This window comes from Saccopteryx leptura, chromosome 2, assembly GCF_036850995.1.
Source record: "Saccopteryx leptura isolate mSacLep1 chromosome 2, mSacLep1_pri_phased_curated, whole genome shotgun sequence".
Taxonomy (NCBI): Eukaryota; Metazoa; Chordata; class Mammalia; order Chiroptera; family Emballonuridae; genus Saccopteryx; species Saccopteryx leptura.
This window is the reverse complement of record NC_089504.1, coordinates 59129886-59359440: the sequence shown is the minus strand read 5'-3', so window position 1 is coordinate 59359440 and position 229555 is coordinate 59129886. Positions and strand designations below refer to the sequence as shown.

The 229555-nt window shown below is 41.0% G+C and overlaps 2 protein-coding genes and 1 pseudogene across 2 annotated transcripts; 1 reads left to right on the top strand and 2 right to left on the bottom strand.

The window, feature by feature from the left end:
- The first annotated feature begins 2350 nt into the window (after window positions 1-2350).
- On the top strand, window positions 2351-174571 carry PGM5 (phosphoglucomutase 5). The gene is made up of 11 exons (XM_066368036.1): window positions 2351-3191; window positions 34341-34503; window positions 41497-41643; window positions 45946-46071; window positions 48390-48580; window positions 49185-49339; window positions 123734-123849; window positions 138183-138318; window positions 142528-142711; window positions 155992-156126; window positions 173091-174571. Exons 1-11 carry the CDS (start codon window positions 2931-2933, stop codon window positions 173178-173180), a joined length of 1704 nt encoding a protein of 567 aa, XP_066224133.1. The 5' UTR covers window positions 2351-2930; the 3' UTR covers window positions 173181-174571.
- A 3541-nt stretch (window positions 174572-178112) lies between these two features.
- On the bottom strand, window positions 178113-183895 carry TMEM252 (transmembrane protein 252). Its single transcript, XM_066368038.1, has 2 exons — window positions 183547-183895; window positions 178113-179744 (listed from the first exon to the last, which is right to left on the bottom strand). The coding sequence occupies exons 1-2, from the start codon at window positions 183822-183824 to the stop codon at window positions 179405-179407; spliced, it is 618 nt and encodes a 205-aa protein (XP_066224135.1). The 5' UTR covers window positions 183825-183895; the 3' UTR covers window positions 178113-179404.
- Window positions 180947-181033, bottom strand: LOC136396341 (small nucleolar RNA U3; annotated as a pseudogene).
- Window positions 183896-229555: the final 45660 nt, after the last annotated feature.

Below are 229555 nucleotides of genomic sequence, written 5' to 3'. Positions count from 1 at the left end.
GGAATACTACTCAGCCATAAGAAATGATGACATACTGCCATTTACCACAACATGGATGGACCTTGAGGACATTATACGAAGTGAAATAAGTAAATCAGAAAAAGCTAAGAATTACATGATTTCACACATAGGTGGGATATAAAAATGAGACTCATGGACATAGATAAAAGTGAAGTGGTGTTCAGGGGGAGGAGGTTGTGGGGGAGGGAAATAAAGAGGGACAAATTTATAGTGACAGGAAATGATTTGACTTTGGGTGATGGGCACACAACACAATCAACAGTTTAAATGCTATAGAAATATTTACCTGAAACCTATGTACTTTTATTGATCAATGTCATTCCATTAAACTTAATTTTCTAAATTAAAAAAACTGTAGTTCTTGTTATACATTAATAATTGTAAATACAACATTGATGGCAATAATATAAATGTCTAACATTTGTCAGGCATTGTACTAAAGACAATGGGATTATAATACTGCCGGTTTCACAGTGAGGACATTAAGTGAGGAGAAGTTAAAGGATTATTCCAAGGTCACATACTGGTAGTGGAGAGAAGATATACATAGAAAGGTATAGCAACATGTGAAACATTCCTTGTGAATGATACAAAATGCTAGGTGAATTCAGAGGAAAAAAAGATTTTCAAAAGTTTGATCAGAGCCCTGGCCGGTTGGCTCAGCGGTAGAGCGTCGGCCTAGCGTGCAGAGGACCCGGGTTCGATTCCCGGCCAGGGCACACAGGAGAAGCGCCCATTTGCTTCTCCACCCCTCCGCCGTGCCTTCCTCTCTGTCTTTCTCTTCCGCTCCCGCAGCTAAGACTCCATTGGAGCAAAGATGGCCCGGGCGCTGGGGATGGCTCTGTGGCCTCTGCCCCAGGTGCTAGAGTGGCTCTGGTTGCGGCAGAGCAACGCCCCGGAGGGGCAGAGCATCGCCCCCTGGTGGGCAGAGCATCGCCCCTGGTGGGCGTGCCGGGTGGATCCCGGTCGGGCGCATGCGGGAGTCTGTCTGACTGTCTCTCCCTGTTTCCAGCTTCAGAAAAATGCAAAAAAAAAAAAAAAAAAAAAAAAAAAAGTTTGATCAGTGACAGTGTGAAGTATGTGGTGAGCAATTGTGATTTGGTCATCCGTTTCTCCTCTCTCTGAGGAACTGTTTTCCCTTTCACCATGGGGTTCTGGTAATATATAGTAGCTGGGCACATTGCTTTGAGCTGGGCCAGAGTCTTTGGGAATTTTGGGATTAGAAAGAAGCAAAGGAAGAGGCTTTCCTCTTGGCTGGTAAAACTGTAAAACTTTGTCTGAGATGTACCTGACTTGTCTTTCTTCTTGTGAAAGGAGCTGGACTTTCACAGGACAGAATGAGGGCAAAATTGAGAGATAGGCAGGTGCTGAAAGCGGAGAGATGAAGTCCTGATGGTCTTTTGGGCATCTCTAAGCTTAAGGGCTGTGTCCTTGCCAGAGTTAAATACTTACTGCTCTCTTTTCTTCTGGGATTGATGTTGTCCTTCTTTGCAAAATGAAATGTTATTAAAAAGTGATTAAAAAATACCCACACCATAGAGATACACACAGATCTTTAGAAGTGTTGAGGTTTTATTTGGTCCTAAGCCAAGGTACTCTCAACTACAAATTCAGGGGAATAGGCTCTTGCGTTTTTATCTTTCTGGTTCATTCTCTCTTCACTTCTATTTTCTATGGGGTATTTCTTGGTTTTGGATTTTAGGTGAGCTTTAAGGACACAAGGCAGATCATCTTTAGCCCCTGCAGAGTGGGAGAATGCATGGAAAGGACCTAACACGGTTCCAGGTACCCTGTCCTTGTTTAATTTGAGTTTGTTCATTCATTTCTGATAGGATATTTAAAGGGGCGTTTACCCTCCTCCTGTTGAAAGTGAGTAATTCCAGTAAGAGCTCAGAAGTATGGGCAAATACAGTGTGAGATAAGCCTATTTCTAAGCACACGCTGGGCTGGGGCGGGGGTGTTGGTATAGGAAGGGCACGAAGAATAATGTGGGTCTGTGTTGCTGCTCTTGCAACCACCACAAGAAGAAAAGTTTCAGTACTGAAATATGGGCTGCCTGTAGATAGCCTGGGGATTGTGGATGACTGGGCGGGTCCTGCTGGACTGAAGGGCCTGACAGTATGTGATTCCCTGCAACAAATGGTCTTTGGTGGAGGGTGGGTATATACACAGAGACACACACACAGCACCCAGCCTCCAATTTCAGCGTTGGCAGAAGATAACAATTCTCAGCTCGCCTTTCCAGGGTTATTTTTGGCTGGGGCTGTTGCTGATGGCAAAAGTTTCAGCTCCCTCCCAACTCCCTCCCTCGTCCTTGTTTAAGAGAGAAATTTAAACTTGTGCGTGTAAACTGCTCACTCCCCGAGAGACTGGGAGACAGGGTTGCCGGTGAAAGGGAAAAGGGACTGAGGTGCTGGAGAGGGTCCCAAATCCTGCTCCAGGTCTCAACCAGCTCTCACCACCTCCAGACTATTTTCTAGCGGAGGGTGGGCCCCGGAGACAGCCGATTGCTGGGGAAAGCTTGGGCCAGGCGCAAGAGGAGGAGCCGTCTTGGGTCGGGGTAGCGGGCACTGGGGACGGGTTTTGGGGACGACACCCCGAAAGTGAATCCAGCTGGGCGAAGAAACTGCGCGCCCCTAGGGCGATCCGGCTGGAAAGGAATTTGGGCGGGAGAAAACTGTGTTGGAAGGTAGAGGCCAAACTTTGCTGGGGCAGCAAGGGGCCGCCCGGAGAGGGAGGATCCACCGGTCGGTGCCGCGGGAGGGCGCAGGGCGCGGGCCGGCTGGGAAGCGGGCCGGGGCGCAAGGCGGAGTTCGGGCGCGTAGCCAGGCCGGTGGGGGGCCCCGACGGGCGGCAGATTCCCTCCGGCTCCCGGGAGCTGCAGCAGGCGGGCCCGGCGAAGAGGCGCCATGGAAGGAAGCCCCATCCCCGTGCTGACAGTGCCCACGGCGCCCTATGAGGACCAGCGGCCCACCGGCGGCGGGGGGCTGCGGCGGCCCACCGGCCTTTTCGAGGGCCAGCGTAACTACCTGCCTAACTTCATCCAGAGCGTGCTGTCGTCTATCGACCTGCGGGATCGCCAGGGCTGCACCATGGTGGTGGGCAGCGACGGCAGGTACTTCAGCAGGACCGCTACGGAGATCGTGGTGCAGATGGCTGCGGCCAACGGGGTGAGTTACCTGGCCGCCCTGTGCTTCCCGCTGCGCCGCCGCCCTGCCCTCTTTGCGCCCTTGCCCCCCGCCTGCCTGCCAGTCACCGCTGGCCCGGGGGCCCACCCCGGCTGGGTTGCTCTCCCAGGTCCTCTTTCTCCAGTGTCCAGCCGTCGCAGCCTTCCTGGTGCAACCCGGACATTGTTCTATTTGCAGTCATCTTCTTCCACCCTAAAGTTTGGCTCTGCCAAATTTAACAGTACTGTTGTCTCAGGACACGCACCAGTGTCGATCCCTGACATATTGGGCGAGTGTAAACCGTGAAGGTTACTAATACTGTTGGTTCATGAACCCCAGAATTATTTCACGATGAATTTCATTCGGGTAGGAATGGAGTAGGGATCAATTTGATGCTATGCAGCCTGGGCTCCGTTCCCTGGAGACATGTCTTTAAATGGTCTAAAATGAGATTTGCAATGCCTTTTAAAAGCAATTCCCAACTGCTCTCCAACATGCCCTTTGCGTTTGACAACTTTTCATGCCTCTTCTCCCTTTACCATTCATCCTCGTTTCCTCTCCAGCCTCCCACGACCTCTGCAGCCTTCTTTTGCAATCTGAATTCTCAGACTTTGGTTTGGTTTTTTTTCCCTTTCCCTCTTTCCCCTCCTTTCTACCAGAAGAACCTTTGGATAAATCCCCACACCCCTGTTTCCTCCTTTTCAAATCCAGGGGCCTCTCAAGGACTTTGACAAGAGGGACAGCTAACTTCAGGGATCTCTGAATTCTCCGCAGGACGCATTGTCTTAAAGAGTAATTTCAGCTTTGTTAATGCAGTCAGACCCACACACACATAGAACTTTTCTTTAAGTGAATTCTCTGCAGATGTATAAATGAATGTGAACATTTAAAAAAATGAAACCAAACAATTATTTGGCAATTGGATTTCCTCCTTCCTTTTCCCAACACTTTCCATTTCTACCCCATCATTGTGTGTGTGTGTGTGTGTGTGTGTGTGTGTGCGCGCGCGCGCGCGTGCACGCGTGTGCATGCGCATGTGGGCACACCCGTTAAAGTTTAAGGGTTGTCCATGTTTTATGTTTGTCAACTATAATTCCTCCTTCTCAATGTTTCAGGGATGGGGAAAGAAGATTTAGATTATTTAAATAACCAAAATCTGTTGGAAGAAACAGGGCCAAAGGGTGAATTGAGTTGTGGAATTGTGATTTCTAACCCCAGCAGATGCTGCTGCTGGAGGTACAAGACGTGTGTTTCTCTCTGGCTCTCACTCGGGACTGGTGAAAATTGGCTCAAATCAGGAATTGGAGAGAGGTTGACAAACGGTGTTTTACTCTTGTCTGACAAAGCTGTTCCCGCGGAAGGATGGAGAATAATGAGCCTTGGGAGAGCTGTGGCAGCTTTTGTAACTCCTTCCTGGGCCAGTTTTTCCAGGGAGCGAGAGAAACATAGCCTGTCCTCTATTTATTGAGGGTCAGGATATTTTTGAAGCTACAGTTGTTGATATGATGGACAAATTATTATTCTGCTTTCTAATTTCTTGGCACACTTTGCTGTAAGGACTCTTCATCCTCTTACTTCAATGGGTCTTCTCTGATAAACACATTCTATTAACTTTGAGCAGAGTTTATTTTAGCAGATAGTTAGCATATGTTAACATATGCTTAAAATAGAGTCAAATTTAACCTAGCAGTGGTTATAAAGAGAAAAATGACAAATTAAAACCCACATAGGAGTACCATTTCTTAAATAACCTGAAAGTACTACTTCTAAGATGGTGAGCATGGGAGAAGAGATGGTGGACATTTATCAAAATTTCAAAAAGCCAATTTTAATCAATCTTTTTCTCATTTCATTTAAATCTTGGGGACTTTTGCTAAAGCAAAGTGAATCATCAGAAGATTGACTTACCGGGGAAACTGATTTGGATAACTGTAAGCAAAACCGGTTTTGAGTAACTGCACATTGATGGGAATGCACTTATCTCCTGATTTGGGCTGTTAAGTTATATTCAGGAATGATGAACTTTGATTAAAGCATTTTGTCCTTTTTTAAAATTTCTTATTAAATATTCAATAAGCAGGCTAGAAAATAGTGGAAAAATAGAATTTCTTTTTTTTTTTTTGACATGACTGGAATCTGACTGGGTGGGCACATTCTCTCTATCTGAAAAATCTTCATGTTGACATTAAACAGTAATTTTACAAAAAAATTTTCTCTAAAAACTATAGTTCTTTGATTATGTAATTACTGGAGGAGAACAAAAGTTTGAAATATATAAAATGATAAACTACATTACCAATGTTTTAATATCTCATAAAGTTTGAAACAGACTCTCAGATGCATACCTGCACAATTTGGAATTTAAATATTTTTATTATAAAATTGTGAACTTTTCAAAGTTTCAGAAAAATAGAGAGAATAAATTAATCACATTCATATGCCCATACCCTAAATTGTTAACATTTTTCTATACTTATTTCATCTCTTTTGAGGGCTAAAATATTTTAAAGTATATTAAGGAAAACATTTTATCTCTAAATTCTTTAGTATGTATAGATCTCTAAAAAATAAGAACATTTTCTTGACAGTTCCACTATCATTATTATCTCAGACAAAATAAAAAATTGTTTTTTTGTATCATTTATTATCCAACCCACATTCAAATTTCCACTATTCTGAAATGTTTTTATAGATGGTTTGTTCAAACTGGTTTCTTGTAATTAAGGGACACACCTTGCATTTGGTTATTTGTCTCAAATCTCTCTTAACCTAGAAGGTACCTCCCTCTTTATTTTAATTTTGTTAATGAAATTAACCTGTTAGAGAGACTAGGTCAGTCAATTGTCCTATAGAATGTCTCCCCTTCCCCACCCCCTTTTCTGAAATTTTCTGATTCTTTTTTTTAAAAGATTTTATTTATTGATTTTAGAGGAAGAAGAGAAAGAGAGAGAGAAGGGAGGGAGGAGTAGGAAGTGTCAACTCCTAGTTTTTTCATAGTTGCTTCTCATATATGGCTTAACCCAGCAAGCCCAGGGTTTCGAACCAGCAACCTTAGCATTCTAGGTCAACACTTTATCCACTGCACCACCACAGGTCAGGTGGAATTTTCTGATTCTTTCTTTCTGTTTTTTCTTTTCTTTTCTTTTTTTTTTTAAGTGAAAGGAGGGGAGATAGTGAGACAGAATTCCATATGCCCACTGACTGGAATCTACCTGGCAATCCTCATCTGGGGCCAATGCTAGAATCATCCAAGCTATCCATAGTGCCTGGGGCTGACACTTGAACCAATGGAGTCACTGGCTGCAGGAGGGGAAGAGGGAGAGAGAAGGGGGAGAGGAGGGGGGAGAGAAGCAGATGTTTGCTTCTCAGTTGTGCCCTGACTGGGAATTGAATCAGGACGTCCACTCATGGGCAGATGCTCAATCCACTAAGCCAACCAGCTAGAGCCTCTGATTATTTCTTGATGGTATCTTTTAACTTTTCACTATATTCATGTCTTATTTGTTTATTTTTGGCAAACTAAAAATTAGTTGTAAAGTCTTAATTGAATTCAGGATCAACATTTTTTCTTGCATGAATATTTTATAGGCAATGGTATATGTTCATGTTGGATCACATTAGGGAACATAATCTCTGGTTGTCCCATCATTCGTGATGATGCTGAGATGTTTACAGGGGTATGGTGGTGATTTCCTGTAGCTTCCATTATTTTTCTCTTTGGGACCAGCAAGTAGCCTGTGGGGTGAACTTTGTACCAGATAAATATATGTTCCTTATCAACATTCACCCATTTGTTTTAGCATCCGTTAATAAACCTGGCTTGAGTAAGTTGTTTCAGTAAATTTTTCAAAATGATGATTTGCTAATTTTCTAATTCCTTCCACATGTTTTAGCTGGCATTTTGTATTAACTGGACAGTTTCCTCACAAGTGGGCTCTTCAGTTACTGTATAATAGAGTTCCCTCTGGAAAGCAGAGTATATATTTATTTCTCTTTTTTAATTACCAATTTTTATAGTAAATATTTGATGAAATAGCCACCTCCATTGGTGATACATAAATTTCATTTTGTTTTGCTTTTTTTTTTGGTATTTTTCTGAAGCTGGAAACGGGGAGAGACAGTCAGACAGACTCCCGCATGCGCCCGACCAGGATCCACCCGGCACGCCCACCAGAGGCAACGCTCTGCCCACCAGGGGGAGATGCTCTGCCCCTCCGGGGTCTCGCTCTGCCGCGACCAGAGCCACTCTAGCGCCTGGGGCAGAGGCCAAGGAGCCATCTCCAGCGCCCGGGCCATCTTTGCTCCAATGGAGCCTTGGCTGCGGGAGGGGAAGAGAGAGACAGAGAGGAAGGCACGGCGGAGGGATGGAGAAGCAAATGGGCGCTTCTCCTATGTGCCCTGGCCGGAATTGAACCCTGACCCCCCACATGCCAGGCCGACGCTCTACCGCTGAGCCAACCGGCCAGGGCCTGCTTTTGCTTTTTTGAATATTGCTATAGACTCTTGGATTTTTATATAATTTTTGAATGAATTTGTGAATAATGAAAAGATACTTTTAACCTATATTTGTAATTTTTATGTGGCTAGGTGAATTTACCTAAAAAAAATCCCCAGAAGTATTTTAATTTGATCCCTTTGAAAACACAAAGGATGCTATACTAAAAAAGAAAAATAACTATTAAGTACAAAGAGTAAATTGTATCATTTAAATGAATTATGATTAAACTTAGGTTGTAACTAATTAATTTTTTATTGTATTTCTATTTCCATCTGCTTCAGATCCTCCTCAAGTGTTTAGATCCTTTATATATCAATTTATTCTAATCTCTTATAGAGTTCAAAAGCTGAAGACAACATAGTGGCTACAAGAATACCTTTGCCCTTCTCTGGGTAGATCCATCTGACTAAGAGCATTCTCTCGCTTTCTCCTCTTTGTTATAATCTTTTTTTTTAGTCCCAAACTACCTTTACTTCTGGACAATGACAGCACTGTGCCTGCCTCAAGGTCTTTCTTACTTTTTCTAAAGTCTTCTAACTGGAGATGACATTGTATATCAGCACTGTCCATTAGAACTTTCTGTGGTGGTGGAAATATTCTGCAATCTGCACTGACCTGTCTACTAGCCACACGTGACTACTGAACACCTGAAATGCAGCTAATGCTACTGAAAAACTGAATTTTATATTTAAATTAATTAATTAAAATTTAACTTTAAATAGCCATAATGGATAGTAGCTACTATACTGGACAGTACAGCTCTATAACTTAGCATTTAAAATGTGTATATGTGTGAGTGTGTGTGTATCTGTGTGTGTTTAATGGAGACAAATTATTACAGTCAAAACAACTATAGGTTAAATAAAGGTAAGTCGGCAAACACGACAAATACATATTTGGCAAACCCAAACCAGACTATAGCCTAGGAGACAATGAGGTATGACAGAAAAAGCATCCAGAAGTCTCCCCTTATTTTCCTAGCTCTACCTTACAAGTTGCAAGGAAAATGCTTTAGCCTCTTGAAATACTTAGAAACCATTTGTTTCCTCTTCTATAAATTGAGTATGACAGCATCACTGAATAATCCTGGGAAGCAGATGAAACACTACATTGAAAAGCATGTTGTAACATTCATAGCACTAAGAAATATAATGGATTATTATTAAGGTTAACCAAATACATCTCAGATAATAATAATGTTTTAAATAAACCATGCAGTGGACCCCTTTACAAACAACTTTTATCTCTGTAGCACATTTTAGTCAAGGGAAAATCCACATGTTGACTAGCCACATACAGTACTGGGCATGCAATGATCAATAACAACAACAATTTTATTGAGTTAAGAATTCAAGATCTTCTCAATACCTTTTTTTTTTTTTTTTTTTTGGTGACAGAGATAGAGAGAGGGACAGACAGGGGCAGACAGACAGGAAGGGAGAAAGATAAGAGGCATCAGTTCTTTGTTGCGGCACCTTAGTTGTTCATTGATTGCCTTCTCATATGTGCCTTGACTGGGGGGGGGGCTACATAAGACTGAGTGACCCCTTGCTCAAACCAGTGACTTTGGGTTCAAGCTGGTGAGCTGTGCTCAAATCAAATGAGCCCACATTCAAGCTGGCGACCTTGGAGTTTTGAACCTGGGTCCTCTGAGTCCCAGTCTGACACTCTATCCACTGCGCCGCTGACTTATCAGGCTTCTCAATATCTTGTGAAACCTTTTTGAGGTGGAAGCTGAAGGGCAATGGCATGAGGAAAGTTGAATCAGCAACTAGTTGGGTGTGCCTTCTAGTTAAGTTGCTTGCACAGGTTGTATTTTATTCTAACAGGCCATGAAAAGGAGGTTGCTCCAAAGAATGAGAGTACACTTGCCTTGGCATGTATTAGACTCTCTGATGGGCAAATTTTGGTATGGACCCCAAGACAAGGAACATGGGCTTGGAAGGGGAGCACAGTGGGATATGGTGTTAGGTGGGAAGTGGGGAGGAAGAAAAAGGAAGGAAGAGAGGGAAACCTGTGCTTCAAGATATAAGGCTCTTTTCCTGGAATGGATGTGGAAATCTGGGGTGGGCTGACTCCAGGTCTTACCTTTTGAAAGGAAAAAGAACTGGGTGATGACTGCTCCCTCTTTTTTACTGGCTTTCAATACAGAATAGGTGAATGGAATGAGCTCCTATGGCCCAGACATTAGGAAGGTTTGTAATACATTAGAAAGCCCTAAAGAACCTTCCATCATTCTATCTTGTTTCCCTTCCCCAATCCCCAGCCCTGATTCATGGAATTGGGAACCCTATTCTATGAGCAGTAGCAAAGTTTAGGGAGTCTGTGGTTCCAACCATCTATCCGTTTGGGACAGTTCATTCTTGAATCTTTTAGCTTCAAGTCTTTATTTCCTTTTTTTTTTCTTTTTTGTGGGGAAGTAAAAGGAGTGGGAGAAGTTTTGAGAACAGCTGGGTCCTCCCAGTTGCTAGAGTGGGTTATTTTAAGCTTTGTTTAATGTGTCCAGAGACCCAGATGGCATTTTTAACTAATCTGCTTTATTAAATCTTCTAATAAAGCATAATAATGTTTATTGAAAAGACAGACACACATCAGCAACAGTATGTGTGAAACTTGCCCTAAGAATTTTCTATGAAACATCTGTTCTCTGAGTCCTTTATGAACTCTAAAGTTAGCCAGTTTCTCTATAGACTTGAGGAATAGAAGCTGGAATCAATTTTTGAGGAATCTCAGCATACATATCGGCTTCACCAACCTTACCTCTCATCTTTTGGGCCTTGGCCACTCTTCTTTTAGACAACAGTACCATGAACAGGATTATTTGGGAATAATAAGAAGGGGAAAAGGTCTAAATTTCCTAAGGCTTTTCATATTGAAGGTAGAAAGCTAGGGCTGGCTATATACAGTGTTCTTCATTAGCTTATAGCCTTGACAGTTAATTGCACACACTCAAGATCTGGCCAATGTGCCTTAACTGTTTATACTTGCATAGCCAAAGGGAAAGTTTTAGATTCTTTTATCTGACTTGATTCACATTAGTTATGAATAAAAGGATATTTAGAATATACACAAGACTTGTTAAAATCCTATTTTCTGAGTTCTTAAATATCTTTCATCTCTTACATTTTAGTGACATCAAATTTTGGACTAAAGACTGGATTTAAACGAAGAGAAAAGTTTCAGGAACATTCAATCCCCAAAGATTTTTTTTTTTTGGTGTAAAGTCACTTAAGTTTTTTCTTTTCCTCTCTAAGTCTCTACTAATAAGTGCTTTGTACAAATATATAATATTAAGTTAAAATAGTATTTTGTTTTCCTCTAATAAGAGTCCTGTTTTACAGCTGGGGCTATCTAGTTTTGCATGTAGGAATTTCAAATGGAAAGAGAAAAGAATTTGAAATCATAAAGACCAAAATTAATCTCATTTGACAAAAGACTATAATATAAAATACTGGGAGAATCTTACAACAAATGGTTAGTATCCACACTATATAAAAAGTTTTTCTAATAAGAAAAGTCAAGCAATTCAAAAGAAATATTGTCAACAACAACAAACACATGATAAGGTGATCAACCTCATTAATAACCAAAGAAATAGGAATAGAAGCAACCCATCAATTAGAAAAAAAATAATAAATACTTAAAGTTGATGTGGGTGTGGAAAATTGTGGTGTTTGTACTCTGCTGGTGGAAGTTAAATTGATACAACTTTTTGTTGAGGTAATTTGGCAGTATATATATATATATATACACACACACACACACACATATTTAAATTAATAGTTATTTTTCAATAATCCAGGACTCCCTTAATCTACGACTCTATCCTGTAGATTTTCCTAGTACAAATATGCAAATGTCTGTGTACACAAATACTCACTGCAGCCTTTTGCTATAGAAAAACTTAGGAACAATCTATACATTCAACAGTAGAGAACAGCTACGTAATTTATGATACAACCTCACTGGAGGCATTGAGATTCATAAACTAGGAGGTGGATCTACTTGTGACATAAGAAAGATGTGAATGATAGCTTGTTAAGTGAAACAAAGTAATTAATAGAGTTTCACATGTACCATGATCCCACTTTTGTATATATAATTTAGGCATAGAAAATAAGGTTGGGAGAACACACTCTAAAACAGTTAACAGTAAACATATCTGGGATCAGTGGATGTGAATGGTGGGGGAAGGAGAATCCTTCCTCTTTTTACTTCATACACTTCTCTTTATTAGCTAATCATATATGTATATGCATTGCTGTCATAGTTAAACACATCCATAAAGAATAATGAAGAAAAAAGAAGCAGCTCTGGATCTGAATCATGGTACTACCACTTGTAACTTGTATGGCTGTGAAGTCACCTTGCCTTCCTGGGTTTGTTTCCTCATTTATAAATATAGGCAAAATAATAATACTTGCCCTCCCCATATCTTCCAAAGTAGTTGGGAGGATTGAAGGTGGTGATGAATTATTATAAATTATTTTATTTATTCATGTAACAATTATTACCAAACTATTTTTCTCTCATTAAAATAAAAGGGCATGGGCCCTGGCCAGTTGGCTCAATGGTAGAGCATTGGCCTGGTGTGTATAAGTCCTGGTTCGATTCCTGGTCAGGGCACATAGGAGAAGTGTCCATCTGCTTCTTCACCCCTCCCCCTCTCACTTCTCTCTCTCTCTCTCTCTCTCTGTCTTCTCCCCTCCCGCAGCCAAGGCTCAATTAGAGCAAGTTGGCCCCAGTCACTGAGAATGGCTCCATGGCCTCTGCCTCAGGAGCTAAAAAATGGCTCCGGGTGCAACACAGCAAGGGCCCCAGATGGGCAGAGCATTGCTCCCTAGTGGGCATGCTGGGTGGGTCTAGGTCAGGGAGCATGTGGGAATCTGTCTCTGCCTCCCTCCTCTCACTTAAAAAAAAAAAATTAATGGGCGTGGGATATGGGCTTTTGGTTTCAGGAGCTTTACTGATGAGAAGGTGCCTGTTGATGTGGTGATCACATTTGCTTTGGTAAGGCTTCCTCTTGACTTTCCCTATTCCTCCATGCTGCTGTCTAAGGCTTGGGTGATAACTACTGAAGTCATGACCCCTCCCCACTCCCAGCACTATTCACACACACACACACACACACACACACACACACACACACACACACACACACACATTCACTGCCATGGTACTGAGGCGGCAACAGCTGCTCTGGCCCAGATTTTTAACTCAACATAAAGGATTTTTCTTTAGCATGGTCTGTGCATTATTTCCTGTTATGAATTAGCTGGGTCAGTGCCATGCTTCTCCACCGTAACCCTTTCTGAGGCTCAGGCTGTATTAACAGCGGCCCTCACCCGCACCCATTCACCCCAGACACTCCACTGCCACTTCCTGAGGCCAGATCTTAATCTGCTCATTTCAGGAGGATTTTCAAACCTAATGGACTGGGCCATGTGAGCGATCACTGGGGGGAACAGACCAAGCAGAGGCTAAGAGACTCCACGCTAATCTGCTGAGTTGTCTGAAAATGCACAGCTGCAGAAGCTAGTGATGCTTTCAAGTATTTTGTCAGGCTCTTTGTCAGGGTGTCTGTTCCTGTGGCCTGCTGAATGTTTAGTTAGGAGGCATAATCTTTTTTAGAATAGGAGCTCCCAAATGTAAAGTGACAGATGCTAGTGTGGAATATAATACAGAAGACCCAGCTTTGCTGTCATAAATAACAGTAAATGGCTTGATTATGCTGAGTTGTAAATCTATGATAGCCAGAGGTCTTTATTCACTGCAGCATACTATCTATAGGGGGTGGGGGCACTTAGCAGTAATTATTTCCCAGACAGAAAGTGGTTTGATGGAATTTATTTAAAGATTCATATAAATATATTTTAATGGATGTGACAACTACTTACAGAAAAACAGATAGCTATAACGAGGCTGAGGTTTTTTCTTTTATTTTCCTTTTCTTTTTCTTTTTCTGGAATATATAAATACATATTCTATCTACAGAGGTGACAAAGATACTGAGTTTCTGTTTTGGGAATATATATATATATATATATATATATATATATATATATATACAGTCATTATACAATAAGTCCTCACGTATCATCCTCAATAGGTTCTGTGACTTTAAGTGAAACTACATATAATGAAACCAATTTTAACATAGGCTAATTGATATAAATAAGAGTTAAGTTCTTATAGTGTCTCATCTATGTTATAATGAAGTGATGTTGAACAAAATGATGTTATTCCAGGACCTGCTTACTGTATTATAAAATTTCTGTCTATCTATAAAGGTACCAGGTATAAAGTATTCTTAAAAACCTAAGTAGTCAAGTAGCATGTGTGTGTGCACATGTGCATAGGACAACCCTCATCCCCACAAAGAGATATATCTTCTTCCCTGGATATATTCAAGAGGAAGATAGAACAGAATCCCAGATGTCAGAAGTGTTTGAAGTCTGCATAGAATTGAAGGAGGTTACTAAATGTTCCCAAATGATCTATGTTTCTATGGTAATAAATAGAATTTGCACTGGAATTGGATGGGCCAATATTAAGAAATACAAGCAGTATAAATCCTACTGTTCTAGGCAGAAACCTATTTTGCAAGGACAACTTTCTGCAGTGAGCTCAACATTATGGGTAACTTAGCAGGTCAGCATAGTATATGCCAGTGGACAGTGCAAATCAGGGCAGAGATGGGGCAATGACAGGAGATCCAGGTGAAGACAAGTAAACAGACATGGCCCTGTCCCTCCTTTTCATGGAATCCAGTAGTTTTTAGTGAGCAGTTTTGGTGGTTACAGAAGAAAGAAGACATTATAGTCACACAGGCATGTTAACAATTAATTTAAACTTTAGTTACTGGCAGGCTACATATTCAGTTTGATTTATTCACAGTATGTTTGGTCCTCAAATATTATTTTAGTTTCACATAGAAAAACTTTAAGTGAAAGGACACTTTTTTATTGGTCAAGAAAGGATAGTAAGTCTAAATAATGGAAGACTATACAGCCACTAAAATGATGGTGAAGAAGACTTAATAACAGAAAGTCAGACTTTGAGGAAGAGCTAGTTATATTAAGTGAAAGATGTAAACCACTCAAAAAAAATTTTTTTTTGGAAAAGCATATAATTATGTAAATGAAAGGGAGAGACATAAGGGGGGAGAGAGAGAAAGAGATCCCCAAACAGACAAAAGACAGAGGGTGCACACAGAAATATTAACAGTGCTCATTTTTAGGTTGACAGATGACTTTTATTTTCCTCTTGCTTTTTGTACTTCCTAAATGTTCAAAATAGGGACATGCAAATTACATATTTTTGTAATTAGAAAACCATTGCAGGTTAGTAAAACAATAACAAATTCACTTAATAACTATGAATTAAGAAATTGATAATTAAGAATTAAGAAATGACACAAGCAAGGAGCGCAAGTGGAAGGCATTGAGAGTTTACTGGGTGCCAGACACTGAACTGGAGGTTGGCTTCATCTTCCATTATGTGATTGTTTAGATCTTTTAGATAACAAAACCAAGATACAAAGGGGTTCAGGGTCTTGTTCAAAGTCACATAGCTGGTAGGAGGCAAAGTCAGTTTTTGCATCCTTTCCCACTGGATACCAAAATCTCCAGTTTATCTCAGGATGCTCAATTCTGCTTCCTTGACCCAGGCAGATCCAATGGTTTTCATCCTGCTACCCACTTGGGTTAGTCACTGTAACGCTGCCGGTGGCCATGGCCAGGCAGGTTCACTTTGGATTCCGGCAGACGGTAGAGGGACCGCGGAGCTGGAAAACATTGGGTCCTTCCCATTATTCTAGTCTCAATCGGCGGCCGGCTGGGCAAGCACACAGGCAGGGGAAAACCACTTCCATGGCGGCAGCAGCTAGTAAGCTAAGAGCAGCAAAACCATCTCTTGCGGTGGCAGGCCAACAAACAGGAAAATGGCCCCTTGCAGTGGTGAGCAAGCAATCCACGCTGAAGGCAAGCACCCATTGCCTTACACAGGCTATACACAGGGGGCTCTGCCACAAGTCCGTGCACTAATCATGCCAAGTGCAAGCGAGCAAGCCTAACACAGCTCTTTTCTCAACAGTTACCTCATGAAATGGCAGCAAACAGGGCCCTTTCTTGTTTTAGTGAGCCAGGTCCTGTTCCTTAAGTTAAGGAATACAGCATTTTTCAAGCACTGAATTACCTTATTACTAGGAGGAACCCGAGGCCTAATTCTACCACCCTTATTTTGCATTTGAGGAAAGTTGATGGCCTGATTCTTTCAAATGAGATCTTGAGAACTTGGGCTGATTGAGGAACAGAACTTGGGCCAAACTTCTAGAAGATGTCTGTGAATTTGCTGAACTTGTTCAGGTATTAAGGATTGAATGTGAAATTCGTCTTGGTTTGGTTCTAATGGACTCTCATCTCTTGCTTTCAGCCCCTGAGTGTGTGTGTGTAAAGGGAGCTGAGTATGAACTCGGTGGCTCCCATCTGGTCTCCGTGTAACAAAGCATGTAACTGCATAATTATCCATGAGCAACTGGAGAAGTCCCCTGGTGTTTGGCTAACCACATCCACGTCTTGAGTTTGTTATTTCTTGAAATTCCACTTAGCCATCACCTGCTTACTCATGTGCAGCCCTGCTTAAGGTCTGGCCCTCCTCTCTGACAGCTGGGACTGGAAGGCTGCAGCCCTGCCATCCGTGGCAGCTTGGCTCTGGACAGCCTTTGTAGGTTTTGTTTTCTGTTGAACTGAGAAGACAGGAAACAGGCATTTTTGTGTGCACGGCTTTCCATGCACTTCGTAGATGGACGTGGCAGTGGCTGTGTGGCCCTGTCCAACATTCTGTGTCTCAAGGACGTTTCTGTTTACTGCTCTCTTCACTCTCTCTGATTCACTTTGGGAATTACAGGGATATGACACAGTGAATGGAAGCCGTTGAGGGATGTCATGCTTACTTTTTCTTCTCTCTCTTTGAGATTGTTTTAAAAAAATGATATATATATAAATCTAAAAGGAAATCATCAAGGGGAAGTCTTATTTAAGGGAGTTCACACATGAAAACAATCCTTCCTCCTTTCTTTAGTGTTACATGATTAGGGAAAACTCATTTTTTTAAAAAAAATTTCAGTGAGAGGAGGGGAGGCAGAGAGACAGACTCTCATATGCACCCCCAACCAGGATCCACCCAGCAAGCCCACTAAGGGGCGATGCTATACCCATCTGGGGCATTACTCCATTGCTCAGCAACCAAGTTCTTCTTAGCACTTGAGGCAGAGGCCATGGAAGCATCTTCAGCTCCTGGGGCCAACTTGTTCCAATTGAGCCATGGCTGCAGGAGGGAGGGAGTGAGAGAGAGAGAGAGAGAGAGAGAGAGAGTGAGAGAGACAGACAGACAGACAGAGAGAGAAGCGAGAGAGGGAGGGGTGAAGAAACAGATGGGTTCTTCTCCTCTGTGCACTGACTGGGAATTGAACCCAGGCCATCCACATGCTGGGGCAACACTCTACCACTGATCCAACCAGCCAGGACCAGGAAAAAATCATTTAGAGTCAGAATTCTGCATCTACTCTGAGATTCTAACCTGTGGATTTAAATTGTACATTGCTTCTCTCTAGGATTTTAATTTGAACTAATTAAAAACTGAACTCATACTAAATCTAATTTAGAAAGCAGTTGGTAGCATTCTGAAAAGAAGGAACCTTTGGAAATAAAATCATTAACAAAATTAGTTATATATGAGACTGGTATAAAGAAGTGGAAGTACTGGTAGACAGTTTTTAGTAAAATGTTCTTTTTCTCAGGACACTGATCTGTGGCCTATAGAGGGTATATTGATTCCACCAGCACCTGCTATGCCCACTCATGGGTGGGACAAATAATGGTATAATCTAGGTGAGGTTTAAGGGTTGGCAGAAGGGCTGGCATCAAGGTAGAAGGATAGACACAGAGAGATCATAAGTAATCGCACCATAGGAAGGGTGGTGATTGCACACCGCTTTCTGCTAAGTCCTCCCTTCTCTAATAATTTAGAAGTCATGACTGAGTAGGAACAAGTTCATGCTGTGTCTATGTATCAATGTGTCTGGGAAAGTTTGTGCCTCACATATGTGTCTGCAAGCACCTATGTGACAGTGTTCACATGGCTACCTGTGGGTCCTGGGATCTGCATCTCCATGTCTTCTGTGTGTGTGTGTGACAGTGGACTAGGACCTCTTTGCCCCACCTTTCCTAGTGGGAGCAGAAGGACATGTTCCTCAGTGGTAGTAAAGCCTCAGGGGGCGTTAGTGCACCTTCTGGAGGGTTAGGTGTGGGGTTTCCCTTCTTCCTGCCAAAGACAGACCACATGGTGTGGGAGTGGTGATTCCTCCAGTGCCCCCTTAGGGAGGGTCAGCAAGGCTGCAGCAGAATGCCATGAATTAGACCTGAGTTTCACTCAGGAATAAAAGTCCGATGTTGCCTGTTCTAATGCTGTAAACAAACCCAGAGCCAATTATGTAAGTAGATCCTCTTTTCCTTGCAAGGTAGCTGTTTGTGACATTGCTGGAGGGTAGTATTTCTAGGACATTTCAGAAAATGTTGTAGCAGTTTAAGGAATAATCTGCTGTCCAAAATTCATTTTAAATGCTGCAGGATGGAGATGAGATTTGGGAAAGGCAACAACATACTTTATGTCGTTTAATTTTACAAAGAGTTTCCCTTCTTATAATCTAATCTTAAGTGAGTTTTCACAACCCTACACCCTCTTGGATTTGAAGATGAAGATAGCAAGCTTCAGAGGAGTGAGGTAATTTTGCCTTAGATCAGGGGTGAACCAAGACTCATATCTAGATCTTTGAACTTCAAGTTGAGTGCTTTTTCTTGCTTTCTTTTTTTCTTTTTCATTTTTCCAAAGCTGGACACGGGAGGCAGTCAGACAGACTCTCGCATGCGCCCGACTGGGATCCACCTGGCATGCCCACCAGGGGGCGATGCTCTGCCCCTCTGGGGCGTCGCTCTGTCGCATCCAGAGCCATTCTAGCACCTGAGGCAGAGGCCATGGAGCCATCCCCAGCGCCCGGGCCATCCTTGCTCCAATGGAGCCTCGGCTGCGGGAGGGGAAGAGAGAGACAGAGAGGAAGGAGAGGGGGAGGGGTGGAGAAGCAGATGGGTGCTTCTCCTGTGTGCCCTGGCTGGGAATCTAACCCGGGACTCCTGCACGCCAGGCCGACGCTCTACCACTGAGCCAACTGGCCAGGGCTACTTTTTCTTTATATAGCAGGGATTCCAAAGATTATAGTTCTTTGATTAATTACTGGATCTCAAAAGACACACATACAATTTGCTACAGCAGCCACAGGAAACCAATATAGATTTTACATTACTTTACAGATTTTGCTTTTGTTTCCTAAGGCTGTAACAAGTCACCATAAAATTGGTGGCTTAAAATAACAGAAATGTATTCTCTCACAGTTCTGGAGTTCAGAAGTTGATATCAGAGTATCAGCAGGGCTTTCTTCAGAGTTTTAGGGCAGAATCATTCCATAGCTCTTCCAGCTTCTGATAGCTGATACATTTCTTAGCTCGTGGCTGCATCATTCCCATCTCTGCGTCTGCCTTCACACCATCTTCTCCCCCATGTGCTGCTTCTCTTCTGGGTCTATTTCAGAAACACAACATGCTGTGGTGTCCATGATGAAAGAAGTCCACATATAATCAACCTGCCACCAGATAACTGGCTGACCACCTGGGAATGGTGCCATGTTAGGGACTCAGAGTGGTCTCTGCTGCCGGCAGACTGGGCACTCAGTGGTGGCAGTGGTCAGGTTGGCCTTGGCTTCTGGAAGTCCATGGTGCTGAGCCCTTGCATAACCTTCCTCTCTGCCAGCATGGCCACTGTGTTCCTGAGCTCATTAGGCAATGACAAGAGTGGCGGGGAAAAGAGGCTGACTGCTATTCACAGACCAGAGCATTCTATCCACTTGATTATTAAAATCTTCTTTCTATGCCACAAACCAGCCCGGCTAGTAATTCCAGGTCCTGAGGGAGAACGGCACGGAATTAAGAAAATAGACTCACCAAGAAAAGAGGATGGGATAGAGAGGCCTCTGCAGTGCTGATGGCAAGATCAGAGATCGAGAACCCCCAGTCTTGCTTTATTATATAGTGTAGACAATTAAAGCCTTTAAGCCAATATACAAATAAGGACGTCTCTGACATAAAGCCACTCATCTGAGGCATAAATGGGATTCCTCATAAGAGTGCACCACCCCACATCATGCATAGTCAAGGCTGTGGGGAAAAGCTTAATTTTGAAAAGATCTTAGTATTAGAAGGGTGTTGAGAAGATCTTAGTCTTAAAAGGGTGTGTGGAAGATCTTAGTATTAGAATGCTGGAGAAGAACTTTCGTCTAAACTAAGCCCGAGGCTGTAAGGATTTTGTCAGTTTACAGCCTATCTACCACATATTCCCCCCCACCCTTTTAATTTTAGCTCAGGTGTTGAGATTTGCACTTGTTTGATTTCCTAAATTCAAATTCAGAGGCAGATTGGAAAAATACAGAATAAACAGAAAATTAACATAGCCAATGTTAACAGATACTGAAACAAGTGTCTTAATACATTATAGGGATTAAAAGCCTTTAAGCAAATTCTTAGCCAATATAACAGGATTTATAATAGTCTTTGCTGTTTTGAATGTCCTTAACATGTTCACTAAGTCCATGCTGACACATTACCATTCCGCATTCCCTGCAAATGCAAACCAACCCCACTTCAGTCCATTGAAAACTGTCACAAGGAGCAGGAGTCTAGGAAACACATCTAGGAAAAGTCCAGGAGTCCAGGAACATGTCCAGGAAAAGTTTGCATGGCACTAGAACTGTTGTCACATTTCTACACTCTGCAGCTAGCCTCCAAGTCCCATGACCTCTGCTTCTAGCACAGTAAGCTTTTGCTTCAAGCCTAATATCAATTCTGGGTTTCTGGCAATGGTTCAGGTAAACTGGAACGACCATCTGCAGGCATGTCTGGAGATGGAGCCCCTGTTCTCTTTAGCCTGGAGAGATGAGACCAGGGGGCCCCTTCCTGGAGTTTTGAAGGCGTGGTGGTGCAGAGGAGAACCTTGGGTTTTACTATGCTAGGTGGTAGAGGTAAATTTGTAACAGAAATAGGCAAATCTGGCTGGCCAAAAGTAGCAACAAGGCTGATTTCAAGGACGGGAGGTGAAAGAAGAGAAAGGCTCTGAATTTGGAGAGTAGATCTTGCAGGAGGAGAAAAAGAGTGTAAAGGAGCAGTGGATCTGTAGCAAAATAGGAGGAAAATAAGACCATCAATACCCACAACAGAGATCTTCGAGGGATGAGCAGGACCTGAATATTTGGTCAAGGCAGAATAAGTGGTCCCCATGTCTATAAGAAATGAGATTGGCTTACCTGCTACTTGGATGGTCACCTAGGCTCCTCCACGGTGACATGAGACGGGCCGATGGCCCCAGGCAGCTTTAGCCTTCAGTGACAAGTCCCAGCAGGCTGGGCAAGTTTAGGTCAGAAGTGACTGGAGTAGGGCTGGAAGAGACTGAACCCTCCCTTGGGAGGAGTGAGGGGGTAGCCTACCTTCCACTGTCCCTTTTTCCCACAGCAAGGGCATTGCCATGGCAGGGACTGAGAAGCCAGGCAGGCTTTAGCCCAATGACCTTCCTTTCCACTCTTGAAGAAGGGTCCTGATGGAGTCTCATGAGGCCCCTTAGGGGTGTTGGAGCCTTTAAGGGCATATACCAAGAGCTGGTATTTTGCCTGATCTCTTTGGGCTCTATTTGCCTTTTCTGTTCCTCTTGGTCATTATAGACCTTAAAAGCCATGTTCAGGAGATCTCATTGGGGGGTTTGAGGGCCCTCCACTGCCAATTTAAGCTCTTTACTAAAAGAGGTTTGACAGAGAGGAGGACAAGAGAGGAGTAAAATAAGCCTTATACAATTGCTCTTGTGGAGTAAAGTCTCTCCTCCTGGCTCATGGTGTCTCATCAAACATTCAGAAACCCACCAAGAAGCCTCAGCAGTCCTAGGAAAAACATAAACTATCCTTGGCCCCACTGGAGAACAGGGTCGAGCCCTTGCTAGAGACCTGTAATCAGGTCCTTCTATTGCACTTCAGGGAAGGCTTTCCCAGTTGGATTCTAGTGTCTCTAAGCCACTGAATGGCCCTGTATATCAGCATTCAAAAAAAATTTTTTTTAAGTAAAAAGAACGTGATAAAGAAGATTTGCAGGAGTTCCAGTGTATGACTCCACCTTTTTTATATTTTCTAATTGACTTTTAAGTGTTTGATGGGCATGCTCTATAATGTCTTGACCCTGAGGATTGTAAGGAATACCTGTCCTCAGGTCAATTCTAAAAGTTTGACAAAATGTAGTAAATGCTTTTACTACATATGCAGGAGCATTGTTAGTTTTAATCACCTTAGGAAGTCTTAAAATAGAAAATATATACAAACAACATGCTTAGCAGCCTCACCTGTTCTGGCAGAAGCTATTATAAATCTAGAATAAGTGCCTACTGTAACGTGGAAAAAAGGGCTGTTTGTTAAATGAAGGTATATGAGTAACATTCATTTGCCAAAGTTGTCCTGATAGGAGTCTTTGAGGGTTAACTTTAAACGAGGAGAAATTGGTTCAGCAAAACCTCTCTGAATGTTAAAAAGTGGTTTAAGGTCCTCTGTATTTAATTTTAAGGAAAGTCTAAGCCAATTAATGTCTCCTAACAATTTCTGGAAATCATTTAAAGTTTGCAAATGATCCGTTCTGATTTCTGATGTTTGTGGACGAATTTGTTGTCCCTCAGTAATTTGTTCTAAATAAGAGAAAGGCAAGGACGGGACTGCTTTACCTTTTCCGGAAGTTTATAAAGTCCTAATTCTTTCAAAGAATATTCTAACTGTTGCAAAATGGTCAGCACAGTGTCTTTATCTGGATGAGCAGTAAGAATATCATCCATATAATGAATTATGTATGCCTTAGGGTTCTGCCTTTGTACTGGAGAGATAGCTTGAGCAACATATTTTTGGCACAAGGTAGGACTGTTAGCCATACCTTGAGGCAAAACTCTCTACTGGTACTGCTCCATGGGCGCCTGGAAATTAAGTGAAGGAACACTTAATGAAAAATGCTTTCAATCATGAGGGCTTAAAGGAATAGTAAAAAAGCAATCCTTCAAATCAATAATAATAAGGTGAAAATTCCATGAAATGGCAGTAGGAGAGGGGAGTCCTGGCTGGAGAGGACCCATAATTTCCTGACTTATTTATTACTCTCAAATCTTATAATAGCCTGCAGTTTCCTGATTCCTTTTTAATGACAAATATGGGCGTATTCCATGGACTCTTAGATGGTTCAATGTGCCCAAGCTGTAACTGCTCTTGTACTAATTGAGCAGCTGCCTTAAGTTTCTTCTGAGAAAGGGGCCATTGATTATCTAATTTCTAAGTAATTGGGTCTGCACAATGCATTATTGGGGTAGCAGGAGCTACCAAGGCCCCTATGCTAAATTTTGATACCCTAATCCATGCCTTCTGGTATTGGGTGTCGCTTCTATGGGGGTGAGAATCCCCCAGTGTTCTTTCCCTAGTCCCTTAGTGGGCAAAGATCCCTGATCAAGCAGTTGAACACTGACTAAATTATTAGGACTGACAAGCAATGCTCCCATATTTTCAAAAATCTCTACCCCAGAAATTAACTGGCAATCCAGGGAGCACATAAGGCTGAAAAAGTCCAGTATGACTTCTTTATCTTCCCATTGCAAAAAACTAGAGCTTTGTGTGGGGGATTTACTCTGCTCTATACCTTGTAGTTCTGTGACTGCTGCATAAGTGAGTCAGAAAGGAAGCCAATGTAGCTTAGCAATAACAGATACATCAGCTCTGGTATCTAAAAGTCTTTTAAATTTATGCCCATGTATTGTTAGTTCCATTTCAGGGCGTTCCTGACCTATTTTTTGAATCCAATAGGCAGCATCAGTGGAGCCAAATCCTCGATTTCCTTGGGGCCCCTTTTGCAGGATGTGGCCTTGTCTTAAAAGAGGTAAAAGATTAATTGAACAATTTTCATTTCAGGATAAACAGTGACTATTCCTTAGATTGTGAGCCATTACTTTAATTTCCCCTGTATAATCTGAATCTAGTATTCCAGGGAGAATAAAAAATCCTCTCATAGTTAAACCACTTCTGCCTAATAAGAGTCCTACTGTGTTACTGGGAAGTGGTCCGAAAGATCCTGTGGGTATAGCTTGAGGTCCCATCTCTGGAGTTAATATGAATTGGAAGGTGAGACTGAGGTCCAGTCCTGTGCTGCCTGCTGTTGCCCGGGATAGTTGGGCAATGTTTGGCCTGTTGGAATCAAAATTTGCTAAGGAAACACCAACATTGCCCCTATTATTTGATGGGGCCAGGGAAGGCCCCATTGTCTGTTTCCCTGAATCACTTGCCATTCAGCAGTATATTTAGATTCACCCAATGTTTCCCTCTCCTACAGCGTGGGCAGAGGTCCGGAGTTTTAGGAGTTGGCTGCCCTTGAAGGGGAGGCTGAGACTAACATCCAGGGGGCGTAGTGCAACTTTTAGCAAAATATTCCAAACCCCTGCACTGAAAATAAGATCCAAGGCAGAAGTACTTCCCTGACCTTTCTTCTTTTGTTTGTTTTGCCTTTGATCAAAGTATTGTCATGGAGGCCTCCCCTGAAACACTGACAATAGCCAGACCTTGCATGAATGAAGTCTCAATATCAGCGCATATTCTGATATAGTCTTCTGTATCTCCTTTCTTGCAGTGAGGCCGAAGTGCAGCCTGGCAAACAATTAGCATTTTCATACACTAACTGTTTTACTAAAATCCTTCCTACCTTTTTGTCTACCACTATTCTTTCAACTGCCTGAATCAGCCATGAAACAAATTCTTGAAACGGTTCATCAGTGCCCTGCCTAATTTTGCTCAGTTCCTCTGTTTTGGCCCCTGTACTAGGCAGGCATCTCCATGCCTGTGTGGCTCTCTGGTTAATCATTTGATAAGTAATTAATTGATACTCTATTGAGCTGCCATAGGGGCATATTGTCCTTTTCCAGTTAACATATCAGCAGTAACAGCAACCTGCTCTTGCCGGTTTCTCTCATCCTGCTCAGTGGCCTTTTCATAAAAGCCTGATTTTCATAATAAATAATCACCCCCGGAGAGACAGGCATGAGCAATCGCCTTCCAGTCATTTGGGGGAAGAGGCTTTGCACTAATAGTATCTAATAAACCAAGTGTAAAAGAGGCAGTAGGCCCATACAGAGCGCAAGCAAGTTTAAATTTTTTCAGAGTTTTAAAAGGTAGAGGTTCATGCTCTCACACTACATTCCCTTGATCATCCCGTCTTTCTACAACAGGAAAAAAGGCAAAGCCATTTATTGTTTCCCCTATATTTCAAGCCTGATTTAAAGACTGTTGGAGTGGGATTTCCAAGGGTCTGAGCTAGAGTCTCGGGAAGCAACCCGATAAGGGTATGGAGGAGCAGAGGGTGGTGGAGGTGCCATGGTTAAGGCAGCCATAGTCGTGATACCCTTATTTTCTCCTGAGTTATCCTCAGACTCTAAGGTCTTCTCATATTCACATCCCTCCATTTCTAGCTCACCCTGATACTCTTCAGACAATGATTCGTTCTCATATGGAAACATTTCTACAAAAAGGTCCCTTACTTTTGACTCTAACAGTCCCATAATTTATTACTCCCAACTATACTCTCCCCTAAAACTTTCTTTACTCACTGTGCACACTTGGGGAGTTCTATCACCTGCCTTTAATTTAGTTTTCTCGTACTCAGTTCCCTGTTCAAGCACCACTTGCCGCAAACCAGTGTGGCTAGTAATTCCAGGTCCTGAAGGAGAACAGCGTGGAATTAAGCAAATAGACTCACCGAGAAAAGAGGATGGGATCAGGAGGCCTCTGTAGTGCTGATGGCAAGATCAGAGAGCAGGAGCCCCTGATCTTGATTTATTATATAATGTAGATAATTAAAGCCTTTAAGCCAATATACAAATAAGGAAATCTCTGATATAAAGCCACTTATCTGAGGCATAAATGGGATTCCTCATAAGAGTGCACCACCCCCCACCATGCAACATTCAAGGATGTGGGGAAAAGCTTAGTTTTGAGAAGGGTGCTGAGAAGATCTTAGTATTATAAGGGTGTGTGGAAGATCTTAGTATTAGAAGGCTGGAGAAGAACTTAGTCTTAAACTAAGCCCTAGGCTGTAAGGATTTTGTCAGTTTACAGCAGGGGTCCCCAAACTACGGCCTGCGGGCCGCATGCGGCCCCCTGAGGCCATTTATCTGGCTCCCACCACACTTCCGGAAGGGGCGCCTCTTTCACTGGTGGTCAGTGAGAGAGCACATTGACCATCTCATTAGCCAAAAGCAGGCCCATAGTGCCCATTGAAATACTGGTCAGTTTGTTGATTTAAATTGTTCTTTATTTTAAATAATGTATTTGTTCCTGTTTTTTTTTTTTTTTCTTTAAAATAAGATATGTGCAGTGTGCATAGGGATTTGTTCATAGTTTTTTTTTTATAGTCTGGCCCTCCAACGGTCTGAGGGACAGTGAACTGGCCCCCTGTGTAAAAAGTTTGGGGACCCCTGGTTTACAGCCTGTATCCCACATTCCTAGGTTACCTTTTGGTAAGCCTTTACATGGGACACAAATATCTTCATGACTTCCCATGTCTTTTCTTAGGGAACTATAAAGCCAGTAGCCACCATCGTGGCCATTCACATGTAGGTTCGCATTAGATTCAGACAGACTGTAATGAAACAATGGAGCCAAGAACTGGTGGGCCATCATCTTTAATCCTAGCTTGCACCCAGTGGGCAAGTAAAAACACATGCTGGGCTCCAAAACCCACTCATTCAGTGCTCACAAAGCTACTGGCTTATCTGAGTTTCCTAGAATCAAAAGTTTCTAGCTCACCAGACTTATTCACCTCTGTTCTCCATCTCCTTCCTTCTCTCTGCACAAACTCTGCACAAACTGGCTTCTCACTCAGCACTCCACCATCTTGACTGCTTCTCCTCTCCTCCACATGGCCTTTCTCTGCTCTCCTCTCTAGTGCTAATCTCAGAAACCGAGAGAGAGCAAACTCTCAGTCTGCTCCCACTTTATAGTGTAGAAATCAAAATCTTTAATCCAATATACAAATAAGGAAGTCTCTGATACAAAGTCACTTATCTGAGGCATAATTGGATTATACCACCCCACATGAAAAAGGGTGGGAAAGGCTTAGTCCTAAAACCAAGCCCCAGGCTACAAGGATCCTGCTTGTCCACAGCCTGCCCCCAACACACATTAATATCACCTGGGCAACGGGCTTCCATGTGGGCAGTGCCATCTTTAACAAAGTGAGCATAATATATTTTACCTGCCCTACAGGAACTCAATCACTCATTCTCCCATATCTCCTCCAGCATATTGTCTCTGAGTACCTCACAACTAGATTTATATATCGTGTCCAACACTACCTCATTTATTTCTGCTACCAGTGGATTAATAAACAGATATGCACAGGTGAAATTTCCAGATAACTAGAATTTAATCTGTTAAACCTCCAATTATAACTAAGCTGTTTCAGGTTGAAATTTTATTTAAGTGAACTTTTCCACTTTAACCTTCTAAAACAGAATATAAATTATCTTTTTCAAAAGAGAAACAATTGAATGTTAGCAAGATAAGAAATTTATCTATAATCTCTCCTATTTAACAAATAAATCTTACATCTTTATTTTGGTTTCTTTCTTTCTTTCTTTCTTTCTTTCTTTCTTTCTTTCTTTCTTTCTTTCTTTCTTTCTTTCGAGAGGGACAGACAGACAAGAAGGGAGAGAGATGAGAAGTATCAACTCATAGTTGCAGCACCTTAGTTGTTCATTGATTGCTTTCTCATATGTGCCTTGACCAGTGGACTCCAGATGAGCCAATGACTACTTGCTCAAGCCAGTGACCTTGGCCTCAAGCCAGTGACCATGAGATCACGTCTATGATTCCACGCTCAAGCAAGCGACGCCATGCTCAAGCTGACGACCTTGGGGTTTTGAACCTGGGTCCTCAGCATCCCAGGTCACCATTCTATCCACTGCACCACCACCTGGCCAGACTTATTTTGGTATGTTTTTAAGTCTTAGCCCCAAAGTACATAATTTTACCTTGCTGTAATAGCATAAAGGTAATTTTGTAATCTGCACTTTTGATTTAACATTAAAACATTGTCTATGTTTCTTCTCTAACTCTTAAGAAAATGTAAGTTGTTATATAGCAAATAAAACTGAAATATACCTACTTTTTATTGCCTTAAAAACAATAAAAAGGCCTGAGCTGTGGTGGCGCAGTAGATAGAGCACTGACCTAGAACACTGAAGTTGCTGGTTAGAAACCCTGGGTTTGCTCTATTAAGGCAGTGGTGGGATTCCAATAATTTAACAAGTGGCTCTTTGCCCTAATCCATTATAAGTATAAAAAAATATACTGAAAGGTAGTTTATTATTTCATGCATTTAAAACTTAAATAAGAACAATAAAAGAAGTATATAAAACTGGATTTTGTTATAATAAAGAGTTTTAAAATATTAATGAAAAATATTAAATAATACCTAAAAAAACAATAAAACTGTTATTTAAGATATTTCCATATTGCTTCTTGGTTGGCATCCCCACTTGTAATTTTTTCACCTATGGATGGAATAAACATTACTTCGGGTGCTTAGAATATGCTGTTACACAGGTGAATGTTAAAAAAGAATAAGGAATGTAAATTTGTGATTTTCACATTGGGTGGTTGCCTAGGCCCCCACCTTAGAGAGAACCCTTACTACAAATGCCATTTTAACACTTGTTTCACCAAACTCAACGAAAAATTAGGTACTGTATTGGTTTTGCTGAACTGGTGCGAGCTGGCTAAATCTCACCACTGTATTAAGGCATATACGACAAGCAACTAATTAACTCAGCTAGAGTGAAACAACTACTTCTCATCCTCCCCACTTTGTAAAATCAATCAATAATTAAAAAAAAAAAGAACCATAGAAAGTTATTTCTCATTCACATCATAGTCCAATGTAGATGTTCCAGGTGGGCAAAGACTCCTGTCCATCTAGTGAGGCAGGGACTCAGCTTCCTTCCACTTGTGGCTGTGGTATTTTCTTGAGCCACGTGGTCTCCTCTATTGAGTCAGTGGAAGGGCAAATAAGCAGTGTAGAGAAAGCACGTCTGCTTCTTCACATCCTTAGCTCAAGAACACACATTGCTTCTATTCTCATTTTCACTCTAGTTTATCACTCAATGTGAAAACTATTTATGTGGCCACACCTACATGCAAGAGTTCATCTACATAATGGAGCTCCTAGCTGGGCAGATGCTCCCCAGAAGTTCTGTGTTATAGAATAGATCCTAACTTCTTGTGGACTATAAACCAAGGCTGCCACAGCTTCATAAGCTTCATAATTATTCTGTTAAATGGCTGAAGAATGTTCCATAAGTAGATATATTATACTTTATTTAACAGGTTCTTCATTATTAAACATTTATAAAGATTGTTCTTTTAATTTGTCACTTCTAATGAATATCACTATAGGAAATATCTATGCATATATACTTCCTCCCATTTGAAGATTATTTCTTTAAGAATAATTCTATAACATGGGATAGGTGGACAACTATGATAAAAGTTACGATAATTTTTCATATACTTGAATCTACAAACTTACTCCTTGAAGGAAGTGACTAAAAAATTGTATTCGTTGCTGTATCTGTAGGGTCTTCTATGTAGCCTGTAATACTCAATAAAATGAGTTGAGTGACCAAATAATCTGTTTTTTTTTTTCTTTCTGAAGCTGGAAACGGGGAGAGACAGTCAGACAGACTCCTGCATGCGCCCGACCGGGATCCACCCGGCACGCCCACCAGGGGCAACGCTCTGCCCACCAGGGGGCGATGCTCTGCCCCTCCGGGGCGTCACTCTGCTGCGACCAGAGCCACTCTAGCGCCTGGGGCAGAGGCCAAGGAGCCATCCCCAGCGCCCGGGCCATCTTTGCTCCAATGGAGCCTTGGCTGCGGGAGGGGAAGAAAGAGACAGAGAGGAAGGGGGGGGGTGGAGAAGCAAATGGGCGCTTCTCCTGTGTGCCCTGCCAGGAATCGAACTCGGGTCCCCCGCATGCCATGCCGATGCTCTACCACTGAGCCAACCGGCCAGGGCCCCAAATAATTTTTAACAAGAGCATGTAGAACGTAATTTATCATGGCTCCGGATACTAATATTATGTAATTATTGCCCTATGTCTTTCCTGTCTTGATAAATGGCACAACTGTCCATCAAAAGCTGTTCAAGAAGTTACCATAAAATTTAGTGTCTTAAAACAACAGAAATCTTTTATTATTTCTTACAGTTTCTGTGGGACAGAAGATGGGTTGTTCTGGCTTGGGGACTGTCCTGAGGTCATAGTGATATATTGGTTGGGGGCTTTGTCATATGAAGGCTTGACTGGGGCGGGAGAATACACTGCAAGGTGGCTTACCTACATGGCTGGCAGGTTGGTGCTGGCCGTTGGTGGGACGCAGTTCCTTTCCATACAGGTGCCTACACAGGATTCCTTGAGTAGTGTTTTCATGACATGCTGACTAGTGTCCCCCAGAATGAACCTTCGAAGAGAGCAAGGCAGAATTGACAATGTCATTTATGGCCTCATCTTGGAAGTCACACACTATCACTCTGCAGTGTTCTAGAAACCACCCAGATCTGCCTTATTCAGTGTGGAAGGGGACTGCACAAAGGTATGAGTGCCAGAAGCAAGGATCATTGGGAGCCATCTTGGAGGCTGGCTACCATAGCTCCTCTCTGTCATATTTTATTTCATATATATGTTCTGTTTATTCTTCTTGCAAAGATGTATCTCAAATATAATCACTTCTTTTTATTTGTATTGCCTCTCACCTCATCCAAGACATTATTTACACTTAGCTCTACTAAATAGCCTTCTATCTGATCTTTCTCCTGCTCTTGTCACTGTCTAATGCATTTTTCACATAGCAGCTATTCATTTATCATTCATTCACTTTCTAATTAATTCAACATATGTTTATTGTGTACTTACATGCTAGGTTTGTTATAGAATCTCAAAATATAGCAGTGAATAAATAAAGTCCTTAGAGCTTATTTATAGCAGGAAAATAAAGAATATGGAAAATATTAGATGGTCACGTGTCATATAGAAGATTAAAGTAGGGTAAAGGGAACAAAGAACAATAGGGAAATTAAGGACTAATGAGTGCTGTATTTTATGGGGCTGTCAACAGAGGTATCTCTGATTAGCTGACATCAAAAAAGATACAAAGGGCCCTGGCCGGTTGGCTCAGCAGTAGAGCGTCGGCCTGGCTTGCGGGGGACACGGGTTCGATTCCCGGCCAGGGCACATAGGAGAAGCGCCCATTTGCTACTCCACCCCCCCTCCTTCCTCTCTGTCTCTCTCTTCCCCTCCCGCAGCCAAGGCTCCATTGGAGCAAAGATGGCCCAGGCACTGGGGATGGCTCCTTGGCCTCTGCCCCAGGCGCTAGAGTGGCTCTGGTCGCGGCAGAGCGACGCCCTGGAGAGGCAGAGCATCGCCCCCTGGTGGGCAGAGTGTCGCCCCTGGTGGGCGTGCCGGGTGGATCCCGGTCGGGCGCATGCGGGAGTCTGTCTGACTGTCTCTCCCCGTTTCCAGCTTCAGAAAAATACAAAAAAAAAAAAAAAAAAAAGATACAAAGGACATGAGGGGGAAGGCATATGAACACTTGGTAAAAGTACTCTAAGCAAAAGAACAAACAAATGCAAAGGCTCTGATCAGGCATGAGGTGTTTGAGAAACAGCAAACCAGCCGGTGTGGTTGAAGCAGAGAGAGGGTGAGAAAGGACAGGCAACGAGGGGTCAGAGCATGCAGGGCATTGCAGTCTATGATGAAGACTTTGGCTGTATTTTAGGTTAGTAGGGGACAAGGAAAGTCATGGGAATGTTTTGCTGACAAGATATGATTTGCTTTTGAACAAGATCATCTGGACAGGTGCAGTCTGTGGTCATTTAAAATGTAAATCGTATTAGGTCATTTCCACTGCTGGGTACCCTTTGATGGATTCCAATTGTATTTAAAATAAAATTCAAGCTCCCTTAGCTGTTAAGACTATTGTTGTTATTGTTATTCTTAAAGCTCACACCCCATTTTTCTGTCATAGAACCCTGCTGACTTCCTAATGTGTATCCAACTAGGTATTACTATTATTATTATACTTATTTGTTTATAATCTACCTCATTGACTGGAAAATATACTCTGAGGTCGTTGTGGTGTGTGGTCTTTCCATTATCCTAAAACTGCTTTGTTTTTGGAGCTCTTGTGTTTGTTTTCTACAGCATATTTTCTCTGTATCTTCCCTCTTTGTCATATTTGGTCAGTGACCTACCTCTAGCAATGCTATTGTTGGTGCCAGGGTACCTGTGCTGTTGAGCTGTATGCTAGAGCTTGCCATGGCATGTGGGCAACATCAGTACTTCTCAAACTTTAATGGACAAATGAATTCTCTGAAAGAAGGGGATCTTAAGATACTGATTGTTATTAAATAAGTCTTGGGTGGGGCTTGAGATTCTTCATTTCTTTCTTATTTTTTTTTTTGCATAATGAATTTTATTTTCTTGATTAAGCAGAAGAGAACCTTGAATGTATAATGTATAACAAATGATTTTACAATTGTGAATGTATCTGGCAATCCTAGAGTAACCATTACCACCCCCCCCACCCCAACAGCAGTGACTCACAGTCACAGATTTTATATATTTTTTACATAACATTTTCACTTCATGGTAATTACAAGTGAGTTTTGCATGTCTTCGTTTTAGGATCCAGGCTGAAGGAGCATTCCCTACAATGAAAAAAGATATGGTAGAATCACTCATTGGTTCTTAAAACTTTTGGCTCAGGAGTGGCACACCAAACTTCTCTTTACATTTCATTAGTTTAAGCAAGTCACCCAGACAAGTCTGATGTTAGAAGGCATGAGGGTATAATCCTTTTACAGAAAGAAACAGCAAATAATGGAACAATAATACAATTGAAATGTTTCTGAAGATATAATTTGAAAGTGTAAGGCAGGAATGGACCGGTCTAGAATTCTAAGTGGAGATAACTCCATTCCACTGCTTCATTCAGCACAACAGCGACAGGTTTTTGTTTTTCTTTTTCTGAATAGGTCCCTTTTAGGTAATTGGAGAAATGAACATAACCTTTTCCCCAATGATAAAAATAATATATTCTCATTATTAAAAAAATTAAAAACTTGTAGGGAGGTATAAATAAAAAAGTAAAATTTATTAGAAAAACTTAGGTAAAAATCAGATATGGTGTACCTTAGTAAATGGTCCACGTGAGCTGTAGAAGAATGTGTATTTCTCTGTTGTTGGACACAGTAGTCTACACAGGTCAATTATATTCAGTTGACTGATGGTGTTGTCAATAATTTTCCGCTTGCTGGGTAGTCAATTATTGATGAATGTTGAAATCTCTTTATAATGGTAGATTTGTTTGTTTTTCCTTGCAGTCCTGTCAGTTTTTATTTACATATATAGATGCTCTGTTGTTTGGCACAAACATGCTTAAGATCATGTCTTCCCAGATATTAACCCTTTATTAATTTTATAATTGGATTTATTGGGATGGAAGTTCTGCTTTTCTACCAAGCTCATAGGCGATGCTTATGCTGCTGAGCCTTTGAGTGATGAGAGGGTTTGATTACTGAGCTTGGCTGAATATAGAAATGCCCTGTAGAGCCTTAAAAACTACAAATGCCTGAATCTCACCCACCCCAGAAATTCCAGTATAATTAGTTTGGGATGCAGTCTGAGGATGGTGAATTTTCTAAGCTTCATCATTGATTCTAATTTGCAGCAACATTTGATAACCACTGGATCAGATGACAATGGGTCCTATTTTAAAACAAAGCATACCAAGTAATGCTCTATAAGGCTGTATTGCTTTTTAGCTATAGAAAGAGTCTGGTCACACCAATTGATGGCCGACAGATCTCTGCCTAGCATGACTGGGTAGTTGCTCCAATGTCCCCAGCACATACTGTCATTTAGTGGCAGACAGAATTCCTGCCCTCAGGAGAGTGGTTGTTCCAAGTACAATAAAAATATGCCCACTGAAAATGAGGCTGTATAAATCAGGACCCCTTCTATGTGAGCCTGTGCTGAGGCAGAGGAAGGAGTGAAGAGTAGAATTGCTACATTTCTTTTATCTTGTAATTTCTAGCATGTCGATGTGCAGTGTAGGAGCCAGTACCAAACTAAGAAATTGTGTGGTTCAAGCTAACCCTTGGTTATCAAAAGCAGATGTTTCAAACTACTGAAAATCAATGAGGCAGTTCCAATTTACAGATTAATAATTAACTGCTAGACGTGGGTTTCCCAAATAGCCTTGGAGACATTGGGCAGAAGAGACAATGCCCAAGTTCTGCCTCCCTCTCCCCTCGCCTCCACTCATTCAATTCCTTTTGCCAAGTGATTTATTGTGAGTTAACAGAGCCCAGGGCACTTTCCTGTTGAAATGTACTTCAGTCTACATAACAGGATTGATTTCTTTTTTCCTGGCTGGTCTAGATTGGACGACTGATTATTGGACAGAATGGCATCTTGTCGACACCTGCTGTTTCCTGCATTATCAGAAAGATCAAGGCAGCTGGTGGAATCATCCTAACAGCCAGCCACTGCCCTGGAGGACCAGGGGGAGAGTTTGGAGTAAAGTTTAATGTTGCCAATGGAGGTATGTGATTCAGAATATGCGTTAATCATCATGGTTTCTTTCTTCTTATGTTGTCACAGTCTGACAATGATCCCCTGATGGGTAGATAAATAAGGCGGAGAGGAAATAGCTTAGAAATATCTAGTGAGGTGCCTGCCTGTATTAGTCAGGATTTCCCAGAGAAATGGAACCAATAGGATTTATTTTAAGGAACTGGCTCACATGGTTATGGAGGCTGATAGGTCTTAAGGTCTGAGGTCAGCAAACTGGAGACTCAAGAGAACTAATGGAATGATTCTGATCTGAGTCCAGAATCCCGGTAGTGTGAGTTATGGTCTAATTCTGGGTCCAAAAGCAAGAGAGGACCCAAATATCAGCTAGAAGACAGTCAGGTAAAGAGAGTGAATTCTCCCTTACTTAGTGTAATGCTGGTTGGTGGTCAAGGGCAGGCAGGTTCGTGTTTAATTTGGGCAGACGGTAGAGGAACTGTGGAGCTGGAAAGCACTGGGCCATATCTGTTTATTGGAGGCTCACAGAGGGGAGCAAGCAAATAAGCAAAGGAAAACTGCTTTTTGCAATGAAGGGCAAGGGATTAGGAAAACCACCCCTCATGGTGGCAGCTGAGGGAACCAGAGAACCCCACCTCGCGGTGGCAGGAGAGCGATCTGGGAGAATCGCCATGGAGGGAAAGCACCTATAACTTTTCATAGAGACACACATGTGCTTTTCTGCCACGTGCTCACACACTAATCCTGGAAAGTGCTTGCAGTCGGGAAACTAGTGAGCCAGTCTAACCAGCTGTTTTCCACACACTTAGTCTCTTTGTTCTGACTAGGCCTTCAGTGGATTGGATGAAGTTCGCCCACATTGGGGAGGGATATCTGCTTTACTTGTCTGTGGATCCATATGTTAATTGTATCAAGAAACACCCTCACAAACACACCCAGAATAATGTTTGACCAAACACCTAGGCTCTCTGTTACTCACTCAACTTGACACATAAAATTAACTATCACAGTGCCCAAGGTGACAGCACAAGGAAGTGGCCTAATAGGATCTTGAACCCTTTGGGTTTCCTGGTTCCCTGAACTCCTCAGTACGGTGAAACAGTTGAATGGGTGATGCTTATCTAATATGGAAGGCCTCTGGATTTTAAAGTTGGAACATACCCTCAAAGTCATTTAGACCATTGTTGTCATTGTACAGATGAACAAATCAAAGCCCCGAGAGGCTGTTATTTTCTCAAAGTCACATGGTTGCTCAGGGCAGACAAATGACTTTCTCATTGGCCTTAGTCTCTTTCTTTTCTATAGTGTTGACTTTCTCGCACTAAAATGCTTAGACTTATTTTACTTTTTCTTATATTTACAGAAATTTATAGTTTTGAGATCCTAGTTGGGTGGCATATGTGTATAGAGGTGAACTAAAAAAAGTTTGAACATATATAAAGCAGGGAGAATAATAGATGAATACCATGTATCCATTCCTTTTTTTTTTTCATTTTGCTTATCTTTTTTTTTTCCTGATGAATTTTAATGTAAATTACAGCATGAAGACATTTCACATCTAAATATTTCTGAATGCATCTCTTAAAAAGAAAGATATCTCCTTATATGAGAACATTATCATAACCAACCAAAATAACACTGATTCTTTAATATCATCTAAAACTTAATCTATAGTCAAAATTTTCCAATTATCTCCAAAATGTTAGTTACAACTGTTTTGTTCAAGGCAGAATTTATTGCAGCACCATGCATTGCATTTGGTTGTTAAGTCTCTTCAATCTCTTAATCTAGAACACTGAGTAGCTGAATTTTAACAAATGCCAGTTATCATTATGAATTATTCCTGGCCCCAGCAAACTAGCACATCCTGAAGGGAACATACATGATCTCACCCTCCTTGCAGACATTTTGGACATTATCTAAACCAGAAACTGTATTGATATCAAGCATTAAAAAACAACGACAATAACAAAGAAACCTTATGAAGTGTGTTGTCTTTGATGGTGGGTTAGAGGAACTCTACTTCTCTAAAAAGCACACCTAGGACCCAGAAGCTAGTCTTGCAGCAGGTATTGAATATTTTAGAAAAAACCATGAATTGTGAGATACTTCATACACTGATAACACAGGACATTGAATGGGCTCAGAAAATGGCAATTTGTAGAGAAATGTAGTACATAAATTTCCAAACTAAGCAATAGATTTCAAGTAAGCATTTGGAATTAGTATCTGACTTCACATCATATAAGAGCATCTCAGTCATCTCTATGATATTTTGTGAGGCATAAAGGGAGAAGATACTATTTAAGTACTCATGTTGTATGTAGTCTAAATTATAGGAGTTGAGGAGAACAATTTAGGCAAAGCTTGAATAGGGGAAGGGGGTTGAACTGACTGTTTAGCCTTTTACCTATGTTGAAAGTCCTTCCTCTTAAATTTAATTCTTCATGTTTGCATGAATTGGCATCATTAAGTGAAACGAACATTCCTGATAGCATAGGGGTATTCAGTTGGTTTCTTCCTACTCAGAGTAAGTTTTTCCATAATGTCCTTCATCTGAAGTTGCAGGCATTCATCTCTTCCATTGTGTGTCATACAGATACATGGTATGGAATAAGTTAAAAGGCGAAATATTTAGAATTAGTAGGCATAGCCAGGGAAATGGGACACATCTGGAGCTATGTTGCTTTTAAAATATATTTAGAGAATAGGACCATTCTGAGCATGTTTTTAAGTAGAGGGGAAGATGCTATAGAACAAATGGAATCAATAATAAAAATACTGATTGTTTTGAATACTTATAATGTGCCAGGCTCTAAACTCAGAACTTTACATACATTATCTCATTTAATCCTCATAACAACCTGATGAAGTCACTGAGAAATAAAATGGTTAAGAAAAACAAAACAAAACTTGACTAGTGTCACAGAATAAGCTGTGGAGCTCATTTGAAACACAAAACTTAGGAAGTACAGATACTCCAGTACTTTCAGCCTTTTGTATAGTGCATTTTCACCAATGAAATAAAAGTTGGTTTTGCATCTCATTTGCATAATTGAACAACTTTCTTTGACTTGTCATTTGCTTTTCTGATGTTCTTGTTTAATAAAAAAAAATCAAGTGCTTTTTTTTTATCGCTTCCTATTCATTTTGAAATATCCCCTAATTTTTGTGAGCAGTATATATACCTAGAAGGAGACTGAACCTCAGAGTAAAAAGGTAGAGATGGGGAAAGAAGCAGCTTTGAGGGGCGCAGGATGGAAGTTTTGGAATAGTTGCCTATATCCAGTGGTGGGATTCAGCCAGTTCGCACCAGTTTGGAAAAACCAATACCTAATTTTCTGTTGAGTTCGGCGAAGCAGTTATTAGGATGGCACTTGTAATCAGGGTTCTCTCTAAGGTGGGCACCTGGACAGCTGCCCAATGTGGAAATCACAAATTTACATTCTTTACTTTTTAAAAATATTCATCTGCACAGTAGTGTATTCGAAGCTCCAGTAGTAATGTTCATTCCGTCCATAGGTGAAAAAGTTTGATGGAACTATGATTGCTATGTTTATTTATTCATTTCATGAAACTCATTATACCTTTGATGAAATACTATATTTTAATTCCCTCATGTTTGTTACTTCAGTAAACAAACATATAACGTATCAAACAACCAGGGGGTGACAGGTTTTTTGTCAGGTATTATTTAATATTTTTAAATTAATATCTTAAAACTCTTCCTTATAACATAATCTAGTTTTTTGTTCCTCTTTTATTTTTCTTATTTAAGTATTAAATGCATAAAATAATAAACTACCTTTTGGAATATCATATTTTTATACTTAAAATACTCATTAGGGCAGAAAACCGGTTGTTAAATTATAATTCCCACCACTGCCTACATCTGTTCAAAAAGAAGAAGAAGAATAAGGAGGAGGAGGAGGAGAAGGAGGAGGAGGAGGAGGAGGAGGAGGAGGAGGAAGAGGAGGAGGAGGAGGAAGAGGAGGAGGAGGAGGAGGAGAAGGGGAGGGGGAAGAGGAAAGGAAAGGTGGTTTGCTAAAATCATAAGACATGGATTGAGAAATAACTCAAGATAAATAGAGATGTTTTGTGAAAGGTACTTTGGGAAATTTGTTGAGGATTCCTGAGAAGTGAGGACCAGGGTGAAGTTAAACCTTCATTCTTAGGAGATGGCAGTCTATTTTCATGACTGCCTTTGGCAAGGCATGGGAACGGCAGCAATGGGAGCAGACGATGGTGATGTCCAGTATTTGGGGAATGGCTGCGTGGGCACAGCAGAGCACCAAGAGGGCTGGTAGTTGTTAATAGTGTCCGAGCTAATATCAGACTAGTAGGATTTAAATCCAGCCTCCGTCAATTACCAGTGATGTGACTTTGGTTAAGGTCACTTCTTCCAATTTTAGTTTTCTCTTTTGGAAACTTGGAATAATAATAAATTTCATCTGCTTTTTGTCAGTGAGATGTGGTGTATATAAATTCCAATAAATGTTGGCTTGTGTCATTATGCTAATAAAGGCATAGTTGAAATGATGGACCATAGGGTCCTGCCTGGGAATAAGAAACCAGTGAAACTAGAATGGACTGATGGTCTAGGATTAAGTGATGAGGAGCAGGTTCCACAGAGGTAGAAAGTAGGGTAGATGGAAAATAAGAAATTTGTGGGCTGAGGACACTCAGGTTTGACATTTTGAAAGAAGGATTTCAAGAGACAATAATACTTAAGGTACTTAAGGTATGACTGTACCAGGCATTGACTAAAATGAAGATGACAATCATTGGAGTAGAAGGTGTCAAGGAATGAAGAAGTTGTCAAGGAACACAGAGGTGGTTGATGAGTTCTGAGGTTATCAATATGGCTGGTTGATAAAAAACTATCATAGAAAATTATCTAGTGTGCTAGAACTTTTTTTTACTTTTGGAAATCAGTGTGCTTTGGCATTAAAACTCAGACTTTTAGTCTGGCTGGTGGTGGCACAGTGGATAGAACATCGACTTGGGACACTGAGGTCACAGGTTCAAAACTCAGAGGTCATTGGCTTGAGTGCAGGCTCATATGGCTTGAGTGTAGGCTGACCAGCTTGAGTGCAGGGTCACGAGCATGAACACAGATCATCAGTATGTTCCCAAGGTTGCTAGCTTGAACCCAAAGGTCACTGGCTTGAATCCCAAAGTTGGTGACTTGAGCCCATGGTCACTGGCTTGAGCAAGGGGTAACTGGCTTGGTTTGCCCCCCCCCCCCTCCAGTGAGGACGTATGAGGAAAAATCAGTGAACAAATGAAGTGATGCAATTATGAGTTGATGCTTCTCATCTCTATCTCTCTCCCTTCCTCCCTTTCTCTCTCAAAAAACAAACAAACAAAACCATGAGACTTTTAAAAACTTATGGGGACAGCACTAGAACATGGTGTGTTGTCCAGAAGACGAGGATATTTATGCATTCTTTAATTTGACAAGCATTAGTTTTGCATAAAAAATGCAAAAACTAAGTAAGACTATTTACTTTTTATGTTTTGTAAAATGGTGAAGTTAAGAAGTGCTAAGTATGTTTCTTCCTTTGTGGTGTTTACTTTTTCTATATCACACACACAAAAAATGTCACTACAATGTACTAGGCTCTTTTCTTTCCCACCTACTGGAATGGTGCTATTGCTATTCTTCCCTTTGCCCAGCTTTATTGAGGTGTATTTGATATACAAACAACTTGCACATATTTAATGTATGCAATTTAATGAGTTTGGGCACTATTCCTTTTTATATATTCAATGAGCAATTACTGGGAGGCAGTAACAGTGTTATGCCCTAAAGCTGTACTGTCAATAGAAATAGGTTGTGAGTTTATATGTAATTTAAAATTTTCTAGTAGCCACATAAACAAAGTAAAAAAAGAAAACCCAGATGAAATGATCAATATATTTTATTTAAACTAATATATTGAAAATATTATTATTTCAACATGTTACTATAAAATCATTAAGACAGTATATTATATGTTTCTACTAACTGCAAAATTTGGTGTGTACTTTATAATTATAGCACATCTCAATTTGATTAGTGACATTTCAAGTGCTCAGTAGTCACATGTGGCTAGTGGCTATTGTATTGGATGATACAGCTCTAAGGATTGAGATATTGAGATATAAAAGAAATCAAGAAATAACTTAAGTAGAAAATTTAAATATAGTTGGTGAGTAAAATTAATACACAAAGCTATCTATCTATCCATCCATCTATCCATCTTTATTTCTATCTACCTATCCTCTCTTATTTATATTTTAGATCTTTCAATATGCTTATTTATTTGGGTCCCAAACTCATTGTCAAAAAAGTAAAGTGCCTTGCATTAAGATATAGAAGTTAAAAAAACAAGAAAAACTAATGGAGAACAACTATTGTTTTTATGTTTAATTAATTTAAAGTGTATTACAACTTATTTGTCAACTAGACCTTGTGAGAAAATGTATTGGTTATTTTTAGTTAAACCTCATTTAAAAACTTTGGAGTCACTAGAGAGTGTGAGTTGGGAAAAATAATTTACCTTGGTTAAATCACACATCGACAAGGCAGCAGATCTGGGAGTAGAAATGATATATTTTCTCCCTCGAGGTGCACTTGGGAAACTGCAGTTTAGATCTGGAATCCCTCACTTCTGTCAAATGCATATCCTGTTTGTGTCTCATATCCTGAATAAAGCTGATTACATAACCGGGCCTCCCTGGCAGGTGTGAAACTATTTTTAGGGAAGACATATCATTGCTTAGAAGTGGATTCAAACAAACAAACATGTAGGTTATGAGCCTCCATAAAACAGGTGAGGCTTACTAAATTTCCTCCATAGTGATGTGTACAGCATAAGAAATATTGAGACAAATTGAACTACGAACTGTTTTCTATTGTTTAATGAATCTTTCTCCTGCTGGATAAAGGAGAAGGTAACATTTCTCTGATGGAAATTTTAAATACATTTATTTTTGGTGATGCGTTATTTTCAACTTTTAGGTCCTGCCCCAGATGTTGTCTCAGACAAAATCTATCAGATCAGCAAAACAATTGAGGAATATGCTATATGTCCTGATCTTCGAATTGACCTGTCTCGACTAGGAAGACAAGAATTTGACCTGGAGAACAAATTCAAACCATTTAGAGGTAATAAATTGTATTTTGAAGAAGTCAAAATAGCTCCATGGATGGGTGACTGGTTACTGCAGGGCAGTGCACATGTCAAAGCGACTGAATTATCAACTTGTGGGGTGACCCCTGAGAAACAGATATAATCTGAATGTGGTGCAGAGAGAATTGAGAACAGCCAAGATAATCAGAACCGGCGACTTTCAAAAACCACTTTCCAAACTCTCTATCACTTTCCACACAGGCAAGCTTTCACAGCTGACTCTTTTACAGTGTTCCAAGAATAGGATGTGAATTGCCGAAACATCTTTCCTTTGCTAAGCATTTAAGGTAACGATGCCCAAATACCTAGATAACTAAGAGGAGGCCCAGCGTGGTAGTGGGGTTAATATTTCCCACAGAAGGTAGGTGCTTCTTTTTCAAGCAGTTCATCTTGAGTCATTACACAATTACTGATTACCTGCTTTCTACCAAGCATTGTGTTAGAAAATTTTATAAAGGGATTCAGTAAGTACACAATGGATTTAGGCAAGTGGTTCAAAAATTAGAGAATCAGAATGGAATTGTCAAAAATATTATCCTACATTGTAGAGTGAATAAAACCTCTAACATACTCAGATTACAGCTTTTTATTTTATAGATTAATGTTGAACCGTACAGCATTAATGCCATTTATGTCCATGTCACCCCCCCTCCTATTTTTTTTTATTTTTTTTTATTTTTTTAAATTTTTCTGAAGCTGGAAACTGGGAGAGACAGTCAGACAGATTCCCGCATGCGCCCGACCGGGATCCACCCAGCACGCCCATCGGGGGCGACGCTCTGCCCACCAGGGGGCGATGCTCTGCCGCGACCAGAGCCACTCTAGCGCCTGGGGCAGAGGCCAAGGAGCCATCCCCAGCGCCCGGGCCATCTTTGCTCCAATGGAGCCTTGGCTGCGGGAGGGGAAGAGAGAGACAGAGAGGAAGGAGGGGAGCGGGGTGGAGAAGCAAATGGGCGCTTCTCCTATGTGCCCTGGCCGGGAATTGAACCCGGGTCCCCGGCACGCCAGGCCGACGCTCTACTGCTGAGCCAACCGGCCAGGGCCCCCCCTCCTATTTTATACTGTTGTTTTTTATAGAAGGCACACAAGTAGCAATAAAGCTAACTTAAATTTTTTTTTTTACTTCTTTGGTGCCCTTATAAGCTTAAATATAGAGTGTGTTAAGATAGTACCATGTTTTACAAGTAATTTTACTTAGCTAAAAAGATGAAATACCTGGCTCATGCCAACATGGTATTGTAAGGACAGAGAAGAGCTTGAAATGCACTGTTCAGGGGTCACAGTATTGCACGAAATCTATTACATTTTTCTTGAAAGATTTTGGGTCAATTGCTTACTTAGCAGAAATTAATTCAAAGCCATGTGATACTTACTAGAAGCAATGGAAATCTGCTTTTATTAAACTAGCTGGGAACAAGGGCACACACACACACACACACACACACACACACATACACACTGATTTGATAGCTAAGAGCAAGGGGTCTATTATATTAGACAAATTTTTTTTTTTTTTTTGTATTTTTCTGAAGTTGGAAACCGGGAGGCAGTCAAACAGACTCCCTCATACGCCCAACCAGGATCCACCCAGCATGCAACCAGGGGGTGATGCTCTGACCATCTGGGACGTTGCTCTGTTGCAACCAGAGCCATTCTAGTGCCTGAGACAGAGGCCGCAGAGCCATCCTCAGCACCTGGGCCAACTTTGCTCCAATGGAGCCTTGGCTGCTGGAGAGGAAGAGATAGACAGAGAGGAAGGAGAGGGGGAGGGGTGGAGAAGCAGATGGGTGCTTCTCCTGTGTGCCCTGGCCGGAATTGAACCCAGGACTCCTGCACGCCAGGCCGACACTCTACCACTGAGTCAACTGGCCAGGGCCTAGACAAAATGTTTTAAATGTGCTTGATTACATATGTTTGGAAAGACCGGACAATAAGATGACTAAAAAAAATCAGGCATTACCATCAAGAAGTTTATTTAGTTAGTTATTTATGGTACCTGCACAGTTTTATTTGGTTGTCCAAGAGACCCAGATCTTTGGTGAGCTCAGATTCAGACCCATTGCTGTAGCCATGTTGCTAGTTTGATAAGTTTTAAAAAATACTACAGGTACCAGGAGGTGGGCGGTGAGATTCTCTGGCTCCCAAAAAGAATTTGCAGATAATTGTTTGGGATAATTTATGTGCTCTGTTCTTGCTGTTTTAAATGCTGAGCAGGGCTTGAGTTAATTGGAAACAAATCTTTGGCATTTCACCTTAAAGGGTCAAGTGCATAAACTTTGTGAAGTTAACTTTCAAATTTTTTAATTTTCTTCCTTGTTTTTACATTTCTGTTTGGTACTATGCACTATCTATTATAAATACCAAATGTATTTAGGCAAGTGGTTCAAGAATTAAAGTACCAGAATGAAATGGCCAAAAACAGTATCCTATATTGTAGAATAAGTAAAACTTTAAGATATTCAAGACCTGACCTTTTATTTTATAGACTAATGTTTTGTGGTGGTAAAATACACATAACATTTTTAGGTGTAGAGTTCATATAGATTAATTTTTAATTGATTTATTTTAAAGATTAATATCCTCTTCATGTCAAAATATGTTTAAAAACAATCTGTGTTTCTTAAAAAGTAATTACATTATATTTTAAAGAACACACATACTACATTGATTTAAGTGTAAGGAAAAATATATTTAGATGTATATTTAACCAAATGATGAGATAGTTTCATATTAAAATCTTATTTATTAAATATTGTACCTGGATTTACTAAAATTATTAAAGGTGAACTGATAATATTTTTAGTGCATGTCTAAGTATATTTCAGGATTCCAAAGTTGTAAAAAACAATGCATCTAAGTTTCAAAATTTAATTATGAATTTAAAAAGCTTTGCCCAAGGTTGCTGTCTTGATCAAGAGATCACTGGCTCATCTGAGGCCTGCCAGTCAGGGCATGTATGAGAAAGCAATCAATGAACAACTGAGGTGCTGCAACAAAGAGTTGATGCTTCTCATCTCTCTCCCTTCCTGTCTGTTCCTATCTGTCACTCCTTCTGTCTCTGTCTCTCTCTTGCTAAAACAAAACAAAACAAAACAAAAAAAGCTTTGCCCATGGAAAAATTTTAGTGTGTAAAAGTCAAATAGGAACTTGTCTAGGAGAAGTGCTTTCTGAATATTATTATGTAATTATTGCCAAATTTGAAAAATATAGTGTATCCTTGGTTTTATTTATTTGTTAAATAAATGGAAAAGACTTGTTTTGGATTCCTGGTCAATGGGTGGTGCTGGACACTGGAGAACATTTGTGTTTATTGAGGATTTCTAAATATCTGGCATTCGCCCTGAAATTGGTAGTAGATTGGGCACACAAGAGACTGCACACAAATGCAGGAATATATCCTTCATCACTAATTTTGAACCTGGGTGTGGTTTGCACAATGGCATTTGGAAAATAGGAGTCACTGCTGAGGTCACTCCTTGATTTGTTTCACGCCAGCTGAGTCATTCTTTGGCCAACCCCCATAGGGGAGGCCACTGAGTATGCCAAGATGCCTCTCAGCATTGAGGTAGGTCCAGTTTTATGGAGGAAGATGTCAGAAAGAGGTGGGAGTAGGGATAACAGGGACAGTTTTAACTACTTTATTCATGTGGTTGACTTTTCACTTGCAAGGGAGAATTTATAACTTTTCTTTTATTTATTTATTTATTTATTTATTTATTTATTTATTTATTTATTTATTTACAGGGACAGAGAGAGAGTCAGAGAGAGGGATAGATAGAGACAGACAGACAGGAATGGAGAGAGATGAGAAACATCAATCATCAATTTTTCGTTGCGAAATCTTAGTTGTTCATTGATTGCTTTCTCATATGTGCCTTGACCACGGGCCTTCAGCAGACCGAGTAACCCCTTGCTGGGGCCAGCGACCTTGGGTCCAAGCTGGTGAGCTTTTTGCTCAAGCCAGATGAGCCTGCGCTGAAGCTGGCGACTTCGGGGTCTCGAACCTGGGTCCTCCGCATCCCAGTCTGACGCTCTATCCACTGTGCCACTGCCTGGTCAGGTGGGAGAATTTCTAACTTGATATTGTTTACACCCATATAACCTGAAAAGTTTGTAGCATCTTAATGTGTCTTAATTTGTGATTTTTGTCTGTAAATGGACACTTTGCTTCTCACATAAGGATTCATATATTATTAGGGTAGTGGTTCTTTTTTACACGTTCAAGTATTCTTCATAGTCACAGTTATTGATGTTTCCCTTTGCTCTACGATCCTTAGTGGAGATAGTGGACCCAGTGGATATCTATCTCAATCTCCTTCGGACCATCTTTGACTTTAATGCCATCAAATGTTTGCTGACGGGCCCTGGCCAGCTGAAGATCCGAGTTGATGCGATGCATGGAGGTAAGCTTGTGGGCTTTTACTATTTGATGGGCAACAAATGTTATGGAGACCTTGCTACATTGGGTTTCTGGGATTATGAGGAAGGTCGAATTTATAGGTATTCACACACAGCATCTGTATTTTCAGTTTTTTGGCATACTCTAGAGCAGTGGTCCCCAAACTTTTTTGGGCCACGGACTGGTTTAATGTCAGAAAATATTTTCATGAACCGGCCTTTAGGGTGGGACAGATAAATGTATCACGTGACTGAGACAAGCGTCAAGAGTGAGTCTTAGATGGATGTAACAGAGGGAATCTGGTCATTTTTTAAAAATAGAACATCGTTCAGACTTAAATATAAATAAAACGAAAATAATGTAAGTTATTTATTCTTTCTCTGCGGACCGGTACCAAATGACCCACGGACTGGTACCGGTCCGCGGCCCGGGGGTTGGGGACCACTGCTCTAGAGAACTTCAAGCCTCTACTTTCTCTCTTTTGATGCAAATGTAAACAAAGCTTGAACAAGTAAGTTTGTTGTCACTCTGTGTTTGTTCCTATGTATTAGGTAGATCTGTTCCATCTCCCAGTCTTGGCAGGGTAGCCTTATGTAATAAGTGACTTGTGGGCCCAGTGGTACCCACAGTCACCCTGTCACCTGAGCTGGGTGCTCCATGAGTGTCCCTTGTGTGCGTTGTCTGTGCTCTTCTGTTGTAGTTGAGCCTTGATTGCTGTTGGTACATCAGTACCTGGGGTTAACCTTTGAGCTGATTGGCTGTGAGCACAGCATATGAGTTGCTGCACTGGGCTGACCCCATGGAGTGGGATTTGCCTCAGTGAACTCTGGTGCCTGCCCAGACCACCATTTGAGTGTACCACTTGTGGAGTGAATCAGGTGGTGCTCTGTTGTGGTCTGAGGACAGACACTAGGTATATTGGTTCTGGAGTTTCTTGGGAACTGCTCTGGTGCAGACCAATGTCAGCTACTGCCTGTGAGTGGCCTGGTGATCTCTGGTAGGAGCTACAAAGTGACTCGAGGTTGGTAGCTACCTGTGCTAGGCCTGGAGGCACATGGGAGAAACCATACTGTTAACTGTAATTGGCTATTCATGTAACCAATATGACAATCAAGATATAGAATATTTCTCTCATTTCAAAAAATTTCCTTGGGACCCTTTGAAATCAAACCCATCCTCCTACACTTAACCCCTGGCAATCAGTCATCTCTTCTCTGCCTGCATAATTTTGCCTTTTCTAGAAAGCCATATAAATGGGAGCATATAATATGTAGCCTTTTTCTTCAGACTTCTTACAGTCAGCTTAATGTTTCAGAGATGAATTCATGGTGTTGTATATATTAGTAGTTATTCCTTATTATTACTGAGTAGTATTGCATTCTAAGGATGTACCAGTTTGTTTATCAATTCACCAGTTCATATAATTAGGGTTATTTCTAGGATTTGGCTATTACAAATAAAACTGCTATAAACATTTGTGAACAAGTCTTTGTAGGGATATGTAATTTTGTCTTGGATAAATACCTAGGAGCGAGATTCTAGGTCATATAATACACACACACACACACACCTGTTTTTCCAAAGTAGCTGTACCATTTGCAACACCAGGAAGGCAAGAGGGCTTCAGTTTCTCTGCCCTCACCAACACTTGGTACTGTTAGTCTTTTCAATTTTAGCCATTCCACCATATCTTGATCTCTATTAGGATATTATTGATACATTCTTTAAAAGTTTTCTTCTCTCTGTATAGTTTCTGTTTCCTCCAGGTTGCTCTTTACTCTGTTTTAGTCTCATGTTATATATAAATTCTAACATAGGATTTTCATGTTAGGCAATCCATAAACTGGAAAACATTATTCCTCGGCATTTATTTTATAAAATGTGCTTAGTTTCATGTGCTTCTGTGGTCAACAGTGTTTAATTATACACTTGGCAGAGTTATAATAATTCCTGAACATTGCTAGAGCCTTTTGGTTCTTTTGCATATATTTAGCTAAAGCTTTTAATACATTGAAAACAGCAGACAGTAAATCATTGTTAAATAGTTGATTTCTTTCTGGCAACATTTTAGAAAAGTTTTGGAGACAAGTTTCATGTAACTGGATTGTTGAATACATCTATATGCCTAACACACTAACTGGCATACAGATGCCCAACAAATTATAATCGAAGTAAATATTATTCTGGGTTGTGTCTTGAGAAAGCTTGTAGAATTTATCCATTCTATTTCTGTGCTATTAAGTGACCTTCCTTGTTCTAATAAGAACAAAACACTCTTGGGTGGTTCTGCAAAGATTTCATGTTGTTTATTTATTTATTTAGTTATGGGACCCTATGTGAGAAAAGTCCTATGTGATGAGCTGGGGGCCCCAGCCAATTCTGCAATAAACTGCGTTCCCATGGAAGATTTTGGGGGGCAGCATCCTGACCCAAACCTGACATATGCAACGACCCTTCTGGAAGCTATGAAAGGAGGAGAATATGGATTTGGAGCTGCATTTGATGCTGATGGGGTAAATAGAAATGTTTTTTGCTTGCTGACCCTTTTACCATACATACAATGAACAAAAGCATTGAAAACCAGAGAATTAATGAACACATCTGGGGCCGACATGTATGGGGCCCATGAACCCTAACCGGCACTGCATCTGTTCTGTTTATAAGTATTGCAATTTAATAGCCATTACTGTTCTTAGTTCCTGGTAAACATTATGTTGTGAAGAGGTTATTTCTTTTTAAAAATATTCATGCAATAAATCTTTATTTATGGTTGGTTTTGTTGAAAGCGCCACGTTAAAGAACCAGCTGTTTTAGCAATAACCTCTGTTTCTCATTGTGTTTGGGGGACAGTGTGAAGTAAGCTCGGGAAGCTACTGAAGCCTGAGGTAGGCATTCCCATTTCAACAGGTGGGGCACGTTCTTAGTTACAAAAGCGCCTGGGGCCTGCAGTATTCAAGGATTTGAAAGAAGGTTTCCCAGGCCCTGGTTGGCCTCATTCAAGTGGTTTTAGGTTGTTTAAATATATGATGGCAGTCAAGCGGCTTGTGATGGTTATGGGAATGGGCTGCTAGCTGCAGAGACCTCCGTCTGATCATTTTCACACATTCTTTCCCACAGGACCGTTATATGATCCTAGGCCAAAATGGCTTCTTTGTAAGCCCTTCCGACTCCCTGGCCATCATTGCTGCCAACCTCCCTTGCATTCCATATTTCCGTCAGATGGGGGTCCGAGGGTTTGGGAGGAGTATGCCTACCAGCACAGCCCTGGACAGGTAAGCAAGGATGTCATCGTGAGAAACTTCGTGGTAGGCCCTGATGTTAATGCTCACTTGGCCCCTCGTGATGACTCATTCCTCCCTGCTCTGTGGGGACTGTGGAACTTAGAGACACGGATAGTGCGCTGGGTAGGAACACAAAGAATGAGCTGGGCCGAATTTGATTCTTGGCTCTGCCACTTCTTAGTTGTGGGAACTTGAAAACATTTGATCTCTGTGCTCGATTTTCTTATCTTTAAAATGAGGATGATAATTCATGTAATCTTTATATGACTTGCTATGAGGTAGGAGTGAGGTGATTTATGTAAGACATTTAACAGAGTGCCTGGTACATAATAAATACTTATAAATGTTTAGTAATAAAGCTTCGTATGTAAGTGAGGTGGAAAGAACATGGGTTTTCAAGTCAGATAGTACTATGTTAAATTGCCGGCTTGTATCCTTAATAGGTCCACAAAAATAGGGATGACCCATTATAGATTTGTTCTGAGAAGAGATGAGATGTGCTCAGCAGGATATTCACTTAGTAGATCAAAGTGTTAGGGTTTTTTCTTCTTGCTCTACCCAACCCTACCATGGCTTATAGAACAAGGAATTTCAGAGTTTAATATTTATAAGCAATATATAATATTATTATGGAAACAGCACTTGCACATGGTGGAAAGTTTGAAAACACACAAATAAGTAAATGTAAACATCATATTCCCTCTCCCTGAGTTACCTATGTTAATAGATAAATGTGTATTTGCTATTGGATCTCCTTCTATACATATATAATTATGTTATATATAATACACATTTTATAAAACATGTAACATTATATAATATATGTGTTACATATATTAACATATATTTATATTATATATTTATATAACATTATAGAAAATATATGTATATTCATATAATTTATATTTATATAATATATGTACATATAAATATATATAAAATATGTAATACATAATTGCCTTTCTGTAATACCAAAAAAGAGATTTGAAAGTAGATACTGCTTTGTAACTTGATTTTTCTTTTCCATCAACAATCTCCAGCTTTGTATTAATACATTTTTTTTTTCCTGAAGCTAGAAACGGGGAGAGACAGTCAGACAGACTCCTGCATGCGCCCGACCGGGATCCACCCGGCACGCCCACCAGGGGGCGACGCTCTGCCCACCAGGGGGCGATGCTCTGCCCCTCCGGGGGCGTCACTCTGTTGCGACCAGAGCCACTCTAGTGCCTGGGGCAGAGGCCAAGGAGCCATCCCCAGCGCCCGGGCCATCTTTGCTCCAATGGAGCCTCGGCTGCAGGAGGGGAAGAGAGAGACAGAGAGGAAGGAGAGGGGGCGGGGTGGAGAAGCAGATGGGCGCTTCTCCTGTGTGCCCTGGCCGGGAATCGAACCCGGGACTTCTGCACGCCAGGCTGACGTTCTACCACTGAGCCAACCGGCCAGGGCCGTATTAATACATTTTTATTTCATCTAAAACCAAGATTATATTTAGATTTCCCCTAGGTGTTCCCAAAATGTCTTTAATGGATTGTTTTCTCAAAGCAGCATTCCATAAGACCATGCATTACATCTGGTTGCTATGTCTGTTAAATCTTTTATCATTTAGCACAATTTTTTCTCTTGTTCTTAATGACAATGATTTTTTTTTAACAAGATAGACAGGAAAGAAGAGAGATGAGAAGCACCACCTTAGTTGTTCATTGATTGATTTCTCTTATGTACCTTAATGAGGGGGGGTTCTACAGTGACCCTTGGCTCAAGCCAGTGACTCTGGACTCAAGCCAGCAACCTTGGGCTTCAAGCCAGCAAATTTTGGGCTCAAGCCAGCGACCATGGGGTTATGTCTATGATCCCACGCTCAAGCCGGTGACCCTGTGCTCAAGCTGGTGAGCCTGACTCAAGCTGGCAACCTTTGGGATTTGAAACTGAGTCCTCAGTGTCCCAGGCTGATGCTCTGTCTACTGTGCCACCTGACAATGATTTTTAAGGAGACTTGATCAGTTGTCCTGCAGAATTCTACCTTCTGGATTGGTTTGGTTATTTCCTTGTGGTGTTATTCATTCATTCATGAGGTTAAATTTACATACAGCGAAATGTGTAATCTTAAGGGTACAAGTCAATGAGTTTTGAAAAATGTATATATCTGTGTAACCACCATCCAGATTAAGATATAGAACATTCCCACCATTGCAAATAGTTCCCTTGTGTCTCCTTTTGATCCCCCATGGGCAACCATTGTCATAATCTCTATTGCCATATTTAGGTTTTCCTGTTCTTGAATCTCACATAAATTAAATCATATACTAAGTACTTGTTTGTTATTGGTTTTTTCATTTAAGATGTATTTTTATTCATCCACAGTCATTGCATGTGTTAGTATTTTAACCCTTTTTATTGCTGTGTAGTATACCAACAAATGAATATATCACAATGTATTTTTCCAGTCTCCTATTGATGTACATCTGGGTTATTTCCAGCTACTAACTATTGTGAATCATGCTCCTATAAGCATTTTTATACAAGTCTTTTTTTGGAAACATCTTTATTTCTTTTGGATAAATATCTAGGATTAGAAAGTTGATTGTGGGGGTTGATGTATGTTTAAACTGCCAAAATATTTTCCACTTTTATACTCTTATTTGCAGTGTATGACAGTTCTAGTTGCTTCATATCATCATTATCATTTGGTGTTGTCTTTTTTATTTTAACCATCCTAATGAGTGTAAAATATCATTTCATGTTGGTTTCATTTTTATATGCTTATTGTCCATTTTTATAACTTTTTCATGTACTTGTTCAATTAAAAAATTGGGTTGTTTATTTTTTTGTTATTTATTTATAGAAGTTCTATATTTATGAATAATAAGGCTTTTGTGACATATGTATTATGAATATTTTCTCCCAGCCCGGGGCTTGCCTTTTCATTTTCTTTTTTTTTTATTAAATGAGAGGAGGGGAGATAGACAGACTCCTGCATGCACCTTGACCCACCCAGCAACCCCCATCTAGGGCCAATGCTCTGGCCATCTGGGGCCCCTGGGGCTGCTGGCAACTGAGCTACTTTTAGCATCTGAGGGGAGGAGGCTGGAGGAAGCCAGAGGAAGTCATCCTCAGTGCCTGGGGCTAATGTGCTTGAATCAGTTGAGCCATGGCTGTGAGAGGAGAAGGGAGGGAGGAAGAGAGAGAGAGAGAGAGAGAGAGAGAGAGAGAGGAGGGGGAAGGGATGGGATGAGAAGCAGATGGTCACTTCTCATGTGTGCCCTGAATGGGGAATCAAACCCAGGACTTTCACACACCAGGTTGATACTCTACTGCTGAGCCAACCAGCCAACGCTACCTTTTCGTATTCTTAATGGTGTCTTTAGATATATATAACTTTTAAATTTTAATGAATTTCAATTTATTATTGTTTTTGTATGGTTTGTATATAATTTTTTGTCCTTTACGAGAAATCTATGCTTATCTCAAGGTCAGCAATATAATTTTTTCCTATGTTTTCTTCTAGAATCATTGTAGTTTTAATTTTTACATTCAAGTCTTGATGATTTTGAATTAATTTTTGTGTGAGATGTGAGGCAGGGGTCAAGCTTTACTTTTTCCCTATCTGTTTTAATCTCATGTATTGAAAGGAATTGCCTTTCCCCTTGGAGCCTTTGTTAAAAATAAGTAGACCACATATATGTGGATCTATTGGAGGATTCTCTGTTCTGTCCACTAATCTATTTGTCTATCCTTATGCCAATATTTCATTGTCTTGATTACTGAAGTTTTAAAGTAAATACTAAAATCAGATCATCCCCCTCGCCAACTCTTTTTTTCTTTGGCAAATAAAAAAACTGTATGTCCAAGGTCCTTTTTATTTCTAGATGCATTTTAGTATCAACTTTTCAATTTCCACAAAAGCCTGGTGAGATTTTGTTTGGAATTCTGTTCAATCCATAGAGCAATTTGGGAAGCATTGCATTTTAATAATATTGAGATTTCCAGTCCAGGAATATGTTATATCTTTTTTGTGTGTGTGACTGAGACAAGGAGAGACAGAGAGAGGGACAGATAAGGACAGACAGAAAAGGAGAGAGATGAGAAGCATCAATTCTTCGTTGCGGCACCTTAGTTGTTCATTGATTGCTTTCTCATATGTGCCTTGACCCGGGGTGGGGGGTGGGGCTGAGCCTTCAACAGACCGAGTGACCCCTTGTTCAAGCCAGCAACCTTGGGCTCAAGCTGGTGAGCCCGTGCTCAAGGTTGTTTCAAACCTGGGTCCTCTGCATCCTAGTCCTGATGCTTTATCCACAGTGCCACCCCCTGGTTAGGCTGTTATATCTTTCAATTTATTTAGTTTTTATTAGTTTTTATTAATGTCTCATACATATGTTTTATAGTTTAGTGTAGAGGTCTTACCAAATTTTTGTTAAATTTATTCCTGAATATTTTTGTATTTTGATGATACTATAAATAGAATAGTTTTATAGATTTAATTTTCTAGTTGTTTGCTACTAGTTATTAGAAATACAGCTAATTTTTGTAAATTGATTTTGCATTCTTCCACCAGATGGGAAGAGAATCACATGCCTTTGGATGTCCCCCACTTCTTTACTGATGACAAGTGTATGATAATGAACCACCTCAGTTTAAAATACTTGCCTAGTAACACCAATGAGAAGGGTGTATGATTTCATGGTTTGTTTGTTTTTTCCATTTGCCTTTGCTTATGTCCTTCCTTTAAAAAACTAAAAAAAAAGAAGATTCAGTAAAACTGTAGAGAACAGGCAAAATGTAAAAATGGGACCATCTTTAGAAACTGAGAAGTCAGAATTATGTAGACCCTAAGTGTTACATTAAGTTATATAATATTGTGGGAGTGTAGTTAATATGTATAGTAACCTTCCACTAATACGGAATCTTATAATTTAGAAAGAACTTTGATATGTTTGATCTCACTTGATCTTTGCAATAATAGTGTTGGTAATTGGGTAGGCATTACTTTCAACATAATTAAAGATGTCAAACCAAATATCAGAGGGGTTAAATGACTACATAAGGCTGCACAGCTAATAAGAAAGGACCCAGGATTTGAAACTAGGTCTTCTGAATTAATTTGCTATTGCATCTGCCCACTAACTACAACTTGATCAGAATGGTCCCTGAGAAATCAGTTGAGACTATTACCCAACTTTCCTGTGGGGTAGCCGGCAACTTTTCAAAACCCTGGCCAAGAGACAATGGTTTTATTCTGACAACAAAAACCATTTGTCCTCTTTTCTTGTGAAAATCTCCCAGTAGTTCTTGATTTCACTTTATCCCCCCTTCCCAATAAATCGGTTTCAGTCAGAAACCAGAGGCCTTGCTTAGAGGTTTCACAAAGGACCCGTTCTGACATGTAAGTGACCATTTAAAAGGATTATTCATGCTTGCTGGTTGGGATTCAGAATTCTGTGGGGCTCTGACGTGGTGATTTGTTTTAGGTATTTGATATGTTGTGTAGCTCCCAGGTGGGTTCTCATGATGGACACTATAAGCTTGTTTCTTCTTAGGTAAAATAAATGCGGTTTCAAAGTTTTATCCTAACAGTGGTTTCCCATGTAGATTATTTTTTAAGCATTAGTAAAATCATAGGAATGTTGCCCAGAATTGCCAAGCCCTGGAAGAATGACAACTGAGTAGTTGGGAAACATTAAATGGTGCACTTGCCTAAACTCCTGGGATTCCAGAATAAGGGGTCCTGCGCCCTTGAAACTGATGAATTATTCAGACAAACTTTTATTGTTAACAAATAATCATTATTCTCTGAGGGAAGAATTTCAGTGTTTTTTATTTCTGCCCTTACTGTGTCACTAAAACAAGGATTCTTTTTACCCTGGAATAATGCAGTTTCAGCCTTGAAAATGGCATTCTTCTGGGTCTTTGTCATTCTGAATGTGTCTGAGTTGTGGTTGCAGATGAATCTATGTTGCTGAAATTATTTTGATTTAAATGATTTGAGTAGTAAAGCATATTCAGAATATATTTGTGGCCCAAGGTCTATCTCCACCCCACAGGAGGTATTAAATAATCCTCTGTGTTATCTTTCCATAATATTTACGACACTCCCATCTGTGCTTGCGGCTGTGCCAAGTGCTGTGTAAAACAAGGCAAACACACACAGACTTGAGCCCTCCTCATTAGAGATATTTACAGCCTCAAACAAGCTAGCACCCTTGGATATACTGCCAGGAAGTCAGATCTAAAATATCTATTTTGACTACAAGGGAGACTATATAAGGTCCACCACCCATAAATATGGTAGTGAAAGGAATTAATGTTCGCCTTGTTTTTGCTCTTTGTACTACCTCTGTTGTTCACCATTTACTCACACAAGAATTATTTATGAGGGCTTTCTGTATCTTAGACATGGTCCCTTCCTCTGGTGGAACTTACAGCCATGAAGAATACTGATAATAACAATTAAAGAAAAAAATATGTTTATATAAATACAAATTATAAAACATGCTCATGGGAAATGAACTTGGTGCCGTAATAATTGGTAGGTATGGAACTTCGTACTTAAAAAGGGTAACCAGGAAAGGATTCTCTGAGTAGGTTATGGGTAGCAACCAAAAAATCAGATCGAGCAGGTTGGCCTGACTATGATGCTGAGATCAGAAATGGCCCATAATGCATGTGAAAATACTTATTTTTCAGAATGTGGTCTACAGCTACTTGTTGTGAATCCTCAGTCTGAAATATAATATATGTACTGTAGTTTTATCTTGAACATATTTAGCTGGTCTTTGGAATCCAGATAGTGTTAACACTGCAAGTATGCAAATATCTACTGATCTGTGATGACTTTGGTCTTTACTGCATCCTTTAGATCTGTGCTGTTTTATCTCTAGGATCAGCCATTATGGACTAAAGTAGTGGGAGAGATATTGATATAAGCTAACATCTAATTACTTAGTATCTCCACACATTGCTCCTGCTACAGAATGATGGGAATATATTTTGCCACAGCAGATAAATGTTCAAGTGCAGATCTGGCTGGTTGCCAGATGGTAGAGCATTACTGGCATGTGGAAGTCTTGGGTTTGATTCCCAGTCAGGGCACACAGGAGAAGTAAATGCTTGCTTTTCCACCCTTTCCCCTCCGCATTCTCTCTCTCTCTCTCTTTCTCTCTCTCTCTCTCTTTCTTCCCCACCTGCAGTATGACTTGAATGGTTGAGCAAGTTGGCTCTAGGTGCTAAGGGTGGCTCCATGGTCTTGCCTCAGGTGCTAAAATAGCTCAGTTGCTGAGCAATGGAGCAACAGCCCCAGATTGGCAGAGCATAGCCCAGTAGGGAGATTTATGGATCCTGGTCAGGGCTCATGTGGGAGTCTGTCTCTCTGACTCCCTGCCTCTCATATATATATGTTCAAGTGCATACTATCTTAAAATAAAAGAAAAAAGACCTTTATTATAGGAGCTACTGGTCTGAAATTCTCCATAGTCAATTTCATTTAGAGTGAAGGCAGAATAGAGATGGCACCCTCAAAAAAGTTTATTAAAATAATTCAATAATTATAACTTAATAATTTGGTCCACAAAGGAATGAACAAAGTTTTTAAAAGTTGTGATATACCCTCAGACTCCCACTAGCAAAAGGCTATTAATTCTCCTAGGACTGAAGGGTCAAAGGGAGGGATCAGAGTAATCATAGGCTGGTGAGGTCTGAAGTTGTGAAAGATGGGCTGTCAGAGAGGAACTGAACTTGTCAAGGAGTATACATATCCCATCTTCTCTCTCTCCCCACCTGCCAACCTCCTGCTGATGCCTCCTATTGGCCAAACCACCTGGAAGTTAGAGGGTAACCTGTGGAGCTCAGCCTTCTAGGGAAGAGAGGAGGGCAGAGTGGGCACTGGATGAAATGGGATTTCCACTGGACAAATTATTGAAAGATTATTCAATGATGAATATAGTTAACTCAACTCTGTATACCCAGGTCCAAAAAAAGAGGGGAGAGGATGAGACTGGGAAATAAGCAAGTAGAGATTACCAAAGAGAGTGGCCATTGTGCTGCTTGTGCTGGTTATTCTTTGTTCCCTTCCACTCTTGAGTCCAGTTTTCCATTGCTATTTTAATTTTTCATTTCTCTTATTACTGATGAATTTAATATGCTTGAGAGATTTTTGAGGTTTCCTCTTCTATTAATTGCCTGTTCTTGAGCTTTGCTCATTTTTCTATTTAGTGTTCTTTCTCTCTTTTCAATGGATTTGCAGGAGTTCACTATATATTTTAGATATAAAACCCTCATCATTTAGGCACTTCTAATTTTTATCTTTTTTCTTCAGATAAAATTTTACCCCTAAATTTTGTCTGTAAATTGCTGTCAATAGTTATCTGTTTTAGACAACTCATATTTAACATGTGTAAATAGCATTTTTCCCCCACTAAAAATTGCTCTTCTTTTTTGTGTTTACTATCTGGGTGAATCACCAATACCAAAATCATAAACTTTTTAATAAACCTAGAGTTCTACTTATAGAAAGGTGCTTAACTCTTTCTCAGACTGGCACAAAATTTCTAGCGGACTGGAAGTCCATAGCAGTTGAAAAATATTGCCATAGTCATTGAGTCCCATTAGAAAAATTGCTTAAGGCCCTGGCCGGTTGGCTCAGCGGTAGAGCGTCGGCCTGGCGTGCAGGAGTCCCGGGTTCAATTCCCGGCCAGGGCACACAGGAGAAGTGCCCATCTGCTTCTCCACCCCTCCCCCTCTCCTTCTTCTATGTCTCTCTCTTCCCCTCCTGCAGCGAGGCTCCATTGGAGCAAAGATGGCCCGGGCACTGAGGATGGCTCTGTGGCCTCTGCCTCAGGTGCTAGAATGGCTCTGGATGCAACAGAGCAACGCCCCAGAGGGGCAGAGCATCGCCCCCTGGTGGGCATGCCGGGTGGATCCCGGTCAGGCGCATGCGGGAGTCTGTCTGACTGCCTCCCCGTGTCCAGCTTTGGAAAAAATGGAAAAAAAAAAGAAAAGAAAAATTGCTTAAATGTCTCCAACCCTACTTTTACTTTATTAAAATTCCGGTTCTCAAATCTTTTGCTTGAACTACTGCTGTAGTCAGTGAGCTGGTTTCCTCTCTGCCCTCACACCTCCTCCTCAGTGTATATTCTGGACCACTTCAAGGTCAACTGTTCTAGAGTAGAAAGTCACATGTCTTCCTTTCTTGCTAAAAATCTGTTGGTGGCCTCAAATGCCTGCAGAATGAGAATCCATCTCTGGATTCTAAAACATGCATGATTTCTTGATTATGAACATCTCACTCCTGCCTACATTTTTACCTGTGCTGTGCTGCTTACAGTTCCCCAAATTTGACCTCTCACACTGCCGTGTCTTTGTACATGCTGTTCTCTTTCCTTGAAATGTATCTCCTCTGCCTCACCTTATCCCATGCTGATCTTTGTTATTTTTCAAGGCTCGAGTCACGCATCACCTTCTTGTAAGTCCTCTGGCATTGTGTTTTCTCTACCCCAAGGCAGCTCTGGAACTTGATCTCCATAAATTACTTTATCACAGTTGTCACAGGCATTACCAATGTGTACTTATGTGTTTCCTAATGACCTGTGCACCCCCTGAAGGCAAAGGTTTTATCCACTGCCTGGCACTGAATAGATTCTCGGTAAACACTTACTAAATGAATGAATGAGATTTCTTTCATTTTTGGATACCTTTTATTTGGGAAAAAAAGTAAGTAGAACTTCACAGATCTAATCACAGAAATCTAAAAGTTTACAACTATGAACTACTAACACATTCTTCTGATTTTCATGCAAAAGAAATTTGTCAATGCTATCACCTAGCTGCACAGGAAGGTATACCTGAATGATAAGAAGAAAATAATCATTTTTAGGTGTAATAAAGCTATGCCTGGCTTATGGTTTTCATTTATATTTTGGTAAGTTTTATAGAGAGTCAGATTTTTGGTAATGATATGTGGGTATTGACTACAACTTCATCAAGGTGAGATAAAAGGAAACATCCACATAGAAATTATTTTCTAGTCAATAATTAAATCCTGAACTTAAGCTCAAAATGACTATTGCTTGCTTTGGTATTTAGGATGAAGAATGGATTTCCTACTGGAACATTTGGAGGATACCTTGCATTGCATTTCTCTATGGTTTTTGTGTTCCCCCACTGGAAAAGATGCTGGCAATAATTTGAGCTTGTTATTTGGTGTTTTTAGGAGATATTGTCTGATAAGCAAGTGATTTCATGCCTACATTTAGTAGAGGGCATTTATGAATTACTTGGCTAAAGTGAGAAAAATAAATTGTTAACATTTAAGACTAGACGCTGCAAGATGTTGGGTAAACTTTTGTTCAGTTGTTCTGAGCTATTTTGGGTTTCTGCTGAGTTAGTCAGAAAAACAATTTTGGATAAGCATTAAGTGACCTGAGTTCTAAAAAATATATATAGTCACCATTACCCTCCCATGTGAAATGAAAGACAAATCATTTTTAGAAGTCCGTTCTTTCTTGCCTGCTTCCTTTGCAAGGACTCTTTGCCACTGGTGCTGTCTCTAGAAAGGCATAGTCATTGTTATTGGTGTCCAGCATCCTATTCTTAGCCTTTCCACTGACTCAGCCCTCCTTGACCTTTGTCACTTTGACCAGGGGTGGAATCAGCTAGTACTGAAAGAAACCCCTTAACACCATCCTGGGTGATTGGGGATCAAAGATCATTTTAAGCAGGGATTTTAATAACATACAGTTTAGAGCATAGAACTAAGTGACATGCAGTTGCTGTCCAATGGGAACATTGCCTTCATGGCCCATCTTTATTTATAATCTCAATTTTGGTTTTCTGGAGGGTCTGTTTGGTTAAATAACCTTCCTCCTGTTTTTCCTTGTGATTTAAAATATTTTATATAATTTAAAAATAAATCCCATTCATTGCTGCAAAGAGCCATAAAGTAACTTTTTGTTTAGGCTGATAAAATATTAGAGTCCGAGGTTCTAATATTTTAAGGTCATTAGTCAAATATATTGGTGGCAAAAAAAGATGTAAAGAAGATAAGATGCCCAGCAAAACTCCCAAATATATGCTCTGTCAGCCTCCAGAGAAGCTTGGCACTTGACAATGTTTTTAAGTGAAGGAGGATAATAATAAACCATCCCGGGCCTGAAGATCTTTCTGAAGTTAAAGAGCATGTACCTTTAGTATGTGCTTATACTTTAAAAGACTTTGTAACTCTAACAACAAAGAAAAGTTGTAAACTGAGTTTTAAATCCCTACGTCATAGGGTCGTGTTCAGCAAGGCCTGTTGGAACACTACTTAAATAATTGCCAAATATCACTGATTTCATTTTACCCATCAGGCTGAAGGAAGAATAGTATCTAAGAAAGATGAACAGGTGAACAATAAGCTGCCCCAAAGTTTTGCCAGCTGAGCAAAGAGGAAGAGGATACATGCATTTACAGTGAACCTATTGTATTGTCTTGTTCGATTTTCACACAAACCCTCAGGAATATTTGAGATAGGTATTATTATTGACATTTTATTTATAGGAAAAATATGATGTTGAGAAGTCAAGTAACTTGCCTAGGTCACACAGTAAAAATGAAGCAGTCTAAACTATTACCGAAGTGAAATTATATATACATAATACAGAGCTATAGATAACAGGACAACAAATCCTAGAAGGAAGGGGCGAGGGAGTTAGGGGGAGGGGGAAAAGGGGGTATAAAAAGGACACAGGGGTGGGGGTGAGGGAGTTATATTCAGTGGGACACTTGAATCCATGTAAACACAATAAATTAAAATTAATAAAAAAAAGTCTACATGTTCTGAGCAACAACAACAAAAACCAAACTGGTACTAGGTTGTCTGATTCCAAACCTCATAATTTCTTTTCTGTTCCTTGTTCTTGAGAGAAGGAAAAAGTTCTGGTTGTACTTTCAGTGGAAGTCATTAATGCGGTTTGGTGTGTGTGTGTGTGTGTGTGTGTGTGTGTGTGTGTGTGTGTAGGGCAAATCTACATTGCCAAAGGATGGTATATGATGTCAGACAAACATAATTAATGTTAACCCCAAGGTATTGTATAATTTGACCTTGAACATCACTATTGTTTAAAAAAGCGATGGAAAAAGTGGATTCTTGGCTTTAACTTATAACTTCCAGGAAGATGTTGACTGGAGTTCACAGTTTGAATTCTATACCCTTGCCTTGGGATCTGTTTGGAGTAGTTAAAATCACCAGCAGTGGTTGCACAAAACACATTTATCAGGTTTCAACAGCATTTGTCTGTTACACTCAGTGTGAACTGGGTCAAGCAGATACACTTCCTTCACTCTAAGAGTGTTTCATCTCAGACAGCCTACACTGATAACCAGAAACATGAAAGGTACCGATGAAATACAATGGGTTCCTTCAGTAAATACTGTGTTAGCAATTGGGTATAGGATGTCCATGCTTAGGACAAAAAAAAAAAAAAAAAAAAAATCTTGTTAGCCCTTGTCTGTATGCTGTACACTGCTGAGGGTGAAATCAAACCTGGGGATCTATTCTTCTCATCTCTGATCAGGTTTCTGCCTGACATTTAAATTTGTCATCTGAAATTCCATGTTCTTTTCAATTCGCTGATTGCATCAGTGGTTTATATTCTAGCATGGAGGAAAACTCTTTGGTGAGTTGGTGTTTGTATTTAAGAATGCAAGATCTTTACCTAGGACTCACAAAGATATTGTATCTGTCAGGATCTTTTTGCTGCAAATGAGAGGAAACTAGCTGAAATGGGCCTAAATAATAAAAGGAATGTGTCAGTCCACATAACTGAAGTAGGGTTGGCCGCAGGGGAACGTTGCTCCGGCAGCTGAAATGATGCTACCATTTGGCCTGGATATTCCCGCTCTGCTCTGCTTTAGGTGGTACTCTAATCCCCAGCCTCCTTGCCTCTCCCTGTGGGAGAGCTAAGGTCTGCAGGATCTCCAGACCTCGTGCTCTTGCACTACATTCTCTATGTGGATGAGAGACAAGATTTTTTTTTTTTTTTTTTTTTTTTTTTAAGAAAGAACCAACTAAAACCATTTCATTGGGTCTTGACTTTGGTTGGGGTTTACACCATCTCTGACCCATTCACTCATTGAGTCCATAAGGAGTGGGATAGGCTGAAAGTCTTAAGCCCCTTTCCCTATTAGATCTAGTTAGAAGAAGGATCATTGCTTTCCAAACCAGGTAACTAGGTGGATGGAGGTGTTCTTCAGAGCAAGATCTTTCTTTTCTCCTTCCAGCAGCAACTTGAGACTCAATAAGTGGCAAGGGGATGTGAGCTAGGGGAGGGTGTTGGGGTGTAGACTTGGAGGGAGAATTGTGGGTCTATTCAAGAACACCAGATGCCCTTTTTGTTACCTCCTCATGCTTCTGAGAGTCCTCTGCTATTTACCAATAACTGACAGTGATGTTAAAATTTGAATGGTGGTGTTTGCCATGTGATCCTTGCCTATGCTCATAGATTTACCTGTCCTTCTTTCCCATCCCCTCCTCTCTACTCTTTCCATTCTTCCTTTCCCTCTGCTTTTCTTTCTCCCTCCCTCCTGCTATCTTTCTTACTTTCTCCCTCTTTCCTCCTTTCTTCTCACCTTCCTTATTTTCTTTCCTCCATTCCCTCCTTCTCTCTTTACCCACCTTCCACTTTATCACTTTCCAAAAAAACATTTTTTAGCACCTATTGTATTAGGCACACTGCTAGATTCTATATATCACTGCTAAAATTCATCTTTTCTTCCACATCCTTTCACCCTCTATCAAACTTTTTCGTCAATAAATTTATTAATCTCCTATGTGTAAGGTATTCTGCTTGACTCAAGAGGTCCTTGACTTCAATCTGAATGTCATAGATAGATCTGAAAACTTTTTTCAAGTCCTGATGATGACAATGTATTCTACAGACTGCCTTGTATAGACTGCTCACAAAAATTAGGGGATACTTATATGAAGCCATCAAATATTCCCTAGTTTTTGTGAGCAACATAGATTCTACTACCGATTTTAGGAGTGGGAGGGAGAGTGTGTGTGCTAGGAGGAAGAGAGCGTTGGTTAAGGAATACAAACATTCATGCCTGCCAGTGTACTCATATGAGCTTGTGCATGCCATGGGACATGGTACTCCATGCGTTTCATAGGCCTCTGCGTTCAGAGTACCTAGGTTTGAATTCTGACTCCTTTTCTCTCTGGCTCTCTTACCTAACCAGGGGCTCTTCGGCTAAGAAAGACAATAGCACCACTCCTCTTGAGGATTAAATGAGATAATGTATAGATAGTACTTAGAAGAGTGCCAGTCCACAGCAAGAACTCCATGAGGTTAGCTATTATCACAAGATGGAGTTTTACAGATACCAAACCAAGGTAGAGATAGTGGGTTCTAATGACTCGTCTCCAGTTTTTTCACACTAAGGAACTGGGACTAAATCTTGACCAGTGGCTACACTTAGATCCTATATCCCCTATGGAAATAATAGCAATTGAGTGGTGCTTTTTGCTGTGGTGCATTGAGTTTTACAGTACAACAAAGCTTTTAGAAGACTCTTGTGTGAATATCAAAAATCTGTATTTGGTGTTTTTTTTTTTAAATAACAGTACCTTGTAAATAATGATCATTTATATTTTTTAGCTTTTGTGTGTGTGTGTGTATAGAACCTGCACCCTGGAAGCCCCATCTCTTTAGAAAAATTGTCTTTTTGGTCAAACATAGAGTTCCTTTTTCTTTTAAGACACACCTGCGTCTGTGTGTATGCTGGCCAAAACTATCAAACCCCCTTACAGAACTCAAAGATTTTTCCTTTCCACTAATTCTGATGATAGGATTTTGACTTTGCATTATAAACACATCCCATTAAAATAAGTAATGTGGTTTCTGTGCATAATGTAAAGCACTTGACCATTTCAAAATCTGTTTAGTCATTCAACCAAAAACTAAAAAAGTAGAATAAGCGAAACACATAATACTGGTGTGTGAGAATGAGAGAACAGAGGAGAGATTCCTGAAAAGTGGCTTTCTTTGTTACTGATGTAACACTAGCTACTTCCTTTCTTCACATTAGCATCTCAATCCCAATTTATTGTTGTAATGGTTGTTCCCTGCTTTGATAATTTAAAATTTTTTATGGCCCTGGCCGGTTGGCTCAGCGGTAGAGAGTCAGCCCAGAGTGTGGAAGTCCCGTGTTCGATTCCTGGCCAGGGCACACAGGAGAAGCGCCTGTCCGCTTCTCCACCCCTCCCCCTCCCCTTCCTCTCTGTCTCTCTCTTTCCCTCCTGCAGCCAAGGCTCCATGGCAGCAAAGTTGGCCTGGGCGCTTGAGGATGGCTCCATGGCCTCTGCCTCAGGTGCTAGAATGGCTCCAGCTGCAACAGAGCAATGCCCCAGAGGGGCTGAGCATAACCCCTTGGTGGGCATGCTGGGTGGATCCCGGTCGGGCACATGCTGGAGTCTGTCTGTCTGCTGCCTCCTACTTCTCGCTTCAGAAAAATACAAAAAAAAATGTATAAGCTCCTCTGGTGTCCCTTTATCTGCAAAGCCATTAGCCAGTTCCTCTGGTGAACTAGGGAGAGATGTGAGAAGTGGAAGGGTGGATATTCTTTCCCAAATAGGTTTTATTTACATGAATCTTTCCAAAACTGTTGTACCAGGAGCATGAGGAATTTGAGAATGAGAACTGATTTGTACAAGCTGTTCGAATTTGTAGAAGAACCTTCTATCTGAAGGCCAACTTGTGGAGTAGGTTATAGACCAGAGGTTGGCTTGTGGCTCTGAGTGGGCATGACATTGAGCCAGGATGAGGCTGAGTGGAGAGAGGTCTCACATGTGATGTGAATGTGTGATCATTGTGATACATCTGACTTTACTGCTGATTATCATTGCTTCTCAAAGCCTGGCTCTCCCTATCTAGAAGGGATGTGGTCAGGGCTCGTATAGAAGCTCTTTTTCAAAGAGCTCCCAGGGACCACACTCCTTCTTCCTCATTACTCTGCCTTCCTTGGGTGTAGCCTTTGCCTTCATTTTTCAAGAGAGCAGTAGCTCCAACCTTCATGTCTACAGTTTAGGCAGCTAATGGAGCAAAGATAAAGAAGAAGGGTGAAGGGAATAGATATACTATTTACTTTTCAAAGAGGTTCACTGGAGAGTTAATACTTCTGCTTATATCTACTGATAATGGGATATACTGATATCTATTAATAATGGTCACAAGGGAAACTGGGAAATGGAGTCTTTCATCCTGAACAGCTATGTGTACCACTCAATATCAGGGGTTTCCTTATCAAAAAAGAAGGGGAGAACTAGCTGTCTCTGCCATAGGTTTAGATGATGTTCTAAACATTTGTGTAGAATATTGTAGTCTATGCAGATATCAAACATTGGTTTTCTAAAAAACTTTTTGACATACTGATATCTTGTTTCATTTCCTTAGATTAAAGAACTTTAGATGATGATATAGTAATGATAATAATGAGGAACAAGAGGATTATTCATATCTAAAAGATACCAACTCACAACCTGATCAGAAAAGTATTATTTCCCTCATTTTATAAATAGGTAAACTGATGCTCAGAGTAGGAGAAATGCATGAAGATAACACCAATTTTTACCTCTGGAGTTATGGCAACAAAGATTGGGAAACAAGTTTTTTTGGGAAGGAAGCAAGGTGATTTTTACTTGCGAGTAATAGAAAACTGAACTCCAAATGACCTAAACAGTGAGGGAAGGGTGTCTCTCCCACATTAAAGCTTCTAGAAAGAGCTAGCTCCATTGTGATGGATGTGGGGAGCTGTTTCATTACCTCAGCATTGTCGGTAAGGAGCCAGAAGCAGTCACCCTCAGGGGGCGGTCTCTGTCCTTGGTGAGCTCTCCTCACAGAAAGAATCCAAAAATTCTAGATATGTGCCCCACTTATGACATGGTCTTATGGATAAAAAAGAATTGCCTTTTGTTTATGTTTCTTTTTAAAGTCAAGGAAACTTTTCCTAAAGTTATCCATTGCAGTATTTGTCCTGATCTATATATAATACATTCCCTTTCACTGAGTATAAATAAAAAAGTTCGATCCTGGTTCAGGGCACATCCAAGAATCAACCAATGAATTCATAAATAAGTGGAACAACAACGCTCCCCCCCTTTTTTTCTTTTGAAAATAAATTAGTAATTTTTTTAAAAATGAAGTACATTTTAGAATTATGGGTGTTTGCCTGAAAATGCCTTTGATATCATTTGCTTATTACAGTTTGCTTACTTACTCATCAATAAATATTTATCAAGTGCCTTCTTTGGGTTAGGTAATATTATAATTGAATACACATTTATACTTGTCCTCAAAAAACTATAATTTAGTGAGATAGACAGATATCCTGAGCAACACATACAATACAATGTGAGGAATGCCATACGAGGGGCCCTGAGAACACAGAGAAGAAACCACCTACATTGACTTGGATCAGAATCAAGATGTGTGGCTGTAATGCACCTTTCTTCTCTTAGGTTATGAATGTTTCTCATGAGAATCCCTTGAGAGAGTTCCTTGAAAACAGGGACCTCATTTTATTTTTTATCTTTGTTTTTAATCTGAATATAATGCTTCAACCATGGTAGTTGCTCAGTATGGTAAGCAGGGATGAGCCCTGTATGGAAAAGAGAAAACATCCTGGAGCAAACCATCTATTGAGAGTAAAGAAGTGCTACAGTATTGTGATAAGAAGGATGTGCTTAGAATTAACCAACACCTGAGTGTAAGTGTGAGCTCTATCATTCCTTCATCATTTAAATGTAAGGAAGTCACCTAACCTCTCTGTGCCTGTTTTCTCATCTGTTAAGTGAAAATTAGAGTACTTAACCTCATCAGGTTGTCATGCAAATTAAACAGAATAATACATGGAAAGTGACCAGCACAGAATAAGCACTCACTGAATATTAGCTGTTATTATTACTGGATAACACAGTCTATCTTATTTTTTCTCCCTCATCTAAATTTTCAATTTTACTGAATTGTTTGTTGAATAAAATACTTTCTCTAAATCAGAATGTTTCTGGCAACTGAACGTTAACGTTATGCATATCATGCTTCCTGATTTCTTAGTTGAGAGCCATAGACTTTATAATCTGATTTTGATAAATATCACACACTGATATTTCCTACAGTCTGTTTATTCAGTGTTCTCTACTTCCTAAAATAGGAAAGGGTGCATTATTGCGGAGCTGCCAATATTTTTCCACAAGGGGCTGTGTTTTCCTTAATTGATGAAATCACTCTTTGTTGATGAGACCCATTCCCATTTCCACAGAAATTTCTAGATCTTCTTAAGGTTCATGCTCTGGGTGCCCCCCTCTCCCTGAAAGATGTTAACCAAGAGTGTCAACTGGTTATAGCCACATATCAGAGACTATAGTTCCGCTAATTGGCGTTAGAGGCCATTTTCTTACTAATTTCTTCCTTTTATAAAACTATATGCCATGTCTCATTTATGAGAAGAATATAGTATTTCAGAGCATGTTAAGTTATTTAGGGATAACTGGCCTAATGACTGGAACATTGAGGTCCAGAAGGAATCCAGCTGAGTGGAACCCCTGGTCTTATGTGTGGCTTGAAGGGATTGAGGACACTGATGTGTTCTTTGGGGAGAGATGCAGTTTGACAGGAAACATCTGTTTTAATCTGCTCCAGTATCAACACAATGGATGTGGTAGGAAGCCTGTTGTTACTGTGTGGGTTTCATTTCTCAAGGCAGGGCTTGGCCTGATCTCGAGCTGCTTGGACAGGCAGCACAATGTGGTCCCCTTTGTCAAAATATGGACATAACAAGCAGCATTATTGGAGAGTGTCCTGGGGCTATTTCTCTATTTAAAGGAGCCTGTTTTCCTTCCAAACCTGTGTGACTCTCTCTTCATTTCTCACTTTTTCTTTATGTTTTCTCTCTCAGTACATTTCCACCTGAGTTTTAATTATGATTGAACACTTCTCTATCTTAATTCTGTATCCTCTCTCATGAGTAGGAATAGCTCCCTGTGGAGTAGGATTTTTCCAAAGGGTATCAAAATATCTGAGAAATAATTGTGCAAACAGTCAGACTCACATATACTCACACTCACAAAATTTTAGAGATTGTCATCTTATCCTTTAAAATATAAGTGACTCTTCTCTCCATCTTGAGAAACACTGTCTAGAATTAATTAAAGATCATATTCCTTTAACTTTATGGAACTGGTTTGCAGGGAAATCTGCCTCATTTTTCATTATTTGAAAGAGTAAAGTTGGTATCTGTCAGTTAAGAATTTTACTCTGGAAAGTTCAAGGAATTCAAATAAATCTTATTATCTGTGTTTCTGTCTATCTTAGTAACTGTGATACTAATCACTTAAAACTTATGACACTACTAATAAAATATGCAGTGTAGATCACATTACCTTCACAATTATTTTTAAAATTTTAGTGTCCAGAATGTCCTAGGCATTGTGAACAGTTAATAAAGGGACATAGAAGCTGGTGTTCTTAACAAAAAACACAATGACATTCAGATAAATCAAGGTCCTTTTCATCTATTCTGGACTAGGGTGAATTGATTAATCAAAAGAAATTGGAAAGGCCGTATATTGTGTCATGGGAGTTTATTCACATCACCAGTTGAGATGTAACAAGAATCTCCCAAGTTCTTTTTTATTGACCTTGGCATTGGTCCAGATGAAAGACAATAGAAAGATCTTCAACTGATTGCTTTCTCCTCTCCTCTCTTCTTCCTGCTTCCTACCTAATGACTTGAATGCATATGTTTTCCAGATGATAGCCTCATTCCATGTGGACAAATTTATTTCCTTCCTCTTAATCAATGTCCTCTGCCCCGGTCAGGCTGGTGTCTGTACTGCTCTAGGCCAGGTGTTGTACCTGGAGGGCATGATCACAAAAATAATAAGACACACTCTCTGCCTTAGAGAATCTCAAAGTCCTAGAGGAGGTAGCAACAACTAAAACAATAATTATAGAAACAGTCATCCTTCACCATATCGTGGTTAACTTTTCGCAGTCTCATTGTATCGCAGATTTTTAAATTATGTATGTCTAATTTTGTATTGCAGATTTTTCACTATATGGTGGGATTTTGCGGTATATAGGTATTTTTTATATATTTATTATTTTAATTATTTTGCAGTAAAACAAGAATTTTCTAGCCTAAAAAATTAAAAACAACATAAAAATATTAATTAAAACATATTAAAAGCATATTACTGTATAGTCACTGGTGAGTACCCATACAGAATTTTATATGTTGTTAAAATTATATAGGTTTAAGAGAGTAGAAAGTGTTTTAGAGCACAGGAAGTACTTATAAGAGTGTGGGAAAGGTTAATAACAGTGTGAGAAAGATTTATAAGAGTGTGGGGAGGATTTATAAAGCCTTAAAATATATATAAATAATAAAATAAATATAAGGTCGCTATTTTGCGGATTTTTGCCAATCGCGGGGGGTTCATCTAACCCTTGCGATAGATGAGGGACCACTGTAGTTGTTATAAGGGGGGGTGACACAAAAAAGTGAGAAATTAACTTTGCTTAAGATTAGAAATGCTGTGCAGAGAAGACTTTGGAGAGGAGGGGCTCTTTGGAGAGTGTATTGAAGGTCACAGAGAAGATTTGGAGAATAGAAGTTTGTCTGCTGGACAGAAAGGAGAATTGAAAGGACCTGCCAGGTGGTAGACAGCAGTCAATAAAAGGGTATGAAGCTAACTTCTCAAGGCACATGAGGAGACTGCCAGGCATGATTTTTCTGGAGCATTTGTTACAGGACTCATGGAGGCACACATAACACTGGGAAAGAGTGATGCTGGAAGAGTAGGCAGGGGAAGGCCATGAGAGTGTGTGCTGGGACCCGATCCTTCACATAATAGGAAACCAGTTCTTCTCTGGACCTTCCCACACTTCCTGCAAAATCTGTCTGGCTTCCTATGCACTTATTTGTTGGTCATTCAAGACTTAAACTTTCTAGTATTTAGTTGTTTCTCATATGCAGATAGAAAACCTAGGCTGGATTGAAGTAAGACCTAGACACCCAATTGAGCTCTGGGAAGTATGGAATGCTTACAGGAAGTGAGGTATATGTTCTGAGAGGCAGTGTTCAGGGAGACCCAGAAGCTAAAGGCTGGCAGGTGGACATCCATAAGGCAAAGACCTGCAAAGGAATCATGTGAAAGCTTTAGACCACAGTTGGGGGATTCCTAAGGGCTGCAACCTGGAGGAATCCCCTGAGCCATTAGAATGTGGACAGCAGAAGCCATGGGCTTGACCATGGGGAGAGAGTTTGCTGTTAGAGACAGGAATCAGTTGGGCTTATGCACAACTCAGAATCATTTTCCCAAAATATTTCCTTCATTTTCACCTGGTTGAAATTTATTGATTCTCCTTGGTGATGAAGAGAACTTCATTTATGCTTTTAGTAATTATATTATGCCTTGCTTTATGTTTTTTTTTTGGTTTTTGGTTTTTTTTTTACATTTCTGCCTCAACTCTTGATTATACATTTGTTAAGGCAGGGAATGTGGTATTTTCACATCTCTATCTATCTATCTATCTATCTATCTATCTATCTATCATGTTCTAGTATTTTAGACAGAGCACATATAAATATATGGATGCAGGTTTGTTAAGTTACACTTAATTGAATAAATTTCATCCTCTTCTAAGAATAGAAATTGTGTTTTTCAGTACCTAGCAACTACTCCAGAATAAGTCAGTATTGCTGAGAATTAAAAATGGCTGGCTAGCTTAGTCTGTTCTGGCTGCTATAACATAATATCCCACAGATTGGGTAAGATTGGGTAGCTTATAAACAACAAAAATTTATCTCTTACAAATTTGGAGACTGGAAGTCCGAGATCAGAGTACCAGCATGGTCAGGTGACAGCCCTCTTCCAGGTCTCAGACTTCTCATTGCATCCTCACATAGTGGAAGGGGTAGAGAGCTCCTTGTGTTTCCTTTTATAAGAAGAGTGCTAATTCTATTCATGAGGGCTCCACCCAAAGACCCCATTTTTAAAAAATTATTTTTATTTATTTGTTCATTTGAGAGAGAGAGAGAGAGAGAGAGAGAAAGAGAAGGGGGAAGGAGCAGGAAGCTACAACTCCCATATGTGCCTTGACAGGGCAAGCCCAGGGTTTTGAACTGGCGACCTTAGCGTTCCAGGTTGATGCTTGATCCACTGCACCACCACAGGTCAAGCGACCCCATTTCTTATTACCTTCACATTGGGCATTGGGATTTCAACATATGAATTTGGTGGTGGGGGAGACAGAAACATTCAGATTGTGTTATGCATGCTGATGAAGAGATGTAGGATCAGAGTAATTCCTTTCACAAATATTCTGTTATTGGTTAGCCAATAACTTCCTGCCATACACACATACCAAAAAACAGACACACAAATTAACAAACAAACCAAAACAAGCCCCCACCCTGATATAGCAAGAGAAAATTCAGTATTAGGTGTAGTGCTTTGAGTCCAAGGGAATCCACACAAGGAGTTATAGATTCCTGCACGAGTGCCTGATGAAAACTGCTATGTAAACCCCCAGCGGGATCCTGAGGCATGTGTTCTCACGTGATTTGGGGTGTCTGTGCAGCAATAGGTTTCAGTCATCGGCCGTGGTAACTGGCCTGAGAACCCACCTTTCTTAGCTTTCTTCTCTTCCTCCTCTACCCTCTTTTCTCTTCTGTGCTCTCTCCACTCTTTTCTCCCCGCAGACCAACTGTGTAAACTTGAACCCTTGTTTCATAATTCAGGTCTGCTCCTGGGGAACCCAAACCAAGAAAGACATCAGATGCATTTATTCTCTTTCTTCTCATTTGATGTTGATATATTTTAAAGCCCCAACAATTTTTCCTAAATATTCAGATCCAATTATTTCTGCCTGGCTTAGGAAAAATAGGTAATGAGAAAGTTGAGGCACACAGAGAAACTCCACACAATTTCAACAGAAATGTGCCCTTCTCTAAGGCATTATATCTCAGTCCCCTCCAATAAGGAAATCTCAAAAAGGAGTGGTTTTAGCTTTTGTGATTATGTATAATTTTGTTATTTTATGATATCTACTGCTGTGCAACTCTGTGGAGGAAAGACCCGTGATAAAGCTAAGCACACATCTGCCACAAAGGGAATTTTATCTCAAAAATGCTATTTCCTCTTCAGCTCTGAACGTTGACAGATTTTCTTTCCTCATGGTGTGCAACAGTTTGGCTAGAAAGTCAGGGTCAAATGCCAAAGGGAGGTGTGAAGACTGGGCAAGCTCAAGTTTAATGAGTACACCATCCATCCCGGTGAGATAACGACCCTCTCGAGGGATCTTTATACTGTCTGCAGCAAAGCTGGATACAGTAGGGACAGCTTTTATATAGGTCCCACGCAAAAGATTTTCTTGGCACAAAATAAATAAATAAATAAATAAAATGGTGAGCTATAAGTGACAGAACTGTATTTGGAAGTCCCTTCATGGACAGTGGGTTATGCTTTTAGCTTTCAAGCTAATCCCACCAAGAAGCACATGTGGTGAGTCCCCATGAAGCTCTTCACCCACTTCCTAGATCCCTGCCAAACCTCGGCACCGTTGGGAAGAAGCCGTGAGAGTCAGAAAACAAGGAGTATGCTCTCCTGGGCCCTGGGGAAGAGTGAAATGTTGGAGCTGTGTCTCCATTTGCGGAAATTTTTGATCAAGTACCCTTTATAATCCATTTCATGGAATATTTAGTTGTACAAGCTCTCATTGCCATAATTCACAGGAATGCTCAAATATAGGATAGACATTTTTGCACACAAAATGACACTAATGCTAGAAAGCATACATTACACAGCTGATTAAGCAGGAAGGGGCTATAGAACATATAAATGCTGTTAAACTCTGGATCAATACCTGTCTTCAAAACCATTTTATGCATAACACATATGTACAGACAACAGGGTAGCAACAGCCAGAGGGAAAAGGCGGTGGAGGGAAGAAGAGGGAGGTAAGGGAAGAAAGTGGAGTTGGAAAGAGACTTTGTATGGGGCATGGGGGCACGATGTGGTGTGTTGAGGTGTTATATAGAGTGGGACACTGAAACCATGTCAACACAATAAATAAAAAAGTAAATAAAAATACCCCACCTATTTACTTCAACCTGTTTACTTGAGGCTTTCCTCCTTTTCCTGGCTGTCATGAAAGACTTATCTTCCGTGTTGTTTCTGGGATTTGATGGCATATGCTAGACCTGGGAGAAGCTGAGGAAAGCCTCTGTGCTCTGCCTGGGTTGACCATGTCTCTACCTGCTTCTGGCTTCTTGGGTTCCTTTCATTTCACTTCCTATGTTATGGAAACCTTGGCAGTAGCTGTTCCCTGCATGGTTTACACTTCTCCTGAGACGCCCATGATACTCTCTGATACCCTGAAGGAATAGGGAGTTTATTCTCCTGTCTTCCAGATCTCCTTTTAGCTCTGTTTTTATCCTGACAAGAGCCTGATCTGCTCTTCTTGAGGTCACTGAGGGCCTTTCTCACCACTCTGTCCTTCTTTCTGTCACATCCCTGAATTACAATCTTAAACCAACCTGCTTGCAGGAGCCCATGTTTTGTCTGCTGAGTTTGACCAAAGGCACCTCAAGCTTATTTGAAGTACAGAGACCATACCCCATGTCACTCAGCCAATCCACTGGAATGCTTTCTTATTTATCTCTGAGAAGTCAAAGGAAGGAGTCCCCAGAGGAAGGATTTGCCCAATGGGGGTATTGTGACCTCCCACTCTGCTGTGGTAGATAGACGAAGGCATCCTGGGCTCTGAATCCAAACCTGCCCCCCCCCCCCGCACCCCGCGCGTGCTCAGCTTCACAGACAAGTGGTATTATTTTTAGCTCGCAGACCTTTTTGTTAACATCCTGTAGCATTGAGGGTGTGAGAGAAAAGCGCTTTGGAAATCAGACCCTGTCACTGATAGCTTGTCCTGAACTGAAGGGGTGACAGGAAAAAGGATGCTTTGTGTTCAGGAAAGAAGACTCATTGGTCCCAGGGAGTTGCCACTACAGGGAGCTCCTGTTCTCCTCACCTCGCCTCAGCTTTGTCAAGAGGGCTCGCTTCTCTTCCCGCCTGCCCTGGGCGATGCTGCGCCTCTGGTGGGACCACCTTTAATCCCGTCTGAGCCCGGCAGAGTCGGTTTCATCAGGTTCCTCTTCCCCTTTCCTTCAGGACACCCCCCCCCCCCCCGCCAGGTGTGTGCCTGAACCCCCTCCTGTCAGCCCTCAGCCGGTGGTGTCAGTATCAGAGGTGGGGGAGGGAGGAGGTGTTGGGAGATGCAGGACAGAGGAAAGATGATACTGTGTGAGGAACCAGGCTTATGTGAGCATTAGCACCGATTTTGGCATCGACTGAAAAAAGAGAACGTGGTAAGGATCAGGTGGCCTGTTTTACAATGATTGTAACTTTTACTACTTTACCATGTGCTCCCCTAAAACCCCTGTATGTATAGAAATAAACTTCTGCTTTGGGATTTTGACAGAAAAATCAGATAAACAAAGTCTCATGAAACCAATTTGATTTAAAATAACACAGTTGCGCTCAATTCCATAACTCATTATTATTTTTTAACTAGAAGGGAGATATGGGCGCTTTGACATGTTTGAGAGAGAAGATGAACAAAAGATAATATGTCTTGACTATTTGTGGGTTTTTTTTTTATTGTTGTTGAAGTTTTAAAGCTCTGTAACTGCTGGCAATTTTTAGCACGTATATGGAATATCCATCACTGGTACATTTTATGAGTAAAACGCAAACCACAAATAGATTTAATGACTAGCTCCCAGGCTGCAGCTGGTCTCTGCCACCATTGCTACCAGCATCCAGGCATCCGGAAAGAGAGGGCATTCTGCTTGGCAGGAGTTGGCTGTGGGTGGACATACTCCTGGGGGAATGTGGCCTCAGCCAGAATGGGCATTGCTTTTTGACACAGCTGGGCATTTTGAAGCTGAGGTGGAAGAAGTCATATGGATGGGTGCAGGGGGAGGGAGCAGGACTGGCAGGGGTGGTGTGGGGTCTTCACAGCTCTTCTGAAAATCACCTTCACCCTGTATACTTAGCTTTGTTTAGAAGCATTTCCTGGGAATCTGATCTCTTTCTCTTTTTACTTAGCATCTTAATGCTCCCAGCCTGGAAATGTCAGTTGCCATATGAAAGCTTGCCCTCTGGCATAGACTCAGAGTCAAAAGAGAACATTTCCATGGAAGAAATGAGAGAATTTTCTCTTTTGAGATGGCCCTTTACCCATCTGACATTGTTAAGCAATCCCCTCTGTTCTGCTGAGTGCTGGTGCTGTTGGGAGGCTGTAATCGTCTGAGTTGGGCCAGGCGATGATGCTCCATACTGCACGGTGTGGCTGCCTTTGATTTGCAGTCCCACCTAAGGACAGCTGCCAAATGCAAGGAAAGTGCCTAGACCCCAGTGTTTGGAACTGTCACTGGCACTTTATACAAATGTATGCCAAGAGGAATTCCGGCTATTAGTGGGATCAGCCCCTCCTGCTGCACTGGTGGTGGGCACAGCCCAGCCCTCACTCTGGGACTCTGAAGGCCCTGGAGTTGTGTTTCTTTCAGTGGCAAACCTTTGAAGACTGATGTGTTGCAAAAGCAGTCAGAGCTGCTTTGTTGTCTGTGATTGTTGTGGGTCAGGAAAACAGATAGATGACATCTGAAAAAAGTCCTCTAATTGTGATCTTGAGTACAAATGAAGGAAACAGATCCCTTTGAGTCCATGCAGTAAACCATCAGTTTATACTATCTATAAGGAGTAAAAAAGTGGCCCCAATGGCCCTTGAACTGACCTTGAGCTTTTTCACTCACAGTGCATGCAAGTTGGATAAGAGGTAGTTATCATGATATATTTCAGGAATACTACTAGGTCAAATGGGGAAACAGGGAGGCACTTTGTAAGCTGTCACACACTATGTAAATGATTGTTGTGATGGACTTTTCTTAAAACAGGTAACTGGAAACATAAGTTGATGGAGAGATTGACTATTGCCTGTGACTAATTTACTATAGCCTTGTTTATTAGTCTGTGGCCAGATGTGTTGATTTAGAGCCTAGAGATCTTATTCTGCACAACATCACCTTCAAGCATTTATCAGTAAGTAGAGCCTTAGAATCTGGCCTTGGTGCCCAAAGAATCTAGGACTTTGGACCTGACTCTGCAATGTATTAGTTAAATACCTTAATCTCAGAATTTTTTTTTTTTTTTGTTAGTCAAATGAGAATTTTAATTCATGAATTGCCCTGTGGTCATTCTGAAAACTAAAATAAAAATCCATATCATGTATACCCTAATTAAAAAATGCATGGATGATTTCAAGTATGCTTTGAAACAGTGAGGTATTATAAAAGTATAAGGTATTATGATGAGCAGAGAGGCTTTGAAAGAAGTAATATTAACTAGAGACTTGTATTTTGCCTATGGATGTTTTCTTCTCTGGAGGGCAAGGCCGAGGAAGGATAGATGAATGAATAATGTGGTGTTTGTGTGTATGCATACACATGTGCATGTGTGGGTGCCTGTGTCCATATCAGGTACACAGTGTGAGGTTAGACGTGTTCCAGCCATTTCCCTTTTGCATTCAGATCCATTCCCTGTCCTTCCCCTGCTCTACCCTGTATCTCACTCAGAGAGCTGCGTTCCCCAGGTGCCTCCACCCTCCAGTGTCACAAACCAGTGCGACTCCTAATTTTGCAGGTCTTGAGTGGGAACGGTGGAGGATTAGAAAGTAAACAGAGAGAAAAAAGATGGGACCAGGAGGACTCATTGCCAAGACTGATGGTCTGCAAGAGCGAGCCTGCACCCCAAACCACTTCATTTATAGTGCAGAGAGCAAAGCCATTTGCAAAACAGAGAGAGCTCTGATACAAAGTCACATTTCTGAGGCAAACCAAGAATTCTCCTAAGAGCAGAAAACCCCCCACCATTTATGACATATTAACTTCACAAAACAAAGGGTATAAAGAAAACTGTCTCCAGTCTCTTTGAGAGACATGAGGGATGGGACTAGTAGAAACCATCAGTATTATAGCTAACATGGAGGTGTGGGGAAGGGCATGTAAATTGCCTTTACCAACCTAATCAAACAATCAGAGGTTGTGGGGAGGAGCTTAGTTAGCCCTTTGGATTAAGCCTTAAACTGCGAGGACTTTTGTCAGCTTGCAGTCTCCCACACTCCAGCTCCTCTTTCAGCCCAGTGCTAGTTCTCGTTGGATGGCTGCAGGATCTGGGTTCCTCTTGTCCTTGCAGCCCTGGAGGTTGTGGCTGGTTACTGATGTTGCTAATCTCTGGGTGGGTCTCACTGTCTTCAGTTTGACTGTTGATTTCTCCACCTCTTGGGTAACTGATTCTCCACATTACATTCCTACTGTTTGAAATGCTTAGAGTTGTTTCTGCTTTCTTGGCTAGATGCTCACCATTACAAGATGCTTACTTCATAGATAGATATTAGGTTAAGACATGGGTACCAGCAATTTGCAGAGAAGAAAGATAATATAGAATTTTAATGAATATCTAGCAAATTTATAGTCTGTAAATTTGATTACCTGATTTTAAAACAGGGTGACCATGTTTCGAGTGTCCTGAATCTGCTTGAAGATAATTAAAATAAGCAGTTTAGCAAAGTTTTGGATCTAATATTCTGCAACAGATTTTTAAAAAGTTTAGTTAACAAAAGTTTTTCTCTCAGAAATACTTTTTCAAAACTTAAAGTAACCGACCAGATGTTTTATAGTGCCTGGGTTTGTCAGGCCCCTGCTTGGACCCACAAAATGGGGTAAGATCATTCCTGTCATGCAGTAAACATAAATGACATAGAAATTCAAGCTCGCTCTTACAGAAACAATATTGAGAGGGACTAACCTAAATCTAGGTCTATTCCTATTGCATCCACATGTGATTAATTCTGAGTTCTATTTATGTGTCATCTTACTTCAGTCATTGTTTGTCTTTATAAAATAAAGGATCAGGGATGATTTTAAATGATTATGTTGTTCTAGGTGATTAATGGGCTTTTCAATTCCAAAAGGCAGTTGAAGTAGCATGTTGAGAATTCTTTGGATCTTAGAAAGTTAGACAGTTCTACATGTGCTTTTTTGTTCCTTAGATCTTAACATTTCAGTTACATCTGTGGAAGGACTTGAAAACATCTGTGCTGAGGTTCAGAACAAGTGTAAGAGTCAGGTGATGAGTTATAACTCAGTTTATATTCTCTGTATTAAGAATGGAAATGGGTAATAAAAGGCTGTAGATGAAATGATCGAAATGCTAAGATTTTATTTATTTATTTTTATTTTATTTTATTTTTTCATTTTTCTGAAGCTGGAAACGGGGAGAGACAGTCAGACAGACTCCCGCATGCGCCCGACCGGGATCCACCCGACACGCCCACCATTGGGCGACGCTCTGCCCACCAGAGGGCGATAATCTGCCCATCCTGGGCGTCGCCATGTTGCGACCAGAGCTACTCTAGTGCCTGAGGCAGAGGCCACAGAGCCATCCCCAGTGCCCGGGCCATCCTTGCTCCAGTGGAGCCTTGGCTGCTGGAGGGGAAGAGAGAGACAGAGAGGAAAGTGCGGTGGAGGGGTGGAGAAGCAAATGGGCGCTTCTCCTGTGTGCCCTGGCCGGGAATCGAACCCGGGTCCTCCGCACGCTAGGCCGACGCTCTACCGCTGAGCCAACCAGCCAGGGCCAATGCTAAGATTTTAAAACTATTCATTTGTAAGTAAATTTCCTCTTCACTATATTTTAAAACATTGCACTCCGATGATACATTTTCTTGAAGTGTAAGGCGGATTGTCCAGTACCTGCATATTATAAGTACTCAACAAATATTTGTTGAATGAATAAACCACAAATAGAATTAAGACTGGGGTGTACTCCTGCCAGGTCACTAAAGAAAATAAAAGCAATATAATTGAGTTTCTGTAGCAGTAACAGATTCAGCCGGGGAGTGTGTAGAGTACAAGAAGTACAGAACAAAATTACAGAAGGACATCCCTGGTATGTATCCATGTTCAGATTATATACACAAATGAATTAAAATATTTTGGAAATGACAGACGTTCTCAGAAAGGAGTTTAATGATTGCATTACCAAGTTAGTAAAGATATATAACATTCTGAGAAAAAAAAAAAAAAAAAAAAAAAGGGAAAGCAAGAATCAAGGACAGAAAATATTAAAGCACTGAGGGTAATATTTATTGATTTTTTATAACTCATGAATATTATCAAATAACAGCAACAAACTTTAATATATAAAGGAACAATTCTTATAAGTGAAATAAAAAATTTAAAGAAACTTTGTAGGAGTGAGAGAACTTACTGCCATTCTCCTAACTTTTGACAGAGCAAGTATGAGGGAAACTCCCCAACAATGAAACAGTGATTTGATGACTTGACAAGATAGTTAATAATATTAATTGTCTGTCCTGACCTGTGGTGGCGCAGTGGATCTAGCATCAACCTGGAATGCTGAGGTTGCTGGTTTGAGACCCCAGGCTTGCCTGGTCAAGGCACATATGGGAGTTGATGCTTCCTGCTCTTCCTCCCTTCTCTCTCTCTCTTTTTCTCTCTTTCCCTTTCTTCTGTCTCTCTAAAAATGAATAAATAAAATATAAAAAAAATAAAAGTAAAATGCAAACATAAAAAATATTAAAAATGAATTAGCTGCAATGCTTTCTAAATTTATTTAAAAAATATTAATTGGCTCCAAAATGTCTGTATAAGAAAGGGTTTAACGCTTTGAGTAGTGAGTTTTTTGTTAACCCTTTGAGTGAGGATGTACATCAGGGGTCCCCAAACTATGGCCCGCGGGCCGCATGCGGCCCCCTGAGGCCATTTATCCGGCCCCCACCGCACTTCCGGAAGGGGCACCTCTTTCATTGGTGGTCGGTGAGAGGAGCATAGTTCTCATTGAAATACTGGTCAGTTTGTTGATTTAAATTTACTTGTTCTTTATTTTAAATATTGTATTTGTTCTCATTTTGTTTTTTTACTTTAAAATAAGATATGTGCAGTGTGCATAGGGATTTGTTCATAGTTTTTTTTTATAGTCTGGCCTGGCCCTCCAACGGTCTGAGGGACAGTGAACTGGCCCCCTGTGTAAAAAGTTTGGGGACCCCTGATGTACATGAATGTTCATACTACTCAAAGGGTTAGACATAATCTTTTCAGAAGGGGTCTTGAGCAATTGTCTTAAAACTCCATTTGGATAGAAAGAACTCAGATTTTGTTTATGTTTAAATTATTGGGAATGATTGAAGGAGGTTATGGGCTGGAACTAAGGCCATCTCCCCCTCTTGTTAGCATAACTGATCCTCAAGAGTCTCACCATGCTCCGAGGCTTCTTGTTTGCCACTTAAGAGAGCAAAAATGTTAAACATATGAATGAGGTCATCAAAGAAAATAAAAGTAGCACACTAATAGGAAAATATGTAATAGGAGAAAAATATTCTGCAAAGGCAAAAGATGAAAGGACATATAGTAAGTTGAATTTAAAATGGCAAAATGTCCTTTGAATTCTTAGAGAATTCTCTAAAGAACTTTGCATAGTCATGATTTGAGGAGAGAGAACAATTTCAGCCAGGCCATTTCTCTTCCCTCCCTTTCCCTCTCTTCTCTTCCCATTACCTCCCCTGACCTTCCTTCTCTTCCCCTCCTCTTCTTCCCCTCTTCTCCTCCCTACCCTATCCTATCCTACCCTACCTACTCTACCCTACCATACCTACTCTACCCTACCCTACCCTACCCTACCCTACCATACCCTATCCTATCCTACCCTACCCTACCCTAACCTAACCTATGCTACCCTTCATACCCTACCCTACCCTACCCTACCTACTCTACCCTACCCTACTCTACCTACCCTACCTACTCTACTCTACCCTACCCTATCCTACCCACCCTACCTTACCCTATTCTACCTTATCCTACCTTTCCCTTCCTTTCTCTCTCTCTCTTTTTCCCTCTTGAAGGCTGAGGTCCCTGGGGACTGTAGCATTCCATGAATAGTAAGACACAGCCCTCAGATACTATACCACATTCTGAGTGGGAAAAGTGTGGAGTGCATGCATATACTTAACTCTATCTCCATTTTCTCTTTCTTCTCTCTTTGCCATGGGAGGAGCAGGGAGTGGATAAGGACACAGGACAGCATTAGAGTAACAATTAACTTCAATGGGAAAAACTGGGCTGAACTTGAGGAGGTTAAATTTTATTTTCAAACCCATTTAGATGTTATTGTCACCATGTCCCCTGACAAAATAAGGAGACACAATCTGTGGCCATTTCTCTTCTAACTTAATTTCAGAACTACTCTCTCTTGCCTTCCCACAGCTGCTCTTCAGACACCCATGATCTCAGGATAAACAAGAATAGTGAAGTGTCTGAAAATTTTTCTATTAGGAGCTACTGACAAAACCTGAACTGTTTAGCATGTAAAATATTCAGCTTTGCATTTCCTCAAAAAGTGTTTCTCAGAACAAACATTTCTCATGAGAAATGTTGATGGGTGTTCCAAAATAAAGCAAAAGGGTTCCATATACAAATTTTAAAAAGGATGAAATAAAGGTAGAAAGCCATCATGTGGAAAAGCAATGGGTTTATTCTCTATTTAAGTAGACAGCAAATGCTAGTAGAAGTTTTAGGAAGAGACAAAATTTGATTCATTGTAAGAGAAATGGTCACTATTAATGCTGCTCTGCAAAGGAATTAAGTGGACATCCTTGAAAAGGAAGCTCTGAAACCTGCAGAAGCTAATTGGCTCTATTGTCATAGATTTTATAGGTGGAATTTTATATTAGGAGGATGTGGAAGTGGTTGATTTTAAAGATTCCTTCCCAATGTGACTCTGTGATTTTAAGTTGCCTCCACTACTCGAGTGTTCTGATGTCCAAAACTGACCTTCTTCCCTCTTTATCTGAAATCAATTTATTTATGTGATTAAACACTTTTCTAGCAAGGCAAATTTGATAGATGTCAAATTTGCTGTTTATTAAAATAATAAATATTTTTATTCCAAATAAAAATTATAATGGGAGGTCTTTTTTGAGGATTTTTCTGTATGCTCTTTCTAAGTCTAGAAAGAGTTCATCCTTACTTTCGGCAAGCAAAGGAAAAGTTCAGGAACAAGCCCCAATTGTTCAAACTTCCATAGCAATGAAAAAAAGGGAGACAGAGAGCGCAATAAATAGAAAGGCAAGAGAGGCAACTCCCTTGATGACATGGTAGAAACATCCAGATAACTGAATTGATTTTAAAAGATGGCAGACAAGACTCAGTGTGAAAGTGTCCCATCTTGTTGATGATGTTGAACTAGTCCATCCATATGAAAGGGGGAGAAAGAAGTGAGGGCTAGAGCAATGAAGATTCCAAGGTACTATTGCTGGTAATGGGAGGTTGTAGAGGCTTTCAGTTGCTTGTGCATCTTTTAAATTTTATTTTATTTAGAAAATTAAATTTAACAGGGTAACATTAATCAATAAGAGTACATAGGTTTCAGATAAACATTTTTACATCTTGAAGTGGACTTGGGATTTTGCAAAGGTATATATATTTGATATTATATTCCTTCCTAACATAGTAGAATCAAAAGAGTACTCACAGTGGATGTTGAGATGGATCAAATCCTATCCTAAGCACTGTTATATTTTGGAATTAAGATACCTAAATTCAACAAATAGCTCAGTGCTGGACATTTGTAATTTTTTTTGAGAGAGAGAGAGAGATAAGAAGGAAGAAAGATGAGAAGTATCAACTCATAGATGCAGCACTTTATATGTTCATTGATTGCTTCTCATATATGCATTGACCTGGGGGCTCCAGCTGAGTCAGTGACCCCTTGCTCAAAACAGCGACCTTGCACTCAAGCCAGCCACCATGGGATCATGTTGATGATCCCATGTTCAAGCTGGTGACCCCGCTCTCAAGCTGGTGAGCCTGCACTCAAGCCAATGAGCCCATGCTCAAGCCGGCAACCTCGGGATCTCAAACCTGGGACCTCAGCGTACCAGGTCAGTGCTCTATCCACTGCGCCACCACCAGTCAGGCTGAATATTTGGATTAAATGATTTCCTGCTTGGCATGTGGGATGGGAACCATCTTGAAGCCTTTGTTTTCATTGGTCAAACAGTATAATAATACCTTATCAATTTTTATTGACTGATAAATTAAAGCAAAATTTTAACTTTCATTGTCAGTTAACCCTGGACATAAAAAATGACAAGGGATACCCAACATGGCTTTCTACAACTGGATTCAAAATGACTTTATCTTGAAAGCAAACTAGGGTTCACAATATCCTTATTTTTGGGTATAGATGAAAAAAAAGCACCTTCCAGTTCTCAGCAAACTTTATTTTTGTTTTTATTTGGTGTGTAAAACCCCTCTATGCTACTCTAACTATATTTTAAAAATTAAATTTAATACTGAAAGCATTTTAAATACTGTAAAGAAATATACTGATAATTAAAAACTAGCAAAAGTTTCACCTACCCTAGCCCAGCAACTGTTTTGATTCTCCAGACGTAGAGTAGTATGATGGAAAGAAAGAATGTGAGATTAGATGTCTTTCTTTTGTTATGACCTTGGATAAGTCACTAACTCTCCTGAATCTCCATTTCTCATGTGTAAAAAAACCAAAATAAAACAAAACAAAACAAAAAAGCAACTTATTTCCCAGGGTTGTACTAAGTATTCAGTAAGAGAGTATGTAAAGAAAACTTTTAACCTTCATGTTCCTTTTATATACATACAATTATTTTACCTACTTTCAGATCTTTGCTCATGTAATATGGTTCCAATTACAATGACTTATACAAATTTGAATTCTACTTTTTACCATCTAACATTATGGTTGTGCTGTAATTTACTAACTTTCCCCCTATTGATGGACATTTAAATGGTTTACAGTTGTTGCGGATTATGATAATACAGTGAAAAACATCTTTGTACACTTAGGCTTTTTTGGGGACCAATTTCTCTGGGACTAGTTCCAGAGGAGAGATTATGGAGTCAAAGTGAATGAACATTTTTTTTTATCTGGCCTGCCTTGAGTTTTATCCTTCATCCAAACACCCCTCCCTTTGGTAACTTTCCTAGAATGTCACAGAATGCTTCAATGCCCTCTTAAAAGCAGCCGCAAGATTCAGAATCTACATTTGGTGGCCATATTTCCATCTTTAGACTCTATCAAAACCACTTGACTATGAAGCCTCTTCCTAGACTGCAGTGTCCTCCCGGGCAGGACTGCGCCTGAATCATCTTTGCAACCGAGTGTGGCCGGGCTTGTCACAGATCTCAATGAGGGATTGTTTAATGGAAATAAACTGAGCAGATGGCTAATATTGGATAGGCTCCTTACAGTTACCTGACTTGCCAAAACATTCATTCATCAAAGAATTCATTAAGAATGTCAGGCAAGAAACTGGTGCTAGAAACTGAAGATCGAGAGACAAAGTCAGCACAGGTGGTCTCATCTCCCTAAAAGTGGAGTGGGAGACTTTGGTCTTCAATCTGTGAATTCCTTAAAATGGGGTTAAAAGGTGGAGCTGGCCTGACCCATGTAACATGACTTCAGGGAAGGCCCTTGCTGTGGTCAAATATTTTAATCATCTACTCCTTAATATCTGTCGTTCTGTAACCAAGATCTAGTTACAGAGGTTGAGACGACAGAAGGGGCCTCTGTTCTGCTGTTTGATAACCATATCCTGTGTCAAAGAACTCCAGACTAGGTTGTGAGAGCCAGCATGTGCAAACAGAGTTCCTTGACACAGCAGGGGTAGGGAGAGTTTCCAAATCCCCTCTGGAGCAGAAAATCCCTGTTTGATCCTATCTGAGCATCATAAGGCCATCTGTTGTGGGCATGGATACTGGGCCAATGCAGGAAAGATGAGAGTTCTGAGCTTTTGACTTGTGTATGAATAAATCCATGTCAAAACTTTTCATGTATCTCATTTGCCAATTGTTGAAAAATTTTGATAAGGGGAGCAGAAATTGAGAAAATAGCTCTGAATAGTTTTCTTTGGCCTCAGACTCTGCGTTGTTTTGCAGCCTATTCCTCGGGAATCTATGTGCTTTATTGAAGGCTGGCTGAAAGCCAGTACTGGGTTTTACTCCGAAGCCTGTTGGAGTGTTGGCTTAGCTTGAACTCTGAGGGCACAGATAGTCAGAGAAAGCAACTCTGCTCCACAATTCTAATTACTGTTGTTTTCTGTGGAAACCCTCAGAAAACTCTGACAAATTTTTCACAGCAGATTGTTTTCCACTGGGTATTGCACTATTGAATGATGACTTGGAATTCTCTGTATGAGTTAGAACATTATGCTTTCCTTTTACAATGCTCTGTTAAGGACCTCCCCAAATTTAACCAAAAAGAAAATACACTTTTTTTGTGTGTGTTTATGTACATTGTGGTAGAATCATCTGTACAGTTTGTAAAAATAAATGCACTTGAACTTATAAAGAGATGCAAGTCAATTTAGTAATATTCATTAATTGTTCTAGTTTCACTAGAAAGATATCTGCTCAAGATTGCCACTTAACCAATGATCATCTCTGGAACTAAGAAGTTTTGCGTTTCAGAGTATTAACCATCTGCAACTTTAAAATGTCCACTAGGAGATGGATCTAGCACAGTTGTATTGCATGGGATACTGGTTGTAATTTCATATGGGCACATATATGGTTTGGTAGGTGTTTGATTTATTTTTGGCTACCCATAGATGGTTTTATGAACCCAAATTTATTTTGATGAGCCAATTCTTTTGAACATTTTATTTCAGCTCCTATTTCAAAAGTGTACTTTTCTCTTTGTCTCTCTTGACTGGCTTTCAGGCAGGCATGCTAATTCCTGTTTCCCCTGAGCCAAGATCATGTCTTGTGTTTCAGCTGCAAGCTAATAACCTGTCAGGAGTATGGAAATATATAACTGGAGTTTGGGATTCTGCTAGGAACCAGGATTTCCAGGAGTGCCTGCTAGAGGAAACTCTACTTTGTGTGTCTCATTTCTTAATGTTGGCTCTCAATGTTAATTCAAAGCAGCTGCAAGGGACTCAGGTTCCCCTGGAAGTTGCTATCTCTGTCTTTTACATTCTGCAATCTCATAGGCGCATATATCCAATGAAACTTAAGGAAGTTCTGTGAGTCTGTTTTTTCGGTGAATGGTCCCCATAACTCTGATTTCCTGCATAAAGTTCTTGCCGCATAATTGGGGAGGTGGTATCAGTGGTGAAGTGCTGGGTTCAACTGCCAACTCTGTTACTTACTAGTTGGGTGATCTTGGACAAACCTAACCTTTGTCTTTTGCTTTCCTCCACTACAAAATGAAGATAAAAATTGTCTTGGTTTAGATCAGGGGTCCCCAAACTACGGCTGCGGGCCACATGCGGCCCCCTGAGGCCATTTATCCGGCCCCCGCCACACTTCCAGAAGGGACACCTCTTTCATTGGTGGTCAGTGAGAGGAGCATCCTGTGCTCCTGGAGTACTGTATGTGGCGGCGCCGCAAAGCGCCGCGTTGCTCACATACAGTACTACTTCCGGTGACGCGGGATGCACTCGTTATGGCTCCAGAAGCACATCATATCACTTGTTACAGCTAGCAGTGACAAATATGGAACCGGACATTGACCATCTCATTAGCCAAAAGCAGGCCCATAGATCCCATTGAAATACTGGTCAGTTTGTAGATTTAAATTTACTTGTTCTTTATTTTAAATATTGTATTTGTTCCCGTTTTGGGTTTTTTTACTTTAAAATAAGATATGTGCAGTGTGCATCGGGATTTGTTCATAGTTTTTTTTATAGTCCGGCCCTCCAACGGTCTGAGGGACAGTGAACTGGCCCCCTGTGTAAAAAGTTTGGGGACCCCTGGTTTAGATTCTTCTAGTGGTCCAAGGTATATGAATAGAATGCTTTAGAGTCTGCTCTAGTAATTATATGATTATAAGGATTATTCCAGTCTTGTTATGGTTATTATTTAAAGTAATTCTCTAAAGTATTTAGAACAGTTGCTAGAACATAGTAAGCTTTTAGTATGCATTAGTTACCATTATTACCTTAAAGATCTTAAATAATTAACCACCCAACCAATAACCAGTCAACAACAGCAACAAAAAAAATCAATCCAGATACTAAATCAGTAGAGTGACACTTAACTGTATTTACCACTAGCACAAAGTTCATAAAACACAAACTTATAACAAAGAGTTAATCCAAACTTCCAATTAATATTATCCCTTCAAAAAGTATTTGTTGCTTTTATATCCCACAAAGGACAAAACTTGCATCCTGACAAAGGTTTTGTCAGTGTTTTTGGAAGTTAAATAAAGCATGTATTATTTTTATTTATTTATTTATTTATTTATTTATTTATTTATTTACAGAGACAGAGAGAGGGATAGATAGGGACAGACAGACAGGAACGGGGAGAGATGAGAAGCATCAATCATTAGTTTTTCATTGCGACACTTTAGTTGTTCATTGATTGCTTTTTCATATGTGTCTTGACTGTGGGGCTACAGCAGACCAAGTAACTCCTTGCTTGAGCCAGTGACCTTGGGTCCAAGCTGGTGAGCTTTTGCTCAAACCAGATGAGCCTGTGCTCAAGCTGGCGACCTCGGGGTCACGAACTTGGATCTTCCACATCCCAGTCCGACGCTCTATCCACTGCACCACCGCCTGGTCAGGCAAAGCATGTATAATTTAGAATGAAATAGCTTAGTATGTAGTAAAAAATTTCCCCATGTATAAATTTTTATTGATTCTTATGAGTACATTGTCTTGGATTAAAGAGCATTATTTTATTTGTCCCACATCTGAAGAAGAACAGGCCATACTTTTTCTCAGCGCTTTATTCCAGAGTTTATCAGCTGTCACTATTCAGAAATCTTTTTTAGAGATAATCTATCATGTTGCAATTTAAGACAGTTTCTTTTTATCTTATCTTCCACATTCATCCTTTGAGCAACAGCCAGGTATAGACTTGAACTTCACAATCCTGTTCCACAGGGTTGAATGCCAGTGATCTAGAATATGACTCGGTGTTTGTGTTGCTCAAAGAACAATATGCGAGTCTCTGAGGTTGATTATTTGCTTTATTTTCTTGACACCTTTGGGCTTTATTTGAAAGACCAGCTCACATGAAAAACTTCTGTTGTTATCTCAGATATATTATTTGAAACACAGAAACACCCTGAAAAATGAGCATACATTATTGAAATAGCTCTTAACAATTAATGCTTTTAGAAATACAGCATCCTTTTGTATTCTCTACAGTTTTGAAATTTAACCATAGATTTTTATCATTCTGGCCTATGTGACCAAGTCTCAGGGCAGAGTAACACTCAAATAAACAACCAAAAGCAAATAAAAAGTGGTTCTAAATTTTGCTTGCAGTTCTCAGAATAAAATCAAAGGGACTCTCAGTACAGATCTAGGCACCTCATCTAAGAGCATCATGATCCTGCTCTTCCATTTCCTCATTGCTGGAGCTCACTTGGAGCCCTTCTTCTCCACTGTCTTTTTTCCACCACTGCTCAATGCTCTCTACTCTTGGGTTCTGTCTGTTCCAACCTCTTTCTTCCCATTCTCCTAATTCTGTATCACAGGGACCCAGCAGTGAAGTTGGGAGATAAAACATTTCTTCAGAGGGTGGGCGAAGAGGAGATGCTAAGCAGGCAGAGACAAAATTATCTGCTCTGGGGTAGAGGCGCCAGGTTCCAGTGTGTGGTTAGGAATACTCAAGTAATAAATTTGTCTCTGTCTCAAAAGCATTTTATAAAAAGAATACCGGGATTTAGTGTAGCTATTAAAGCTCTTGCTTTACTTACCCTTAGGTCAAACTTTCCAAAAGAGGCAGCCTGTCCACAGTTCTCAAGCCCATGGCAATGGCATATGGGCTTGGAGAAACCTCAGAGTATAACATTTGCGTTATTCTGTTAGTATTATCACAGAGATAGAGGCAAAATGCACTATTAAGAGTCTGAGTCTATTCCACCTATTCTATAAGGAGGGTGGTTTTTCCAGGACTCTATGCTGTAGTTTTCCAAAATTTCCCTCTAGGAATAGCTAAAGGAGGCAGCTGGGTGGAAGAGGAGTGCTGGAGGGGAAGAAGCTGAGGTTTGAATATCACTTTACCTAAGATGATGAGAACATCCTTTCCACAGCGAAGAGCGGAGGGGTGGGGGTGGCTGCTGGATATCCATGCAGTGCCTGAAGCCTCCCCACCCAGTCCACCGGGAGCTCCCACTGCTCTCCTGGGAGCTGCCCGCGGCCCAGGAGCCTTTCCTGCAAGCCGTGTGCCTCTGGTTGTTGGCATACTGCATGGGTTAGTGTATCATTCTTGTGGAGCTGTTTTTGTTGTATTTTTTATGTTTTAAAAAATCCTACTCCCTGACATAACAAACACATATAGACACACACAGAGTTTTGTTTAACAAAAAAAAAAAAAAAAAAAAAAAATGAGGTCATACTTGTTTTTTGACCTGAAAATTGCTTTCTTTTTCATTTTACAGTTTGTCATGAATATCCATGTTAGAACATTTAAATATATTGTATTATTTTCTCTCTTGTACACAATAATTCCCCTATTGTTGGACATGTAGGTTACTTCCAGTTTTTCACTCTACAAACAATGCTGCAGCAAATAGTCTAGTATATATTATTTTTGCACACGTGTACAGGGGGTTCTCGGGTTACAACACAGTTTCGTTTCTAAGACAGTGATGTAACCTGAATTTTAGTGTAAGTTGAAACACACCCTAGCCTAAGTCACTTATCTATCCTAACAGAGTTGTAAAATCATAATCTAGAACATAAAAGCATAACCAAGCCACAGAAAAAGGAAAAGGACATAAATACATTGTACTGTACACTGCACTGTACTAGTAGAAATAATATGACAAAATGATTGTAAAAAAAATTCCTTACCTTTATTCCTGTGTTTGGCTTGCATACTGGAAGAGGCATTGCAAGGTGGGAGAGACTGACCTATTGGGAGGAGGAAGCTGGAGAGGCAGGAGAACCTGCAGAAGGTGCTGGAGACACTGGGTCAGCTGAATCAGGATTGCCTAAGGAACATGCAGGAGATGCTAGAGATGATACTACCTGTACTACAGGTGTTTCATCTCGAGAAGCAGCTGATGTAGAGGGTACAGGCTGTGTTTCAGGCCCTTCTACCTTCCTAATGAATTGTTTCAGGCCAGTCTGGAAGGTTGATAACTTCTGCTTTTCCAAAATTTGCCTATAGCATTGCAAGGCATCCATAATAGCTCTGGAGACCCTACTGAATCTGTCACTGCTGGGGTCCTCAGGCTAAAATTTTGCTAACCTATCCCCTACCATAGAAAAACCTTCTGCCAAACCCTTGGTAGTAAATCTCTTGGGTCCTGGGGTTTCTATCTCTTCCTCTTCAATCAGTTGCTTCTCCAGCTGAATGAGGTCCTCGGCAGACAGCTCCTCTCCATGTGATGCCAGTAGCTCTGTGACATCCTCAGCCTCCACCTCCAAATTAAGTTGTTTAGTAATCACAGTTAATTTCATATGGGCTGATCCCTTTACATACTCTAGGATATAATCTTTATCCTTGATAATTGTTGCTACAGTAGAGCGGCTAAGGCCTGGCATGTGGCTGATGCTCATAGCTGATTCTCCTTTTTCTGATCTCTTTACAATGTGTAATTTCATTTCCTCTGTGATGGCTTAGCTCTTCTTTGATGCACTACCATCTGAATACTCTGACTCTCATTTAGGAGCCGTGATAAGGGCCAAAAAGTCACCAAACAAATCAACACAAGTGGAAAACTCACACTTTTAACAGTCCAAAATGGCGTAGGTAACCATACAGAGGGACGCCAAGTCCCTCATTATATGCTGCCTTACTGCGTATTCTTCTGCTACGCCCACGCAGTCCCTAATTCTGATGCTAATGACTTAAACTGAAACACTCACATCTCAATTTTTTAAAGTTTTTATGGGAGTGAGTGCCATAAACTCGAAACGTTGTATGTTGAGACTGTCATAACCTGAGGCCCCCCTGTACTTGTATTTCTATGATTCTTAAAAGTGTAATTTCTAGGTCAAAAAGAGTCTGCTCTCAAAATTATAATTGCTGCTGCAGAATAAACCCCCCTCTCCAAAGAAAAAAACTTGCCCCCAAAGGCTTGGGTTCCTCCTGTCTGAATCCTGCTGCTTCATAGTTGTGTGCTTTGGGGACTTTGCTTCTTCCCTTCTCTGGGTGGGCTTCCTCTCTGTGAAATGAGGCAAGTGGAGCAGACAGTGACCCCTGAGTTCCAATGGCTCATGAATGTTTGTACAACAAATCGATGTTGCCCCAATTCAGAGAATTATTTAGGGCTGTTCCAAACCCATATGAATATGTGCTCTTTAAAAGACCGGAGAGAGCAAAGCTTATTTAAATTCCTTCTGATTTAACTTTGATTAGTAGACAAATCTATTAACCCTCTGGAAGATTCTTTTGAGACATCTAAGCTGTGAAAATTTTTTTTTCAGGGTTTTTTGAAAGCAGAGGGACTTTGCTGAGCAAACTCCCACTTAGGCCAGATTTTGTTTGTTTTGTCCAATTCAAATCAGTTTGATGACTGTGTGTTTACGAGTGCTCTTAATGTTCTCCAGTACTTGGACAGGTCACATTTGACCTGTTGGTCATTGAACAGATTTGGTTTTAATCAAGTCCCAAGTCAGATACAGCTCTCATGTGATAGTGATCTTTCATTTAAAAGCCACGTTTTGATCACTGAGCCTTGTAAAAATCCAATATATAAATAAAACAAAGAGTTTGGGAAAGATGTTGGTTTGGTTTCTTTCAACCCTCTGCTTATTGAGAGCTCAGAGCCAAAAGAAAGGGAAAGGTAGAGTGATGGGGATTTTACGCTTTACCTACTTAACTGAGCAAGTCTGCAGATGTCTGGGACCATCCTTTGTAAAACATGACACCAGTTCCTAGGAGGCCCTCAGGAAACAATCCTGGTTCAACACAGCAAGTATCAAAGTCATATTTGAAATCTATTCAAATCAATATGAGTATGGTTTATAATTTGCAAGGGTAGGATACCTTTAGGCCTACTATGCCAAAGATTATTTGTAAATATATAGTTCATGTGCTAGTTAGACAAAGGTATGAACCCTGGTGTCAGAATTTTGATCCCTCTGTGATGTTTATTGCATCCTAACCAGGATGAGTGTGCATTCCAAATAAACTATTCCTACTCAGATGCTGAAGAGTGGTATTAATTTTATTCTTTAAATAAATTTGAGCCATAACAGATGAGTCCAAGGATTGGCCACCTGCTCAAATGTTGCCTATTCACAGACAGTATTCTCTGAAATAGAGCAAAAAACTCTTCACAAACAGGGAATTACTAACACTACCAGATTTTTAAAAATAAATCTTGAACTTAGTAACTTGAATATGTAAGAATCCTTCTTGAGGAGGAGCAGAAGTGTATAGGTAGAAGGAATCTGGTGGGGTCATGATGGTCGTGAGTGAGTGGCAATTATACATAGGTAAGCCAGAGTAATGAGACCATAGAACCTAGAGGACAAAGTTAAAAAAAATATGCATGCACAGTGAAAGGTGAGGAAGCTGGGGAGAAGGAATAGCTGGGCCTGGGTGGAAATAAGCCACATGCTTGGATTCTGAACAACACATGCTCCTGATGCCTGGTGTTCAGTGTTTCCTGGATTTCTTTTAAGACTTGGCTTTATGGTCAGAATTTCTGTGTTCCCATTCTCAAGTATATTCTTACAGACTACTTCATCCCACAAAACCCTGTCCTGTTATTGGAGGTAACTTGAGTTAAGACTTTGTTCCTTGCAACCAGAAAAGCTAAGTTAAAAACTTTCATTATTAACTGCGTTTTACAGATGAAGAAACCAAGGCTCAAGGTCAAATTCTAGTATGTTAAGGGGCTGGAATGTGGATCCAGGTTTATCTGACCCCGAGGCTTTGTACTCTATGCCCAGCACTCAGATATATTTCCCTGCACATTCAGATGTCCAATATTTTTGTGTTTTGATGGCAATATACTTTTGCTAATTAAGTGAACCAGCTTGGAGCTAAGTGTAAATATTTCTTTACTAATGAATTTTTTTACTAAAAATTAAAATGTGTCATAGGTATTCATCACTAACTCCTGATTTTCTATTATTAAAAGTAAATAAGTAAATGAAGATGTTTCTAGCATTCATTTCGCTTGTTTATACCCATCAGATCACATCACTTCAGAATTAAAATCAAATGAGACTTGTCACATACCCATTAGTAACTTACAAATTAAAAATTCTTGGCAACATAAATTAATTATAATTTTTGAGATTTTTCTCTCTTTTACTAGTTTCTTCCCCTTGTATCACTTCCTTTGGGTTCTTGTTGAAAGAAGAGATTTTGGTAAAGAGTATTATTAGTGGAGAAGAGGAAGCTTGGCATGTTCCATGAAATGATACACCTGAAAGAGAGGGGAGTTCTTAGTAATGCTGCAGGGAGCCCAGTCATTGGCAGCAGTCCACAAGTTGGTGAATATCTCTTTCCAAAGGGTTTTACATTTTACACATGTTGCTGTACCACAAAATTTCTGAACAGTGAACAGTATTGTTACATGTGGGGCATCTCCAGGTATCTCAAAAACAAAGATTAATTTTTCAAGGACATGCACACACACACACACACACACCATGTACTACTATACGTGTAAAACAAATTACTTTATAGAAATGCTACCAGTTTCTCTTTAGATGAAAAAAAGGCAAATTGATGCCCTGAAGTTTTATTTTTGAATTATTTTGGTAACATTTAAGCCAGGGGTCCCCAAACTATGGCCCGCGGGTCACATGCGGCCCTCTGAGGCCATTTATCCAGCCTCCGCCGCACTTCCGGAAGGGGCACCTCTTTCATTGGTGGTCAGTGAGAGGAGCATAGTTCCCATTGAAATACTGGTCAGTTTGTTGATTTAAATTTACTTGTTCTTTATTTTAAATATTGTATTTGTTCCTGTTTTGTTTTTTTACTTTAAAATAAGATATGTGCAGTGTGCATAGGGATTTGTTCATAGTTTTTTTATAGTCTGGCCCTCAAACGGTCTGAGGGACAGTGAACTGGCCCCCTGTGTAAAAAGTTTGGGGACCCCTGATTGAAGCATTGGGAGATTTTACATAAAAACCCAGACTGTTGTTTTATTGAAAAATTGTGGTCTGACACTACTGGGACTGCATTTTACCACAGGAATAGTTGTTTGGAGTTTAGTGAAGGCTGTCCCCAATAGACACGGACTCTCTCTACCACTGTTTTCATCATTCTCTAGGTCCAACTGGCAGCTTAACCTCTATATTACTTATATGGCCTGTGAATACATTTGAGACTGCAATTTCTGATTAAGGATCTAGGTTTCTTAACCTTTGGCCCTTGTGAGAGTGATCTGGGGTAGAATCTGAGCAGCTGCAGGTAATCTGTAGCTGTTTGGCCATATTCTAAGAAATGGCTCTCAACTGCAGAGATGCATCAACATCTCCTGTGGTACTTTCCAAAAATCTCTATTTTGTCTCCCACTTTCTGACTCTTCTTTAAGGTTCAATAGATCTGGTGTAGAGCCAAAAGGAATCTAAATGTTTAAAAAGTTTTCCTCTCGGTTTTGATTTTGAGCAAGATGGAGTAAGTAAGCACACTTTATCCACTCTGTTTTCCATTGAATGCAGCTATACAATCTGGACAAAATGTGTGGGACAGCTATATGAGGACTCTGAACAACTAAATAGTAGCAGACAGCAGGAGAAGAAGACCAGAGCTTAAAATACCACCCCAGTGTTGATGTGTTTTTTTATTCCCAGCTTGAACTCAGTACAGCCTGGAACCTGGAAATAGACATCAGCACAGATAGAACTCCAGGAGGAGTACTCTATTTCTGGCTCAATTTACCCAACAGCCAGAGAGAGAATGTGTAAGGAAACTTTCCATTTTCCTTCCTTTGCTCCATTCTCTTAGTTCATGGCCCCCAAACAATCCTGAGGTAGCAGTGGCAGTAGTAAGGTGGCCAGAGGGAGCCTAGAACTTGGAGGCAGAGGAACTTGGGAAAGTGGTTCCAAGAGAGTAAGGAAAATGCTGTTGCTTTTTTTTCTTCTTTGTCTTTTCACTGCTTGACTACCCCCCTCCCAACCCCGCCCCAAGAAATATGGACCTACTTGGGAAGTATGTGGCAGAACAGAGTTAATAAAGCCAAGCTTCTGGTCAGAGTACAAAAAAGAGTCCCAGGAAAGCCAGAAAGTATCAGGAAGATCTAAGAGAGGGTGAAATCAGAGAAAATTATTCCCAAAGTTATGTATAAACTACTGGACTCATCTCTGAGCTGAGCATTCATGGCCCTGACCCTAAACAGTATACATAGACATTGAGAACCCACTGTTCTACAGTCTTTAAAAACTGAATATATGTTCTGTCAGTTTACTAGAGAAACATAACAATTATACATTTATATGCTCCTAAAAACAGTTTCAAAGTACATGAAATAAAAATGGACAGAACAGGAAGTGGAAATAAAAAAATCCAAAATGATAGTTGGAGACATCAACAATATTTTTTCAGAAACTGAAAGGACAGAGACAGACTTAAATGGAAAATCAAGAAAGGTATAGAACAACACTCTCCCTCAACAGGATCTAAATGACTCTTGTAGAACATTTGTAGAATATGTTTTCTTTTCAAGTGCATGAAGATTCACCAAGATAGACCATATCCTGGGTCATTAAGACAAACAAAAATAAAAAATTGTAAAAGAATTGAAACCATACAAAATATGTTCCCTGACTATAAAGAAATTAGGCTGAAAATTGGTAACAGAAAAAAATCTCTAATCACTTAGAAATTAAACCATATGCCTCTAAATAATCTGTGGATCAGAGAAAGTTTCAAGAAGAATTAGAAAATATTTTGTACTAAGGAAAATAAAAATATAACACATAAAATTTGTGGTATACAGATAGAACAGTATCAAGAGGGGAAATTATAACATCAAATGCTTGTATTAAAAAAGAAGACAGTTTCAAATTAATAATCCACACTTTTACTTTAAGAAACTAGAAAACAAGAGAATAAAATAAATACACAGCAAGGAGAAGACAGGAAATAATAAAAATAAGAGTGGAGATCAATGATAAGGAAAATAAAATAATTTTTAAAAATTAACAAACCAAAAGCATGTTCTTGTTGTTTTTTTTTTTTTTAAGATTTTATTTATTGATTTTAGAGAGTGGAGAGAGAGAGAAGAAGGGCGGGTGAGGAGCGAGAAGCATCAAATAATAATAGTTACTTCTCATATGACTTGCTTTGACTGGCAACCTCAGGATTCCAGGTCAATACTTTATTCACTGGGCCACCACAGGTCAGACCAAAATCATGGTTCTTTGAAAAGATAAATAAAGTTGATAACCTAGCAAGACTGACAAAGAGAAAAAAAGGACACAAATTATAAATAGTAAAAGGGAGCAGTGTAGTCAACTCTTCATGAATAAATTCAACAACTTAGATGAAATGACCAATTCCTCAAAAAACACAAATTATTAATACTCACCCAAAATCAAATAGACAATTGGAACATTTTTATGACTATTATAAAAATCAAATCCATACTTTCAAAACTTTCAAAAAATAAATTTTCATGTGCAGATAGTTGCATTGTTGAAGTATTTCAAATATTTTAAAAATTATACACAATCTCTTCCAGAAAATGGAGGAAGGTGAAGCACTTCCCAACTCATTCAATGAGGCTAGCATTACTCTGACACTGAAGCCAGACAAAGGTGGTACAGGGAAAGGAAAATACAGACCAATGTCCTTTGTAAACATAGATGTAAAAATCCTTAATAAAATATTACCATAAACAACCCAACAATATTTAAAAAGAAAACCTGGGGTTTATTCTGAGAATATGAGGCTGGTTTAATACCCGAAAACCAATTGCTGTAATCCACTTTATTAACAGTTTAAAGAGGAAAAACCACCTGGTCATATCAATTGAGATTGAAAATTTTTTGACAGAAAGTCAACATGCACTAAAACTAGTATTGAAGAGAACTTTAATCTAGTAAAGTCTATCTACAAAAAATCCTAGAGCTAAAATTACACTTAATAGTGAAAAACTGAATGCTTTCCCTTTAAGATCATAAAAAGGGCAAAGTTTTCACCCTTACCACTACAATTTAACATGAAGTTCTAGCTAATATGGTAAGAAGGCATGAAAAGCAATTAAAAGGCATAGGGAGTGGAAAGGAAGAAATACAGAGGTTCCTGTTCACAGATGACATGATTGTCTGTATAGAAAATTCCAAAAAAATCCACAAAAAAGTCCTAGAACTAATAAAGGAAGAACAGAGGTCAAAACTCAGAGGTTGATTGTATTTCTATATATTACCAATGTTCAGTTAGAAACAGAAATGACAAAAAAAATAGTATTTACAATTGCTCAACAAAATAAAATATAGTACCTGGCTATAAATTTAATAAAAACATATATAGGAGCTATATACTGAAAAGTATAAAACATTGATTAAAAAAATACCTGCCCTGGCCGGTTGGCTCAATGGTAGAGCGTCGGCCTGGCGTGCAGGAGTCCCGGGTTCGATTCCCAGCCAGGGCACACAGGAGATGCGCCCATCTGCTTCTCCACCCCTCCCCCTCTCCTTCCTCTCTGTCTCTCTCTTCCCCTCCTGCAGCCGAGGCTCCACTGGAGCAAAGTTGGCCTGGGCACTGAGGATGGCTCTATGGCCTCTGCCTCAGGCGCTAGAATGGCTCTAGTTGCAACAGAGCAATGCCCCAGATGGGCAGAGCATCACCCCCTGGTGGGCATGCCGGGTGGATCCTGGTCAGGCGCATGCGGGAGTCTGTCTGACTGCCTTCCCGTTTCCAACTTTAGAAAAATACAAAAAAACAAACAAACAAACAAAAAAACCTAAATGGAAGGACATAGCATATCAATGAATTGGAAGACTAAACATAGCATAGGTGTCATTTATCTTCAAATCAGTCTACAGATTTAATTCAATTTCAATAAACATTCCCAGAGGACTTTGGTAGATATAGACAGGTTAATTCTAAAGTCCAGATTGAAAGGCAAAGGAACTAGCAGAGACAAAACAGCTTTGAAAAAGAAGAATAAGCTGAAGGAATCACATTTCCTGGTTAGCTAAAAGCAATGTGGTATTGGCAAAGGGATAGACATGGAGAACAATGAAGCAGAATAGACTCCAGAGTTAGACCTAAGTAAATATAGCTAGTTGATTTTTGACCAAAGTGCTAAAGCAATTCATAGGACAAAGTGTAATTTTTGCAATATATTCAAAGAGTTGGAACCATCAATCCAATTAAAAATGTACAAAAGATTTGACTCAAAGAGGTTGTATGGATGCCAAATAAGCACAGGAAAAGCCATTCAACATGATTAGCCTTTAGGAAATGCAAATCAAAACCAGGGTGAGATACCACTACATAACAATTAGAATGACTAAAACAAAAAATATGGATAGCTCCAAGTGCTGACGATGTACATCACCTGGAGCTTTCATACACCACTAGTGGGAATGCCAAATAGGACATACAACGACTCCGGAAAATAGTTTATCAGTTGCTTATAAAAAACAGATGATTGCCATATGACTGTGTAATCCCACTCCTATGTATTTGCTAGAGAATCAAAACCTTGTGTTCACAGAAAAACCCAGACACAAATATTTATAGCAGTTCAGTTCATAATATTCCCTCAACTGGAAACAACCCAAAGTCCTTCAACAGGTAAGTGGATAAACAAACTGATATAGTCATAAAATGGAGTACTATTTGGAAATAAAATGGAACTACTGATACCACAAATTGGATGAATCTCAAGTGATTATGCTGAGTGAAAGGAGTCGGATTTAAAATGTCATATACTGTGTGATTCCATTTATATGGTACTCAAAAAGACAAAACTATACAGACAACCAGAGCGCTGCTCATCAGAACTAGGAACAGGGGACAGGTGTGACTGTATGAGGCTGTTTCTTGAGGGTGATGAACTGTTCTGTGTACCTGACTGTGATGCTAGTTACATGAATCTATACATATGTAAAAATTCATAGAGCAGAAAACAGCAAAAAGTCTATTTTACTGTGATTCAATTTTTAAAAGTAAAACACGCTTTTAAAGCTTCCCTCTTAATGCTAAGGTGCTCTCTGGGTTGTACGCCACTTCTCCGGAGCAACAACTCAACGATGGGCCTCCTAAACGGAGCTTTGGAACTCCCCTCAAAAATGTTAGCATTTATTTTGGAGAATCACAGTAAATAGGGAATAACCTGCAGCAGGAGGCAGGCAGTCACTTCAAAGCAAGAACAGTATAGAGTCTGAAATTCACCTTGCTGCCAAGTCAAACAGAAAACACAAATATTTGTATAGCTTTGTAACAAAAGAGTCATATGGGTTTTGGCAGAAAGACCTCTTAATGGCACTTGTGGCTTTAAAATAACTGAACTTTTCTCCTATTATGTGGAAATTACATGCAGATGTAGCACATGTCAGGGACCATAGTGCTGCCCTGGGGAGAGGACATTAGAGATAAAACTGAGACTGACAAGGAGAGAGTCTGTCTACTTGTTTAGATGTGGTAAGCCCAATAACTTCTTGGCACTGGATCTTGAGACTGCACACCCTACTTATAAGATTCATTTGTTTCACTCTGCAGTTGTGGGTTCATGGCTCTATTTTCAGCTGCACAGACAGAATAAGTCTTTTAGTTTGGAAATCGGGGGTGTTTGGGGATCAAAGGCGGAGACTGAACTCTTTAGATTGAGTGGAGTGGTGGATATTGATGCAGACTGGGTTTTCCATTCTGCACCCCCACTCATCCAACTGCAAAATCTCACCACCTCTCTCCAAAAAGAAGATACTTAACCTCAACTTTTGTTCCCATAGGATTGAAAATCAAATGCTTGCACATTTATTGTTTTGGGTTAAGGAAGCAGGGGCGAGGTAGGGTTCTTGGCATACTAATAACAAGACTAATTTTAGGGTACTTAAAAGGAATACAGTGGAAGGTTAAGAGGTAACTCTCTCAGAATCAAGGGAAAAGCTGATCTCAAAAATAATAGGAACCTGGGTGGCAGCAATTATGTATGGACAATCTTTTCTGAGAATTGCCTTCTAGATCAATAAAGAAACTTCATACAGTTACCCTATTTTAACTTAAGACATAGCATGTGCTCAGTGTAGGTTGAGTAACATGCTTGTTCTTCAGTCTCAGAAAAGTGGGTCACTTTGAGTGACATGCAGTGGGGAAGGGAGTAGTTCTACAAAAGTAAACCAAAGTTTTGATGTCTTAAGAAGGGGTTGGATATTGGACAGGAAGAAACAACAGTTTCCAGATCATCATGTGGGTTATTCTACATTTTAAACAAAATGTGTGTGAATGAGTATAGGTGCAGTGCAGGAAGAGGTGGGGAAGGCATTGGGTGTTTTGACAGAACAAGCAATAGTCTAGGAAGTGAACCTGGCCCAGAACTCCCAAAGGACTTTGCCATAAGCTAGCAAGTTACTTATTCTGTTTGGAGCTCTGCTTGCCTTGATTAAAGGATGAGGGACTGGATTAGCTCTTCCTTCAGATCCTTTTTGCTAGTATCTTAAAAGAAGTATGCTTTGGACCATGATAGTGTTCCTTAGCTAGGTATAAGATTGTGTTAAATTCAATAGCATTTTTTTAATGCTTCTAGTAATGGTCCTTAAGTGTTAGAATGCATAAGACTTTTATGGGTGGTGGGGGGGATTGAGATGTCTGTTAAATGCAAGTCCCAAGGCTTCACTTCCAGAGGTTTGGATTCAGTTATGCTGAGTGGAGCACAGAATCTGTATTTTAAACAAAATGGCTAGGTAATTCTGATTCAGGTGGTATAGCCTACAGACTTGCATAGAAGGAAATCTCTAGTTGGAGCTGCCGATATTTAAAAATGATGCCTGACCAGGTGGTGGCAAAGTGGTTAGAGCATCAACCTGGGACTCTGTGGAACCAAGTTCAAAACCCTGAGGTTTCCAGCTTGAACACAGACTAACCAGCTTGGGCACGGGTCCGCCAGCTTGAGCATGGGATCATAGACATGACCACCCCATGGTTATTGGCTTGAGCCCAAAGGTCACTGGATTGAAGCCCAAGGTTGCTGGCTTGAGCAAGGGGTCACTGGCTTAGCTGGAGCACCCTGGTCAAGACACGTATGAGAAAGCAATCAATGAACAACTAAAGTGCCGCAACTATGACTTGATGCTTCTCATCTGTCTTCCTTCCTGTCTGTCCTTGTCTGCTCCTCCCTCTCTCTCTCTCTCTCTTGCTAAAATAATAATAATAATAAATAAAATACAATAAAAATGATTAAAGTTTGGGAACTGCATGTCCCTGAAATCTCCCTCCTAGGCCCTGAGCTAGTGTGAATGTGCTGGGCAGACAGTGGACACCAGGGTAGCCAGGGGCACACAATAACGCAGGGGTCCTGCATTCTGCATTCTCTCCACATACCTGCTCACCTTTTTTTTTTTTTTTTTTTTTGTATTTTTCTGAAGCTGGAAACGGGGAGAGACAGTCAGACTCCTGCATGCGCCCGACCGGGATCCACCCGGCATGCCCACCAGGGGGCAACGCTCTGCCCACCAGGGGGTGATGCTCTGCCCCTCCAGGGCGTTGCTCTGTTGCGACCAGAGCCACTCTAGCGCCTGGGGCAGAGGCCAAGGAGCCATCCTCAGCGCCCGGGCCATCTTTGCTCCAATGGAACCTTGGCTGTGGTAGGGGAAGAGAGTGACAGAGAGGAAGGAGAGGGGGAGGGGTGGAGAAGCAGATGGGCGCTTCTCCTGTGTGCCCTGGCTGGGAATCGAACCCGGGACTTCTGCACGCCAGGCCGACTCTCTACCACCGAGCCAACCGGCCAGGGCTACTCACCTTTTTTTTTTTAAGTGATTTGAGAGATGGGGTGGGGGAGAGAGAGAGAAGCATCAATTCGTTGTTTCACTTAGTAGTTGCATTTTTAGTTGTGCATTCATTGATTGCCTCTTGCATGTGCCCTGACCAGGGATCAAACCTGCAACCATGGTGCACCATGGTGATGCTTTATCTACTGAGCAACCCGACCAGGAACGCTGCTCACTCATTCTGCTTCAGATGTAGCCATGCAGCAAAGCTGTGGCATACAGATAGTTTGCATGAGCACCTTTTGAGACCTTTTTTTTTTTTTTTATTTTGAGAATTGTATGAGGATCTAAAATAACACCTTTTTCAGTATGGATGTCTATTTGGGATCACCAGGGTCTGATTTCTAAATTTCTGGTTTTAAGGAAGTTGAACCTCCGGGCTACACTTTCATATTCAATGCATCTAATTTTGGGAGTTATACTGAAGAAAGCATGGTCCATTGTTTTTCTTGTGTTGTTATTTGTACTGTACCCTTTATTTGGGGCTCTCTTAAGTGCTTTGTTAAAGTATTCAGTTTCACATCAAAGTGTACCTTGTATACATATCATTTGTGAGTGATAAAGGAATATGCTTTATGTGTATAAAATGCCTGACTCTGTTTACCAGCATGTACAATGTGCCATTAAAACCTAGAGTGGATGCCCAAGGGCTTTTTGGCTTTCTGAGGCTGGATAGAAGAATTTGATCATTCGAATCAGCATGTACTCCAAATAGACTCAGAGTCCTGACCAAGTGAAAGTGAATTACAAGGATGAAAATAGTTTAAATAGTGACAAGAAATCCACTTATATATTAAATAAAAATAAATGTTAATTTTAAAAATAGTAATTCCAGGAGGATATCACCATAATATTTAACTTTGAGTTATCATCTACCTTATGATGTACAATGCACTTTCCTATATATTCTCATTTTATACACCCTCTTGTCTTTATTGGTTCTAATTATAGGACAGAAATTAGATGAGAAAACTTGGTTTGTAACTTCTAACAGCATGACTAAGGGCCTTTATAGATAAGAACTCTTTGGGGTTTTTTTTTTTAATTTATTTTTCTGAAGCTGGAAACGGGGAGAGACAGTCAGACTCCCGCATGTGCCTGACCAGGATTCACCCGGCACGCCCACCAGGGGCCACGCTATGCCCACCAGGGGGCAATGCTCTGCCCCTCCGGGGCATCGCTCTGTTGCGACCAGAGCCACTCTAGCGCCTGGGGCAGAGGCCAAGGAGCCATCCCCAGCGCCCGGGCCATCTTTGCTCCAATGGAGCCTCGCTGCGGGAGGGGAAGAGAGAGACAGAGAGGAAGGAGAGGGGGAGGGGTGGAGAAGCAGATGAGCGCTTCTCCTGTGTGCCCTGGCCGGGAATCGAACCCGGGACTTCTGCACGCCAGGCCGATGCTCTACCACTGAGCCAACCGGCCAGGGCCAAGAACTCTTTGTAGTTGACTAGTCCCCTGTCCTTTTTCTGTTATGTTTCAAGTGAAATTGCTCTTTTTTTTCAGATGCTTGACTGGTTGTGCATGTGTCGTATGTGTGTATATATGTGTCGTATGTGTGTGTGTGTTTAATGGAGACACAAAGGCTAGGGTGAGAGGGGGTAAATGTATAAAGGATAAATACTACAAGTTTTTATTCTTGATTTTTTTTTCTCTGATACTTGTGGGGAACGCTGCATATTTTTTGGCTTTAAGAAATGTTGATATTTGAGGAGGAAGAAAAGTGTTTATTCTTCAAAATTAAAAAAAACCCCACCAAAGACCCTCAGCCAGTATGCATTCTGTTCCACTTGGTCTTGTAAGCCCTTTGCCAGAGAGACCATGAGCTTTGTATCTTTGCTCTGATGAAACATCCTAACATCTCCCGATTGACATCCCTCCACTCATGGGCTTCCTAAGTTGGGAGGGAGGGTGCCATTGTAATACTTGACCATACAAGGGGAAGAGAGGCCTGCTATTATTTGGTTCTGCCCTCATGTCAGAACTGTATATAAACTTGAGGCCTTTTAAGGGAATGTGGTGCATGCAGGGAAAACATCCCCAGGCAGCCCATCCATTTTCTTCGCTACTGCAGTGTTGGTGCCTGCAACTCTGTGTCATTTGGAAACATAAATCACAGGGGGGTTGCTGGTGCCAAGCTCCAGGGAGGAAAACCTCAGAGGGCCAGGCTCACTGCCTGGTGCTGTCAGCCGGCATCTTACTTTTCATGAAAGCCGATTTCACAGCTTGGCCATCTGACTTTGAGGGAGAACTTCACAACTTACACATCGTGACATTCACTCAGACACCCCTCCTTGTCCTGAGCGAGTATGGCTGCAGTGAGGTGACCACAGCCTCCCGGAGAGCTCAGATGAGTCTTGTCTGGACTATAGCATTCGTCTCTCTGTAGGCCTGTCGTTTAGAGAGAGCTGCCTTTCTCTCCCTAGCTCTGAGACCTTGGACATGTTATTTACCTTCTCTGAAGCCCCAATTTGTCATCTAAAAATGGGGAAGATAAATGTGATGAAATTTGCACATAGCGAATGCTGACTAAACGTTAGCTGTTCTATTACTGTTACTGCCAGAAGACAGATAGAGTTTTGCTTTTTGCAGCAAGTATTTCCTTCCTACAATTCCCACTACTCAATCCAGCCACTTCTTACAAATTTTCTTTATAGGCTAAACACATTCAGAGATCATCTTAGAGGCCCAGAAGAACGTCTTGACATAATTCGGTGTACAGAGCATGGGTTCCGGAAGCGGGCAGTCAGGGCCTGAGTCCCCACCCAGCCACTGATCAGTTTACAGCCTTGAACACGCTACTGAATCTCTTGGGGTCTCGGTTTTGTAGTCTGTGTCCGATGATAATGGCTGTTAAGTCCAGGCATTTCGTTTGTCAGGGGCAGAAACAAATCAAGTTAGAGCAAGGACAAAGAAGGCGTTTCTTGCAGTATATCCATGAAATCTTTATATTGCAGGGCCTGATCCCACACAGCCACCTCTCAGACACAAAATCTTTGTTTCCTTGAAGTCTGTCACCAATGGGCGGGACACGTTTTGTTGAAGGCCTCCAAAACCCACTTTCTCCAGTCAGAGCAAGAATTTCTACCTGTTAAGTTGTGGCTGCATTTCTGGTACATTTACGGTATGTCAGGACCACCAGACATCTCTACCCAGGAGGACACTGAGGCTCATAGAAACACACTGACCTACCCAAGCCCACAAAGTTAGTGAAAGGTGCAGTCAGGATTTGAACCCAGGTTTTCGACCCAAGAAGCCCAGGCTTGTTCCACTCTGCTGTGCAGCCTCCCTAAGGCATTGCATGAGGAATTAGCAAGGAGGAAACACCAACTTCTCTCCCTTAGCCTGCTATCGTCCATATTCTCACACTATAGACTCACATCTATGCTAACCCCAATGTTCAATGCCTATCTGAGTCTGGACCCCCAATCAGATTGTATCTTCTGAGGAATTCTTAAATATTGTGCAATATGTGCATTAAAATTCAGTTACTAATATTTTTAATACACACACACACCACACACATGACAAATGTGTGTGTATTTATATATATGTATGTGTGTATATATAAATATATATATATATCATATTATTGCATAGGTTAACTGACCACTGTCATTTGCATGCAGTTTGTCTTAACTCAGTGTTTTTTATAAACCCCCTAAAATAAGAATCTTCTAGAAATAAAAAACACTACTTGCTATAACTATAGATACTGGGGCTCTAATCAAACCCTACTAATTGAAGATATCCTACTGGAGGGGCCTAGGAATTTGCATTTTAAATAAATACTCCAGATAATGAATGTTATGAAGAAAGTGTGGGAAGCACTAATCACTTCTGAGAAGCTGAGCAGCCCAGGCTGGTTGGCCCAGCAGTAGAGCATCAGCCTGGTGTGTGGAAGTCCCAGGTTTGATTCCTGGCCTGGGCATACAGGAGAAGCATCCATCTGCTTTTCCACCCTTCCCCCTCTTCTTTTTTTCGGTCTCTCTCTTCCCCTCCCACAGCAAAGGCTCCATTGGAGCAAAGTTGGCCCGGGGTTTGAGGATGGCTCCATGGCCTCCGCCTCAGGCACTAGAATGGCTCTGGTTGCAACAGAGCAATGCCCCAAGATGGGAAGAGCATCACCCCCTAAGTGGGCTTGTCAGGTGGATCCTGGTCAGGCGCATGCGGTAGTCTTGACTCCCCGCTTCTCACTTCAGAAAAATAAAGAAGAAAGAAAGGAAAAAGAATGGCTACAGGAGAAACTGAGTAATTAAGCACCATAAGCTAGACAAAAGAAGAGTGAAATCTTGTTTAAGCTTTTGTACCAGGTTAGACTTTGAAGGACGCGTGGACTCCATAGATATCATCTTATTGTGAGTTTCTAAAAGTTACATCATATGAAGACCTTTTGCTACTTCTTTTTGCATTAAACCTGCCTTTAAACATGCATTAAACAAAACCTAACTGTGATACTTCATCCAACTAGAAGATCTGTTATAAGTGAGTGATCATTTCTTTTTTGTGAACATTGGGACATTGATTTGAGAGTTTCAGAGAGATGTAGTCGATAGCCTAGCTCCAGGTTAGTGCACTGGGATTGCATGCATCTGTGTCTGCTGTTCCAGATGGGCATAATTAACTGCATTGCTATTGGCAGAGAGCATGTGAGCTAGCGCAGAGAAATCTGGAATGGAATGTTCCGAAATAAAATTGTAGGACCTTCTAAAATTCAGTATGTATATGCAGAATGTTGTGGCGATAGCGTAGAGGAGAACATGACACAGTCTCCCTGAAGTCTTATTGTGCAAGGAACTACCTAAGGTTCTGACACCAGTCACACCACCCTCCCTTGTCCCCAACACCCCCTCCTACACACATCCACATGCACCAGGGTCATTTTCTCCCACTCTCACTCCCAGCTGCTTGCTTAGGGCCTTTGATATTTAAGGACTTAAAATTAGAGACCTGAAAACAATTATTAGCTTCAAAATGAAGGAAAATGCAAAACCAACATGATTAACTGCCTAGTTTAATGCGTATAAAATGCAACATATTGTTACTTTATTTAGGTTTAGTATCCAAGAAGCCATCGTAGCAGTTGAAAATAATGTGTCAATTATATTTCCTCATTTTGAAAGGATTCCCAAGTGTGCATGATTGATGAGAAATCATCGCCAATAATTAATTAAACGAGTGCATTATAGCCTCATCATTTCAAAAACAAAATTATAAAAATCCTTTCAGGATTCTTTTGGAACAAGAACAAGATTTCTATGTGAGATTTGGATGTATTTCAATATACTTGGTATGATATGGGGGTTCGGGCTCACACACACATGCAGACTCACCAAGCCACCACCGAAGGCTGTCGGACAGGGCATATGGTGGGAGAAAAATAAAATGTGCTGTTCAAAGCTGTGTCTTAAACAGTTCAAAGACCATGGAAAGCTTTTGGGCCCACCCTTAGTATGACCACTGGGGAGGGTGTGGTCGACCCCGAGACCAGGACTGTGCTGAAAGGGGTTGGGAATCCAGCTCTGCTCCGCCTGAAGCAGGCGAGGTAGCCCAGAGCCACGGCAGCCCGAGACCAGGATTGTGCTGAAAGGGGTTGGGAATCCAGCTCTGCTCCGCCTGAAGCAGGGAGGTAGCCCAGAGCCACGGCAGCCTGTGCACAGGATGTGCGCTGTGTACGGGGAATGCATTTCAGGGGGGCCGTTTTCATATGGAAGACGCTGCATTTGAATATTTGTTAAGACAGTGTTTCAACAGATGACATTAAAGTGTCCTTTTCTAAGAAAAGGAGTGTGATTCAACACTTTTCAATAGCCCTGAAGAGGGCATCCCTGTAGCACAAGGCACGGCTTTGGCTGTACCCGTGGGCTGACCCAGAGGGCGGTACACCTACTGCTCCATCAGCCCTTCACTGCAGGAGGTGGGAGTTTGACCTAAACAGAATCGTTCCTTTTGCATGACTGTGCTCCTGGGCTGGTTCTGGGACCTCCACTGGAGTGGATCCACAACGTTAATGTTCTCTGTTCTGCAGTCTCTGAGAAGGGGGCAGGGCATTGGAGTGGACTCATTTCCCTAGGGAGTCCCTGCTTCTCCAATTAATTTCAGGAACTGTGTGTTCTCACCAATCTATTTTGGTTCCCGTCCCCAGAGACGACTAGGCCCTCCGGGAGAGAGAGTCACCCTGAATGCAAACAGCTGCCTTTCGCTCTTCCTTCCTCTTCCCTTACTGCCTCCCTGGGGACGGAACCCCAGGACCAGACTCCGCAGGGGATGAGAGCCTGACTCAGATGCCAAAGAGCCCTGCTGTTCACCACAGTCACTGGTCAGAGCCCTGGGTGTCCCTGTTAGGCCAGGCCAGGAGCAGAACCTAGGGCTGGGATGCCCCTGTCTGCTGAGCTCAGAGCTTCTTGAGACCCAGGACTTGGAGGAGGGGTGTCTTTGCTGCCCTGGGATGCCCTTCCACCCTCTCAGCAAGATGGGACAGGCATCCCGCTGAGAATCCTGGTGTGACTTAGGAGTGTTTGGCCCATTCCTTCTCCCTTGCTCTTCCAAGGTGTCCAATGGCAGTGAACTCCTTTGAAGTACACCCCGCCATGATATACAGAGAATACATTTCTCAGCTCACCGGAACCAGTGTTTTCCGTGTGTGAAATGGAACGTCAGCCCTGGGGGGTGCTCCTTGTAAATGTGAGCAGCGTTTCTCTACCATCTCCTTTAAGTTTACAGTGATGTGAGCACTTAGTTCTGAAAAGACCCATAAAGGAAAAGAAAGCTCAGTTTTCACAGAATCTGCTACTTTTTCCACAATAAACTTATAGCCCTGTCCTTAATTAGAAGTGAAGTTATCAATCTTTTTAGTCAATCCTTTGTATAATTTCATTTGGAAACTTGTCAACCATAACTTGATTTTATCCTGAACTTTCAGTGGTCTCAGGGTACTTGCTCCCACTTGTATTTGAAGGACCAGCTTCTGGAATCTATACCCAAGTAGGAGGAGTCTGTGTCCCGATAGATCCTGTGATGCATACAGAGAATTAACGAATGTCTATAACACTTGCTCTTGGCCAGGCGGAGCCTTGCCTCCACAGGTACACAGATCAGAGGGGGTCAGGTGTCCCAACATCTGATGCAATGTCCTGCAGTAAGTGTGTGATGAGTGGGGTTAGTGGCAGCAGCACAAAGGAGGGACTGGGCAGAAGAACCAGGCCGGTCAGGAAGCAGCTGGAGTCTGGGACGGAGAGTGTGCTGGGTCTCTTCCATTTGCCCAGGGCCCCCTTTCCCATCTCAGCTGCTCTCTGTCCTGCAGCCTGACCTCTGTGGACTGCGTCCACTGGCTCATCTTCCTTCACATTTCAGATGGCTTTGGACAACTGGGAGCACAGCAGATATCAGAGGAAGGGGAACGCGTTCGGTATTTTATTTCTCCCCCTCTAGCGTTTCCATAGGCTAACAATGTGCCATCTCTGGAGGTACTCTGCAACCAGCTCTGTTTCTGGATTTCAGGAACGAACCTGGCGGTGGGGTAATGCTAGCCCTGATGTTACTTCCCCTGCTGTCCTGTGCTGACCCCTGTGCTCTCCCTCGCCACTGCCCACACCTGTGTAAATGCCCTGTATTAAACTCTGCTCAGATTGTTCAGTTGGAGTGTTTTCATCTATTGCTCTTGGGATGCTAACCAAGACAAAGAATTATCCCCACCTGGGTGAGCTGCATGTGGTAGGATCTGAAGCTGCTTGGTGCTTTAAGGAGACTATCAGAATAGTAGTTTGCTATGGCAGGGGGCTAGCCAGGGAGGCAGGCAGCAGCTGGAGAGGCAACAACACTAGCAGCTGTTGCTAATAATGTCTTTGCACTGCTCTGGGTGTTTGGGGCTTCCCAGGCCTCATCCCACGTAGTCCTTCCTGATTCAAGAGATCCACTGTTACTCTATTTTGCAGGTGAAAGAACTGAACTTCACCTTCTGCCTTAAAACTCATTTTCCACAAAAGGACATCAACGTTTTCAATAGTTCCTTTTCTCATAACTATGTCTCCTTAAGTTAAAGTTGTTCTTTTTTAAAGATAAGTTAATGTTAGAGCAGAATTAATATGGCATGACCTTCCCTCATACCTGTCAGTAAAGTCATGACCCATGCTGAGTAATGGATGGAAGTCCTGAAGGAGTAAGTGCAGTCTGGGCTGTGGGGCCTTTCCGGTAGGGTGGCTGCGCTGTGTCCCTTGATGAACGCTCGTTTCCTCAGAGCCCGTTTACAAAGCCTTCTTTGCTGCCTGATGTCCTGGTCTGGCTTCCCAGGAAACAGCACTGGGCCATCCATTAGGACCACAGTGCAAGTTCCCTGATGAGCTGATACGCCAGACAGAATGACTTCATGGTGTTTCCAGACCAGCATGGGCAGCTGCCACTTGCATTTGCAGAGGGAACCCCAGGCAACCTGAAGGCCTGGGTGTGCCTCTGCTCAGGCATCTCCACCTGGAGTCTCGAGTGCTCTGGCCCAATGGTTCTTCATCTTTCTATTGTGGAAGAGCCAGGAACTCCCTAAGGATGCTGTCAAGAACCATATACAGCCCTGGCTGGATGGCTTGGTTGGTTGTTAGAGTATGGTCCGGAAGAGCAGAAAAACCATTTGCAGAACTGGTGAATCCTTCTCTGTGATGTTGGTGGACAGGTTAGCAGAAGTGGAAGGGGACAATGCTTTGAGTGCACAGAATACAAGTACCATTTCCTAGTTAAAGAAAAAGAAAGGATTTGAGTTCTAGCCATGCAAGTAGAAAGCATGGACTAAGAATCTTGAAAATTGCCCAGGCTAATTCATCACAGCTGGCTACAGCTAGCGTGCATGGACCTGCCTTCTACCTTCGGGGGCATAGCTATGGGACAGGATAGGTCTTCCAAGTTCCACCGTGGCTCCGGTGGCACTGGCAGGGTCTGACTGGTTCTCTAAGCCAAATGATGTTGCATCTTATCATTTAGTCCTATTAACTCTTGAGAGTTGCAAATATCTGAAACCTGTTATTACAAAGCAGAAACCATGTCCCACTAGGTTTTCAAGTTGAACTAGTGAGGGAGGAACAGTAATTAGAATAGTATAACTGGAAAAATGACCTGCAGGTTCTGTGGCCTGCGGTGATGAATAATTAATGATTGTGGGACAGGAGCTAGTGCAGAGAAAAGAGGTTCATTTAAGTGCTGACCTTTTGAGAAGATGGGGTACTTTTGTTTTTAATAACTTATTAGGCCCTGGCCGGTTAGCTCATTTAGTTAAGAGCATTGTCCTGAAACAACAAGGTTATGTGTTTGTTCCCCAGTCAGGGCACAAACGGGAAGCAGTCAATAACTGCATGATTGAGTGGAACAACAAATGAATAGTTCCCTTCCCCTGGCCAGATAGCTCGGTTGGTTGGAGCGTCACCCTGGAGGTTGCCAGTTTGATTCCTCAGTCAGGCACATAAAAGAGCAGCTCGATGTTCCTGTCTTTCTCTCCTTGCCTCTCTCTCTCTCTCTCTCAAAAAAATTATAAATATATATTATTGTGTATGTGTGTGTGTGTGTGTAGGCAGGGGTTTTATAGGAGGGGGAATAAGCAAAAATAGAATAAAAGAATTAAAAGGAGGGGGTAGAGAGTTTTTTGCTGAGTGGACCAAATGTAAGTCAGTCCAGCTGGCAACTCTCCCCAGTTGGCATATATGAAGGTCAGGTTTGTGTCTTTGGTTGTTATAGGAACTGAAGCTAGCGAGTTACTTACAAATTAGGCTTTTGTTTTTTGTGGTTGTTGGTAATAGATTTTTACTTATTCCCATAGTTAGGTTGGCCTCTTGACCTTGGGTGAGAATCAGAACGGCAAGTATCAGTATGGTGGGAGGGAGGAGCCAGGCGGCAGGAAGCTGAGGGGCATCCCGCCGGGTCCCTGGATGCGCACCCGCCAGAGGGTAACAGGCTTTCATCCGTGAGGAGAACTTGGCCAGAGCTGAAAGCACAGGACTGATTATATACCTTCTAAATTCTTTTAGGATATATAACTTTGATCACTAAACTAGTAACACTGAATTATGGTTATAAGAGCAATAAACTGGATTTAACATTTTATAGAATTTCTTTCAAAAGCTTACCTTATTAGTACATTTTTATTTAGCTTTATTTTATGGACAGTCAAACTGAGTTCAGTAAATCAATAACATATTCGTTCCCAGTTGTAATAGCTGGGATTTAAGATACTCTTGCAAGACAGAAGTTCACACTTTCTTCCTTGTGGTTCTTTTTGCCTTCTGTAGTTTGGAGCCCTGGAACTGCTGTTATTTGCCACTGTATAAATGAACCACAGCTTGTCTATTCTCCTACTGAAAGACAGTTATGTTGCTTTTGGTTTTACTCTTTTTTCTCTCTCATAAATAGTGCTGTAATAGACATCCTTGAACCACATCTCCTTGTGCACATGTACCAGTTTCTATAGGACAGGTACCAAGAGGGGGCCTTGCTGGGTCATAGGCCATGGTCAACTCTGCAAGGAATTCTCAAATTACCTTATAAGGTGAGAGTACTGATTTACCCATCAATCTTTGGGTTTCTGATTTCCCACCAATATGTGGAATTGCTAGATTTTTTCTTTTTTATGTGATGGGTGTGACATTATCTATTCCATGTGCTGGGCAAATGAGTTTGTAAAATCTGTATTTTGGGGGTTTGCTCACTTTTATTGTTAAAAATGGCTACTGCCCACGTAAATTGCGCTGCCAGGCAAAATGGCTAATTACCTTCCTGCTTGGGAAGGGGCTTTGTTATGCTAATGTTTGCTGGAGGAGGGGTTATTGCACCAAGAAAAGTTTGTGAAGAAGAAGGAAGACATGTTTTTGCAGAGTTTGTGCAGAGAGAAGGCAGAGTGCTAAAGGAGAAGTAAGAAGCAGCCAAGATAGCAGGTTGGTAGAGGAGAAACCAGTTTGTGCAGAGATGAGGAGGGAGAAGAGGTGCAGATGGGAAACCAGAGGTGACTTAGACTAGTGGGGCCTTTGATTCTAGGAAAAACTGGAAAAGATTCTCCTGGTTGTGGAACTGAAGAATGTGTGAGTGGGTTTTGGTGTCCTGTGTGTTTTTACTTGCTGGCCAGTTGCAAGGCTAGAATAAAGGCATGGTCCACAAGTTTTTGGCTCTGCTGTTTCTTTACGGTCTGTGTGAATCTAATGTGAACCTGCACCTTCCTGGAAGCTGTGATGGCCACGACTCCTGGCCCTACACCATGATTTCATATATTTTTATACTGGCCAATTTATCTTCCTTTTCTGTGAATTGCTTGGGCATTTGAGTGTTTCATCCTGATTTACAAGACTTCTTTACTTAGGTTGGCTACTAATCCTTCAGTTTTTGCATTGCAAATATCTCAATCTATGATTTACCTCCATTTTTTGGAGTTTTTGACAAATATATATTTTTACAAATTCCAATATGATTAAGTGATTAAACCGATCAACCTTTTCCTTGTATTTAGACCTAACATACAGAATATTCTGCTCATTCTTTTTCTTCTATTTTTTTTTCCTGTAAGTCTTACTTTAGTTTACCCATGGGAATAGATTACCAATACTCTGCTGTCAAATTTTAGACTGAAAAGATTTAAATGAACCATTTTAGGATGATAATTAGCCTAAAAGAACTGGGTACAAACACTGAATCCAGCCCTTTTGGCCCTGTTGAAACTGAATCCAATATGAAACACCAAAGCAAGAAACAGATGTTTTCAAAACTGTCAATGCCATGGTATTTCAATGTTTATCTCTGCTTAACGTATTACCCATAGAATGGTGATGCAGCATGATACAAATAATGGTTTTCTCTGGGCTTTGTTCTTTCTTTAGAATGTGTATCCATTTATAGTTGGTTGCTATTTATTTAACATCCAATGCCCAGATGTCCCTTTCCCCCTGTTTTATGACATAGGATCAATAAAATTTCTGTACTACCCTACAGGAAACGATACTAATTGAGCCCAGAAGAGAAAACTAAGGAACGGTTTTAAGAAAGAGAAGAAGCTCCATTTAGTGAGATGAGCTCTCTCCTGGGTTAGAGCTCTCACATTGGTTCTTACTACTTTTTGTCTATAGGAGTCAATGAAGTGATTCTAAATTTTCCGAGAGTATTATATAGGCTTTTCTAAAGCTTCAATACAGTGTCTACAGAACCCAAAATTCAAAACGAAACAGAGGACAAGAAGATGATTTACATTTTGTTATTCTGGGAGCAGTCTCACGAAGGACAGCTGAGAGTCCCTTTGCCTTGCAGCTTAGCTGGAACGCATGGGGCTTAAATTTGCCAGCCCTAACTCTTTAGCAATGCTTCTTCTTGAAAATAATTAGGACCAGGAACAGTGTACATCAAAGTGTGCAAGGATCAAGATTGTAAACACCAATACTTGTTAATTCCCAGACATAGGGTTCCAAATTATTTACTAGTTTAGGAGAGCAAACCCATGATTGTTTCAATTTTATGTACTTCTCTCTTGGCTCTTCGGTCAATTTCCCAGAGCCAAAATTTTCTTTTATGTAAAATCAAGATCCTCAAAAATATGCCTGCCTTATGTTTCCTAAGCAAATTTAAAATATAACTGGGAAGGATTCTATTTCTTCCCACAGCATCTACCAAAAATAAAGTACAAAACCTTCTAGATAAAGCAGCTTTTATTTATTTTTTATTTTTTATTATTTTTTATTTTTATTTTTTCATTTTTTTTCCAAAGCTGGAAACGGGGAGGCAGTCAGACAGACTCCCGCATGCGCCCAACCGGGATTCACCTGGCATGCCCACCAGGGGGCGATGCTCTGCCCCTCTGGGGCATCACTCTGTTGCATCCAGAGCCATTCAAGCACCCTGGCCGGGAATCAAACCCAGGACTCCTGCACGCCAGGCCGACGCTCTACTGCTGAGCCAACCGGCCAGGGCTAAAGCAGCTTTTAGATAAAGCATCTAGATTAGGCCCCTGGATTTGGGGTCCCATCTTTGTTTCTTACAATTGGCCAAAATCTAGTTTAGAGGGAATATGAGACATGCAGTTACCTTTAGCTTTTTCTTGTAAATATTCTTTAAATGGTATGTTCTTGTTCCTTTGTGTTAAATGAAAGATCCAGTATCAAGAACTGTGATAATGTTGTAAACTCAGTTGTGGTTTTGCAGTTGTTAGAGCACTTAAAAAAAAATTATATATCATCTCATTTGATCCTTACGACCTCCCTGATAAAGCAAGCAATGAAGGTGTTATTAAATATGTGAGTTTTGAGGTTTAGACCAGGCTGAGATACCAAAGGCCCTAGGAACAAGCAGCTCTCTGCTTAAGTTTATATATAAGGTTGAAAAACTTTTGTGGTCATCTTATTATGACATAATAAGTCTTCTTATGAAAGTGTGAGTTGCTCTACATGAAAGATGAGTTTAAGAGTAAGCTTTAAGATTGCTATTAGAAAACAAGTCCTGGCTGAACTCGGCCTACTGCATATTTGTGAGTTGAGCAGGCTGCTTTAGAAATGCTTCTAAAATGCAAACTCACGTAAGCCTTTTACCTCAGAGTAGCTCCAGCCAGCAGTGCCAGACATCAAAGAAGAGGTCTGGGAGCGAACTCATCCATCTGAAAGTACTGGAGGATGGACTTGAGTATAGCATTGCTAAACGTCTGCTAGACATTAACCAGTGTATCCACAATGCTATTAAACTCCATTTCCAGTAGTGTATTTCTTAAAATTATATAAATATGACTGATTCAAATGTGTACTTAGTCTTAAATATAAAATTTATATTTATAAATATCACAGAGGGCTTTTTTCATAAATATTTAATTGAAGTATCATATATATAAAGAAAAGGCACAACTCATGTTTTGCTCAGAAACTTTTCACAAAGTGAGCACACCATATAACTACCATCTAGATCAAGAAGCAGAACAGCATTCCCAAAGCTCCCTTGTTCACCATTCCAATCACTGCTTCCTTCCTCCTTCCCAGAGACAGCCACTCTACTGACCTCTGTCACCAATGATTCATTTTTTTCTCATCTTTATTGAGGTATAATTGACAAATAAAATTGTAATATATTTAAAGTGTATAGAATGATGATCTGATATTTGTATATATTGTGAAATGATTACCACAATGAAGTTAACCAACACATTCAGCACCTCACATAATTACTCATTTTTTGGTGAGAATGCTACTCTCAACACATTTCAAGTACATAATACACATTGTTGACTATAGTCACCATGCCGTACATTAGATACTCTGAACTTTCTCGTTTTATAACTGGAAGTTTGTACCCTTTAACAAACGCCTCCCCGTTTGCCCCGTTCCCCAGCCCCTGGCAACACCGTTCTATTTTGTTTCTTTGAGTTTGACTTTATTATGATTTTTAGACTCCACATATAAGTGACGCCATATGGTATTTGTCTTTGTCTGTCTTATTTCACTTAGCAGAAAACCCTCCAGTTTCATCCACGTTGTCACAAATGGCAGGATTTTCTTCTTCATGCTAATAATAGTCTATTGACTAGACACAGTACCATATCTTTTTTATCCATCTATCTGTTGACAGAACGTAGGTTGTTTCCATATCTTGGCTATTGTGAATAATAATGCAGTGACCACAGAAGTGCAGATATCTTTTGAGATCCCATTTTCATTTCCTTTGGATATATACCCAGACGTGAGATTGCTGGGTCATATAGTAGTTCTTTTTTGGAGAAAACTCCATACTGTTTTCATAATGGCTATACCAATTTATGTTCCCACCAACAGTGAACAAAGTTCCCTATTTTCCACATCCTCACCAGCTCTTATCTTTTGTCTTTTTTTTTTTTATGATAACCATTCTAACAGGTGTAAGGTGATATCTCACTGTGGTTTTGATTTGATTTCCCTGATGATTAGTGATGTTGAACAACCTTTCATATATCGGTTGTTCATTTTTATGTTTTCTTTAGAAAAATGTCTAGTCAAATCCTTTGCCATTTTTCTGTTGGATTATTTTCTTGTTATTGAATTGTAAGAGTTCCGTATATGTTTTGGATATTTACCCCCCAGATTGGGTATAGCATTTGCAAATATATTATCCCATTCTGTAGGTTGCTTTTTCATTCTGTTGGTTGTTTCTTGCTGTGCAGTAACTTTTTAGTTTAGATAGTCCCAATTATTTAATTTGGCTTTTGTTGCCTATGCTCTTGATGTCAGGTCTGAAAAAATTCCTTGACCAATATCTATGGTTAGTTTTGTCTATTTTTGGACTATGTATAAATGAAAAGATATAGTATATATTCCTCTGTGTTTGACTTCTTTCACTCAATGTGACGTTTGTGAGATTCATTCATATTTTTCTATATAGTGGCAGTTTGTTCATTTTCTTTGTTCTATGGTATTTCTCTGTGTAAATACATCACATACTACACTCAGTATTAACTGGCATTTCTTTAACAATATGAGAGCATACCAGTCTTCACCAGAACTTAGCAGTACCACTCTTTTTGGAGTCTTGTGGGTGATACCTCATTGAGGTTTTTAATTTGCAGTTTTCCAATCTCTAGTGACAGTGAGCATATTTTCATATGCTAATTGCTCGCTTGAATATATTGAATATTCTTTTTTGTAAAGAACCTGTCCAAGATTTTTGCCCTTTTTAAAAGGTGATCTGCTTTTTATTGATGATTTATTGGAGTATTTTTAATGTAAGTTGCATGTGAAGTCTTTTGTTGAATACATGTGATACAAATATCTTGTCCTAGTCTATGTGTTTGGGGCTTTTCAAAAAGGGGCTGAGAGTGCAGTGTGTAGAAAATAGAACCATGAGCCCTGCTTGGTTCTCAAGAACATGGACATTTGAGGATAAATCAAAGGAAGAGGGACATGGATCTTGTCCTCTTTAAATCTATTGCAATTTCTTTGAAGTAGAATTCCAAGAGCAGCTGGGTATGCCTTCTGCACTTGATAGAATCAGTCATTGTTTATTTGGCTATTCCTTTGCAAGCTAAAACACTTTATCCCTCAAATCTTTGATTCTCATTTGATCACTAACTCCTTAAGCTCCTATTTCCTCTAAGAAATGCCTTTGTCTCCTCTTGGTAGCCCCACTACCTAGAGAAATTCTCTTTGCTTAAAATGACTGATTTAAGTAAAACATGCAGAAATGACTTTAATTATATATTTAAGAAACTATAAGGAAAAAAACCATAAAATAGAAATGCTTTTCCTTCTGCTATTTAACAACACACCTTAAATAATAGATATTAGTCAACTGAAATCATACAGAATTTATTGAGGGCAAGTTTGACAGGTGCTATATTATACTGGGCATCGAATAGCTATAGAGGTGTATAGTATGTAGTCCCCACCTCAAAGAATTTCTAACACATTGTTGGTGGTGGTAGTGTCTATGTGCTGAAGCAAAGCGTAAAGGAGGTCACCTTTACGCTTTTTTAAAAGGTGATCTGCTTTTTATTGATGATTTATTGGAGTATTTTTAATGTAAGTTGCGCCAATAACACATGTGTCATACAGTACGACATTGTAACACATTGTCATACAATAACAATGTGTCATACAGTATGACAAAGACCCATATCAAGTTAAAGAAAGCATAGTGGTTTTTTTCTTTTGCTAATTTATGCTTTTTGACATCAATGAAAGCATCTGTTGCTGCCCACTGGTAGTCCCTGACCCTCTGAGGGAGAGAATGTAGCCAAACCCAAGAAGAAGCTCTTCTGAAAACAATGGTGTCCCATGGAGACACCAGCTGTGTGGCAGGCACCATGCTGAGGGCTGTGCAGGTGTCCTCTCAAAGACAGTCCTTCACAGGCTTTCCCAGCATCCAGTGGGAAGGCCTCCTGCTGTCTAGCTTAGCTGCTACAGGCTGCGCTTGGCTGACCAGGAAGGGTTACTTGGGATTGATTACGGCAGTAAAACAAGGGTTTTATTATTTAAGATAATGGAACTTCTGCTACACATCTAATCCCAAAATATGTAATGGATCAAACACATCACAACTTAAAAACTCAGTCATCAAAGTTAAAAAAAAAAGTTTTTGATTAGTAATTCATTCTGCTTGAAATACAACTTTTGAGATTCGGATTCTCCCATCTTCTGGGTTCATCATCTTCAATGTGTAGCTACTAGGATTGTTGGGCTTGTCACATTAAGCTGGCAGAAGAAGAAAAAATATAGAGGATAGAAAGTTTTAATAGCCAGATCTGAAAAGTGTGTATATCATTTTACACTTGGGCTCCATTGGGTAGAACTCCACCATGTGGCCACAGCTAACTATGGGGGAGGCTGGGAAGTGGAGTCCAGCTGTGCGTCTAGGAAAAGAGGGTTTGTGGACTACCTAGCTGCTTTTGCCACAGACTTCATGATGGCTAGGTATTTAAAGTAGGTCTTGATGCGGTGTGAGATTGGAAAGGAGGATTAATCTAGATAAAATGAAAAGTGTGAAGGAGTAATCAGACCTAAACAGAAGAAAATGCAAGATCACATTTGAAAAATAAGAGATGATCCAGTTTTTCAGGAGCATGTAGGGAAGGAATATCATGGATGAAACTGTTAGAAAGATAGATTAAGACTATTTCGGCCTGACCTGTGGTGGCGCAGTGGGATAAAGCGTCGACCTGGAACACTGAGGTCGCCGGTTCGAAACCTTGGGCTTGCCTGGTCAAGGCACATATGGGAGTTGATGCTTCCTGCTCCTCCCCCTTCTCTCTCTCTCACTCCTCTCTCTCTAAAAAAAAAAAAAAAAAAAAAAAAAAAGACCATTTCCAGCCTGAAGCCACATTTTTAGAAGTTTTAAAATTTATACTGAAGAGTGTATATGTATATGTATATGTATACATATATGTATATGGAAGGGAAAGGATTTCCACAGCCCTACCCTTCCCAATTAATCCCTGCCAGGAGGTCATCAGGCTGAAAGATGAGGTTGGATTTTAAAGGACCAGATACTTTTATAACTATGAGCCACAGTTGGAGTTTTGCAAGCTAAGATAACAGTCTATATATAGGCTCCTAGGGCTCACTCCCACTTGCCAGAGAATTGTGGCCCAAAATTCATTTTCTTTCTTTTCCTTCATACTGTAATCTTTCCTAGAAAGTGAATTCTTATGTTTGTCTCCAAAACTCGGTGGCAGCAGTCAAGGAGAGGGGTGCAGACCCTCAGCAGGAGCAGCTTTATTTTGAGCTTTCGTACCAGAGTTGTTTCAGAGACTCCGTAGGGGCCGCCTGCCAAAAGCCAGTCTAGAGAATGGTATCTGTTGAATGCTGTTTGGGATGGATCCCAAATTCAGCAGAAGGAGGAGGGAGAGGAATTCCTTTCTGACTCTAGGACACAATCAACTTGTACTCAAGATCCTGAAATTTAATTACCCACATTGTTATCTTAGTTTGCAAACCTCCAACTGTGGCTTGTAGTTGTAAAAGTATCCGGTACTTTAAAAACCAACTTCATCCTTCAGCCTGATGACCTCCTGGCTGGGATTAATTGGGAAGGGCGGGGCTGTGGAAATCCTTTCCCCTCCCTTTAGCTCTGCCAACTTGGCTTGAATCAACACGAATGTTTTGGCCAGAAAATAGCCATCTCCATACCCTCTACACTCACCTCTGCCCCGAGTTCTATTTGGTAATCATATGGATTCCTAATTGTTAAATTAGTTTTGACCCCGGCTTCCCTACGTGCTGCCCCTGTAAAACTTCTGTGTGACTTATCCCTCCTTCCTTGAGCTTCTGACCATAAAAGTAATGGCTCTGAAATTTTACCTTTGCTCTCCAATTGGGGGAGAACTTATTTCATTGCTCCTACCAGGATATAAGTGTAATTGTCTGTTTTATTGGACCCTTGAAATAAAGAGAAAACAGATCCATTGATGTAATAACCGAACATCTAAAAGATGCTTCTTTTCAAAGCAAACTTGAAAAGAGACTTAGCTCATATTTTTCAAGATCCTGAGCACATTAATTATATTTGGATTTTTTGGAAAGGGAAGTGTTTACTTAACCTGTGTCAAGAGTTTCTAAAGGCCCTGACTGAGTGACTCAGTGGATAAGTGTCGACCCAGCACACCAGAGGTTGCGGGTTTGACGCCAGTCAGGACACGTATGAGAAGCAATCAGTAGTACACAACGAAATGGAACAACTAAGTGAAACAATGAGTTGATGCTGCGTCTCTCTCTCCCTCCCTTCTTTTCTTTCTCTCTCAAATCAATGGAGTTTCTAAATCTTCCCCCCCCCCCCCAGCTGGCCACAAACCACGCGTAGAAACAATCATTGTTACATTGTGTTCTTTGTCCAATGTGCATCTTTATTCCTCTTTTTCACCAAGATATCTTCACTGCTTTCTCTCCATGACCATCTTTTACACTTACAGCCTTCAAAAAACTAAACTTTGCTGGTGGCAGCCCTTGGTGTCTTTTTCTTTCAGGTGCTTGCGTGTAGGAAAGGTAACACTCTTTAGGCCAATATCTGTAGTACTACTATCTGTTCATTTGCCATCATGCTTTGAGATATATGTGCCTCTTTTTTTTTTCTTTTCTTTTTTTTGTATTTTTCTGAAGCTGGAAACGGGAAGAGACAGACAGACTCCCGCATGCGCCCGACCGGGATCCACCCGGCACGCCCACCAGGGGCGACGCTTTGCCCACCAGGGGGCGATGCTCTGCTCCTCGGGGGGGGGGGGGGCGTCGCTCTGCCGAGACCAGAGCCACTCTAGCGCCTGGGGCAGAGGCCAAGGAGCCATCCCCAGGGCCCAGGCCATCTTTGCTCCAATGGAGCCTTGGCTGCGGGAGGGGAAGAGAGAGACAGAGAAGAAGGAAGGGGGGGGGTGGAGAAGCAAATGGGCGCTTCTCCTATGTGCCTTGGCCGGGAATCGAACCTGGGTCCCCCGCACACCAGGCCGACGCTCTACCGCTGAGCCAACCGGCCAGGGCCTATATATGCCTCTTAAAGCACTAAAACATTTGGGAAGACAGCATAATGTAGGGAAATAGAACACAAGCAGAAACTAAGCAGATTTGGGTCCAAATTCTAGCTTTTTACCTCCGTGAGAGCTGAATAGAGCCCTTGACCTCTGATCTTCGGAGCCTGGATTTTGTTAGCATTAAATAGTTTTATCTGGTTTTGAGTTTTATCTTAATGAAACAACAGAGTATAAATTCATTTGTTATTAGTTTCTTTTACTCAATATTATATTTGTGAGATTCATTTAAGCTGTTGCATGTAGCAATAGTTTGTTCAGTGGAATTTATGGTATTATATTATATGTTGCAAATTATTTGTCCATTCTTCTTTGACGGACATTTGGGTTGTTTCAGTTTATTCTGAATTGCAATTCTATGATAATTTTTGTAAAATTTTGTGTACACAGTCTGTTGAGTAATGTCATACACTGCATTTTCCCAGAAGCAACTGTGAGAGAGATTTGCTTACAGGAAGTTTATTTCTGCTGTCAAGATCAAAGTTGCCTTCAAGGTCAGCACTTATGGGGAAGTGAGAAGGAGGACTGGACAGAGAGAGAAGCTAGACTGTGAAGCAGTTAACAACAAAGGCCTCAGCCAACCTGTGGGGAGCTCTGGAGCTGGAATGGCATTACAGAGTGTGCCATTAGAGGCACAGAGGCTGGACCTCTACATAGCCCTTACCCTTATCCACCAGTCATTGAATGTGACTGACCAAGGGATGTGAGCATGATCTTGAGTGAGGCATCTTTCTCTCACAGAGAGTGGGGGCCATATTTATGAGCTGTCATCCATTAACATTCCTAGCAACTGGTAAATGAGTGTTCTAGTACTAACAAATCCTAACGTGTGTGTGTGTGTGTGTGTGTGTGTGTGTGTGTGTGTGTGTGAGAGAGAGAGAGAGAGAGAGAGAGAGAGAGAGAGAGAATTTAGGGTTAAGCTGAGCAGTGTGCACCACAATGTCCATTACATGTCATTAGTGATTTCTAGCAGTTGAATTGCTGGTTCATAGTGTATATGTATATTCATCTTTAGTAGATACTGTCAAACAATACTTCCCAGTATCTGTACCCAAATACTGTCTTAATTTAGATTCTGACATCCCCAAATATCAATAGGATCTTACCACAAAGATAAAGGAACATTTCTAGAGGGGAAACACAAATGTAAGAGTATTCTATACATTAACTGAATATAGTCTATGTTGTGGGGAAAGCAAATTTGAGAACCATTGGAGTAGGCTATTTATCATTCCCTGCTCTATGGTTTGATGTCCTAAAAACTGTCAATATCGTTCAGGATGCTTTGTAATTTAATTAAGGGATTAATAGAGCCTAATGATTTCTTTATGTACTGACTTCTTTTTGTGCTTAGAAAAGAAAGGAAAGGAGATATATGAATTGACTGTTGCCTTGAATTTTATTTTTCAGAGTGGCCAAGTCAATGAAGGTCCCCGTATATGAGACCCCAGCTGGATGGAGATTCTTCTCAAATCTGATGGACTCAGGACGGTGCTCTCTATGTGGAGAAGAGAGCTTTGGAACTGGTAGGCTTTGTTGGGTTGATGTTACTAGAGGGGGTGGCTGAAGTATTCTGTGACCCCATATTGGAGACCTGTGAGCCCACTGTGAATGAGAGGCTGGAGGAAGAGTTAGAGGCAAATAAGTGAATAAGAAAGAAAGATACCTAGTGGGGTATGTGCTATGCTACACTCATCTCATCTGCCCACTTTTTCTTTTCTTTTTTTTTAAAAAAACTTCTATTTCTTTAAAAATTTTGCTATTATGGAAATTTTAAAAATTTATGAGTAAAGAGAATGTCAAATGGAATTTCTGTGTGCTCATCACTTAGTTTCAACCATCATCAACCTATCGTTAATCTTGCTTTATCCCTACTCTCGTCCACCTAGGGAGACCTCCTCCTTGATTATTGTGAACCAATCTCTAGTGACTCTTTAAGTATAATGGCTATTGACAATGAATAAATAAATAAATAAATAAATAAAACGAACAAGCCATGATACTATTATTACACCTAAAATATTTTTTAAAATAATTTCTTCTTTCAGTATTTTAAAGATGTTACTTTATTGTCTTCCGGCTTGCTTTGTTTCCAAGAAGTGGGTTCTAATTTTTATTTCTATTTCTTGCTATTGAAATTCTCCCAACTCCTGCCTCTGGCTGCCTTTAATATTCTCTTTTTAGCTTTTGTTTGCAACAGATTAATTATAATATGTCTAGGTATGTGTATTTTTTAAAAAACCCTGCTTGAGACTTTCTGGGATTCTTGTTTGCTATCTTGCACTAATTTTAGAAAATTCTCAGCCATTACCTTTTCAGATATTTTTTTCTTTCCCATTCTCTTTCTCTTCTCCTTCTGGGGCTCTAATTACACATATGTTAGATGAATTGTGACCATATGTTGTTTCAGAGCTTTTATATCCACTGTTTGGTTCTGTGTAATTTTTTTCCTTTTTCCTTAATTTGGTTAATTCCTTTTGGCATATCTTTAAATCACTGATTGTTCCCTTGGCTGTGGCCAATCTACTGATGAGCCTACTAAAGGACATCTTCATCTCTGACATGTTTTTACTAACAGTATTTCTCTTTGACTTTTTAAAAAGAATATTTTATCTCTCTGAAGAAATGCTTTTCATATATGTTGTTTTATATATGTTTTCTGTGTTGTTGTTCTTTTTCAGTAGGTCATTTAACATATTAAACAGGCTTATTTTAAACTCCCTATCTGATAGTTCTCATATCTGGTTCATCTTAGTTTCTAGTTCTCTTGATTGCTTTATCTCTTGATAAAGAAGTGGTCTACTCTTTCTTGCTTTTGTTCAGTTTTTCATTGAATGCTGGACAGTATGTATATAAGAACTATAGAGACCCAGGCAAATAATATTTATACACAGAAATGGGCATACCGCTTCTATCAGGCCGTTAGTGTGCAAAGTTAAGTTAATCTAGTCAGGAGTTGAGCTGGATTTGGATTTTATTGTTTTTGTCACAATTTTTAGTGCACCATAGGCTTCGTTTTCTTCCAGGAGTGGGATGGACATGTTTCACTGTGTGCTGAAAGTAGGGATGGGTGCTGGTGGAGATTTTTCAGTTTTTCTGTTTCCTCGTACCTTCTAACAGTTACTGCATATCTATGACACAAAATAGACTTCTGTCACCAGGTATTTGACCTTTCTCCCAAGGCAGCAGACGTCTGTTTAGTGTTGGTGTGAAATCTGAGCCCAGGAGGGTTTCCTACTCTTTCTTCAAGAGCAGAGGTTTTTACTTCAACCTTATTCTAGTAGCGGCAGATCCTTGCCTGGGCCCTTAGGATAAGAGGGTTTACAGCTCATACATTCAGGAGCTTATGGCTCTGTGTCCTGTGAAAGAAAGGTTGGGGAACTGCACCAGCAAGTCTGCCTCTTTGTTTACAGTCTTTTCTTGTGAGCAGCCAGAGACTTCTTATTCACTTATATGGAAGCGATTCTTTCTCCTCTGCTCTGCCAAAAGTGAGACTGTTTTGTGTCTTGTCTCTTCTTGGAGGAGCTAGTCACTTTGTAATTCACTTTATTTTATTGCCTTGTGATTTAGGATTGCTAATGAGTTCACGAAAAGTTATGATTTTATAGGTTTCTTGGCCTTTTGTTATTATTGGGAGTGAATTATCATGCATAGTTTCATATTCTAAGCAGAAGTGGAATTATAAAAGTAATTTCTTAATAATTTCTCCTATTTTTTCACTCCCCATAACTCAATAGTGTTTTCTCTAGTTAGGATCCAAACTATCTTACATTATAATCAGTTGATATTTCTTGTATCTTTTAATCTGCATTTTTCTCCTCTACATTTCTTTCTTTGTAATTTATTCATTGAAGAAACTAAATCATATGTCCTATAGAACTTTTACCACTTTGATTTTAATATTGATGTCCTCATTTTCTTTTCTAAATTGTTTAGTACTTATATAAAAAGAAACTATTGATTAATATGCTTTTTTCTCTGGTTTTCAACCACCTTAGCACATTTCATGATTAATTATAGTATTGACTTATCTAGAAAATATATTTTCTGGGATTTTTTTTTTTAGGAATATAGTTATATAATCAATCACTAATTTTTTTCTTTTCTTTTCTAATATTTATAACCTTTATTTTTATATTCTTATTGTATTGTATTGGTTATAATCTTCAAAATAATATTAAGTAATAATTGTTATATTCATGATTTTAATGGAAATGGATTTAATATTTTACTATCTAGTTTGATGATTGCTTTTTAATATTGGTTAAATCTTTATCATGTATATATAGATTTTTTTTCTATTATCATTTTACTTAGAATCTTATTAGAAATGGCTGTTGGAGTTATCAGGTGCCCTTAGTCTAGTGATATATTAATATATTTTTTTCCTTTATTTTGTGAATGTAATGAAATACTATGATTGATTTACTGATATCAAACCACTTTTTGAATTCCTATTTGGAATTAGTACTATTTGGTCATATTTAAACAGAGAGAAGTAAAACCTCTCAAACTGGTCCTAATGACAACATTTCAGGCTGTGTTAGGGTTTCTGAAGAAATCTCCTCCTGTGGAATTTTATCCTGTTACCAAAATCAGTTAGACCTTAGAAGCATTACCATCAATGGTATAGGAGGGATGGCATTCATCTGTGTTTCCCAGGAGAAGAGTGGCCATAATAAATTCTCTCAAGAACTACTGTTTGAACTCAGAATGTATGAGTGGCAGCTCTGTGTAGGATAGTCAAAACTGTTATACTTTTTCTCTGTAAGGCAGAGAACAATTTCCTTCTTCTTTGGTGTTCTTTGTGTTTAAACAAGTGACTGACTCAAAAAAAAAATCACAGGTTATATATTGTACATATAATTCAGCCTCCTAGTTATTAAAATAACACACATATAACAACTGCAATGAAAATTGGTAAGTCCAGGTTGCCCTTCCCTCTTTTTATTTGTCTTTATAAGCATTTATTGAGTACTTACAATCTACCATAAATTATAGTCTTTAAAATTAAAGGATAAAATAGTATATGTGTAAACCATATTATTCCTTTAGCAATAAATATTTATATACTTCAATTTAATAAACATTTACTAAGTACTTCCATTGTATAAGGCACTGTATTATACTGTATGTAGAGTACAAAGTGCTTAAGAACATACTCTTAAGAAATTCAAGATCTTTAGTGTATATAATCAGAATGATGCACAGATGACAATTATATAAAGCAGAAGCTTTAAAGTTCCACAATAGAGGAGTAGACAAAATACTGTGAGAGATAAGTAAAGGGGAAAATCCTTTGGGACTGGAAGTTCAAAGCCAACTTCATACAAAAGATGGAGGTTGGGCTAGACCAGGCGGTGACAGTGGATAGAGCATCGGGCTATGACCCATGTTCAAAACCCCAAGGTTGCCAGCTTGTGTGTGGTCTCATCTGGCTTGATGGCGTGCTCACCAGCTCGAGCGTGGAGTCACTGGCTTTAGCGTGGGATTGTATACATGACCCCATGGTCGGTGGCTTGACCCAAGGTTGCTGGCTTGAGCAAGGTGTCACTTGCTCTGCTGGAGCCCCCCAGTTAAGGCACAGTTGAGAAAGCAATCAGTGAACAACTAAGGTGCCACAACTATGAGTTGATGCTTCTCATTTCTCTCCCTTTCTGCCTGTCTGTCCCTCTCCCTCCTTCCCTTCCTCTCTCTCTCACTCTTTCTCTGCCCCTTCCCCCCTAAAAAAGAGATAGAGGTGGGATAGTTCTTAAAGAATGGAAAGGATTTGCCTGAACTGTGGTGGCGCAGTGGATAAAACATCAACCTGGAACACTGAGGTCACAGGTTCAATATCCTGGGCTTGCCTGGTCAAGGCACATATGGGAATTAATGCTTCCTGCTCCTCCCTCCTTCTCTCTCTAAAAGTGAATAAATAAAATCTTTAAAAAAATTTTTTTTAAAGAATGGAAAGGATTTGTGCACATAGAGATGAAAGGACAGGGACTTGTCAGATGGAGGGAGCAATGTCAAGAAAGAAATAGTTGTGGGAGAGCAGAGGACATGTGTTGTAAGTAGCCAATTGTTTGGGTTGTCTACAGCACTGTTTTCCAAATATAAATTAAGACACATTTGGGGTCATGAAATTAGTATCATGACATGTTTTAAAAAATTTAATTGGCTAGAATTCAGTAATTGCATTCAGTAAAGGTAATGTTATTTTGAGAATTGTGTACATACAGTTATGCACACAAGTATCTATGTGTGTAGTCGTTCTCATTGTAAAATGTATTTAATTTGAGTCATGACCAGAAATCTCTGAAAAAAACTGATCAGTAGGAGATGTTGGCAAAGTTTTTCTGTAAAGTGGCTGATAGTAAATATTTTAGGGTTTGTAGACCAAGAGACTACATACTGTCTCTTTTACAATTACTCAACTCTGCCGCCATGGCACAAAAGCAGCCATAGACAATACATAAACAAATGAGTACACTGTGTTCCAATAAAAATTTACTTAGACAAATAGGCTTAAGTCCAAATTTGGCCCAAGGGCTTAAGTTTGAGAGCCTCTGATGTACAGGGTAGAGAAGGGAGTATCAAGAAACAGGACTGAAAATGTGAGTGAGGAGAAGCCTGTGTTTGAAGCCCTTTGCTTGCCCAGCTAAGATGTTGGGACTTGGCTCAACTGGAAATAGGAGGCTACAGTCTGTGCAGGAGGGGGGTCTGCTTGCACTTTTCAGCAAGCTTTGCTTTCAGACACTTATGCTGATTACAACATGTAGGCCAGACTAAAAAGGGAATTTTTAAACTTTCTCATTGTTATATTTGCCTATAATTTTCCTTTCAAGATGCACAAGAGGTTTTTCAATGTATAGATAGAAGAGCCCTAAAGTACTGCTTCCAGCACCATACTTCAGGCTCAGGCGACATTAGCATGCTTTGACTGAAAAAGCTCCTGAGCCTGAGTTGGAGTTACGTGATTCATCCAGGGCCATAGAATCTGGAGAAAACCTTGAAATAAATTATAGTTGAACTAAAAGACAGCTCTCCTGCCACACCCTCTATGCTGCTTTCCTCTGTGCTGATCGGTCTCTTTAATGAAAGCGAAGACTAGTTCCATCTCTCAAGCACTCAACAGTAAATGACTGTTAGAAGGCTGAGGAACTAAAGCACTCTGGCTTGGAAGGAGCAAGGGGCTTCATTCTGCTCTCATACTGGGCGATCCTGAGCTGGTTGCATCAGCATTACCTGAAAGTACAGATTTTCATCCTAGCCTTACTTGGAATTCCTGGTGGGGCGGAGCCTGAGAACCTGCATTTTAAAGAAGTGTCCTCGTGTAATTCTGATGTGCAGTCAGGCGTAGAAAGTATTATCTGCCCCACATCTAGCACAGAAGGAAGAGGCCCAGTCTGTGGCATTCCATGTCACAGGAAATCTCCAGCATCTTTCTAGTCTTTTAAGATTTGCTGGATCCCTCTGCTTTGCCATGCAGATTTCAAGTGCCCTGGGGAGAGCGGCCATGTCTGTCTCGTTCAGCTGTGTCCTTGATATATGGCAGGTTTCGAGTGTTTGCAGGTTGGATAGAGGAAGGCTGAAATAATGGATGGAGGGTGGATGAATGAAAGGAAAGAAGGAAGACAGAAACAGAGGCTTTTATTCTGGTATTTCTTCTTTACTATATATATATATATATATATATATATATATATATATATATATATATATATATATATATATATTTCTGGAGATCCAAGCCTTAGGTATCCCAAAATTTGGGAGGATTCATAAAAATAAAATCACACAAACACATACCAGTTGGAATGGGGTGAGGAAGAATATTATAAATTACAAAAACATCAGAATTACATAAAATTTTAAAAGAAAGTTTTGTTATTTTCAATCATCATATAATTATCAGCACAAATTAATAGCTAGCAAAACTCTTCTAGGAAGACTTCAGCTAACCTACATTAACGGACAGATTTTAGATTTCAAATACTGTGAAGTATTTGTAAGTTTGTTTGTTTTTTTATTAATTTGATTATTTCCCGTGTGGGGCTTGCTGACTATTACCTGTAAATAACCGTGTTCAACACTTTAGTGATCTTTTGTATATACTACATTCTTATGGTCTTCAGAGTAGATGTTGTGTTACAGTTTATAATATTGACTTATTCTCTGGTTGTTTTGTGTATGGAGCCTTATTTCCCCTAATAGTAATACAGTTTATAACACTTTCAGGGCCAATCTTCCTTTATTTATATTTCACACATAAATGATGTACAGCCTAACACAAGATTAGGTTCACAGTGGTACTGTTGTACAAACATTGAATAGATATTTAAACAATTGTTTTATTAAATATTGTATATCTTCAAAAAGGGAAAACTTTAGTCCATTCTCTATCTCAATGATCATGATCATGAACTCTACATTTGGCTGTTTCAGTATCTGTCCATTTCTCTAGGAATGGAACTTATCTCACTCTGCAATTCTGCTGTAAGAGCAAATTTTGTCTATTTATTTCCTATCATGTCTAGCTCCAGGATATGGGTGTGCTAAGCTCTGTGCTGAATGTGCACATATCCTAAAAGCCATATCCTAAAAGGAACCTCTTTTAGTGAGTGAGTGAGTGACTAACCATTCTGGTTTGCCTGGAACTGAGAGGTTTCCTGGGATGTTGGACTTTTAGTGCTAAACCTAGGAAAGTCCTGGGCAGGCCAGTACTTGGTTACTCCCAGAACTGACAGCCTCCTCACAAGTTTCCCAGACACAAAGGGCAGGCCGAAACCATGATACTGAAGCCGACTCCAGCAACAGCCACCCACCTGAGCATGGCCACTGACATCTATTGAATCAGAGACTAGTGCCTACTTTTCTTTAACACCAAATTTAAACAGAAAGAAGAAGTCTAATTCACTACCCAGGAGTGATCTGCCTCCAGTAGGGGGCTATTTTGAGTGCTCTGTATGTAAAGCAGTGGCTCTCAACTAACGATGGGATTCAAATAATTTAACAACTGGTTTTCTGCCCTGATGACAATTTTAAGTATAAAAAAATATATACCGAAAGGTAGTTTATTATTTCATGCACTTAATACTTAAATAAAAACAATAAAAGAGGTACACAAAACTAGATTATGTTGTAAGAAAAAGTTTTAAAATATTAATGAAAAAATATTAAATAATACCTAACAAAAAGCAATAAAATTGTTAAGATATTTCCATATTGCTTCTTAAATGGCATCATTACTTACAATTCTTTTTCATCTATGTACAGAATGAACATTACTACGGGTGCTTAGAATATGCTCTTGCGCAGATGAATGTTAAAAAAGAGTAAGGAATGTAAACTTGTGATTTCCACATTGGCCCAGGTGCCCACCTTAGAGAGAACCTGATTACAAGTGTCATTTTAACAACCGGTTCACCAAACTCAACCAAAAATTAGGTAGCGGTTCTGCCAAACCGGTACCAACCGGCTGATCCCACCACTGCCCTCAACCCTGGTGGCCCATGAGAACCACCAAGGAACTGGAAAAAATGCTGATGCCTGGGACTCACTGCCAAAAATTCTGGACATTGGTATCTTTTAGTAAGTTCTTTAGGTGATTGTAATGTGCAGCCTAAATTGAGAATCACTAACCTGTGTTTCAGCTTGGAGTCAACAACAAGTGCAGAATGACTTATGTTTTCCTAATTGACAGATCTGAGTGCCTGCAGAGAGGACTTGTTCTTCCAGTAACATGTGTGATGTTGGATTGAGTTGATTTGCCCAGGCCAGGTTTCTCATTTGAAGACAATTCAAAGGGTGATTGAGACGATTGAGTATGTTTTTATTATTTCCTCCCTTTTTCTTTTGTGAGGTCTCTCTACTTATTGATATACTTGCCCAGCTCAAAGTAATATGGTTTTAAATCTTGAAAAAATTTGAAGTCTAATTTGGGTGGAGGGGGAATAGGGATGTTTCTGATTAGAAAAGAGTAGACCCTCTTTTTTTGTATCAATTTTCGCTAGAGTCATGCCAGGGAAGAGCTGAGCATACTCCTTCTTGTATCTGGGTAGGGACAGCTGCTTCTCTGGGCTGTTCAGACTGAATTTGAGTGGGCTTCAGGCTGGGCTGGCCCGGATGGAGGAAGGCAAGGTGAGTGGCACTTTATAGGCTTTGGGAATCTACGTAAAAACTCCTTGCAGGGTCCTCAACCAGGTGACAAGCTCTGGATGCACCGCCAGGCAGGAATCCAGAGGAAGCCAGCTTGTACTAAAAAATTGTACTGATGTTATTTTGTGCTAAAAAGAAATCAGCTATGAAGCCATAAAAATTCATGGAGGAGCCTGACCAGGCGGTGGTGCAGTGGATAGAGTGTCAGACTGGGATGCGGAAGACTCAGGTTCAAGACCTTGAGGTCACCGGCTTGAGCGCAGGCTCATCTGCTTTGAACAAAAGCTCACCAGCTTGGACCCAAGGTTGCTGGCTTGAGCAAGGGGTTACTCGGTCTGCTGAAGGCCCATGGTCAAGGCACATATGAGAAAGCAATCAATGAGCAACTAAGATGTCGCAACACGCAACAAAAAACTAATGATTGATGCTTCTCATCTCTCCGTTCCTGTCTGTCTATTCCTCTCTCTGACTCTCTCTGTCTCTGGAAAAAAAAAAATCATGGAGGAACTTTAAATACATATGACTAAGTGAAAGCAATGAAACTGAAAAGGCCCCATACTGTATGAGTCCAACTATATATGTGACAACCTGGAAAAGGCAAAATCTATGAAGAATGATAGAAAGATTAGTGGTTGCCAGGGGCTACAAAGGGAGGGAAAGATGAATAGACCAGACACAGAAGGTTTTTAGAGTAGTAAAACTATTCTCTATACTCCAGTGATGGGTAAATGTATTCCTTTGTCAAAACCCATACCATGTCCAACACCAAGAATGAACTATGATGTGAACTATGGACTTCGGGTGATACTGTCAGTGTAGTTTCCTCATTTATAACAGATGTCCCACTCTGCTGGGGGACACTGATGGGGGTGATAGTATTTGCATGGGGACAGAAAATATATGCTAACTCCCTGTATTTTTTGTTCAATTTTGCTGCGGAGCTAAAACTGCTGTAAAAAATAGTCTATTAAAAATTATACTGGTAATAATATGTTTAAATGCTATAGTAGAATAATTTTTTCTGGGATCTCATGTTTTAAAAACAGAAGATGTGAAAATATGAAGTGAGGAAGTAAAGGAATATCTTATTTGCATTTCCCTGCACACAACTTTTTAAAAATTTTTTATTAATTCTGATTTATTGCGTTAACACGAATTCAAGTATCCCACTCAATATAACATTCTCACTCCCACCCCATGTACCTTATTACACCCCCTTTGCCCCCTCCCCCAAACTCCCTCCCCTTCTTCCCTCTGGGATTTGCTGTCCTGTTATCTGTATCTATGTGTTATGTATTTATAATTTCACCAATTCCTTCACCTTCTCTGATCCCGTCCCCTCATCCCCTTTCCCTCTGACAGCTGTCCCTCTGCTCCCCCCAAACAAGTCTTTAACTGTTTACAGGCTGTTGGGATGTTGCCTGGGGAAAAAGGGGGGTGAAATGGAGGCTAGGGGACCCCCCTCTCCACATGTAGTCAGTAACAGCAGATATGGCTGTGGGGATTTTTTTTAATTTTTTTTAATTTTATTTATTCATTTTTAGAGAGGAGAGAGAGAGACCGAGAGCTGAGAGAGAGACAGAGAGAGAGAAGGGGGGGGGGGGAGAAGCCGGAAGCATCAACTCCCATATGTGCCTTGACCAAGCAAGCCCAGGGTTTCGAACCAGCGACCTCAGCATTTCCAGGTTGAAGCTTTATCCACTGCGCCACCACAGGTCAGGCCAGTCTGTGGGGATTTTGATGTGACTCTGGAGCTTTATCCTTGCTACTGGGTCTCTCTGTGAGACAAGCAGGCCCTGCCCCCAGCCTAGCTACCCCAAGGCCCATGTTCACAGCTCAGCCATGGACCTCCTTCCTCCCCCATCTTCACTTTCTGTCCCATACTGAGCCCTTCAGGACGTCCCTGATCCTAATCCTAAGACCTGTGAGCCCCACAAGGAGGGGGAAGGTCATATTTAAGTTTTGTGCTCTAAAAATCTATGTTATGCAATCTAAAAAATGGGATCAATAGGTTCACAGATTATCATCTGTTCATAAATGGTATTAATCCCTTTAATACCCCAACTAGCTCTTGGTAAACAGAATTTATGTTTTTAAATGTGAATTTCTATACACTATTGATGACTTAAAGTTTATTTCTTTTTTATTATGAAAATAATGCATGTCTTTTGATGAAATATGGCAAAAAAAGAAGAAAACCACCTGTGCGTCTACCACTTCACAGAGATAACCATCGTTAACAGTTTGGTGGATGTTGCCTCCAAAGCACACTGAGAATCTGTGGAAATATGTGTAATTGCAACATCATCAATGTCTCTATGCCTAACTCAAAGAGCTATAAAGAGCATTTACTTTTACTTGATCATTGGCCCCTTAAGAATCTTGGCAAATGTTTAACTTGTAGGCAAGTATAACCAAGCCAACAATCCATGCAGTTGGCTACAAATGGTTAAGGCTTTTTTCTTTCTTTTTTTTAATTCCTGTTACGAGAACTTCATGTCTCTTTATCACTAAATTATGACATCTTATCTCACAGTTAATAGCAAATAATGGCTGAATTTCCAGGTAATGTAATCCAGCTGGAGCTGTAAGGTATGCAAAGCCCATGTTTTAGAACAAAAGGATATTTTTCTCTCGCCAGTAAATAAAAGTGATTTTTCAGCTATAAAAGGACAAAAGGTTTAAAATAATTCCACTGGGCAGAGTTTCCTAGATTTTTTTTTTTTTTTTTTTTTTGGTACTTGGCTATGGAGCTAACCCAGCATCTTTCAAACTCCTTCCATTTTTTTGTAGCAGTTTAAAAAATTTGCTGAGCCTGACCAAGCGGTGGCGCAGTGGATAGAGCGTCGGACTGGGATGCAGAGGACCCAGGTTCGAGACCCCAAGGTCACCAGCTTGAGCGCCAGCTCATCTGGTTTGAGCAAAAAGCCCACCAGCTTGAACCCAAGGTCGCTGGCTCCAGCAAAGTGTTACTCGGTCTGCTGAAGGCCCGTGGTCAAGGCACATATGAGAAAGCAATCAATGAACAACTAAGGTGTTGCAATGCGCAAGAAAAACTAATAATTGATACTATCCCTCTCTCTGACTCTCTCTCTCTCTGTAAAAAAAAAAAAAAAAAAAAGAATTTGCTGAATGAGACTAGAGTCACTCCGTAGTGTGATGATGAAAACCCAAGGTCCTCTTATTCTAAAGGCAGCTGTAGCCAGACATGTAGAAGTGTCACCAGTGAGCCATTGATCAGCGTGTAGGAAGAACTAAAGACATAATTTTTCTTTTTAAATATATTTACTGCCCTCTCAGGGTTGTATGTTTTCCTTTTTTGAAGGAAAACCTTTGATATTTAACTCTGTAAATGTAACAGGAAGGGTAAAGCTTCATTGAGAAGTTAGCAAAGATGTTTACCTTAAGTATTGTTTCAGCATTTTCAAGGTTTGAACAGCTCTGTGACATCAGGTCTCCCTTGTTGATTTTCTGGATATGTTTCAGCCCTGAAACCAAAAGTACTGTTGTCTATTCTGACTGCTCTATTGCAAGAAGAAGTGGTTCACCCCCTGGTCCCACTCTCCTTCTTAAGACATTGCTATCGTTAGTGACAGCAGATAAAATTATATGAATAATTGAGGACAATCTGCCTCAAAGTGTGTAATGAGGAATCAGCACCATGTTGAAGCTTTGTGTGAATTACCAATAACCAGATCAACAGCAACAGCAGCCTGTTGTGACATCCCAGTCACTGTTCTAAATACTTAGCCATGTTTACTTGCTTTATCCTGACTTGCCTCTACCCCATGTGGTAGAGGCCATTATTATCCCTACGTTGCAGGTGAGGACAGCAAGTCACACAAAGGTAAGTAGCTGAGCCAGAATTTGTGAACATGAACAATTTGAATTGAGAGCCTGCCCTCTGACTGTGATTAAATTGATGTGACAACTGCACAAGATTGGTGATGGTGTCCCCATTTTGCAGAAGAGAAGTTGGGGCTCAGAAAGATGAACACCTTTGCAGTTTTCACATGGGAAGTAGTAGAGTTTGGTTTAAAACCCTAATTCCAAAGCCTTCTCCATGCCTTCTCATTATACCACGTTTCTCACACTGTAACATTGTTCCTTTGTAGTCAAGGCTTTATTCACATCAGATAGAGGTTATACATAGTCAATGCACAGATGCTTAAATGGGTGTACAGTACATTGTTCTGGGTTGTTTTTGTATGGGAAGCTACCTGTTTAGATTGCACTTTTCTTTCATGTGAATGCCACAACGTGAACTGTGTCTCTATAGAAATAGCTGTAGGATTAAGCTTCCCAGTTTATTCCTGTCTCAAGGACTTTGTGGTTGCTATACCTCTACTTGGAATGCTTTGTCCTGAGATCTTAAGATGGCTGACTCATTCTTCTCAGGTGTAAGCTCAGATATCATCACCTCAAGGGGGCTGACCCTGATTAACTGTAGTAGTTTCCTAAGGCTCTCATAACAATGACCACAAACTGGATGGCTTAAAACAACAGAAATGTATTATTTGCTCATAGTTCTGAAGGCCAGAAGTCCAAAATTGAGGTGTTGGTAGGGCATGCTACCTCTGGAAGCTCTAGGGGAGCATTCTTCCCTGCCTCTTACAATTTCTGGTGGCTTTATGCATTCTTTAGCTCGCGGTGGCGTAACTGCTGTCTTTGCCTCTGTGTGTGTCTCCTTGTTGTGTCTCCTCTTTGAAAGACAGTTGTCATTGGATTTAAGGCCCACCTGAATAATTCAGGATGATCTCATGTCAAGATCCTTAATTATATTTGTAAGATTGTTTCTCCAGATAAGGTCACTTTGCAGGTTCTGGGTGGACTTATCTTTTTTGGGGGGAGGGCACCATTAAACCCCACTGTAGGTAAACTACATTATAGATAAAGCAGTCTTTGCTGTTGTCACACTTTGTGACATCCTCATCCAGTTAAATCTTCTCTTAGCCCTTGTCCTTATTTGATGTATCTCATTCTTTAATTTGTCTACCCTTCCGTTGCCTATATCCACCTCCTTGAAGTCAACCTTTACGAGTATCACTGCTGTGTCCTTAGTACCTAGACCAGGGGTCCCCAAACTTTTCACACAGGGGGCCAGTTCACTGTCCCTCAGACCGTTGGAGGGCCAGACTATAAAAAAAACTATGAACAAATAAATCCCTATGCACACTGCACATATCTTATTTTAAAGTAAAAAAAAACAACAACAAAAAAACCCGGAACAAATACAATATTTCAAATAAAGAACAAGTAAATTTAAATCAACAAACTGACCAGTATTTCAATGGGAACTATGCTCCTCTCACTGACCACCAATGAAAGAGGTGCCCCTTCCGGAAGTGCGGCGGGGGCCGCATGCGGCCCTTGGGCCGTAGTTTGGGGACCCCTGACCTAGACCAATGCTTAGTATAGTGTAAAGTCACTACATAGTTACTGAATGAATGATACTATTTGGCAAATGTGCTGTCAACTTGGCTTCTTTCAACAATTCACAGGATTTTAATTTAATTTTTTTTTATTATTTTATGTTATTTGAATTTCAGTGAGGTTTTTGGAAATATAAGTATGTTATGGGACATATATTTAGCACAATGGGTAAATATATCAAGCCTTTTCAAGGTAACAGTTCCTAACTGTTTTTCACAGTTCATTTAGCTTTTACTTTTCCCTCAGGAACAAATCCTTAGCGGAGTATTTCTCTGTCCCCTAGGCTCCGACCACCTCCGAGAGAAAGATGGCCTCTGGGCTGTCTTGGTCTGGCTCTCCATTATGGCTGTCCGGAAGCAGGGTGTGGAGGAGATTGTTCGAGATCACTGGGCCAAATTTGGCCGCCACTACTATTGCAGGTGAGAAGGGTAAAGTACCCTCCCTTTGTGGACCCTGGGGAGCTACTCTTAGAGCCGGTTTCTGACCCTGGTGGACTAGAACCCTAGGAGAGAGACATCTTTCAGGAAATTCTGAGGACCCTAGAGGGATGAAGCTGGATCTCCCCGACACAACCCCTGGTTGAGGACTGAGGAGGTGGGGACAAATTTCCCCTCTCCCAGTGAATCCTCCTTCTGTAGTCTTTCCATCAGTGCCTATAAGGTAGGCAGCCATCTCAAGAGGAATCTGAACTGCAGAGCCTTGAAAGGTGCCTTTGTACTCAGAGGGTATGCAGTCAAACCAGGGACTTTCCTTGTTGGCTCTCCACCCATATTTATCAAGAAAGGGGGCCAGAGAGAGGCCAGAGTGCTTTTGTAATCCTCTCCCTGTCTTTGTCTTACCTCCCCACTAATGGTCCAAACCATGTCCGAGATGCCTGGGCGGGTGCCCTCTGAAGGGGCCGCCTGATTCCGAAGTCCTAGATTTTGCTACAGTTTTGTACTCAAAAAAGGAAGTACAGAAAAATGAAATATTACTGTGAGAAGGAGGAAGGGAAAGGGTCAATGGCTAAAAGCTTAGGGTTTGGGGTCTCGACCACTTTCCTGTTGCAGTAAGTGAGCAGAGTCTCCTGGCTGCATGATTGCCTGCTCGGTGTGTCCCTAGTACCAAGCCTGGTTTAGGGGGAACACTGACAGGAAAGGATATTAGGAAAAAACATGGGAATGGGACAAGGGAATCCTTGGGTAGTCTTGGAGGCTCTCTGTATTAAAAACAAACTGTGGCTCATTTGCTTTGCTTATGAATAACTACGTTGGATGTTTGGTTGTGTTTCAAGAGCTTGAGGGACAGAAAGAAAGCTTTAGACTTCCCTTATAAGGTGATTATTTCTTCTCTTAAGAGGTCATTTACTTAGATAAACATCAGAGAATAAGGAAGCCTGTGATTGCACTTATTAAAACGAAAGACGGCAATGCTCTGGCAAATGCAGACAATGCTGTATTTCGTTTCTGTTTAGTCAAAAAGGCTGAGGCTGTGAGAGTCTGCAAACCACCTCCAGTTATTCATTGTTCATAAAATAAGGACTTTCAAGGCAGGTGGGAACTTGTTTTAACCCCTAGTATTTCTAAAAAGTGCCAAAAAATTCTGCTTCTTATGGGCTTTTTCTTTCTTTCTTCTTCTTCTTTTTTTTGGCATACCAAGGGGCTAATTGGCACAGCAAATCATTCTTTGATTGAATAAAGCTGTTTTAAAAGTCCAACCTGATAAAATATATTATGATTACTAACCCCTGGCTTAGTGAGACTGCTTTGAGTCAGGATGTGTTTCTCATAATTTGTGGAATGATTAACTAGCTTTCTTCCAGTGTTTTGAAGACATGGTGTTATGGTAAGTGTATTTATAATATAGTTCACTTTTTGTGGCTAAGAGTTTACATGATAATTACTTTTTTCATAACAAATACCATATTAGAGAATATAATTACAGTGGAGTTTGGAATTCTTGTTGGACATTGTTTTGTTTCAGGTTTCTGTCCAAAAGATCACAGAGATAAAGAAAAAGGAAGGAGGTAAAGGTAGAATGGAAAGGAAGCATTTCCTTCAGTCTCCAGCAAATGAGGATTGGAAGGTGCTTGCAAAATACAATGATTTGTGGTCTATTTTCTTAGTGGAGAGGAGACTGTAGAACATTTTTGGTTTAACTACTACTGACCTGAACTGTATCTGAGAATCCAGATGATTTTTCTTATGTGAGTGGACCCCAGGAGTTCTCCATTTAAAGGCTTCTTCCCTTGAACATGTGTTGTTGTTGGTGGTAGTCAGGGGTGGTTGCAGTGAGGAGATGGCAATGCTAGGACCTGTTGTATCTGAAGATGAGCATTTGGGCAATTTGGGCAGGCTGGTCTGATGACTTCTACCATAGACTGAATGTGATCTGCTATGTTAGTGGATGTTCTCAATTTCTGAGTCACTTTCAATGCCTCTTTCTCTCCTTCTAGACCCCCTCTTATCTTATCGTCTTACCCCTTTCTGCTTGATTAGATCTTTACCTTCCCCAAAAGAAAATCTTTAAAGAGAATGCTCAGAATGCATACACTGATGAGAAAGAATGTTTTGAGTTCTCTGTGGTTTTATTTCTAAGGCTGGGGCAGACACACTTTGTGTAGGAGGGAGAGAATAAAAAAATGGGTATAAGGCCCTGGCTGGTTGGCTCAGTGGTAGAGCATTGGCCTAGCATGTGGATGTTCTGGGTTCGATTCCCAGCCAGGGCACACAGGAGAAGCACCCATCTGCTTCACCCCTCCCCCTCTCCTTCCTCTCTGTCTCTCTCTTTCCCTCCCACAGCCAAGGCTCCATGGCAGCAAAGTTGGCCTGGGCACTGAGGATGGCTCCATGGCCTCCACCTCAGGCACTAGAATGGCTCTGGTTGCAACAAAACAATGCCCCAGATGAGCAGAGCGTCGCTCCCTAGTGGACTTGCAAGTGGATCCTGGTTAGGCACATGTGGGAGTCTGTCTCTCTGCCTCCCTGCTTCTTACTTCAGAAAAATATCAAAAAAAAAAAAAAAAAAAAAAAAAAAAAAAAAAAAAAAAAAAAAAAAAAAAAAAAAAAAGGTATAGGAGCAGGAAACTCATTGCTAGACATGGAACCATCTTATACCATGGTTCTCTATTTTGGCTAATACTCTGATGTTTACTTAAAAGATGTTGGGTGGGTAAAAGGTGGAAACAACTCTTCAGATATTCCTTCTTTCATTTCACTGAGAACTCACACTCCTCCCCTGTGTGACAGGGAGCCCAAACGTAAGGTCCCAACACTGACCCTGGAGCACGGCTGCCCCTCCGAGGGACCGCTTCTTAAACAGGACACTCTGGCTGTGCCACTAGATCTGGGTCAAAAACTGTCGACACTGGGAAAGACCCCACAATTTCTTTATGGTAGGACTAAAAATAAAAGTAATTGACAATTTTAAGTGCTGGTATCTGGCACTGTGCCAACTACTTGGTATCCATTATCATTTAACCCCCATAACAAGAAATGAGATAACTGTCATTTTAAGATATTTTTTCTGATCACCTCTCAGCCCCACTGTTACATTTAAGGATCTTGGCTAGAGGACTTTTTTCCCAGTGGAAAAATAGTCATATTTCTTCCAAGTTTCCAAGAGAGTTTTATGGTTTGTTGAACTCCCTCTTTCTCTTTACCTCCCTTAATTCCTCTCTCTCCTTCCTCCCATTTTTTATTCCACCACTTACAAAACACTTGCTACTTCCTAGAAGCAGCTGAGAACAAAACAGGTAAGCACTCTGCTCTCTGGAAACTTACAGTTTTTGTAGGCAAAGACAGACAAGAAATAATAAATAAATATACAAACAAGACAAATACAAATTGGGATAACTACCAAAGAAAAGATAGGCCTGACCTGTGGTGGTGCAGTGGATAAAGCATCGACCTGGAATGCTGAGGTCGCCGGTTCAAAACCTGCACTTGTCTGGTCAAGGCACATATGGGAGTTGATGCTTCCTGCTCCTTCCCCCTTCCTCTCTCTCTCTCTCTCTCTCTCTCTCTCCTCTCTAAAATGAATAAATAAAAAAAAAGATAAAGGGTGATAAGAGACAGGGAAGGATAGACAGAAGCTATCTCAGGTGGATCTTCAGAGAAGGTCACTTTCCAGAGGTGACACTGATTTTAAAAAAACTGTAGGAAGAGAATTCACCAGCTGTTTGAGTAGCCGGGGGAAGAATATACTAGATGAAAGGAATGGACGGCAAAAGCAAAGGCCCAAGAGCAGGAAAGGGTGAAGTGTTTCTGAGGACTGGAGAGAGGGCCAGTGTGACTGGAGCATAGTGAACAAAGGAGAAAGTGGGATCAAGTCAAGTCAGGCAGTGGGCAGGGGCAGGCTCCACAGTGCCTTGGTTAGGGGGTTGGGTCTTGTTCTCGGTGTGATGGGTGCTTTTGGAGGAATTAAAAGGAAGGGAGTGACATGAGTTGATTTTTTCAAGATTGCTTTAGCTGCTGTGTGGAGAATGGGTGGTGAGAGCCAGGTGGGAGTGGGAGACTAGTTGGGGGTGCTTTTCTGTGTGGTTCTTCATGCAAATAAAACCAATGATTAGATGACCTTAAAAAGTACACTTAATTACTCGTTTGCTAATTAAGTTTGTGTTCATCCTGTGTCCTGTCCTCCTTCACCAGGTTTGACTATGAGGGGCTAGAGCCCAAGGCGACTTATTACATCATGAGGGACCTGGAGGCCCTGGTCACAGACAAGTCCTTTATTGGCCAACAGTTTGCCGTGGGGAGCCATGTCTACAGTGTGGCAAAGACAGACAGCTTTGAATATGTGGACCCTGTGGATGGCACTGTGACTAAGAAACAGGTATTTGCTAAGAAATCACCAAAACAGGTTATCAGGCCAAGCCAGGTGCCAAAGTGTCCTTTAGGAATGATACACTCTGAGCTCTTCATTTTATAGATGAGAACCCTGTAGCCAGGAGAGAGGAAAGCCCCTGGTAACGGTTATCAAACTAGCAAGTGGCAGAGGGTAGATCAGAACACAGGACCCTGAATTTCTGTCTGGTGTCTTTCTATTTGATAGCTAATGGGCCAATATCTCAAAGAGATAATAGATCCAACACTTCCTTCTGAAATGTTTGCAGCTGGCATCCCTCTATGTTGTCGTCATTGCTGGTGATGAATTCAGTTAAATTTTCAAGAGCAAAAGATCCTTCTCTATGGGACCAGCAAGTGTAGGAATGTGTCAGCTTTTATTATCTTACGTCACTGAGGAATGATAGGAGGTTAGCTGGATGGGTTTGTTACTCTTGGTAGGGGAAGAAACAGTTAGAAAATGTGCCCCACAAAATCCCAAAGGAAGATTTATGGTTTAAAATTATTTATGGTTGAGAATTATTATCACCTTAGATAAGTGGCAAAATTAACCAACCACAACTTCTATTATGGTCTCATCTTTGTGAATTGTGTAAAAGAAGTTGAAAGTTATTACAATTATTTTTCTTCTCAGTTTTTGTTTGTTTATTGTCTATGGCAAATACTGACCACTCTGAGAGCAAATTTTAACATTTACAGTCTAAATAAGATACTCTGAGTAACATTAAGAGAAGTTCCACTCTAAAATCCCCAAATTCTTACCTTTTTATATTTTCTTCATTAAGTACAGACAACAAAATAAATCAGAAGCTTTAAGTTTGCGGAACCTAAATGTAATATTGAAGTATTTAAGTAGTACTGCTATTTTTATTTTGACAGTATTTTAGTCATACTTTTTGTCTTAGGGTACCCTGACTTGCAAATGTTCCAAAGCTCAGTGTCACCCTGTTAATCTCTTGGTATTCTTTCTCTGGTCTGTTTTATGGTGATTTTTCATCTCTATCAAAGTGTCAGTCTTTCATTCTAGAAGTCTTCCTATGGCCAGACAAATTGATTACAGCCCTACTTTGGAAAGATCTAAGGTAGTGAAGACAATAGTGGTCATGAAGCGTAGAGACCGGAATTGAATTTTACCCCTGCCACACACTAGTGTCTGACTCTGCTTGATTCTTTGAGCCGCAGTTTCTTCCTCATCTGGAAACTGTCTGTCTCAGAGTTGTTTTAGAAATGGAATAAAAGAAAACACATAAAAGCTCCTAGGACATGTTTTGTAGTTAGGTTTCGTTTCACTCCAGAATTCTTTCTTGAGTGGATTGAGTTTTCTTCATAATAACACAGTGACTCCCTGGAAATGTGAAGTCAGCAGCTCAACACATGCACCTTTGAGTCTCTCTTCCTTGGATAAGTCTTTTCCAGTTTTGTACCACATTCCCATTTCCATTTTACATGGGAACCTCAGAATAAATTTTCCTAAAGCCATGGCTCATTTTATTATTATTACTGTAGAATTTTAAGAGTCATAAAATATGTGCTTTCTAAGGTATCCTGGGGAGGTTTCTGTTTCCCCACGAGGAAGGCTTGGAAACCATTCCTTGAAGGGATTGTCTAGTCAATGCTAGGTTCTGGACTTTCTCTACTCATATAAAACTTGTCTGTTGAGCTCATTTGATTTGCTCTTAAATCCACCAATACACTACCATTTTCTTCTTCAGTGCACTCAGCATTTGGATACTTTTTGCCTGGCTTTTCTTTGATTGTTCACATCAGGCTAATTCCTCAGCTAGGTCTCCTGTTTGGATAATTATTTATTCCATGTCTCCTCCCCTCCAACCTTAAACACTGATTTTCATTTTTACTCTGGGATTTATTGATTATTTCTTCTTTCCACACTCTTTCATCTCAGCTCAAAGGTGGCCATAAATAGGTAAGTGCTACCAGGACCTGCTCTTGGGAGTTGCTTCAGTACAGAAGGAAGGTTGTTGTCTCCCCAGATTCCAGGACGCAATGACATTTTCATTAGCTAGTGGCCCTGAGTCATGCTGGAGCTTTGCTGTAGGCCTGGGTTTCACATATCATACAAGTCATCCATTTAGAGTGTACAATTCAATGGTGTGTAGTATATTTATAAATTATATTCACTGCAGTCAATTTTAGAACATTTTCATCACCCCCCAAAGAACCTTTGTCTTTTTTAGCTGTCCTCTCCCTTCCAGCCCCTGACAACCACTGATCTACTTTCTGTCTCTATGGATTTTCTTATTCTGGACATTTCCCATAAATGAATCATTCCGTTCTTTGTGACTGGCTGTTTTTGCTGAGCACAGTGTTTTCAGGATATATATATAGTCACATTGCACTAAATATCAGTACTTCATTCCTTTTCATGACCAAAAAAAAATTTCATTGTGTCGATATACCACATTTTGTTTATCCACTCATTGGTAGATGAATGTTTGGGTTATTTCTTCTTTGGAGCTATTATGAATAATGCTATGTGAATATTCATATAAAATTTCAGTGCAGACATAGTTTTTCAGTTCTCTTGGGTATATATCTATGAGTAGAATTGCTGGGTAAAATGGTAACTCTATGTTTAACCTTGAAAGAAATTGCATATGGTCCATTTTACATTTACTATTTTACATTGTCACCAACAGTATACAAGGTTCCAGGTTCTGCACTCTTGCACCAAGGCTTGTTATTATCTCTCATTTTAATTATAAAATACTTAATTTTTAAATAACCTACTATATTATGAATTATTTTAAAATTAAAATAGAATGAGATTTAATCTTCATAAGAAGAAATGGAAGAATGCCTCACCGAGCAAAACCCAAAGTAAACATAATGCAACATCTCCATTTGCTGTGGGAGGCAGATGGCTCTGGTCTCTCCAGGGTTCTGTTGTGTCAGAGTCAGACACAGGTTTAAAGGCTGGCTTTGCTACTGCTTAATTTGTGGCTTTGGACATGTTTCTTAACTTCTCTGAAACCCAACTTGTTGGTGAGAGTGGGTGACACTAGTAATAATTACCATATAGGGTTATGGAGAACATTTGAGGAGAAAACCCCCAGGCACAGTGGTAGTACCCATCTGATGCTCAAAATATATCAGTTCCTTCCTACTTAGCAGAATCCTCAACTTGCCTGAATATTAGTTTGCAGAAAAATTGTGAGTTGCATTCAAACGTACAGGCTTGAAGTCAAGAAGTCTTGGGTTTGAATCTTGGCTCCACCACTTTCTTGTTGGATGCTTAGGCAAGTTATTCAACCTCCACGTGCCTTTTTCTCCCTGTCTGTGAAAGTGAGAATAGTGATTGTGCTTACCTCATGTAGCCATTGGGAGAATTGTGATAAAGTCCTGGTACATAGTAAACACAAATAAATTAACTAAAATTGATTATGTTAAAAGAGGATCCATGGAAAAGGAAGATTTTAGCATTTAATGGAACATATGCTAAGAAAAGCAGGAAAAAAACATACAGCGTTGCAGTGGGTCATGTGAAGATACGGGAGGCCTCTTTAGTTTCTGAGTTATCTGTGAGTTGACTCAAAGTCACATTTCTCTGCCTTCCCTCAGTCCCCTCCCACTCCCACCCCCCCACCCCATTTTACTTCAGAAAGGAAAAGGTTTTCTAAAAGCAGCTCAGTCTCCTTTCTGTCCTTGGAGTCAGGAAATAGACCATGGAATTAAACAAGCTGTTTCACATGTATCTCTAGAGATAAAGAAGAAAAGCTTTTCTATCTAAAGTGAAATTACTATAAAATCCCATGCTGGCGATAAGCCATACCCCACAAACCCCTATCCTCCCCAATGCTGGGGAAATATTTAGCAAAATCTCTCTTGCCTATGAGACCCTGTGGGGGTCATTGAAGGAACAAGAAGGACACCCTTAAAGTGCTCAACTCGACATGAATTCCCAGGAACCTCACTGGCCTCCCTGTGGCCCATTGGGGCTCATGGAATGTTCTGTGGCTGCCTCCAAATGTCTGAACGTTTGTGACCTTGGGCGCCAAGAGAAAAGTTGATGTGTACCTTTCCTTAAACAGGACCCGAGAGAGATTCTGATTTCGAAATACCAATTTAATGAGGCATGGTTCACCAACCCCATGAGGGCATGTCACTGTTTATTTTCAGGTAAAATCTAGGCATATAAATGAATGATGATGGTTTCTTCAAACCTGAGTTAGGAAAATAGAGCAATGGCTACTACAAGAGTAGGGAAGCCACTTGACCAAATTGCTGATTAATTTAAGAGTTTCCCAATTTTTGCCTTATAAAGAGACAGGAAAGATCAGGGAAGATAGGTGGTTCCATCACTCTTTCCTCAAGGATGAATTTTTGTGCAAAAACATTCAGATTATTCATGGTGCTAAGCACTCTCTCTTTCTCCCCACCATCAACAGCCCAAGGAATATTGTCAGTACCCAGATTATCTCTTACCATCATCCTCCATAAATCCTCTTTGTAGCCTAAATCTCCTGGAATCACCACTCTGTGTCCCACAATTATGAGACTGCTAGTTCTGATAGAAGGTATACTCTAACCCTGGTGTCATGAAGGACAATATAATGATGGTGGTATCACTGACTGATGTCATAGAGCCACCATTGTGAGCATCAGTCAATCCAGAACTATGACTTGTATTTCAAAAATTAGCTTTCAAATGAGAAGATTAGGAACAAAATTGAAGCAATCAAGCCTCTCTTTCTGACTCGTCCAACTCCTAAATTTCTATTTTGACTTGTCCAACCCCTAAATTTCTATTCAGCAAGGTCAAAAATCATTAAATTCTACCAGTGCTGAAGTCATTTGCAAATAACAGTTCAGCTGATATTAAAACACCTGATGTAAATAAATGCATACCACTTAGCAGATGTGGAAACCCAAATTCAATTTTATTAGGTCAGGCTAACTCTGCACTTATTAATACCTCTTCGAGTTTTGTAGGCTGTGTGGAAAGATTCTGAGGTTGTCCTCAACCTAGAAAAGAAAACCATTTGAAACTACTTCAGAGAAGAAACACACTTTGGAGACTGATCCTGAAGTCAGTTTGCTTATAGAGGTGTTATTTTCATGTGCAAGAAAGTGTCTGCACTTTTAAATTTCAGTATTTATAAATAATAAAGTGAAATGATGATCTTAAAATTACATTATAGTCTGGCAAGTGATGCTTTCATATATACTATGGTGTTGCCAATCCCTGATCAACATATACAGAAAATTTTCTGAGGCCTCTTCTATGGAGGCATCATGAAGGCAACTGAGTAGTGTTAGCAAGGAATCTGGGGCTCTAGGAGGGTTGCTCTATGTAGAGCTAACTGGTCAACCTTCAACTTTTATCACTAATCAATGAACCAACTGAGAGACTGTCATTAACAATTTATCATTGTCCTGTAGGTAATATGCCACTGGTGGAGTGTAGTTTGAGCTACTAGAAGTAGAATTTAAGAAATCATTTGAGTCATAGTGATTATGCCACTTGCAGAATTTATTTAAATATGAAAGTTAGTGCCTACAAATAGTCCTCCTATGTTGAGTAACAAATGTTTAGGAAGTGAGGTGTTACTGTTACATGTATATTGTGATTAAATCTAGGTTAAAAAAACTTTTTTCTGTTGCAAGTTGTGATGTTGAAAAAAAATCTGTATAATAAATATACATTTCTTTCCTACCTTAGTACAATATGGTGAAGATAGTTAAGTTTGATTAATTCATATCTTCATCTAGTCAATAAATATAATATTTATCAAACATTGCTATATGCTAGTCAGCTTGTTGGGTATTAAAGATACAACAGCACACAGTCTAGCAGGGAGGACAAACTGATGTTAAACTTATAATTGCTATACAGTTTGTTGAATGGTGTTGTAGAGAAAGAACTTATTTGGGAGTGCATACCAGGGAAACTCACCTGGATGCGGGCTCTGAAAAGCTCTCTGTGGGGAGTGATATTTAATCTCTACCCTGAATAATGCGTGGGAACTGGCTCAGGTGAAACCTCCTTATTAGACTACATGCTTTTCTTCAATCAAATGTAGTTATACCATTGTTCAGCTTTCCATATAAAGAGCTGGGGTTTCTTATACGTAAGAATATTCTGAACGAAATGTTACAATACGTAAGATTCTGATTCACAACTTCACTGCTCATTCTACAACACTGTAGTTGTAAATAAAGATAAATGGGCTTCTTCTTGGACATCATGAAAACCATAGAATGTTTTTTAGTTGAATCACGTGTTTTTATCATTTTTTATTCTAATAGCTACTTTTCCTCTGATATTCTCTATTTTACATTACAAGGACCAAACACACATTCAGTTCTTTATAATGACCCATTGGCTGATTTGAAGATAGGGAGAGTGAGATACTGTTTTTAATTAGTTGGGAAGTACTCACTCTTCTACTTCTGATTCATTGGCATTATAACAAATTACCTTTCCTGCCATAAGCTGATTGCTCTAGGACTATCTTCTAAAATACTGGTGTAGAATCTTGCTAAGATTTGTCAATCTAAACATTCTGGAATGATATCACATTTACTTTCTACTTAAATACTAACGTCTGTGTATAGTCAGGTGGGTGACTATCACCAGGAAACATAAAGTTGAAAGGAAAAGGCTGCAAAGGATTGCAGGAACTAAGGGAGGAAGCTACCCCTGTTGTCTGGGTAAAGTGTCTGAATCCAGACTATCCCCAAACTGGGGCTAGTGTTGAGTGAACAGGGATTAGCAGTCATTTTTGGACAAAGGCATGGGGAAACAGAACATGTATGACCTAGTTCCATTGTTCCAAAACTGATAGTTTTAATCTGAGTGAGAAATAACTACTGTCTTCACTCTCCAAGTAGCCCTCTCATCACCTAATATGGTGTTTGCTGGATGGATATTTTAAAAGTTCACTGAAGAAACCATTGGACCTTGATCTTTCTCAGATAATTTGCAGTTGTTGGCTTCCAAGAGTGCTGGTTGGTTGGAAAAAAAGGCTCGATGGGAAATGGTCCCAAGAGCAGGGCAGCCGGGTATGGCTGTGGAGCTGGTAAACTGCACAGACACTGGCCCGGTGGGGGAGGGGAAGCTGAAGTTAGGTCAGCCAAGAGGAAGGAGGCTTTTCTGTAGTTTGTCCACCTGTTTGTAATTTATATAAGGGCACGGTATGGACTAGCTGCTGCCCTTCTCAACCATTTCTGAATTCATGCTCACAGCTAACTATGACTTAAACAAAGAAAAATGGGTAATTCTAAGTAATTTTTTCATGGAGAGATATGGCTGTCCAATCTAAATCTTCTGCTATATAAACTGCATGTTTTCGTCTACAAAATATGGTTCAGATGTTGCACAGCAATATTTTCACCTTGAAGCTTTCCAGATGAATCGTTGGAGTTTCCTGTGGGAGATAACATCTGAGTTCAGCTCACGGAGTCTTTCTCTTCCAAGCCTGTCCTGTCTCCAGGTTTATATGCCTGGGGTGGCCAACTGACTGTATATGCGACATTGTACCAGATTTCAGGGCCATATGCTGTTTTCCTCTGGAAGTAATCCTAAGTCAGTATTGGATGCGGTCAGATGCTGCCAAATAACTGTTGGTAATGTACAGTTCCTCCTTCCCTGCCTGGCTTCAACATGTCCTATAGTCTCCAAACTAACATCTGGCAGCTCTGTATACACTTAGCAACTTGCAGATTTGCCTGCATTGATTTACACAAGGGATTTAAAAAAGAACCACCATTTATTTATCAAACATTTATCACATATCTACTCTACATAAGGCTCTGTGCCAACTTTGGGGACCATACAAAGACTCTATACAGTGGTCGGCAAATTCATTAGTCAACAGAGCCAAATATCAACACTACAATGATTGAAATTTCTTTTGAGAGCCAAATTTTTTAAACTTAAACTATATAGGTAGGTACATTGTTATTAATTTAATTAGGGTGAAGGACCCTTTGTGGAAGAGCCACACTCAAGGGGCCAAAGAGGACCATGTGGCTTGCAAGCCGCATTTTGCTGACCAAGGCTATAAGATATTATTAAAATGTTTCACATAGGAAGCCATGTAGTTCATCAGCAGTTTCATATGGTTCACCCTAAAATTATGAGCCCTCTGTCAGAGGACTTAGACTAAAGTCCTGGCTCCTCCATTTACTAGATGTGTTTCTGTGGGCAAGTTTTTTCATTTGTTCTTTCTTTTTGGTAAAATGAGGAAGTGGCCAGAATGACTCTCAAATCCTTCCTTCAGGACTTTAAGTGTCTAAACTGACCAACCTGGAAGAAGTAGTCTATTGCTGAAGAAGCAATCTAATGGGAGGTATGGAGAAAATAAATGGTAACAGACCCGTGAGTTCAGCAGTAGCTCCAGAGGGCATGACAAAGTTCTTAAAATATATAAAATTCATCTTATTTCTGCCTAATTTAAAAATAAATAAGTGTGTACACAACCATCACCCTTTAGGCTTTATTTAACACTCTTTTGAAAAATCTGGAAGGTTGGACAACTTAGAACCTAGCACCATTTTCATTAAAAGGTTTAACACAGTGATTATAATATTTTTATAGTGACAATTTTCAAAACACACGTTTTCCGATTTGATGCACATAACAACCCAGTAAGCCAGGCTCTTTTATTTTTTATCTATTTTTTAGGAAACTAAGGCTTAAAGAGCTTAAGTGACTTACTCAAAGCCACTGGCTTATAAGGGGCCAAGCCAGAATTCAGTGTGGGTTTTATAATTGTTATTTCTGTATCATTTCCAAACTGACTCCACGAACAGAAAAACAAAGAGGGGGAAATCTGGGGAGAAAAAAAAATGCTACAGAGATAACTAGAAGCAGATTGGAAGATTTCTGTGTGGAGATACCTGCAGAGCACACATAGCCTTTAACAATCCTTCTTTATTGGGACAAAGCTAAGAAGGGCAAAACCCTCATCACTGAGGCATAGGCCTACCGGTACCCGAAGGGAAGAAAAATGCAAGGTTGGGAACTGATGTGCTATTGAATACCACACCCCATAATTAACATTGTTTTCTAACAGACAAGGGCATCTTTTCTCCTTCTTTAAGTTGTGGCTGTTGTGTTATTCTGGACATTCCAGCTTCTATAGTTGCTGTGGCTACGGAGGCCTCATGGATTCCTTCACTTAGATCTTAAAGGGATTTTCTTTAAGAATGACTTGTAGTATAGTCCAGTCACTTGATACAGGTGACCCAGAGGAAAGACGCCACCACCGTGGTGTTCACATTTGGCTACACATTAGAATTGCTGGAGCGCTTCTACAATCCCAATGCCCAAAGTCACACTCCATAGGGATAACTCACAACATCTGGGGTAAAAGCCAGTTATCAATATTTTTTAAAGACCCCCCCCCCCAAGAGATTACAAAGTTTGCAATTAATGGGCTTATGATTTGTCTCAGATCACACAACTGGGGACAGAAACCCACCATGGTTTAACATAATTGTTTTTAGCTAAAACTGACTCATACCCTAAAAGTATAGGATGAGTAGATACAGAACAGCTGCTATAATGATGGTGTGCCAAGTAATTTCTATATATTACTTATCTTTCACAAGTGCTCTTCAAGGTGAATACACGAGCTCCAGTTCACCGATGGAGAATATGAGTGTGTTTTTGTTTGTCCTGTGAGTCCTCCTTCACTGTGGAAGGAGGTCTTCCAGTGCTGCTCCTTCATTGAACATGCAGTGGTATTTATGCAAGTGTTTAAGGAGAACCTACTGCATGCCGAGCATTATCCTCGCCTATGTGGGCAAATGGTCAACGAGGAACATAAATAAGGCTTTGACCTCCCAAAGCTTATCAGCTAATGAGACGCAAAGACATAATTCAGCAATTCCAACACTCCGGGGTAAGGCTATCATGGGGACTTACTGTATTCATTTGCACTGGGCCTTGTTTTTGGAGAGGTTTTATGGCAGTAAAAGCAAGCATGATGAAGTTGTTAGACTGTAAATAAGAAACAGAGACCCAGACTAGGGAAACTATACATAAGTGTAGAGACTTAAGAACAGAAGAAGAAAAATACATAGTTATGCAAGTCATAAGGATCTGCTTGGGCTGAACCTCAATTCTGGCATTAAATGTCCTGGCTGCCATATTGAAAAGGGAGCTATGGTTTGTTATAAAGTTCTTATTGTCAGAAAGATGAAAAATACTAGTGCCGCAGGGAAGAAAAGGCTTTCCCCACACTTGACTCTTGAGGAAATGTCTCATGTGGTTTTTCATATAGTCTCCATCAATATTCCTACAGTGACTGCAAAACTGGATTTTACAACATAGTGCTGTAAAGACCCCCCCAGTAAAAGCAAGGATATAAAATAGTAAATTTGTGTCATAAGTAGGAGGTCAGAAGTAAGTTGATTTGTGCCAAATGTATATCCAGATAAATCTATGTCTAGAAGTTGGAATATCTGGGGGAATGGATGGATTGGACACCCTTAAAAACAGTCTTCATAAGTTTTCTCTACTGCAATTTTGATAAGGTAGATGGTCGTTTTTTTGATCTTCTGGAGTAGGACTGAAGGGTAAGTATTCCACATTGTGGATAATGTAGTGAATTATACCCAGGGTTAGCAAACATTTTCTTAAAGAGCCAGATGGTAAATATTTTAGCCCGTGTGATCCAGACAGTCTCTGTCATAACTCTTCAGCTCTGCAGTTGTAACACAGAAGAAGCCATAGACAATACATAAGTGCCCAGGAATGGCTGTGTTCCAATAAAATCTGATTTATAAAAGCAGGTGCCAGGTCAAATTTGGCTGACAAACTATATTGCTGCCCCCTGGTTTAGCACTGAAAAGAGCAAAGCAAAGTATAGTATTGCTTTATATATATATATATATATATATTATATAACGTTTAGAAACTTAGCAAGTCTTGGTTAATAGTGCCTTTGGTCTCAGAATTTAATTGAGAGTAGGTAAACACACATGCTGAAGAGAACATGGCTCATGTTCAGGTTGCAAATTTGTTACATTCATTGGAGGAACATGTAGACCCCAAAGCAATCCAATATAATTATTTATACATTAAAATGACACTCAGCAGACATGGAACTAGGGTCGCTATAGCATAGAACTGGACTGGGTCTAAAACTTTTTAATTTCATGTGAAGAAGAAACATAGTATTTCTCACTTGGAGGTCTCACAAAGCAACATGGATTCTCTATTAAGATCTCCTGGTTGGTCCCTTAGGAAAGAGAGAAGATGTTGAATTACTTCCAATAGGTGTGTGCTCTTTTCTCCTTCATCATCTTTTCAAGTGTAAAATCTATTCCAGGCTACCAGATGTAGATTCTAACAAATCTTTGGGAACAGCCAAAAATACAGCTGCTTTTCAGAAAAAAATAATATGATTTCACTGTAAAAAAGCTTAGTTAAGAACAGACAATACATGCTGATGATTCATTATGATCTGGATTTTAAAATACCTCCCACTGGCTATAAACTAATCTGGAGAGGGCCGGGGTTAATGGTATGATGGGAACTACCTTAAAGGGATAAGTCTGGAAGGTCATCAGAAGAGGTGCCTCAAGTGATTTGTAATCTGCAGCAATGTGTAATTTAGGGCCCAACCTTAAATACAATTTACGGATAACCCATGGTCCTGAGCAATTAGTTATGAACCATAGGTAGTGACAATACAAAAGTAGGCGTAATCAGAAATAACAGATTCAGAAGAGTTTACAAAAACATGGGATACAATTGTGGAACCTTTGGGGCTTCATTGCCAGTTGGAACATAATTTGATCTGTCATTCTTTCTGGATAGTAGGGAATTGTTCCTTTTGCTCCATTTGAAATTCCTGATTATTCCTTTGTCTTGTAGCATATGGTGGTTAAGAAAATGGTTTCTGTTCATTGTAATCAACTACCTTAGGCCTATGGATAACAAGTACTGTGTCCTTATCTGTATACACTCAGGGCTTTGTCCAGTACCTGACCCCTAAGGGTGACTCAAACCTGGTTGTGCATGAATGAATCCTGGATAATTTAGTCCTGTTGGTAATACTAGTATAATAGAATGGTGGATTGCCAGGAAGGGAAATGGCTACTTTCTTTTGCACAAACTGTGGCAGACCTTGAACCATTCCATCAGAGACTAATAAGGCTTTTTGTTTAGGGACTGGAACAAAGCATATCTAGAAGACTTAAAAAGCAGCAAAACACTCATATGGAGTCATAGTGCCCCCTCCCTCCCCCCAGTAGATATCACCAAGATAAGGGTGGGGTAAGGGATGTATATAGCAAGGAATGGAATATTTTTAATAATGGCTTATTCTTAAGCAGGATTTGAGACCAGAGAAATCTCAAAGGTAAATGTCTTAGGGAAAATATTTGATATCAAAGTCCCCTGAGATTTCCACTTTTTCAGAAGTAACAAGTGATCAGACATACTATGTTGTTCCCTCTTCTTTCCTCTGGCTCTTGCCAACATGCTTATTTATAACAGTGACTTTATTAGTTGTCTTAGGAAAACAAATTTCCTTCAACAGAAGTCACAATATGATTTTATAATCATATTTTTAAAACATCCCTGCCACTAATAAGAGATGCATAAAAAAATGGGGACATTCTGAGCCAAAAACAAATTAATGCTGGTCAGCACTGAGGTGCAGCCATAGCTCTGTCCCTAGCCCACTCTGGTGGCCAGGTCTTGCAAGTAAGAAAGATGGAGAGAGCCAAGAATATGGGATGTCCATAATGGCCCTCAGAACGCAGCCAAGGCTCTAGATCTGAGCATTTCATTGTAGAGTTCCCTTGCTGCCAGAGGAATGTGGGAACAAAGAAAGAAACAAAGGGAAGATGAACTTCAAGCAAAGCCTAACATCACATGGGGATAATTTGTCTTACTGTAATAGATAAATCACCTACCTCCACTGCATCTAGGTTTATAAGGGATGAAATTTGGCCCCAGGGACATTTAGTATCTCTTTATCCTTATTACCTCTACCCACATCACAAGACCAAAGAAACTTGAGCATCTGTTCAGTTTTGTTTCTGACCCTCCCCTAGCATTAACCACAAGGCAACAGAAATAGAATAAAGAGATTAATGGATAACCTTAAATAGCCTCTAGTTTCACCTCTTGGTCCTGCTCGGGTGAGTGTTGAGAGCCAATTATAAGTTGTCACAACCTGACTATCTTTAGATCATAGAAATATGCTGACCTCCAAAGTCAATATTAATTATTTTTTTACCTGCGTATTCTTCTGTTCATTGACCCATTCTGTCTGTCCTTGGTCCCAGGGCTTGAGGATCATTTTCTCAGATGCTTCACGGCTCATCTTCCGGCTCAGTTCCTCCAGTGGCATGCGGGCCACCATCAGACTGTATGCAGAGAGCTATGAGAGGGATCCCAGTGGTCATGACCAGGAGCCGCAGGTACCAAAACAGAGCTGGGCTCCCAGCCCAGTGTGTTGAATTGCTTCTGGCAAATTCTAGGAGCTCCTGTATGTCTTTAGTAAGAATCATTTTATTTTCTGGAAAGTGAGTTCTATGTTGATGCTTGTAGCTGGAGGACAACCTTAATGACTCCATGCAAATTTAATTCATTCATTGCAGTATTTGAAATAGAAAAATTGTTCTCTAGCATCTATGATGAGTTTAGACTAGCATTTCCCAAATGACTTGCCTGTCTTGAATACTCTGCATTTTGTTCACTGGGGCGGTATCAAGAAGAGGCACCTTGCATACATAAGTTAAGGAAATTCTGAGTTAGAATCAAACTGGTCAAACTACTCAGAGCCTTGACTATGCTTAAATTATGAGTCTTCAGGTGCTTGGAAAACTCTGGGTTGGACCCTGACCTTGAGGTGCCAATATAGATACTACTTTGGGTTTTCCCCTCTCAGATTGCTGCAGAGCCTGGCGTCAGAGGAGTGACGATGGCTGGCCTGAGTTTAAAATTAAGGGAGGACACCAACTAAACTAGGCCTGCTAGAGTTTGGCAAAACCCCCTTATGTTGTCAACAATAGAACTAATTAAGAACTCATTTAGAAAAATAGTGAATAGCACAAGCATAAGCCTTCCCACTCCCAAATTCATTAAAGCTTCAGGCAATATTAATTGATACCAGAAAGCACTCACCATAACATTGGGTACTTCCAGCGATGCTGCTGCCTGTCCCCACCCTCCGGGTCTTTCTTTCAGTCTGGGTTTTGAAGCTAGACCTCTGATGATTTCTTGAGATGAAAACATTGGCTCCATCTGCAATGCCTTTTTTTGTGTGTGTGAAGTACAGAAGAAAAAGTCTCTGCTTCTCATGTTCCACTTGCTCAGGATTTCCAGTTATAATTTGCCTTAGTTGTTCACTGGATGAAAAAGATGCCAGGGAAAGGTTTCTTCCTTTGTCAGTACTTTAGTGTTTTTGCCTGTTTGATTTTGTTGTTGTTGTTGTTTTTCATGGTATTTTTCTTTGTAGAGTCTTAAAGTACTTAGGAAAGAATGGTACCATAGATCCTTACACCTGACCTTGTCGCCAGAAGGTCTGTCTGAAGTAAAATGATCCCAGGTGGGGAAGGAGAGGTCTAGGAGGCTGAGAACTGTTAGCAGGGTCACCTGGAGCATGAAGGGCAGAGCACGAGGCCAAAATCAAGCCCGTGGCCCTTGCCTCTCAGGAGTCCAGGTTGTCCATGCTGGATGGGTGTAAAGCCAGCAGGCAGGGCCGGGGCCACTATCACAGCAGCCCGGCCCATGCAGGTTCACATTGGATTCGGACAGTCGGTAAAGAAACAGCGGAGCCAAAAACTGATGGGCCATAGCCTTTAATCCTACCTTGCACCCGGCGGGCAAGTAAAAACATACACTGGGCTCCAAAACCCAGTCACACTCAGTGCTCACAAAGCCACTGACTTATCCGAGTTTCCTAGAATCAAAGGTTTCTAGCTCACCAGCCTTCTTCTCCTCAGTTCCCCATCTCCTTCCTTATCCCAGATACAAACTCTACACAAACTGGCATCTCACTCAGCACTCTGCCATCTTGGCTGCTTCTCCTGGCCTCCTCCACATGGCCTCCTTTAGCTGCTGGCTCTACTCTCTCCGCTCTCTCATGCTAACCTCAGGAACCAAGAGCGCAAACTCTCGTTCCGTCCCCATTTTATAGTGTAGAAATCCAAACCCTTAATCCAATATACATAACAGGGAAGTCTCTAATACAAAGTCACTTCTCTGAGGCATGATAGGATTGTACCACCTCACACCAAAAAGGGTGGGACAGGTTTAATCCCAAAACCAAGGCTACAAGGATTCTGCTTGCCCCTAGCCCACCCCAACACACATTAATATCACCTGGGCGACTGCCTCCTCGTGTTATCTTTAACAAAGTGAGCATAATACATTTTATCCGCCCAACAATGGGCCTCGCTCTACTAATATTATTTGTTAGTGAGCACAGTTTACCCAAGATAGTACAAAACCATGCAAAAACTAAAAGCATACCCTAGTTTTCTGTATAAAACTCTTGTCTCTATCTCACATTTGGGAAGTAAGATTAAAGCAAGGCCCTGTATGTCCAGAGCTACACACAGGGTGAGGAATGATATTCCTGGCCTCACCAACTCTGACTCACTCTGACTTAAAGGCTATTTTATTCTCAACATTCTCTTCCCTATTTACAGCAATAAGTGGTAATGATATTTGCTTATTTTTATTTACCTTACACACTGACTGCAGGGTATTTATATAATGTCTAGGCCATTAGACATGTGTGAAAACACATATTTTCCTCAACTCTTCTAGGTTCTTCTAGCTGGTCTAACAATCAAATTGCCACGAGACAGATTAGCAGGAGAAAAACAAGTGAAAGCTAGTTAACATGAATACCTCCTATATACAGGTTAGACCCAGGAAAACAGTACTCTGAAATGGCAGAAGCCAACCACCTTAAATAATGTGGCCCACTTATAAGACAAAAGATTTTGAGGGTGGGAGTGAGTTATGGGAGGTGACCAGAAAAAGCCCAGTAAACAAGGGTAAGGTTATTGTGCAGTTTAAGTCCTTGCCTTTTCATCGATAAGAGCTTCTAGAGTTAAGGTCATCCTCCCTCTTCCTGGTAAAGTGAGGGAGACACCCTTACAAATGGGAAGTTCCCTTATACATGTTTCTTACCAAAGGGCAACTGTGACTCAGTTTTTAGCTTTTCCTATGTCTGCCGTGTCTTGAAAATAATCAGCCTAAAATAATTCTTATGCCAAAGAAACACATTTTGGGAGGGCATTTTGCTGCCCTACAAGTCTCTCTCTGAGATGACCCACAAAAGCTAAGTGGTACCACTTTTTTAAAAGGTTTCCTTTGAAGCTGAAAACCTCCTGTAATGTGGTGGCTGAGGCCAGGCAGGGTCACATCGGATTCGAGCAGATGGTAGAGGAACTGCGGAGCCAGAAAGTGGAGGACCATTCCCATTTCCTGGGGGCTCACAGAGAGGGGCGAGTGAGTGAACAAAGGAAAATCGCTTTCTGCAGTGGAGGGCAAGGGGTCAGGAAAATCGCCCCTCAGGTGGCAGCTGAGGGACTCGGAGACCACACCTCTCAGTGGCAGGAGAGGATCTGGGAGAGCCGCCCCTAGGGAAAGCACCCATAGCATTTCATAGAGACACACACATGTGGCTTTCTGCCACGTGCTCACACACTAATTGTGCAAAGTGCTTGCAGCCAGGAAACCAGCGAGCACGCCTAACAGCTGTTTTCCCCACACCTCCCTAGGCCTGCTGCTAGAGGGCTGTGTGATAAGTGTTATCAGGGCTCAAGGTGGGCTGCCCCCAAATATTCCACAATGGCGTATTGATTACTTTGAATTAGTTACTTGACCAGAAGCCAGTTCGAGAAGGGCACATTGACCCTCCCTGGTCTCCTTGAAAGCAGGCGGTAAATCTCTCCTGTGAAAGCTGCCGTCCTTGATCCAGGGGGTGGGAGAGGCTCCCTCTAGCTGGAGTTGAGGAGTCAAGAGCCTACATACCTGTGTAAACAAACCTTATTTTTCACTAAGTTACTATCAAGACCTTATTCTAGTTAGATTCCTAACAAATGAGCATCCAAAACTAAATATCTGTACTGTCAAATCTTCACAAATTTATTGTTTTTGTCTAAAAAAATATATATAAAGGTGAGCTGATTCATCATTCCTCTGAGGATTATTTATGACCTCTCGTGAGCAAATACTATATTGTTTTATTTCCTGTTTGTCTGGTCTTTTTCAATTTTAGTATTAGTCCAGCCATAAAAACTCAAGAGTACAAGGGAGAATTTTCCCCTTTCCTACAGTATGTTTACTTCAGTCCGTGGTGAAGCCACCATTGCTGTGTATTTTTGATGGTCGGGGAATTGTAAGGCTGGTGGCCATGGCTGTGCACATTCGCATTGGATTCCGGCAGACAGTAAAGGAACTGTGGAGCCAGAGAATGGTGGATCCTTCCAATTTATTGGAGGCTCACAAAGACAGGCAAGCCAAAAGAAGAAAGAAAAGAAAAAAAGAGGAGGGAAAGGAAAACCTACTTTTTGCAGTGGAGGGTAAGGGATTAGGAAATCAACTCTCATCGCCCCTGAGGGGAAGCATTTCTATCTTTACAATAGTGCCGTCAGGTGCTCCTGCACTAATTGCACAAAGGGCTTGTAGCCAGTACACCTGCCAGCAAGCCGAACACGCTGTTTCCCCCACAGGAGTCCATTCGTTAATACTGTTTTTCTGATTGCTGATATTCTGTCTCTCCCTTTCTAATCATAAGCAAGGGTTTTCTCAGATCTGCCTAGTGGGCCTTATAGTATTAGCTAGCATATGACCTAGCTAAACATTTTATATGCAAATAGAACTCCTCACTAAAATACTATATATCATTGATCCACCAACATATGCCTTAGTGTGTAGTACATTTATAATTTAAAATAAGATTTTAAAGCCTTACATCTAATCCCCTAAGAAAAGAGAGGAGTCTCCCAGCAGGTCCACCTGTTTTGATTACTGCTGAACTATACCTGGGCATTCAAGTTTGACCATTTGGGGCCTCCTTGCAGCACTGCCTTCCAGGATCACCTGCTTCCGCCTTAGAAGAGCTCTGGAAGAAAGACCTTTGGTTAACTGTTAACAGTGATCAAAGATAAGGCATTCTCCTCAAGCTGCTAGTGTTATTACCAGTTCAGGGCCTGAAAGGAAACACCAGCCTGTGTTGCTTTCTCAGCCACAGAGAAAAGCTCTTCCACCTTTTTGGCTTGTTCTGATTGGCAGCCCAGAAAGCAGAGCACAAATAGCCCCCCCCCCTGCCACTCCAGCACTGGCATTTGCACTCAGACACCCAGTGAAGTGCCTCTGTAATCTGCAGAGATTCCATTGATAATCTCATTCCAGTTCCACAGGTAGTATTTTTGAGTGCTTTACCCACCGTAACACAGAGCCCATCTACATGGCAAGTTATTTAGCAAGCGAACTGGAAAGTTCCCTTCAACTGGCTCTGTTAGCATCTGGCTATTTTACTTTGCGCAGGGATGGCTTCTTTTCCAGATATTTTAAACACATGTGAACAAAACTTGTTTTAAATATTTATACTGTGGTTGCCTCATGAACATATTCCTAACTATCCTACTGATGCAACTAGGAAAACTTGTGATGCGATCTGTGTGCGCATAAGTTTCTATTCCTGCTTATAGATTTTCTATTTGTATAATAGTGATTACACTTTTGTTTTAAGTGAATGTAAAATAATTTATTGCCTACATACAAAAATATTTTTTTTTAGAAAATTCTATCCATATGCACTTCAGAATTGGTGGTCCAGGGAGGAAGGCGACTGGGAGGGCCCTAACATGAGAAGGGGCTTGCTTTGCCCTCACTATGCCCTTGGTAAATCAGGAAGGAAAGCTTCCAAGGTCTATTTCTGAAAGATTATGTAGTTTTAAAAATACAAGATTACTTTAATTTTACTGGCAATCAATAGACCTTCAATGAGCCCTCAAACCAGCTGGTAATAATTTGGAAAAAGAGATGAGCCAAAATGATTTAAATTCACAGGTAACAAAAAACAGTCCAGTTGTTTCCATTATCTTACCCACCAGGTGTATTCTCTTATTCACCTTCTTTCCTTGACCCTTTCAGCCTGTGGGTGGAGTAGCCCATGAACAATAAAAAATCCTAGAGGAAAAGGAAGGAGAAGTTTTGTTAAGGGCTGGGATAATCACAGACTGATAAACTCCTGGCTGATCAACATTTGGCTTAGATACTTTAATTGTAGAAAACTCCTGGCTAATCCACATTTGGCTTAGATACTTTAACTGTAGAGTGTCACTGCACCCCACCCCAACCCCTGGAAGGAACCTGCTCTTTCCCAGCCTTCTTTCCAGTGGAGGGCATTTGTTTATGTTATTTCTGATAAGCCATACCTAGAAGTCTTTAAGGCCTGATATCTAAGCACTCCCTCTGTCAAAATACAGGCCATTTGTCCTTTTGCTCTACCTAATCCTCATTATGACTTTATAATCCAGAAATATAAAGTATAGAGCCATTTTGTGTTATGTTGGGAGAACATATCATTTATCATTTAGATCAGGATAATTTTGAGAGTGAAAGGGGGCACTGATAATTATTACATTCAGACTTGGGAAAACAGCTGTGTTAGGCTTGCTCGCTTGCACTTTGCATGATTAGTGTGTGAACACGTGGCGAGGCACGTGTGTGTAAGCCTGTGTAAAGCTATGGGTGCTTGCCCTCGGGGCAGAGTGCAGATTGCCTGCTCACCACTGAGAGGGGCCGTTTTGCTGTTCATTTGCCTGCTGCCGTGAGAAGAGGTTTCCCTGCCTGTTTTGCTCATCCTCTATTGTGAGACTCTATTAAACGGGAATGACCCAATGCTTTCTGACCCCGCAGTTCCTCTGCCTTCTGCTCAAATCCAGTGTGGACCTGCTTGACCTCGGCCACTGGTATTACAGAGACCATCCCCAATAAACCAGGACATATGGTTACTCTAGTCACACACCTTTGTGCTATCTTAGATCTGTCCATCTCTTTAAAGAGGGATTTCCAGGGGCACCAGCAATATCATCCTAGTAGTACAGAGGGAACATGCCAGGAGTGAAGAGTTAGATCAGTGGTTTTAACCCAGACTGCACATCAGGATGATGTGCATGGCTTGGTAAAAATACACAGGCCTGAGCCCCACTCCCAGACATTGTACTTTCATTGTTCTGGGATGGAGCATATGTTTTTAAAGAGCTTCCCAGGTGATTCTAATTAGAGAAGTGCCTCTAAACTTTAATATATATATATATTAATCACCTTGGGATCTTGTTAAAATGAAGATTCTGACTCAAGTCTGAGGAAGCCAGAGAGTCTGCATTTCTAACAAGTGCTCCGGTGGTATTGTGTTGCTGGTCTAGGAGCCATACTTTGACTAGCAGGATCTTGAATTCTTTCAAATTGTAGAGAGGGTAACACCTGCTTTTGTACCCTTACAAACACAAGATGCTGTCCTCTAGACTCACATCTCCAGTTGCCCATTGGACTCCACTTGAATGTCTTTGAGGCATCTTTAACTGGACATATGCAAAACTGAACTCCTGCCAGCCTCCCAGTATCCTCGCCCCACCCTTCCCCTACCCCAAACACTCTGCTTATTTCAATTCTCCTGAATCTCAGTAAATGGAAGCTCCATCCTTTTAGTTGGTTTGACCAAAAACCTAGGATCCAACTATGACTCCTTTTTTTCCTTCTCTCATATCCCATATTCAGTAGCAAATCCTACCGTGACCTTCAAAACACAAGCAGGGTCTGACCCTCCTCTCACCACCTCCACTATTTCTATGCAGGGCCAACCCTTTGTTTTCTTCTTTAGATTATTGCCATGGTCTCATAACCAGTCTCCTTTTCCTCCATGCTTGAGCATTGCTTGCCCACATCTAGTTTCAGCACAGCAACCAGAGCGACATTTTTAAAGACATATTAGATCACTTCATTGCACCGCTCACATCATCCAGTGGCTCCTCATTACACTCAGAGAAGAGCCCAAACCTTGACCATGGCCTCAAAAGCCCTACTGGAAATCTACCCCTGACCTCATCTCCTACCTCTTGTTCTATCTCCCCCTTCACTCCAGCCACTGTTCTGTGAACATGCCAAGCCCACTCTACCTCAGGACACCTACAATGGCTGCTTCCTCTGCCTAGAGTGCTGTAGCCTCTATCTGCCTGGCTTTCTCCCTCCCTTCCCCATATAGAACAGTCCTCACACCCAAGGACTGCTTATCTCCCTGACCCAGCTTAACTTGTCTCCACAGCATGTATCCCCATCTCATATGTTTATCGACTTGTTTGTTTATTGATTTGATTGTCCTCTCCGCCCAGCGGACTGAAAGCACCAGGGGGCAGGGACTTAGCCTGGTTTTCCTCACTGTATCACCCAGGCACAGAATGCCACCTGGTATACGGGTTGGGCAAAAGTAGATTTACAGTTGTGACTAGACAAAACACAAGAGTTTATTCTTGTGTTATTATTTATTAATTATTGTATTATTGTCCATACAAACATGTAAATGGCCAATACAGTTTTGCCAAATGAGTGAAATATTCAGTGCTACTTACTCTGGAATATCTCAGACTGATTGTGTCACCCAAGAAACTGAAATATTCTGGCTCAGTATGAACCTTGGTGCTACCGTCAGATCTTCCTTTATGATTGAGGGTTTGAAGAAAATCAGTTGCCATTTTACAGGTTCCCCTCCAGGCAGTTTAGATACATCCATTATCTTATGAATCATTCCAGTGGCCCCAGAGTAGAATTAACATCCTGCTATTGCAGGTGAGGAAACTGAGTCAGGGAGCCATTCAGATCCAGGGAGCAGGTAATTTTTGGATTTTAGATTTAAACTCAGTCTAATAACAAAGCCCAGGTTGTCCATGCTAATGCTTGAGGTCCACAGGGGAGAGAATTTCTTATCTGTGCTTGAGTTCAAGGCTGCAGCTGGAACCTCAGCTCAGTGTTCTTACTGAGAGACGTTTTTACTCACTGCAACCAATTCTCTGATTCTTAGACACCAACTGGGTGCCCCAAAATTCAGTTCAGTTCTGATACTAACTACCCCCAGTTAGCTCACACCCCCACAAATTAAAAGGGCTCAGTTCTATAAGACTGCTCTCACTTCAGACCCCGCTGTAGATGGTATGCCAAGGTTACCCACATTTCTTCCCAGCCAACTAAAAATTCAGGGGTTTTCATGATTCCCCCTTCCCAGACCTAATCATTGGCCAGGACAACTCACAGAGCCCAGGAATAGTCTTTGCTTATTTTTATTTTTTTTTGACAGAGATAGAGAGAGAGGGACAAATAAAGACAGACAAGAATGGAAGGGAGAGAAATGAGAAGCATCAGTTCTTCATTGAAGTACCTTAGTTGTTCATTGATTGCTTTCTCATATGTGCCTTGACCAGGGAATTGCAGCAGACCAAGTGACCCCTTGCTCAAGCCCGCAACCTTGGGCTCAAGCTGGTGAGCCGTGCTCTGATCAAATGAGCCCGCGCTTAAGCTGGCGACCTCAGGGTTTCGAACCTGGGTCCTCTATCCACTGCGCTACCACCTGGTCAGACCATTCTTTGCTTATTATTGCTGGTTTATTTTTAAAGATACAGCTCAGGAAGAGCCCAGTGGAAGAGATGCCAGAGAAAGATATGGGGAAAGGTGTTTAGAATTTCCATGTCCTCTGCTGACCCAGCCCTGTCCCAGCACCTTCATCTACTCATCAACTCAGAAGCTCTCTGAACCCTGTTGTTAAGGAATTTTTATGGAGATTTCAGGGATTAATTAAATCATTGGCTATTGGTGATTGAATCCTCTCTCCAGCCCTCTTCATTCCTGGGAGATTGGATGGGACAGAAAGTTCCAACCCCCTACACCCAGTTGGTTCCTCTGGCTTCAACCCTCATCTCAAAGCTGTCACTGTAGGGTGTATGTAGTCTTCCAGCCTGCTGGGAACTACCAGTGTAGAAAAACTCGCTCAAGCCACAAACTATTGTCAAGAGAAGAGGGAGAGGCAGTCAAGAGAGACAAACCTCCTGAGTCCCCTGCTCCCAGAGCTTTTATTGATCAGAAGCAGAAAGGTAACAGGGTTATAGTATAGGGGAGGCAGATCAGGTGGTAAGGGGATTAACAAACACAAAGGGAGGGGCAATCTTTAAACCTCTAAACTAATTTTCCTAAAGCCCATTCACATGCATTCCTTTGTGTCTGCCCAAAGGTCACTCATTGACACAGCTTCTTGGTGTTTGCATCCAAGAAACCTATTTATCGCCATTCACACTCAGGGCTTTTTAACTAAAGTTTCTTAATCCAGGTTATAGAGGGTCCAATATTAGATGGGTGATTCTCTACAGTAGGGGCCCACCAAGAGTCACCTCCTGAGCATAAACTCAGGTATGGTGGAAAGGGTCTTACTATGAATAACAAAAGACACTCCTATCAGTCAGGAAATTGAAAGGATTTGGGGAGCTCTGTGCCAGGAACCAGCAACAAAGATTAAAAATATATTTTTATTATACCATGTGTGGGAAACAGCTGTATTATTAGGCTTGTTTACCTGCACTTTGCATAATTAGTGTGTGAGCATGTGGCAGAACCAGGTGTGCATAGCCTGTGTAAGGCTACATAAGGCTGCTTGCCCTCAGGGCAGATTGCGGATTGCCCACCTGCACTGTGAGGGGCAGTTTTTCCATTCACCTGCTGCTGTGAGAAAGTTTTCCCTGCCTGTTTGCTTGTCTGCTGCAGTGAGACTAACAAATGGGAATGGCCCACAGCTTTCTGGCTCCACAGTTGTGAACCTGCTGTAAAGCCAGCAGGCACAGCCGGGGCCACCATCAGAGCAGCCCGGCCCATGCAGGTTCGCATTGGATTCGGACAGTCGGTAAAGAAACCATGGAGCCAAAAACTGGTGGGCCATAGCCTTTAATCCTACCTTGCACCCGGCGGGCAAGTAAAAATACACACTGGGCTCCAAAACCCAGTCACATTCAGTGCTCACAAAGCCACTGACTTATCCGAGTTTCCTAGAATCAAAGGTTTCTAGCTCACCAGACTTATTCTCCTCAGTTCCCCATCTCCTTCCTTATCCCAGATACAAACTCTACACAAACTGGCATCTCACTCAGCACTCCGCCATCTTGGCTGCTTTTCCTGGCCTCCTCCACGTGGCCTTTCTCTCCTCTGCTCTCTCTTCTAATGATAATCTCAGGAACCAAGAGCCAAGTCCCGTTCTGCCCCCATTTTATAGTGTAGCTTCACAACCTTTAATCCAATATACAAAATAGGGTAGTCTCTAATACAAAGTCACTTCTCTGAGGCATGATTGGATTGTACCGCCCTACAGCAAAAAGGGTGGGAAAGGCTTAATCCCAAAACCAAGCCCCAGGTTACAACGATCTCCAACACACATTAATATCACCTGGGTGATGGCCTCTTTAACAAAGTGAGCATAATACATTTTATCTGCCCAACACCTGCCTGGCCTGGGCCACCAGCATTACGTACCACATTTAACAAATGTGGAGGATTGTGTCTTGAAAACAAGTTTCTCTCCCTTAATTTGAATTAGTAATGAATAGCCTTTTAAAAATGATTATAAGAGTAATGTTCTAAACACACATTGGTTATGTTTTATGGTTAATAGGAGATATGAAGTGATTTGGAGAATAAAATTAGAAATAGAAACAATATATGCGATGTGGAAGAGTTAGAAACAGAATGGAACTCAGAGTGGCATACAAATGAACACTCAGACATTCAATTTTCATGACAAGATGAAAAATTATATATGTATATATATGTGTATATGCAAATATGTATACACACACATATCCTGGTTTTGGAATCATACTAGATAAATATATATCAAAAACATGTTATTTTTTTAAAAAAAAAACCTGCACAGGGATATATATGCAAGGAGAAACAGGAGGAAATACTCATTTTATTTTACTTCTCAGAGTTTGATTTATTTTGCTGTAATTTGGAAATATCAGGGAAAATGGAGAGATATAGAGAGAATTGAAAAAAGAAACACGTTGGTTGTTAGAGTTGGATGAAACGCTACGGCCAAGTTAATAGCTGTCTTGTTTTTGCCTGGAAGGGAGGCATTGCCTGGAGGTCTTCAGGAATCTAAAGACTAATATGAGGCAGAGAAAGATGACCAGCTGTTCTCCATATCTAATGAATATGTCATTTCAGTAAATAAACTCAAGCTGAACTGAAAGGGACTCAGATTGACCATTAGAACTATTTCAACTGTGAGGGTGTCTGCCCAGTTAAGATGGCTGGTTTGTGCTTTTCTAGGCGTCTCTGTGATTACATAGATTCAGATGATTTTTAAATATGAGCAAGGGTGGAAAGGATGGAGCAAGATGACATTACAAGGCATTCTTCGGCTTTAAAATTTTGATTCTGTGTCTTTTTTTTTTTTTTTTTTTTTTTAAATAAATAAGTCCTTATGAAGTGGGTTAGAGTTCCCTCTAGTGGCATAAGAAGGATTTAGTATAGCTGTGTTTTCACAAAGCAATCACTTGGTAAACTAAAGTCAGGAAAGAAGCAGATGTATATAGGTTTTCTATATGCCTATTCATTTAAGTAAATTACCTCCTGGAAAAATAAACCAGGGCAAAAAGTCCTTCTTTCCCTCACTTAGATATTGAAACTTGGACTCAGGCTCTCTTACTACGGATGGAGTGTTTTTCCTAGCACTGAGAACTGTTCCTGGGGTAATCATCTAATGGAGCGTGGAAAACTCCCTTGGGCTGGGAATTTGGCAGGTGTATCACAGGCTGTGACTCTCACAGTCTAGGGCTGCTTTGCGTTTTGATGACAATGGAACTTTCCTTTGGCCTCTACTGGGCCTCTACTATGATCAGAACTCTTTTCAAAAGTACTAAGTGTGTGCTGGCTTGGGCAGCGACTCACCCAGTTCACGCACACTGTGGACATTCTAGGGCTTGTGAGGAAGCATGTGCCTTGATGACAGCAACGGGCACTATACACTATTCATATCAGTCCCCCAGAAAGAGCCTATCTCAAATTGCCCTTTTTAGAAATATAAAAAAGAGGCCCTTGGAAGACCCTGCCAAATCTTGGAAGACTATCTTGGCAGTGCCAATTTTCCCCAGGAACCTAGGGACCTTAAGAAGCAGAAGAGCTAAGAGTTGTGCCTTGATCCTGGCATTGGGACAACTTTGGGTGAAGGTTTAGAAACCTGAAGCTTTGAAGAAATTGTATTTTACCTCCCCATTTCCCAACATGAAATTCGGAATAAAAACAAATGTATTTTACATTTTAAGAATAAATGTAAGAAAATCTTATAAAATGTCATTTTTTCCCCTTTACAATGCTATTTACAATATTTTGGTGCGTCTGCTTTGCTTTGCCAAAGCACGTGCCTAACCAGCTACTGGTTAACCTGACACTGTTCCAGTCCACACGTCAGAGTCTTGCTGGATCCTGTTTACTCAGCCTAAAAAGGGAGCATGAATGAGTTTGCGTGGTCAACACAAGTACAGAGGGTCACTGGCTATAACTGCTCTAGCGGAATGAATGGGCTTGACAGGCTATGGCCAGCATAACCTGGCTTTCCCAGCATGCTCTTTGTCCAGCCCAGAAGCAGAACACAACCAAGTTGCCATGCTTTTCAGTAGAAAGGTATATTAACTTATGAGCTGGTGGAGAGTCAGGTTTCTTTAAGGGAGTGTCCTTAGGCAGATAGTAAATCATTTGCATTGCTTGTCAATTAGTGTATCTTGGCAAGTGAATACTTTTGATGGTAAATCTGAAGATGGCCTGTGACCTCCAGAAAAATGCTTTTGGATGACGCCATGCCCTGAAGCAGCAGCAGGAAGTAAAGGAATGGTGTGGGCTCCCTACCTTGGTCACATTGTTTTCCCATGGGGAACACAGGATCCAGGCAGTTCGGGGGGGAATGTGGCTGTTTTAGCTCTACCGTCTGCTCTTTGCTGATTTTAAGTTTGATTCCCTAATCCTGGAGTAAGAAACCCTGTTCAAGATAATAGGTGAGGAAGTAGCACCTCAGAAACCGCTTGTATACCTCTTTCAGCCAACTCCCATCATGCCCATTAAAGATGATCATGATTTAGACTTTCATGACTTACTTTTGAATCCTTGGCTAAGCATTTATAAACAAAAATTATGGCTTTAAAAAAAAAAACAGACTAATTTCACAAAGTGTAAGTGTTGGTCAAATAAGTTTTTAAATATGATATATGTTTGCTCACTTATAGTTTGCATTGGGTGTGGGGGACAGGCCGTTATAGCCTGAGGCTTAGTTTTAAGACTGAGCTTTGCCCCACACCCTTGACTGATTGCATGATGTGGGGTAGTGTACTCTCATGAGGAATCCCATTATGCCTCAGATAAGTGACTTTGTATTAGAGACTTCCTTGTTTGTATATTGCAGGGGTAGTCAACCTTTTTATACCTACCGCCCACTTTTGTATCTCTGTTAGTAGTAAAATTTTCTAACCGTCCCCTGGTTCCACAGTAATGGTGATATATAAAGTAGGGAAGTAACTTTACTTTATAAAATTTATGAAGCAGTTACAGCAAGTTAAAGCATATAATAGTAGTTACTTACCAAGTACTTTATGTTGGATTTTCGCTAAGTTTGGCAGAATAAATCTTTATGAAACAACTTACTATAGTTAAATCTATCTTTTTATTTATACTTTGGTTGCCCCGCTACCGCCCACCATGAAAACTGGAACACCCACTAGTGGGCGGTAGGGACCAGGTTGACTACCATAGTATATTGGATTAAATGTTTTGATTTCTACACTATAAAACAGAGGCAGACCGGGAGCTTGCTCTCTCTTTGTTCCTGAGATTAGTATTAGAAGAGAGAGCAGAGAAAGGCCACGTGGAAGAGAGGAGATCAGAGAAAGGTCACGTGGAGGAGGCCAGGAGAATCAGCCAAGATGGTGGAGTGCTGAGGGAGAAGCCAATTTGGGCAGAGTTTGTGAAGAGAGAAGGATATGGGGAACAGAGGTGAATAAGTCTGGTGAGAAACCTTTGATTCTAGGAAACTCGGATAAGTCAGTAGCTTTGTGAGCACTGAATGAGTGGGTTTTGGAGCCCCATGTGGGTTTTTATTTGCCCACCAGGTGCAAGCTAGGATTAAAGATGATGGCCCACCAGTTCTGGCTTCGTTGTTTCTTTACCGACTGTCTGAATCCAATGGGAACCTGCATGTGAATGGCCACGATGGCGGCTCCTGGCCTCACAGTCCCACAAATGAGATTTTCTGTGCTGACCCTTTAAGAGGGCACTTGGTTTTCCACGTGACCCCTTCCCCCCCCAACACACACTCATACACACTCACCCCTGTCTCTTCCTGACAGTTGGACTGCCCAGTGATTTTTACAACCAGATGTTAGATAGGCACTTCTTCCCAGCTCTGGTGCTCCAGTCTAGGGAGCCTGGGATGGAATTGAAACCTCTTACTCCTCAGCGGAAATCTTTTTGACCACCACACATGGGTGTGGGGCCATCTCTTTTCATGTCTCCATTCTTCCTACCACTCTGGATGTGACTTATTCTATAATCCTTGGTCATAAGACTTCTGTTCAGCTAGTCTTCATTTGGATATTCATGTCAATTGGTCTATAATTTAGTTGTCATTGCATTTGGTCCTGGGAGGAGGTAAGTGTACTTTCAACTGACTCTGCCGCCATCTTGCATCCCCCACTGTAAAGCCAGTAGCCACAGCCACCATCACAGCCGCCTGGCCTGTGCAGGTTCGCATTTGATTCAGACAGACGGTAATGAAACAACGGAGCCAAGAACTGGTGGGCCATTACTTTTAATCCAACTCACACCCAGTGGGAGTAAATACACACAGTGGGAAAACACTTCCATTTCCATTCAGGGCTCCCAAAGCCACTGACTCATCTGAGTTTCCTAGAATGAAAGGTTTCTACCTCACCAGCCTTATTCACCTCTGTTCCCCATCTCCTCCTCTCTGCACAAACTGGCCTCTTCTCTGCAATGCTGATGGCAGGATCTGAGAGAGAGAGAGAGAGAGAAAGAGAGAGAGAGAGAGAGAGCCCTTATTTTATAGTGTAGAAATTAAAGCCTTTAAGCCAATATACAAATAAGGAAGTCTCTGATACAAAGCCCTTATCTGAGGCATAAATGAGATTCCTCATAAGAGTGCACCATCCCACATCATGCAACAGTCAAGGGTGTGGGGAAAAGCTTAGTGTTGAAAAGCTCTTAGTATTAAAAGGGTGGGAAAGGCTTAGTCTTAAAAGTAAGCCTTAGGCCAGGGGTTCCCAAACTACGGCCCGCGGGCTGCATGTGGCCCCCTGAGACCATTTATCCGGCCCCCGCCGTACTTCTGGAAGGGGCACCTCTTTCATTGGTGGTCAGTGAGAGGAGCATAGTTCCCATTGAAATACTGGTCAGTTTGTTGATTTAAATTTACTTGTTCTTTATTTTAAATATTGTATTTGTTCTCGTTTTGTTTTTTACTTTAAAATAAGGTATGTGCAGTGTGCATAGGGATTTGTTCATAGTTTTTTTATAGTCCAGCCCTCCAACGGTCTGAGGGACAGTGAGCTGGCCCCCTGTGTAAAAAGTTTGGAGACCCCTGTTATAGCCTGTCCCCCACACCCAGTGCAAACTATAAGCAAGCAAACATACATCATATTTACAAACTTATTTGACCAACACCTGCCATCGGTGTATCTCCTGTGGTGAGGCGTCTGTCCAGAGCTTATGTCCATTGTTTAATTGGGTTGTTTGTTTTCTATTTGTTGAGGATTAAGAGTTTTTAAAAAAATATTTGGATACCAGTTTTTTTTTTAATCAGATCTGTGTTTTGAAAACATTTTCTCCAAGTCTGTGGCTTCTGTTAGAAGGCTGACATTCACAGTAATGTCCTCTCTCCTGCTCCCCTGACATCAGCAGCTTCTCTCTCTTCCTCCAGGGAGAGCCTGGTGAGTCCCACATAGAGAACCCATGTTCTCTGCTTGGGAGTTGGGGGGAGGGTCCCATTCCTGGACCCTAATTCACAGAGCTCTGTTCATGAAGTGCTCCAATGCTCCGGAAGTTGGGCTGTGCAATCTCCTATCTTAGATCAATGTTTCTGGGAGTTGCTGAAAACTTTGGAGATTATCTTCTCCCTCTATTTTCCTCACCCAGTGCACTCCAATCTCCTTTCATGAAACAAGGAACCAAACCCAGAGAGCAGGTGTCCCGTCCAGGATAGCTCTGCCCGTAAGTTGCAAGTTAGAATTGAATCCAGATGTTTGAGATCAAAACCTATCACAGTGACCCTCCTGTGACTGACTTGAGTTGTTCACAGACTTTCTTCCTCCTTTTCCAGGCAGTGCTGAGCCCTCTCATAGCCATCGCTCTGAAAATATCCCAGATTCATGAGAGAACCGGCCGGAGGGGCCCCACTGTCATCACCTGAGGAACGAAAGACCACTCTCCGGGGCTAGAAGAGAACGCTTGGCAGGAGACACTTCACCCATGCCTTCCTGCTACCACTTTGTGCCTCTTATGACTTTGGCGGGGGGGGGGGGATTTTCTGGTGGGGGGTGGAAGGGAGTAGGTGGGAAAAGAAACAAATGTCTGTTTTGTTTGCGTTTTGGTCAGTTCCTTCAAATGCTCTAGGGTTTTCAGTGATCTTTTCAAGCTGCAGTATCATCTGTTACCTGTATTTTATCACACAAAGGAACCACCCCTTTTGGGAAAGAATGAGTGGGCTAGGAGACTGTTAGCCATGAGATCGGGGCCTCCTTGATGCCAGGTGAGAAAAGGTTCTGAAATCTGCTGGGGGAAAGTCCAGTCCAGGACTTGAGCTGAACCTACACCACACGTGCCCCAGGGCAGACCTGAGAAGCCTCTTCAGCAGGGAGGAGGATTTCACTCTTCATCCAGTGTCAGGGTTTCCAGTGGGGAATTTGTAGAACTTCTAGGAGCCCTCCGGGTGCCCACCAACTACCTGATGGCCTGCTTTCCCACCTTCCTGTCTCCAAAGTCTCCGTGTCACCCTCTCTCACATCTTCTAAAGCCTTCTCCATATCACAGTGGCACACTAGCACAAAACATATCAAAGGGTGTTTTTCTTTCTTATCTTGTAAATATTATTTTAGACATGAAGCTGTCTGCATTCCCTCAAACCCAGCCCTTCCTTATGCAGGTGGGAAACAGTTTCTTGGCAGGACTTTGCAAATGAATGCTTAACATTCTGGGGGCCCTTCCTTGATTACATCACCTAGGGTGATATCTGGGTGTATACTGGTTCCCTCTGGGAAGAGGAAATGTCACCAAGTCTGCTATCTCTCTCACTTTCTCTCTGCTAGCGTGTCTCCCAATAAGGGCCTGTTTTAGTGCACTTGTTTGGACACAGTTCAGCTCTCACTTATGATGGCTATTAAAGAGACGATGAAATGCTCTCAGAGTAGGAAATGAAGTGAACGCTGCACTAGAAGCTTACTGGTGGCACCGCGAGGGGCCTGATGAGGGAGGGAAGAGCTGGGGCCCCGGCCGGAAGCCGAGAGCCACACTGACTTTCCCTGCAGCTCTAGCAGCCTCCTCTGACTCAGCCAGGACCCTCGGGGCAGGGGACCCGCTTGCACACGTTTTGCTTCCTTGGGAACGGCACTCTCACTTGCATCATTTGCACAGATGGCGTGGTGTGCTTTGACTGTTAAGCAATTTGGGATTGCTGTAGTCAAGATTAGTGCAAGCAGGGAAACATTCCCAACAAGGTGTTTTCTCATTTTCTATCTATGCTTCTGTCAGAAATTTGCTAGGACATTTAGTATTCAATAAAAAGAATTCCTTACTTCAACCTTATGCAGAGATTGTGGAATTTCGCTTATTTGTGTGTCGTGCCATTTGGGAAACTCCAGTAGTGGTCACTACTCTGGTGAGTCTGCCTTTCAGAACACTAGCAGGGGCTGGTTTTCATCATCATGACCTTGGGAATTTCTTAAATAAATGGAACAGAAAAGGCAAATTGTTCAAAACTGCCTTTGGGAGTCAGCAGAAACTGAAATGGTGTTTAGTTTTTCATTGTAAGTATTTTCACTTTGGATAATAGGAGGGTGGCTTTGAGCTAAGAGTCTCAAGAACTAGTTATGAAATTTATCAGCAATGGACTACAACTTGCCATCCAGCCTTGGTTCTAATCTGTGAAGTGGAGGTCCACGGTGGCCTTTCATTCACTATTTGCTTCTGTATTGGTCAGCGCAATTCAATGCATTCTTAGGCTTGGCTCTAGGTAGGTAAATATTTATTTTTCCTCAAGTTGCTAAACTTTTAATCATCTTTATTTTCAATGCACAGTGTAAATGAATCCTCATTTTTAAATTCTGCTTCTTTATTTCTGTATGGAGTCATGTATGGCCAGCAGCCCATATATATATATATATATATATATATATATATATATATATATTCATCCATTCAGCAAACACTGGTTGAACAACTCTATGCAGAATCCTGATTTTGGTGCAGCATGGAGATATACAAAACATTATTTCTGCTCTTATGAGTTTTTAATTAGGGAACAGGAGGCTTTGACAAAAATACACAAAGAATCGGGTAGATACAAATGTTACAGTAGAAACACAAGCAATTGTGGAAATACATAGAGAGATTGACTCAGAGATGGCAGGACCCCCAGGCGCTTGAGGAGTTTCCCAAGGAGCAGAGTTTCCCAAAGAGCAGAGTTTCCTGGGACTTGTAACTATTTATATAGTTTCACCAGGGGTAACTGTAGCAGGAACAAAGACTAGGAGTTGAAAGGCAGGAGGGCTGGAGAAGAGGCTTGCCTTGGGTCTAGTGAGAGGTTGGCTTGGATGAGTGGGGTTGAAGCAGACACAGCGTTATAAATATCAGGTAGAGCGAATGCCTGGGCCCAGCTCTGGAAACCAGCAGCTGCACAGCCACCTATTTTTACAGAGCTTTTCCCCAGCTGGGTTGCTAAAGGGAAGGCCCCGCAGTGGCTCTAGGACACAGCCTCTCTCTGGAGCCTGCTCCCATTCACATTGTCAAGGTATTATGTCCGCTTTATGTAAAACCCAGGCTTCTCTTGCTGAGCTTGCCTACATGCCCTCTTGCCTCATCCTCAAGGAGGTAACAGACCGGAAGTCGCTCTTCTGCACATAATGTTCATTATGTTCTTAAAGATGGAGCTCCAGCCACCAGTTCTTAAGAGTAAATGACTGGAGAAGCCCAATAAATTTGTGGGGACCACAGGAGACAATCATAGAAGAGACTATGTCTGGGCCACTCTTGTAACCAGCTAACATTGAGGGGTTCACTCACAATACCATGTGTCTCCAGAACCATGACAGCAACAATATATATAACACTGTGGTTCCCAACCAGGCCAGTGTCACTACCCACACAGCAGGTGTTTGGAAATGTGTATACATGTGCCAGGGAGGCCTTTAACAGGAGGGGACCAAGGATGCTAACTATCCTGCCATGTGTCAGTCAGTCTCCTAGAACAAAAGTTGTTTTGCCTTATCCATGATTCTTGAGTTTATCAGCTATGAAAATGGGTAAGCAATCATTGAGGTCATTTATCAAACCTTACTGATCCAAAGTGCACAAACAGTGTTGCATGACAGTGCAGGCTGGCGGGCTTGGGTATGACACGACCACTTTCTGCACAGAAAGCCTCAGATGGACAACTAGCCCCATGGTTGCACAGAGGGCCGACAGCTTTCTGCACTGAGCCAGTGTTCTCTGCAGGCAGTACAGGCAATGACGGGGCTAATGGGGTGGTGACTGATCATTGGCCAACTGTGGGTCAGTGTGAGGCATGGGGCTGAATCTGGCAGCGATATCCATCCACCGTGGCCGGTCTGGGGAAGTGGCAAACCACCTGGGGGAACTGGTAGTAAACTAACAGATGACTCCATTTTGTTGCTTGGTCACGTACTGGGTATTCTCGAACTATGTGGCCACTGATACCCCAGACACCTGCCTTGAGGACACTTCTATTTCTAGGTGGAGAAGGGTCTGAGAAATCGCGCGCCTTTGGAAATGATGTAACTGCCAGTAAATCAGTCTTTGGCCCTTCAACAGTTACAAACAGCAAGAGATTATCCGAGGCGTCAGAGCTTAGCAGAATGCCTACTCGACTCATACCAGCTGGAGGCCTTATCAGTGAAAATGGCTCATGCAGTTGACAGCCCACTTGGTATGTGAATGAGCCTAAGCTGTTGTGGAACATTATAGAATACAGTGAAGATATACATTATAAACCCATGTCTGTATTATATTTACATGTCTTTTAGCACCTAGCATGGGCCCTGCCATATAGGTGAAGTGAGCTGGGGAGATACCTCATCAAACACTATGTGTTTAAGCAGATTCCCAAAGGATGAATAGGACTGTCTGTAAAAGTACCGCTGAGTTTTTGAGTGGAGGGGTTAAAAATACCCACACTACATCTCAGATATGCAAAAGATGCAGCGTAAACTATTCTATAACTGACCTTAACATGCTCATCTTCTGGGGGGATCAAGGGAGGGTGCTTAAACTTGTTATTCAGGTGGAGTTATAAGATTGAAATATTGGCGAGCCATCGTCTCTGAATAGTTCCCTTCCTCATTGACACATGAGCCTATCATTCACATCTGAGAGGAGGGGACAAGCAAAGACACTCAGCTTGGAGGTTTGCCTCTTGTCCACTGTCTCACAGTCTAAATGTCCTCCCTGTCATTCACAGAACCATGGTTCCCAATCCATCCCCATTCATTTTATCGTAAACTTAAGTGGAAGTGGGGATACAATGTCTATTTCCCCTGGGTAAATTCCCCCAGGGGTGGCCAGTGAATTCTTGTTAACCACACAGAACACTCTTCTCTGACCTGCCCAGTGCATTTTAATTGCCAGGCCTTTCAAAGGTAGGATTTGTTTTGGGGTAATACCCATGTTCTTGATGCTTGCTTCAGAGCATGTATTTTTTTTAATGCAATAAATACCTCTTAGTAATATTTATTTTTTCTTTATTTTTTAGATTTTATTTCTTGATTTTTAGAGAGAGGAGTTGGGGGGGGGGGGAGAAGCAAGAAGCATCAACTCTTAGTAGTTGCTTCCTGTACGTGCCTTGACCCGGCAAACCCAGGGTTTTGAACTGGTGACCTCAGTGTTCCAGGTCGACGCTTTATGCACTGCACCACCACAGGTCAGGCAGTAGTATCTCTTTTTAAAAAGCTCCTAATTTTCTAAATCAAGAGTTTTCATTAAGTAGTGTTTGGTTTTGCAAAAAGATTTACTCATTTGGATGCTATATTAGTTCCACATAGAGAATGAAACTTTGACTTGTGTTACTCTATTGATTTTTCTTCTGATACAAAACAATGGCAAAAAGGAAAAGTTTAAGTACAAAATTTATTGCAGTAGAAAGACTAAAACAATTTTCTTATATAAACCAAAATTCACGTTTGTTTCATATGACTACCAGTAGTTGGGAAAGCCATCTGTGACCAATGCAAACTCTGGAGGAAAGCCCTGCAGTAAAGCTTGTTCAGGTCAGTCAATGTACTGAGACCCCAGGGAAAGTCTCAGGATAACTGTCTCCGTAGTGGGTGGAAAGAGGCGATAGGAGAGTAGTAATAAGTTGCATTGCTAATAAACGATCACAATCCGGTTGGACAACGATGAGTGACTTGCATATCCAGTGACGCTCTGAGGTCAAGAATTCAGATCACAGCTGGCCAAATTCATGCTCTGTGTAAAGGAACCAGGAATTTCTTTTATGTGGCTTCCTGTGTACTCGTCAGGATGCACTGTCTAAATCTGTGCACTCAGCGAGAACAGGGAAGAGGAGGCCAAGGGGACTGCATCCCATCTCAGAAACCTTCTTCCTCCTGAGCAATCTTCATCCTTCCCATCACTGCTCAAAGCCCCACCTGTGCCCGTTCACCAGTGGCTGCTTGCTACCATTAGGAACCATCTTTCATCAGCACTATACTGATCAGATGAAAGGAAACTATAGCAAGAGGTAAGGGCCAAACTCCTGGGCGGAAAACCTGGAGGCCTATTTACATTTTCAAAGAGAACCCAGCAGAGGAACTCTAAAGCAATCTCTGCTGCCTCTCCAAGGGCTTTGAGTTATTGCAACAACCTTGGGGCTCCCCTTTTTGTTAAGGGCCCACTTTCAGAAAGGGGAGAGAAGTCCAAACTGCTCCCTATAAGGAGGGAAGTAAGGCTGGGTTAACCTAGCACAAAAGTTGGAAGTAAATACGTCCTCCCCTGCCTTCCTATGTACCCTCCTTCATCCTCCTAGAAATAATTGTGTTATTAGAAACGCTTCTTAACTTCGCCAAGCCTCGGTTTTTGCATCTGTAAAATGCGAATAACCGTTGCACCCATCTCTGAAGGTTATGATGAGGCCTACATCCAAAGCATAGAAAGTTCATAGCACAGAGCTTGCTATATAAAAAGCACTCCATAACTGTTATTGACTCCAGCATAAATTCTTCACTCAGTAGAGGAGGAAACTGAGCCCAGAGAGATGAAGATTCTCGTCCAAGCTCTAAAGCATCCGCTGCATGTGTTCCCAGCAGCCTGCCATTTGACCTGTCCTCTTGTCGTAGAACAAAATATACTAGAGCTGACAAGATTTCTTAGAGACTCCGGATCCCCTCAGGGAGCTCTTGTGCAGGGTCACTGGCATGGCTTTTCCTCCCACGATCCCTTGCCCGCTTTTATTTTTAGCAGCTGTATCCCATGAGGGGGCGTCGTGCGCGCTGGAGAGCTTCCCCCACTCCAGCGCTCTTGGTTCAGCCCCTGGGCCTCCTGTGATGGCGTTGCTGCCACCGCCCTGTCCGCCACAGACTCGTCATAGGAGGGCGGTACTTCTCGGTGAGCATCGTTTTCATCCTCAAATTCAAGGTCCATCTCGGTGTACAGAGGTGGAGGGATATCCGAGGCCTCTCCCTCTGCAGGGCAGGTTTGCTTCTCAGCATCAAGACTTTCTTCATAAGCAGGAGGGTAAAAATCTGGCCTGGGGGACAAAATGCCACACACATACATGTGTTATTCAAGTGGTTGGTGCCAAAGACGCATATGTCTGTCTTTCTCTAATCATGCTGGGCAAAGTTAAACTGTTAAGAAACATTGATTTTGAAACAGATGTATTTCTTCCCTGGCAACACCAGTTTTTTAAAACTGTGTCACTCTTCTAGCAGAGCCTGTTTTATCAGACATAGGTGTGGGTCTCTTTAGTCACACGTTCCCGAGTGGGTTATTCTGAGCAGTTCTCTCTCTCTTACTCTTAGAAGCAGGGACTTTCAGTATGAGGTCCTTAGCAGTGTGGGGGACACGGGGGCCTTGACTGTGGTACATCTCTACCCAATTATTTAGTCCATTCACATCCTTGTCCCCATTCACATATATCATCTTCTACTCAGTTGCACTCACTGTCTCTGATCCTCTCAGCCAGCAAAATAATGAATGGAAGCCATCTCCCTGCAGTTCCCTGAACTACCGCAGCCGCTTCTCTCTTTCCCACCAAGCTTTCAAATCTCGACAGCTAGTTAAGACAAAACAAACAACAAACAAAAACCCCATAACTGTTTGCCATGCTATTTCAATTGAAAACTTTATGTGGATTTCAGATGCAGCTTTTTCCACGCCATCAGGCCAATGGCTAATAGAGCCATTCACGCCAGAGCTGATGTACTCATTAGTAATCTTGCCCAGTGTGGCTAATTGCTAAATCTTTCCAACTTCTCCGTTATGAATGGGGTTGGGGGTGGCATGGAGGTGAGGAAGAGAGAGGGTGAGCTTGGTTGAGATGTGTATTTATAGAGCAAGTTCTTCCAGTGTCTACAGGGAGTGTTTGTGGTGTGTAACCACAACAGAACAGGAACTGCCATTTGTAGCCACAGCTCCTTTCCAAATGTGACCAGGCCCAAAGCCAAATGGCTGAGGCTGCTGTCTACTGTACAGCACAAACCTCAGCCTTCACTCAGAGCAGCCAAGGCTCCGTCCTGGGGCACACGTGTGAACACACTGAAGACAGAAAGGTGAGCTGTCCCCAGAGTAATTCGAGAGGCTCCAGGATGACTGCCGCCTGCCCCTCAAATGTGACTCACCTCTCCTAATCCCTCCCAGAACAGTCCACATTCCCAGGGCCCTGAATTCTACCGATGCAGACCCACTTGCTGTCATACCTCAACCTGGGCACCCATTTTGCATGCAAATGCTTCTGAGAAATCTAGCTTTCCATTGACTGACTTCCTAGCCATTTTAGTAACAAACTATAGAAATGATCCCTGAAAGTATAGTCTTTTCCTAGCCATTTTAAATGGGTTGGGCGTCTATTAGCTGCAGGAGGAATAGTCAGTAAGTGGAGGCACCCTGATGTCCATAATATACTTTAAAACATTTCTGCACAGATATTGTAGTGTTATGTATGTGTCAGCAGATTTAAGCTACACCCCAAAGGTAATCAGTTACTCTTATCAGGAATTCAAAGTCTGGAGGCAACTCTCTAACATTTATACAAAATAAAATCAGCACTCTAGAAGCATCTTCTACAATCATTTCAGTTATCTTAACTTTTACCAAATCCAGAGACCTTGCTAGTAAGTATAATAAACATTGGGAGTGGATTTTGGTTATTATAATTAGCATCATTAATAAGAACAATAATGTAAAAAACCAAGTCATGGGTAAAATTGCTTATATTCAAACAACATGGAGTAGCTAAAATATTTTAGATGACGAGGGTAGAAGGATTGATGAGGTCTTGCAGCCTGTACCTTAAAGATGATGCCTGATGTTTTATCCCGGAATGGTCCTGTGTCCAACCAAGAAATAGGAGGGTTTTGGTTGTCTGATACTAACCATAAGGTTAGCTGAAAAATTTTAATGTGGTGAAATATATATGTCATAATATTTTCCATATTAGCCAAGCGTGCAGTTCGGTGACACTAAGTACCATATTTTTTGCTCCATAAGACGCACATTTTCCTCCCAAAAGTGGAGGGGAAAATGCCCATGTGTCTTATGAAGCAAAAATACGGTATTTTATTAAATATTTTAACACACCATTAGGTTCAGAATATTTTTTTTTCTTGTTTTCCTCCTTAAAACCATAGGTATGTTGCCTGACCTGTGGTGGCGCAGTGGATAAAGCGTCGACCTGGAAATGCTGAGGTTGCCGGTTCGAAACCCTGGGCTTGCCTGGTCAAGGCACATATGGGAGTTGATGCTTCCAGCTCCTCCTCCCCTTCTCTCTCTCTGTCTCTCCTCTCTCTCTCTGTCTCTCCCTCTCCTCTCTAAAATAAATAAATAAATAAATAAAACTTAAAAACTATAGATATGTCTTATGGTCAGGAGCATCTTATGGAGCGAAAAATATGGTATGTACATTCACATTGTTATATAACCATTGCCACTATTCATCTCCCAAACTGAAACCCTGTGCCTCTTAAACAATTACTCCCCATCTTCCTGTCTCCTGCCCCTAAGAACCACTGTACCACGTTCTGTCTGTGAATTTGACTACACTAGGTACCTCATATAAGTGGAATCGTATGTATTTGTCTTTTGTGTCTGGTTTACTTCCCTTAGCATAGTGTCATTAAGGTTCATCCGTGTTGTAGCATGCATCAAAATTTCTTTAATTCTGAAGGGTGAAAAATATTCTGTTCTACGTATATACTACATTTTGTTTATCCTTTCATTCACTGGTGGACTAACGGTTGTTTCTGCCTTTTGGCTATTGTGGAAAATGCTGCTATAAATATTGTTGTACAAATATCTGTTCAAGTCCCTGCTTTCAGTTGTTTTGTGTGTATGCCCAGAAGTGGAATTTCTGGATCAGACAGAAATTCTATGTTTAATGTTTCTTAAATTTCTTTTATTGATTGATTTTAGAGAGACAGAGAGGAAGGGGAAAGAGAGAGAGAGAGAGAGAGAGAGAGAGAGAGAGAGAGAAAAGCATTCATTTGTTATTCCACTTAGCTGTGTACTCATTCATCCTTTCTGTATGTTCCCTGACGAGGGATCTAATCCACAACCTGGTGTTTTGGGATGATGCTCTAATCGAATGAGCTAACTGGTCAGAACCGTTAATGTTTTGAGGAACCTCCATATTATTTTCCACAGTGGCTGCACCATTTTGCATTCCCATCAGCAGTACACTAGGTTTTCCATTTGTCCACATCCTTGCTAATGCTTGTTTTCTGTTTGTATGTTTTTTATAATAGCCATGCTAATGGGCACAATGTGGCAGGGTTAACTGAATCTTACCTCTGAAATATTATTGCTTTGCCTCAAATTAATCTTTCATGCAAAGTATGTTCAGAACACCTGAAAGGCTGCTAAACTGGGACTTCACCAAGTTCACAGAGAGAAGGTAGGACTGACTCTTTGCCTGCTTGTCACTTGTTATGCGGCAGACTTCGGTTCTGGACTTGTTCTCCTTATCACTTGGCAGCCAGGTTATGCGGTATAACTAACCACCTCCAGCCCCTAAGGATGGCTCCCATGATACAAGAAAAAAGCCTTCAAGTTGAGCCCCTCAAATTGGCTTAGGAGGGTTTTCAATGTGTTCGGGGGGACAGGGTGGAGTCTCTGAGATAAATTTCCTTTACTGCATGGTTTCTTCCAGAGGCAGCACCATTATCCCCAATAACTAAGCCCAGAGAGATGCCCTAATGATAAAGCTTCAGTTCTAGACATGCAGCCCCAGGAGACATGGAAATCGCTCCACTGCGGGATTAGAAGTCATTCTGCTTTTCCAGAACTCAGCCCCGTCTCAGCCCTCATTAGCCCTCCGGCTTCTCAGCACATACCTGTCCACCATGGCCGGGGTCACGGCCCCACGAGCAGGGTGTTGTCTGAGCATAGGGCTGAACATCCCTTTGTTTACACTCGCCTGGCAGTAGGTGCTCCAGAAAATTCCACTCAGAAGGATCACAAACCCCAGAGGGAGAAGCCAATAGGCCAGGATCAGGCTCCCCGGACAGTTGAATACAGAGCCTGAGGAGATGAAGAAGGCCCCCAGGCAGATCACCAGGAAGCCTGTCAGGAGGGCCAGGGCGCAGAGCACAACACCAGTTCTTGTCTGCATCCCTGCTCTCTGGAACCCAGCTCCCTGGCCCAGCCACTCCCCTGCTTCCCTTACTCAGAGAGAATGCTCTCATTAGCCAGCTCATAGCTTTATACACGCTGGGACCAACTGGCCTTTGGACAATTAAATGAAGCGGGCACTTAAAAGGTATTCATTAACCATAGAAAGTAACTATAATTTTGTTGAAGGATTAACCTAAAAAGACAGCATTGTATACTACAGAAAGGAGTGGCCTGTCACAGCTGTCTTGTTCTACTCAGCTAGATAGGACCCTCAGCTGACCGAGTTATTTGAGGGGTGGTCTCCCAGCCTTTGATTTAAAGGGCACTGGTGTCTTAATCCCATCAGTGGGTAATTTACCACTCATTCTAAAGAAATTAGCATCCTTTGATGAACTATCTTCTTTGTGGTTTGTCAGGAAGTCCTTCCCTGATTTCTTCTTTCTTTCTCTGTACTAAAAAGACTTTCAGCCTGACCTGTGGTGGCGTAGTGGATAAAGCATCGACCTGGAAATGCTGAGGTCGCCGGTTCGAAACCCTGGGCTTGCCTGGTCAAGGCACATATGGGAGTTGATGCTTCCAGCTCCTCCCCCCTGTCTCTCTCTCTGTCTCTGTCTCTCTCTCCCTCTCTCCTCTCTAAAATGAATAAATAAAATAAAAATTTAAAAAAAATCTAAAAAAAGACTTTCTAAGAAAAGGCTCTTAAGGCCCTGACTGAATAGTGCAGTTGGTTAGAGCATTGTCCTCATATACCAAGGTTGTAGGTCCTATATCCCTGTTCAGGGCACATACAAAAATCTACAATGAATGCATAAATAAATGGAACAACAAGTCAGTGTTTCTCTCTCTCTCTCCTCCGCATTTTTTTTCTCTCTCTCAAATCATTTCATCTCTCTCAATCTCATCTCTCAATAGATTAAAAAAAAAAATTGAAGACCCGTACATGTTTGTCTTGCCTCTCTTAATGAATCTCACTTTATTGCCCTTACACTATGATAATGAAAATATTCCAAGAGAAAAGTCCATGGGGTAAGCTCTCTGATTCCTTTCTTATTGACAAGAAAGATGAGCATCAGCAGGCAGGGGAAAGAGTGTGTTGGAGAGAATTGTAATAGACAAGGCTTCGGGAATTTGCAGGGATTTCAAGGGATAGACCTAAAAGGTGATGATCTGGTGACTTCTGCTCTAATTCTGGTTTTGTATTTTTCCCATTAATAGTGCCCAATGTTCAGATCCTATGGTCATTTCTGCTTAACGCATAGGTGATGGATAAAAATATTTTGCTTATTGCTCACCCATTGGCCACCATTCTTGGCTCACTAGAAATAGTTGAACCAGACCTCACCCTTCCTGCTCTCAAAAAAAAAAAAAAAAAAAAAAGAAAGAAAGAAAAAAAGAAAAAAAAAAGATGCAGGCATCTGATAAAGAGCATTCCCTAAGGTGTGTAGCATGTTTCCACCTCCGTATCAAACAAATGCTTGTAAGAAACACTGCCTATTCAACCCCCACCCTCCTCCCACACAGCTCATGGTTTCACAGAGCATACTAACGTATTAAAGGCTTTGAAAAGTCCTGCAACCTTCTTCCTCTCATAAAATGTTTATTAAATAAAATTTGTTTTGGTAGATGCTGCTAAAAAATGTTCCCTGTCCTCTCTCCAACTCCATTGCTCTATGTGGTGTTGTCTTAAAGAATCTGTCTTAGGACGAGCCTTCTCCTTTTACAGAATTTGGTTCTTCTATCCTGGCTGTCTTCAGTTGCAGACACCTATTTTAGATCTTGTCTGTACTCTAAGTATTTTTTTATTTGATGCTTGTTGCTGCCCAGAGAGTCTCTGGGTCACTTCTTTCCAGAGAGATATGTTCAGTCCTCTTTGCTATTCCTCTACCCTACTACTCCATTACCATTATTTTCTATTTACTTTCCCATTTAAAAAAGCAGTTCTTCATGCAATAAATATAATATGTACATTATATTGTCTTATGTATATTATATTGTCTATTGTATATTATACCCACTGTCTCCTCAGCTTTACCTTTATGTCATCAACTAGGAGAGAGAAAGATACCGGGGCAAAAATGCTGTAAGTCACATCCCCATTCTACCTTCTAACTTCTACCTTTATTAGGGTCAATGCTTACCCTGAACTACTTTCATCTTCTAGTCTTGCTTTTATCCTTGAAATCTTAAAACAACTCTTTTTCCCTCCTTTCCCAATTAGTCTTGAGGTTGGCAGATTTCTAAGATGACCCCCAGTGGTTCAAGTCCTTTTGAGTGTGGGCTGGACATAGTGTCTTGATTCTAATAGAATATGGCAAAGGTGATGAATAGGTAACAAAAAACCGTGACTCCTGTCTTACTAGCATGATTTCTATTGCCCTCATAGCTTGCACTCTTTTTTTTTAATTTATTCATTTTTAGAGAGGAGAGAGAGAGGGCGAGAGAGAGACAGAGAGAGAGAGAGAGACAGAGACAAAGAGGAGAGACAGAGAGAGAGAAGGGGGGAGGAGCTGGAAGCATCAACTCCCTTGTGCCTTGACCAGGCAAGCCCAGGGTTTCGAACCGGCGACCTCAGCATTTCCAGGTGGGTGCTTTATCCACTGCGCCACCACAGGTCAAGCCAGCTTGTACTCTTTGAGGAAGGAAGCTGGCATATTAGAGAAGCCCATAGGACAAGGAACTGAGGGCAGCTTCTGGCCAACAGTCAGTGAGGATCTGAGGCCCTTAGTCCATGATCCAGTTAGGAACTGCATCCTGCCAATAACCATGTGAATTTGGGATCAAATCCTTGCCCAGTTAAGCCTTGCAGTGACTATAACCTAAGCAACACCTTGATTGAGAAACCTTGAAGGCAAGGACTTAGTTAAGCAATGCCCAGATTCTTAACACACAGAAACTGTGAAGCATGTGTGTTCTTTTTAAATGGCTAAGTTTTGTGGCAATTTGTTAGGCAGTAAAGTAATAAATAAAAATAGAAATAATTAAAAGAAAATATTTGAGCAGAAAAAGAAAGGAAAAAAGGAGGGAAGGAAGGAAGGAAGGAAGGAAGGAAGGAAGGAAGGAAGGAAGGAAGGAGAAGGAAAGAAGGAAGGAGGAAGGAAGGAAGGAAGAAGGAAGGAAGGAAGGAAGGAAGGAAGGAAGGAAGGAAGGAAGGAAGGAAGGAAGAAAGAAGGAAGGAAGGAGAAAAGAAGGAAGGAAAAAAGTAAGAAAGAAAGAAAGAAGAAAGGAAAGAAAGAAAGAAAGAAAGAAAGAAAGAAAGAAAGAAAGAAAGATAGATAGATAGATAGATAGATAGATAGATAGATAGATAGATAAATAGATAGATAGATAGATAGATATAGGGCCCTGGCCGGTTGGCTCAGCGGTAGAGCGTCGGCCTGGCGTTCAGGGGACCCGGGTTCGATTCCCGGCCAGGGCACATAAGAGAAACGCCCATTTGCTTCTCCACCCCCACCCCCTTCCTTCCTCTCTGTCTCTCTCTTCCCCTCCTGCAGCAAAGGCTCCATTGGAGCAAGGATGGCCCGGGCGCTGGGGATGGCTCCTTGGCCTCTGCCCCAGGCGCTGGAGTGGCTCTGGTCTCGGCAGAGCGACCCCTCAGAGGGGCAGAGCATCACCCCCTGGTGGGAAGAGCATCGCCCCTGGTGGGCGTGCCGGGTGGATCCCGGTCGGGCACATGCGGGAGTCTGTCTGACTGTCTCTCCCCATTTCCAGCTTCAGAAAAAAAAGAAAAAAAAAAGATAGATATAGGAAAGGAGATCAGATCTGTGTTAGCAGAGGTGGGCTGGGAGGAGGAGGAACTGGATTAAGGACGTAATGTACAACACAATGACTTTAACACTGCTATGTGGTATATTTGAAAGTTAAGAGGGTAGATCCTAAGAGTCCTCATCACAAGGAATAACTCTTCTTAATTGATATGAGATGATGGATGTTACCTATACTTATTGTGGTAATTATTTCACAATATATGTAAGTCAAATTATTATGCCATGTACCTTAAACTGATATAGTGCTGTATGCCAATTGTATCTCAATTAAACTAGGGGGGAAAGTATTTTCTGGTTCACTTACTCTTAACTACCTCACTTTACAGATGAGGACAATGTGCTTTCTAGCAGGGGCCCAAGGTCATGAACCAAACCCAAACTCAAATTCAGGTTTCTGGATCCCAAGCTCAGAGCCCTTGTGATTATACTATCACAAAAGTTATATTGTTAAAATTTTCATTGATCACATAGCAGAAATGTAGTATGTGGGGCAGTCCTTAATATGTGTGATCTTGGGCTTGAAGTTAGGAGAAAGGAGTTGCCAGATTGCACAGTGGATCATGAGGGAGCGAGTCAAATAGGGCAGGGGTGCTGTGGTGAGAAAGGTTGGAAGGCTCAAATATAAATTATTACAGAGTCATAGTATCGAAATTAAAAGGACATTATTGAGAATGGTCAGTTTCCAAAAGATTGACTTGCCTGTAGGGGAAAATAAAAAGCCCAAAATATATTAGGTTGTTTCCTTTGTTCCTTTATTCTCCTATCTTTGCTGTCCGAGCTGCTATGAGATGGAGCTTTCCAAAGTTTTAGAATAAATATACATACATACTATCAAAATTCCAAGTTTGTAATTCCAAGGAAATGACCATTAAACCTTCTTTTCCCTCCCTCCACAGTAATTTTAAATATGGGTCAGATTTTATTTTAAAACACTCTAAAAAACAGTCCTAAATTCCTTTTCCTTTTCCTCCTCCACCACCTTCTCTCTCTTCTTCCTTTACCCTCCTCCTCTTATTAACTGACTTTTGTCTGAAATGAATGTATTATCATATAGATTTTGAAATTTAAGCTATTTATTATAATTTAACTTGTCATATTAACTAAGAAGAAACCTCCTTGAAAGGACTACTTCACAGAAATGTACCCAGGCTTTAATAACCCAAACAAATGTGTTCCAGTGTTCCTTCTTTGGAAGTTTATCCCTAGCTCTGTATACACAATCATGATCAGTCTGTTTTATGATGGCTGGTAGCTGACACGAGCTACAGAAATAAACAATTGGTAACCATGTCAACCTACTAATATAAGACTCAGGCTCTACTTGCATACACACACACACACACGTGCGCGCGTTAAAGTTGGAAATTTCTTTGCAGGTTGTAAAATCCTGAGTCATTTATTTAAATAGAGAAATATGATTTTGTAATTGCAAAGACTAATGAAGTTTTCATGTGGATGATGATTTCATGTTACCTCAATGCTTGACAACTTTATTAAACTACTTGCTAGAAAGGGTCAATTCAATTCAAGCTCATCCTCTGAAAATTATAATAAGCCTCTTTGGTGAATATAGCAATTTATACAACAATTAAGCTTCTCTGTAATGATTACATTTGTAGTTCTGTAAGGTTTTTGTGTCTGCGTGTGAGCAGCAGAGGGGAACAGTTTCAGGGGATTAAGTACACAGAAATGAATCCAGTCCATTGGATTTGGGAGTGTTCTATTTGAAACTTAATAGAACTTTGGGAAGTTCTATTTGAAACTTAATGAAATCACCAATCCTAGAACTTTTCCTTAGCCCGTAGAGTCCTGTAAGGCCAGTGGCTGCTACCCTGGCCATACAGGTTCTCACTGGATTCGGGCAGAGAGTAAAGGAACGGTAGAGCCAGAAAATGGTGGGCCGTTCTGTTTATTAAAGTCTCATAATGTAGGAAGAGCAAACAGGCATGGAAGACCTCTTCACTTCCCTTTCTCCCTGGACTCTCGTGGACTCACAGGCCCCCATCAACTTCAGCAGGCCTCCCAAGCCCCTCAGCTCTCTCTCTCTCTCTCTCTCTCTCTCTCAACTCTCCAGCAAAACAGGTCAAGTGGAAATACCCCTTCTCCCGAAATCAATAGCAAACAATTGCCCCTCCCCGCGACAGAAAATTTGCAACTTGCAATCTGCCATCCTGAGGGCAAGCACCTGTAGCTTTTCACAGACTACATACACATGGTGCTGCCCAGGCCAATGCAAAATATAAGCAAGCAAACCTAAGCACACTCTACAAACTTGAAACATCAATTTGCCCAACAAGCCCCTTTATGCTACTCAGTTCAGTGGGTTGAAAAAAAATTAAACAATAATTCTTTTATGTCAAGTTCAATCCTAAAAAACACTCTCTAACTTTTCCTGACTTCTCTCCTTCTTGAGAAAAACAGCAAGTGCTTAGAACAATTTTTCCTCAAATATTCTTGCATAAGACAGTCATTCTCAAACTTGGGTCAACCTCAGAGTCCCATGGAGGGATGTTAAGGCATAGACTGCTCGGTGCTACCCCAAGAATTTCTAATATATTCAGGGGGAGAGAGAGAGAGAGAATATAAATAAATAATAAAGCAAGGCCCTGGCCGGTTGGCTCAGCAATAGAGCGTCGGCCTGGTGTGCGGGGGACCCAGGTTCGATTCCTGGCCAGGGCACGTAGGAGAAGCGCCTATTTGCTTCTCCACCCCCCCCTCCTTCCTCTCTGTCTCTCTCTTCCCCTCCCGCAGTCAAGGCTCCATTGGAGCAAAGATGGCCCGGGCGCTGGGGATGGCTCCTTGGCCTCTGCCCCAGGCGCTAGAGTGGCTCTGGTCGCGGCAGAGCGACGCCCTGGAGGGTCAGAGCATCGCCCCCTGGTGGGCAGAGCATCGCCCCTGGTGGGCGTGCCGGGTGGATCCCGGTGGGGCACATGCGGGAGTCTGTCTGACTGTCTCTCCCCGTCTCCAGCTTCAGAAAAATACAAATAATAATAATAATAATAATAATAATAATAATAAAGCAAGTGTAGCGAATTATTAATAATCAGTGAATCTGGGTAACAAGTACAGGTATTTGGGATTTCTTTATTCTTACTACAACTTTCTATAAGTATAAATTTTTTCCAAAATTAAAATATTAGACCATGACACTAAAACTGTTTAATATCTGAAAAAGACAAGAAAGAAAGCCAGTATGAATACTCTCTCCTTGGGCGCTTGTCTTGGTTTGAGTCATGATCAGTACTGAACAACCAACTTCCTTCTTGACTCATCATTATCAACATATTACCAATAATAATTATTATTTTCAATACAAGACTCACAGAGTTTGAGCACACATGGATTTCTGAATTAGTGGCTTACGTAAGTGATTAGAACCTAAGCAGTCGTGGTATGATTCCTGAATCTGCTGCCATTTACCAGTCCTGTGAAGCTGGGAGTCTAACCCAGGGCTAGTGCATTGTGCTCTAGGAGGTACCATTTACATAGAAAACAAAGGGAATGGTGTCCCCTGGAGTTATGCAAGACTGTGACATTCAACTTTTCTGAACCTCAGTTTCCATATCTGTAGAATGGGAAGAATAATAAAGCCCACAGAGGTTAAATTGAAGGTGATAATAGTGATCACTATGGGAAACCACAGATCCTCCTGCAGGAGAAATGATCTCCATGGTCCCTTCCAGTACCAATGCTATGATCTGGAGACTGTTTCATTTAACAGAGACCATGTAGACAGACTTTCCTCTTATTTATTTATTTATTATTTTTCTCCCAGGAGACCTTCATGAAAAGTCATATTTTTGTTATTTAACTTATGTCAACAAAAGAAGTTAATGATTTTCCAACTCCATGAATAAAGATAGTGTCTCCTTTGAAGGAAATCACATGCAGTATCTTTTCTTGGAGATACCAAGTCCCAGCACCTTGCTGATGTGTCCCTGCAGGCTTTATTGCTCCCAGGACATTGTGCACTGGAAATGTTTAGGAAGTAAGCATTCTACTTATTTCCTTCCCCGAAGAGCAAATAGGTGTTGTTGCGAAAAGCCATGCTAGGCAGCAAACTCAAATGACCAGATGAAAATAAAGTCAGATAAGAAGTACCTGACCTGTGGTGGCGTAGTGGATAAAGTGTCAACCTGGAATGCTGAGGTTGCCAGTTCAAAACCCTGGGCTTGCCTGGTCAAGGCACATATGGGAGTTGATGCTTCCTGCTCCTCCCCCCCTTCTCACTCTCTCTCTCTTTCTAAAAATGAATAAATAAAATCTCTATCTATCTCCACTCATTTAAAAAAGTTTTGAAGAAGTTAGTGGACAAGAGATGGAGTTCAAGATGGAGGTTGGGAAATGGTTCAGATCTCTTTCTTTTCATTTATACTGCTCACAAAAATTAGGGGATATTTTATTGCTTCATATTCACTTTGAAATATCCCCTAATTTTTATGAGCAGTATGTTTTATTGATGTTCTTTTTTTTTGGAGGGGAAGGAGAGAGAGAGAAACGTTAATTTGTTCCACTTATTTATGAGTTCACTGGTTAATTTTGTATGTGCCCTGACTGGGGATCGAATCTGCAACCTTGGCATATTGAGATGATACTCTAACCAATTGAGCTGCCTAGCCAGGGCCAAGAACTCTATTTTTGAGTGGCAGGTATGCACTAGCATTATATTTCCAGCCCAAAAGACCACTGAAAGGAGAGTGGATTAAGGAATCAGAGACCCTCTGGTCCCAGCTACAACTCAGAGTATCTCTGAGGCCTTAGCAAATCACCTTTTTTTTTCTATAAAAAGAGGAATCTGGATTATATCAGGGGTTTCATAAAACATTTTTTGAGCCATGGAGTCTTTTGTTAAAATCAATTTTACAAGAATCCTTACATGAAAATCAAGTAAATAGAGAGGTGCTCTGCAGAAATTGAGTAGGTGAGTCTGGAGGTGACTACACTCACCTCGTAGCTCTGGCAGCTCCAGAGGGAAGACGAGGGGCAGCCAAGGGGTCCTTGGAACACAGATTGAACATCACTAACCCACTGAACTGAGTGAAGTGACTTCCAACTCAAACACTTCACCCTCTGGTTTTGATCTGTTCAGAAGACTGACCCTATTTGACACATCATTACATCAAGTTTTGTTCTTCGAAATCCTTCACAGGCTCCTTCATCTTCTAACAGCGGCACATGGAAGTCGTTACTTAGTTAGCTTTGTTCATGGGCAAATTTTTTTTTTTTTTACAGAGAGAGAGAGTAAGAGAGCGGGATAGACAGACAGGAACGGAAAGAGATGAGAAGCATCAATCATCAGTTTTTTGTTGTGACACCTTAGTTGTTCATTGATTGCTTTCTCATATGTGCCTTGACCGTGGGCCTTCAGCAGACTGAGTAACCCCTTGCTCAAGCCAGCAACCTTGGGTCCAAGCTGGTGAGCTTTTGCTCAAACCAGATGAGCCCGCGCTCAAGCTGGTGACCTCGGGGTCTCAAACCTGGGTCCTCCACATCCCAGTCCAATGCTCTATACACTGCACCACCGCCTGGTCAGGCTGTTCATGGGCAAAATTTAAATCTTATTTGCTCGAGGCTTTTGAGGGAGGCAATTTCAGGGCCAAGACTTGTCCTCCAGTGAGGAAATAAGAGACTAGTTTAAACACTCTGTTCCAGTTGTTAGTGTTGTAACTCATGCAGATTTTATCTGGTTCACAATTTTTGTTTAATCCTATCCATCCAAATAACTGGGTTTCTAGAGCCAGCAGTCATTATGGTGAACAGCCATGAAAATTTTCATAGTTTTATTAGCTGTAGAGAAGTTGCTGAAAAGCCTAAAGGGAAAACAGATGGTTTTTAAAGATATTCTTCCCTCGAGAATCTGGGGTACTTTCCTATGAGAAATTAGAGACAAGATTTTTTTTGTCATACCTTTAGTTGGACAGATGGCGCAGATGGAGAGTAAGAGTTCTAGAGTTTCCATGGCAATTGCTGAAAGTCTTGGCCAGTCTGCAATAATGTGTATGTAGTGCAGTATCTAGGACAAAGGTGAAACTGCCAAGATTCCTTCTGCCACTCCCATTGACTTGCTATTCAAATGGCCCTGGTTGGGCTCCTTTTGTCTAAAAAGCTATCTCCTTCCTTAGGGAGGGGAGAGAGAGGTCAAACAAAACAATTTATTGGCTTTTCCTTCTAGATGTGTACAATATTGAGTGAAGTACGTATGGATAACATAATGAAACCAGTCAATATGGCATTAATACAGGGCTTTCTTTAAACAAGTGCTGTCCACTTAAGCAGTGTCAAGAATACAATTCTTGTAAGCTGGGCTAATCATCAGCTTCTTTATTTATACACTATGTAAGAGGCATTAAAGCCCTGTAAGTGTATGGGTTCTGAGCCAGACTGCCTATGTTCAAATCCAAGCACTGCCAGTTTTTAGTTAGTTGACCCTGCCTACATAAGTTATTTAAGTTTGCTGTTATTCAGTTTCCTCATCTATAACAATGGGAATAACAATGGTAGTTAGCTCATTGAGTCTTTAATAGGATACCATGAGTTAACACATGGAAAGGGCTTATAATAAGGTAGATGTTCCTATGGGTTAAATATTATCAAGAAGTATGAGCCCTCGATGCAACTTTATTCACTAATTTTTAAAAGGTAAACCTCATGTGACCTGAAGTAGACAAAGAGCAGACTGCTTAAGGTGATATTATTACCTGTCTCTGACCTTTTGCAAGCAACTTAATCACTTCAAGCCTCAGTTTCCTCATCTGTAAAATAGAAAATGCTGTACCCACTTGTTGTGATCACCTCACAGCGATAGGATGAACCCCCATCCCCAAAATTTGGTTTGGATGTTGAGACTGATGATGCCACACAGACAACGAGACGGTCTGAAAAAGTTTCTAACCCACATAACGAAGCTTTCTGAGGAGAAGAAGGTGCAAGGAGGTTCAGGAATGGTTTAGGGGAGCAGGGAAAGGACACAGCATTGGGGGTTTACCATAGTGAGGAGGCGGGTTTGGGTGGGGACTACTCCTTGCAGCTGGAGTTCATATAATTTGAACTTCTCATCAGCACGGAAGGAGGGCGCACCTGGGCTTTTGTATCAGCTCGCCTAGAGGAGGGCAGGACGGGTCTGGTGGGATGGGAAAGCTGTGAGCAGCTCAGCATTGCAGTGGGGGCAGATTCGGGGTCATACCATCTTAGAGGGGGTTGGGAGGGTTTACTGGAATTGTACACATACAGCCTTTAACTCAGGGCCCCACAGGCAGAAAGTACTCAGTAAATGTAACCGTTTGAAATAGACATTGTTTCTTTAAAAATTCCTCAATTTCAAAAACTCACCAAAAAATTCAAGAAGCAACATCTGCTTTTTCCTTGTTCTATTTGTTTATATTAAACACATTTAATTTTTTTTCCCAACGTAATCTCTACATGTGAAGAAACAATTACCAACAATCTCCCACTAATGAAAAGGCTGTGTTTTAAGAATTCTGTATTAAATCGATTGTCACTTGGAATACTTTCTCCCACAGAAACAATGTTATAAATAGAGTTTAAGTTCCCCAAGGGATGCTTGAATTTCTCCTAAACTGTAATACAGTTAAAATAGTCCAAACAGAACAGGGAACTCTGACTCTTCCAACAGCACCTGGGTGTCTTGGAACCTTCAAACTCTTCTGTTTACATGTGACCCTAAGGTGAGACTGGACCCTAAGCTTTGCAGAAACCTGGGTGGGAGAAGCCTGGTGTGGCTGGTGAGGGCCCACGTGCAGTTATGAAGGCCCTGTCCAACACTGTCTAAATCAGAACCTAATGGGATTGTCTTGTTGGGTCTTAGGGCTCTCCCACACCTCTAGGGGTAGAGTGGGGCTTGCCCTGAAGGGATAGTATGCTTTGACTTTCAGCCATCCTAGGAAGGGGACAATCTAGGGATATGACAAGAGCACTGCAGTGGCCTAAGGTGAGGGGAAAACATACAGTAGTTACTTTTGGAGCTAGATTCTGAGGTGTGGGGAGGCATGCAGTGGGTGTTTGTGCAGAACTCTCTCTGGTTACGTGGAAAAGGCCAGGCAAGATAAGCAGTGCACCAACTCAGAAACCCACCCTAAACGTGCCTGTGCTAGAGAGGGGAGCTCCCTCTGTGTTTTCTCTCGTCTGTACATCCAAAGGTAATAGTATGGCCCGGTTTTTCTGGGCTGAGGGGAATTCTGTAGTGAGATTGGGTGGAAGAAAATCAGCAGCAATGTGAAGGAAGAGGACCCTGGCATTGAAGGTGGTGGCTTTCAGAAGGCAGGAGCCCTCTAGCACCCATTGAGAGGGCAAAGGCAGATTTGCAGGAGACTAGCTGTCCCTTACAGAGCACTTACTATGTGTCAGAGACAATGCCAAGCACTTTATCTTTACTAACACACTCAAACTTTCTAATCATCGATGTACAATTACTGACCCATAATACAGACTGGGAAAGTGAGGCATGGAGAAGTTAAATCACTTGTTCTGTTTCAGATAGCCAGTAAGTGGCAGTGCCAGGGATTGAACCTAAGCAACTTGGCTACTGAAGCTGGGCCCGTAACCACATTTCACTCTCTCTCACATAGAAGCGTTCACCAGGCACAGCCCCAGAAATACATGAAAAGGTGCTCATGGCAAAAGGCCAGATCTGCTGGGAAGCAGGATGGGGGCTGGGACTACAGTGAGTCAAAGTGGCTTTGTGTTCTGGTGTGATTAGGACATACAGGCTAGATGCCTTGCTTACATTCTGAGTTCATTTATTTATTCTTTCGGTACAGATGTATAAGATGTTATAATGAAGGCCAGAGATAAACAGACAATTAAGATTTGGTCTCTGTGCTCAAGCTGTTCTTACAGTCTGGGGAGGAAAACAAAGAAACAAACAAAAGAGCCTTAAGGAGGGTCCTGCACAGCCAGAAACTGGGGACCCATTGTTTACTCGTCCCCCCCTGCCTCCATTGTCTCCCAGCCACTCTCTTCCCTCTGCCTCGTGGGCACTGAACATCTGCCGACCCAGGCAAAGTCCCCCTTCCTCTGAAAGCCTGTCCCTGTCTCTCCCGACCTGGTGAAATTCCCAGAGAGTATCCGGGGTTTCCCTTTTATAATAACTTAAACCACTGGAGATTTACTTGTCCGAGATCTGTCCTGCTGATGGATGGTGACTGCCTGTCCCTCTGTTAGCTGCTCTGTGCCTGCCGCCTAGGACAGTCTAAATGCTTCATAATCATCTCTCAGTTTAACATAGAAAGCTCTATATACTGCTCACAAAAATTAGGAGATATTTCAAAATTAATATGAAGCGATAAAAAAAAGAAGCATTTGATTTTTTTATTAAACAAGAACATCAGAAAAGCAAATGACAAGTCAAAGAAAGTTGTTCAATTATGCAAATGAGATGCAAAATCAACTTTTATTTCATTGGTGAAAATGCACTGTACAACAGGCTAAAAGTACTGGAGTATCTGCACATTCCTTGATTACCTGATTTTTGAGAGCAGTGTATATAGGTATGAGATAAACAAAGAGAATCCCTTGATAAAGTTGAAAATTTCTGAAGAACTAATTTGATATTTAGGAATAGTATCTTCCTGCAGGCAATTTTGTTGGAATGGGTGAGTGTGTATTTAATTTTTATAGTGGAAACTTTTACACAAAAGCATGTATGTATGTTTAACAGACAGGATTTGTGTGTGTGTGTGTGTGTGTGTGTGTGTGTGTGTGTGTGTGTGTGTGTGTGACAGAGACAGAGAGAGACAGAGAGATAGACAGATCGGGACAGACAGGCAGGAAGGGAGAGAGATCAGAAGCATCAGTTCTTTGTTGTGGCACCTTAGTTGTTCATTGATTCCTTTCTCATATGTGCCTTGACCGAAGGGCTACAGCAGACCGAGTGACCCCTTGCTCAAGCCAGCGACCTTGGGCTCAAGCTGGTGAGCTTTGCTCAAACCAGATGAGACCTCACTCAAGCTGGCAACCTCGGGATTTCGAACCTGGGTTCTCCACGACCCAGGCCTATGCCCTATCCACTGCGCCATCACCTGGTCAGGCTTAACAGACAGGATTTAAAAAATTTTTTTTTTTACTTAGAAATTAAATTTAATGGGGTGACATTGATCAATGAGAGTACATAGGTTTGATTATGGCCCTACCACTCTGAACACACCTGATCTTGTCTGATCTCAGAACTTAAGCAGGGTCCAGCCTGGTTAGTACTTGGGTGAAAGAACACATAGGTCTCAGGTAAATAACTTTACAGCATTTGAAAGGTTGATTGTGTTGTGTGCCCTTCACCCAAAGTCAAATCATTTTCTTTTTATTGATTTTAATTTATTGTGTTTACATAGATTCTAGTGTCGCCCTGAATGCATTCCCCCTCCCTTGTATTCCCCTCAACATCCACCTTGCCCCCCTCCGTCCCCCCTTCCCTTCAGGTTTATCCCATCCTATCATCCCCTTTCCCTCTGTCCTCTTTTCCTCTGGTCCCCTTGATCTCTCCTCTGTCTCAGTTCAGTCCCTCAGTTCACTTTGTTATTTGGATTCCTCAAATGAGTAAGGTCATATGATATTTTTCTTTCTCTGCCTGGCTTATTTCATCTAACATAATAGTTTCCAGGTCCATCCATGTTGTCGCAAAAGGTAAGATTTCCTTCTTTTTTCATGGCCCCATAGTATTCCATTGTATATATGTACCACTGTTTTTTAATCCACTCATCTACTGATAAACACTTGGGCTGTTTCCAGATCTTTGCTATTGTGAGCAATGCTGCCATAAACATGGGGGTGCATTTCTCCTTTGGAATCAGTGATATGATGTTCTTGGAATCTATTCCTAAAAGTGAAATGGCTAGATCAAAAGGCAGTTCTGTTTTTAATTTTTTGAGGAATCTCCGTCTGTTCTCCACAGTGGCTGCACCAGTCTGCATTCCCACCAGCAGTGCAGGAGGGTTCCCCTTTCTCCACATCCTCACTAGCACTTGTTATGTGTTGTTTTGTTAATGAGCGCCATTCTGACTGGTGTGAGGTGGTATCTCATTGTGGTTTTAATTAGCATTCTCGAGTGATTAGTGATGTTGAACATTTTTTATCTGTCTATTGGCCATCTATCCGTATGTCCTCTTTGGAGAAGTGTCTATTCATTTCTTTTGCCCATTTTTTGATTAGATTGTTTATCTTCCTGGTGTTGAGTTTTACAAGTTCTTTATAAATTTTGGTTATTAACCCCTTATCAGACGTTTTGTCGAATATGTTCTCCCATTGTGTAGTTGGTCTTTTTATTCTGTTCATATTGTCTTTAGCTGTGTAAAAGCTTTTTAGTTTGATATAGTCCCATTTGTTTATCCTGTCTTTTATTTCACTTGCTCGTGGAGATAAATCAGCAAATATATTGCTGTGTGAGATGTCAGAGAGCTTAGTGCCTAGGTTTTCTTCTAAGAGGCTTATGTTTTCACGACTTACATTTAAGTCTTTTATTCATTTTGTGTTTATTTTTGTGAATGGTGTAAGTTGATGGTCTAGTTTTATTTTTTTGCAGGTAGCTGTTCAATTTTCCCAACACCATTTGTTAAAGGGGCTGTCTTTACTCCATTGTATGCTCTTACCTCCTTTGTCAAATATCAATTGTCCATATAGATGTGGGTTTATTTCTGGGTTCTCTGTTCTGTTTCATTAATCTATACGCCTGTTCTTATGCCAGTACCAAGCTGTTTTTTATTTATTTATTTATTTATTTATTAAATTTAATGCAGTGACATTGATAAATCAGGGTACATATGTTGAGAGAAAATATCTCTAGATTATTTTGACATTTGATTGTGCTGTATACCCCTCCCCCAAAGTTAAATTGTCTTCTGTCACCTTCTATCTGGTTTTCTTTGTGCCCCTCCCCTCCCCTAACCCCTCTCTCCTTCTTCACCCCCTCCCTCCTCCCCCAACCTCCCGCCCCTGTTGCCATCACATTCTTGTTCATGTCTCTGAGTCTCATTTTTATGTCCCTTCTATGTATGGATTCATCTTAGTTTTTTTTTTTTTTCTGATTTACTTATTTCACTCCGTATAATGTTGTCAAGGTCCATCCATGTTATTGTAAATGATCCGATGTCATCATTTCTTATGGCTGAGTACTATTCCATAGTATATATGTACCAAAGCTTTTTAATCCACTCGTCCTCTGACGGACACTTGGGCTGTTTCCAGATCTTCGCTATTGTGAACAACGCTGCTATAAACATGGGGGTGCATTTCTCCTTTTCGAGCCGTTCTATGGTGTCCTTGGGGTATATTCCTAAAAGTGGGATAGCTGGGTCAAAAGGCAGTTCGATTTTCAGATTTTTGAGGAATCTCCATACTGTTTTCCACAGTGGATGCACCAGTCTGCATTCCCACCAGCAGTGCAGGAGGGTTCCCTTTTCTCCACATCCTCACCAGCATTTATTCTGTGTTGTTTTGTAGATAAGCGCCATTCTGACTGGTGTGAGGTGACATCTCATTGTGGTTTTAATTTGCATTTCTCTAATGATTAGTGATGTTGAGCATTTTTTCATATGCCTATTGGCCATCTGTATGTCCTCTTTGGAGAAGTGTCTATTCATCTCTTTTGCCCATTTTTGGATTGGGTTGTTTGTCTTCCTGGTGTTGAGTTTTACAAGTTCTTTATAAATTTTGGTTATTAACCCCTTATCAGACGTATTGTCAAATATGTTCTCCCATTGTGTAGTTTGTCTTTTTATTCTGTTCTTGTTGTCTTTAGCTGTGCAAAAGCTTTTTAGTTTGATATAGTCCCATTTGTTTATCCTGTCTTTTATTTCACTTCCCCGTGGAGATAAATCAGCAAATATATTGCTCCGAGAGATGTCGGAGAGCTTACTGCCTATGTTTTCTTCTAAGATGCTTATGGTTTCACGGCCTACATTTAAGTCTTTTATCCATTTTGAGTTTATTTTTGTGAGTGGTGTAAGCTGGTGATCTAGTTTCATTTTTTTTGCAGGTAGCTGTCCAATTTTCCCAACACCATTTGTTAAAGAGGCTGTCTTTACTCCATTGTATTTCTTTACCTCCTTTGTCAAATATCAGTTGTCCATAGAACTGTGGGTTTCTTTCTGGGTTCTCTGTTCTGTTCCATTGATCTATATGCCTGTTCTTATGCCAGTACCAGGCTGTTTTGAGTACAACGGCCTTGTAGTATAACTTGATATCAGGAAGTATGATACCTCCCACTTTATTCTTCTTTTTTAAGATTGTTGAGGCTATTCGTGTCCTCTTTTGGTTCCATATGGAACCAAGCTGTTTTGAGTACAATGGCCTTGTAGTATAATTTGATATCAGGAAGTGTGATGCCTCCTACTTTATTCTTCTTTTTCAAGATTGCTGAGGCTATTTGTGTTCTTTTTTGGTTCCATATAAGTTTGGATTATGTGTTGTATTTCTTTGAAGTATGTCATTGGTATTTTCATTGGTATTGCATTGAATTTATAAATTGCTTTGGGTAATATAGACATTTTAATGATGTTTATTCTTCCTATCCATGAACATGGTATATGCTTCCACTAGTTTGTATCTTCCTTAATTTCTTTTATCGATGTTCTATAATTTTCTGAGTACAAGTCTTTAATCTTCTTGGTTAAATTTACCCGTAAGCACTTTATTTTTTTTGGTTGCAATAGTGAAGGGGATTATTTCCTTAATTTCTCTTTCTCACCATTCATTGTTGGTGTACAAAAATGCCTCTGATTTCTGAGTATTAATTTTATATCCTGCTACCTTGCTGAATTCACTTATCAGATCCAGTAGTTTTTTTGAGTGAGAATTTAGGGTTTTTTTATGTACAGTATCATATCATATCATCAACAAATAATGATAGTTTTATTCTTCTTTTCCAATTTAGATGCCTTTTATTTCTCCTTCTTGTCTGATTGCTCTGGATAGGACTTCCAGAACTATGTTGAATAAGAGTGGTGAAAAAGGGCACCCCTGCCTTGTTCCTGATCTTAAGAGGATTGCTTTTAATTTTTGCCCATTGAGTATGATGTTGGCTGTGGGTTTGTTATAGATGGCCTTTATCATGTTGAGGTATGTTCCCTGTTTTCCCACTTTGATGAGAGTTTGATCATGAATGGGTGCTGGATTTTATCAAATGCTTTTTCTGCATCTATTGAAATTATCATGTGGTTTTTCTCCTTCCTTTTGTTTTTGTGATGTATCACATTGATTGACTTGCAAATATTGTACCAGCCTTGCCTCCCCAGAATAAATCCCAATTGATCATGGTGTATGATTTTTTTCATATATTGTTGGATCCTGCTTGCTAATATTTTGTTGAGGATTTTAGCATCTATAATCATCAGGGATATTGGCCTATAATTTTCTTTCTTTGTGTTGTCTTTGCCTGGTTTTGGAATCAGAATTATGCTTGCCTCATAAAAGGAGTTTGGGAGTCTTCCTCCCTCTTGAATTTTTTGAAATAGCTTGAGAAGGATAGGAGTTAGTTCTTCTTTGAATATTTGGTACAATTCACCTGTGAAGCCATCTGGCCCAGGGCTTTTTTTGTTGGGAGTTTTTTTGATAACTTTTTCAATCTCATTTGTTCTAATCAGTTTGTTTAGGTTTTCTGATTCTTCCGGATTGATATTTGAAAGATTATATGCTTCAAGGAATTTGTCCATTTCACCTAGGTTGTCTAATTTTTTGGCATACAGTTCTTCATAGGATTTTCTTACAATCCTTTGTATTTCTGTTGTGTCAGTTGTTATTTCTCCACTGTCATTTCTAATTTTACTTATTTGAGTCCTCTCTCTTTTCTTCTTGGTGAGTCTGGTTAAAGGTTCATTGATCTTGTTTACCTTTTCAAAGAAACTGGTCTTGGTTTCATTGATCCTCTGTATTGTTTTTTAGTCTCTATGTCATTTATTTTTGTTCTGATCTTTATTATTTCCTTCCTTCTACTACTTCTGGGCTTTACTTGCTGTTCTTTTTTTAGTTCTTTTAGATGCAGGGTTAAGTTGTGTATTTGAATTTTTTTAAGCTTCTTAAGGTATGCCTGTAGTGCTATGAACTTCCCTCTCAGTATTGCTTTTGCTCTGTCCCATAAATTATGAGTTGTTGTATGCTCATTATCATTAGTTTCTAGGAATTTTTAAATTTCTTCTTTGATCTCATTGTTAACCCATTCGTAATTTAATAACATGCCATTTAGTTTCCAAGTGTTTGAGTATTTTTCAGATTTTCTGTTGTGTTTGATTTCTAGTTTCATGCTATTGTGGTCAGAGAAGATGCTTGATATGATTTCAATCTTCTTAAACTTGTTAAGATCGCTTTTGTGCCCTAACATGTGGTCTATCCTAGAGAATGTACAATGAGCACTTGAAAAGAATGTATATTCTTCAGCTTTAGGGTGAAAGGTTCTAAAGATATCTATTAAATCTAGTTGATCTAGTGTGTCCTTTAAGTCTGCTGTTTCTTTGTTAATTTTCTTTCTTGAGGAGCTATCTAGTAATGTTAGTGGGGTTTTGAAATCCCCTACTATTATAGTATTGCTGTTGATCTTACCCTTTATATCCATCAAAGTCTGCTTTATATATTTAGGTGCTCCTATATTAGGTGCATAGATATTTACAATGGTTATATCTTCCTGTTTGATTGCTCCCTTTATCATTATGTAGTGACTTTCTTTATCTCTTACTATAGCCTTTGTTTTAAAGTCTATTTTGTCAGATATAAATATTGCTACCCTAGCTTTTTTTTCATTTTCATTTGCATAAAATATTTTTTTCCAACCTTTTACTTTTAGTCTATGTGCATCTTTTGTTTTGAGGTGGGTCTCTTGTAGACAGCATATGTAGGGGTCCTGCTTTCTTATCCACGCAGCTACCCTATGTCTTTTGATTGGAGAATTTAATCCGTTTACATTTAAATTTATTATTGATATGTAGTTTTTTATTGACATTTTATTCTTTAAAGCTATACTCCTCTTTTACTATATTCTTTTCCCCCTTTGTTCTGTTTACAACAGGCTCCTTAACATTTCTTGCAGCATTGGTTTGGTTGTAATAAATTCCTTCAGTTTTTTTTTTTTGCCTGGGAAGCTTTTTATTTCTCCTTCAATTTTAAATCATAGCCTTGCTAGATAAAGTAGTCTTGGTTGTAGATTCTTGTTCTGCACTACTTTGAATATTTCTTGCCATTCCCTTCTGGCCTCAAGTGTTTCTGTTGAGAAGTTGGTCATCCTTATGGGGGCTCCTTTGTAGGTGACAGCCTTTTTTTCTCTAGCAGCTTTTAATATTTTCTCTTTATCACTTAGCTTTGGTATTTTAATTATGATGTGTCTTGGTATAGATTTCTTTGGGTTTCTCCTTAATGGAGTTCTCTGTGCTTCTTGAATGTGTGAGACATTTTCCTGCCTCAATTTAGGGAAGTTTTCAGCTATGATTTGATTGAACAAAGTTTTTATCCCTTGTTCATTCTCTTCTTCTTTCATGGACCCCTATGATGCAGATGTTATTTCTCTTCATGTTGTCACAGAGTTCTCTTAGAGTTTCCTCAGACTTTTTGAGTCTCTTTTCTTTTGGTTGCTCTGCTTCTGTGCCTTTGTTTACCTTGTCCTCTATCTCACTGATTCAATCCTCAGCTTCATCCATCCTGCTTTTAATTGCTTCCATTGTGGTCTTTATTTCTGATATTGTATTTGTCATTTCTGACTGATTCTTTTTTATTATTTCAATGTACTTTTTTATTCTTGCTATCTCTTTATTTATTTGCTCGTTATGTCCATCTATTATTGTTCTAAGATCTTTGAGCATCCTAACAATCGTTATTTTAAACTCTGCATCAGGTAATTTGGTTATATCTGTCTCATTCAAGTCCTTTTCTGGGTATTTCTCTTGATTCATTTGGGTTGCATATCCCTGTCTTCCCATTTTGCCTGCATATAAGAAGGGTTTGGCCACAGGAGTCCAATGGATGTGGCCTCTATGTTCCCTAGGTGTGGTCTGTCTGCAGACTCGCCAACCCCCTGCCACTGCCTTCAGTGTTCCAGTATGGGCGTTGCTGGCACTGGCCTGCTGGGGCAGTCACTGCAGTTTCCACCTCTCCTCCAAAAGCAGGGCTGTGTTCATGTGCCTGGGCTACAAGCCTTGGCTAGCCTCGACCTTTGCCTCAACCCCATGGGTGGGTCTGTGTCTGTGTGCCCCACTGGGGCTGCAAACCTTGGCACCACAGGGCTGTGCTGTGCACCTATGTTCAGCCGCGGGTCTCTGCTGTTTCTCTGCTTTCGCCCTGCCGCCGTGAGTGGGTCTGCACTCTCGCTCTGGGCCATAATCCCCTGCTCCGCTGGCAGAGCTGTGCATCCATGCTCAACCACAGGTATCTGCCAGCTTCCCAGCTTTCGCCCTTCCCCCGTGGGTGGGGCTGTGCTTTTGTGCCATGCCACAAGCCCAGGCTTCGTAGGTGGAGCTGCGTGCCCTCTCTCTGCTGTGGGTATCTGCAGGTTCCCTGGCTTTTGCCCCACCCCCATTGGTGGAACTGCAGTCAGATCGCTCTTGCTCCCCCTGTCTACAGCTATGGGTCAGACCACTTTTGTGCAACCCTTTTGCCCCCACGGCCACCGGGAAGGACTGAGTTCCCACTGGGCCTCTTTTGTGGACAGCCCAGCTTCTGCCCCTACTGACGGGACCATGGTTCTGCATCCCACTTCCGCCCACCCTCCAGCTAGCACTCAGCAGTGTGGGTGGGGGCAGTGGAGCTCAGACCTTAGCACTCAATACTGTATTCCTGAATGCTCCCTCCTTCTAAGCGACTCTGCTCTGAGTGCTGCAGGAGAGGTTCTGTTTGGTTGGTGTCCTGCTTCCCTTTGCTGGTATTGCTGGTTCCAGGGGAAATATTCACTTCAGATTTGGGGAGTGACTCAGCCCAGGGGTTAGGATGACTGTCCCTCAAAGTTTTTCTCCCTGTGCCTCCTAGATTACACTCTCTTCCTGCTACTTCAGTCCTCTGATCTCTCTCCATACCCCAGAGTTCTGGTTAGTGGTTGTGAAAGAGGTGTTCTGCGTGGTCCCTTTAAGAAGAATCCTGGGTCTGAGAAGTCTGTCTCTTTCTCACAAACGTATCCTGGCTTGTTTCACAGCTAAATACTGTCTGTATACCTCTTCTAGGCTCTGGGGCTGCAGGCTGAGGCTTTGTTCCTGGGGCCTAGGACCCTCCCCTGTTCACTAAACTCACTTCCCACCATGCTAGTCCCTCTGAGTTGCCGTTTGCTCTGGGGAGCTGGGCAGCCCTCTCCATGGTTCTGCTTTTCCTACCAGTCTCAGTGTGGCTTCTTCAGTGTTCCTTGGTTAAAGAGTCCTCTTAGTTTAGTCCATAGTTGGTTTTTCCAGGTGATGGATTTTAAAATTCAGTTGTAATCCACTTTGGTTGTGGGAGGTGGAAGTTGGTATACCTGCCTACTTCATCACCATCTTGCCCCCCCCAATTATTTTCTATCACTGTATATTTGTTCCTCTTTACTCCCCTTCCCCTTCCCTCTCTCCCTGGTAACCATATGTGTGAAATCATATAGTTCTTAGCCTTTTATGATTTACTTATTTTACTTAGCACAATGTTCTCAAGGTCTATTCATGTTGTCATGAATGCCAATATATCATCATTTCTTACGGCTAAATAGTAGTCTATTGTATATATGTAGCACATCTTCTTTATACAGTCCTCTATCAAAGAACACTTTGGTTGTTTCTGTGTCTTGGCAACCATGAATAATGCTGCAATGAACATTGGGGTGCATGTGTCTTTGTGTACCAATGTTTTGAGTTTGTTTGTTTGCTTTAAAGTAATCACCATCTGGCTGGAAATTTTAATCAAACTCATTCACCTGGATACAGGGGGTCCTCGTGTTATGACAGCTTGACATACAACATTTTGAGTTTACCATGCTCAGTCCTATAAAAACTTTAAAAAATGAAACATGCAGGTTTTGGCTTATGCCGTTAGTGTTGTACTTACAGACTACATGGGTGAACTAGTTTGGTTGTGTATAGAGGAAAAATATGCAGTACAGGGTATAGTACAGTATATTTATGTCCTTGTTCTTTTTCTGTGGCTTAGTTGTGTTTTTATACTCTAGATCCGTGATGGCGAACCTTTTTATAAAAACCGCCCACTTTTGCAATGCTGGCAACCTGGTCCCTCCCACCCACTAGTGGGCGTTCCAGCTTTCATGGTGGGCCAATTGCAGTGCCATTTGGTTGCTCTGCTACTGCCCACCATGAAAGCTGGAATGCCCACTAGTGGGTGGGAGGGACCAGGTTGACCAGCACTGCAAAAGTGGGTGGTTTTTATAAAAAGGTTTGCCATCACGGTTCTAGATTATGATTTTATAACTGTGTTAGGATAGTTAAGTGACTTAAGCTAGGGTGTGTTTTGACTTACTCCAAAATTTAGGTTATATCACTATTGTAGGAATAGAATTGTGTCATAACTCGAGGACCCCCTGTATTTGTTATAAAGCCATTATTGAGAGAATTTGTAAAATCATTCATTATTTATGTTCTTCTGACAGCATGCCATGAGATAAATTATTTGATGCTCATCCTTTTAAAATCATCTCCTTTACTTATTCATATAAACACTCCAGCAAGCCTCATATTATTCCATTAGACACAATCATGTCATTCAGTTTTCTGATAACCAGTGATAACTGGTAAGGCAACCCGCTTATGTGTTAGTAACTAAGTTCAAATGTAACAGCTGTAAGTTCTGTCCTAACCTGCTCCTAACATTTGTGCTCCCCAAGGTGATGGTCTAAGGAAGGATAATCCTTAAAAAAAGTGAGAGTCAAGCCTAGAAACTTTCTTCATGGCTGGGAGATCTAAGTAAATTAATGGTGTCAATGCCTGGTACATGGTAAGCAGTCATTGCTATTATTAAATCATTAAGTAGCTATTACTAATATTTCTTATAGAGCCCGTTGTTATCTGCTCTATGATTGCAGGGGTTTTAGTTTGTTTCATTTCCTGAAAAAATCACATGGGCCTCTTAGAACAGTACCTGGCTCACAATAGGAACTTCATACTTGTTAAATATTAGTTAACTTTAAGGCAAGCTAATCTACTCCTCTACCAGGCAATTTATGGACACCAAGACTAACTTTACCTCACTCTCTCCCCTGGATCCCATTTAAGTTCAGTTCTGCCCAACTCCTGACCCATGACTGTCTCCAGTTTTAATTCTCGTTTCTTCCTTTTGGGTCTTCACCCTTATTCTGATTTTCCTGGATTGACCAAGCTGCCCTATAAGGAGTGTCAGCCTCTGTCTCTCTCTTGCCTGGTTTCTAAGGAGGGAATCTTGCCCCACCTTTATAACAAACTCTACCACCAGCCTCATTGTTTTCCCCAAATATTTGTTATACAGTATTCCAGGCCCTGGAGACATATGGTGAAGAAGAAAACTTTCTTGTCTTTGTGGGATTAGGCTAAAATCACCACAATATCTGTCCTCTTCTTTTATTGAGACCCAGAGGTGGGAGGAGACAAACAGAGTTTCAGCTGGTGAATGGGTTGCAGAGCCATGAGGGGTGATTAAACTGATTAGCTACCCAGCCCTGGCTTCTTTGCAATACCCCCATCAAAGCAAGGGACCTCCTTTCCCTGCTTATCTTCCCTTTCACACTCAGCTGTGAGTTGTCTAGAATTATGTCAGGGACCATGGTAACATTATCAACCTTTTTAGAGGATATCTTCTTCTGTGGCAGATCCTACCTCTTGAATTGCTGTGTATTGAGTTACTAAAAGAAGAAATAGAATGTTTTTACTCTGTTTTCTGTGACTTGAGCTCTGGCCACCAGAGCACAGTGGTGTCCCTAAAGAATTGAGTCATGGTGGCAAAACTGTCCCCCTTTGGCATAGAAGAAGAAAGAAGGAGTGAATGCTCATTCTATTTGCTTGTGTCTATGGTCAGCATATGGCAGAACCAGTTTTAGACAGATGCAATGTGTAAAATGGGAACTGCCTCTCCTCTAACCTGGCAATTCTACCACATTATAGTGCACTTCAGTGTCACTTAGAAGGCTTATTAAAACACAGGGTGCTAGTAACCGCCCCCCAGGGTCTCTAATTAAGCAGTTCTGAGGCAGGGCCAAGAGCATGCTTTCATAGGCCATGCCAATGCAGCTGGTCAGGAGACCTCACTGTCCTAAATAAGTGTTTCTAATTGCTTCCTGTATCCTTTTTGAATCTTTGTACTTCAAAGATCATGGGATGTGCATTTTTATTTTCATATTTTTAGATTTTTTTTTTTATTTAGAAAATTAGATTTAACAGGGTGGCATTAATCAACAAGGATATATGGATTTCAGGTAAATATCTCCACATCATTTGAACAGTTGATTATGTTGTATACCTATCACCCAAGGTCAGATAATTTTCCGTCACCTTATATTTGTCCTTTTTACACCCTTTCTCTCATCCCTTCCCTTTACCTATATCCTCCTCCCCCTAGTAACCACTGCACTTTTATCTATATCCCTAAGTCTCAGTTTTATATTCCACCTATGTATGAAATCATAGAGTTTTTAGCTTTTTCTGATTTACTTGTTTCACTCATTATAATATTCTCAAGGTCCATCCATGTTGTCATAAATGATACTATGTCATCATTTTTCATGGCTGAGTAGTATTCCATTGTATATAGGTACCAAATCTTCTTTATCCAATCTTTACTTTCTATCTTGAGGACTTGTTGCTTTGACTACTTAGTACAATATCTCACTCCTGAGAGAGCAGGTAAGCCTCATTTCAGTCTTCCAATGACCAAATTCTGTAACAGCCTTTTAACCTTCAAAATTACATGGCAGGTTGTTAAAAATCCCATTGAAACTTCATGAGAACACTCTTCAAGTTTCACCTCTATACATAGGTCCCCTTTCCTATTTCCTGACATTTGGGTGTTTTAGAACAGTGTTTTCAAACAGTTGGTTGGCAGACCATTGCCAGTCTGCCAGAAATTTATGCCAGTCTGTGAAAGACCCTGGTGTTGTATGAAGATTATAGACCCAGTGACCTTAGTTGAATTCACTTATATTCAGGATGATTGCTAGTTATCAGACTGTATCATTGATGAAAATACTATTGAGGTCATCTTAGATATCTTTGGAACCTGTAGGCTATTCAAACAATCTTTTACACCGTGTAGAGCATTTACAAATCATGTACAATAGACAAAAGGCATTTGAAAACTTACGTAGTGTTCATTGTATGTGTCGAGTTCAGAAAACAAGCACCAGCTTGTACCGTGTTGCACTGTTATGTGCGGTAAGATAAAACTTTATTCGTTGTGTGCTTCTGTTTCCAGCCAGCTAGGTTATGCACAGGCTCTAACTCCCACCCCCTCTCTGTACTTTATTCTTTCTACACTAGCACAAGTAGCATTCAGACAAACTTATGTAGTGTTCAATGTATCATTCATGTGGCATTCGGAAACCAAGTACCAGCTTGCACCAAAACGCACTCTTGTGTTTATCTGTTCCGTGTTTCCATTTCTGACCTCCTCCCTGTCTCAGTAATACAAATAGTCATGCATGTATTCACCTGTTTAGAACACATCCAGTGGTGAGATTCAAAAAATTTAACAACCGGTTCTATGCCCTAATGACAGTTTTAAGTATTTAAAAAAGATATACCAGACCCTGGCCAGTTGGCTCAGTGGTAGAGCATCAGCCTGGCTTGTGGAAGTCCCAGGTTTGATTCCTGGCCAGGGCACACAGGAGAGGCGCCCATCTGCTTCTCCACCCTTCCCCCTCTCCTTTCTCTCTGTCTCTCTCTTCCCCTCCTGCAGCCAAGGCTCCATGGGAGCAAAGTTGGCCCAGGCGCTGAGGATGGCTCCATGGTCTCCGCCTCAGGTGCTGGAATGGCTCTGGTTGCAGTGAAGCAATGCATGTGGGAGTCTGTTTGCCCGCCCCCCACACTCCCACATCTCACTTTGGAAGAATACAAAGAAAAAATTTTTGCCAAAGGGTAGTTTATTATTTCATGCATTTAAGATTTAATAACAATAAAAAAGGTACACAAAACTAGAATATGTTATGAGAGAGTTTTAAAATATTAATAAAAATATTAAATAATATTCAAAAAAATAAAATTGTTATTTAAGATATTTCCATATTGCTTCTTGATTGGCATCCTCACTTGCAATTATTTTCACCTGTGAATAAAATGAACATTATTACAGGCACTTAGAATATACTGTTGCACAGATGAATGTTGAAAAAAGAGTAAGGAATGTAAATTTGTGATTTCCACATTGGGCGACTGCCCAGGCACCCACCTTGGAGAGAACTTTGATTACAAGTGCCATTTTAACAACCAGTTTGCCTCACTCAACAAAAAAATTAGGTATCAGTTTTGCCAAATCAGTGTGAACCAGTCAAATCCCACCGTTGAACACATAAATATTGTTTACAAATGAATTATTGTGTGGTTAAGTGTCATTGTGCTATAAATTTTAAACCCAACAACATGGAGAGAAAAAAGCAACAAAACATGGTAACCTTCAACAGTCAAAAGAAAAGTAGTGATGACACGGGAAGTAAACCAAGTGCTAGTGCTTCAAGTTTGAAAAAAAAAACAGTGCAAAAGAAATGTGTTGATGATTTGGAGGGTGCAGCAGAAAACAAAAAGAGAAAGAGAAATTTTGTTGGGCAATATGATAAGGAGTATTTAAAACTTGCTTTCACTCTAGCACCTGGTAGTGAATTATTACCACAACCTTTGTGTGTAGTATGCTCTAAAATTCCAACAAATGATGCAATGAAACCTTACAAACTTACTCATCATTTGCATTTGAAGCATAGCAATGCTACTGAGAAGCCACAGGATGTTTTTTTTTTTTGAAACATTACACAACCAAATGAAAAGTCAGAAAATTCAAATGAAGAAACTGATGACTGGTGACAAATAGCTGTTTTGAGTGTCTTATTTAGCTGCCCTTCAAATATTAAAAAGGAAGAAAACCAGTTACTATTGGTGAAGAATTAGTAAAGCCCTGCATCTTAGATGTCACTCAGAAAATTTTGAGTCATCAAGCCACACAAAAATTAAGACTATACCACTTTCAGGCAACACCATTCAGAGAAGAATTCTTGATATGGCCAATGATATTGAAAGAGAAATTGTAGAGGGGATAAAGAAAGCTAAATATTTTGCCATTCAACTTGATGAATCAACTGACATGAGTAATCATGCTATTCTATTTTGCATCATGAGGTATATTGATGATAAAGATTTTAGGGAAGAACTATTCTGTTGTTTTATTTTGATCTACATGGTCAGACCACTAGATCAGAGCTATTTAATGCTCTTAAATGAGTACTTTCAAGTGGAGGGCTTAGACTGGGCAAAGTTTTTCAGAATGTGTACGGATGGTGTTGCGAGAACAATTGGACATCAATCAGGGGTAGCTGTAAAAATAAAGAACGTTGTACATACAGGAATATTGTTCACACACTGTATGATTCACCAGCAGCATTTAGTTGTAAAGAAAATTTCCCCTGAACTGAACAGTTATGAATGATGCAGGGCAGATTGTGAATGATATTCGTAGTTAAGGTTTGAACTCCAGACTGTTCACAACACTGTGTGAAAGCACGCCTCTACAACACCAACATCTCCTTCTCCAAACGGAACTGAGATGGCTCTCAAGACAAAGGTTTCTTTCATGGCTTTTTGAACTGAGAGAAAAAGTGAAACAGTTTCTGTAAGAGCAAAACTGCCACTAGTAGAGCTTTTGCTGGATAAAGAATGATGACTAAGCTTACATGTGTGGTGGATATATTTAGCCTCTTCAGTGAACTAAATATTTCTCTTCAGGAGTTTAACACAAACATTTTTACATTAAGAAATAAGACGAATGCATTCAAGAACTTGCTTTTTGAGAAAGTCACATACAAGAAGAAGATGCAGAAATGTTGCCACTTTTCCAAGGCTTTTTGATTGCTGCAAACATCAACTAGAAATTCATATTTAATATAATAAGTCAACATTAAAGAATGTTAGTTCAAAATTTGACCATTATTACTCTGAAAATGAGGATCCCTGTAAAGGTAACCTCTAGACCAATAACCCATTCATGGAAGATATCAACTCTGCTCCCTTAATCATTGTGAAAAAGAAAAACTGATACATTTATTTTCTGATGTCACTCTAGTGTCCAAACATAAAAGGAAATCACTGTCACAATTTCGGATATCACTGGAAGAAGAATATTTATCTCTTAGTTACAGAGCTATTAAATTTTTAACCATATTTCCTACTACCTACTTGTGTGAGGAAACTTTTTGGCCCTATCACTAATAAAAACCAGACAGAAACTGAATGGATGCCATTGCATTGCAATTCTTCATCTCAGAAACGAAACTGTGGCCTCGGTTATCAAGTATTCATGCAAAGAAGCAACAGCCGATTTTGCACTAGCTTTATTTGAATGAAATATTGCTCTCTAAAAATTTCAGTTGTATTCTAGTTTAAAAAATACTTTTTTACTGTTTGTATGGCTAGTTTAGAGAATTTCCATTGTATAGTACTGTCATTGGAAGATAAGGCACAAAATACTAATAATAGTTTTTATTTCTGCCTTAGTAGTCCCCAAAATAATTCTCTCACTTTCACTGGTCCTCAAGTGTAAAAAGGTTGAGAACCATGGTTTTAGAAGATGTCATCAAAGTCTTTTTTCTCTTTTTTTAAATTAATTTTTATTAAAAATTTTAATTTATTGTGTTAACATGGATTCAAGTGTCCCATTCAATATAACATCCTCACCCCCTAACATTGTTCCCTACTTACATACCCTTTGCCCCTCCCCCAACTCTCTCACCCCTTCTCTCTGGGATTTGTTTTCCTGTTATCCATATCTATGTGTTATGTATATATAGTTTCACTAATCCCTCCATCTTCTCTGATTCTGTCCCCTCATCCCCCTTCCCTCTGACAGCTGTCCTCTGTTCCACATGACCCCACCTCTGCCTCTATTCCATTCCTCAGTTCACCGTGTTCATTAGATTCCACATATAACTGAGATTATATGATATTTGTCTTTCTCTGTCTGGCTTATTTCACTGAGCATAATAATCTCCAGATCCATCCATGCCATTGCAAAAGATACGATTTTCTTCTTTTTCACAGCCATGTAGTATTCCATTGTGTATATGTACCACAGCATTTTAATCCACTGGTCTACTGACGGACATTTGGGCTGTTTTCAGATCTTAACTATTGTGAACAATGGTGCAATGAACATGGGGGTGCATATCTTCTTTTGAATCAGTGTTTTGGGATTCTTAGGATATATTCCTAAAAGTAGGACAGCTGTGTCAAAAGGTAGTTCCATTTTTAATTTTTTGAGGAAACTCCATATTGTTCTACACAGGGGCTGCACCAGTCTGCATTTCCATTAGCAGTGCAGGAGGGTTCCCTTTTCTCCACACCCTCACCAGCACTTGTGTGTTGATATGTTGAGAGCCATTCTGACAGTTGTGAGGTACTATCCCATTGTGGTTTTATTTTGCATTTCTCTGATGATTAGTGACATTTAACACTTTTTCATATGCCTATTGGTCATCTGTATGTACTCTTTGGAGAAGTGTCTATTCAGTTCCTTTGCCCACTTTTAAATTGAATTATTTACCTTCCTGATGTTGAGTTTTATAGAAATTCTTTATAAATTTTGGTTATTAACCCCTTATCAGGCGTATCAGAGAATATGTTCTCCCATTGTGTGGGTTGTCTTTTTGTTAATGGTGTCTTTTGCTGTGCAAAAGCTTTTTAGTTTGATATATTCTCATTTGTTTATTCTGCCCTTTATTTCACTTGCCTGTGGAGATATATTGGCAAAAATATTGCTACGAGAGATATCAGAGCATTTTCTGCCTATGTTTTCTTCCAAGATTTTTATGCTTTTGTGACTTACATTTAAGTCTTTCATCCATTTTGAGTTTGTTGTGAATGGTATAAGTTGGTGGTCTAGTTTTCTTTTTTTTGCATGTTCCTGTCCAGTTTTCCCAATACCATTTATTAAAGAGATTGTCTTTATTCCATTTATATTCTTGTCTCCTTTGTCAAATATCAATTGACCATAAAGGAGTGGGTTTATTTCTGTGTTCTCTGTTCTGTTCCATTGATTTGTACACCGGTTCTTATGCCAGTACCAAGCTGTTTTGAACCCAATGGCCTTATAGTATAACTTGATATCAGGAAGTGTGATACTTCCCACTTTGTTCTTGTTCTTCATTTTTAAGATTGCTGAGGCTATTCAGGTTTTTTATGATTCCATATAAATTTTTGGAACGTTTGTTCTAGATCTGTGATATATGCCATTGGTATTTTAATAGAAATTGCATTGAATCTAGCAATTGCTTTGGGTAATATAGACATTCTAGTGGTTTATTCTTCCTACCCATGAACATGGTATATGCTTCCAGTTTTTGGTATCTTCCTTGATTGCTTTTTTCAATGTCTTATAATTTTCTGAGTCCAAGTCTTTTACCTCTTTGGTTAAATTTATTCCTAGGTACTTTTTTGTTATTGCAATAGTGAAGGGGATTGTTTTCTTAATTTCTTTCCCTGATAGTTTATTGTTGGTGTATAAAAATGACACTAATTTCTGAATGTTAATTTTATATCCTGCCACCTTGCTGAATTCATTTATCAGGTCTAGTAGTTTTGGTTTTTCTTTGACTGAGACTTTAAGGTTTTCTATGCACAGTATGATGTCATCTGCAAATAATGAAAGTTTTACTTTTTCTTTTCCAATTTGGATGCCTTTTATTTCTTCTTCTTGTCTGATTGCTGTGGCTAGAACTTCCAGAACTGTGTTGAATAAGAGTGATGAAAGGGGAAACCCCTGTCTCTTCTTGATGTTAAGGGGATCGCTTTTAATTTTTGCACATTGAGTATGACGTTGGCTATTGGTTTTCATACATGGCCTTTATTACCTTGAGGTATGTTTCCTGTATTCCCACTTTACTCAGAGTTTTGATCATAAATGGGTGCCAGATTTTATCAAATGCTTATTCTGCATCTATTGATATGATCATGTGATATTTATTCTTCATTTTGTTTATGTAATGAATCACATATATTGATTTACAAATATTGTACCAGCCTTGCCTCCCTAAAATAAATCCCACTTGATCATGATGTATGATCTTTTTAGTGTATTGCTGGATCCAGTTTGCTAATATTTTGTTGAGAATTATAGCATCTATGTTCATCAGAGATATTGGCCTATAGTTTTCTTTCTTGATAGTCTCTTTACCTGGTTTTGGAATGAGGATAATGCTTGCCTCATAAAAGGAGCTTAGAAGTCTTCCCTTCTCTTAAATTTTTTAGAATAGCTTCAGAAGGATAGGTGTCAGTTCTTCTTTGAATGTTTGGTAAAATTCACCTGTAGAGCCATCTAGTCTAGAACTTTTGTTTGCTGGGAGATTTTTGATAACTGTTTTCATTTCATTTGTTGTAATTGGTCTGTTTAGGTTTTCTGATTCTTCCAGATTGAATTTTGGAAGATTATATGTTTCTAGGAAGTTATCCATTTCACTTAGGTTGTCCAATTGTTTTGCCATATAGATCTTCATAGTATTTTCTTACATTCTTTTGTATTCCTGTGGTGTCAGTTGAGCCCTCCCTTAGAACACACCACCAGCAAGGGTTGTTAGGTCCTGAACTGGTGCTCTCTGCAGCTGGCCTCTGGATGTGCTGACCTGGGGCCTCCCTGAAGGGAACCCGGCAACCTTCTTGGAGCTACAAGCAATCCAGAGTTGTGACTGCCTCTGTTAGGCCCAGGTGCACATGGAAATACCAAACTGTACACCTAAGCTGGCTTTTACCCACACTGGATAAAGGGAGGTCAGCAAAAGGTCAAGGTTCCCCAAAACCACCTCTTGTAGCCTCTGTCTGTTGGCTGCTTGTTGGGCTCAGCCACTGAAAAAACCACAGGTACAGTCTACAGCCTGGGGAAGTTCAAGGATTAGGAAGGGTGGTGAGTGTGGCTCTTCCCCTCCCTTGGCCAGCCCTAGGTGTCAGTCTGTCCAGACTTTTTTCACAGACCTCAGTAAGGTGTGGCCACCAAAATTTTGGTGGATGTGGCCTCTGAGATCCAGACATATGGTCTTATCATGGTCCAGACAGTGTCTACTGAGTCTCCCATGAAGTAGAAGCACTAGTTATAGACTCAGGAGAGTGTGTGTGTGTGTGGGGGGGGGCGGTTCTGGCCCCAATGCCTGAGAACTGTGTCACTGATGTGCCCCCTGCTTCCTGGCTTCTCAGAATGGCCCAGTCACCATAGGGTGGGGAGGACAGACTCCTAAGGGTAGAGCTGTTGCTTTTTCCTAAGTTGATGCCACATGGAGGTGATGCTCCACCCAAGAAAGATGGCAACTTCAGTATTGGAGAATGACTCAGCATAGGGGTTCTGGTGGCTGTCCCCCATAATGTCTCTCCTTAAACCACCAACTTCACACTTTCCTCACAGGACTCTAGTCCTCTCAGCTCTCACTCCACTCAGCCCTGGGTAAGTGGCTATGAATGAAATTTTCCATGTGGGTCCTTTAAGACAGAATCTACATCTCTGAGAGCTCCTGGTTCTTTTTAACCCCAGATGCTGTATGGGTATCTCTTCTAGGTTCTGGGACTCTAGGCTTGGGTGCCTGGCCTGGGGCTTAAGACCCTGCCTTCTCAGGGTGACCCTCCCCACAGTGAGAGACCTCCAGACCTTCCACCACCACTTGCTCTTGGAATTGGGGCAGATCTTTCCACATCTCCCCCTTTTCTACCAGTCTTGATGTGGCTTCTGTGATCCTTGGTTATAGATTCCTCTTCATTTACTTCATTATTCCTCCAGTTGCTTTTTCAAGATGATTGTTCTTAAATTAAGTTGTAACCCAAATTGGTCCTAGGAGGTGGCAGTTGGAACATCCACCTACTCCATCGCCATCTTGGCATCTGCTTCAAAGTTTTACTTGATCAGAACTATGCCCCATGTGAGTAAAATACGTGCTGTAGATGTGCCTGGACTTTTCTGCCAGGTTTTGTACTTGGTAAATGATTACTGAAGCAGTCTGTACAATTTGACTACCGTTCTGTTTCCTGCGGTATGTGGAGGAGGGGTAGGGGCAGGGAAGTGTGTTAAAAATAAAATACTTCAAAGGCTGTCAGTTACTTATAATAACAAACACAGTTGGAATATTAAAAAAGAAAAATTGCATACTAATAACCATAAATTACAGTAAAAATTTTCCCAAATTCTGCAATTTTACAGAACAGTCCAAAAGTAGGTATAGCTTTTACCAACAAATTTTTACTTGTAAAAGTTAGATGCTGCTGGTTGTCACTGCTTTAGTTGCCTGCCTGTCCTCAGGAGGCACACAAGGACTGAATGAAAATCTCTCAACGTCTCATATTTGCATCGTAACACTAGCTAGCCCTTACATGGTGCTTATTCAGAGTCAGGTGCTGCTTTCTGCTATTGAAATAGGCTAAAGTGTTTAATACTCACAACCACCGTGGGAGGAAGGTACTACTCTTCTCCCAGGGAAACTGAACACAGAGACAGTTGGAAACATTAGGCAAGGTCACACCCTCATGATATTTGCTACACCAAAGTGCCACGTTGGTGTTGAATTTTTTTTTAACTTGATGCAATTTTTTAAAACTTAAGTTTACTTCAAAGGGAAACTTTAGGTCTCTATCTGTAAATGGAAAATCAGTGTCACTTGCCATAAATAGAAGTGAACTATGAAAATGGATATAGTGAACAAAGAAACAATGGTATTAACATCTACCTTATTTCTCTTGCCTGCCAAAGCCAGAGATTTGCTCTTTGTTTAGAGAGAGGAAAAAAGTGGGGAGAGACAGGTGTTGTGAAACTAATCCAAATATATTAAAACCAAAATATAAATACAAATAACAAAAAATAAAACTTAAAATATGTATCAATGCCAGAGTCTCCTTAACATAATCATAACAAATGGAAGACTTTATAAACTAATTCTATTATTATGTGCTCTTGATTCCAAACCTGATTTTGTCCCTACCTTGCCCCATGTCATCTGATAGCCCTGAGCCTCAGGTTTCTCTTTGACAATGAGAACAACCACAGAGGCTCAGCTATAATATACGCATGGAGCCTGGAACATAGTAGGCACTCACTAAATCATTATGAACAAGGGTCACTTCTTAGGGGTGGTGAAATGATGTGCCACCTACCTTAGATCTGTGATTGATCTAAAGCACAGACAGGGACTTTTACATGTTCTTGCTTCAGCAGAGCAAGGCCAGGCCAGGAGAGGTGGCTGTGATCATTTACATTCAGCAATGACAAAGGCAGGGTGCTTGGAGGGCTGTCAGTATAAGGAGTCCACTCATCTGCTAGATCCTGTGTAGGTGGTAAAGAGAAGCAGGAAAATTCAAATTTGAGTATCTTTAAATTGTAGGAAAACAAGGGAGATCATAGAATCCAGTCCGCCTTCGGTCATGGTCAGGACACTGAGACATTGGGCTGCAGGACCTGCCCATGGCCCCTAAGCAGTGAGAGGCAGCTGTGTCTTCAGTTCAAGCCCAGACCCCTCCAACCACACTGTGTTCTTCCCGTGTAGTGCCCCATGAGCCCTTCTCTCCTGAACCAGCCTGCTCCAGGCTCTGAAAGTTGGAAGGCACTGAAGACCTATAACCCATATTTCCACGGTCTGGGCCCCAGGATCGTAATTTCCAAAGTGATTTTTGGCTTCAATGCTATCTACCAATTTGCTAAGACAAATTTGTAGCCTGTCTTAGAAAACCAGAAAAAAAAAAGTGACTTCTTGCCAAGTCCAGATTACATCAGTTCTCCAAAAACAAATCCATACCAAAGGGGAATAGTTCAAGTTTGGGGTTGGTCTATCTCAAGGGAGCTTTGATTCAGGCTGAGGAGAATGGCCTGGCCTTTGCAGCTCCTCTCAAATGGAAAAGACAATGAGGGCAAAACAAAACAGCAGGAGCGACAAGCTAAAAACCCAGTGCTGAGGTGCATGCAGCTAAGTTCCAGATAAATCAGGAAGGAGCAGCCCCAAACTTCCTCAGCGAAAGGGGCTGAGTGTGGGAGTGTGTGTGGGGCGGGGAAGAAGAGAGGAGACTAGTTGCAGGAGGGAGAAGATCACGAGGTGGTGTTGGCTGTGACTCAGGTGTGGAGCATTCTATCCCCTGCTCATACGCCCCCCCTGCAACCCTTCCCAAAAAGGGATTTGGAGCCTTTTGGGGGAAAACAATTTTTATCTTACAGTTTTTTTTGTTTGTTTGTTTTTTGTCTTGTTTGTTTGCTTGGTTTTTTTTTTACAGCAAACAAATGCCCACAAGACCTGGTTGGGAAGATACATGCATGAGATAGTAGACATGCAGAATCAAGTGAAATAGAGGGCACCTGTCTCTTTTATTTTATTTATTTATTTAATTAAATTTTTTTATTAATTTCAGTGACAGAGGAAGGGAGAGAAAGGGAAAGAGAGAAAGGAAGACAGGAACATCAATCTGCTCTTGTATGTGCCCTGGGGATGGAAACGGGCCATCTCTGCACTTCAGCCCAATGCTCTAACCAACCGAGCTATCCGGCCAGGGTGTCACCTTTCTCTTTTAAAAAGGCAGCTGAGGGGCAGCTTCTGGGTTATCACCTTGCAAGACCATGGATGCAGAACGCCAGATGTGCTGGTCATTCGGCTCCTACCTCCTCCCCTACATTCCGCTGAGTGATGCTGGGTTCCCATCTCCTTTGTCAACCACCCCCCGTTGGGTCCTGCCAGTAGGGGTGCTTGGAGGCACTTATGATGGCAGAAGGAGATGGCCATAAGGCAGGAGGAGATGGCCATAAGGGACTTGCTCCCTCCTATTCACTTACTGTTACCACCAGCCTCGCCCAGCAATTACCTGGTTCCAGGTTCCAGCTTTCCTTCCCACTCCCATTCCCACAGCCTGTGCCCCGCAGAAGTACCCATATCTGACTGCTGCCCCTGCCTCAGAGGCCCCAGCTCTACAGCCCCATCTTCGAGCCTCTGGGTTTTGACAACTCCCTTTATCCCCGTCATCCCTCCAACCCCAGAAGGGGCTCCTCCCAGCAGTTACTCCATATGGGTTGCCTCCGTGTTCCTCTTTTTTACTTACAGCCTCCCCAACACTTGTTTCACAAACCCCTTCTATTAAACCTCTCTGTAGAAATACCCCGGGTGGGTTTTCTGTACCTGACTGGACTCTGATTAATCCACTAGCTCTTCTGATTTTAAGAGAAGTCAAATATTCAGATTATTCTGTGGACAAGAAAAACATGTCTGAAGACCAGATTCAGCTGTGTAGCACCATGGTTAATCACCCTGATGTTGTATGAAGGCTATAGACTCACACATCACAGTGATTAACTCTTTTGTGGTTCAGCATTGGGCAGTGGACGGGCAATGGAAATGACTGGTGTTGTTGACACAGTGGCATTCCCTGAGACGAGGGCTGCGTCTCCTTCCAGTGGCTGGAGCGTCACCCCTGGGGATCTCCCTGCTATACCTACCCCCAGCAGTACCCTCCACTGAAGGTCTAAAAATAAGCCCCCTCCCAAGGTACAGCCCGTGGCCATGACTAGATGAGGCAGGGAGACAAAGGCCAGACCTTAGCTTCCATCTGGGACACAGCTGGAGGGCCCGTGAGCTCCAGAGCTCCCTGCAGGATCTGCTGAGGTCTCTGGGCTGCAGCCCCATGCTGGGTCAGCTTCTCCATTGCCCAGCCTGCCTTCTAACCGTTCTTTCTGGGGTAGTTCCCTAGAGAACTCCCCTGTAACCTGGGGACATGCGGCTCTCCATCTCAGAGTCTGTTTCTAGGGAACCCGATCTAAGCAAGGGCTGCTCTAGTTTGGTGTATAGAGCAGCGCACTCATACAGGAAGCATGTGAAGAAATAAAAACACTTAATTTCAGCAAAATATATTCAAGTGTTAAAAGAAGGGGAAGAAGTGAGGGTCAAAGAAGAAGGACACAGTAAAGAGGTGGGGAGGACACTTGGGAGAGGCTGCGTGAAAGAGTAAGCCGAGGGGGTGACCAGTGCCCAGAAGCAAATGGTCCTTAGGAGCATAATGACTTCCCCTAGCGAGTGTCATTCACTCCCCAAAGCCAGGAAGATGCAGCAGCCACCTCAGCCTTTTCTGGACAGAGCAAGGAACACTGCCAGGGACTTTATTTGAATGCAGCTTGAACTTGCTCCACCAGCAGAGGCCTCCCACAACCTAATGGGGAAACGAGTGCTTGGTTTGCATCCGCCTTTGGCTGGCAGCGGGGGATAGTAGTAAAGGGCCTGTGCTTCCTCCCTGTTGGGCGGTGCTGGGGCTACGAGTGATGGAGATGTTGACAGGGTCCCAGCTTATGGCCGGGAGAAAGGGGAGATGCCATACTGCACCCCCTTCAGCCTCCTAGCCAGCCCAGCGAGGAAAGAGAACCAGCTGCGCAGACTCTTCACCTGCAGCCGGAAGGCGTCTGCCGCCACTGCCTGCTGCACCGGTTGGTTCAGAAGAGAAGATGGACCCTGGGCCGGGTTTGGCCTTGTAGAATGACAGGAGGCAGTATGCGCGCCTCCGTGGCCTGCCCCACTCTGGGAAACATGAAATTGCTTTTTCATTAAAGTGTAACATGTTGCTTTCCCTGCTACCCCTCTGCAGCTCACCCCGTTTGTCTGATCAGCATTGGTCAGCACAAGTCAGACCACGTCAAAGCGGAGATGTGAGGAGGCAGGGGTCAACCACGCTGTAATATTTAACTAGATTTCTTACAAGCAACTGGAGAGAACTCGTTTTAATTTTCAACTTCAAAGAGAGGTCAAGGCCAGGGAGATTATTGGATTATTGTATAATCCCCTGGGGACATATTGAGGAATAACATTTTGAAGGGCACAAAAAATAAAATTAAGTGAGGCCTTTCTCTTATCGGAGGTCTGTGGCCTTGCTGGCTCCTGTCTGTCTGTAGGTCTAGCCTTGTCAGGGGAGCGGTGCAAACAGAAAAATAACCATTGTCGGTGCAAGTGGGAGAGACAGTCACACTCCCCAGATGTGTCACTAAGTCACATCTTTGAATGTGTGCTCTGCTGCATCAAGACACAGAAATGTTCGATTGGTAATGCACCATAGTAACCTGATTAGCCAGCATCTTGCCATCAGATGAGGGGCAAAATCCAACTGCTGGTGAGCACGTAGGCTTCTGGAAGACCAGTGAAGTCAGCTCGCGTTGACATCCCTTATTCAGAATATTAAACTGGTCCAAACCTCTCCGAATATTTCAAATGGCTACATGTCACTTTCAGGCAATCATGTGTTCCTTTAAATATGTGACATCAGAATTAGCCACCATAACTTAAAGAAATGTTTTAAACACAGCCTCCTTCTTTTATCTTCTCAAAAAAGAATGATTGAGCCACTCCTGGGTCCCAGACCCGGCTGGGCACTGTGGCTGGAGGCAAAGAGGCAGAGCAGCAGCAGTCCCTACCTTGATGGAGCTCGTTGTCTAACGGAGAATACAGACCCTAGAACAAATAAACAAGCGTGTTATGCTGGAAGGGCCTAATTGTATTTGGGAGCAAGGACATCCTCCCTAAGGAGGTGACAGCCGTTGAGACTCGATAAGAAAGAGCTGAATGCATCGAGAGATGAGGAGAGAGGAGAGTTCCTGGAAGGAAAACCATCGCCATGCTGCCGGCCTTCTCTCACTTTGTCACAAACCCCAGGGTGCCGCCCAGGCTTTGCAATGTGTTCATTCACTCTAACAGCTTCTCTTCTCATTTTCTGCGTTGGAAGGCAGAGCGGAGTTTTTGTATAAACACGGTGAGCTTCCAGCTGTGACCAGCCCACAGACACTGATGTTCTTTCAGATCACCCTGTTCCTGTGAAGGGTGAAATCCTAGCCCAGGGTTGATAACGTCACTGAGTGCTGAAAAGTTCTGTGTACTTTAACAGCTCTAGGCAGGACTTGGGGGTTTGTGTGCTTTAAATATTTTTATGTTATTTAAAAGTTTTGGGGTTTTTTTGTAGAGTCCAAATAATTTTTATTGCGTCTACAAGATTACAAACTGCATGAGACCTTTACACACAGGCCGTATGAAGGACTCCCATCCCCAGGGCCCAACAAATATTAAAAGTAGTGAGACGAGCTTTCATTTAGTGAGTTCTGTCCAGTGTCCACAGCTTGAGACTGTAAGAGAAGCTAGGGGTCCTGAAAAAAGAAGAAATTTAGTTGAAGAATTGGAGAATCAAATTTAACAGGAAGTGTTAAAAAATTAACATTCCTCAGGCTGAAGAAAGGAAGGACAGAGTAGCATTAACCATGTAGAAGCCCCCGTATGTTTAATGGCGTCTCACTGAGGCTCCCCACAGCACTTCTATTTAGCAATGTTTGTTTTTTCTTTCTTACCAAAAAAAAAAAAAAAATCTGGTGTGGCCACTCAGAATCTGACAAATTATCAAAGGGTCAACATATAATATCTTCCTCAACTTTCTTCCTACTCATTCATTCATTCATTTGTCCACTCATTCACATTTACTGATCACCTGTTATATATAAGGCACTCAACTCTGACATTTTATTTTACTCAAATTGGCATGAAAACATGTTCTTCTAAGAATTGAGACAAAATTAATTCATTTGAGATGTCTGATAGAGTTCTGATAAAATGTAGCAACCTCCATATAAAGGCACTGCTTCCTTATGTGGCATTTAGACTTCTGTGGTCTGTGACCGGATGATATTCCAGACTCCGATTTCATTGCTTATCTCCTCCTAAACCCCCATTCCATCAGTCTACCCATCTTTGCCTAAACATGCCAAACCCTTTCATGTAGTTTCTTAGTTGGAATACCTTTCTCCCTAAAATATCCTTCAGTGCTTTGAAGCTCATCTGAAAGCATTGAAAGCTTCCCTGCTAAGGCTTCTGTACTTGTGCCATTTAACATCAATCATTCTCTCCTGTGTGTTCCTCCAACATGATGCTTACATCGGTCCAGCATTTCTTTTCTTTGCATCACAGTTGCATGTTTGCGTGCCCCACAGGAAGCCTTCTAAGGACGAAGACTGTGTCTATTCTTTGTGTTCCCCCAGCACCTGGTTACATGCCTGGTAAGATAAAGTTAATGGCACTCACCAAATATTTCTGGCTATTAGTCTTCTGAGTCTACAGTAAGTCTATACTTGGCTCCTCATGATTGATTGGGGACATGTGGCCAATTATCACCAATGTGTTGTAACCAAAATGTTGTGTGACACCCCTCAGCCAATATTTTAATCACCAAGGCATGACCCCCTCAGTGTCATGTTTTCTCTTGGCTCTAGTGACTGTTAGTGTTCTGGAGAATGGCTCATTGCTCAGCTGAGATAATGTCAACTTATAGCAGAGACCCAGCTGACCTATGATGGATATAGTGAGTGAACAAGAAATAAGCTTTTGTTATTTAAAGCCACTGAGATCTGGGGTTGTTTGCTACAAAGCTAAGCCTAGCTCATCCTGACAATGCACTTGTAAATGGTAGGTGCCCGGTAAATACTGTAAGTCTTTAATTTTTTAAAAACCCATCAGAAGCAGCAATTAATAATTTTATCAATTTTATCAATTGTAAATTAATCAAATAAGATGACTAATCCTAAACCCAACTGTCAGGAGAGAGGCTTATGTCAGAGACAGAGTGCAGTGTGGGGCCAGTGGGTATGATTTTGCAGCCTGGCTCCACCTGACCTTGGTCACTGATCCTCTCGGAACTCAACGTCCTTCTGTCTCAGTTGGAGCTTATATTTACCTTGCAGTTTTGTTGTGAGAATTAAAAACAGTAAATGAAGGGTACCTGGCACATGGTGGTACTTAAGACATTATTCTTACAATTGTTTTAGGTTGTTTTTCATGCTGAACCATGTGAAATGTGAGAAACTACACATACTGAATTTAAACCAGGGTAGTCACTGCTCCTCTTTCTGATACTCCAATGGCAAGCTGTTCCCTCTGCCCCTCTTTATTCTTCTTTCAAAAAGAAAATAAACTGGGGTCCCTATTGATTTTTTTTTAAATATGAGATTATTATATGTGAAGAGATAACAATTTATGACTAGATCTCGCCTTCTCATCAGAGAGGGGAATACTTAATGAATTATTCAGTTTCCCTCTGTGCAAAATTCTGGTTACCCATTTTAAATAAACAGATGGGTTGGAAAGGTAAAGAGAAAAAAACATAATTCTGATTTTGTTTTTCAGTTTTTGTGGATAAAGAATGAAAATCATCTGTTTTTGAGACTTCAGTTATATTTATAAAATTTTAAAAAATAATTCTGGGTTTGATGATAACTCTTCTCTGTGAGTATAATCTTGCCCTGTCCTTTTTGTTCAAGTGCAGTGGACTATTCCTCTCAATATGCTTAAATAAAGGTTTCTAATCATCTAAATGTCATAGTCCCATAATAGTTTACAGTTGCTATCATGGCACATTCACAACTTGATTACACGCCTGGCTGTAAGGAGACAAAACATCAGTTCCTCAAAATAAACAGAGAGTGACTCATCCTTCTGAGTCAGTAAATAGCAACATGGGTGACCAATACCATCTTGATACTTCTTAATGCACCTGTAACTTGGGAACACAGCCCTTCTGAAAAATTTTGCACATATTGTGATATGTGCTAGGAGAAACATTGTGTTCTAAAGATAGGTTCTTGTTTCCAAGGCTTTAATAAGAGGAAGGGAAATCTCAACATCTGCATTTTTCATTCAACTAAGGATCCACTTCTGTAATAGCAGCAGAAAATGTAGGAGAGGGAAGTCAAATCAAAAGATAGGAATGCATGCATTTAGTGATGTTCACTCCCAAATTAACCTTCCTTCCTCTGTCTTTCCTCTACCCCCAACCCAAAATCTGTGCCTTGGTCCTCACTTATTTAACTCTCTTCTCAAGGACCTCAATATTTGGTGCTAAAGGAATAAAGGAAAATCGGTGATTATATTCCAGTGTGATGAACTATGAAAGCTCATTCAAAATATGCAATCATTAAAAATAATGTTTTCAGAAATATGTTGTTCTAGTGAAAAAAGCAAAATACAAACCGATATATACAGTGTGATCCTAATTTTGTAAATAATACCCACTCATGTCCTCATACACTCAGAAAAGAATTGGAGATCAAATTGGCAGGTGAGCATCTGTCTGCTCCCCCCCCCCCGAAATTCCATTGAAATGTCAAACAAGAGAAGTAGTTATAATTGGAAATCAAAAGATTTGAAGACTTCTTGTAAAACAGAATAAAGATAAAATTGGATAGACAGAGCAATAAAAGTAGAAAAAAAGATAGAAGATGAATACTGCAAAGGTAAGAGCTGTTTTATACACTAATGTTTTAGGGGAACTTCAATGCCAAGGTTGACTAGTACAATGGGAGGGGCCAGTCAATCAATTAAAAGATTACATTATGAACTGCTGGGCCTGTCATGACCCACCTGTGTCCTTCAGTGACTGAAGTTTTGGCAACAGTGGTGTTTGCTCCTGTGTTAAAACATCAATAACAGCTTTAAACAGCAAACCTGGGTGGTCTTCTATCAGAAGAGTTCACTTTGGACAGAGAAATAGAGCACAACTTCATAATTCTACATTTATAACAAGAATTGGGGTGGGAAGAAGTGACAAGAAAAGAAAACCACAAGATGCTTCTGATGTGAGAAATTCCCAGACCTCATGTCTAGGGAGAGAAAACTCCGACACCAAGATAATCTGCCTGCACATCTACAGGATTCTACTCTATCTACCCTAGATGGCTTCTAGAACCAGAAGTGTCAATCAGTGGGATGATTAGTGTAGCCATAAAACAGAAAAGCAGCTACATGAAATAAATAACCACGCTTTTGGATTACTGACAACATAATCACCAGCTACTTAAAAATTGGGCTGAATATCCAAATGGGCACAGATGAATATTAAAGTAGTGACCTGGAATGTCGGGCCAAGGTACTCTTCCAGAACAAGGTGCAGAGAGATGAAAAGATTTCCAGCAGCTTCTACATTGCTCTGAAGAGTTTGTAATGGAAAGAGTGAAAGGAATAGATGGAAGGGTATTCACAAGTCAGAGAAGAGTGGTTTTCAGGGCTGAAGAAATATTATGAATTCAGACAGTCTTATGTATTTATTTGTTTCAGTCATTTCAGTTTTTGAAATTTGATGCTCAAATTGTACCATCTTGGGCTTGGGCAGAGGTTCTCAACCAAGGGCAATTTTGATTCTCCAGACATTAGCAATGTTTGGCAATATTTTTTATTTTCATGCTGGGGAATCTGCGGGTAAAGGTCAGGATTGCTACTAAACAGCATATAGTGCATAGGAAAGCTCCTACTATAAATGATTATTTGGCTTAAAATAGCAATAGGGTTGAGGGTAAGAAACCGGGCTAGTGGCAGTCTCTTCATTTAGCTCATACACCTTGGAGCATAACTCCTGGAGTTTTTGTTAAGTTTTCCTGCTTTCTGGTTCAAAATTACATCTCCTGGGTCTCTGCCTGAGACCTAAAATTAGCCATTTCTACTTTGATGCTTGGTTTCATGGGGTAGGAAATGGTGATACAGGCCACAGGTCATGGGCTGTGAAGGCTCATTGCTCCTGGGCTGTCATTGATTGCTTCTAACAGGTTTTCCATTGCTAGATTATACACAATTTTCAGAAAGAGCAAAATAAATTATAAATCCATAATGCCTTTTTAAGCTAAAATTTCAAATGTTGCAGATAATTTTTACTTTTTATTTGCATCTTATGTTGAAATTTTTGGTCTGTGTTGATATTAACCTATTTGGTTTAGCCTACAATATACATATAAACATTTTTCAATGATACTCTATACAAGAATGAGACTACTGAATGCATATTAGGGTTTATTTATAGGTGGAAAATAGAAGGTCAATATTAAAGACAATTGCATGAGGCAGGACATAGAACCCATTTTATATTTGCAAGTAACTGACTATCATGATATAACTCAGGCAGTCAAATTCTACCCTGGCTTTAGGCTTCTACTCTGGTCCAAAGTGGCCACAGAATTACGGTCTCCTTTCAGTTTTCTAAGGGTCCACAAAGAAATTAAATCTCTTCTGGCTTATCTGTGGATTAAATTGGAGGCTGAGCTCTTCTAGAACAGAAGATATCTTCTCATTTGATACTCACTAGGTTTATTCCAGGGTGAGTATGAGTTTTGTGTGATGATCTAATATCAGCTTACCTCACAATGCTACATGTTTTCTGAAAAGCTATTTGTGCTCTCTCAATCTAAAAATGCCTTCATTTTAATCTTCTTGAGTGAATGAGGGGACTTATAAAGGAAAGGTGGGGGGTGTAGGTACAAGAGCAGGAAAACAAGGAGAGGAGGAGGAAACAGCCAGTGTTCAATGAACCCACACGTGTGAAAGGCTAATCCAGAAGTCACTCAGTAATCACCACCATGAAATCAGACCTTGTTGACATCTCTCGCAACGCACACGCTCACCTTCCCCATCTCCCACAAAGCCTCACTTCCTGAACCAAAGTGACCTTCTGAAATCTGGCCACTCTGCCTCACTGCTTGGCCCCATGCCCCTCCTATGCAACAGCTTCTACACACCATTAGCTTCCTTCCAAAGTCCCCATCTGATTCTTTCCCAAAGCAATACACTTTTCCTGTTTTCAGGAGAAGGGTACAGGCCAAGTATCCAGTAAACAAAGACCAGGCAGAGGGCTGTTAAAAGTCCAGGGCATTTATGTGCTGCACAGAGAGTTTGAAAGGAGGGTGAGGGTTCAGGGGGCTCCATCGTGGAAGGCAGAATGGTGCTTGGAAAACGGCTGCACTCAATGTTCAGAACAGTGCTCATGGGGCTGTCATGCTCAGAGGAACAGAGTGTTGAAAGAGTGATTACGTGTTAAGAAAATTTGGCTATTAACCAAGTAAGGTTACTGCCAAGACA

Bases quoted from the DNA above. Each gene is read 5' to 3' on its own strand.
- PGM5 (XM_066368036.1), top strand. From the start codon at position 2,931: ATGGAAGGAAGCCCCATCCCCGTGCTGACAGTGCCCACGGCGCCCTAT. The intron at 41,644-45,945 runs GTAATAAATTGT...TACGATCCTTAG, and splicing joins CAAATTCAAACCATTTAGAG to TGGAGATAGTGGACCCAGTG. The intron at 49,340-123,733 runs GTAAGCAAGGAT...TTTATTTTTCAG, and splicing joins ACCAGCACAGCCCTGGACAG to AGTGGCCAAGTCAATGAAGG.
- TMEM252 (XM_066368038.1), bottom strand. From the start codon at position 183,824: ATGCAGACAAGAACTGGTGTTGTGCTCTGCGCCCTGGCCCTCCTGACA. The intron at 179,745-183,546 runs GTATGTGCTGAG...TTTGTCCCCCAG, and splicing joins ACCCCGGCCATGGTGGACAG to GCCAGATTTTTACCCTCCTG.